The sequence below is a fragment of the Arvicola amphibius genome, chromosome 1 (assembly GCF_903992535.2).
Source record: "Arvicola amphibius chromosome 1, mArvAmp1.2, whole genome shotgun sequence".
NCBI lineage: Eukaryota > Metazoa > Chordata > Mammalia > Rodentia > Cricetidae > Arvicola > Arvicola amphibius.
The window spans coordinates 77301114-77589471 of NC_052047.1; the positions used below are offsets into that span (position 1 = coordinate 77301114).

At 37.5% G+C, this 288358-nt stretch overlaps 1 protein-coding gene across 1 annotated transcript; it reads left to right on the top strand.

The window, feature by feature from the left end:
- The first annotated feature begins 83400 nt into the window (after positions 1 to 83400).
- LOC119811760 (testis-expressed protein 30-like) lies at positions 83401 to 215032 on the top strand. The gene is made up of 2 exons (XM_042055090.1): positions 83401 to 83523; positions 214327 to 215032. The coding sequence occupies exons 1-2, from the start codon at positions 83401 to 83403 to the stop codon at positions 214888 to 214890; spliced, it is 687 nt and encodes a 228-aa protein (XP_041911024.1). The 3' UTR covers positions 214891 to 215032.
- The last annotated feature ends 73326 nt before the right edge of the window (positions 215033 to 288358 follow it).

The following is a 288358-nucleotide window of genomic DNA, read 5'->3' on the forward strand; positions in this document are numbered from 1 at the left end:
GTTATTTCATATTAGTCCAGTTCACATTTGACAGATGTTTTAAGTAAAATTAATAGCAGTAATTCAATTTTGAACCCTAATATATTTTTCGCCATTTGACTGATTAATAATATTAATTGATTCATGAATCTGATTGCCAACATGCATTAAGTTCTATGCTTCTAAGACAGATGCCTGCAGTGGGATGTGAAATTCCCTTAGAGAGACACATCAGAGAAAAGGCTTTCCGACCATGCCAGTGACTACAAAATTGCTTTGCACATTTTTGCTGTGATGAATGACATAAGGACAAGAATTTATTTCTGAAGGTTTATTGAATTTCCTGGGTGATTAACTCAGTCAGTGTTGAGTGCATGTGGAGGCAGGGAGTGATTCTCTGTATCTACAAACTGAATGTCATCCAGAAATAATTATCACCAAAAGCAAGGCTGCAGTGCACACTTCCAGCTTCTGCTTTCACTGCTTATGACCTCTCACAATATTCTAGATCCCTTCACAACCTTCCTCAGAAAAAGAAGGAAAACAACGTGTGTCACTTTCAGCACTATGGAATTAGATTCTATTATGCCAATTCCCTGCTTCCTTCCTTGTCATTTCCATAAGTACTAATATCAACCTTAACATGTTCTTTCCTTTAATTTCCCCTCTCCATAAATTCTAGATCACCCATTTAAGATATGTCAAATGTTAGCTGATTTCTTGTTCCCCATGCTGGATTCCTTGCCCAGCCTTGACGCTAGCGGAGGAGCTTGATCTTGTTTCAACTTGATGTGCCATAATTTGTTCAAGCCCATGGGAAGTCTGCCCCTTTCTGAGTGGAGATGGAGGAAGGGTGGAAGGAAAAGGGACAGAGGGGAATCAGGTGGCGGGTGGTGGGTAGGGGATAGGGCATGGTTCCAGGAGGAGAGGAGGGAGGGAAATCTGTGGTCTGAGGATGATATGTAAAATAAATTTTAAAAAATGAAATATATTTGAAAGGAGAAAAAGAAAAAAAAAAGATATGTGGGATGCTTATTTTGTAATCATGAAAGATTTATTCTAATGTACATGAAGTCTACAAAGTAGCCACAGTAGCCATGTAACTCAGTTGGAAGAGTGCTTGCCTCGCATGCATGAAGCCATGGGTTTGACTTCCAGCACTGAAAAGCCTGGGGAGTGTTGTACCCAGTCCCAATAGGACTGTGAGGCAGGAGGAGGTTAAGCGCTTCAAAGTAATCCTCAGGTGCTTAGGAAATTTTGAAATCAATTTGGGATATATGGGACCCTGTCTCAAAATATTATAAAAGGAAATACTAGAAAAATGTTGTATAATATATTGTAATTATAAAATAAATATTTGTGTCTGAACTCTTCAATAGTAGATACCTTGGAATAATGTGTGGTTGGTGATCAACAGCTACAGTTAATCACTCAGTTCTCAGGTGCTAGAGTATAGGAGAGTGAACATAAAGAAGAAAGGAACTTGGGTAACTAGTCACATTTTGCCCTCAGTCAAGAGACTGATAAATGCTGCTACTTAGGATTTATGCTATTACTTAGCTCAGTTTCTACATTTTATCAGTCTAGGAACCCCAGACTAAAAAGCAGTGCCTGGGTCAACATGGGTCTTCTTCTCTCAGTTACCCTAAACTCAATAAATTTCACATGCAATTCTGTCAGGATGACTTTCAGCCACTGCATCCATAAGTAACAAAGAGACACAAAAACTCAATTTCTCAAAAACTTATTAAAGCTTGTGTGTGTGTGCGCGCAAGCGTGTGTTATGTACTCTGGGTAAATCTGAGTTACATTTCCATATTGGATGTTTCTATATCTTCCTTGAACTTGTGATTTTACATCTTGAAAAGAAGATGGACCAAGTCTCTATTAATTCAGTATAGTTTATATATAAGTAGTATTATCTTTTATGCTCTTACTCTGACACTGAAATGCTTTAATAAATGAGATGCCTTAGAGCATCTCTGGACATGAACCATGTATATTTTAGGCTGGGTTATCTGTGAAGAATGATGAAGTTACAGCCTTAGTAACTATATACTATTGTATATTGTTATTTTGTCCGCTCTTTTAAAAGCACAATGACATAAATGTGAACTTGCGAACAGAAAGAATAAAATCTTCCAGAAAATAATAGGAAGTCCAGATACTTAAAGAAACGAAGGACAATAGTACAGTATCTAAAGAGACAGAGGATGACTTTAAAAAGTCTCTGAGATGGTGAGGCCTCCACTAACTCAAGGAGAGATGAAACAAGGAAATGACTGTCATTATAGGTAGGGTGCTGGACCGTGACTGTGCCATGCTTGTTCATATGAAGTTCAAGATTGTCCATTAAGTTAAGACAACGCAACTGTGGCTAAGGAGTTACAGGTAAAAGGAAGTAACATTGATAGCTCCAGAGGCTATGTGTTTTTCCACATAAATAGTTAACCATAGGCAAACAGATGAAAGCAGAAGCCTTCTAACTGGGTTTCCCTCACTCACATTTTTGTATAAATCCCTTAAAAATACTACAACCATTCTTGGTCAAAACGAACCCATTATGACTTTAACTTTGCATAGTTTTCACACACACACACACACACACACACACACACACACACACACACACACGCCACATACATTGTTCTGAAGTTTAACAGCAGTCTATGACTTGAAAGAAAATATAAGTTCCGAGACAAAATCTCAGGGGCCCTTGCAAAGAATTAAGACATCTTCAATGTCAGGACTCTGTGGCTGTGGCCGTTACAGCTGCCCCTAAATTGCAAGGGAACCTCAAAAGGCCTTGACGGGAGCAGCTGTTTTAATTCACAGTTGTGGTTCAAAGGAAGCCTGACTCCCTAAGGCAGGGCTCTTGGCTTTCAGAAAACAGAAGTCTGGATAGAACTTCTAGTCTACATGAAAGAAAATAAGCCTACTCCCTGTACAGATTCCTAAAGAGATGGCTGTTTCATAATCCTGAAGCTGGAGGCCCTTTTCCAAATGCTAGGAATTTAAGAGCCTTCCTGGAGAATTTTAGACTAATGAAAACTTTTAAATGCTCTACACTGCAGTTTCCTGGGTATGTGGGAAATAGTTTTCATACCTGGGCCTGGCTTTCCTCTGTAAATTTCTCCAGGAGGCAGCTTTGAATGATGACTGTTGAGTTGTCTGTAACAGAGGGAAGGAAAAATGAATAAACCAGTTTTTCCTCTGTCCTTACGGTTGTCTATCTAGTAACATGTTCTGGCTTTCAGATCATCATCTACATCCTACGTAGAGGTGATATTTGGTGTTGTTTTATCTTCTGGTGCCTGACTGGTATCACTTAACGTACTGTCCTCCAGTAAATCTATGTTGACTAGAGCAACACAAACTGTCAACATGTACACAAATATCACAATGTATCCAGTAAATATTTGCTATTTATTTTACATTTCATAAGTAAAATCAACATCACCATCTTCTTAAATCCATTTGCATTTTTGAACATTTTTGTTTGATGGTAATATTTCTTGTTGAAATTTTCAGTGGATAGAGCTGTACCCCAATATTAGTCCTGAATAAACTGTCTTCACTGATAATTGGCAAAGCCTTGTGTTTAAACATCTGCTTTCTATGATATTTTAGTCAAGGTTCTTTAGAACTTATAGAATGAATCTTTCGATGTAAAGAGGGTTTATTGCAATGATTTACAAGCTATGGTCCAGCTAATGTAACAACGCCTGCCTATAAAAAGACAGCCCGGGAATTCGGTAGATGTTCAGCTCATGAGGCTGGCTGTCTCATCTGGTCTTCAGTAAACACCAGAATTCTGAAGGAGTAAGCTCTCATACCAGTGAAAGAATGGACTTGCTAGCCAGGCAAAAATAGACTAGCACAACATTTTCTTTTCCCTTTCAAAAGTGGATCTTCCCACTCCCAATGATCTAACTGATCAAAAATCCCTCACAGGTGTGCCCAGCCACTTCGGCATTTTAGTTAAGTCCAGCTGTACTCAAGTCAACAGTGAGGAATAGCTATCATATGCAGGGAATCCCATTTAGAAGCTCCTGCCTACCTTTGTCCTGGAAATCTTGGAAAGCAGAGACTTCCTTTCAAAGCAGGATTTGACCCACTCTCCTGATGACCGTGTTTCTGTCTTACAGACCTTTGTGCTATATTGCCTCTGCTGCAGCTTATAGCATAGACATCATGGTCCAGCTCACTTGGCTGAGCTCCATGAAGGGATCTGGCCCCGTGCAGAAGGCGAGAGGTATGAGATAGGGACATCACTCTGGTACCTCCTGCCAAGTGAAGGAAAGGAACTTGAATAGGTTTATCTGCCCTGGGTTTTAGGCACATCTGCAGGCATGAAGACATTCTCTCTCTCTTTCACTGATATGTTTGCCTGAAGAAGATGGGGGTTAGAAGAGTAGTGTACTGTCTGCGAGGTGGTCTCTCAGAGCTACTGGAGCTATGTTGATGAACTTAATGGCCACCAGTAAATTTTAATTTCCTTACAGACATATGATTTTAATAGAGCACTAGTGGATACTACATATTTGTTTAGTGTTTTCCAAGATTAATTTGGCCTTTAATTAATATTTTTTGTCTACTGAGAAGCTTAACATTTAAATCCAATGTGCCAGGTGACCCTACTACAGCTTCACTACAGAAGAAAGAATTGTTACAGGAGCATTAGAGGAACATTAAGGGAAGGCTATTTTCTTCTGCCAAGAGTGGAATCTACTATATGGTAGAGGCATGCCTTTGTTTCCTCCCTGAAGAGTTAATCCAGTTACATCAATGAGGAAAGCTAATTCACCATAAGCCATGGTAAGAAGATGAGATAATGTACATTTCCCTTCCCAGAATTCCTGCTCTCTGCAGTGGACCTGCAGCCATGTAGCTGAATTAATCCTCCTTAGCTCTTTTGAGTCCTTACTTGTTTTCTGACTATTTGTGTTTCTTCTTTTTATCTCATTCCCATGCTTCTAGATATTTACCAAAGCCTTGATATGCTTTCTCAGATACTTTAGACTGACTCTTTTTCTCACTTCTTTCCCAACCTTCATTGGTTATGCGGTTGTTTACAAGTGGCATGTCTTTCTCTCAATTTTTGTCTATCTTTCTCCTCTGAGCAACTGCCAATGTTTGTGATGGCTCTAGTTTTGGTTTTCATTTAAATGCTAACAAAACTGACCTAGAACCTTCCTTCAAATCCATTCTTAAATTCTTTTTTTAAGCAGACGAAGAACACCTAGAAGAGACTTCAGTTTTCCTGATAACATGTAGCAGTCCAGGTGTGACTCCCAAATTTTCTAGTAACAGAATTACCATGGAAATGAACCCGTCTTTTGGTTGGTCTTCCTTAAATTACTTATTTGAAGACAGGGCCAACCAGCCTAATAATTCTAGTAGTCTATTGGTTATCTCCTGCAAATTCATTTCCGTGTTTACAAGTGGCAGTCAAAGTTGATGGTTAGCTCTTTGCATGTCCATGAAGCCATGATACTGAAGGTAGATATTTCTGTTTCCCACACAACATTCTTTTTGTTTTCCTTCTAGGAAAATAATACAGCAAAAATCATTTGAATAGTGTTCTTTTGGTTACAAATTTCATTCTATGACATTTCTCTAATGCAAATATTAAGTATCACCTTTTGTTTAGTGACCTAGTATACAATACTCTGGTATTTGATAAGGCATAGGACAAAATGAGAATAATGAAGGAATGAATAGAATTGCCATTTTGGTAACTATTTATAAACATAAATGCAAATATGGAAATATGCCAAATGGTCAAGAGAAAACAAGCAAAAGTTTTCCATGAAAATAAACTTTATGAACAGAGATTTTATATATATATATATATGTATATATATGTATATATATATACACACACACACACATATAGATAGATAGATGTGTATATATACTAATAAAATATAGCGATATGTATATATATGATATATATATATATATAATCCTAATAAAATAATCATAGTAAAAGAAAAAATGTGTTCTTGTAACTATTAATCTCCTAGTATAATTTCGCCTCCCTGTCTATTGGCTTTCATTGCTAACTCAGGGGCTGTCTCAAGAAAAACAAGCCTTAAAGCATCTAGAGTAGGTAACCTTGGAAACTGCTCAGAGATCTATGTTACTCATGCCACTATTTTCCAAAATATATGTATGTCCTCTGTCAAGAAAAGATAATAGAAACCTGTTTGAAAAAAAATCTTTGTGTGTCATGTTACAAATGATCACAATTACAGTGGAACACAGTGCACATCTTGTCTTCCGTCTGGGCTTGCTATGCATTTTGAAAAGAAAGCTACTGGAGAACAAAGGAGATGTGCCTGCTTGCCTGTATCATTGTTCCCTGTAACAATCCAGATCAATCATTCACTGTGTTACTACACAGCAGGCCTTGCAATTAGCCTTGGCTAACACAGTACTTTATATTATGAGAACCATCAACAAATACCGAAAAAGGCAGCAGCCTTTTCTCTTTCTTCCTGGATTCCCTGTAAATCCCTCTTACCCACAGCTCTTGGGGGACCTCTCTCCCCCAGCTGGTCATTGGTCTTTTCAGAAAGTATACTTTTTCTAGAGCGGTTTTGCTTGTGTAATGAGCTCAGAATGGATTGTTGTCATTAGATATAGGCTCTACGTGGAACTCTTAATCTTTCTGAAGGGATTTGAAAATAAAGTCCTAGAAATGGTCTTTGTTAGACTTAGATATTTATGGAGAAGGAGAAGCAATTGACCTCTATGTCCTTGAGAGAAGCAATTGGACTGAGGACATTTGACTTCTCTGGAATGAGCCATTAATCATTGGAGTGATTCAGGTGCAAAGGGACAGTGCACAACACTCTGCAGAAGAAGAAGTTTGGAACCCAAAAAAAGGATATGTGGGGATATATCTAAATTTCCTTTCTTTCACCATGACCTAACTGACTTCTCAAAGGCCTTTTTCAACAAAACATGGCCACATGCTCATTGGCTGCCAGGGGGATTTGGTATACAATGGACACACTGGTATTCAACTTCTTCCCTTCACAGAGCTACTCCCTGAGTTTAGTTAGAATATATTATGGCCATCAATTTTTCATCGTTGAACTCTTTACAACCATTCAGTAGCTGGAACTCATAATTGTGGATCCTGGCCAATGTGAGTGGTTCTTTGATACAAGCACCACATGCTTTCTTTCTCTACTTGACATGACATCCTGGCATAGATGCTTGGCTTTCTATATTAAACCTTGACAATCCCAGATGTTTCTTAATTATGCATCTTTCCACAGTTGAATACTAGGAGATACTAAGTACAAGTGTCATTATCCTAAGGCTTTTACTTGTCTTTCTACTAATCTTAGATGTTAAATATTCAAAATGCCACATGGGCAAAGCAAGGTTGTGTTCTACCTAATCTGCTATATTCTGAGTGCACTGATCCCCTGGGCAGCAGACTGTTTTCTAAGGTATAAAACACGCAGATTCAGGCAGACTGCAAACTTATAAATTTCTGAAATATATTTCAAGGAAAAGTGATGTGAAAGAACGGATTCTCGAAACTGTGTTTATGAACCTGTCTCATAGATATATGACTCTCTCCTAATGCAAATATAGTCATCACTTAAGCGCCATGCAATTGCATTTACCTTATCTACAGACTGAATGAGAGAAGAAAGCTTCTCTCTAAGACTGGGCTACATTGTGTAATTCAACTCATGACAGCTATCTGCAGGACAGTAAATGATCAACAGGGAGAAGCTCTTAATTTCTTTCCTCTTCTCTCCTAGAGAGTACATTGCAGAAGCTTATAGAGATTGCTCATGAATATAAGTGTGACTATGCTAATCAGGAGCAGCATTTTTTTTTTGCCAGTAAAATTGGAAATAACCAGAGGTACAGAAGAGTCCCTTAAGCACTCTCCTATCCCTAAGAGACAGCAACTTATTGGTGTATGTGCTAAGACAATGATTCCAGTCTACTAGGCACAAGGTAGAGAGTAGTTAAAAAACAGAAAGAAAAAGAACGCCCAGGGCACATTGGTCCACACAAGGTCTTAGGAGGTTATATCTTTTTTGAATTATAATTTTCTGTTATTCATAATATTTGGAGTTTGGTTGATAAATGAATAGAACTAATAGTGAAGCTAGAAATGGCAAGACTCTTCAGTATAATGGGATGTTTTCTTTTACAGTGTTTTAACAAGTGTAGAATATAGCAGAACACATTGTGTCACTTAAACTATACTGATTCTTCTAAATTGCTTAGAACAAACCATATATGCATGGTAAATTGATAAAGGGGTCACATAACTTAAAATAACCATGATTTTATTTTCTGAAATATGTTTCACAAATATTTTTGTGGAATAGCCTGAATGAGAACACAGAATTCCCATATTCTCCAGTTAATCCACAGTACTGTTAACACCCACCAATGAGAGTTTATTTTTGTTCCAGCTGATAAAGCACATAAGCACTCCCTTCTTATTGCTCCTAGCCTGTAGTATCAGCTGGTGTGTCCTCAGCTCGAGATGACTCTGTTCTGTGGTTCTGGAAAAACTGAAAATCCTGGGCATCCTCTGGGCTTTCCTTTTCAATTCTCCAATTTCATCGTTCCAGAAAACTGCCAATATTTTTACCTCCCTTTGGCAGAATGTCTTAATTGGATTCCCTTCTAGTCAGTCTTTGAATATTGGTTACTTATACTAGTAGGGTTCAGTTAATGTTCATCCATGAGTTTTTATACCTTCACACATTATTTCTCTGTATCACTAAGTAATTAATATCCCAGTGTCTGGGCACAGTGCAATTTATTCACCTACTGAAGGACATGCTTCTCTCTAAGATTTTCCTGTGCTGAATAATAGTATTATTAACATTTTGTGTACACCAAATTTTCAAGTCATTTTGATTAAAAACTTGGAAGGGTGATTATGTGGCCAGGGTGCTATCAGTGCCTATATGTTCATTATTCTAGCTAGTGGGTCATGATTTTATAATTTTAATTAATATTTCCCTTAGGAAACATGAAGTGGACCATCTTTCCATGTTTTCATACTTTCTACTCATATATGTTCAAAAGTAAAATAGACCTGCCCTATGTTTCACTGAAACACCAGTGTGTACTGCAACAATGATTTCATCTGTCCGAAACACATTGTTCTCAACAATGAGAATGCCATTCTGCCTGTTGTCACTCAAACATGCTTTTCCCTATGAAAAGCCATTCTAACCTTTCAATATGCAAAGCTGCAAAGCTCTTCTAAGTGGTGCAGGTTCTGACGGTAGAAATCCATGTTTTACTCCTGTATTTATGGGCTCACTTTGAAATATTGATTGATAATCAGTATTTCACTAATCCCAGGCTTAAAGCTAAACCAAATTGGAAAGTTTCACATTATCACATTGATTATGCTAAATAGTGCATGTAATATGTAACTTGAAATCTCCAGGAAACAGAAAGCATAACTATGTTTGCACTGGATAGTTGAGAGAGAAAGGCTCTCACACTTGTATTCTTAAATCTGTACTGAGCAAATAGAGCCAAAAAACTTGTTTCAGCATCCACTGAAATCTAAACTGAGGTTTTCAGGAGAAGTACAGTGAATTACTAGCTTCCCAGTGCTTCTCATAAAGAAGATAGAAAACAACAAACCTCAAAATGCTAGTTAACATTGAAGACTCATAGCTGGGCAGTGGTGGCGCACGCCTTTAATCCCAGCACTCGGGAGGCAGAGGCAGGCGGATCTCTGAGTTCGAGGTCAGCCTGGTCTACAAGAGCTAGTTCCAGGACAGGCTCTAGAAACTACAGGGAAACCCTGTCTCGAAAAACCAAAAAAAAAAAAAAAAAAAAGAGAATACATTGAAGACTCATATCTGCACATGTATCTTTTAGAGTGGAGATAAAGGCAATTTAACTCCAATTTTATTGTTTTCTCTTATGTAACATTTCAAGCAATTCATTTAAATTTTGGAAGTTTCTAATTCCAAGTAAAATTATGTAATATACACTTCATAAGTTATTTGGTTTTCAAATATCTTATAGGTGAAATTGTATGACGTTTCTACCCATAATAACCATTAATAAAATTGCATAGCCTGAGTTAGGCCTTGTGGCGCAGAACTGTAATCCTAGCCTGCTTGGAAATAGAGGCAGGAGCATCACTAGTTCAAGGTTGTGAGTATGAGATTTTTGGAAACTGGATGTGAGACACTGTCAAGAAAGTGAGCAAGAAAGAATAAGAGAGGAGCACTTGTAACTTTCATAATTAGGGAGCAAGACAAGTGTTTTTGTTTTAATCTACAGTATCAGGGCAATGTCAGAACTTCTGCACAAACATTTGATAGAATTATAATAAACCAGGGGGTTAGAATCCCAGAGTTACCACAGGTAAGTGAATTTTATAGTTAAGGTGTTTCAGTCCTAAAAGTGTTTATTATCAGTAACAAAAAAAAATAAACCCTGAGAGTACTTCATGAATAGTGACACAGGAATCAGAGTACTGAGGATTTATTTCTGGCTGTGCACATGATTTTTTTTATCAGTGTGCTCCTTAACCAAGGCAAAATGCACATAACCCAGGACAGCAAATGATCTGATTGGAGATGTAGCATCAGGACAATATATTACCAACACACCAGCCCAGTCCCTTTACACAGAACTCAGTAGTTGTCACAAACATACACATAAATGTCAACTGATGTAAGAGGAATGAATAATTTATTAGAGTAATTTTCAGTTACAACCACCTTTGACTTGAAGTCCTAAATCAAAAACCCTAAGCAGATATTATTGCAAGTGAATTTGGGAATCTTTCTCTATTAAGTATGTTACAAAGCAAAACTTTCCAGAAGATCATCTGAAATTACATATCTAGGTTCATTTCTATCAGCTCGTATTTGTTCTTCCCACATATAATGTATAATTTTTAGTTACACTTTTTAAGAAGAGAGTACACTTGTCTCTTAGTGCTTAAACTACTTAAAATGTAAAAACATGTAATTTATTCCCCTGCCCAGGTCTGATTTCCTTTATCATATTATATATGTGTCCAGCCTTCTGGATATGCTGAAGAAAGCTTTTGTTTATTTGCCTACTTGCCTTCAGTTTTTGTTTTATTTATGTGTATGGGTGTTTGCCTACATGGATGTTTATACACTATGAGGACATCTGGTGCCCTCAGAAGTCACGAGGTTCTGGGTAACCTGGAAGAGGAGGTACATACAGTTGTAAGACATCATATGAGTTCTTGGAAACAAACCAGATTTCTTCAAGAGCAGCCAAGTATTCTTAGCTGTTGAGCAAATTCTCAAGCAAATTGCTCGCCCTCGATATTATCGGCAAAACTCATTTATTCTATTGCTGATGTATTCTTTTTTGATATTATAATGAAATTCTTCAGGTTTCCAATTCAGATGTAAAACCAGCAGTGTTCTGGGAATCCTCCATGGTTTCAATGCCAGTCTAAGATTGCTGAGACATTCAGTTTTGTGGACTAGAAACTCCAGAATCCACTGTTTCTCCAGTGTAAGACAAACTTTGTTGAACTATGTGTACCATATTCTGTAAGGCAGTTTAAAAAATTATCTTTCCATAGGTTTATAATCAGTCTATAAACTTAATTCTGTTGTTATAGAGAACTCTGACTAATAGAATGTGTTTCTGACCAAGTCCTTCCTGGTTAAAAACTGTGATTTTGCATTCAGAGAGCAAAACTAATTTTCCAGTCATGAAGTCCTAGTAATATCTCATGTACATGCATACCCACTTGTCTAAAATTATATAAGTGCAAGGAACATGAAATCATATCTACTTTGTCTTTAGAAATATTTTATTGGATTAAATTGTAACCTTTTTTCCTGAAATTTAATGAGTCTGCCGCAATATTGTCAGGAAAAGGTAGCAAGTATCCTACTTTTAATCATTAAAAAATGATAAGACATTAAGCCTGCTAGATTATAATGTGCTTAAAGGTCAACAAAATTCTAGTCAGTGCTAAAAATATTAGAACCAAGATCATCTATGAAATAAATGTGGACAACTATTGTTAAAACAGAAAAGGCAGATACCCCTCAATTCATGTTTTGACCGTTTCTATAATTATTTAACTAATGTATATTTAAAAACATGTATTTTATTAATATTCGCCAACAATTTATTTCATATTTTACACCTGTCAGTTAATTCCAGTGAAGGGGTAATCAGGATAAAAACAATTTCATTAAATCATTCAGTCTACCTTATTGTGTATTTCAAAATTATGTTTACTAAAAATTAGAAGTATGTGGTATAAATACACATTACACAAAAAGCACACTTTTGTGTTCTTCCCACAAGTGTGTTGGCACTTTTATATAAACAGTTTATTGCTTCTATATTTTTTAATTAGCATGCAAAATAATGAGCTTCATTTTGACATTTTCATTCATCCTTTGATTTATTGATCCTCCTGCCTCATTTCCTTCCTCATCCCTTGTGACTCACCCCCACCCACATCAGCTCCTAATGAGGCGATCTACTTACACACACAGGAGCCCCTCCCGATGTAGTTGCTCTGTTTTCAGGCCATTGCTGCTAAGTCAATTCATTTTTCTAATGGAAAAGGTACAACTTTTCATTTTCCACATTTCTACGTTTTCTTTGATACCAACCAAAACCTAAAGAAGTTTCTACCGACAATGAGTTTGCTTGAATGCTGCAGGGCTCTCAATGCTTTCTCCACACATCTTCTGCCCCTTCTGCAGCTGCTTGAAGACCCTGCTTGCTGACACTCGCTCAAAAGGCATGGCTTTCTCTTCTCCTTTTCTCCATCTCCCCCTCCTGCCAGCAACCAAGATTTATAGCTTCCCTGCCTTATATTTCTCTCAAATATTAAAAAAAGAGGGAGATGAATGGAATAGGAGAGCAATGAAAGAGAGATCTTGATAGAGAGAGCCACTATGGGTTTAGGGTGAAACCTGGCGCTACGGAAACTTTCAAGAATCCCCTAACAATGACCCCTAGCAATAGTGGTGAGGGAGCCCTAACTGGACTTCTCCTGTAATGAGAATGGTGTATACCCCAACTCTCATCATCGAGTCTTCATCCAGGAACTGACAGAACCAGATGCAGAGATCCACAACCAAGCACCTGGACGAGCTCCGGGAATCTAACTGAAGAGAGGGAGAAGGGACTATATACCCAAGGGTTGTCAAGATCATGAGGAAGAAATCTAGAGACAGCTGAACCAGACTCGTGGAAACTCGGGGACTTTAGACCGACAACTCTAGAGCCTCTATGGGACTGAAGTAGGCCCTTCATATGTGCGAGACAATGGTGATGCTTGGACTAACTGACAGGCATGGGGCAGTAGGACCAGGATCTAACCCTGGTGCATGAACTAGCTTATTACAGCCTATTCCCTGTGGTGGGATGCCATGCTCAGTCTTAATACAATGGGGAGCGGCCTTGTCCTGCCCCAACTTAATGTGCCAGACTTTGTTGACTTCCAAAGGGAGGCCTTGCTAGTTGTGAGTAGATGAGAGATGAGATGGGGTGTGGCTGGGAAGAAGAGTTGTGTAGGAGAACTGTGGAAGGAATGGAGATTTAATTTAAAAAAATAGAAAATGATCTCATGATCTCCAAGCGCCCCATTGAGTCTATATAAAAATGGTTTATCAATGTGGATAAGAACCCACAGAAAAGAATCCTGTTTCCCCAGGACCATGTGTACCACATTCTCTTTACCTACTCACTAACTGAAGAACATTTAGAATTCTTCCATGTCCTAGCTATTGTGAATATTGCAGGCCCAGAAATGAAGTCACACACCTCTGGAGTGTGACTTATAATCCTTTGGATATGTTGCAGACAGGGTCATCTGGCTGTTATATTTTTATATTTTGAGAACCTTCCACCTGTTTTTCATGGCACAAATTTAATTCTACTAGATGTGAATAAGGGTTCTAATTCCCTAAATTTTCACCAACAATTGTCATTTCTTCTTTTGATAAATGTCATTCTGACTATGGGAAGTGGACTGTTAAGTAGCTTTAATTTGCATATCCTTAATGGCTAACTGTATTGAACATTTTTACAAATATTCAACAATCATTTGTGTTCCTCTTTTTTCTTTTCTTTTCTTTGTGTGTTTAGATTCTCTACTTCTTTATATGTTATATCTATTATATATACATTATATTATATGTATTCTCCTGGCTGTAATACATGTCTTAAATGTTTCTTCCCATTATGCAGGCTTTCCTTATTTCTGAAATGTCTTCCTCTGTGTAGAAGGTCTTGAAATTCATGTAACCCCATTTATCAACTAGTGCTGGCTAGTTTTCTGTCCAATTGACAAAAGTTAGAGTTATCTGAGAAGAAGGAAGCACAATTTACAATATGCTGCATAAGGCTGGCTTGTAGGCAAACCTGGGAGAAGTTTTTCTAATTAGGGTCTGATGTGAAAGGGCTGACAGTGTGGTTCAGTGGGTAAAGGAGCTTGCTAAGCCTGAAGACCTGAGTTTCATCCCTGACACCCATCTGGTAAAGAAAGAGTTAACTCCTGAAAAGTGTCCTTTTATTTACACACATACACCATGAAAAGCATGTAGCCCTCTCCCAAACAAATAAATTTAGAAAAAATTACACATCTACAAGTGTTTAAAAATATTCCTGCCCCCCCCCCCTTTGTCCCATTAGTCTCCTTGTCTATTTTTGTGCCAATAGCATGCTGTATTTGCCACTTTGGCTCATATAATTTGGTACAGATTCTGTGGTAAATCTATCACTGTTATTTCCACACACGGTTGTTCTGGTTTTTCATATGGACTCAAAGGTTGTTTCATACTTTTCTATTTCTGTGTATAATGCTTCTGAAATTGTGATGTGGATTATATTGAACATGTAGACTGTAGGGATCTTTTATTCTTTTCTAGATTTATTCTTAGTTATTTTTCAAACTATTGGGAATGGGTATTTGTCTTAAGTTCTTGTCAACAAGTTTGATATGGATGACATGGGAAGTTATTGAATTTCGTACATTGACTTCATGTTGTGGGATTTTGTTAAAAATATTTATCAGATAGGAGTTTTCTGAACAAGTCCGTGGAGTCTTTTAAAGCAGAGAATCATGCCCCCTGAAAACATGGATAGTTAACATCTTCCTTTCCTATTTGTATGCCTTTTGTTTCTCTTATCTTATTGTCTCAGGTAATGCTTTAAGGACTACATTGAATAAGAGTACAGAGTATATATCCTTTCATGATTACAGATTTTCAATTAAATGTTTTTAATTTTCCACACACATTATTTTTGTATCAAACTTTTATTATATTGATATATGTCCCTTCTATTTTTAGTTTCTTCAGAACTTTTATTATGAAGGACCATTGGTCTTTGTCCTATCTCTTTTCTCTCTATTGAGATGATCACCTGGTTTCTATTCCTAGGTCAACATGTATGATGTATTACATTTATTATATACAATTTCCATATGTTAAAACAACTAAAATGGTCACTGAATTAATCCAAGTACATAATTTTTAAATTTAGTTGGTGTCCATTTTGCTGTGGACATTTGGATCTGTGTTCACCACAGTTTTCTTTGTTGTACACATCTAGTTTTGGCATCAGGCTAATGTTGGTTTTGAAGAATAAATATGGTAGTCTTTTTTCCAAGTTTATTTTTTCTCAAGCTTCTGTTTCTTCCACTATGATATTTCTCTTGTCTAGATCTTCAGTTTCTTTAATTTGTTTATCTCTCTGCTTGCATTATCAATTTCACCCTTTTAAAATATACATCTCCAAATGTTCTGTAATTTCATCTATCTCATTATCTAGTACTTAGCTTTAAGACTGTAGAAGTGTCATAGTAAATGTATTCTCATATTCTTTTGTTTCTTCAGTGCATTTTGTGCATTTATTGGCATGGATATGTTTCCTGGATTTTATCTCCACCTGTTTTCTCTTTGTTGAAATTTATGTGATACAAGTAGGCATCATTTGGAATCATGTTTCCTGTTGCTAGTTAGTGGAAAAATAATTACAGTAACGTATTTCTTTGTTTAAAATAAGCCTTTGTGTTGACTTACATTAAAAAAAAACACTTTCATACTAATGTGTTTTTTCTCTTCAGCTCAACACAGAAACAGCAACACAAAGGCACTGGTTTGGGAAATAAAAGTTTATAGTTTTTCAGAAGTAAATGTATCTGTATTTGTGCAGTAAAAGAGGGAGGAATGTGAGGGAGAGGAAATCTGGAGTAAAGCAATGGTGGCAAGATATAGTGTTAGATGAAGAAGGGATAGTAAAGGAACCATGTATATGTAGAGAAAAATAGAGGTATAGAAAAAATAGTCATGGAAGCCTTTTACACATTACACAAATTAAAACAAAATAAGCTAATAAATGGTTAAATGTTAAATAATGATGATAAGAAATTACTGGTGATAAAATGGAAGTAGTCAGCCCTTGGTTAGCATGTGTTTTTTTTATAAGAGATGATATGGTGTTGTGTTGGGTGTTGTTCCTCTCTGTGCAAAGAATTCTCACAACAATATGGTTTGTCCTTTATTAAATGATTATTTGCTTCACTCTCCATAGATTGGAGGAGGGCTGCTAGTCTCAGTAGTTCAGATAAGTTACATCAGAGTGTCATTCAAGATGAGATGTGACCAAATTCACATTCTTCCAGCTCGTCTTGGACATCGGGACTATTGTTGGAAGATTCTCCACAGGAGCACCCAATTAGCCTGGTGAGATTCTTCAGCTGGAGTTTTAAAAAGGGGGGTTATGGATAGGAAGTTTGTTATTTTAATACTACCAAGACTCTGGAGACAGGAAAACTCTTTAGATAATTTTAAGTTACACTTAAAAATATTTTGAAAAGAGAAGAGGTATGCTAGGAGTACTCACGAGAAGCTGGCATAACCAAGAACAGGTTTTCTAAACACGTGTGAAAGAAAGGGAGGCAGATGTATGTGCCAAAGACTTTACTAGGGTCCAAGTAGTTACTAGAGCTGGTTATGCATCAAGAATTGCAATAGGTGAAATTTAGAAAAGGCAGGTAAATGTATGATCATTTTTTTTTTGCTGGGACTATAAGGTAATTGCATACAATTAATTTAGTGGTGAGTCTGTGAGACTGTTCCAGTACTTTCCCTAGAAGGTGGTCACTAGGAGAAAATTGCAGCAAGTAAATAGATATATTGATCACCAAAAGAATCTGAAAGGAGAAAAAGACCTAGATACCTGAGAAAGGTAGAACAATTCTACTTGTGGTAAGATATGGACCATTATGTCTTCTAAATGGGTTCCAAGGCTAAGCAATATCAACCAGAGCAATTTATTGTAATTATACGTTTATGCCTTGGCAACCATCATGTCTAGCAAAATAGGGGATGAAAGCAGTTTAGGCGCTAAAATGGTTAGTGCTCTGGGGATAGCTTTACTAACTCAGTGAGCTGAGATTTCCTAGGACACTGATAATGCTAATGTCCTCCTAAAAATGATTCTAGACATCCATTATAGCCAGTCTCCCTTTCAAGAACGAGAGACTCTAAGAAATTTGCACAATATTTGTAGTGTCTTAGAAACATTTCAGAATGTTTTAGCATCTTGAAAATTGTTTCTAAGTTTCCTTTCACTAAACATGAGGATGTATGTGTGTGTGTGTGTGTGTGTGTGTGTGTGTGTGCGCGCGCGTGTGTGTGATACTTCCTCCTGGTTAAGAAGAAGTTGGCAGCAATCCCTGAAAATTTTCTCATTGTTCTGCTGTAATACGCAGGAAATTAGAAAAATAACAGAAAATATTTTTTTAAAAACATCAAGTTATGGTTATAACTTACAACCACAGTAAAAGTTAATATGCATACCCCCATAGAAAACCTTTCCTCAAAACACTTTGAGGAGACATCCTTGAGAAACTCAGAAAATTGAAAAATTTATTCAGAATACGGCATTTCATCAAGGTAAAGTCTGTGCCCTCTTGTATGCCAGTTATTTTTAATCGTTTCAATAAAACTTAATTATTGAAACATCTTTGGAGCAGCTGCTCTGTGTCATCAGCTGGCCCTCTGATCTCTTCTATATGTGCTCCCAGACTAAACTAACTTTACGGTCTTTGTGGGAATTTCGTTCGCTAAGAAGGAGTGAACTTCCTTCTGTTACCTTGAGGAATGTGCTGGACCTGGTGACATTTTATGCTTTCTCAGGGAGGTCAGTTGTCCCATTATCCATTTTGCTCTTTTGCTTCATGTTGCTGTGACAAGCAACATGAACAAAACAACTTGGGGGAAGGAAAATTGTGTCTTGGACTTACAGGTCATAGTCCATCTCTGAGCAAAGCCTAGTTGGGATTCAAGCCTGGAGCTTCAAGGAGAAACTGTGAAGGAACAAAGTTTGCTGGCATTTTTGCCAAGGCTGCCTCAGCTTGCTTTCTTTTGCAATGCCTAACCAACTGCCCAGAATGCCATGTCCCACACCACTGGCTATCCCAAATTTATCGTTAAGAGAATGCCCCACAGATGTGTCTATAGGCCAATCTGTTAGGCGCGATTCCTCACATGAGATTCTTTCTTCCCAAGTAACTCTAATTTCTGTTGATTTGAGAAGAATAGCCAGTACACTTTCCTTTGTCACTATTATTATACTCTGAAAAATTCACTTTTCCCTGTTCTACCACAGAGTTATTACTTAGCAGTTTTCCTGTAATTACTTCTAAAGATTTATTATTGTTCTTGACAGTGTAGGAAAAGGAGGAAATGTATTTATCCCATGTGGTCTGTGTGGAAGTATAATAACATTTTATTAATTGTCTAATATATATTTATATATATTATATTATATATATTGCTAATAAAATATCTATACCTATTTATAACCATATATTTATCATGGAACCTTTTAGAAAGTGATTTTCAATATAGGATAAAGCTGAACAAATAATTAACAGAGAGGTCTTTAACAACCCTGTCCCTTGGTCTCACTCTCCTTCATTTACATATTTAATATAGTGGAATATTTATTGTAATTATATATTGCCACTGACACATCTGGACCACCAAGTCCATAGTTTGCTGCAAGTTTCTCTGCTGGTATCATTCTACAAATCTCTACAGAACTGAAGAGACGAGTACAATCATTAGCTTTATTCAGTGGAGTTCTGTGTTCTGAAAATCCTTTGTATTTCATTCTCTTCTCCCCTTTCCTTCTCCACACTCTGAAAAATTCTGATTTTTTTCCTTGGCTTTGTGTTAGCCTTTCGTGAAAAATCTTATAACGGGACTCATTCAAATATAAAAAAAACTCTTACACAGTTTTTTTTTTTAGATCAGGCACTTTATATGACTGTACACATCTCATTCCCTCTTCATATAACAATATCATAACTCAGAGCTCTGCAGAGGCAAAAGGAAGGTAATCTGTTTAGTCCAGTAATTGCTCATGTCACAGAGAATCTCAGATATGGATGTTATACTTTAAAAAGTTTCACTCAGTCTGAATTTTTTTAGGAATTTTTTTCTCAAAATATCTTTTAGGTTAAGTTTGTAGGCCAATGTTAGATTCCTGAACTAAACATAAAAATTGACAAGTTTGTCATCAGAAATATAATTACCAATGCTTGACTTAAAGTGTCTCTTGTGAGATTTATGCTATCTTCTTTGATTTGAGAATTCTATTTAATTCACTGAAAAGCTTAAATATGCTTCCAATATTTTCATATAGGCTAAACCAATACATTATTTATATATGAAACTCCTTTCACTGACTGAATTTCTATTCCTCCAATAACTGGCTCAATGTTAGACTCTATGTAAGATTTAATTTTTTCTTATATTTGCCTGTTCGTAACTCATACACTGTTAGACACATTTTCTTCCAATAATTCAATGAAAAAACCTAGAAAGTATTAATAATTGCCTTCTATAGTTTTCAGCTTCAAAATATTCAATTTATCATTTTAAGATTTTTTATTAGTTGTCTAAGAACATCTTACAGTTAGTTCTCATTATATTTACAGTTTCCTTTTGGTAATGAGATATGTTTTTGTGTGTGAAAATGTACATGCATATTTGTTCCTGTGTGTTCATGTGTGTACACGTGAGTGTGTATTTTTGTGGTATGTTTGTGTGTGCATGTGTGCATGCATGAGTGTGTGTGTGTGTGTGTGTAGGGCAGAAATCAATGTCAGGTGTTTTACCTCATGAGACCTAACCACCTTGTTGTTTGAGACAGTGTCTCTCCAGTGCCTGGGACTCACTGGTTAGTCTAGCTGTTCCGGAAGCCCCAAATATTTTTTGTTCTTAATCTCCCCAGCACTAGGATCAAGAGTTTTAACATGGATTCATGTGCAAGCACTGATCATTCAGTGGCAAATACTTTAAGTACAGAACTATCCCCACAACCCTTCTTTTTCAACATTAGTGTTCAATAGCATATTAGCAACTCAATTTTCCTCTTTTGAGGGGGGGTCCAAAAACGCTTGTTCCCTTTTCAAAAACTATAATAAAAAGAAATAAAGTGAAATAAAGTAATAACCATCACTATCTCAACCAACTTCTGCTTAGTATCAATTAATCAATAAGAGTTCCTTTGTGGCTGTCAGATGGTAGGAAAATTATAGGCTCGATGTCCTTTAATTATGGCTAGAAACCGATTATAAGATATAGTAATCCTCCTGGATATTGGAAGTAGACACGATCGCCAAGCAAAAATTGGGAACTTGAGGGTGGGGCGAGACGCGGCCAAGGTAAGATGCGGAGAGAAAAGCGTGAAGGGGAGAATGGGGGAGCTCGGAGGAATGGGATGCTTGGGATACAGGAAGGGTGGATATGGGAGCAGGGAAGCATATATCTTAATTTAAGGAGCCACCTGAGGGTTGTCAAGAGACTTGACCCTAGAGGGGTTCCCAGGTTTCCAGGGAGACGCCCCCAGTTAGTTCCTTGGGCAGCTGAGGAGAGGGAGCCTGAAACGGCCAGTTCCTATAGCCATACTGATGAATTTCTTGCATATCACCATAGAACCTCCACCTGACGATAGATGAAGAAAATGACAGAGCCCCACACTGGAGCACCGGACTGAGCTCCCAAGGTCCTGATGAGGAGCAGAAGGAGAGAGAACATGAGAAAGAAAGTCAGGAACGAGAGGGGTGCGTTCACTCATGGAGACGGTGGGACAGAACTAATGGGAGATCACCAACTCCAGTTGGAATGGGACTGATGGATCATGCGACCAAACCCGTCTCTCTGAATGTGGCCAACAGGGGGGGCTGACTGAGAAGCAAAGGATAATGGCTCTGGGCTCTGATTCTTCTGCATGGACGGGCTCTGTGGGAGCCTTCTCAGCTTTGTCGATCACCTTCCTGGACCTGGGGGGAGTTGGGAGGACCTTGGTCTTAGCATAGAGTAGGGAACCCTGATGGCTCCTTGGCCTTGAGAGGGAGGGAGGGGAGGTATGGGTGGAGGGGAGGGGAGGGAAGGGGGAGAAGGAGGGGAGGGAAGGGGGAGGAGGAGGGGAGGGAAGGGGGAGGAGGAGGGGAGGAGATGGAAATTTTTAAATATAAAAAAATAAACCATGAGAAAAAAAATTAAACAGTAAGTACCCACTGGATACTTGTGATTTGCAAAATGTAGTAAACTTCAATAAATAGCGGAAAAAATAAATAAAATACTAATGTCATAAAGAAAAAGAGAGAAAGGTTGCTATGCTTGGGAAGAAAACAAAAAATAATTGCTCAAAATAAATATTGTTTTTCATTATGATTGGGACCAGGCATGGTCTAAAAGTCCGTGTCTTCATTCCAAAACAATATGGAAATCTGTTGAGAGTAAAGCAGTAGGGACGCGGTCAGGAGCATATCTAAAGAATGCTAATGTTTTTATCATTGGTTTGAAAGGTGACAATATGAAAACGTGAGCCAAAGACCAAAGAAATGTGGAGATCACTGATCGGATGGAGAGTTCGAAATCACTGGGGAAGATTGGGAAACGCTGAAGCGAAACCCTTAGGGTTTGAGGAGTGAGAATGTCTTGGTTTCATGAAAAAGCAGGAACTTTACAGTTCAGCACAAGAGGTCATTGGAATCTAACCTTGAAATGATCCTAGGGCATCGTTAAATGACGGGAGAGTAGATCTTCGTCCTAGCTTTCTGGCATATGCAACAGAGGCAAATGATAGAATTCTTGAAGTTTCTCCCATAAAAGTCATGCCTTTGATCCTGGACACAGTGATTGAACTGTAGGATACTGAAAATGTGCCCTTACACAGAAAAGCTCCTGGGAAGGTCACATTTTCAATGCCAGAGATGTGGCTAACTGTAAAAACTGACATTTAAATAAGAAATAGTTTTAACATATTGTCAAATATTTCATTTTATTTTCTTAGTTCTGTTGTTTAGTATTAGTAACTAATTTGTATAAACTATTAATTTCACTGTCTATGTGTCTTTCTTCCTTTATTTTCATTTTAAATTTTATTTTTTGAAGCATAACACCTAAGGGAATTATTGAAATTTAGGTGCGCATCCTTTTTTTACAGTGAGAAAAAAATAATCATTAAACTTAATAATGAGTTTCTTAAGTTTCTTACAGTCATCAAAATAATTACCAAAAATTTTTTCAAGTCTGGCAATTATTAAAATGAGTAGTAAAATGCTATTAAGGTGTATTTCTTTAGTGTTACTTACTAATTTTAAAGTTTGGTAGATAATTAAATATGATAAAAAATAGTGTTCTAATAATTAGCTAATAGTCCAAAAGAGCTGGGTTGCAATCATCCATAATCCATGAAGTTTCTGTTGAAAATATAACTATATATAAGTTCCTCAAATGTATTATGTTACCAGAAACAAAAGCTCAATTCTTCCTTTTAATACAAAAGAGTTCTGAATTTTCTGGGATTTTCCTAACCCCTTTACAACTGTGGCAGAACAAACGCTTGACTGAGGGCATTTGAGCGAACATTTAGTGAGATAAGGGGACTGTGTGGTCCCATAAGTCCAGCAGGTGCTGCATTTAACGATCTCATCTGGACTCTGATAAGAAGATGACTACACAGACAAGAGACCAGAAGTGGGAAGAATTTATTTATTTTTAAACTATTTTTCCATTCAAAAATTTACACTTCCTCCCCTCCTCCCACTCCTCTCCCCTTTCCCCACTTCCCCCCCCCCCCCCCCCCCTTAAGAGAGGGCAGGGTACCCTGCCTTGTGAGAAGTCCAAGGCCCTCCCCCCTCCATCAAAGCCTAGGAAGGTGTGTATCCAAATGGACTAGGGTCCCAAAAAGCCAGCACATGCAGTAGAAACAGATTTCGGTGCTATTATCAATGGCTTCTCAGTCGGCCCCCATTGGCAGCCACCTATCATTGCTATTTGTATACCCTTAGAAGACTTCGCACAAGGTTGATGGTTAAGTGGAAATTTCCAGGAACACAACAAAGGCACCAAGAGAGAAAGTAAAACTGAAATTACACCATAAACTCAGAAAGCATAGCTATCCTGATACACAGAGTATCTTACCCTGCTTTCTTTTGTGAAAGATAAGGAGCGAAGCTGGACAGAGGATCTTCATGTGAGGATGACTGAGTGTCCTTGGTGGAGACAGAGTCACCAGAGCACACGGAGGCAGGAGGGGGCAGTGGGTGACTGATTTCAGTAAGCCATTCAATCAGCCAATAATCTGTTAAGTCTTAAGGGCTGAAAATAGAATAGTGTCGAAAGGCATGTGACTAAAATTCTAGATAAGTAACATTGTTAAGGCGATTTAATGACTGAATAATCACACTTGCTCAAAAGTAGAACATGACATTGTATAAGAAACTCGAAGCTCCAAGGAAACTAAATTAAATTGACATATGAAGGGAAAAAACTTGGTGGGGAAGAATAATCAAATAATAAATAAATAATAGGAAAAGGCAAAAGTATTTTGTGGCGGGAGGAAGAGCTGGTGTCCAGTTCAGCTTTGCTGAAGCAGGCTCTCCACAGGCTGAAGATTATGTTATTTATAGCGAATGAAAACACATAAATAAAAGGCCTTTGACTGACAAGTAATACATCACTTCTGATTTATGATATTTTCTACTCTAACATTTGTTTGATCTACAGTGCATAATTGTGGTTCTTCAAACTCGTTAGTAAACTTCTGAAACTGAGGACAGAAAGGTCACTTTGACAATTTTTTTTAATCTAAAAAGCTATCTGATAGTTCTTTAATAAATCTCTGCCTCGAGAACACACCTCAAGGAAATTGGAAATTATAGAAGTTACGCTACTCTCTGTCATTACAGGCCTGAACTTGACAGGTAAAAGAGCTGCATTAAAATACAAAGAAACAGGGGTAAAATGAAGGTTTCATACAAATAAAAGCAATCTCATCGAGAGGAGGGTTTAGCAGAAAACAACATCACAGGCTGCACGGTTCTTTCATTAAGACTGTCAGATACATTTTCACCGAGCTGGAGATTTCTTTCTGGTTTTGGCGTCTGGGGTAGAGGGAAATTTCATCTTTTTCCTTGGTGGTTTTCTGCTTTCATTTATAAATCTGAGCCAAGCCAGTGATCTACAGTTTTTCATCATGGGCTTACATTTAAGATTTGCAGTCAAAGTATTAAAATTAGCTGCTCTATGGAGGTTCAAATAGTCAGCCTGCACAGTTTGTGGTTTGTAGGCTCTCAGGCAGCATGAACACACACAGCTAAGGGCAACTGTGCAGAAATGCTGACTGATGAGGTATTTTCTGACAAAGTTTACCCTCTGCCAATCACCACACTTCCTGGTTTCTGTCATCATCGTTCAACTCTTTCGTGAGGACGATGCTTTCTGTTTCTTCCTATGAAATCATGAGGATCTTTTTTACACACAGTCCTTTCATTTAATATAATGTTCGGTTATATCCATTTTGCTGTAAATTAACGAATTTCTTATTTTTATAACTGAATTTTATTCCATTATGTATGCATACCACAATAAAATCCATATATTAAGATATATTCCAGTAATTAAGAATGATACAGAGCAGGAATATATTTCTGATAAAATGAAGGAGAAATAAATACATACAGACAAACAACTCATTTTAATACATAATTAGATGCTGGACAAAAGAAAATCAATATCATGTCTCTAATATTGTCAAAAGGCAATGAAAACAGAAGCATATCAAAAGCTCTGTTGTTGGCTTTTAGGCTATCCCATGTTTGCCTGTAATTTTTTTTCATGTCTCTATTGAGAAATGACAGTATAAACTGCACCAGATTTTCAACACTGATCATGCAAACCCGACAGCAGGAGCCAGAAAATAAGTTGTTGATCAAAACCCACTTATCTCTATACTCACATTCAGTAATATTGTCTTTTCAAAGCTAAAGAAAATAACTTGTTCTCAGTAAAAACAGTATGTAAGGAAGGAAAGTCACTGAAGGAGAAAAGTAGATGAAATTTGTCATGAGCTTAGTGTGATCCGGTGGAAGAAGGAATGCTGCAGAGGTCCTATGTAAAGCTAAAATAAAGCCTTTTAGTGTTTTTCTTTTACCTAAAATACAGACATTTCATTAAAAGAATTGTAATAATGCATTGATTGCCAAGAAGATAAGGATCAAAGGAACAGGTGATATTCAATTCAGACATATGTGAGAAGGAAGCCGGAAACTTCTTATAAAAATATGCACAAATGTTACAATATATTTTTATCTGAAGATGGACCTCAGTTTAATGTTGACTGGAACAGCCCCTCTACCATTGTTTGAAAGAAATAAAATCAATCTGCTAAATTTAGAGATAAATGAACATAATGAATTACAAATTCAAATCAAAGAAGTGTGGGAAAAGAGAAGTAATAAATATGTGCTATAAAAGAAAACAACAGAATTTATGGAAGACATTAATGAAACAGTGCCCATAACACGTTTTCATGTGTGCAGTACAAACACACCAATTTAAAAACAGCTTATAATTGGTGACTTAAACTACAGCAGTGCATCCTACTAAAATTGAGAATCTGTGTGTTTTTTTTTAAAGTTGGTAGTTTAATATAAGGAAAATGAAGAGAAGTAAATAACAAAATCAGATAACAATAACCAGGTTAGTTCTCCAAGGTACATAAAACATTACTAAATATGTATGAGTGTAAAAACATTTTGTCAGAAGATGTGAGACAAAGCCAAGCAAGGTGAAGAAGGAAATAGAAAATATCCTGCTAGAGTCAAACGCATCACATGAGGAAGCTGAAGAGATGCTCAGCTGGATGGACCACTCCCTCAAAATCAACAGTTGATAAAGCCAAAGACAGAAACCGCAGGCCTAACTGCTGGGTAGAAGAGTGGCATCTGTGTCACATCTCTGGGTGGAAGGCACTGTGACTTCCTAAGTTACCCAGATATCCTTACGACTATCTAAACCCAGCATCAGGAGACCTAAAATGATTGGGGAGCAGGAAGCTACATATGCCATTGCCCCCTTCTGTAAGAATCTACTCAAAAGGATCTATCAGAAACTTGAACGGAAAAAAAAAGGCCCTCAAGAAGCTGTCTGTTTTCAGATAACTTTAAAATAGTACAGAGTTGCCAAAAATGCAAATCGGCAAACAGTTTTTATTGAGAATTATCTGTTCACAATCCCATACACAGGTTCTTTCTAAACTCACATGTAATCTCCAACAGGACAGACGATGTTTAGGGATTTAAAACACACTTTAACAAAATTAAAATGGCATAAATAATAGGAAGCAGTTCATAGATCACAGCAGAATACAGGTAGAAATCAATAAAAAGAGATATTTCAAAAATGCCATTTTTTTCCCCAGAAATTAACTCTTCTTCATCTCATACATGGTTCACAAAATCTCAAGACAAGTTGAAATCCTCTGAACTAAGTGGAAATATACCTTAAGGGCATTTGCAAGACTGAGTGATGATAATATTTAGAGTCTAATTTGGAGTAGTCAGTGCCTGTGCTGCATAAGCAGAAACCCAAATTCCATAGCCTAAGCTTCCACCTAGAGAAAGGAGAACAATTTATGCCTTAGTTGAGCATGTGATAAAGAATCCCTAGATGACAGAAGTCCATACAATTGTACACAGAAATCTACAGGACCAAAATTAACATAGACAAAGGATCATTCACTGACAATATCAACTAACTAATAGACTTTGCCTACATTAATCAAGGAAAACACACACAAGATCCAGTTCATCAACTGTGAGATGACAGAGCAATGGTCTGTCTCCATCCCACAAATATTAAACAGTTAATGAAAAAGTTCTAGAAATTATTCTGCCCTCAAAGTTGACACATTAGATAGTGCTGTCAAAATTCACCACAAAATTGACAATCACCCAAAGAGAAATACAGGCCCTGTGCAGATCTGCTGATAGTGAACTACTTTCCCAGACAAGAAATGCATCACCCTTGGCTTGGTTTGTATACTGCAGTAAATACTGAGAATTATAGTGATAATGATTCTCATTCTCTTTCTCAGAAAAGAAGGCATGAGAAACATTTCCAAGTTAACCTGTGGATCAGAAGGTTGTATAGTGATGGAGGAGAGTTATCTGTCTATGTTTCTTTCATTGGTTAATTAATAAAGAAAACTGCCTTGGCCCTTTAAGAGACAGAAAATTAGGTAGGTGGAGTAGACAGAACAGAATTGTGGGAACAAGGAAGCAGAGTTGGGGAGAAGCTTCAGGCAGTCTCCATAGGGAGTCTCCATGCTGCTCCTCTCCAAGATGGACGCAGGTTAAGATCTCTCCTGGTAAGCCACACCTCGTGGTGCTACCCAGATTACTAAATATGGGTTAAAGGAAGATGTGAGAATTAACCAATAAGAGGCTGAAACTATGGGCCAGGCAGTGTTTTAAAAGAATACAGTTTCCGTGTAATTATTTCGGGTGTAAAGTTAGCCGGCAGGTCGGGTGGCGGGATGCAGCCCCGCTGCTTCACACTACCTTCTACAGTATAGTATAGATTTTAGTTGGAAAATTCATCAGACTTCTGTTTTTTCATACACACACACACACACACACACACACACACACACACACACACACACACATCTTTAGGCAGAGATATGTACCGATCAGTAGGCTTAGAAATATTTATAGCTATGTGTATCTGGACACTAACATTACTACATTTACTAATTTATGAATTTGTTAGCACTGGGATCCCAGAATAGAACACATCTCAATAACAATAATATTATTTATTGGCCAGACCTTGCCTTTAGTATAGTTAGTAAGAAAGGATTCTATGGACAAACATCTAATCCTAGAATTGGGGTAGGAAATGTCCAAAATGTGTTTATGGCATCTTGCAATAGCAATGTAATAAAATAATAAAAACAATTCAAATAATAAACTTGGTCCTTACAGTCAGCAGGACTGGTATTTGGAAGAGACACAGGTACAAACTGAAAAAGAGGCTAAATCTAAAATAATTTGGGTATAAAAATAAGATTGTATGTTATAGCCCAGATTTTAATTGAAGTAGAATTATGTAAATTATGGGATGAATGAATTAATGAGAAACAGACAAAGGTACCTGCCAATAACTCCTGCTCATTTAGGAGATGAATTGCACCCAGCAGGATAGAGCTGTGGTCCTCTTGCTTTTAGACTTTGCTCAGTGACATCATTCCATAAAAAATAGCATGGGAAAGTTTATCTTGTTCTCATCCAGGTTGTCATAGTTACTGTTGGCATGAAAAAGATTTTGATAATCTGCACCATTGACATGAAGTAATGATAAAGGATTTACTTATTCCCTTACATTCATGGTATAGTCATGTTTAAGCATGCATGAGGAAAACTTCAAATTCCAGCAGGCCAGGATGCAAAGTACTCCAAAAACATATCATAAAACACTAAAGATCGCCCCAAACAATGATATTGTCACAAAGTGTCACCCATCAAAGACATCTAAGGAGATTCAATTGTTGAATACACCGTGGAATTCCAGGAAGAATACTGACGAATAGAATTACTGCTATGTATTTTACTTCAAGACTAAAAATTAGTGTTGGAAGTTAGTATGGGTCACATTTTTACCCCAACACTTGGAAGGTGGAAGAAAAGAACCACTAGTTCAAATCTAAGCTGCGCTACAGAGCAAGACCCTGTATCCAAAATAAACAAAAGCAAGGAAAGAAAAAATATTGTCTGATTAATCACAGCAATTGTGCTAAATATAATATATTAATGATGGAGGAATTTAGGGGCAGGTTATAAAAGACACTCCATTCCATTATCATATAATTTTGCTTTGATTTTGTGGTATTGGTCTATACTTCTTAGTTAAGATAAAGTATTTTAAAATTCAAAAGATTTTCAATAGTTTATTGAAATGTCTTTTATTAACAAGTGCATTTTTTTCTTTACAGAAAATTTTGGTAGGAAAACTGCTAATCTATGTGAATTATTGAATTGGAAAAGACTAATATTTAGTAGCTTAGTATGGTCACACATGATTTTGGTTCCATTCCTTTGGAAGCAAAGGCAGGATGATTTGGGACTGGAAAGCACTTGGGCTATATATGCATACAAATGTGTAATGATAATCTGAGTTTTTGAAAAGGCAGGGTTTTTGGAGGAGGAGTATTTCAATAACCTTTTGCCTAATCCTAAAATTACTTACAAAGTTCTTAAGTGGTCTTGACATATGAGATACAGACATGGCCATTTTCAGAGATTTCTCTACAAACAAACTTGAATTCTTTTCATGCACAAAACTTATTTCCAGAAGTTTTGGGAATCTTATTTTCAGGTGTGTAACTTTTGTTTATGCTTCATTTATTTAACTCTGAGAAACTGTGTTACTGTGCCTGTCTAAAACACCTGGTTGTCCTAAGAAAGAGATGAACAGCCAGTAGCAAGGCAGAAGCAAGGATAGGCAGGGTTACCAGACAAAGAGTATAAATAGAAGGAGAAATTTGGGTGGAGAAAGAATAAGGAGCAAGGAGAAAGCAAGGAGACAAGAACATCAGGGACCAGGCACCCATTTACACAACAAACCATGGAGAAAGAAGTAAAGAAAGGTATACAGAAATAAAGAAAGATAAAAGCCCACAGGCAAAATGTAGTTGGAATAATTTAAGATAAGGAAACCTGACAAGAAATTAGCCCAGAAAGGCTGGGTATTCATAGCTAAGAATAAACCTTTCTGTGTGATTTATTTGGGAGCAGGGTAGTGGGCCCCTCAAAAATCCAAAATAATAAAACATTACACTACACATAGGTTTCCCATAAAGAACAAAACATATTAAGTTCCATGATCATCTCTCTTGTGAAGTTCCCAATTTTCATTTCATACAAGTAAGCCTCAAGCAAAGTGTAACTTGGAAATCTATCTAGAAACTTAGGTACATCAAGCATCATATAAAAATAAAAATCATACTATTTGCTTTGTGTCTTCAGGTTTTAGGTAATTGGAAAATTTTATACCACACAGAGATATATTGAGGACTTCAAATAATTTCTGAAATACATATGTGACAAAAATGTATTTTGGAATATGATTTTTAGATGTTTCACACATTATACATACTTGCAAATGAATTCATTATTTTGCTTTAATATTTTCATTGTATCATATGCTTATCATAACATGTAGCTTTCCACTGCCTCCATATCATTATCTATGGAAGAAAATCAGAACTAAGAAATGCAGTGTTTAAAGGAGCACAATCATGTGTGCTATGAAGAATGCGTGTTCCAAGCTGTAAAGAATAATTCCACAGTGCTGCAGCAACAAAAAGGAAGCTACTTTTGTTAAGTAAATACAAACAGCTTTGTACCTGAATCACAGCACTAACCTCAAAAATCACCAGCAATAGTAAAACTCAAATTATTTTTCAATTCTAGAAATGGAAAATGAGATTTTGAAGAAATTTCTAAGGAAAAAGCACATAATTTACAGGACTTCTCTATAATAGAGGAATCAAAAAGCTTAATCGAGGGGGAAATATTTTCCCCAAATACCTTGCCTTTTATGGAAATGTTTTGTTTCTCTAATATAAACTCTTCATAGCTGTGGTGCCATGGGAGTGCCAATAACCTATCAAATCTGAAGAAACAGTAGGAGCCTCATGCTAACCAAGGTGTTCCCTGGTGAGTTGCTGAGATCTGAGCTAACCATCCTCAATGATTCTGTCTTTGAGACCTTTAGAATGGGTCCTCTGAGTAAAAACATCCCTAGAAAAAGGTCATAGAGGAAAACTTAGGAAACAATGTAGTGAGGAGCTGTGGGCTGCATTCCCTCCGCCCTGCTTTCGGCCTCCTGACTAGCTTATGCCCCAAAATAATTACACAGAAACTGTATTCTTTTTTTTTTCTTTTTTTTTTTTCAATCTATAACTATCTGTTTTCTGTCTCTTTAAAGACTTTACCTTTTTTTTTCCCTCATGGTTTATTTTTTTTATATTTAAAAATTTCCATCTCCTTCCCTCCTCCTCCCCCCTCCCTCCCCTCCTCCTCCCCCTTCCCTCCCCTCCTTCTCCCCCTTCCCTCCCCTCCCCTCCACCCATACCTCCCCTCCCTCCCTCTCAAGGCCAAGGAGCCATCAGGGTTCCCCATTCTATGCTAAGACCAGGGTCCTCCCAACTCCCCCCTGGTCCAGGAAGGTGATCGACCAAGCTGAGAAGGCTCCCACAGAGCCCGTCCATGAAGAACAATCAGAGCCCAGAGCCATTGTCCTTTGCTTCTCAGTCCGCCCCCGCTGTTGGCCACATTCAGAGAGACGGGTTTGGTCGCATGATCCATCAGTCCCATTCCAACTGGAGTTGGTGATCTCCCTTTAGTTCTGTCCCACGATCTCCATGAGTGAACGCACCCCTCTCGTTCCTGATTTGCTCCCTCATGTTCTCGCTCCTTCTGCTCCTCATCAGGACCTTGGGAGCTCAGTCCAGTGCTCCAATGTGGGGCTCAGTCACCTTCCCCATCTGTCGCCAGCTGGAGGTTCCCTCATGGTCCTGACTTTCTTTCTCATGTTCTCTCTCCTTCTGCTCCTCATCAGGACCTTGGGAGCTCAGTCCGGTGCTCCAATGTGGGGCTCTGTCATTTTCTTCATCTATCGTCAGGTGGAGGTTCTATGGTGATATGCAAGAAATTAATCAGTATGGCTATAGGAACTGGCCTTTTCAAGCTCCCTCTCCTCAGCTGCCCAAGGAACTAACTGGGGGCATCTCCCTGGAAACCTGGGAACCCCTCTAGGGTCAAGTCTCTTGACAACCCTCAGGTAGCTCTTTAAATTAGGATATATGCTTCCCTGCTCCCATATCCACCCTTCCTATATCCCAAGCACCCCATTCCTCCGAGCTCCCCCCGTTCTTCCCTTCACACTTTTCTCTCCCCATCTTCCCTTGGCCCAGTCTCGCCCAACCCTCAAGTTCCCAATTTTGCCTGGCGATCGTGTCTACTTCCAATATCCAGGAGGATTACTATATCTTTTTTTGGGAGTTCACCTTCTTATTATCTTCTCAAGGATCCCAAATTTATAGGCTCGATGTCCTTTAATTATGGCTAGAAACCGATTATGTGTGAGTACATCCCATGTTCATCTTTTTGGGTCTGGGTTACCTCACTCAGAATAGTGTTTTCTATTTCCATCCATTTGCCTGCAAAATTCAAGATGTCATTGTTTTTTACCGCTGAGTAGTATTCTAGCATGTATATATTCCACAGTTTCTTCATCCATTCTTCCACTGAAGGGCATCTAGGTTGTTTCCAGGATCTGGCTATTACAAAAAATGCTGCTATGAACATAGATGAGCATATGCTTTTGTTGTATGATTGGGCATCTCTTGGGTAGATTCCCAATAGTGGAATTGCTGGGTCCTGGGGTAGGTTGATCCCGAATTTCCTGAGAAACTGCCACACTGCTTTCCAAAGTGGTTGCACAAGTTTGCATTCCCACCAGCAATGGATGAGTGTACCCCTTACCCCACAACCTCTCCAGCAAAGGTTATTATTGGTGTTTTGGATTTTAGCCAATCTGACAGGTGTAAGATGATATCTCAAAGTTGTTTTGATTTGCATTTCCCTGATAGCTAGGGAGGTTGAGCATGACCTTAAGTGTCTTTTGGCCATTCGAACTTCTTCTGTTGAGAATTCTCTGTTCAGTTCAGTGCCCCATTTTTTAATTGGGTTAATTGGCATTTTACCGTCTAGTCTCTTGAGTTCCTTATATATTTTAGAGATCAGACCTTTGTCAGTTGCAGGGTTGGTGAAAATCTTTTCCCAGTCAGTGGGCTGCCTTTGTGTCTTAGTGACAATGTCCTTTGCTTTACAGAAGCTGCTCAACTTCAGGAGGTCCCATTTATTCAATGTTGCCCTTAAAGTCTGTGCAGCTGGGGTTATGCGTAGGAAACGGTTCCCTGTGCCCATTTGTTGTAGAGTACTTCCCACTTTCTCCTCTATCAAGCTCAATGTGTTCAAATTAATATTGAGGTCTTTAATCCATTTGGACTTGAGTTTTGTGCATGGTGATAGATATGGATCTACTTTCATTCTTCTACAGGTTGACATCCAGTTATGCCAGCACCATTTGTTGAAGATGCCCTCTTTCTTCCATTGTGTACTTTTGGCTCCTTTATCAAAAATCAGGTGTTCATAGGTTTGTGGTTTAAGATCCGGGTCTTCTATACGATTCCATTGGTCAACTTCTCTGTTTTTATGCCAGTACCAAGCTTTTTTCAATACTGTAGCTTTGTAATAGAGTTTGAAGTCAGGGATGGTAATGCCTCCAGAAGAACCTTTATTGTATAAGATTTTTTTGGCTATCCTGGGTTTCTTGTTTTTCCATATAAAGTTGATTATTGTCCTCTCAATCTCTGTGAAGAATTTTAATGGGACCTTGATTGGGATTGCATTGAATCTATAGATTGCTTTTGGTAGAATTGCCATTTTTACTATGTTGATCCTCCCAATCCACGAGCAGGGGAGATCCTTCCATTTTCTGGTATCCTCTTTAATTTCTTTCTTCAAAGACTTAAAGTTCTTGTCAAATAAATCCTTCACTTCCTTGGTTAGAGATACTCCCAGATATCTTATGCTATTTGAGGCTATTGTAAAAGGTGATACTTCTTTGATTTCCCGCTCTGCTTCCTTATCCTTTGTGTATAGGAGGGCGACTGATTTTTTGGAGTTGATCTTGTAACCTGCCACGTTACTGAAGGAGTTTATCAGCTGTAAGAGTTCTTTGGTGGAGTTTTTGGGGTCGCTTATGTATACTATCATATCATCTGCAAATAATGAAAGTTTAACTTCTTCCTTTCCAAATTGAATCCCCTTGATTCCCTTATGTTGTCTTATTGCTATTGCTAGAACTTCAAGCACTATATTGAAGAGATAAGGAGAGAGTGGACAGCCTTGTCGTGTTCCTGAATTTAGTGGGATAGCCTTGAGTTTCTCTCCGTTTAGTTTGATGTTAGCTGTCGGCTTGCTGTAAATAGCTTTTATTATATTTAGGAATGACCCTTGTATCCCTAATCTCTCCAAGACCTTTATCATAAAAGGGTGCTGAATTTTGTCAAATGCTTTTTCAGCATCTAATGAGATGACCATATGATTTTTTTCCTTCAGTTTATTTATATGATGGATTACATTGATAGATTTTCGTATGTTGAACCAGCCCTGCATCTCTGGGATGAAGCCTACTTGATCATAATGGATAATTTTTCTAATGTGTTCTTGGATTCGGTTTGCCAGTATTTTATTGAGAATTTTTGCGTCAATGTTCATGAGTGAGATTGGCCTGTAATTCTCTTTCTTGGTTGAGTCTTTGTGTGGTTTAGGTATCAGGGTGACTGTAGCTTCATAGAAGGAATTTGGCAGTGACTCTTGTGTTTCTATATTATGAAATACCTTAAGGAGTATAGGTATTAGGTCTTCTTGGAAGTTCTGGTAGAATTCCGCATTGAAACCATCTGGTCCTGGGCTCTTTTTGGTAGGGAGGTTTCTGATAACAGTTTCTAATTCTTCGCGACTAACAGGACTATTTAGAGCATTTATCTGGTCCTGGTTTAACTTTGGTATATGGTATTTATCTAAAAAACTGTCCATTTCTTTTACATTTTCCAATTTTGTGGCATACAGGCTTTTGTAGTAAGATCTAATGATTCTCTGAATTTCCTCTGTGTCTGTGGTTATGTCCCCCTTTTCATTTCTGATCTTATTAATTTGCGTGTTCTCCCTCTGCCGTTTGATTATTTTGGCTAAGGGTTTGTCAATCTTGTTGATTTTCTCCAAGAACCAGCTTCTTGTTTCATTGATTCTTTGGATTGTTTTCTGTGTTTCTGTTTTGTTGATTTCTGCCCTGAGTTTGATTATTTCCAGTCTTCTACTTCTCCTAGGTGAGTCTGCTTCTTTTTTTTCCAGAGCTTTCAGGTGTGCTGTTAAGTCACCAATGAGTGCTTTCTCCGTTTTCTTTAAGTGGGCACTTAGTGCTATGAACTTTCCTCTTAGCACTGCTTTCATTGTGTCCCATAGGTTTGAGTATGTTGTGTCTTTGTTTTCATTAAATTCAAGAAAGACTTTAATTTCTTTCTTTATTTCTTCCTTGATCCAGGTGTGGGTCAGTAGTTGACTGTTCAGTTTCCATGAGTTTGTGGGCTTTCTGGGGGTAGCATTGTTGTTGAATTCTAATTTTAATCCATGGTGATCCGATAAGACACAGGTGGTTACTAATATTTTTTTGTAACTGTGGAAGTTTGCTTTGTTACCAAGTATATGGTCAATTTTCGAAAAGGTTCCATGAGCCACAGAGAAGAAGGTATATTCTTTCCTATTTGGGTGGAATGTTCTATAGATGTCTGTTAAGTCCATTTGGTTCATTACCTCCATTAAGTCTTTCAATTCTCTGTTAGGTTTCTGTCTGATTGACCTGTCCATTGGTGAGAGAGGAGTGTTGAAGTCTCCAACTATTAGTGTGTGTGGTTTGAAGGCTGCCTTGAGTTCTAGAAGTGTTTCTTTTACATAAGTGGGAGCTTTTATATTAGGGGCATAGATATTCAGGATTGAGACTTCATTCTGATGGATTTTTCCTGTTATGAGTATAAAGTGTCCCTTTCCATCTCTTCTGATTGATTTTAGTTTAAAGTCAACTTTGTTGGAAATTAGTATGGCCACACCCGCTTGTTTCTTAGGGCCATTTGCTTGATAAACCTTTTCCCAACCCTTTACTCTGAGTAGGTGTCTGTCTTTGTGGTTGAGGTGTGTTTCTTGTAAACAGCAAAATGTTGGATTCTGTTTTCGTATCCAGTCTCTTAGCCTGTGCCTTTTTATAGGTGAATTGAGTCCATTGATATTAAGTGATATTAATGACCAGTGGTTGTTAACTTCAGTCATTTTTAGTAGTAGAGTTTGTGTGTTTCCCTTCTTCTAGTTGTGCTGGTGAAGGGTCGCTAGAAGCCTGAGTTATTGTGGGCATTGTTGGACTCCTTGGTTTGTGATTTTCCTTCTATTACTTTCTGCAAGGCTGGATTTGTGGCTGCGTATTGTTTAAATCTGTTTTTGTCCTGGAATATCTTGTTTTCTCCATCAATGGTGAATGCAAGCTTTGCTGGGTATAATAGTCTAGGCTTGCATCCATGTTCCCTTAGTGTCTGTAGCACATCTATCCAAGCTCTTCTGGCTTTCATGGTTTCCATTGAGAAATCAGGTGTAATTCTGATAGGTTTCCCTTTATATGTTACTTGACCTTTTTCCTTTGCAGCTCTTAATATCTGTTCTTTATTCTGTATGTTTTGTGTTTTGATTATTATATGGCGTGGGGATGCTTTCTTTTGATCCAGTCTATTTGGTGTTCTGTAGGCTTCTTGTACCTTCATAGGAACATCCTTCTTTAGGTTGGGGAAGTTTTCTTCTATAATTTTGTTGAATATGTTTTCTGGGCCTTTGAGTGGTAATTCTTCTCCTTCTTCTACCCCAATTATTCTTAGGTTTGGTCTTTTCATGGTGTCCCATATTTCCTGAATGTTTTGTGTTAAGAATTTGTTAGATTTGTTTAGTTCTTTAATCTGTGAGTTTATTTCCTCTATTGTATCTTCAGAGTCCGAGATTCTTTCTTCCATCTCTTGTATTCGGTTGGAAATACTTGTCTCTGAAGTTTCTGTTCGTTTACTCAGAGTTTCCATTTCCAGTCGTCCCTCAGATTGTGTTTTCTTCAATACCTCCATTTCATTTATCAGGACTTGTACTGTTTCCCTTACCTGCTTGATTGCTTTTTCTTGTCTTTCTTGTTTTTCTTGGGTATCTTTGAGAGATTTATTTATTTCCTCTACCTTTTTGTTTGTCATCTCCATTTCTTTATGGCAGTTTTTTACCCCCTGTTTAAGGTCCTCTATTATTTTCATAAAGTACTGTTTAAGGTCGGTTTCTTCTATGTCTTCTGGGGTAGGGTATTCAATTATTGTTGTTTCGGGATGTCTGGCTTGTGGTGATGTCATGTTGCCTTTCATGTTGTTGGAGGAGCTCCTGCATTGGCGCCTGCCCATCTCTTCCTTCAAAAGGAGCCCGGAGGCGTTTGGTGTCCTAGACCAATCTTTGCTGTGACTGAAACTGGTTGGATCTCCCCAGTGCCAGAGGAGGACCTATTCCTTGCGTCACAATCTGAAGGAGCCCGCACCCCTCCGCAGGAATCCTCAGACCTGCCTGGAGGCCAGAGTCTGACCCCTTTGGGTGGATGGCCTTAGAACAGGAGCAGGACACCTGAGAACACTAGGGAAAGCTTGGGAGACACAAGCCTGCAGAGGGAAGTAGGGGTAGGGGGTCTGTGCTCTCTTCCAGGGCAGGTTGCCCCAAGGTCCGCATTCACTCACCAGTTCAGATGGAATGTCAGGGCACAGGATCAGGGATTTCAGGCAGCCCAGGGTCGCAGCCCAGACAAAAGGGCCAAGGTGGGGACAGGGCGGGATGGAATACCACACAGCGAACCTGGCAGCACAATCTGAAGGAGCCCGCACCCCTCCGCAGGAATCCTCAGACCTGCCTGGAGGCCAGAGTCTGACCCCTTTGGGTGGATGGCCTTAGAACAGGAGCAGGACACCTGAGAACACTAGGGAAAGCTTGGGAGACCCAAGCCTGCAGAGGGAAGTGGGGGTAGGGGCAGAAACTGTATTCTTTTAAATATTGCCTGGCTCATTAGTTTCAGCCTCTTTCTCACATCTTGAGTAACCCATATCTAATAATCTGTGTAGCACCATAAAGTGGTGCCTTACCAGGTAGATTCTAGTGTATGTCCATCTTGGGCTGGAGCTTCATCGCGTCTGGCTTCTCTCTGAGGAGAGGCATGGAGGTCTGACTAACAGGAGAGGCGTGGCAATTGTCTGAGCCATCTACCTCACTTCCTTCTTCCTGTTCTGTCTACTCCACCCACCTAAGGGCTGGCCAAGGCAGTTTCTTTATTAACAAATGAAATCAACAGATAGATAGAAGACACACCTACATCAAAACAATTTGTGATAAGATCTGAAATAGGGCTTTCGCTATAGATCCTGAGTATTGACTAAACTGATATATAGCTTAGATCCTCACCAATTCAGATGGAGCTATGGCACTGGTTGTCTCTGTACAACCTACCTGATACTGCTTCTCCCTTGGAAGACAGGAAAATTATATTCATAAGAAAGCTCTAGAGAACTGCTGTGATCAACACTCTTTTCACCCACTCATTCTGTAGAGCCTAATTCCTTTTAGCTGTGACAAGTATTTCTTCATGGTCCTGACTCCAAGGTGTGTTGCAAGGAGCCACTTGTTTGTCCTGGCTGCCCAAAATAAGCACACAGAAACTATATCCATTAAATCACTGCTTGGCCCTTTAGCTCTAGCTTCTTATTGGCTAATTCTTACATCTTAATTTAACCCATTTCTATTAATTTATATATCACCACAAGGTCGAGGACTACCAGCAAAATCTCAGCAAGTCTACCTCTGACCGTGGATCCATGGCATCTCCTCACTCTGCTTTCTTCCTCCTAGAATTCAGTTCTGTCTTCTCTGCCTACCTAAGTTCTGCCCTAACAGGCCAAGGCAATTTCTTTATTCATTACCCAATACAAGCAACACACAGAAAGGACTCCTACATCAAAGGTGTTCTCAGATTATTTTATTGCTAGTCATAACTATCTTATCAATGTCTATCATCAGTCAAAAGGTAGATGGGGTATCTGCCATACAATTTGTTTTCTTTGTCGATTTGTCTAAAACACCTGAGGCTTTTATTCAGTCCATTATGGGCACCCACCAAATACCAGACAGGAAAATTAACTGTATGAAAATTAAAAATATGAAAATTAAAAAAATAGGAAAATTAAAAGTATGAAAGTTGGATATCTTACCATGAGGGAAGTAGCCATTCTTCTTTAGAAGGAGTATCAAATACTGAAATCTACAACTCACAAGAGATGTGAGAACTTGGAGGGGGTTCTTTCTAGAGTCTGTCTACTCAAGTCTACTCCAGAGTATACTCTATCCCTGAAGCTGTTGATGCAGGTGGAAAAATTACTGTGCTAACATCATTGCAAAGTCACATGAGGCAAAGGACACATGGTACAGAATAGTAAACTTTGCCTTGATTGATGTAAACTTTACCAATTAAAATTATTCAAGAGATTATGGATATAAAGGCACCCCTGACAAGCCTGATGACCTTAGTTATATCACTGCAGCCCATGGAAGTAGAAAAGTACTCACTACACTAAATTACCAAGTTGTCCTCTGACCTGGACACTCTCTCTCTCTCTCTCTCTCTCTCTCTCTCTCTCTCTCTTTGTGTGTGTGTGTGTGCACGTTCATGTGCTGGCCAGAAAGAGCTCAGTAGTCTCCTGTCCTTGCCTCCCCAGCACTGAGTGTGGGGTATGTACTGCTGTCTTCAGATAGTTGCAGAGCTGCTAGGACTCAAATTCAGGCATTGCTTGCACAACAAGCACATTACTGACTGATCTACCTTCTTAGCCCCCTACTTTCCATCTTTTATTGCCTTCTTTAGTTTTAATTTTCTTGTAGGATGAGATTTACAAGATTCAGATTTCTCTCTTTTTTAGAATATCTGCTGTACTTATTTTTAATTTCTATTAGTGGATCATGGTTTTGCAAAATGACTTTGCAATTAATCCAAACCTCGTTCAGGCAGAATAACACTAGTTAATGTGGGGTATATGTTCCTTAGAAAAGAGGCTGTAGGTTCTTCTTGCTTCAGAACATAGCTGTAATCCATTTCATTTCCATAAATTATAGTTTCAGAATATGTTGTTTGTATAATTATCTTGATAAACTACTGTTACATCAATTAAGAATAAGAAGAGTAAAATGCTATTTTATTCCCTCTATTTCCTTTCTAATGTTCTTTTTTTCTATAGGTACAAATATGTGCTGAACATCATTCTTTCTTATTTCTAAAATCTCTCCAGGTCATGGCACAGTCAGTCTGTGAGAATTACTTTCATGTTTCCCTGGCCTTGGCAAGTATTTATTTTCTTCCTCATTCATAACGTGTGATTTCACTGCATACAAAATTGTTGCCACTGAGCATTTCTTCCCTCCCAGAATTTATTTCAGTCTGCTCTCTTCACACTTGCCTGGTTTATAAAGCAAAGCCTACTGTAATTCTTAGATTTGCCTTTGCATAAATTAGGCGACCTTCAATATTTGCCTTTCAAAATTATTTCCTTGCATTTGATTTTCTGAAGTTTTAATGGTTTACAATTATATTTTGTTATTATTGTTGTTTTAATTTACTCAGCTTTGTATTATCTGAAATTCTTAAAACTGTAGGTTGGTGTCTATAATTAATTCTTGCTTGTTGGCTCCAGTATCCCACATGATCCTTTCCTCTCCTGATATACCTGTGATGTGGTTCCACAGCTTTTGTGCTTTGGATATTGAATGTTCTTAAAATTTCTTTTCCTTTTTTTCTCTTTGCATCTACTGGAATGAATGTTTCTGAAGCTGTGGACATTCTTCCATGAACACCATCATATAAATGCACCTTGTTTCTTCAACTCTTTTTATGAGTCATACTTTACATCACCCAGACTACATCATTTTCCTGATTATATACATTCAAGTTCTAATGTTATATAGAATTTATAGCTGATTTGTCATTTCAAGCTGATATTCCTTGTATGTCTGATTCTTAAGTTTTCCTATCTCTTTAAACGGGTTTTTATCTTTTAGTTTATTAGTGATTACTTCTGTATGTAAACATAGAGCCCTAGGCTAAATGGGGTAAGACAAACTGGTTCCAGCTGTGAGGATTTATGTGTTTCTTAGTTTAATTTTTTGGTTGCTGTAGCAAAATACTCAATACTTGATAATTAATGAATACTTAAGACCAGATAACTTATGAAGATATAGGTTCATTCTGCTCATTGTTTATAAGGTTGGGAAGTCCAAGCTCACAGTTGCAGCATCTGTAGTGTTCGCTCATCCTGAGATACTGCTCTGGTAAGCCGTCATTCTGTGTATACACTAGTCTGAATGTGCTCATCATTCTCCTATTGGTCTTGGAGATCTCTCTTTGTGAGGGAGTTCTGTGATTTCAGTTCTATAGCTAGTTTCTGAAAAAAAAATCTTTTGCAAGCATAAGTTATTCTGTGAACATTTCGAAATGTTTTTTTTTTTTTTAAGTTAAGTGATGTGTTTGTTCTAAAGGTAATAAGCCAACAAAACCTAGAAAATGAGGGTAAGATTCCTAGCTCTCTCTGGGCTTTTGCTTTTAATGCATCATGAAAGTACTTTTTGTTGTTGTTGTTGTTTTATTTTGTTTTTTAAGCTTTGGCACTTGAAGCATAATTAATAAAAACTCAAAGAGAAAAATTTGGGTTCATATTGAAGATCCAAAAAGCAAAGCCACCAGCCACTGGCACTTACCTCAACCTCAATTTGAATGGTGATACTGCTTCCAGGAATCTCAGAATAAGGCTGAGCCTTAGAGCTGTCTCCTTCCAATTAATAATCCTCTCTGCATCTGGGATTAAAGGCATGCACCACTGGGATTAAAGGCTTTCACTGCCCAGTTTCTATGGCAACTAGTGTGGTTACTTGGATTAAAGGTGTGTGTTACCACTGTCTGGTCTGTAAGGCTGGCCAGTGGGGCGGTTTTACTCTCTGATCGTCAGGCAAGCTTTATTTATTAAAATACAAATGAAACGTCACTACAAGCATTGAAGGCCCTATGGGCCTAGGGAGTTAACTCTCCCTCTCAGGTAACTAATTTATATACATAAGAGGCAATGCAGAGTATATTGATACTAAGTAGATTCACTGATCCTTTGCCTGGATCCATTCTATCTTTATCTAATTCCATTGCTTCAAGTCAGTATTGTTCTTTCCCAAAGCACTTGAAGGGCAGATGTCAACACTCCCAGTGAGAAGCCCTGTAGCCTACAACCTTTGAAATTACTGGAGCTCCAAAATTCAAGCTTTCTCAGTACACTCTGTACCTTTACCATTTGTTCCCATAGAAACCTCCTTGGCTCTATGACCATTCTTTCTCCTGAGCTGTGCTGGTGTTTCTCTTCGACCCTACTAGGTGCAGCATTGCACATCTACATCTTGGGAACTCTGAGCACTGCATTCTCAAGTGATCAGTCTCTGAGTACATACATATTCAACAGCAGCAACACATTGCTACATTTAAAGTCCTTTCTGTTGAAGCTTTACTTGGACTGTCTCCCAAGAGGAACAGAGAAGACTAGTTTCTCTGATATTTTTCTCATTTCTATGATTTTAGTTTGTTGATTATCTGTGCAGATGTTTGTATGCATGATGCACATGCAGGGACCAAAGGACAACATTTCAGGTATTGGTTCTCTCCTTCTCCTATGTTTTAAGGAAGGGACTCTCTTGTTTTTGCCTCTATGGTGCAAAAGGAGGATCTCTCCTATTGCTGTTTTCTTATCATAAATCGTGGTACTTCCACTTTTGTTGTTGAGATAGAGCTCTGGTCGTCAGGTGTGTGCTTTCAGTGCTGATTCCCACTGAGAAATCTCCTTGGCTGACCCTGTTTTAATTACAGAACTCAACAATATTGGTTGTTTAATAAAGTAACACTTCAGATTTTTTTTCTTTTTAACCTACCTGATAGATGATATATTATGGAGAACTCAACTAATGAATTAAACCAATAAGGTTTATTTTCCTTTGCTATCTATGAGGCTATACACTGAACAGACAACAGAATACATTCTCCTCACCTCTATTCTTTCTTATATGTGTCAAAATTCAGGCAAACATCTAAGCTGTGTTGAGAGATCTCCAAAGTATGGAATTTGTAAGGTGTATAAAAGTTTAAAAAATGGTATTATATCTCACTGCATAATGAACGAGTATCTTTATCTCTTAAATGAAATATTTAATGAGTTTTTAAAGTATGGCTAAGAATGTGTTTAAGAATTGCATTTGGTACAGGAGGTGAAAACTGCAACAGCTTTTAATTTAGAAAATGATCAAATTAAAAATTATATAAAACTGCCAACTCTAGCAGGAATAATTATAGTAATAATTACATTGTGCTGAAGATATTAACTTGGAAATATAATGGAATTACTATTTCTGTCATCTCTCAAAAAGTGAGTTCAACAACTTTGGAGCTCCAGTCCCAGAAGGACAAAAGTCTTCTCCCGGCAGGAGCCACTTTCAGCTCCTGAGTAGCTCCCTTCCTCCGTCTCTGCTGCTCTCTCCTTAGCATTAGGGTTCCTTTCATCCTCTGCTTTCTCCTGTCTAAAAGGAAGCTTTATGTCATTAGAAGTTTATCGACCTGTGTTGCCTCAGAGCCTTGTTTGTTCTGTGTACAGAACTAATACCAAAATCTGAAGCAAAATAATAAGTGTTCTTACCAATATATTTAGATAATCAAGGTAAAGGCTTTAAGAAATTTATAAGTCACACAACTATATCTTCACTATGAAAAAGAGTCTGAAACTATATTAGTGCTCACTGCTAAGTTTTTTGCTAGTGGAAGTTACACCTGACATTTTTCCAACACACACACACACACACACACACACACACACACACACTTTTATAGAATTCTATTGTTATTCATATGTTAAACAGATTGAATTTTAACTAAGTGAAATGGTCATCCCAATAAAATAAAATTTTACACATATATAGATTGTTCAGGACCATCAGTAAATTTCCAGATATGTAAGACATATCTGGGTTATGCATGGAATTGGACTTTCTTGCTTGACATAAACTTAAGTATCTTCACATAAAAGTAGTTGGAAGTAGAAATTCATGGGCTAACTAAATGTAAAACCTTTGGAGATTGCACAATCTACAAAGTTTACTATAGAATTATACAATAAAGTTACAAACTGGCAAAACATAAATCTCACAATTGTTTAAGTGAGTTTAAAATTTTATGTGGACCACTGTCCCCCTGACTGCTTGCCACCTTCAGGTATGTCATTGGCGCAAAGCCTGAAATAAGACAGAGAGGAGTGTAGATTTACCTCAAGATGAAGTCTGTCTTCTCCCTGGGTCTCTTTACTGTGGTTTCTAAAGGAAAAAATGGCCCAGCAATAGGTTCCAGTCATTTCAGAATTGTGAGTGGTCACTGGCTGGCAGAACTCTCTAACAGCAGCTTCCCACGATCTGAAAGCCCTATGTAGCAGGAGCTTTATAAGACTCCAGTAAGTCCATCAGAAACAGCCTAGCACAGTGGTGTAACTCCAGACACAAAGAACATCGGAAACAACATTGTAAATGTCTAGGCATAACAGACTAAATGTATGAAATGCGCTCAAAGTCCTTATGGTCAAGAACGGAAGTAATGTGAATGCATGTTTGAGAATTGAAGGAGTTGCTTTGAAAACGCCCTGCTGGGAAATATTATTTTAAGGTGCGTTACTTTTGTTTGTGTTACATTTGTTTAACTCTGTGTAGCTGTGTTACTGTGCCTGTCTAAAATATTGGATGGTTTCATAAAGAGCTGAATGGCCAACAGTGAGGCAGGGGAGAGAAATAGGAGGAGCTGCCAGGCAGAGAGGATAAATAAAAGGAGAAAGGAAGAAGAGGAGAAGCAACCAAAAGAATAAGGGGAGGAGGAAGTCAAGGGCCAGTCACCTACACAGCCAGGCATGGAGTAGAAGTGAGAGTAAACTATACACAAGTAAGGAAAGGAAAAAGCCCAGAGGCAAAATGTAGTCTGGTTAATTTTAGAAAAACTGGTAAGAAATAAGCCAAGCTCTGGCCGGGCATGAGTAAGTAATAATAAACTCCCAACTTCATGAGAGATTTATTTGGGAGCTAGGTGGTAGACCTCCCAAAAACGCCAAAAGAGTAAAATACCAACAACTCACAGTGAAGCAACATGCATAAACTCGTCATTGCCCAGATGAGAACTGACATGTTCTCACACAGCACATAAAACCCCATGTACATAAAGTCTACTCCTTAAAAGAATTAGAAAATAGGTAAATACACATGACTTCCACATGATCTCTCTATCTCTTTTCTGAGCAGTAAATGTGCCTTTGAACACAAATCAGTCATTTTCTTCTAGCACAGCACAACAAATTTGGACAACTTTTCAGATGTATCCATATACTATTGTTCCATTTATCGCCAATTTCCATAGTACTGGCCTGTTTTAATAGTTAATCTACCATATGGTATGAGGGGCTCTATGCTTTCTTTAGTGACTATTAGTTGGGATTATAATTCTACCAAGTATCTCTACTCAACTTTTCAGTTTAATGTAGATTCCAAATTACATTTCAGTGAGAACCTATGTTTGCATTGTGTCTTGGCTTAATATTTGTCACCAGTGGGGCACCCTGTTAGAAAAATGCCTGAAACATTTGTCAAGATTTAGTAACTTGATTTAGATTTGTGCTAAATCACCACTTGTAGCTAAACATTTAAGTAGATGCTAAATGAGCTGCCTTGTTAGGACATACATGTATACATACATATCCTGATTAAGAGATAAATAACACTGGCAAATGTCACTCAATTATTATCTCATCATTACTATGAATGTGTTTGTACTAGCAAAGAGATAATAAGTTAGCCTGTAGATCATTCAAGGGTAGGATACATGATTAAATTGTTCTGAAGACCTAAGACTAGAAAAAATGTTTCAGGATCCTCAGTCAATGGAGGTAAAGTTAATAATTGTTTCAAATATCTTGAGAGGCTATTCAGGGTTAATATTATGTGGCCTGATATTGGTGCATAAGATAAAACACGATGCTAAAGTTATGAATAAAGACTTTCCTAAACTAACTATCATTTTACATTTTTCCAGGCAAAGCTAGGATCTTTGACAAGAGTCAAATATAAGAATTCCAAACTTTTTACCACTGTTTCAAAGATGAAATAGTTCCAAAGCTCATACTTGTCCAGTTTTCAGTCACAGAACATTATCAGAGTGGTTGAAAATGTGACTTTCTCTCTATGTGCAATATACCACATGGAATTTTAATTTAGTAGATATTGAAGTATGGTGGTTTGAATGAGAAAATGAGAATGGCCCCCGTAGGCTCGTATGTTTGAATACTTGTTCTCCACTTGATGGGACTATTTGGGAAGGATTAGGAGGTTTGGCGTTGTTGGAGAAGGTGTATTAACATTGGTGAGTTTTTGAGGTTTCAACAGCCCATGTCATTTCTAGTTAGTCTTCTCTCTTTCTGCCTCATGCTTGTGGATCAGGATGTGAGCTCTCAGCAGCTGCTCTATTGCAATGTCTGCATGTCTGTTCTCCATCATAATTGTCACAGACTCTAACCCTGTGGGTTTGTGGAGGCCAGCAAACACTTCTTTCTGTAAGTGGTTTTGCTTCTGAAGCTTTGTAATAGTAATAGAAAATAACTAAGACATGTGTTTACATTTTACTATGTGTTCTTGGAATTATTGCTGTATTTCCTTATGAAAATTTAATGTCCTAGACAATGAAATATAAGTAGTAACTTCCATGAAGTGGTCTAGGGTGGTGTTCAGTAGCTTATTTATTTTGTGAACAGTGAAAATTCTGCTTAAGTCGGGTTGCCAAAGGCTCCATTTTACTTGCTGTACCAGGCATTTTAGAAATCATATCCAGGGACATCTTTAAGCCGAAAGAAAGGAAGCAGAGTATGCTATGACAGAGGAGGGATTAGTCCTCTGTCTTGCCACCTTGGTGACAGGGTCCATAGGATTAGGGACTTTTTAAATTGAATTCTCTGGAAACATTTGTATGTTGATGTGAAATGCTCCGGATATTTTCTTTTCTAAAGTAAATTCAGCATCAGAAATAAGCATAAAACCCTCAAATAGTAGGTAAATTGCTTATTCACTGTGGACTGATACCTGGGTTTGATCCCTAATACCTTTCACTCAAGACAAGCAAAATCTCAAGGTAAACAAAACTTACATTACAAAAGGGAAATTTGTTTGCTTTGAAGTGTTGTGATGAATCTTTTAGCGATCCTTAAAGAAGCTTGGAAACTCGGACACACAAGCAAAAAAACATTTCACAGACTCAAAAATATTTTCCTATACCTTCTTCTCCCTAGCTTTTACTTGTCCATGTTTATGTTTGTTGCTGGGTGCTAGGTGAAGGTCACTGTAACAAGTTTACAGAGTCAGCATGACAGAAAGCCAGTGAACACATTCTTTAACAACACAAGTACACCTTAATGTCATGAGCACTGGCTTAATTAGTCTGTCTTTCAAAATTGGAAAAAAGAAAATGGGTTAAAATAATTGCTCCAGATATAGAGGTCACCTAAAATGTATCATTTCTACACTCATAGTCTTACATTTTCCATTTTTCTAAATGTTTATTTTTTCATTATATTATTGTTGTCATAATCTATTTTTTGATTCATCAGTCAGCTGTCAACTAATTGCCATCAGGTATGACTAACCACTCAGAACAGTCTTACATCCTTCAAACTCATTTGAACATAGTGGGCATGGTGATCCTTGAAACAAAAAGTCCACTGTGAGACATACTTCACTGTCCAAGCTGCAAAAGCTGTGCAGTAACCTGACAGTCATAATATGATTCAACATCCCAGTCCTCTGACTTTGTTAAAAAACAGCAGTGATCCTATTTAACATTTATTATTTTCTACTATATTCTGTATCTCTGTTTTTGTTTACTATTGCTCATGACTCCTCTTGGCTGCACAAGGTTGGGCAGATGTTGCTGTTTTGTGAATTAATGCCTGCTTTTACTGTGCCTAAGATCTTGTTTGACACCAAGCAGTACAGCTTAAATAGAAACAGGAAAGGAAAGATATGAAGATTAAATGATAGCATTTTTGTTTTATTTTATGTTTTAATCAACCTACAAAGAAATAATTTTGAATATAGTTTTTTAACATAAATTTTCATTGATCCTATTCTCTCTGCTGTCTCTCAGTTGGCCCGAGAAGCTCATTGTGCCTTACCCACTCCCACCAGCCTCCTTTCTGCCTTCATGTTACAGGTAGTCTAGTGCCCTCCCACCCAAAACCTAGACATGTTTTAAATTAGACGCAAATAAAAACAACCAGCGTTGATCACATCATCAATTTCTTACCACAATAAAGGAATAGGTCAGACATGAGTAAACCTACAGAAGAGAAAATTATCCCCAGATCTAATCTAGAAATTCATGAATGATCAATGGTCTTTGGAAAGGTCGTGGATTGGAGAAAGTCATGCACTCAAGAATAATCATGGATGAAAGAAAAAATGTTTTGTGAAAAAAGTCTATATCCATGCATTGTGAAAAATCTTAATAATTACTAAAAAATCTTGGTAAATATTAACTTAAAATGAATAAAACTTAAAGTATATATAAATCTTCGAGCAAAAAGTCCTTTCATATTTATAAAACAATGAGGCACCAGTTTCCAACTGAGCATTAGAGTCCAGATAGAAGGTTAGAAATAAAAATACAGCTCTTCTTCTATTAGTGGCTGTTGGTTGTCAGCAGCTCTGCCTTTAAAGTTGGGACCTTATGAGATTTCTCCTGTCTGTGTTGTCATGTCTACTGTTATTGTCAATGTTCAGGTCTTGTTTAGATATTTCATGGGTGCTACACTGTCATGTTTAGAACACGCTATTGAACAAACACTCTGGTCCTCTAGCTCTTATAATCTTCCTGCTCCCCTTTTCACAATTTTTCTTTTCTCTAGAGAGAAACCCACTGATAAGTTATCTAATTCCAAGAGGTCAGTCATGAATACATGAACAACATTAAAGTGACGTAGTGTGTGTGTGAAAAAGAGAGAGAGAATATGTATATGCATACTTAAAAATAACAAATCAGATGTCATACTGAGATTGCCAATTAATAAATGAGACCTTCTGAAACTAAAAAGCTTATGTAAGGCAAAGGACACTGTCAATAAGAAAAAAAAACAGCAGCCTACAGAATGATAAAAGATCTTCACCAATCCCACATCAAAAAGAGGACTAACCTCCAAAATATAAACAAAACTCAAGGAAGTACACATCAAAATACCAAATAATTCTATTTAAAATGGGGTACAGATCTAAACAAAAAATAATCAACAGGAATCTCAAGTAGTCAAGACACACTTAAAAAAATATTCAACATCTTTAGGCACAAGGGAAATGAGTAACTCTGAGATACTATCTTACACCTGTCAAAATGACTAAGATCAAAAACGTTAATGGCAGGCTATGCTGGAGAAGATGTTGAGTAGGGGGAAGATTCCTCCGCAGCTGGTGGGAATGCAAAACTTGTACAGCCTCTTTCTAAATTGGTATAGTGCTTTCTCAGAAAATTTGGAATCAATTTACCTCAAGACCTAGCAATACCAATTTTGGGCATATATCCAAAGAATGTTCAGTCATATAACAAGAATATTTTCTCAACCGTGTTGATAGCAGTATTATTCATAATAACCAGAAACTGGAAATAACCTAGATATCCCTAGACTGATGAATGGATAAAGAGAATGTGGTACATTTACACAGTGTAATATTACTCAGCAGCAAAAATAACATCATGAAATTTGTAAGCAAATGGGTGGAACCAGAAAAAAAATCCATCCTGAATGAGGTAACCCAGACTCAAAAGGACAAACATTACTCAATCATAAGTGTCTACTAGCTGTAAAATAAAGGACAACTAGGCTACAACCCACAGCCCCAGATAAGCTAGGTAACAAGGAGGGCCAAGAGAAAGACAAATGAATTTCATTGGGAAGGGGAAATAGAAGAGATCTCCTGAATAAATTGGAGGTGGAGAGGGTATAGAGGTATGAGAACATGAGGGATCAAGTTGGGCAGGTTGGGGGCAGAAACAATGAGGAGAATATTGAGATATCTTCATAGGGGCCATTTTTGGGTTAGGGAGAAAACTTGTGCCAGGGAAATGCCTAAAAATTCACATAGATAATCACAGCTGCCTTATAGCAATAGCGAAGAGGTTGTCTGAAATGTCCTTCTCCTGTAATCATATTGGTGACTATCCTTATTGTCATCAGAGAACATTCACCCAGTAACTGGTGAAAGCAGATACAGAGATCCACAGCCAAATACTGGGCCAAGTTTTGGGAGACCTGCTGAAGAGACAGAGATTGTATGAGCCAGAGAGATCAAGGTCATGACAGGGAAACCCACAGGAGCAGCTCACCTGAGCTTGTGGGAGCACATGGACTCTTGACCAACAGTTAGGGAGCCTGCATGGGACCAACCTAGGCCCTTTGCATGTGTGTGTGTGTGACAGTTTTGAAGCTTGGTCTGTTCATGGAGCTCCTAGCAGTGCCATCAGGACCTGTCCCTGGTTCTTGAGCTGGCTTTTGGGAACCCAAATCCCATGCTGGGTTGCCTCTGACAGCCTTGATGCAGGGGGAGGAGCATGGTCCTGCCTCACCTCAATATGCTATGCTTTGTTGACCCGCATGGGAGGCCTGCCCCTTATGAATAGAGATAGAGGAGGAATGGTTGTGGTGAGGTGTCAAAGGGAGATGGGTGGAGGGAATGGGAAGAAAGAGAGAAGGGAAACTGTGGTTGGTATGTAAAATAAATGAAAAAAATTTTGAATAAAATAATCAAACCAGATGTCATGATGATGAGAGCAAATAAGAGGCACTAGAAGATCTAGAGGGGAAAGAGACAGGATTAGAAATGAGATAAATATAACAATCATTGATGAAATTCTGAAAGAATGGAAAGATAAATGAAAATTGGGATTTGAGAATTTTATATCCACATAAACACAGAAGAAAATAAAGATTTGATGTGAAACTTTCATCACACCTATAGAGCTTAAATGAAACAAGTAGAGTAAGACATGGAAGAACAAAAAGCCTTCCAAAAGATGAAAGGAAATTTTGAACAAGCAATAAATACCAAGGCAGTAAAATGAATGGCAGAAAAATGATGTACTCAAATGTTGAAATACCCTGTGGGGCTTTCACCATCAACAGAGTCTTTCGATAGAGATAAAAAAGATCAAACACTCCAGAAAACTTCACAAGAGTAGAGGCCTAGCTCAGATGAAGCTGAGGGCTGGGCACTTTACTTTGCAATTCATAGCAGCAACAAAAGTTATATACACATGAACTGGCTAATTTTATTTTATGAAGGTTTTGTTCCAAGTTTTTAATATCTTATTCATGTAAATCATATGGATTAATAAAGGAAGGTAGGCACAGGTTTTAAATTGTGTAGAATGGAAAATATGAACACATTCCTGCACAAGCCGAGAGATTTACAGGTTATTTTTATACATTCACACATAATTTAGAAAATGTTTATTGTGCTTTCCTTATGTTTGCATTTTAGAAGGAATAAAAGTGACGCTGTGTTAAATCATATACTTTATGGATGTGCCTGCTCTTGCTACTACAAGTGGGTGGTAAATGAATGCAGAGAATTACAATGCAAGACACAGATAAGATTTTCTTGTTAAGTGCCATCTCCTGCAGTGGGAGGTCAGGCTAGAAAGTGCCCTCTATTCTCACTTATTCTGTACCCAGTCCTGTGTTTTTTATGCCAGACAACCATTTTCCCATCTATTTCTTTAGCTGTATATTTCTCCTAGTTATGTATTTATTTAGTTATTTCTTTGCCTTATTTCCTGTCTAAAAATGTAAAACAAAGCTGATTCATTTTAGAATTTTCAATTTGAGGAATGTACAGCAATTTTGACAACACTCTGTATTAGAAGCTTCTTCTGCATATTGGATAAAAGAAGGAAAGCAGACTAAACTAATATATTGCTAGCATTTAGGGCAGAAGCATTAAGAATTTTTCTTATATCAGGAAAAATTACTTTGTAATCTTTACAATTGAGAGGCATCATCCATTTCTTTTAACAAATGCAACAATGGTCCACATTTCCTTAGTTTACAATTGCAAATACATGTAGCCAAATAAAGGAAAATAGATGAAGTGAGAGCACATCTATCTACTTCACAGATATTCCTTTTGCACCAGTCTTTTAATTTTCTTTCTGAGTTTGAGTAATAGATGAAGGGAAGAAGAGTCAAGGAAATGAAAATCTTCTAAGCTTATTATCCATGAAGGGAAGAAAAAAAAAAGAGAAGTCTGATGTACAAATATGCAATAAAAGGTTTTGAGAGTTTTATTTTTTATTATTTTTTGAGAGTAAGTGGATAAAAAAAAACACTTTCATGGAGAGATGAAAGCTGAAATGGGCAGTTAATATGGTAGCATTTATTTAGACTTACCTAAGGAATCATCAATTCATCTCCTAGGTGGACTAGCAATATATACAAAGGGCTTATACAATTAAGTTCAAGCTCAATTAACTTTGAGTAGTCAACACGGAAACATAATAGTTACCACAGGTAAGAAAGGAAGATGAGATGCCTACAAAACATTCATGATGGATACTGGGTGGAGTGAAATATAAGTGTATCTTTTGATCTATAAAGGGAACGTAAGTTGAGTTTCTCCGTGTTTAGATTATACTTTGAGACATTAGAAAGGATAAGATTGATACCTTTATGGTGACATTTTGTAGGGTGGCAGGAATAGATGTTTTTTTCTTCACAAGTTAAATAATAAAAAAGCAGTAAAAGTAAATAGGCATATGCCATTGAAAGCAGAAGCATACACATACAGAAAAGCAAACAAAGAGAATGACTAACTCAGTAAGGAAGAAATCTGTAGTATGTCTGTAAAATTCAAAACTTTATCTTTGAACATACAGTAGGTTTCATTTCTCTCTCAGAATTGGCTGAATTGGGCTATTGCAAGCAGACAAAGAAGGAAAGCTGATTGGCTCTTGTATCAAGAAATCCTCTTGGGAGCTCAGTCCGGTGCTCCAATGTGGGGCTCTGTCATTTTCTTACTGAGAAGCAAAGGACATTGGCGCTGGGCTCTGATTCTTCTGCATGGACGGGCTCTGTGGGAGCCTTCTCAGCTTGGTTGATCACCTTCCTGGACCTGGGGGGGTTGGGAGGATCTTGGACTTAGCATAGAGTGGGGAACCCTGATGGCTCCTTGGCCTTGAGAGGGAGGGAGGGGAGGTATGGGTGGAGGGAAGGGGAGGGAAGGGGGAGAAGGAGGGGCGAGAAGGGGGAGGAGGAGCGGAGGGAGGGGGAGGAGGAGGGAAGGACATGGAAATTTTTAAATATAAAAAAAAAGAAAAAAAAGAAAAAAAAAAGAAAAAAAAAGAAAAAAAAAGAAATCCTCTTGTAGGAAACAGAAAGTCCCACAGACCAATCACCTATATCAGGTAAAAGCTAATCACATCCTCCAAGATTTTGTCTTGTACCTAGAGAAGAGTCAAAAAGTTAGCCATCTTAAATGTTTACATGAAAATGTATTAATCTATCAAGAGCCTGTCTATCTGGCTACCAAATAGCTATAACATTCCTACTCTCTTAAGATATTCCAAGACTATAGGTAGGAAAAACAGAAAGACCAGTTACTTAGGTACTGAGGACCAGGTACTTATATGGAAAATTGGCTTAGCTGGGGAAAATCAATCAACAAACAAAACTAAAGATAATGCACTGCCTGGTTTCAGAATGTCAGTTTCCTGGTCCACACTGCCAGCACAAACTCTGGATCTTTCAGGAGGCCAAGCATTTAAATGGGTTTTGTGAGCATTATGTTACATTATGCTTAATGGCAAAACAGGCTTGCTGCGACCCAACCCTGGATCTAGGGCAGAGAGAATGGTTCTCAGAGGACCTTCACCATGCTGGATGGGGCAGACCCAAAAGGCAAAGAAGCCTTCATCCTAGCCACACCCACTTATCATTAAAAGAAGAGTTCCTGGTCAAAAGATAATTACAGATACACAATAAAGACAAATTCAGATGAAAAAAAAAATCTAAATGAACACAGTGTGTTTAAAAATATACGTAGGGTTGGGAGAAAGAAGAAAAAGAGTATAGAAGTTATACAAAGAAATAAATGATTAAAAATTAAAGTCTATAAAGAGACAGAGTTCAGACAGTCATAGATTAAAGGAATAAAGAAAATAAGTCACACAAAGATGGAAAATACACAGAGAATTTGGATTGTTTACACTCTTGTGTTTTCTTTAATTTTTGACTGTGAAGGAGCTAAGTACAGAGAGACATTTTATTGTATAGTCTGATAAGCTAAATCAGCATAGATATTTTAAAGATATTGTGACTTCAGAATTTGGATCTACGAATTTGTTACTTTGGAAAAGAGGTTCTTCTTTTATTTCCACAGAAGATGAGAACCTGGGTTTCTTCCAGACTAATGTGGTTTGATGGAACAAGAGCCCCTGAAAGATCACCATGAATAACCCCCAAAACACTTTCCAACAAAAATCAGGAAACAGTTTGGAAATAACTATGCCCATATTCCCAAATATTATTTATAAATGTTTCTTTAAATAAAGGGGAATATGCTATAAAGATTTGCATTGGTATGGATCTTGTTCCATTGATACAAATTTTAAGTCAATCTTGTTGTATATATCTTTCTGATCTTGATTAAGTTATTGTGCTTGTACAGTTCATTTAAAAATGTAATATATAATTAAGAAATACTGGTTAATAGTTAATCTTCTATAGTACTCAAGTAGTCATCTTACTTAGGTTTTCTAGATATATAGAGATATATTTTAGTTAGATAGATAATCTTCAAACTTTTCAGAGACCTATAGAATATGTCATTTAAAAAGTTTTAAGAAATTAGGCTTTTCATGACAATGAAACACATCTGCTCCTAGTAGCACCAATAACTTCAAGAGGAATATGGGCACCAAAGAGGCTCCTTACAGAGTTTGTTAGCTATTTGGGCAAGAAACTGCTCTTGCCTGAACTGCTTGATAAACTGGGAATGCAGGAAAAAATGACTGCTGAACTTGAATAAATATGAGACAGTCCTTCAGCTTTCCTGACTCATGAAAGAGTCTGCCAGACATTCTGCAAGACCCAAAAGAAAGTAACTGATAGACTTTGCCATTATAAGGCAGAACAGATCTTCAAATTTCCTGCTTCATGGAAAAGTCTGTCGGATAGTATGGGAAAGTAGGCTGAAGATGGATGGGCCAGCAGTACAGTAGAACTTTAGGTGACTGTTGAGGCAGCAAGATGTCCCTGTCAATTCTAGAGTTTTGGAAGTTGCTTACAATACACTTCCAGTTTATGCAGGTAAAATTATATCCTTCTGGAGTCTTTGATGGAGTTGAAAAATAATTATAATTATAATAGTTTTCCTTAGTTATGATAAAAAATAAGGTAGATTTAAATATTGTAACTGCAATTCTTGCTTGAAACCTGTTTTGTTATATGTAATTTTACCATGTTAAATTTAACGCCTTCTTTTTTATTTAAACAGAAAATGGAAAAATGGTGTGAAAAGGTCTTCTGAATATATGTTGTTTTTATTGGTTAATGAATAAAGAAAATTCTTTGAGCCAATAGATGGGCAGAACAGAGCTAGGAAGGGAAAACTAAACTGAATGCTGGGAGAAGGAAGGTGGAGTCAAGGAGACACCATGTAGCCGCCAGAGGGGAAAGATGCAACCTACCTGCTGGAACCTTACCAGTAGGCCACAAGCCTAATTGTAAAATATAAAAAAAAAAAATAGAAATGGGTTAATTTAAGAGATAAGAGTGAGCTATAAATATGCATATGTGAATAGACCAAGCAGTGTTGTAATTAATACAGCTTCTATGTGGTTAAATTGGTTCTGGGCAGCCAGGAACAAACAAGTGGCCTTTTACAACAATCAGGTTCTTGTTGTACTGCTGACACAGCCCCTTTGATCTTCTTGACAGCTTCCTTGACCATGTTGGAGGTCCCCTCTTCCCTGTCATCTGGATTGTGGTCACCATTTAGGTGGCTCCCTAAAGATTCTGCCTCCTTCAACACCCAATGTGGGACTTGAACCCATGACCCTGAGATTAAGAGTCTCATGTTCTACCAACTGAGCTAGTCATAAGCATTCATCCACATGTAGATAGACTGTAGCATTTTTTTATTACTAGTTTTTTTTTATCACATTCATATGGGGTACCTCTTTGCCTAGAGACTTCTGAGCCAGAACCATAACTTAAATGAGCTGAGAGTTCACTGATGAAGAATAGTGAGAATAGATACATAATCTCACTGAAATTTCTATTTAGGTGACAGCGATAGAATTCCTCAACATGTATTCCTTGTGTGACTGAACTTGTTAGGTAGGGCTCTATCATCCAAAGTTCTCCAAGGACCTAGACAGAACATTGTGGTTACCCTTTCCTTTCTCTTTATTTTCTGGACATGTCTTCACTTTTTTAAAATTGTGATTTTTAATAATTACTCTGGAAAACAAGAGTAGTGTTTTGTCTGTTTCAACCCAAAGAACAGTATGCCCCAATAGCCATGTTTTCCCTAAAATTTTCCCTATGTTTTGAGTAAATCATATGTGCCTATAGTTTATTTTTATCATAAAAATACATGACTCACTTCTAATACATCAGACTCCCCAAGATATTCATGCCTAATTCTTTAATCTTTTTTGCACCCACCAAGTTTAATTATTACTACCCATATACTCATGAATGTAGCTATATACTAGATCAACTGAATCACAACAATATATCAACATATCAACACCAAAAAGTGACCATCTCTTGTAGCAACCATCAACTACCTATGTATAGCTCCTCAGCTAAGAGTGGAGATTGCATAGAGATCTCTGCATGATTGGTCAATGTTCTTCCCAGAGACATTGATTGTTAATGTAAAACCTCTCTGCAAAATATGGAAAATCTCCCTATCACTTTTGGTCAAAGATACTCTAAAAGCAGTTAAAGCCACAGAAGTTATTGTCATTGCTAGTGGTAACCTATCATATCTAAATGTTAAGATTCTGTTGCTGAAAATGTCATACACTATAATTTCAGAACAGAAAATTACTCTGAAACTGACTGGAAGACATTTTCATTTCTGGCTATCTTTATGGTGCTAAAAGGTAGCATTCAGACTGTTGGCAGAGAAACAACATCAATAGTATTACTCAGTCATGAGTCATGCATGCTTTAATACCAAACAACTCTAAACTTTTTAAAATATGGACTCAGAGAGGTTTTGGTTTTGGCAGTACAATTGTTTAGTAAACATAACCTGTTTCTTATCTTTCATTCCAGTGAGTTTCTTGTGCCAATTTGTGTCAGACATGCCCCACTGTCTTTGTTCATATCATTTGCTTTGAGTCTATCAGACTCCATAGGGAGAATAGAACCTTTGTCCTCTATTTCTTGAGTAATTTTGTTCAAAAATTATTTACAAGGACCATCTTGACCTCTACTACACCGAGAGAAGCAGGCATTAACATTAGCTCTCTGAATAATGTTGTCATGTAAACATTTCTGAAAATCTTTAAAATTACTTCATGAATAATTTCAGGATAAGGGGGTGTTGAAAATGAGTATTACATTGTAAAATAAGAATTTAAATATAAAACGTGTATAACTTCCTGATTAGGATATGAATACCTAAAATAGAAACAAGTTCCAGATGTAGGTCATTGCTTATAAATTCACAGCAAAGAACCTGCTGCTACTGATTTCTGGTCTTGAATATTCAAGTATGTTTCAGCTAATGGCTACTTCCAGTTCCCCTTTATATTTCTTTATCAAATGAAATAATTTCTAATCTCTCAAAACTCATAACTTTATCATGGTGTGGTCACCATCTTCTTTAATTACAAAATGTTTCTTAGTTTTTTATATGTAAATATCAAGTAGAATAATTAACAATGTAGATTATATCAATATAATATATTTCCTTCCTACAAAATACTTTTTTATTTTAAAGACTATTTGCCACAGTAGTTTTATGTTCAGAGTTTAATTGAGGACAAAGTACAGAGATTTCCCATGTACCTTCTGCCCCAATCATGCACGGCCTCCACTGTGATCAATATTTCCTATTAGAGTGATCATGTGTTACAGTTAATTACCATACTTGGAGACATTATAATTAAAGTCCATAGTTTACACTAAAACTCACTCTTTTTCTTCAAAATTCTCTAAGTATGGAAAATGAAATAGTAAATGTATTGACCATTACATCATCATTAAAGTGTTTTCACACTTTCAGCCTTGCCTTTGACACTTCAACTTTTGCTCACCTTTTACCATATGATTACTGTTTTCATTTAATGGAGTGTCATGTGTTGGAATTTTACAGTATGTCTCATTTTATACATCAGTTTCCTTATAAATCTAGATGAATAGATATAGCTATGAGGTGAATTAGTCAGAACTGTGTGATAAGTCTGATTCTAGTATACCTGCACACCATTTGGTGTCAGGGTTCCAACCTACTCTCACCTCAGCAGAAAATTTACTGGTAAAATATATAATTCTTTACATCCCCTATTACAACAATAGGCTTAGTTTTGTTACAAACAGCTTCTAAAATGATTACACAAAGATTGATTTTCAACAATAAATGAAAGTTTCTGTGGTTTCACATCTATGAAATTTGTTGTTGATGATGTTGTGGAATTTAATCATTAAGAGAGAAATGCAGTGTTTTCCCCTTATACTAATTCATATTTTCTGATAATGTATGCTATGGAGTATGCTTCCACACACGTATTTGAAATCTTCATATTGTTTCTGATGAATTATCTGTTAGGGCTGTTGATTCACTTTTTAATTGAGCTGTTTATTTTCTCAAGATTGAGTGCTGTGCATCCTGTACAGATTTTAGATAACAGTCTTTTATCAAATATGACATCTCCAACTATTTTCAATTGTCTTTTATTTCCTTACAACTATCTCCCACAAATCACAAAAATTATCAGCTTTTTCATCGATTGTGTATGCTGCTTTTTCAAAATGCTACTATCAAGCTCCTGTTAGTCTAGGTTCTAGTTATAGAATGAATCTATACAGTATCAAATGATTTCTGTCAAAACTTTTTGAGATAAGATTCTTCTTACTAAATAGCTGAATAAAAATATTGTGTTTGGAAAGATATTGATGGTTCATTGATTCTTGACTTGAGGAAATTTATCTAACATCATTTGCAGTCATTTGGAATTATAAGCTGCCTCTGTGCTGTGTGGTAAATGCAAACAACCAGAATAACAGAAAACAATCTATTGTAGAAGAGCATTGTAAATCATAAATAGGTGATAGAGCAGCAGAGGAAGACAGAGACACACACTTGACTTTCCTGAAAAGAGCAAGCAGCCAGGGCTCCAGACACTACAGCTCCCCTGTGGGCAAAGGCAAGCAGACATGGATCCAGAGAAAAGAGATTGACAAAGTAAGATCGAATAGAGGGTAAAAAAGAAGGAAAATACCACTATGAATGCTTGAAATGAAAGTAACTATTATTTCCATTTCTATTCAACAGAGTGCTTGAAGTCTTAGCTGGAGCAATAAAGCAGAGTAAAGAAACAGCAGGGGATCAAGTAGGAAATAAAGAAATCAAACCAGTTCTACTTGCAGGAAACATGATTCTGTACTTAGAAAATCCTAAATCTGTCACCAGAAAACACTTAAGTATAATGAACATTTTCATCAAGGACATATATATATATATATATATATATATATATATATATATATATACAAATCAGCACTATATATCTCTCTGACTTCCACAGAAAGAGAGAAGTGAAGAAATAAGAAAGGAAAGGAAAAGAAAACAAAGCTCAACCAGACACATAATATCTAGAAATAAACATAAGAATGAGAAAATTTTTGACAAAGGTAACTTTAAATAACTGAGCAATCTCTTCTGCTACTCTTGCTATTTTGATGAAGTGAGAATTTCTTCTTAAAATGCTGTTTTCTCCAATGTGCTTAATTTATAGTAATTCTGAGAAATCTGTAAGATGATTTTTCACATTATTTTGTAATTTATTGAAAGATGCTGAAATATTTTAGAGAACTCAATTAAAACTTCAAGGGAATGATGAATTATTGATGGCAAAGTTTCCCATTGCATCACTCTTAGTGACTCAATTTTATTTTTATTTAATTTTCAGTACATTTCAGAGTAATTCATGAGGAATGACAAAGATCCTAATGATAATACAAATAAAGTATGTCAAGATATCAATTAAAAAACATCACTAACATGTTATACTCCACATGATATTTTTAAAGATCCACATAAAATGTAATTTTACCTACAGTCAACTAATTATAGATACTGTCTCTATCAACAAAATGTCCTTGTGGCAGTTTCCATAAACAGCCATGCTTCGAACACTTTGGAGTTCAGGCTGACCTCAAGCCTGAGTTCTGGAATTGCTGGCATGTGCCAATGGACCTGGAAGAATATTACATATTGCATTAAATATAAAGTGTTCTCTTTATTATTTTATCAACAGCTCACTAAGAAAGAATAAATTCTATAAATAGTTATTATTCAAGGAACTTAACTAAAAACTACATTAAAAACTTCCATTTAGGTTCAAAGGTGATATTTCTTTAAGTATGTTGTATGAAAAGTCATCAAGCAACAGGTATGCTATTTTTCTCCTTGAGCTAAACTAGACATAGCTATAAGGCTTATTTTTAAATTATACTTATTAAAATCAAAATGCATAGGATATTGCTATTCAATCATTGAATGAAGAATGTGCCTGAATGACCATGCACATTGAAGCTCTGTGTGTCTCTAGCACCCCATGTTAGTTTCTGTTACATTTTCCTTCCATAACTGTTATCACCATAGGTAAGTTCTGCTTGCTTGTGACACTTATTCAACTGTTATTAAACCATATAGACTTCTTTTGTCTTTCTTCAACATTTTTTAAAAGAACATTGGGACCTCTCTGGCTCATACATTTCACTTTCCTGTATTTATTTTCTGTGTGGATATAATATGTCTTAATCGATTCATATAATAACCAGGAAAACTTTCTGCTATAATATTATTTTGACAAATATCTTTCATACGTATTAAACATATGCATGTATTTTTATTGGCTTTATGGTATATTCAGTTTCTATTAGTAATGCCAATTTTGCAATAAATGGCATCAAGTATAGATCTTATCAATTTTGTGTGAAATTTATTTTCAACAGAATTAATTTTAGTCCTTAAATTCTTTGTCATTTTTCAGCCATTTTGGAATATAGCTTATGTTCCTGGGCCCATATGACCATTTTTTACTGATCAATAGATTCTGAGGCTTATTACATGTTCTTATGCCCTATTGAACATTCTTTCCTACTTTTATTTTTTTGTTGTGAATTCTGTCATTTAATGACTTGGAGACTTCCAATTCCTTGCTGGACATCTGCTAATAATAAGCATCTTGTCTCTCACTACAGCATTCTTTTCACTTTCTCACATTTTTCTTTGGTATATTCAAAACCTTATCCTTAAATATAGACAAATTTATCAGTTTTGCTTTACAGATATTTCTTTTGCAAAATATGAAGGAGAACTGAGTTTGTTCCTGAAAGCAAAAATCTCTTATAGTTTTCTTAAGTTGATGTTTAAATTCCATTTTAGCTTCACTTTTACTGAATATTTTTAAAGGATTATTAGCATAAATTTTAGCAAAGGAATGTGCCACTATACCTCAGTTTTTAAGGGTAGTTTTCTTGAAGCTATTTATGGGGTTTCTAAGTTAATTTCAGGAATCCTAAGTATTCTGGTATCCTTTTAAGTCTGCCTGAGGTAATACCTTTTGTGTACCATAGTTTCTATATGAGACATAATAGGCGAATTCATGAAATAATATGAAAGGTTATTCACACATGAGTTTAGCTCATATTTCCTAACTATGGACTCCAAGTTTTAAAGATAGCAACATCTTAAAAGCTACTTATTAATAAGATGGAGTTAAAGTCTCTTAAATGGACAGCAAAGTGCCCTGACCTTATGCTGACACACACTGCTATGCTCAAGTTTCATTTACTAGAACATATCACATCTAGGCAAGAGGCTAGAAATCACCATAGACACTCAAATGATGACACTGTCCATCACCTAAGACCATCAGCAAGAGTAAGTACTGTATAATGGCATCAACACAAGAGAAACAATTCCTAAGGTGATAAATGCTCTTTGTAAATACTAAAATAGCAAGTACAAACCTCCATGTCAAGTTAAAATTATCAGACTACTTCTAACATGTCTCACTAATGTCTGGGAAACAAGCAAATGAGCAAGTCCATCCTGCGGTTAACACATGACACACTGTCAGTTAATGCAAGAACCAATATTCTCTGTCTAAGAACTGAAAAGGAAACACACAAATTTATAATTTTCTTAATATACTTGAGGCACCAGAGAAATGGAAGGAATTTTCAGAATTAACAAAAGAACAGATTTTTTTATGATTCTTTTCAAAGAATAAATATTCTGAAAATATCCTTGTGACTAAGAATCAATTCTTTATTTAGAACTGTGAGCAAAAGATTGTATAGCCTCCTCTTAATACTACATCAATCACAGTACTCTTAAAATGTCCCCCTTTGTTTCTAAGCCTCAGTAATAATTAATTTGATAGAAAAAAATGAATACTCATACACATGACACTCAGAGATCTGTACTTTCATAAATCCAATTGTGTGCTCTACATCTCAAACATTAATGGGAGCCATGAAGTTTTCTGGAAAGAGGAGGTCAAGATGACTATGGTCCATGTGAGATAAATAAGTAACAGACAGAAAACTGAGATCAGGCCTGAGAAAGTCACAAGACAGTTTGTCCTTATTTCCCACAGTGTCTTGAGGAGGAAAAAAAGAAAACATCATTTTATCCTTGGGAATATCCGTAGCAGTGGCTGAACACTAAAGCACCATGTCCCTTGAAAAGCATCCACAATTCTAAGAAATGAGTAAGGACCAATACAAAGTGGAAGGTCCTGTCTGTTGGTGTGACCATCTTTCCCTGTTGATTGTCTAACAAACTGTTCCTGGTAGTCTCTTTATTATTGCCTTTTTTGAACGAAAGAATTTATTCAGGAGACACAAATAGTGTAAGTTAAAGTTTATTTGCCAAGCAATCACTTCAAAGAGGGATTGGCATGGACTGGTCCAAGGTGAGAAAAAAAAGTTTCAGTTTTGGACTCTCAGAAAATTTTTATGAATATATGTGAGGTAAGTGAAATATTTATATAATAAGATGGTCCTTTTAGCTTCTAAATAAGAGTTGACTAGACTTCCCCTTTGGACTATTGATTTTTACCATAACCCTCTAGGAAAGAAAACACAGAGCTACCAAAATCACAATGTAGTTACCTTTATGATATATTTGGAATCTTTTAAAACTGAAAACTTTACATGTGTGGTAACTAAGAAAGTGACTGTTAGCTTGATTTCTGACACCATGGATACAATTTATTTGAACTTGAAGGATATTTATCCACAAAGGGACATTCTGATAGTCAATTGACTTTGCTTGCAAAACATAGGTTCAGTTTTCTTTGAAAATCTCATATTTACTTCCTTTTCTACTAGACATCAAGCCACTGTATGTGGTTCATATCAACATAAGGTTCTGTCAAACAGATAATGTATTCTTTTGCTTATTTTTATTCTTCTTTGGGTTATGTTTGGTATGTGTGTATATACATGAGTGCAAGGACCATAGCAAATATGTGAACATCAGAGAATAATTTTGTGGCATTAGTTCTTTCTTTCTACTTTTATGTGGGTTTTATGAATTGAACCCAGGATTCCAAGTTTGTGTGGTAAATACTTTTACCCTCTAAACCATCTCGTTGGATAAACTAATAATGTTCTACCTTATGACTATGAGAGAGGGGCTAGGGAGATGGGTAAATGTGCTTGCCTTGCAAGCATGGGGACGTGAGTTTGAATCTTTACAACTCATGTAAATGCTGGACCTGTAGGACTCCTATTGGGATATAGGAGATAGGGAAGGAAGAGCCCCTGAAACTTATAGGCCAGCTATCCTAGCCTCTACAGCAGAGAAACAAAAACAAGACAGTACTTCACACAGTAAAAGAAAAAGACTGACAACTAAGGCTGTACTCTGACCTTCACACAAAGGCTACTAGCACATCCATATACATTCATATACATGAGTGTATACAGGTACATAGAGCGTGCACACACACACACACACACACACACACACACACAAACCACACAATTGTAAGAACAATTTTCCTGCCCATAAGAAGAGAGGAGTAATAGACTCAAGCACTCTGTCAGTAGCTTATGCTAGACATTGAAGGCCTATCTTTGGTCATTGTTCCAAACACATTTTGTGATGAGATTTTGCTCACCAAGGCCCTAAATACCAACTAAGTAAACAAAACAATTTCTTTTTAATTCCTATGACTCACCATTAGCAGGTTTTAGATATCTACTATTTTCATATTTTCTGTCTGAAATATATCTTATTGCAGTTAAAATCACACCCAGTGTGTCCAGCTGCCCACTAACACATCAGTCTATTGGTCTTGCTCTACATAATTAGAAGGAGTTAGACTGCTGTTAAAGATTGGCAAGTAAGTCATACATATAAAAGATCACAATAAGAATGTCTACATACGATAAAGGGTTTAAAATATAATAATTATATATAGGGAGATATGAGTGGCTTTTAGAGATATAACCAAAACCAACTCAACCAAATATCCAAGTCTATTGCAGACATGAAAACTAAACATAATTGAAAAGGAGAATGGCAGGTCCCAGAAATTGACAGAAATAACTAAGAACATAGGTTAGCGGAAGAGAAGAGTAACTGATGAATATCATCCAGAGATGACACAAACACAAGACAGCAAATAAAGTGTGCATACTGAGGGTCCAGATGACTTAGATATAATTCTTTAAATTATAATGTGAATGATATATAGCATCTAAAATATGTTCATGTATATAAAATAAAAGTTTAGTTGAATGAAACTATTAAATTGAAAGAAGAAATATTTAAATAACTGTAAACCATTGTCACCTTTTAAAATACTGACTTTATTTTATTTTTTTAATTCTTTATTATAAAAAATTTCCATCTCCTCCCCTCCTCCTCCCCTTTCCCTCCCCTCCCTTCCACCCACAACCCCACTCCCTCCCTCTCCAAGCCAAAGAGCCATCAGGGTTCCCTTCACTATGTTAAGTCCAAGGTCCTCCCAGCTCCCCCTAAGTCCAGGAAGGTGAGCAACCAAACTGACAAGGCTCACAGTGAGCCCGTCCATGCTGTAGAGTTCAAGCTCATTGCCGTTGTCCTTGGTTTCTCAGTCCTCCTCCACCATCAGCCACATTCAGAGAGTCCGGTTTGGTCCCCTGTTCCATCAGTCCCATTCCAACTGGACTTGGTGGTCTCCCGTTAGATCTGTCCCAACGTCTCAATGGGTAAATGCACTCCTCAGGGTCCTGACTTCCTTGCTCATGATCTCCCTCCTTTTGCTCCTCATCAGGACCTTGGGAGCTCAGTCCGGTGCTTCTATGTGAGGCTCTGTCATTTTCTCCATCCAATGCCAGGTGAAGGTTCTATGGTGATATGGAAGAATGGATGAAGAAAGTGTGGAATATATACATATTAGAGTACTACTCGGCGGTAAAAAACAATGACATCTTGAATTTTGCATGCAAATGGATGGAAATAGAAAACACCATCCTGAGTGAGGTAACCCAGGCCCAAAAAGATGAACATGGGATGTACTCACTCATAATTGGTTTCTAGCCATAAATAAAGGACATCAAGCCTATAATTCGTAAAAAATCCTAGAGAAGCTAAATAAGAAGGTGAATCCAAAGAAAAACATATAGTTATCTTCCTGCATATTGGAAGTAGACAAGATTGCAGGACAAAAAAATGGGAACTTGGGGGTGGGGTGGGATGGGGGGATAGGGGGATGGGGAGAGAAAAGTGTGAAGTGGAGGATGGGAAGAGCTTGGGGGAATAGGATGGTTGGGATATAGGAAGGGTGGATATGGGAACAAGGAATTATATATCTTAATTAAGGGAGCAATTCTAGGGTTAGCAGAGACTTGACTCTAGAGGGGTTCCCAGGTGTCCAGGAAGACGCTCCCAGCTAGTTCCTTGGGCAGCTGAGGAGAGGGTGCCAGAAATGTCCAGATCCTATTGCCATACTCATGAAAATACTGACTTTAAACCACTAGTCAGTGCAATGTCTTTGAGACTCATCTAATCTGTATTTGTATGCTAAAGTTTTTTCCTTTCATGTCTGTAGAGTTCTGTCTTGTGAAGTTACCCAAGTGTAGTTTTTAGTCTGCTGAAGGATGTTTGGGTTTGCAGATTCTAGCAATCCACAGTACACCTGCTATGAGTGTGTATGGACTGTTTTTTGTGACTGTGTTTTAAAATATTAGCCATACAAAGTCAGTAATGACTTATCATAATATCTTCTTTCAAACATTGTTTTAAAAGTGAGTAGTAAAGGATACAAATATTCAATAGAATATAATACTAACATTAAAACCAGACACAGATCATTAAAACAGAATTGAGTTTAAAAGTGAATACACTTCTTGCCAATTGATTTCAGCAACAATTCTAAGCATACACGATGTACAATGACTAGTCTCTTAAATGAATAATAGCATATAAATTGGATATTAATAGGCAAAGTAATTATATTAGATCATTACTTCACACCATATTCAAAACTCAACTTAAAAATTCCCAAATATGTAAGCATGGGATTGAAATGGCAAAATTAGCAGTTGGAAGTACAGAAGTGCTGGTGGCATTGGCCCAGGGAATGAGTTCGTTAACATGACACCAAAAGCACTGAAATAGTTTGGATCTGAAAGTCCTTTTAAATGCAGTAGTTTGAATATCTAGTCACCAATTTATATAGATCTTTGCGAATTTGCAGTGCAGACCCTTTAGCAGATGATAACTGGAGTAGACCCATAACAATGTGAGGAGATCGTTTGTAAACTTTCGTGCTGCTATGAGCTCTTTCATCCCACCTTCAGAGTGAAACCACAAGCCAAAATACCCCCCCCCCCCCAGCCCTAAAAATAAAGGACATGATATGTATCTGGGATCCTATTCAGTCTTTGAGGAGGAGGAAAGCCCAACACTTTCTGCACATCAGTGTACCACCTAACAGTCTTTCATATGGAACAAGCTGCACACAGTCAATCCCTCTATCCCTAGGTAATATCACTTCCAGGTTCACATTCTAAAAGTTGATGTTACAGAAGTTAAGAGTAGGGTGGTGGGTTCTGGTAGAGGGCACATTCAAAACAAGAGAATAAACTTTTTTTCACGAGCAGCTGGGTGTGGTGCTAACCTCCTGTGAACCTAGCACTCTGCAGGCTAACACAGAACAGTTGGAGTTTAAGGCCGGGCTGTGCTATATAATGAGACTGTCCAGCAGGAATAAATTTAAGAGATTATTGCATAATAAAATTACTAGAGCTAACAATCCTCTTTATATTATTGAAAATTGCTGAATAAGTATTTTAATATGTAAGTTGGCTTGATTTAGCCATTGAACAATATATACCCATTTTGAAACATTATTGTGTGTACTATAAAAACATTCAATATTATCTGCCAATTAAAAATAACAATAAAGAAAATTGCAATGCTAATCTTGCCAGTATAAAACACAGGTGTCATTAACTTGTATTCTTCAATCTCTCCCTTGTGTGTCCTCGTGTCCTAGGTAATGAATCATTTGTCACTAGCTAATTTGTTCCACTGTTTCTTTTGTTGATCTTATTGCTTATCATCGGTGACATTTTTCTTGGCCTCCTGGACATACACAGTAAGAGTTGGATTAATCCTGTTAGCAGAGGAAATCTCAAAACAGACTCTGTCCTGTGGTTATTAGTGGTAACTCTCATGAAGATTTATAATTAAAAGGAGCAAACTGGGAAAATAAAAATACCAAATGTACAACTTGAGAAAAAGAGCACCAGGACATGGAATAGAGCTAAATCCTGTATTCAAAGAGTTAAATAGACTAAGAAATTTAGAAAAAGGAGTGGTGGCCTCAGGTCCAGAATCCACACAGCTATGTTTCAACTTGTGAAAAGGAATTAAAGAAAAATTTAGAGCTAGGTGTGGAGGTACACACCTTTAGTCCCAGCACTGGGAAGAAAGAGGCTCTCTGAATTTAAGGCCTGCCTGGTCTATCCAGCAAGTTCAAGAAAAACCTAGCTTAGGCAGTAAAGGCAACAATAAAAAAGAGAAAGCTGGTGAAGATGTCATTGAACTAGGGGGCCATGTTCCAGTCACAGCAATCAGCAGAACTTGGGTGCTTTGTACACATGGTTCTACCTTTAGAGTTAAGGATAGAAGAAACAGATTATGGAATTTGCCTCTGCTCCTAAGGAAAACCAGTGCAGGCAGGCACGTATCAGAGGTGTCCCTGAATGGAGGCCTAAAGAAGGCATTTTGTGAAGCTGTGAAGTTGAAAGCAGGATTGCCTTGGAGACCCCAAGATGTGAAAGATGCCAGAGCCCTGAGAAACCTGGTGAGAAGAGCTGCTTCAAGGAGTGAAAACCACCCAAGAGGGAAAAGTGTTGCAATCATCAAAGCTAAACAGAGCTCTCCGTTTGAGAGAATTTTGACATCAAACACAAAGATAGAGTTTTGAGTTTGCCTAGTTGGTTTTCAGTCTTGTTTTAGCCCAGTGTTTCCTCACAATGTTCCCTTCCTTATGCTTTGGAATGGTGATGCACTTCCTGTCCCATTGCATGATGGAAGAAGTATGTAAACTACTCTTTGATATTGAATTTTGCAGGTAATTGCATTTAAGAGATTGTAGGAATCTCAGAAAAAACTTTGAACTTTGGGCTTTTAGACATTGTTGAGTCTGTGGTAGACTAGGGAGACTTTTGAAGTTGGACTAAATGAATTTTGCATTATGATAGTATTTAAAGATTTATGGGTGCCACTGAGTGGAATGTGGTAGTCTGATAGTCCCCATAAACTCTTAGGGAGAGACACTATTGAAGGTGTGGTTTTGTTGGAGTAGGTGTGATCTTTCTGGAGAGAGTGTGTCAATGTGGGGCTGGGCTTTGAGGTTTCCTATGCTCGAGATACTGCCTAGTGTCACAATCCACTTCCTCTTGTTTTCTTCCTTCAGCTCTTCCTTCAGCACCATGTCTACCTGCCTGTAACCATGCTCTCTGCTATAATGATAATAGACTAAACCTCTGAAACTCTAAACCACAACCTCAGTTAAATGTTTTCCTTTCTAATAGTTGCCATGGACATGGTGTCTCTTTACAGGAACAGAAAACCTGAGACAGATACCATCTTAAATTTTTAAGATTTTTAACAGATTTTTTAACTTACTGTATTATGTTCCTAGCAGACAAAAGTTTACAAAACTATTACCTTATAAGAAATATTGTCTGTCACATTTGACTCCACAATGAATTGTTTAATCTTCTCATTGAAAGAAGAGCTGCATTTTTCCACCAATATTTCTTGATACCTAAGAGTGGGGGCTTAGGGATGATCTACTTTCACTTGATGGATCAGATGGACCAGTGTAGTCCTGTGTACCAGCATGGGTTTCTTGTGCCCCCGCAAAGAATGCTGGCTGTCTTCTCAGGCAGATATTGATGAATTCTTCCTGGAGATCCTTCTATGGTTTGGTCAGTGGTCCATAGTTTTAAACTGAGTTGGTTATTCAAATATTATTTCTTCTATGTCTTTTTGGGAAACAGAACATTTTGCTAATATTTTTGTTGTTGTTGTTTGCAGAAATTTAACTGGTTAATTTTTCAGTGTTTACCACTTTTCCCTACCACTCCTTCGGTATATAACTCAAAGATATAGGCCGCCCGCCTTTAATCCCAGAACTCGGGAGGCAAAGGCAGGTGGATCTCTGTGAGTTCGAGACCAGCCTGGTTTACAAGAGCTAGCTCCAGGACAGGTTCCAAAGCTGCAGAGAAGAAACCCTGTCTCGAAAACAACAACAACAACAAAAAGATATAGAAAACATATTTTTAAAACTGCCATTTGGTATTACAGATGGTTTTATAGTTAATAATTATGATAATCCAGCTTATAAATATTCCAGGATTTTAAAAATAATTGAATTTAAGATAATTAGGTTTTATATTTCCTCCAATAGTATTTGATCCAGTGAGGATTGTCATGCACTAAACAAAGGAGCAACGTTGAAGATCATGTAAATTTTTATGCATGAAAAAACTCATCTGTCAGTAAAATTGTTGAAGATAATCAAAAATAAAGTATATGGTCAGTTCATGAGTCTTGGTACATGTGTGAATGTGTAAGTACTTTTTATTTATTCTTCCCTCATATAATAAATACTACTACACTTTCCTCTCCTTCCTCTCCTCCCAATTCCCCCTTCATCTACCCTCTCTCCCAGATCCACTCCTTCTCAGCTTACCTTCAGGAAAGGGAGATCTACCAAACAAGGCATAATAAGATACAAAGATAAGCATGTTTTAGAAATATTTTTGGTTTTATCTAAGCTTTTGAAAAATAGAGTCTCAAAGTTACCAAGCCTGGGTACTGTATAACTCTAAATATCTACAAATAAAAGTGGAAGGACTGAAAATGGGGAGATTATTTTAGACAAGAATGAATTTAATGTGGAAATTTCTCTACAGATAAAGTATTGTTCCAAACTAGAAATAGATGAGGTCAAATTGGAAGTTTAAAATATGTTGTAAATGGTTTGTAAAAGATAATATTTTTTTAAAAGGATGACATTGTGTTGAAAGGAGGGGTTGCTTGTTCATCCTGGCCGCTCAGCTAGCTTAGCCCCAAAATAAACACACAAAATTTGTATTAATTAAATAACTGCTTGGCCCATTAGTTCTAGCTTCTTATTGGCTAATTCTTACATTTTAATTTAGCCTATTTCTATTAAACTGTGTTCTGCCACGTAGCAGTGGCTTACCAGGTAAAATTCCCAGCATCTGTCTCCGGTGGATCCATGACATCTTTCTTATTCTGCTGTTTTCCTCCCAGAATTCAGTTCTATCTTCTCTGCTGAATTATGTCTACCCTATTAGGTCAAGGCAGTTTCTTTATTCATTAACCAATATAAGTAAGACACAGAGGGGACTCCCACAGCAACATTGGTTAAATCTAAGTTAATTTTAATTTTTTAAATTAAAAAATAATCTTTCTTTTTTTTTTCCTCTTCCCATTCTTTCCCATGTACTTACACAGTTGCTCCCTCTTAAAATTGTGACCTCATTTTTTAACGGAGTATATATGTCTGTATAGATAGATAGATAGATAGATAGATAGATAGATTCATATGACAAAGTATGTCTTTACTTAATAAAAAATATATATTCCTAAGTATATAAATACGACCTGCTTGGTTCCTTTATTGTTACTTGTATGTATATGATTTTAAGTCTCGTTCCTTTGATACTTAATAATAAATGAAAGCCCCCATCCACAAGAAAGACTATTTCTCCCACATGGAGCATTTTTATATTCATATATGATATATATAATATATAATCATATATATAATTATATATAATATATAATAATATATGCATATATATATACAAATATAGTATTTTTACCTAGAATAATATCTTTTTGGTATGAGTCAATTTATGACCTACGGTCTTTATTTCTTATATTGACAAACAACACTTAGATATATTTACCATGTTTTGTGTTTTGATTATTTTATAGTACTAGAAAATAGACATGATGTGGGTATGAATGTCTTCCTCCCATTCTGGGAAAATGTATCTTTTAATTTTCCTTGTGTGCATACCTGAGAGTAGAAGGACTGGATTATCTGGGAAGTTTGTATTAGACTTTTGCAGAAATTAATAAGGTGGCTTACAAGGTGATTCAACTATTTACCTTTCCATTAGAAATGTAGGAGAGCACCAGGGGTTTAAATAATCTTCTACTTATTAGTTCTCCCTTTTTCTAGCCATTCTGATGTTTCAAATAGATCTTTTTGTGTCATTAATTTACATATTTCAAATAACTAATAATTCTTTATTATTATCCCTTAAATATTTGGTATAATACCTATTCTATTTTCCCATTTTGATATTGTTGTTCATAACAATATAAATTTAATATTAAATAAAAATGAAGTTGAATATTTAAACTATTTTGAAAAAGGTAGGTAAAAGGTTGAGTGAGGACAGTAGAGGGACAAGGAAGCAAGGTTTATTGGGATGTAAAAAAGATGGGCCTTGTAGCAGTGAAAATACAAAATAGTAAGTTGCCTAGTAGTGTTTTGAGGTGATGGGTTTTCTATCCTGGAAATAAGCTCATTTGGTATCTCTCCCATTAATAAGACCAGAAGTTGAAACGAATTTTGATGAATATATGTGAATTCTGATTAGTAGATGGCTGAAGCAAAAGTGCACAGTCCTAAAAAAGCCCACTGGGAAAAAATGGCCTGTCAAGAAGTTTCAAGTTGGAAAAGAGCCAAGACAAAAAATAAATAAATAAACAAAGGCTGTTGTTTGCCAGACATCTTTATGAGTCAGTACTTTTGGATTTTATTTCCTGAAGTTTGTGCTTGGAGAGCTGACATGGGACATGTAGACATTTTGTTTTCCTTGGCATTGTAACCTTGACTAAATGCTTACAGAATGTAGCTGCCTTGTTCCTTAATCTAAGCAGTTGTCTGAAAGGCACTGAGATGTATGCTGACAACTTTTCCATATTTTTTACCACATGCTTTTTGTCCCAGTAATTAGGAAGGTAGGTCAGGAAGGTTATGATTTTGAGGCCGGCCCACAGCACCTAGCAAGATCGGTCAAAACAAATGATCAAAACGAAACCCAAACATAAAGAGTGAAGCAGTACAAGAAGACAAGGAAAACTAAGGGAGTCTGTGACAAGAAAAGAAACTCTCTGGATGTGGGTGAAATCCACCAGCTGATAGTCAAAACTAAAACCATGCATCTCAATTACCAGTTTCTGTGAATGCTAACTATCAAGACAAAACAGTATTTTGTTCATACAGATATACTTGAAATAATAATCAGAAAATAGCAGTTCCACATACCTAAAACTTGAACACATATGTTGTTGAATATAGACATAGTCTTTCTAGTGTATTTTTGGAAATCTCCTATCCAAACTATTAAGTTTTGCTTACACTGTAAACATCTCGACTTTCCCTGCAACCTTCTGACATGAGGTTTTGTCTGTATGAGCTGTCACCTGTCATCTCATCCAATGCTTCCCAAGAAATATCTTGTGATCTCATCCACTAAAATAAAAATTGTTCCTTAGCAACCATTTGAGATCCAACTTCCAAAACCACTAAAGCCTTATATGTCATTATTATAAAGACACTTAAACATATTTCTCTCTTAAAAAGCCCACAGCCACACCTAGGTGTGTCATAAGGTGACTCTTTATATTAATTATTATCATTACATTTATGTTAAAGTCTGTTAGAAGGAGGAGCCTCTTGTTTGTTCCCAGCAGCCCAGCTAGTTTAGACCCGAAATAATCACACAGAAACTGTATTCATTAAATCACTGCTTGGCCCATTAGTTCTAGCTTCTTATTGGCTAACTCTTACATATTAATTTAACCCATTTCCATTAATCTGTGTATCGCCACATGACAGTGGCTTACCAGCAAAGTTTTGGCATGTCTATCTCTCTCATCAGCTTTATGGTGTCCCCTTGACTCTACCCTTCTTTTTCCCAGCATTCAGTTCCATTTTTCCCACCTGCCTAAATTCTCCCCAATCAACAGGCCAAGGCAGTTTTTTTTATTTACTAACCAGTAAAAGCAACACATAGACAGAAGGACTTCCCAAACCAAAAGTCTCTTCTTAAACCTTGGAGCAGTTATCCTTGAAATGGGACATCTCTATCAAATCTCTTCTCAATATTCAAGGGACCCTGAGGAAGAGGAGGCAGAAAGAGTATAAAAGCCAAAGGGGATGGAGGGCATTAAAAAAAAAGGTCCTCTACATCAACATGATCAAAGCTCATAAGATCTCACAGAGTGAGGCAGATGCCTCGGGCAATCATCATGACTCTCCTCTCGGGGTCAGATGTGATGGAGCCAGCTGCCAGGTCAGACATGCTGAATCTTTCCTGGTAAAACACCACTCGTGGTGTTATACAGATTATTACATATGGGTTAATCAAGACGTGAGAATTATCCAATAAGAGGCTGAAGCTAATGGGCCAGGCAATGTTTAAAAGAATACAATTTGTGTGTTATTATTTTGGACCATAAGCTAGCAGGCGGCCGGGAGCTGGGCAGGAACACAGCCTGCTCACCTCATCACTACAACAGAGACTGAGGCAGCACACATAGATCCTTCATGGATCTGTAATGAATCCTTATGATTTCCAGTTAGTATTTTTTAATGGAAATATTGAGTGTGGGTCATTGATTCCTTTGCCTTTTGTCCAATTTTGATGGGTTAAATTTGTTTTTTGTCGTATTTTATTTTATTATTATCCCTTAGAAATAGAACCCATCATAAAAAAAATTCCAAATGTGCTTCATATGGGCTCTTTTTGAAATTCTTTTCTATGACCAACAAGAAAACTCTCCTTACATGAGTGGAGATCTCTGATTATTCTTCAAGTGGCACTATGGCGCTATGTCCCAACCCAACTGCACTTTTGCTGACAAAACTCAGAAAGATTATTTTCTAATCTTATATCTGCCTAGACTTCCCTATGAACCATATAAATTTCTTATCCAACAATGCTAATATATCAAGGTCCCTAAATGAATATTGGATCTAATTATTGGAAATGACATATCCCTAAAGAGGACATATGAATGTTAATTTCTTTAACATCATGGAAATGAAACCATTGTGGCATATCTCTGTATTCCTAAAAGATGGATAAAATAAAGCATATGATAATCATCTTCAACCTGTGATATTAATAATAATACCCAGTGGATGTAATAAGTGATATTATGCTTGACAAATTGGAAAAAACTGTCTCTGGTAATTATAAATAAGCATATATATGATATAATAATCCTACTTGTTATTTACTCTAGAACAATTAAAGCACACAGTCACTTAAAATTCTGCACACAAGTGTTAATATCAGCTTTATACTGAAAAACAAAAGTAATCCATTATGGCTAGAAACCAATTATGAGTGAGTACATCCCATGTTCATCTTTTTGGGTCTGGGTTACCTCACTCAGCATAGTGTTTTCTATTTCCATCCATTTGCATGCAAAATTCAAGATGTCATTTTTTTTTATCGCTGAGTAGTACTCTAATATGTATATATTGCACAGTTTCCTCATCCATTCTTCTACTGAAGGGCATCTAGGTTGTTTCCAGGTTCTGGCTATTACAAATAATGGTGCTATGAACATAGTTGAACAAATGCTTTTGTAGTATGATTGGGCATCTCTTGGGTAAATTCCTAAGAGTGGAATTGCTCGGTCCTGGGGTAGGTTGATCCCGAATTTCCTGAGAAACCGCCACACTGCTTTCCAAAGTGGTTGCACAAGTGTGCATTCCCACCAGCAATGGATGAGTGTACCCCTTACCCCACGACCTCTCCAGCAAAGGTTATCATTGGTGTTTTGGATTTTAGCCAATCTGACAGGTGTAAGATGGTATCTCAATGGAACATGAGACCAAACTGGACTTTCTGAATGTGGCCAACAGTGGAGGCTGACTGAGAAGCCAAGGACAAAGGCGCTGGGCTTTGATTCTTCTGCATGGACGGGGTCTGTGGGAGCCTTCTCAGCTTGGTTGATCACCTTCCTGGACCTAGGGGGAGTTGGGAGGACCTTGGTATTAACATAGAGTAGGGAACTCCGATGGCTCCTTGGCCTGGAGAGGGAGGGAGGGGGGGTATGGGTGGAGGGGAGGGGAGGGAAGGGGGAGGAGGATGGGAGGAGATGGAATTTTTGAATATAAAAAATAAACCACATTAAAAAAGTAATCCATTATTCTCTAAAGATTGGATAATAAAATGAATTATGATAGACAGCTGCAGTTACCACATTCTGATCTATATGACATTCAGTGAAAGGAACTTATCCCAGGAGCTTATATAGTATAGGGATGCATTAATTTTATTCTGTTTATTTATTTATTTGTGGGGAGTAGTAAGTGTGTGACACTGTGTGTGTGTGTGTGTGTGTGTGTGTGTGTGTGTGGTGTGGTCAGATAACAACCAAAAAGTTTTTGAAATTTTCCATTTACCATGTCGGTCCATGGGATCCAACACAGGTCGTTGGTGCCAGTGTCTTCATCTACTGAGCCATATCAACTGCCCAGAAAAGGTTTTTTGAAATATTATATTCACAGTGATTTGGGAGGGGTATGTTGCCCCTGAAGCACTTGGGTAGAAAGAAATATGATTACAGAGGTATAACATGGGAAACTTTAGGGTGAAAGATCTTTTGTCCACCATGACTATTGTATTGGTTGTAGAATCAGACAGATGAAGAAATTCACAGACCAGCACACAGAGAATCTACTTTTCTTTAGACTAATATGTAAAATCAAGAAACTAATTTTTGAAAACATATATTAGTAATAGAAGAAAGTACTTTACATTGGAATGTTTGTGTTTGTCCTTTTCACTGCTATATAGGATTTCAATTTCATATAGATATGAACATGTATGCATATATATATTAAAATATGTTCATATATATAATTGCATATATATGTACAAAAATAAACAACATAAAGTGGATGTATAAATTTAAATGTATTGCATATAGATGCATTTCTATATTTATATATAGAATATGTATGTAAATTAATTGCATTGTGTCAGTAAACAACTACTTCTTTATTGACAAAATGAAGGATATTTGGGTTGTTCCTATATCTGAATGATTAAGCACTGAAAGGAATAGCATTGCTAATTTTCTGTACTTTTCCAGAAATTTTACACTTACCTTTCTGTTTCTTTTGTCTAACTCAATGTCACCTTTTACATGATTGAGGAAATTAGTACCCTTATTGTCTCTTTTAAGTTTATTCTGTGTCTTGAGGATTGAATAAAACACCCTGTGAATTCAGCATATAGTTACATTCATAGCTTTGGCTAATTATAGGGAGAACATAAAGAAGTAAAAACAGCACAGACAGGCAGCACATGTAGTCATGACAAGAGAAATGCCAGAGCAATCTCCAGTAGTTCTCTCTCTGGGTAAATACAAGACATAATAACTTCACACATGGAACTGTGACAACACAGGAAAGTTTGACAGGGACTCAGAACCAGTGGTTTTACTGAGGTAAATCACATATGTGTGTCACATACTTAAAAATTTCAAACTCTGGAAAGAAATCATTTGTCCATTGAAAGCACAGTGCTGTCCAAATGTTATGGTCAAGTCACCGTTAGCAACTCTAAGAATGGCAGGAACTGTCCTCAGTTTTGTTCTGAGCAGCATGTAGGCCAAACTCAGAAGAAGGTCCTCTAAGTCTAATCATTTTGGTTTCTGTGTCCTTCTCTGTGGTCTGTAGCTTCTCTTCTACCTCTTCTCATTCATTAATTCAGTAACACCATTACATACAAGTCCCCGATGTCACCCGATATTCTGCTTCAGATTTTCTTACTTCTCTCCTCATTCTCCTCATCCTTCATCCTCTTTATCCTCCTTTACTTTCTCCTTGTTCCCACCTCCTCCCTCTCTTCTCTTTTTCTCTTTATCATCACTGATCCCAGCACCTCATGTATGGCAGACAAATGCTCTATGCAACTATACCTCTGATTCTTACTAATTATTAATAAATTTTTCTCTGAGTCATAGCCGATCTTAAAGAACTGCATATTTTCTAGCCAGTTGAGAATTTCCCATTATCTCATATTGTATTGCATGTTTATTTGTTTTATTTTAGCCCACAGGAACTGGCCTGAGGATAAAGTAATACTGTTTTTCCAATGAATATCCATTTGACTTAATAAGTCATCTTATTTGCAGATTGGCTTTAGTAGGAAATGGGTTCAGTATCAACCATGGTCTAAAGACTAAATGAAATAAGTTCAGACTGTTACCCCAGCAGAGCTTACAGGAAGAGATATGCAGATCCAAATCTACACTCAAAGTCATCTCGATTGTGTTGAGTACTCTTGCCTCTATAGGTACTGTCCCTTTTGGTTGGATAAAGCTACTGATAAAAAAGAATGTGTCTCAGGAAGAAAAGGGCTTCCAAAGAGCAATCCAGAGAAGCAACTCCAGACAAATGGGTGACTTATTGAAGAAATCATGATGGTCATAGCTGGACACATCACACAATTCAATCTATACAAGCATGTAAGAATACAATTACTTGAGGGTTAGGAACTTGTTTTGTACTCATACCTTCTATTTTTTTCAAAAATTAATATATTGATATTCTAGTAAGTGTAAGGAATGCACATCCATTTTATGCTTTGCTTTTAGCTTTTAAAATAATATTATCATTGTTAAAGTTTGACTCATTATCCTTCCTAATACTGCTTTATTCCTTACTAGCAATTGCCTTTTTACTGATATCATATTATTTTGCGGATTGTTTTAACCCTTTATTTCAAAACTTGACACTGAAAATCACCGATTTCACACAATTAAAAATGTTCAATGTGCACTCAGTATCCTACTCCAGCTAATAGGAAATCAACTCTATCTATTAAATAAAAGTAGGGAGGGATGACTGGAATTGTTTACAACAGGGTGAATTGAGCTCTCTGACTTTTTCTGTGCTGATGCTATTATTGTTTTGTTCCCTTATGTGGCCAATTACAACAATGCTGCCACTACTCACAGCTTAGAATACAAGCAGAAAAGGAAAAGCAAGCTATTGAAATCACATGGCCCAGCTGACTTTGTGACCATCATTAGTTATCTACAATCTGAACATGTATTCGTATTATTCCCTTAAAATAAATTTAAACAAAACTCACTCTAATTCTTCAATATTGAAAAGCACAACTCTAATCCAGGGACCTCTACAGGAAAAAAAATAGTGGCTTATTTTCCTGTCATTCTCAGCTTGACATGGCGCCAGCCCATTCCAATTCCATGAACTGCATGCTGCTGATTAGAAACTTCATTATTTTTCTCCCATAGAGCACAGGAGCGAAGGAAAATGTATCCAGGAAAACTAGTTGACTTGGCTTTGCTACCACTGAGCAAAGGATTCTCAATATTTCTTTACCAAAAGCTACTTAATTTTGTCTCAGGGATTTTTTTTTTTTTTTTGACAAGAGAAAATAAGTATCAGAAGTTATTTGGAGAACTGAGAGGTTCGTGAGTTCTGAATCACAATATGTTCTATGACTATGTGATTTGATTTCATGACAGTGAATTTGCTGAGGCAAGCATGAGGCATGTATTGTAGACAGAAAAGAGGCAATCATGAAAGGTCTGTAACCAGGGCAAATTTTGTCTACTTTAACACTGTTGATAGCAGCTGTCAAGAGGAGAACTAGATGATCCTCATTAAGATAGGTAAAGACATGTTACAGAAATTCTCATGTTAATTGTGTTTCTGGTGCTACAGTAACATATCTAAGATAATTAATTTATAAAGCAAGAAGTTTATTTTTTCTTTGTTTTGGAGATGTTTTGAGCCCCTGGTAAAGGTTGAGTGTGGACAAGGAAAGTCTTCATCAGTCAAAATGTAAAACTTGAAGAAGCAAAGATTATGTTCCTAACTGACCTATGTATTAATTTTTTTTTTGTTGTTGATACTGCTTTCCTCTGATGAGATAAAATGATCCAGAAGAAAAAGCACCTGTAGGGAGAAAGGGTTTATTAGACTCATAGGTCACGGTCTATTATGGCAAAGAAGGCACAGTTGTGAGTGATTGACAGGACTGGTTACCTTACACCTACAGTGCAGAGCACAGAACAATGGATAAGTGTATGTAGGTGTTCGGCTTGATCTCTCCATTTGTATACACACTAGGATCCCCTGCTTATGCAATGGTGCCATGCATGGTGGGCAGACCTTTCCCCTAATTAACATCATTAAGATTTTCCTATGCAGATATGTCTATAGGCCCATCTCCCAAGTGAATCTAGATCTTGTCGAACTGATAATTGTTAGGAACCGTCACTTCTGAGATGGCTTGAGATTCTCTTCAAGGTATCCATGTCTTGAGCACCACTTTATCTTCTAAAAGTGTCACTCCTGAGACCAAGAATTTAACACATAGACCTTTGGAAGAATTCAACTTCCAAAAGGTAAGAATGATTTTCTTTGTCTCTCATCTTACTCTACATTGAGTAATATTTTCTGTAAATTCGGAAGGCTATGAATTTCGTGTCACCAAACAGAGAATTGGCAAACAGATGGTCATTAAAAAACAGAGACGTCTATGAAGTAAAACAGAAGCTATGAAGCAGCAAAAACAAACAAAAGAATATTAGGCTACATAGGAACGTCTCTGAAAGACAGTTTTTCAAAACATTTACTTAAATCATTTAAAATATTATCAGATTCCTTTGTTTAGAGATGCACACCTGTTTCTAATTTGAAGCAAATGTGTAACATGAAAGTGTTTATAGTAATATATTTTTCTAAGTAATTATATTTAATCATAATTTTAAGATCATTAGAGTGTTTTAATTGAAATTTAAAATTTTAAGAATTATAAAAATAACTAAACTATGTCCAAGGATATTGAGAAAACACAGGTAGATCATTAGTAAATCTTTGGAGAGAAGATCAAATGAATTGATAGTTAAAAATTATCTTGTTAGAGAATATACAACCACTACTTGACAAACTAGCATAAGCCATGACTACACTCTAAACGTCTACTTTTATACTCACAAATGTAGTCCTCACCCCTCATCAGAGACATTTCTGTTTTCAACAGATGGAGACCATTACAGAACAAACACATCCAATCAAAATGCAGAGTTAAAGAATTTGGTTCCAATGAATCCATCCACAACACAACTCTTATACAAAAATCTTACGGAACATTGTGAAAGAGCATGGTAGGAAAATTGTAAGAGGCAATTAAGAACAGCAATAGCCAAGCCAAAATAGATGGAGGAAGCCCATGAGTCACCAACCGTACAAAATGAACTATAGGGAACCAAAGAATTCTGAAAACAAAAGAAATAGTCTTCCCCAGGGAACAGCATATCAATTCATTTTTTAATACCAAAAGGTCAAGCCTGAAACCATACATATGAGTAACATTATACAGAATGAATAGGTTATATGTATGGATGTATATTCAAATGCATATAATAGCAATGAAAATGAGGTAAAAAATTTGAAAAAGCCCAAAAGGTGATCATGGAAGTGTTTGCAGAGAGTAAAGGGAAGGGAAAATGTTATTATAACATAATTTCACAAAAAGAATACGAAGATGATTGGATAAAGGAGATGGATATAAGAAGAAATGGGGGAGAAAATGAAATACCCAAAACATATAAATTTAATAAACATGTTATTAAAAACTCCTATTAAACAAAAATATGCCCCAGCAGTGGTGGTGCACCCCTTTGATCCAAACACTTGGGTAGCAGAGGCAGGCAGATCTCTAAGTTTGAAGCCAAGGACAGCCAAGGCTACATAGAAAAATCCTATCTTGAAATAAATAAATAAATAAAATATGTGTGTATGTATATATAACTACATGCAACCCAAGAAACTAAATATTCTAGAAATGATATAAGAAATGACACACCAAAGTTCAGAACAGTTATAAATAAAAATGAACAAAATATAAAAAATTAAATAACTCAGAGATGACAAACAAGAACAAACAAAATCAATGTTAAAGAATATTGTATTTGAATATGCAAAGGACATAGATGGAGCCCCTACCCAGATTCTTTGGACTGTGAAGGGGGATCACAGCCAATCAGGAGCCTCCTGGTGCCTTGACACAGTGTTATCAGATACCAAGTGCTGCTGGAGGTCTCTAGCCCTGGGCATGGGAGAGAAGAAAGGCATAAAGCTCAGTATCATTCCTTGAGACTGGGGCAGGCAGCGTTCAACTAAGCACCACCTGTGATCCAACCAAGAGCTCTGGTTCTGAGTGGTCAGGCACCATTGTGCTGAGAGAGTACAGGGAGAGGAGGTAGAAGAATGGAAGAGGCAGAATGGTTCATGGGCTGCGGACAGAGGTGGCTCTGGAGAGGTGAGGGTGGTAAAGAATGGGCTGATGTAAATGGCCAGTCGGCCACCAGAGTCCAGGAAGATATAGGGGCCTGACCTATGAACAAGGAGCAGCCAAGGGGGCCTATGTTGATGTCTGTGGCTCCTGTCACTGCTGGAGGTTGTACTGGTCTAGGTCATCACTTGGGGCCATGTTGGTGTCTGAGGGTTGTGGCATGCCAATCTGGATAGCTTGCACAATGTCCTGAGACCATGGTGACAACCTGACCCAGGCTGCTGCTGAAGACCATGTCTAGGTCTGCAGTCCTGCTGCCAAAGGCATTTGTGTTGATGTTCCTGGACCATGCTGCCAACAGAGATCACACAGATGCCTGGGGTCTGGGTCAAAAGCTATGACCTTGTTTGTGTCTGAGGGCTGTGCAACCACCTGGGCCAGGGTGATTTGCGTGGCCAGGACTGTTATCTGGGGCCATTGTATCCTCTGGCTTAAGGCTGAGGTCAAGGACCACGTCTGGTTGACACTCTGCTACAGAATCTGTTTGGATGACTATGGTCATCAAAGACAGTACTGATGCTAGGGGTCTGGTCTGCCACCTGAATCCATGTAGATATTGGAGAGCCATGCTGCTGTGGGGACCATGCCAGTCCAGGTGGCCTATGATGACATCAGGCTGTGCTACTGCCTAGGGCCATGTGTGGGTCCATTGTTCTACTACAGTTAGGGTTTGTATTGATGTCCATGGGCCATGTTGCCACTAAAGGACACATAGATACCTGGGGTCTGGGCTGCAACCTGTGACCATGAGGGTATCTGAGGGCCCTGGTGCCACCAGGGACATCCTGATCTGAGTGGCCTGCACTGTCACCCTGTCTCTTCCAGTCCTGGGCTGCTGCAAAGGGTCATGTGTAGGTCTGTGGTCCTATAGCAGATTAGTCTAAATTGATGTCCCAGGGTTCCTGTTATCACCATGTGGTGATCAGTGTCTGACTGGATTTTGAACTATGTTGTTATCTGAGAACCATGCCACACTTGGGTCCATGCTGAACCCGATGACTGATACTGCCACCTGTAGCCATGGAGACAGATGGGCACTGGTCACTGCCTAGGGCCATGTCTGTGGTTCTGCTTAAGGTGGGGATTGGGATGATGTCCATGGCTACAGTTGCCATTGAGGGCTCTTTGGATGCCCAGGGTCTGGTAAGCCACATGGGACCATGTTCGTGACCAGGGACCATGCTGCCTCATATTTCTCCTACAGCAATCATTATGAGGGCCCTGCATCTTGTCTAGGTAAAACAGTAGAATTGGCCCTCCTGGTGACATGAGTGATAGAGACCCAGATCTAAGGGCCTGAGAGCAGGAGAACTTGCCCTGCTGCCTGCTGTAGCCTGCATTGGGTGAGCTAGCCAAAGCAGTGCTGGAGAGCTCACTCAAACTGTGATAAAGAGAGAGATCTAGTGAAATGACCAACCCAGCTACCATCCAGGCCCAGAACCAGGGCTATGAATTGTCCCACCTCAACATCTACAGAATCTATAAACTGTTGGAGAATGTGAAGGGGACAAACCTACAGATCCAAAGCAGTAGGATCTCCAAGACACAAGACAACAGCATGATTTCCAAGATGAGCCCCGTTGAGCGTTCATTATCAGTGGTATAGCAGAAACCAGAGGCCTTGAACCAGACCAGTGACTTGTGGAAATGAACACTTGCAAGTAAAGATGAATGGGCTAAAGGGTACACTGTGTGACACAACGGGCCACACTACAAGTTTCATGATACAATTCTTTTACTTTTTCTTTTCTTTTCTTTTCTTTTCTTTTCTTTCTTTGTTTGTTTTTGCTTTACTTTCTTTGTTTTGCTTGTTTTTTTTTTCTTTTAAATTTGATTTTGGTTTGGTTGGGGGAGGTTGCAAGGACAGAGGGCAGAAACAATGAGATGGAGAAAATATTCAGATTAGAATGCATGATTTGAAATTCACAAAAAAATCAATAAAAGTGAGAAAAAAGAGAATATTATAAATAATGGAAAAGGTGGTTGTATACTAATTGGAAGCCATTTAGACAGCCTGAACTGGACCAGTTTTTTACTTCTTATTTTTAGTTTTCATGGACAAGTACAAAATGTTCTGGAAATATAACAAGCTGAGATAGGAAAGAACAAATAGGAATGGCCTGGGTTCTTCCTGTCCCCCTGTCCCTACTTGAATAAGATGTCCCATATCATGTTATCCCAGAGATTAACCTCAGTGCAATCTCTCACAAGAAAAATGACATGTTACCTTGGCAACTTGATTTTAAGTTCTCTCTGGGTTTTGTCACTATTACAGCTTTTAATACTGAGTCACCAAAGAAACAATTAGTCCAATGCAAGTGAATGAAAAGAGAGTCTGATTAATTTATCAACATGAAATTGTAAGAACGGGATGAGGAGAAAACAACATCAGATTATGGAAATAGTTCCTCAAAGTATTGGAAGGAAGGGAGAGAAGGAGGAAAGAAAGAAGGAAAATATGTTTTCCTAGAATCAGCCAGCAAGGCTTGAATGTCTGCATAATGAATATTTAAATTCTGGGGCCACTAGTACCATCAAATTTGAAGACTTGCTTTAGATATGTACTTTATTTTACTGAAAAACATATGTGAAAAGAAACAATGTAGGTTGTAACTCAAAAATTTGAAGACGAATGGGATTTCACTTTCTCAGAAAGAAGACAAAAACAAGGATCTCTGAGTTCGAGGCCAGCCTGGTCTACAAGAGCTAATTCCAGGACAAACTCTAGAAACTACAGGGAAACCCTGTCTCGAAAAACCAAAAAAAAAAAAAAAAAAAAAAAAAAAAAAAGACAAAAACAAAAACTCACTAACAGTTTAGCTGTAGATCGGAATTCACAGAGCAAGGTCAAATTTCCTGTGTTCTTGTGAGTTCAATTGTTTGAGCATCTGAAGAAGCAACCATCTATTGTGTAAATCTTACATTAAGAAAAGCAGCAAATAAATCCACAACACAGCTATCTACACATGGGAGCGAACAGCCTCAGTAAAGTATATAGAACTCTTTACTTGTCCACTTGACTTAAAGCCATATTGCATTTTTATTGGATGGCAGAATTTTGAAAGTGTGTTCTAACTACGGGGAAGGTACTCTCCTGTAAATGTTGCCATCTAAAGATACTTTGACAGTGCCCTCCAGATTCAAAGGGACCATATACCAAATTCATACAGTAACATAAATTATTGAACTCACTTCAGCCAGCTTTTATAGGATTTTTCTTATGTTTCAGACTCTGTACAATCTGGGAATCATCCATTTAATTTTCCAATCAATACAACCTTTATAAAAATAAAGCCACTGAGAGTCAGAGGCAAGATGCTTTACATTGGCATCTAGATGTGGTGTCAAGACTGTATGACTCTTCAGTGCTGTAACCTGGAGACTCATTGTAAGGAAGGGGACTGTTCTTGTGTTATCAACTATGATCTATTGGAAAATGAATCATCATGTCTTGTGATTCTGCCTCCATACCTGTTGCTGAGACCTTTTGTCAGATATATCATCCACACGCACTGATTAGTTAGTGAAGTTGTTTCCTGCTGCTGAACAATTAAGACGATGATAATTTTAACTTGTATTTTTTTTGGTGTGACCTGTAGTTCCCAATATGCACTATAATTGTGCCAACCTGTGCAAACTGTTCGCTACATTGAGCAATTGAGGTTAGTTTGCTTTGGTCTTATTACTTTAATTGTTGCTTCTTGGTTCCCAACTTCATGTGAAAATTATATGGCAAGCATTCTGTGTTCCACATGAAATATTAATTTACATGTTTTAAAATCTCACCTGAAGCATAAATGAAGATAACTGAAATCACTCTCATCAAGTACAAGTACACATACACACACAAATGCACATGCACACAAACACACACACATTCTGACTCCTGGCAGAAGGTTATTACAATTCACTTAGTTCAAAGAAACAAAAGACAAAAGGACATGGCATCAATGAGACACTGATTCTAAAATTTTGCTTACATATTTCAATTAACTTAGTTAAATAGTCTTAAGATATATCACATGGGTGATTGTAGTAGTTTAAACCTTTCATCTTGAAGATTTTAAATTTAGCATCATGTTCAACTGTTCTAAGCTAAAAGTTATTGTTCAAGGGTTTGCTTCCAAGTACCATTAAGACTTTATCTTCTTCATATGAACTTCATATCTAATCACAAGGATTTCTAAAAAGCTTGACTGTTCTTTCCTGCTCTCTTCACTCTCTCCTGCTTCTCTTCTTTCCCTTCCCTTCCCTTCCCTTCCCTTCCCTTCCCTTCCCTTCCCTTCCCTTCCCTTCTCTTCCCTTCCTTCTCTCCCTCATTTTTCTTTCCTCCTGTTATCAAAGTAGATTAATATTAGAACTACTTTTTAATTTACATTATAATTAGTTAATTACTCATTTATTACAAATTTATCATGGTATTGTTTCTATTAATTTATCAATAATATACTCTGTGGAAAATTTATTCTTGTCTTTATGATTATGATAAATTTTTCCTGAAACCACACATATACATAATCAATACAATTCATTGGATTGTTTATACAAATCATTATAACATGTATCCCCACCTTTCAATACTCTCTACCCAGAACTCTGGAACTTATTTCCTCCTATGCTGCATCTTTGCTTAGACAAATGACTGACTTTGACCAATGGAAAATTAGCCAATGTGATGCGGGAGAGCCGTAAAATGCCTGATGCTGTGACTTGAGTTCTAACTTGTTGCCTTTACTAAATCTGTCACCCGATTGTAACAGTCCCAATGGATGCTTGAATCCATCTTCTTCCACTGTTCCCCCAAACAAATAGTCTCCTAAGTGTCCACAGGATAGCAAGCCACTGGAGAGCTAGCTGACAAGGAGCCTGTAGCAGGCTTTGTCTCTAGGGCCACCAACCAACTCCCAAATCTTGACATGGAGACTTAATATTAGTGATAAAAGCTCTTCCTTGTCTTAGTTCTTACTTTGGTGTCTTCTTATCTATGCTTTGTTTGGGATCTTTTTATCTTTCTTTTTGTACATCCTCTTCTTTGTTGGATGCCTAGTTATTCTTGGATATCATCTTTTTTTCCCTCATTCGCTCCTCTTATCTTCTCCTCCTTTGCCTAGATTTTCCCTCCTATTTATTCTCTTTTCCCTCCAGCTAACCTGTCCTTTCTCTGCCTGCATATTGGCCATTCAGATCTTTATTAGAACAATCATGTGCTTTAGGAATGCAAGGTGCAACAGCAACACATCTTTGCATTATTCAACAAATGCAGCATAAAAAATAACACATTTTTACCTCATTAACAAAGACAGCAAGAACAAATTTAACATACCTTTCATATAATTAAAGTAATACATTTTTGCCTAGTTGAAATAATATGCCACAACAGAAGAGTAGAGCTAGGCCCTCTGGCCCAGTTGAGTCCTGTTGCTGGCCCATAGGACTATTAAAACCATCAAGGTGTTGTGTTTGGCAGGTGTTGTATAGTGATACCTTTTTTGTACAAATAAAGCTTGTCTGAAGATCAGAGTGTGGAACTAGCCACTAGCAAGCCATAGATGTCTGGTGGTCTGTACAGACAGACAAGAAGTGAAGTGTCTGGGCAGAGAGTAGAAATGATAAGGCAGGAAAAAGCAGGAACTCAGTGTTTTTCCCACTGGGAAGTTTGTGAGGTTAGGTGTGGCTGTGACTTGTTCTTCCTGTCTCTGATCTCTCAGCATTTTCTCAAATATCTGACTCTGGGCTTTTATTATTAAGACCTATTAGAACTTATGCTACAATATTGACTGGTATAAATTACTTAGTTTACTTAATTCTAGTTTTCTGTCAATTCTTAGGTGATTTAGAACATCGGCCTAGGCCATGTACTCCGTCACATACTTCCCCTTCTACTATTCTGTCAGTAGGATTGATTGTCACACAACACTGAGAGTCTTTTCTTCTGTGCTGGATATTTTATGTCAACTTGAAGAAAACTAAAGTCACCAGAGAGGAGAGAATCTCAGTTGAGGAAATGATAAGATTATGCTGCAATCAAGTTTGTAAGGCATTTTCTTAATTAGCGCTTAATGGGGGAAGGCTCAGCCTATTATGAGTGGTGCAATACGCAGGCTAGTCATCCTGGTTCTATAAGAAAAGGTACTCAAACACTAGGGAGCAAGCCAGTAAGCAGCACACCTCTATGACCTCTGCATCAGCACCTGCTTCTGTGAACCATGAGTGTGTGCTTGTAATAATTGATTAAATTCAACCTTGACTGAAGAGGCCGAGTTAGCAACTAGTTGACAGAAAGTAATCAGAGAGAGCCATAGGGTGCCTGTGACACATTAGAGAGATGCATAGGAAGAAGCAGGGAGAGACTTCCTGTAGCATGGGTTCTTTTGTTTTGGCAAAGTGAAAAGACTCTCTCTTTCCTTTTGAGAGGATGGCAAAGAGAGGTTAGTTAGTTGCTACCGAACCTCTCTGGGCTAGTAGATATTCATCCCATCCTTTGACATCCGAGTCTTATTAATAAATAGAATGATGGAGATTTAATTAAAAGATCTCGGTGGAAGTGACATAGCTGGTATCTGAGGGAACAGAATTCCTTTCAGACCACGGCCTGAGAGGCTGGGGCACTGATGCAGTAGCAGGCAAGTAACTACAGACTCATATCTGCTGGTTAAAACAACAGCAATTTAACGTCCAGCCTTGGAGCTGATGAAAAAACTATATCCAGTCTCCAGGTTCCTGTGATGCTTGAATTTCTATTCTGGCTTCCTTTGATGATTAACAGTGATGTTGAACTGTCAGTCAAATAAACACTTTTCTCCTGAGTTGCTTTGGTAATTGTGTTTTGTTGTGGCAATAGAAACTGTAGATATCACCTATATTTTTTTTTCAGGAAACTTCCTAGAAAAGTGTACCTGAGCATTTTCCCTTCTGTAGGCTTCATCAAGAACCCTAGTATCCTTTGATAACAGCCCATAGATACGTGAGTAACTTTAGGCAGGCAAGACAACTCTGAAGTCAGAGATTTTGTCACACATGGGAATTATACTTCAGAATCTAGCATGTTCTCTTTAACCACCAAACATAAAATTTACTTAAGTAAATGATACAATGTTTATAATATACTTTTTCATAATTTGTTATGCTTAAATTTAAAGTAGCACTAAAAGATGTCATTAAATGAGATCACTTATATTTCTGTACTTCCTTGAATTTGTTTCTAATTGTAGAAAGGGGTATGGTTTATATGTCGCAGAGAAAAATCCTGAAATAAATAAATTTCAATTGTGTATTATTCAGTCTTGTAATTCTTCTGTTTAAAAATGTAGATAATAAATTTACCAAAAGAAATATAAGTGCATGAAATCTAAAACAAGGTTTATTTTTCAAAAACATAAGAACTAGGTAAGCAGTATATAACTTTCACATGTGTGTTTTTTCTTACTATATGGGTGTGCTGATATCAATTTTTAGATACTTGTTGATAAATGTTATTATTTTATAACTACTCGTTACACTATTGACAGAGAGCCGTGGAGATAACACCTTGAAGTCTGACTTGTGTTCTCAGTCATTGAGGTGCAATAGAGAGAACACCAGTGGGTTTAGACTGAAAGATTCAGGGGCTGGAGAGATGTCTCAGAGGTTAGGAGTTCTTGCTGTTCTTGCAGAGGAACAAAACTGTTCTTGTATAGTACCTACATCAAATGGTTCACAAGCCCCTTTGACTGCAATGCCAGATCTGCCATCCTCTTCTGTTGTGTATGGATACATGCATGCCTCTGTACACACACACACACACACACACACACACACACACACCCCAATAATAAATTTTGAGATGAAAAGAATGAAAAGATCTATATCACATATGGAGGTGAATTGGTCTCACCCAATTCACACTTTAATCTCCAGTATCTAGGGACAAGTTTTTCTTTTCCAGGTGAAATTACTTTACGTCAAGAATATCACATACAAGTCTGTGAAGTCATAGAGTTCATCTACAGACACATGTGTTATTCCTCAAGTAAAGTAAAGACTGCCATAGCTTGTTGGTTAACATTAAGATTATTTCTCTGATTTCAGAAGACAGGGCAATTGTCTCAAATTCAATAAGCTACACTTAATCAAAGGCTGTGGACAAGGCCTCCTGTGCTGGTGGCTTTAAATTTAAATGATACCTTAATGGATCCATAAGGCAGGACACTGACCCACACATGATTGTTTTTCATAAATCTGAGTTCATACAGTAGGTCTTACTAGCAAGATGAACTGGTTTCACACTCATCATGTCTCCTTTCTTTTCTAATCTCCCCCTGTTGGAAGACAATTATATATCCTAATATGAATGTCCCACCATTATGTTTGGAACATACTTAACCATTAAGGGTCAAATCAGAAGATGAATTCTACTATGAGTCTTACCAATATCTAATTTGGATAGTGTTTCCATGTGATTCTTCGACTTAGGCAGAGAGTTGATGCGATTAAAGTACTTTGCGTACAATAAGGACCTGAGTTTTCAGATAAGTAGAGGAACTTACTACATTCTGACCTGTGAGCTCCTTACAATTCCCATATTGAATCTTAAGCTCCTGAAATAAACATTCCTACCGATGAGAGAGGAAGAGAGGCTATGTCCCGGGTGGATGGAGCCAGGACAGTTCGGGAAGAGCTTTAGTGTTAGGTTCAGTTAACACTCTCATATTATACTCTAAAACCATGAGGTGTGGCGGCTAGCAAGCAAGATGTTACAGGTGTATGTGTCATTCAGCATGTTTTTAAAGGTAAAGGCCTACGGCTTTAACTATTTCTCTAAGTCATTCTCTTCTAGGTAACAAGTGAAGTCATGCTTAGCAAATAGCAGTGCAAGTGGTCCTTAAAGTAAGTCAGTAAATAGATCAGCAAATTAGTACCTAATACTTTTACTGCCTAGGGTTTTTCTGCCACATTCTGTATCTTACGAATCTATCTTGAAGAAATGGGTTGGCATCCCTGTTGTAATGTCTGCATTGTGCTCCATGGCTTTCATTTGTACTTGTAAGCCTTAATCATTTTTAATAACTTTGTATCATTTTTCATACTATTCCTGACAGACTATTTAGCATTAAGCAATATTCTTATTTATAAACATCATGTATCTCTCTCTCTTTTTTTAGTAGCAATCAGGTCTAATCTGTAAGATTTTAAAAGACCATTGCAGTCAGGAATCTATTTTATTCTGAAAAGTGGCTTTATTTTCTTGAACAATTGTTGTAATGAGCCGCTTATTTGTTCCCAGCTACTCAGGCCCAAAATAATCACACAGAAACTATATTAATTAAATCACTGCTTGGCCCATTAACTCTAGTTTCCTATTGGCAACTCTTACATATTAACTTAACCATTTCCATTGATCTGTGTATCACCACGTGGCAGTGGCTTACTAGGTAAAGTTCCAGTGTCTATCTCCAGTAGGGCTACATGGCTTCTCTCTGACTCTCCCTTTTTTATCCTGGCATTCAGTTTAATTTTCCTGCCTACCTAAGTTCTGCCCTATCAACAGTCCAAGGCAGTTTCTTTATTCACCAGTAGTATCCACAGCATTCAGAGGGGATTCCCACATTAACCAATAATTTTTTTCTTGTTCTGAGTAGAGAGTTGGCCATGGTGAACTCATTGGATACCTCTTGCCGTGGAACTGCTGTTCATTGACCTTGCCAATGTAATTCCTATCAAAACTAGTAAATATACAGTAGTTTTTACTCATGAATCTAGTGGGTGTAAGTATTGCTGTGCCTTGCTTCCTGGGAGCACACCTAAAATAGCAATAAAGAATACCCTTGTACAACTGTCTCCTGAGCAGCAGGCATAAATGCTTTGGGGGTAGGTTATGTATGCAGCCTGACGAATTGCAATTCTTTAATCAAGTCTGATAGAGATTTTTTCCTCTCACATATCAGATCTTTCCTATCACTTGAGCAGGTAGCCTAGTTAAACATGTTTCTTTTGCAGCATTAGGTTTTGGTTAGCCATTCCTATTCCAGTATAAGTAACCTAGATTGCATGTAGGCATATCCATCGATCCTGACCAAGGAAAACGAACTCATGCCTAGCATTTACTAAAGCCAGAATTCTAAGATATGTCATTTCCATATGAAGAAGAGCTTCTCCCAGTAACCAAAGGTCAGTTATGACCTTAACACCTTGTCCATCTGTGGGAGTTCATTTCCAAGCCTCCATCAGTGTGAAACCCATACAGTAGCATACATCCACAAATGTTATTTTTTTCCTCTTGCCACTCATTGACAATGGCCATACCCAAAAAGAAACACAAACTGGCCTGTTTCTCAGTAGAAGACCACCTGAAGGAGATAAGACAGACCTCTTCTGGTGGGCAGTTGGTAATACTGATGAGTATATGGGAATTGGAGCTGCCCTGAAACAAGGCAGACTAATTTATATGACAGCATCAGAAATTCTAAGTGACTACTGCATGTATGCATGAATCCATTCCCATATCAGGAGGGACAGCAGGATGCAGAGTAGGAGTTGAGCTGCTGTCTCCTTTCTGAGGTCATTTTGAGATAGCCAATTTCAGAGGCTGGTTTGGGTGAATCTCTTCCTGGCTGAAGTCCATAACAGCGTTAGGATGGGTGTGGCATATCCATTGGTTGATACCTGCAACTTTAAAGAATTTTCTGTGTTGTGCCTGCCCTGCAGCTGTATCAAGATCTCCTGGAGGCAGGCATGTCCATGTACTCAGGATTCCCCTTAGTCTTTTGGGAACAGTGGAGCAAGGAAGCTAAAAACAGTCTCAAATGGCAACTAATCGCACTGAGGGCATATATAATCCATCTTAAAGAGTGCAAATAATAGAAATTTTGACCAAGGGAGCTCTGTTCTTGGCAGTGTTTGGCCAGTGATGTGTCAAAGTCCTGTTTATTCCTTTCAATCTGACCTGAAGATTGGAGGTAGTACCCTTTGTCCAAGTTCCAAGTGATTGTGCAGGTAGGAAAAGCTTCTACAGAGCCTGAAAAGTGCATGCCATACCAACAAGTTTTTATCTTCCTTGCTAGGTTGAATGTAAGTAAATTCCATTTCTGCATGTCGATGTGCATAGGACTCTTGTTTTTGTGTCAGTGGAGGGGCCTTGGGTCCCTGCTTGAGATTGTTCCAAGCATACTGCAGACAGAATTTCTAGCTTGTTGGGTCAATTTTAGCAACCTCAAAAACATCAAATATCTTTGTAAAATTTCTTGTGGGCATTTTTCCCATATGGGTTTCTTTGTGAGCTTGCTGGAGTAGATAGAGAGCTCTCATCTCTATAATTATTATTTTCAAATCTGTAGTAATTATTCAGTCTTCCTCAGTTTTATTCACCTCTTCATAAGTTGCTCCTTTTCTTTCTTCTGGGGTATATATAATGGTGCTCTGGGAACATGGGGAATATAAACATATTTGGGGGGTAATGGAGGAGACTGCAGAACTATGTTTTCATCAAGGGCAGCTTATTTGGCTTCCTGGTCTTCCAGTTGATTTTTCCTGGCTCACTTGACATGGACTCTTCATGTGAGCCTTGCAGAGCACTAATACAAGACAGAGCCCCAGATAGCTTCAAAAAACTGGAGAATTGAGTCACTGTTTTTGCTTTTTTTGTTTGCCTCTGAAATGAGATATCAATATATCTTTGCTTTAAGCTAGTTACTTGATTTCCCCTGTTGATTTCAGCTCCCATCAGTAATGGGGAGTGGCTCATGCTTTAAATCTAGCCTTGAGAAATAAACATCACTTATAATTTCTCTGCAATCATAGAGGAGCATTTCCTCCTCTTCAGGCAAGCATGTGGCCAGATATCATAGATTCCCTCTTCTTAGATGAGGGCAGAGCTTTGACATTTCCCTTAGTTGACACATTGGGATGGGCTTACCCCTGGAATGAAGTGGACAAGAGTCTCACAGAGGTGGCTACTCAGATGAAGTTGGTGAGCATTGCATCAGGACATATTCTCCTGGAGGAGCAGAATTAGTTATATTGCAAATTTCATCAGAGCCAGTGGAGAGGCAGCGTAATTGACAAAATATTATCCTCCGAGGAAACCAAAGGGGGTGATTTCTTGGTTTCAGGCTTAGCAGCCTTTATAACCAGTATCTCAGAGGCAGTGAAGGTCCTGGTAGCAAATTCGTCCTGCAGGATCTTGAGCCAGCACACAGGATGAATGAATATATGGAAATTGGTCTGGGTGACCAGATGATTCCATACAGACCTCTCAAACTATGTTAACCAGAGTCAAATCTAGAGTTCCTTCAGTTGGCCAGGAGATATCAAGAGAAGGTCAATGGTTTCAGAATCTTTAATTCAGAGCCCTCTGTCTTTACCCTTAAGTCAGTTGTAAACTCTCTTTTAGAGTTGTCAAACATGATTTATCTGGATCACATAGACCCCAAACAGAGAAGAGTTTATATGTGACTAGGCTCATGTGGCACAAAGGTCTAGTGGAGAAGACTAACTTTTCCCTCAAGCATCTGCTTGCCTGGCTCATTGTCTAAGGACAACTTAAGAGGTCTTACTGGAACCTATTATTGGAGGTGAGTGCCTTTACAGGTGAAATGATTTCAAAGAGACTTCAGGTTGGGAGGGGGTGCTAACCAGATCCCACAGCCACAGAACTCTGGTACCATTACCAGTGTTCATACAAATGTTCACCATTCATTCAGAAGTTACACACTCCAATTTTTAAATTCCTAGTCTATTTCTCTGGAGACAATTATCATTGCCATGACATCCCTTCCAAGTTTTTATTTGGAAGCTAGCACCACCTCGGTACTCTATTGAGGCTTCCAATGCTTTTTCTTACATGGTGATCAAGCCTCCATCAGCCTTCCCTGCCTATCTCTTCCAGGGTCCTTACCTGATGTAGATGTCATGCCTAGAGCTATCTTCTTCCACTCAAAGACTCTCATACTGGGTATCACAGTTCCCTTGATCACTGGACGGAGACTCTGGAGTACTCACTGAGAGCCCACTTTCCTGTTTTAGAGAACTTCAGTGAGATTAGGTGGCCAGGAGTAGTAGTCTCTTTGGCTAACCTGGGGTCTTGGTGAAAGTGATTTTGCTGAACACTCTAGAAGCACTTCAGGAATCTTTCTGGAATAAACATTCCAGTATCTATGGAAGAACAGAGACGTCACTAGTTGGTGGAAGCTAGCATAGCTCCTAAAAGGATTCAATACTTACACCAATTCGTATTCTCATTTAGTATTATAAAACCAGAAGGTGAGGCAGACAAGCAAGCAAGATTTTACAGAATCACACACAGCAGTCAGAGGATTGTTAAGAGCAATAGCCCATTGTTTTAGCTATTTCTCAAGGTCATTCTGTTTCAGAAAGCAAATGAAATCATTCTTGGCAAATAGGCAGTGCAGGTGGTGCTTTCAATAAAACACTAAACAAATAAATAAATTTTAGTGTCTAATAAATGCTCTTTTCTTTAAACCTTTTACTACTTCAATGTATGTTGCGGAATATTTGATCTCATTGTGAACCCAAGTTTGTGTGACTTAAATAAAACCTTGGGTCAAGAAGTGACACTAGCAATTAGTTGACAGGAAGTAGCCATAGAGAGTTAGATGAAGTCTGGAAAATGGATAGAGCTACAGTAAGGGAGGGAATCTGGGGCAGAGGGGGAAAAAACTCTCCTTTGCTGGGTGGCGGGCTAAGGAAGGAGAGCTGGTTGCTTCTCTGCCTCTCTGAGCTAGCAGATTTTCACCCTAGTTTTTGACTCCTGAGTCTTTATTAGTAAAACAGTATGATACTTAGTTAAAAAACAACACATGGTTAAAGCAGCAGATGTGGTTCCGGTGAGACACAGAAGTCCTGCCAGACCTGGGCCTGAGCAATGGAGTAGTGATTGCTGAGCCACAGTCAGTAGCTGAAACAATAGATTCAGGTGTAGCTGTTGTTCCGATGAAAAAACAACCAGCCTTTGTAGAGAAAGAGTATTTAGAAGATTTTTAAAGTCCAATAAGTACTGGGAGATGGTTCACTGGGCAAAAGTATTTGCTCTCAAAGCATAAGGACTTGTGTTCAAATCTCCAGAACCCACATTAAAAAGTCAGGCATGACTGTGAGTACTTGTAACCCCAGAAATGGAGAAATAGTGACAGCCAACTACTTAGGAGAACTCTTTGATGAGCCAGCCTAGCCCAAACATTGAGCTTTCAGTTCAGTTCAAGACTGCATCTCAAGGTAGTAAAGAGGAACCACAAAAGAAAAAACCCCAAGTCCTACTCTAGCATCTAAGTATGCTTGAACAGTTCTGCCTGCTAAGACACTCACATGAAGTGGACAAATACAACCCAAACATTCAGAATATGAGCAAAGAACAAAATAAGAAAAAAATGTTCAATGATATTCTAATAGTGGGATCTTCATCATATTGAAGTGACTGAGAGATTTTCCAGTACCTCAAATATAAGATAATAATATAAACACCATCAACTTATTATACAATGACAATCATATGTAGGTGCACATAAATCTACTAAACATAAACCATATAACACATACGCAAAGAACAAAATAAGAAAAAAGTTCAATAGACGCTAAAAGTGGAATCTTCACCAGATTAAAGTGACTGAGAATTTTTCTTGTTGACGAAGGAGGTTTCTACTGTTTACGAGCCAGGAGAGCTTTTGCCAGCAGTCAAATCTTTCTAAATGTACACATGGGGATTTTCAGCCTTGAGTATGTGAAAAATACATTCTATTGTTGAAGTCGCATGGTCAATGATATTTTCTGTGATAACCCATCCATACTATGTCACACAGAGAGGTCTGAGCAATACAGGGAGGTATGATGTAAGCACATCTTCATTTTTCTGCTCTCTGCTCTCTGCTCTTCAGGGAATGAATCATGATGAGCTCTAATAGTATTTCCCTCATTTACTTACAGACATTAATAAAAGCAAAGATAGATGAACATTTGTTATGTCAACAAAGTTAACATAATCTAGCAACTTCAGATACAAAGGATTTATGCTAAAAATACCAATAATGTACACAGTCATAATTCATAGCTATGGTAATATCACACTGATATTAAATTGTATAGGAACAGCTAACAAATGAAGAAATTCTGTAAATGGAATGCCATACATCTTTATGATCATTGCTAGTATAATAGGATGTCTACAGCGTGATCCAATGCCTACAATATAATATTATAAACACCATTAGCTTATTATGCAATGACAAACATGTGTATATACCCATAAATTTGATAATATACATATGTATGCTTGCATGCATGCATACACTTAAAGTATTTGTATGTGTCTTGAACATGGATTACTAAGAAATTTTATTTGTACCAAATTGTTTAAGGTGTTTTGTTCTAAAATAACTTTTAAACCAGATTTAAATGCAAAACATGACATTTTCTTGAAAATACATGTTAGTAATAGGTGTGATGGGTGATTACAGTGTTGTAAAATCAGTTCATGTGCATTGCAGAAGCCTGGGAAACGGTGGAAATATAAGTAGTTTTCATTTTGAGTTTGTATGTAGTTCATTCTTTAAGTGTACTGACAGATATGGAAAAATAAGTCATTAAGTATGGTGTGCTGTGACTTTGTGTTGTTACTTTACTTCTGAAATTTTTAAGTTATAGATCATTCCAATCAATATATGTTGATAAAACAAACTTTTCTTTTAGCTTGGTATCATGGAATAAAAGTAATTAAACAATGTTTCTGGATACTTTCCTTTCTTGTATTGAAAAACAGAAGTCAGTGAACAAGATGAAAGGAGTCATAATATGAGTGAATGTGGCTCTCGGCTTCGGAATTATAGCACCAAGTTCACAAAAAACACAGCCTGAAGTACTCACGACCTTGGATGTGAGCTTTTGTTTATGAACCAAACAGTCTGTTTTTTGGCTTTTCATGCTGGCAATAACCAATCTTTTGCTGCCATATTTATGATGCTTTTCTTTCCTTTTTTAAAAGATTATTTTATGCTCGGCAGTAGCTAAGTATTGTGCCTGGAATTTAAATAAGAAACTGTACTTTAGTCTTAGCTAAACAAAAGAGGCCGTGTTTACTCCTGATTGCAGGTTCACTGCTCTCGGAAACCTGAAACAGAAGGTCCATGTATTGAGCATTGTTATTATGTCTTGTTATCCCTTTCATATATTGATCCCAATATAAACGTAGTAGGGGTGAGGAAGTTCAGTGTCCATTTGAGTAAATCATAGGGATGGGTAAGATACCAACACAAGCCAATGTAGGTTGCATACAATGAGTGCCTCTGGGGTTTTCTGATCAGTACTTTGAGATGCAGTGGACAGGGCACTGTTGCACAAAGAGTTCAGCTACTCTGAAAATAAGAAGAGGGAGAAAAGGCTGCAGTAGGGATGTAAAATAAATAAATTTTTAAAAGAATTGTTGTATGGCGAAGAAAAAAATAACTCCTAAGCCAAGCATTTATCTTGGGGTTGTAAAAACATTGGCTTGTGCAAATGCTTATTTTTTTTTCTTTTAATTTTTTTTAATATATTTTTTAAAAAATTTCCATCTCCTTCCCTCCTCCTCCCCCCTCCCTTCCCTCCTCCTCCCCCTTCCCTCCCCTCCTTCTTCCCCTTCCCTCCCCTCCCCTCCACCCATACCTCCCCTCCCTCCCTCTCAAGGCCAAGGAGCCATCAGGGTTCCCTACTCTATGCTAAGACCAAGGTCCTCCCAACTCCCCCCAGGTCCAGGAAGGTGATCAACCAAGCTGAGAAGGCTCCCACAGAGCCCGTCCATGAAGAACAATCAGAGCCCAGAGCCATTGTCCTTTGCTTCTCAGTCAGCCCCCGCTGTTGGCCACATTCAGAGAGACAGGTTTGGTCGCATGATCCATCAGTCCCATTCCAACTGGAGTTGGTGATCTCCCATTAGTTCTGTCCCACCGTCTCCATGAGTGAACGCACCCCTCTCGTTCCTGACTTTCTCCCTCATGTTCTCGCTCCTTCTGCTCCTCATCAGGACCTTGGGAGCTCAGTCCAGTGCTCCAATGTGGGGGTCAGTCACCTTCCCCATCTGTCGCCAGCTGGAGGTTCCCTCACGGTCCTGACTTTCTTTCTCATATTCTCTCTCCTTCTGCTCCTCATCAGGACCTTGGGAGCTCAGTCCGGTGCTCCAATGTGGGGCTCTGTCATTTTCTTCATCTATCGTCAGGTGGAGGTTCTATGGTGATATGCAAGAAATTAATCAGTATGGCTATAGGAACTGGCCTTTTCAAGCTCCCTCTCCTCAGCTGCCCAAGGAACTAACTGGGGGCGTCTCCCTGGAAACCTGGGAACCCCTCTAGGGTCAAGTCTCTTGACAACCCTCAGGTAGCTCCTTAAATTAAGATATATGCTTCCCTGCTCCCATATCCACCCTTCCTATATCCCAAGCACCCCATTCCTCCGAGCTCCCCCCCCCCCCCGTTCTCCCCTTCACACTTTTCTCTCCCCATCTTCCCTTGGCCCAGTCTCGCCCAACCCTCAAGTTCCCAATTTTGCCTGGCGATCGTGTCTACTTCCAATATCCAGGAGGATTACTATATCTTTTTTTGGGAGTTCACCTTCTTATTATCTTCTCAAGGATCCCAAATTTATAGGCTCGATGTCCTTTAATTATGGCTAGAAACCGAATATGAGTGAGTACATCCCATGTTCATCTTTATGGGTCTGGGTTACCTCACTCAGAATAGTGTTTTCTATTTCCATCCATTTGCCTGCAAAATTCAAGATGTCATTGTTTTTTACCGCTGAGTAGTATTCTAGCATGTATATATTCCACAGTTTCTTCATCCATTCTTCCACTGAAGGGCATCTAGGTTGTTTCCAGGATCTGGCTATTACAAATAATGCTGCTATGAACATAGATGAGCATATGCTTTTGTTGTATGATTGGGCATCTCTTGGGTAGATTCCCAATAGTGGAATTGCTGGGTCCTGGGGTAGGTTGATCCCGAATTTCCTGAGAAACCGCCACACTGCTTTCCAAAGTGGTTGCACAAGTTTGCATTCCCACCAGCAATGGATGAGTGTACCCCTTACCCCACAACCTCTCCAGCAAAGGTTATTATTGGTGTTTTGGATTTTAGCCAATCTGACAGGCGTAAGATGATATCTCAAAGTTGTTTTGATTTGCATTTCCCTGATAGCTAAGGAGGTTGAGCATGACCTTAAGTGTCTTTTGGCCATTCGAACTTCTTCTGTTGAGAATTCTCTGTTCAGTTCAGCGCCCCATTTTTTAATTGGGTTAATTGGCATTTTACCGTCTAGTCTCTTGAGTTCCTTATATATTTTAGAGATCAGACCTTTGTCAGTTGCAGGGTTGGTGAAGATCTTTTCCCAGTCAGTAGGCTGCCTTTGTGTCTTAGTGACAATGTCCTTTGCTTTACAGAAGCTGCTCAACTTCAGGAGGTCCCATTTATTCAATGTTGCCCTTAAAGTCTGTGCAGCTGGGGTTATGCGCAGGAAACAGTTCCCTGTGCCCATTTGTTGTAGAGTACTTCCCACTTTCTCCTCTATCAAGCTCAATGTGTTCAGATTAATATTGAGGTCTTTAATCCATTTGGACTTGAGTTTTGTGCATGGTGATAGATATGGATCTACTTTCATTCTTCTACAGGTTGACATCCAGTTATGCCAGCACCATTTGTTGAAGATGCCCTCTTTCTTCCATTGTGTACTTTTGGCTCCTTTATCAAAAATCAGGTGTTCGTAGGTTTGTGGTTTAAGATCCGGGTCTTCTATACGATTCCATTGGTCAACTTCTCTGTTTTTATGCCAATACCAAGCCGTTTTCAATACTGTAGCTTTGTAATAGAGTTTGAAGTCAGGGATGGTAATGCATCCAGAAGTACCTTTATTGTATAAGATTTTTTTGGCTATCCTGGGTTTCTTGTTTTTCCATATAAAGTTGATTATTGTCCTCTCAATCTCAGTGAAGAATTTTAATGGGACCTTGATTGGGATTGCATTGAATCTATAGATTGCTTTTGGTAGAATTGCCATTTTTACTATGTTGATCCTCCCAATCCACGAGCAGGGGAGATCCTTCCATTTTCTGGTATCCTCTTCAATTTCTTTCTTCAAAGACTTAAAGTTCTTGTCAAATAAATCCTTCACTTCCTTGGTTAGAGATACTCCCAGATATCTTATGCTATTTGTGGCTATTGTGAAAGGTGATACTTCTCTGATTTCCCTCTCTGCTTCCTTATCCTTTGTGTATAGGAGGGCGACTGATTTTTTGGAGTTGATCTTGTAACCTGCCACGTTACTGAAGGAGTTTATCAGCTGTAGGAGTTCTTTGGTGGAGTTTTGGGGGTCGCTTATGTATACTATCATATCATCTGCAAATAATGAAAGTTTAACTTCTTCCTTTCCAAATTGAATCCCCTTGATTCCCTTATGTTGTCTTATTGCTATTGCTAGAACTTCAAGCACTATATTGAAGAGATAAGGAGAGAGAGGACAGCCTTGTCGTGTTCCTGAATTTAGTGGAATAGCCTTGAGTTTCTCTCCGTTTAATTTGATGTTAGCTGTCGGCTTGCTGTAAATAGCTTTTATTATATTTAGGAATGACCCTTGTATCCCTAATCTCTCCAAAACTTTTATCATAAAAGGGTGCTGAATTTTGTCAAATGCTTTTTCAGCATCTAATGAGATGACCATATGTTTTTTTTCCTTCAGTTTATTTATATGATGGATTACATTGATAGATTTTCGTATGTTGAACCAGCCCTGCATCTCTGGGATGAAGCCTACTTGATCGTAGTGGATAATTTTTCTAATGTGTTCTTGGATTCGGTTTGCCAGTATTTTATTGAGAATTTTTGCGTCAATGTTCATGAGTGAGATTGGCCTGTAATTCTCTTTCTTGGTTGAGTCTTTGTGTGGTTTAGGTATCAGGGTAACTGTAGCTTCATAGAAGGAATTTGGCAGTGACTCTTGTGTTTCTATATTATGAAATACCTTAAGGAGTATAGGTATTAGGTCTTCTCTTAATGGAGGTAATGAACCAAATGGACTTAACAGACATCTATAGAACATTCCACCCAAATAGGAAAGAATATACCTTCTTCTCTGCGGCTCATGGAACCTTTTCAAAAATTGACCATATACTTGGTAACAAAGCAAACTTCCACAGTTACAAAAAAATATTAGTAACCACCTGTGTCTTATCGGATCACCATGGATTAAAATTAGAATTCAACAACAATGCTACCCCCAGAAAGCCCACAAACTCATGGAAACTGAACAGTCAACTACTGACCCACACCTGGGTCAAGGAAGAAATAAAGAAAGAAATTAAAGTCTTTCTTGAATTTAATGAAAACAAAGACACAACATACTCAAACCTATGGGACACAATGAAAGCAGTGCTAAGAGGAAAGTTCATAGCACTAAGTGCCCACTTAAAGAAAACGGAGAAAGCACTCATTGGTGACTTAACAGCACACCTGAAAGCTCTGGAAAAAAAAGAAGCAGACTCACCTAGGAGAAGTAGAAGACTGGAAATAATCAAACTGAGGGCAGAAATCAACAAAATAGAAACACAGAAATCAATCCAAAGAATCAATGAAACAAGAAGCTGGTTCTTGGAGAAAATCAACAAGATTGACAAACCCTTAGCCAAACTAATCAAACGGCAGAGGGAGAACACGGAAATTAATAAGATCAGAAATGAAAAGGGGGACATAACCACAGACACAGAGGAAATTCAGAGAATCATTAGATCTTACTACAAAAGCCTGTATGCCACAAAATTGGAAAATGTAAAAGAAATGGACAGTTTTTTAGATAAATACCATATACCAAAGTTAAACCAGGACCAGGTAAATGCTCTAAATCGTCCTGTTAGTCGCGAAGAATTAGAAACTGTTATCAGAAACCTCCCTACCAAAAAGAGCCCAGGACCAGATGGTTTCAATGCGGAATTCTACCAGAAATGCTTATGTTTTTATTTCCACTGTTCTTGTTAGCACTATTGAAAGATGAGAAACTGCTTTTTTTCATAGACACTTTGCTTTGGAGGTTGCATGATTAAAGTTAAGTATGTTAAAGTTCACAGAAACATTTACAATTAAAACATAAGCACATCATTTCCCCCTTCCAATTCCTCCCATCCCTTCTTTCTTATTCTCAAATTCATGGGTGTTTTTTCTTTGTTTGTTATTGTTACAAAAAGACACACACACATTAGTACAGCCTCCTGAGTCCAGTTAGTGTGGCTTTTCTGTATATAATTTCAGGTCTGACTATTTGATATTACATAATTGATTAAGGGACTCATCACTAGGAATAACTTATTATCTTACCTACAACAGTCATTACTTCCCTGGGGTTCTTTTCTAGGGTTGGAGGCCTTTGTGATTTTTTTCTCATCACAAGATTTTTATATGCTAACATGCAATAATTGGTACTGAATTTTTTACGTTATTTACATTCCTATGACACTATGAAATTCTTAGGAACTTCAACATAAAATGTGTCACTTCTGTAATCCAGAAATGAAAAAAAGCCAACAGGGAAACAGCTGCAATGAAGTGTGGAAGTCCTAAATGACAGACAAGTACATGGTGCAAGTCTCAGGTTCAGAGTAACTAAACCATCAACTCTCATAAGGTGACTGAACAGCTTTCCTGATATTCAGAGCAACAGAATTTAGTCCCAGGAATTTAGTGCCAATGTCCTTTGAAATGCAAAAGAACTCAAGTTACCAGAACAACGTGTGAAATAAAGAACAAGCTTGAAGAAAAAAAAAAGGTCACCTGATTTCAAAATATACAATAATGCAATTGTCAGGACTATAGCATTAGAAGCATGAAAATTATAGCATGAAAATGGATCGATGAAACAGAAAATGCAAACAGTAAATGAACACATTGGTAAAACTAATTTCCACAAAGTTATAAAGCAATTCACTACAGAAAAGAGGGATGTTTTAGTAGTAGTTATATATTTAAAAAATCCTAAGTACTTGCAAAATTATATATATATACTTTACATACTGCAGAAACATTAACTTAATGTCACTGACCTAAATGTAAAACTTAAAATTATAATAATAAAATCTCTCTGATAATAGATTAATCAAAGAATTCTGAGCAATACCACCTAAGCATGATTCAAGATGACAGATTTGTATGTGAAATGCACCAAAATTAAGGCCTTTTGATCTTTAAAAGCTTAGTTTAAGGCAATAGGGGACTTAAACTTGTAGTATGGGAGCAAGCCAAATATTAGACAAGGACTATATCTAAAACACATGATAAGTTCTCAAAATTCAAAATTACTGAAAAGAAGAGTTATCAAAATACTTGAACAAAAATGGTATCTGAGAACTTGAAAAGATCACTGTTTCTCTTGCAATGTGCAATTCTGCCCTGTGCATATTTTAACAGTATGTTGACACATTTCATGCTAATGGGAATTTAGGGTTGTTTACATATTTTCTCACTGTGGTTGCAATGTGAGCTACAGTTTCAATCAGACACCATACATCTATTGAAATCACTAAAATTATAAAAATGGATTGGTGAGTAAGGGGGGAGCTGCAATAGGTATATGTTGTGTATGCCTATATCAAAAGCTAAATATCTTGGGGAAATATTTTCTGGCTGAAAATTTTACTTATTGACCAAACAAATGATTTAGAACTTCCCCTCCTAGATATTTACTCATGATAAATGAAAACATAAATTAGTTAGTTCACTGACTTGAAGAAACGTATCCACATCAACATTAACCACAGTGAAGAAATATGTAAACAACCCTAAATTCCCATTAGCATAAAAATGTGTCAACATACTGATATAATATTTACAGGGCAGAACACTAAAAACGCATACTAAAAATGTTTCCTTCAAGAAAATATCAGTTATACCAAAATATAATATACTAAACCAAAATACAGTATTAGAAATGAAACGAGTTTATGATGATTCTGATGGCTATTCTTGGCTGTCAGTTTGACTATATCTGGAATTAACTAACACCCAAGCAACTGGGTACACTTATAGGGATTTTTCTTTATTGCATGATTGAATTGAGAAGACCCACCCTAAACCTGGATTTTTGAGATGGGAAGATCCATTTTTAAACTGGACCTCACCTTTGGCTGACAGTCTATAAAAATACATGGAAGAAGAAAGCTAGTTTTCTTTACCTGCTTACCATAGTTCCTCCTGGAAATTCCTTTCTTCACTGATCTTAGAGTCTACTGTTTCAGGATTCTGATATATACTGAAGACCAACCGAGACATCCAAACTTGTGGATTTTATTCTTGGACTTTCCATTGGTAAGCTGTCATTGTTAGACTAGATGGTCCACTTTCCTATTCGCCACTCTAACACACACCATATATACATTCCACATATACCCCATATATACACACATATTTATGTATATATACTCATCCTGTCAGTTCTAATCATCTAGAGAACCTTTACTAATGCAGGGACCATGTAGTGTAGTGAAAGAAATTGTTAAAAAGGAACAAGGAGACATTCTGAATAGCCGATGTACTTTTTGTTTCCATGGGTGTAAATCAATGCCAAAGAGTGTCAACTTATATATAGTTAATATGAAGAGCTTATTATATGATTGGTATAAAACTATTATAATGTTACAAAGGCTTGCTACTTAAGTATTGTGAAAACTCATGCAAAGAACATTCGTTCAGATTAACAATGATTAACCATCTCCATCTTTATCTAGATTCATGCTATATAAATGAGATTCTTTATGCAAAAATCATTGGGGCAAAAATACTGAAGTGTTTTAGGGTTTTAGTAAATCTACTAAGTCACGTCCACTACTCTTAGGCAACAAGAGAAGGAAATATCATATCATACTTCACATATACAATATGTTATGGTACTCTTACCCTGGTGAGAAAAAGAAATCTAGTTTTGAATTATTTTTGAACAGAAAAAAGAAATAAAAGTCACATGACTTTTTTGTTTGCTAGGGTTCATCCAATGTTAATTGCTTCAAATGTCAGAGCAGGTCTTCTCACATTTTACTTTGCCCTAACTTAGAAATTTGGAGAATGTCAAAAGATGTTGTGAAAGGCAAAAATGAATTGATTCTTTTGAAACTCATAAAAATACATATATTGAGAGGGTCCACTTCTTCTAAAATATACACTTTTGTGATAAACCAGGGGTAAAAGGTAGACAGGCATAGAGAGGTAAGACCTAATTCCTTCATTTTTATAGCATCTGGGTTGAGATCCACAGTTGAAATGGTATTAAGAAAGATTTCTTTTTATTCTATCTATGAGAATTACCTCCCTCACTAGCTGTGCTGAGAGTCTCATTCATTAATTGGTTGTGTGAGTGATTTCTAAAAGGCTCATTGATATACATCAGGAAATCTATCATTTCGGGAATCAGGAAAGCCTGGAAATGAAAATTGTTACCTTCAGTATTAGTCGCAAACTGGGAGATTCTATGACTTATCTGTAAGTATGATTTAACATTACTACAAATTCCAATTACAAATTACTATTTTGTTTTAAAATTATAAGCTGAATCTATCAGTAGGGTACAATTGTGGTAGTCACCTATGACAAAACGACACTCATTCTCTCTAGTTAACTACTAGCATTCCTGCCTAAGAATCATGTATGAGGGTTTAGATATTGCATCCATGGTCATGAGAGAGTACAGAAAGGCACAGCAAGTAAGGATAGGGCAGTCTGGGTGCCTCAAAAATCCAGCAATTTTTCTGTGGAATGAACATGGAATAGGATTAATTAAATCCTTGCTCAGACTTCACACTGAAAATGTGAGGGAACTTTCTGACAAAGGTGATAAGAGCCTATGTCTTCCAATGCTCTTGCCTTTTAGAAATAACATGGCCTATGGTAGGTGATTATGGTGGCTCAGTGCAGTACTGTTTGTGGGAGTGGCACCTCAGGGCCAAGTGCTGTTTCTAATGAATACAAAGAAGTTCTGGTATCTGAAGATGAATGTGTTCTAGGACAACCATGTGCGAAAGGTTAAATGATATAATAGCCCCAAGTCAGTCCTAAAAAATGCGGACACTGCTAAAGTGTCTGTGGTCCCTGATAATCTAACTTTTTCTCTCATTTTAGGAACCAATTAGTATTAATGACATTCCAAATTATTATATATTTAAATTAATTGCTTGTTGACCTTTAGCCAAGGTTAACTATATTAAGGTGTAAATTAAAATGGATTTACTTGCCAAAAAGTTTTTAATAAGCATACGCTTTGTTACCATTGCCTATCAAAACACTTTTCATTCAACATACATCATATCAGGATTCTAAGTGTTCTTTTATATTAAAACTTTATTTTTTTCATATTCTAATTGTGGTTTCCCTTTTTGTAGACCTCCCAGTTTCTTCCTACCCACTCTCTATTGACATGAACCTCCTTTGGATCTCCCTTAGAAAAAACAAAACAAACAAACAAAACCCAAGTATCTAAGGAATAATAATAAAATAAAATGAGATAAAACAAAAATGAACAATTTAGAATAGGACAAATAAAACCTAAGAAACCCAAGAAACACATCTAGACATTTGTTTGTACGCATAGGAATTCCATAAAAACACAAAACTCGAAGCTGTCATGTGGATAGAAAGGATCTTGTAAGGTAAGGAAAAAGGAAAAATGGAGAAAAAGAGAGAGAGAGAGAGAGAGAGTTCAGGAACTCAGAATATTAAAATCAACATTATGAAACAAAGAACCTCCAAAGATGCCATTGAATTCATTTTGTGTTGGCATGGGGCCTACGTTTAAAAATGGTTCATTTACTCAGTGAGATTCCCTTCTAGAAAACTTAGCTTTAATTTGCAAGTGGCTGTCAAAGGGAGACAGTTTATGGATTAGGGGTAGGGCTGGGTGTACACTTCTCCTTTCAGATCTAGGCACCCACCAGGTGTAGACCCTTGCAAGCTCCGTGCATGCTTGCTACAGTCTCTGTGAGTTTATATGTGCACCAGGGATGTTGTGTTTAGAAGGTCATGTCTCTCTGATACTATTTACCCCCTATTACTCTTACACTTTTTCTGCCTCCCCTTGCTGAGAGTTCTCTGAGCCCTAAGGGAGGGATTTGATAAAGACATCCCATTTAGGGCTGAGTGTTACAATGTCTCCATTTCTCATTTTCTACATGTTCTTTGGGTCTCTCTATTTGTTCCAACCTACAGCAGAAGGAAACATGTCTAATAATGGCTTAGCAAGCCATAATCTATGAGTATAGCAGAATGCTTATAGGACTCGTTATTGCAATATTCCTGTAGCAGAAAGCAGTATTTGATTTTCTTAGGTCCCTGGCCTATCAAATCTCAGGTTCTAGGCCATACAAGCAGTATTGGATATGGGACCCCTAAATTCAATCAGACATTGCCCCTTTAACATTTGTGCCACTCATTAGTGAATTTTGCAGTCAGGACACCATTGTACTTTAAAGGATTTGTAGTTGGATTAGTGTTTACATTTTTCCTTTGGTAGCTTTGTTCTGTAGGTGTGAAGGTTCTAGGAAACCAGCATGACTTCTCCATATTTAAATAATTATGTATATGGAATCTCTAGTAATAGGGCCTTACTGTCAGTTGGTACAGTACAACAGATAGCTTTGGTAATAGCCTGGATTACCTGGAGGTACTGTTGGTTACTCTATTATAAGTAACCCATTCTCAATACTTCCAGAACTTCATTTGTGATGACAAATGCCCCAATTAGGGCTCTGTCTCCCCAACTACTTGGAAATTTTGCTTGAATGCCTTCATATGTGTATATATTTTAGGAAGCTTCTACTATATAGGTTTCCACATAACCCCTCAAATAGGTGTTAGTTTTAGCTGCCCCCGTTTGATCCTACCTTTGTAGGAAACCCCAGTGTCATTTCCCTTTCTAGGGAGATCAATTCTACCCTTAGTTCCGCATGCTCTACCTCACCTCTGAGGCTATATAGACAGTATACTACTTATCAATGACTTAACAGGTAAAGTTCACATATAAGCAAATTTATACCAAATTAGTCTTTCTAGATCTAGGTTACCTCACTCAGAGTTATTTTGTCTATTTCTGTCCATTTATCTGTGAATTTCATGATTTTGCTTTTTGTTTGTAAGTTTTTAATAGCTCAATAATATCCTACTGTAAATATATCTTTATATATTATATATTTTCATATATAAATATTCCATGTATATAAATGCCATGCTTTCTTTATCCATTAATCCATTGATGGGCATTTAGGTAGTTTCCAACTTCTGGCTATTATGAACAGAACAGCAAAGAACATGGTTGGACAAGCTAAGAGTAGCAGAATGATCCATATGCCAAAGGAATGGATTTGGAGGTGGATAGACTCCCAACTTCCTGAGGAACCACCACACTGACTTCCATAGTGCCTCTACAAGCTTGCAGTTTCACCAGTAATGGGCTAGCATTCCCATTACTCCATGTCCTCAGCTGGATGAGCGGTCATTTGCTTTACTGATCTTGACCACTCTGACTGGCGTAAGATGAAATCTTAAAGAAGTTTTCATTTGTACTTCAATGATGATGAATGATTTTTAACTATTTCTTTAAGTGTTTCTCAGCCACTTCAGTTTCCTCTTTTAAATTTTTCTCTTTAGATCTTTATCCCTCTATAAAAATGTGTTATTTTTTCATGATGTCCCATATTTTAATTTTTATATATTTTGACTATTAGTCATAAATCAGATGTGTAGTTGATAAAAATATTATCATCCTGTAGGCTGCCACTTTGTCCTAGATGGTGATCTTCACCTTACAGAAACTATTTCACTTCATGTGGTCTCATCAACTAATAATTGTTGATTTTAGTGCTTGCGCTACTGGTGTTCTGTTCAGAAAGTGTCTTCTTGTTCCTCACTTTCTCTCTAACAGACTCTGTTTGTCTGGTCTTATGTTGAAGCTTTTTTTGTGTCTGCAGAGTGATAAGAATGGATCTCATTGAAAATTCATACTTAATGCAACCATCCAGTTTCATTTTTGAAAATCCTGGTTTTCTTTTGAACATGCATTTTGGGTTTCTTTATCAAAATCCATCTGCCCATAAGTGTGTAGGATTTTGTCTCTGTCTTCGATTCAGTTCTTGATGAACGTGTATTGTTTCTAGCAATAGCATTTTATCTTTACTGCTACAATTTTCTAGTAGAATTTGAGATTATGAATGGTGCTACGTCCAACAATCATTTTATTATTAAGTATTATTTTAACTATCTTGGAATTTTTGTGTTTTCATATGGAGCTGAAATCGTCCTTTCAAGTTCTGTGAAGAACTGTGGTAAATTTTTTTTTTTTGAAAATTGCATTGAATCTGTAGATTTCTTCGTTTTTAACACCTGTGATTAGAGACAAAAGAAGTTTCCAAAACAATTCAGAATTCTGGTATAAAAAATACTGAGACCCAGGGAGATAAGAATTTTAATCACATTTTTTTATACCCGTGTTCATTAGGGGAATTGATTATAGTACTTTTTCGTAGTTGGATCTTTAAGTGGAATAGGTGTCAGAGTATTATAACATCTTAAGAATTATTTGCCAAGGTTCCTCTTTTTCCATCTAGATGCTTCTGTATGGCTAGATTTATAGATATTGCTTAAATTTTTATTTTTTATGTAGTGTTTTCCTTCATTTATTGTGATTGAGAGTTTGACTGGATATAGTAATCTTGAGTGAAGTCTGTAATCTTTTAGCTTTTGTAGAACATCTGTGCAGGCCCTTCTGACTTTTAGAATCTTTGTTGAAAAGTCAGATGGTATTTTCATAGATCTACCTTTAAATTTTATTTGTTTTTTATTCTTGTAGATTTTAATATTCTTTCTTTGTTCTGTGTGTTTAGTGTCTTGATTAATATATGCTGCATATTTTGTTGAAAATATTTGCTGTACGTTTTGTAATTTGTTTCTTCTACTTCTATTTCCATTATTTTATATTTGATCTTTTCACAATTTCCTAGATTTTATGGACACATTGTTTCTGGATTCTCTTTCTTTTTTAGATATTTATTTATATATTTATATTTACTTATTTATTTTGCATCCTGTCTGCAGTTCCCCCATCCTCTCCTCTCATTCCCTCCTCTAATTTTCCTCTGCCTCCTCTGTTCTCTCCCCCATCCACTCTTCCTCTATTTATGTTCAGAAAGGGGCAAGCTTATCATGGGTTAGGAAAGAGAGTTGTGGGGGGGAGAATTATGTATGGAATATAAAATAAAATTGAAAAAATAAATTAAAATAAAAAATAAAATGAATGCAAATCTGGATGTTGATATCCGATCTTATCTTTACTGGTTTGATTTTCTATTTCTTGGTTTCTATTGCCCTCTATGGTTCTTGGAGAGTGTGCTGACTGTGGGATGCCTGGTTGGAAATGCCTGGTGTGGTCTTTGGGGATCCTGTTTGTATGTGTTTCTAGGTATTAAGAGCTGTCACTGAAAAACAGAGATTCGAAAGAAGAGAGGATGAGATGTTATACCGGAGGCAGGCTACAGATCTGGGAATGAAACTGGGGGAATGGATTTGGAGGAGAGATCAACTACCTTCTTGCTTGTTTGGCCAATGGTTTCTTAAGGAATGCAGAGAGATCTGATTTGGCAGTTAGGGAATTAGACAAAGGAACAGGATGATAGGGACACTGTATGAGATGATCTTAGTGATTCACTGGAGATGGGCACAGAGAAGACAGGGGAGGCATGGCAGAGGACCTTCTAGAGAGCAGGGTATGAGACTGGAAATTTAATTTACCACAAAATGGAGAGGGGAAGAGGTCTGAAGATTACCTATCTGCTTTCTTGGTCAGCACGTTCTATGCATTTTTTTATTTAACTCTTGTTATTTGTTTTTCAGCTTCAATTATTTATAAATGTTGTAAATTCTATTCAAAAATAGGGTGAGTAAGATGGGTGGCCCAAATGTGAGACAGGAGGTGCTATAATGGAAAAGAACAATTTAAAAGACATTAGGCAATATCTAAAATGAAATAGGTCTTTGTGCACAATAAAACATTTCCTTGGGGGTTATCACTATTACAAACAAAGTCAATTCTATGCCCTCTCACTCTTCACTGTGACCTGGACAGATATGTGACTTATGCTGCACAGGCTATAAAACCTAGTTATTTGTGGCCATGACAGAATATCTATGTACTCAATACCAAGCAAATAGATAAAATATATTTAGTAAAATATTTCTATTTCAAATATATGTACAGAAAGAAGAACATTTAAAAGAAATTGAATGTGTTCAGTGTTATTTTTTCTGTGTTTAGCTGTTAGCACTGGAGTAAGGGATGGACACATAAGTCCATGTCAAAAGGTTTTGACACAGAGTCTAAAATGTCTTTAGGAAGCTTATCATGTTTTATATCCTTGCATATTTTAGCATATATGATATATAGTCAACTTAAATTTTGATATGATTAACACATAATTATAATCAAAGAAAATGCTCACACATGGGTGAAAGTTTTGGGGAGGGCTTCAAGAAGGCATTCTATTTAGTTGGTCATTCAAGAAACATGAGCATTTCCTTCTCAGCAAAGGAAAGAGCAACCTGTAAGGCAGTAGCTCTAACTAGATCTAAATTTCAACCAGATTGGGGGAATAGTGCAATGGACCTACTCCTGACAAAAAGAATAGATGAATATAGGTGAAAATGATTCAAGATTTAAAAATCAAAACAGTTTTTTAAGTTATTGTCAATATGAGAATTACATGCATATCAACATGACAAAATTAAAACTTAGGAGGTATGCAATGTTTTAGTTAGTTAATATTCAGCATATGTAAAGAGTTTCAAAAATCACTACCACTAACCGAAAATAAATAGATAGACATAGGGGGAGGGAGAGAGAGAGAGAGAGAGAGAGAGAGAGAGAGAGAGAGAGAGAGAGAATGATAGAGAGATAGACAAGACAGATAGATACAAATGGTCATTGCTGACTGGAAAACTAAGACCACACTATTCATGGATGAATGGAACTTAACACCTCTAAGACCAAAGATAGGAGGAAAGGTATCTGGAGGCATTGTTAGTGGGAACCTAAACTGGCACAGCTACTAGGAGAAACCAAAGGAAGGTTACTCAAAAACCTTAAGAACAGAAGAGATACTGGGGCTAGAGAGATAGCACAATGGTTAAGAGCACTGACTGCTCTTCCAGAGGGCTCAGGTTCAATTCCCAGCCCCCACATGGCAGCTCACACTGTCTGTAATTTCTGTTCCCATGGATCTGAAATCTTCACACCAATGTACATGAAATAAAGTTAAAATAAATTATTTTATTTTTTTAAAAGAACAGAGATACTATGTGATCCTCTAAATCTACTCCTGGATAAACACCTAGGGGGAAGAGAGTCATTACATCAAACATTCCTCTGGGGCTGACAATATGGCTCAGTGGATAAGTGTGATCATAACTAAACCTAATGACATTTTTTCAGCACTCAAATCAACAGATGGAAGGAGAGACCTGACTCTCGAAAGTGCTCCCCTGACCTCTACTTGCATATTCAAAGTAAATGCATGAAATAAGAATATTTAAACTGTATCTTCACTTCCATGCATATTGCAGCATAGTAGTTTGCAAAGGCCAATACATGGAGTCCATGTATCCACCCACTGATTAATGAGTTGAAATTGTGGGACAGGTACACTATACAGTATTTTTCAGCCATATCAAAGAATTAAATCCTCATATTTGTGGTAATAGCAATGAGACTTAAGATCAATAAGTAAAATGACCTAGAAAGATAAAAAACGCACATGGTCTCACTGAAGAATTCAAAAAGAAATAGTATCCTAGAAATTAGGATTGGAGGTACATTTGTTTGTAATTCTCTTTTTTAGTTGTGTCTTTTTGTGGTTTGGGTATCAGGGTAACTGTAGCCTCATAAAAAGAGTTTCAACATGTTCCTTCTGTTTCTATTGTATGTAAGAATTTGAGGAATATTGGTATTAGCTCTTCTTTGAAATTCTGGCAGAATTTTGTGCTGAAATCATCTGGCCTTGAGCTTATTTTGAAGAGTAATAGAAAGGAGGAAGATGGGAAGTATGGGTAAAGGGGAGCAGTAGGCACCCAAACTTGGTTTTAAGAAAAAGCAGTGAAAACTTCTGTGCTTCACAGAAGAAGATGGCCATAGAAAATAATTGTGCTGCATATTTCAAACTTAAGACTGAAGGCTTAAGGCATTCACTGTAAGAACTGATGTTTGAGGCGATATCTGTGATCTCTCTAATTCAATAGTATAATCTGTGAGCATGTTTCAAAAGACAACAGGTACCCTTTTAATGCTTGCATTTATTAAATAAATTTAATTAATTATACAAATATTCATATTTAAAAAATGTTAAAGGAGATCCTTATAAAAGTAATCACTTCCTTTAAAGGATTTCAGGCCATCAGATATGCTTGTCTGTTCTTACGATTCATCTACTTTTCATTTATATGATTTTTCTCAGTGTGGGGCAGCTTTGTAACAGTAAAACATTGCATGTGCTCAGTTACGGAAATAACAGTAGTTTCTAGGTGGTATCCACAAAAGAGATGGTAAGCCGAACGGTAGCAGTTACTGTCTAGACATCACATGCAGGCTGGAGAACCAAAGTCCACAGCGGTAGTGCCCACATGTTGAAGTTACAGACTACTTGTCTGTGAGGGAGTTTGGGAGTTATTATTCGGGATACATATGAGAAAACAGCAAACTAAGTAAAAAGAGTATATAAAATACGAAAGCCTAGAGCCAGTAAGAGCAGATTGGAACTATAGCATAATGAGGGCAAGGATGTTTCCAACTGTAGTCAACGTGAATGTGCTGGGAGAAGAAACTTGTCATCTCTCAATTTATCCATGCATTAACCACTGAACATTGGGCATTGTTTTAGTGACAGGGCTACATCTCTAAAAATTTACAATCAGACAAATTAGGCATCCACAGAAGTCAATGAATTCTACATTGAGGTTTTCCATCCTTCCCCCACACTGCAGGAGAGTTGTTATTATCTCAGTGTAGACAGGAGGAAAGTGAGAGTGGGAAGTAGGGTGATATGCTGACAGTCACGTAACTGGTTAAGAGTCAAGTTCTGTAGGAGTCAAACTCAGTTTTGCTTGGCAGCAAATTATTCCATTATTGCTTTCACAGCAAGGACACATCTCCAAATGGAAAGAAAGGAGATGTGTCCTGTGCTGATATCACTGTCTAATGATAGTTTATTTTTGAAGAGATAAGATTAGAATAAAATGTATCTTGGCAGAAAGCTTTCAAGTACAATGAGACAAATGACAAGAGAGAGCACAATCTTAGAATTGTTCAGGTTGATAACAAATAGGGAAGTGTCAAAATGATCAGAGGACATATGATTGAAAATATCACTTACATAAAAGATATGTTTTAAAGAAAAGAGTATTTTAAAACAAAAAGGGAAAGAAACTTTTTATGAGTAACTCAGCACTTGACTTTGGAGAAACAAAATTAAATTTGAGAAACGTTTGATTCTAACAGGTTTAGTATCCATGATGTAAATTTTGTTGTGTTTCAGTAGGTTTGAAACAGGAGCTGTGAACCCTCCACCATCATTTCCTTTAGATTGTTTGAGGAAATAAATATGTGCCCTCACCCCATAGATTATACAAATTTGATAAGCCCCAGAGATTAGCATTCATTTTTTATATCTATCTAAATTTGATACATCACGTGGTGTAGGAGGTACTTCTGTTCATGTGTTGCTTTCATTGGTTAATGAATAAAGAAACTGCCTTGGCCTAGTTGATAGGGTAGAACATACGTAGGCGGGAAGACAGAACTGAATTCTGGGAGGAAGAAAGCAGAGTCAGAGAGAGACACCATGGAGCCGCCAGAGACAGACATGTCAAATTTTTCTAGTAAACCACTGCCATGTGATGATACACAGATTAATAGAAATGGATTAAATTGAGATGTAAGAATTAGCCAATAAGACACTAGAACTAAGAGCCAAGCAGTGATTTAATTAATACAGTTTCTGTGTGGTTATTTTGGGGCTAAGCTAGCTGAGCAGCCGGGACAAACAAGCAGCTTGGCTCTCCTTGCAACATCAATGTAGAGTTCGTTCTGGATGCTATTAATGTGAAAAGTGTGTCCAACCTGCCTATGCATAGTATTGTTAAAAGGAGAAATTGAATCTAGTGGATTTCCCTCTGCAGACAATCCACAAAGACAATCAGGGAAATGAGGAGAGGAGACAGTTTCATCAACAGAGAAGAATTATTTCTGAGTACATGGGACCTTGTGTTAATTATTACCGATTCATTTCTGCTCCTGGCTATAATTTTCTTATCATTTATTCTATAGAAATTTAAGTTTGCTAAAGATTCTTAATTTGAAAGAAACAAGAGAAAAGGTGTTCTATGCTTTTTTTCCCAGGTGATTACTTATGACAACCTAGATAGAGGTTTAACCAAAACATACTTAGATTTTTATTTTTTTGGTGTCAGAACCAGAGCATGCCTTGATTTCACAGCTAGCGAAGTAGGGCTTCAAGTGTTGTGAAACACCAGAGAGAACTTACAGCATTCTTTGGGGCGCAGAGACTACTTCCAAACTTATGCAGTGTTGGCAGGCTTCATTTCCTTTTACCTGTAGAGTAAATGAGCTTCTTTAAGCTACACATAAAGAACGTTTGTTGAACTGAGTTTTAGGCTGAGAGAAAGGAGGATGCTTTCTTAAAATAAAGACTCACCTGAAGGTGTGGTTTGCTGTGGGTAGCCTGGTTTTGTTATATTTAGAAGCAGTTTGTTAGGTGTCTTCCTCCATATGAAATCACAGAGGTGACATCAAAGATTCTAACCCTTTCCCCTACACCTGCCTGAGGGTGAAGTTTTACAATAGTGTGAGTCCACTCGTATTGTTTCAGAATTCTCATGTGGGATCACAATCCTGTGAAGAATGAGCTAACCCACACAGTGCTTTAAATATTATTTTAAAAATTATCTTAAGAATCCTAAACTCTCAGGTGACTGCTTACTGCTATTCTTAAGCATTCATTTTTCCCTCTCTCTGTCCTCTACCTATTCCATTCCCCCTTCCATTTAACTGCCATTAATATCTTTATTAAGGTCTTTCTATTTTATTAGGGTGGCATTGTTTCCTTATATCTCTTTGTTTAATCTTCCTGTCATTATATATTCCTTCCTGGTTATGTTTAATATTCTCTTCTAGTATCTCAGTAGAGCTGCCTTTGTGGACATAAATTCCTTACTTTTTTATCATTGAAAGTTTTCCTTTTCTTTGTCAATTATGGCTATAATATTTTTGGTGATAGTAATTTCTGTCTGGCACATGTGGACCTTCAAAACTTGTAAAACATCTGTCTAAAACTTCTAGTTTTCAGGTTTTTCATTGAGAAGTCAAGTAATATTTGGATAGGTGTGTCTTTGCATGTGACTTGGCAGAAAACTGTAAGAGCCAAAGCTGGAGGATAACTTCAAAATAGCACATTTTTCAGACAAAATGGACAGCTGAGCATTTGAACTTACAGGTTTTATAACAGCATACTTGAGACCTACACAGACTGAAGCAAGACAAAATAACAGTATGAAGTGGTGCTGACTGTGGGCATGGAATTTCATGTCTAGCTTCCCTAATGAGATAACCACACTAGAGGGCAGGCCCCACTCTCAACAGTGATTAGACAAATCAAATTGAACATTACGGGAATTTAACAAAAACAAAAAAAAAAAGGAAAAGAAAGAAAGAAAGAACACTCAAAGATAAATGGGCAGGGCACTGAAGGTAGAAAGAGTGGATGTGAGAGGTTTGAAGTGTTTGGCTATAATCAGAACACACTCCATGATTTTCTCAGAGGATTAATACAAATATTACCTTCAAAAGATTTTTTTCCTACCAAATTCTAACTTTTCTCAACAAAAAAACTGAGGAAGCTGTGAAACATAAAAGGGCAAAGGTATTTCTGACCTTCTATTGCTATTCTTTACAAAGGACATAGATGCCTGTTTCTAGGAATATGAAGACAGGAAAACCAAGGCTGGAAAGATGACTCAGTAGGTGAAGATAAGCTGGGGTTAGATCGCCAACAGTCATGTAAAACTGTATCTGTAACCCTGGGCTGGGGAGGCAAAGGCAGGAGAATTTCGGCTGCTTGCCAACCGGATGAACTCCAGGATCAGTAAAAGAACCATTCTCAAGAAGATGATGTATAAAAGCAATTGAAGGAGGAACTAGACCTGAAAGCATATGATTGTTTTCATTTTGATTTGTGTTTTATTATTGTGGTTCCACAATTACAAATGAGAACACTATGCCCATAGCTACATTTCCTCTTTTGGAATATGATGGGAATCTTCAGTTTTGGAGTCATTTTGGGAACCTATTTTTTCTTTGTGTTTTATATTTTATTCATTTACCACTCTTTCTGCGGTGATCAACAGCTGCAGCCTCTGTCGACAAGAGGAAACATAAGGAAGGCCAGTGTCCCTGAAAATTATGCCATTTGACGTTTAGATCCATTTGGAAATAATCCTATTGAATTACACTCTGTGTTCGCATTGTGTGTTAACGTCTCTAAATAATTTTGAGTGACATAAAATTAAAGTTTCCAGGCAAAGGGCCTGTTGGTTTCTCTTCCATCCTCTTTGTCACCGGTATGTTGTAGCATTGTTAATTTAAATTATCCGTAAGGCGGCATTTGGTCTATTGCACTGGGTCTTTTCGCTCACATTCTGCTTGATGAAGTTCCTCCTACATAGTCTGGGGGAGTATTGCGCTGCTTTCCTTATATTGCCTCAGGTTCAAAGGCCTCAGTCTCCTTTAGTCTAGCAAAGGCTGAGTGTTTTCTCAACATGACTTGCAGGCTTTCCAGCAGAAACTCACCTTTTACTGCCAACACTCACCTTCATCATCCTCTACGCAGGATGGTCCTAGATTGTATTCCTTGTGTTCTCCAACAGCTGTGGATTTATTACCTTACTCCTACCAGTTATTGTCTAATTTCTATTTGAGCCCTGCTCAATTAATTTTGTCCCTTCTACAATTTATTCATATTAATATTTTTCCAGAACACTGTTGTTTTCTTAAAAATGACATTTTCTTTCTCTGGATATTCAGATATTTCGGTCTGATGATATGTCATTTGCCTGGAATTGTACCTCAGAGAGTTGTCTACATCATTGTGTTTTCTTGTATAGAGAGGGACTCTGTGCCTTGCAGACTTCTATGGCCTTGGTGCTGCACAGAGCTCTCTTCCCAGAAGCTGTCGAACAGCCTTCATCTTCCATCCTTTACTACACCACTTCCTTTCACGACGGGCCAACTCTGTTTTATATTTCTATGTATTTTGTTCTTTTGATAAAATCAGAGCTTACTGGGTAACTATGAAAGAAAATATGGGGAAATTATGGTGAGGAACACAAGGAGTTATGAAAAAATAATATGGCAGAATGAGGCCATTGTGATAAAAGGACAAAATCAAGACAAACAAGGAATGCATTCGGGAAGGCAAGATCCCCGAGGACACGGAGACGAGGACACGTAGGAAACTGCATTGTAGGGAAGAGAGAAAGAAGTAACATCCTGATGAGGAGAACAGAGCTGACCTTTGGATCTCAAAGTTATACATCTTCAAATCCAACTAGATTCAGAAAGAATATATTTTTGAAAGTTACATTGTATTAAACATGAACATAATTTATCCTTTTAATATACCCTAAGAAATATAGTGATTATATTGCTTATACATGGTGCATATATTAAATATATTAAGTTTAATATTTAATATCTTCACAAGGTATATGATGCATATAATAAGTATTGCAAGAATGCAGCAATAATTTAAAGTATACAGGAGGGTATTTTCAGGTTCTGGGCAAACATTGGACCATTTTATGGGAACTGAGCATACACAGATTTTGGTATTCAAAAGGTCATGAAACCACTTCCCTCAGAGATGCCAATGAACAATAGCAATTTGCATTATTTATAAATTTCATAATTATATATTTTATGCTATTGTTCTGATAATGGTCACACAGATTAATAGTCACTGAAACTTTTTGTCATCCATGCATTTATTACACAATTGATGTTTACCTATACAAATATTTAGACATGGAACAAATTATTTATTATAAGAAACATAGCAGAGGCTGTGTGTGTGAAAGAAGTTAATTAGGTGGCAAATTGAAGTTTGTTTTGTGCAAAAGAGCATGCATCAACAAAAGATATCTACCTTAACTTGTCTCCAGTGTATTGAGGAGATTGCCATATTATACATAATCCATCAAATATAATGCTGGAGACAGAACCATATTGAATGTGTCATTGAATTCTGTTTTTCCACTGGAAGCTGGGATGTCAGCTCTGCATCACTGAGAAGAAAACAGTTACACTCCAGTTTTGTTGACTTAAATTACTTTATGCAATGAAAGTGAAGGAAGTGATTAAAATTAGCCTATGTGTTTGATTATATTTCTGTTCCTTGTGGGAGAGAGGCTTGTGTGGTGTATGTGGTTATGTCCAAGTGTCCAAGGTCAGAATTGGATGTGGATGTCTTCTATCATTATTCATTTTATTTCTAGCTCTAGAGTCTTACTGAAGCTGAAGCTCTCTGCTTAGGCTAGGCCTGTAGGTCAGATACTCAGATGTGTCAGTCTCCAGCCTTCTCCTCCATGGGCTGGGGTTAAAGTTACTGGTTACCACGCTCTGCTTTTAAAGTTGGCGTTGGAGATTCAGATGTAGGTGTTTATTCTTTCACAGCAAGCACCCTGACCCAATGAACCATTTCTAACCCCTAAGCATAGCTTTTTAAAAAAAAAAATTTTTTTCCTCATTTTTTTATTAAAGATTTCCATCTCCTTTCCTCCTCCTCCCCCTTCCCTCCCCTCCCTTCCACCCATACCCCCACTCCACCCCTCTCCAAGACAAAGAGCCATCAGGGTTCCCTTCACTATGTTAAGTCCAAGGTCCTCCCAGCTCCCCCTAAGTCCAGGAAGGTGAGCAACCAAACTGACAAGGCTCACAGTGGAGACGGTGGGACAGATCAAACGGGAGACCACCAAGTCCAGTTGGAATGGGACTGATGGAACAGGGTACCAAACCGGACTCTCTGAATGTGGCTGACGGTGGAGGAGGACTGAGAAACCTAAGCATAGCTTTTAAAAATTGTTTTAGACTTGGAGACATGCTGTCCATCACCTTAGGTCCATAAAGACCTATTTAAAAATACAGAAATTATTCTGCTAAAGGGAATCATGTCACTCCTTTCCAATTGTTACTTATTAACTAAAATGTACTGAAGCTTATAAGCATGCATTATAGGACAGGAGACAGGTGGGTAGCTACAAAAGGCATTGTATTGGGAACATGCAGAAGTATGTTTCAGAAACAGGTGTGAAAAGATGAACCAATAACTTAACCCTGTGTGCTTCAATTTTTTTTTCTGTGAATCAGGACCCATAATAGTTGCACCACAAATATAAGCCTTAAGTTGTCATTTGTAACATGCTCAGGACATTGTCTGCCACATACATAGGAATTACTACTCAATATTTGGTGATCTTATATGACAAAATTCTTAGCTTGCAGTGCTAACAGACACATACCAGACTGACAGAACTTTGTGGGTAATTATGGTATTTTAAGAAAATGAGGTTTGGAACTGGAAATATAGCTCAGTGGTTAAATGCATTGTTGTTCCTGCAGAAGACCGGGGTTCAGTTCCTGGCATCCACATGATGACTCACAAACATGTTCCTCTTATCAAGGCACTATGATACCATGACCTTCACTGGCACGAGAGTGCATGTGGTGCCCATACATACATGCACAGAATATGCTAATACACACACAATTTAAAAGAACAAGTGGTTCTTAGAGATCAACTTCAGATGTAGTCCTGATTGCTCACTGAGTGTCATAGTCATCTTGAAGGAAATGAAACGAAAATGAAAACTAGCAAATCATCTGAAACTCTTCTAGGTAAATTGTTGCTGATACAAATTAGATATAGTTACACTGAACACAAAGACTGACCAGGGGTTTAATTTGTTTTTAGTCTGTAAGACAGAATCCATACTTGCTGGATTGCATTGAGACAAGCTCTGTGAAAGGTCCCAGGAAGACTGATGCTGGGCAGCTCTTCTGTCCTGAGGGAGGAAGTAGAGTCTTTGACACTGTTTCCAAATGGTCTCCTCATCAAACATATCTTTGCAATTTGTTCATCTAACAATGACTCTTAGATATCATCTGGGACATACAATCTTCATAAGTAAAATTCTAAGCAGAAAACAACTAGGAGCAGCATTGCCTTTGAACTGTTTATTTCTCCTATATAAGTAGACATTAGCAGCTTAGCAGCCGAACAAGAAAAGGTATACTAATTTATTACTGTTTGTAAACCAACACTAGCCTGGGAGTTCTTATGAGCAGATGTGTTCCAGGTATGAATTTGCTCCACAGGTTTGGTCAAACCTCATCTACTAAATTTGCATAGAAGCCAATATTGGTAAAGACCATTATCACGTCATTATAAAAATAGACAATGTATGACTTCTCACAAGCATGTGCAAGTGTAAGAGAATTTGACGGAACCCATTTCCTGTTTGCTACATATTTTTATTCATTTATCCAATAAATAACTCTCGGTACTAACTGTGCCTCTGGCCAGATTCTTTGACTCTTAAATTATTGCTTTTTTATTGCACTTTCAGGTTGAACATTAAATTTAGTAAACGTGGTTCACCAAACCCAAACATAACTGTAAAACTAAAATGAAGATTCTTCTAAAGAAGGTACAGGTACAATTCTATAATTATTCAAGGAAGTGTACAGGATGTGAAAGAGAAAGCATGGAAATGAAATATTTTTATGTCTTAGGTTGAGACCTTTAGAGAGGTGCAGAGGTTAGAAATGAGCAGGTCGTCTAGAGCAATGGTGACTCTAGCTTCAAGGTCATTTTTGCAAAGAAAGTAGGGGCTATTCAGGGGCGGAAACAAGCAGGGGCTTCTAGTTGGCTACAGTGTTCCCTTTATCTTATAGCCTCATTTCCACCCAGATGAAAGAAAAATAATAACTATTTAGGTGGTAGGAAGAGAAAAGAGTCATTTTCTCTTCCCTTAAATAAGATCTGCCTGGCTTACAGTTTTGAACTTTTTTCCCATCTTATTTCTGGTACCTATCTATGAATGTCATGGAATTCTCACTGTACATAAAAAAAAAGGATGTCACTTTGAAAGTTTCACAGAAGCCTCATATCATAGTTTGTTGAAAGTTCTCCTTAGAACCATGTGTAAGAGTGTGAATCCCCACTGTGAGGCTATTAGGATGTGATATGGAGATTTAGAAACAGGCCTAAGAGCCAGTTCCTGGGTCATTGGAATGCGCCCTCAAAAGGGGTTTAGAAATTTAGCTTTTTTGGTTTCTCTTTACTTCCTTGTTCATGAGATGGTCTGAAAAATGCTCCTCTATTCCAGGCCACATTGGAATGAACATAGAAAACAGCCTCCATAACCATTACCCAAAATTCAATTCTTCCTTCTTTAAGTAAATTGCTTCCAGTATTCTTTACTGCCACTTGAAATATTTCTAGGCCATGGACAAAGAAGGCATCATACTGGTTTGCACCACATTTCTCGGTAGTGCTGTTCATGAGGAGGTAAGTTCCAATGTCACTAGCCCTTGAGATCCTACTCTCTCGTAGTCACACTCAACCAATGTACAATTTAATACTGAAATGCCCAAGTATAAGTACTGTCTTAAAAAACTGGTGATTTTTGCCAACAGAAAATCACCCTGTCCAAGGCAAAGGAATCGTAGAAAAAATATGAGAGCTGAGGGAGGCTCAGAGAGCACTTTCCTGTAGAAAAGACATGGCTATTGGACTCATGGAGAACAACACCACTGTGACTGTCGGTGTGGGGCCTGTAAAAATAAATAAATATTCTAAAATTTTAAATTTAAAACAGTCTTTTAAATTAATTTAAATATATATTAAGATTTTTTTAAACTCCAACTCTTTGTGTTTACTTCTTTAATACTCTACCCAATTTAAATGCTGTTTACCATTCCCCCCAGGAAGATAGGATGACTGCTAAGAATCAAAGATCACAAATGCTTCTCCTACTTCTCAGGCTGCAAATAGAAATGAAATCTCACTCTTTTAAGTATTCTGTGTAGGTATCTGTGTAGGTATCTGTGTAGGTGTCTGTGTAGGTATCTGTGTAGGTGTCTGTGTAGGTATCTGTGTAGGTGTCTGTGTAGGTATCAGTGTAGGTATCTGTGTAGGTTTCTGTGTAGGTGTCTGTGTAGGTGTCTGTGTAGGTATATGTGTAGGTATCTGTGTAGGTATATGTGTAGGTATCTGTGTAGGTGTCTGTGTAGGTATCTGTGTAGGTGTCTGTGTAGGTATCAGTGTAGGTTTCTGTGTAGGTATCTGTGTAGGTGTCTGTGTAGGTATCTGTGTAGGTGTCTGTGTAGGTATCTGTGTAGGTGTCTGTGTAGGTATCTGTGTAGGTATCTGTGTAGGTATCTGTGTAGGTATCTGTGTAGGTATATGTGTAGGTATCTGTGTAGGTATCTGTGTAGGTATCTGTGTAGGTGTCTGTGTAGGTATCTGTGTAGGTATCTGTGTAGGTGTCTGTATAGGTGTCTGTGTAGGTATCAGTATATATCTTTGAACACATTCAGGGTCATAGACTTGAGATGAGTGAAATGTGGGCTGGATTTTCATCTGGGCTGTCATTTACGGGGGGGGGGGAAGAGGAAAACTTAGATTGAAGAGGTGACTTTTCTTATAAGAGCTGTAAGTAGTAAAGCTAGTGATTATGTCATACAAACCTAGTGAATGTGAGACAACTGCATCAGCTACATAATGAAGATGCTAGATAATTAATTAATTTTTGAAGCTGAAATAAGGGTTAGGTGAAGTATCCCTTTCTCCCACCACACACACACACACACACACACACACACACACACACCAATAAAATTCTGGAGAAAGCATTTGTGAATAGACATTCTTGAGCAGATGATAACTAGTGGGTGAATGATTGCCACAGCAGAGAACATTGCTCAGAAATTGTGCATGCCATCATAACAAAGCAAGAAACAGCTGCCCAGCTTTCTAACATGTAAAATCCAGACTTGGAGAATGAAAATACAAACACATGTGCTGGGGTTCATACATACTCATTGTCATGCAATCAACACAAGCCATACAGAAGCCTGCCAGACAAAGAAACTGCAACAGCACAAACATTTGCACATACCATTCATTTTCTAAGAAAACATGTCACAGATGACAGACAGCAGTATTTAGAACACGTTGAGTGTACATTGTGGCTCTTCAAACCAGTCCAGAATGCTTCCCATCTAGGAAACAAATATAAGGGGTATTTTATACTAGTCTCCTAATAAACTATTGTTATTTAACATAAGATTAAGAAAGTCTGGCAACCAACTTTTGCATTTGCCAACCAGGTGCTCAGCAGAATGGAAAAAAAGAATTTGCATAGTTTGCCTTGCAGAATGAAGTTTTGTGTGTGTGTGTGTGTGTGTGTGTGTGTGTGTGTGTCTTTCTGTGTGTATGGTGTCGTTTTATCTACATATGTCCCAGTGCTATATCTCTGTATCAGTTAATTCTGCTCACCTTCCTAGCATAGTGTGTTTTCCTGCTACATGTTCACCTATCTATAGTAACCTGCTTCCTCCTCACCTGTAGACTGTGCACCTCATAGTAGACTTCTGAGAGAGCAGCACCACTCCACTGAATTTCCTAACTACTCAACTATCACACTTGATTATGGAGCCTTTTCTTTCACTTCACACTTTTGGCACCTTACTTTGTGAGTTAGTTCCTGACAATCTAAATTTGAATTATGCATACAGTAGAATGTCTATATTTAAATAAAGGGAGACATTGATTTGTGCCATTAAGAATATATTTCTTCAACTTAGCTGAGAATAGAGTTATGGTTTAGTTTTATTCTCCATAATTTAGTAAAAAGAATATCATTGGTATAGAATCCCCATAAATGCTCTGTTCAAGCCTGGAAATTATCATTCATTGACATGATTGATTTCACTGAATATGAAATATTGTTAAATTATAAACTGTTATAATTATCTAATTATCCTATCACATATCATATTAGAATATCTCAAAACTGCATCATTGAATTGCTGATGTTCATATGTAATAGATGTTGGAAAAATATGCAAATAGATTTTCTGAATGTTTAAGAAGCAAAGATAATTCACATCATAGATGCAAATATCTCTGTTTCAATAGACCATCCTGTGCCCATTTGTTCTTTCCTATCATTTAGCTTCTATAAGAAAAAGAAGGGAAAGTGCTAGAAATTCAGGCACAGGAGTTTTGGGATGTCACTATTTCAGAGAGTTTGCTCAATTTTTGGTTCTTTCTGGCTTTTTCTTCACTACTAATGAATGCTGGGCATTGCTGTTGGCTTATTTGGGATGAAAGCCATCTGGTAAAACACTGTTTTTTTTTTTTAAGAGAAGTGTTAGTCTGGTCTCACGTGTAAGTATTGACAGTAGGACCAAGCTATGCATTGGGTCAAGGAAAAAAAAATCACTGAGTTATTCTGTTCGGAGAACCCTATGCTCAATCCTAGCTGCTGCCAACCTGAATTTAGAGTTAGTGAGTCTTCTTGGAAAGTAAATTCATTTCTCACAACCGGGAGTCCAACATGGTAACTATTAATCAGGTTCCTTGTTGAAATGGCAGTGGCCATTCTGCAGGCTCAGTTCGAGAAAGTTCACAGAATTACATTCTACTTTCTCTTGTTTTCAGAGATGACATGACTTGGTATAGAAAAGAGCTCCAAGGTAAGGTTGCTTCTCAAATAAAGTCCCCATGGAAAATGATTACATGCTTTTAATTACACAACACACTTTTTAAAAAGATAAGTCTAATCCTTGTGTAAGCAGTTAAATCTAATTTTGAAATACAAATTTTTTTTTCTTCCTAGAAGGTACTCTACCAATCCATAAAGAGAAATAGTAACCCAGCTAAAAGACAAATTCTTAATTTCTTTTAATTAAAAAGTAAATTCAATACAAATTGAACACAATAAATATACACATTTAAGAATTCAAATTACAGTGGGTATATTCTAATAGAGAAATTTTTTTTTCTTGTCTGTTTGACTCTCAACTACCTGGTGGCAAACTTTTCAAGTGATGTTAAATATTTATTCACACTTTTGTTCTGATTTCAACATTAAATCCTACAGTCCAGCTTGTTGTCAGTATAAATTTTATGTTCCTGTCTTCTCAGTAGAAAAGTTACATGATAGTGTTTCACATGCTCTTGCTTCATTTCCTTACCGAGAGACTTATGACTTATCACTTTACTTGTTGCTACACAAATGTTAATATATAAGCATTTTGTTACTATTCAAAATAATGTATCATCATATTTTTACCATATTTTAAAAAATTTAAGGTCAATTTATATTATACATTTCTGCTTTTGATTAAGGTATTGTGTTTGTGCAGCTCATTTAAAAATGTAATGTATAATTAAGAAATATAGGTTAATAGACAATCATCTATAATAAAGCTTGTAGTCATGTTATTTAGATTTTCTAGATGTACAGAGATGTGTTTCAGATGACATTTAAAATGTTTTAATTTAGGACTTTTCATGACAGTGAGACACATCTGCTCCTGGCAGCACCAGTTACTTCAAGAGGAAGATGGGCATTGAAGAGGCTCCTTATGGAGGTTATTAATCCATTTGAGCAAGAAACTGCTCTTGCCTGGACTGCTTGATGAACTGGAACTACAGGACCTGTAGAGAAATGACTGCTGAACTTGCCTAAAGGTGAGATGAACCTTTGGGGTTCCTGCTTCATGAATGAGTCTGCTAGACATTCTGCAGGACACAGAAAAAAAACTGCTAATATAGACAGCACTGTCTTTGAAATTCCCTGTTGGATACTATGGGCCTATATGTTGAAGATAGATGCCTCAATGGTACAGAAAAACTTTGTGTGACTGGCCAGGTAGCAATATGTCTCTGTCAATTCTAGAGTTTTGGAAGTTTGCTGACAATGCATTTCATGTTTACTTAGGTAATAATATATCCTTCTGGGGTCTTTGATGGAGTTGAATTTATAGTTATAGTTTTCCTTAGTTATGATAAAAATAAAATAGATATAAATATTGCAACTGTAATTCTTGCTTTTTTTAAACCTGTTTTGTTATATGTAATTTTACTATGATAAAGTTAAAGCCTTCCTTTGTATTTAAACAGAAAATGGGAGGTGATGTGGGAATCCCCTTTGTTGCTGTGAATATTATTGGTTAATAAAGAAAGCTGGCTTGAGCCTATGGCAGGGTGGAACAGAGGTAGGCAGGGAAGATGGAACTGAATGCTGGGAGAAAAAAAGGCAGAGTCAGAGAGAAGACATGTAGCCCCACTGGAGACAGACGTTGGGAACTTTAACCAGTAACCCACTGCCACATAGCAATACACAGACTAATAGATTTGGGTTAACTTAATATGCAAGAGTTAGCCAATAAGAAGCTAGAGCTAATGGACCAATCAGTGATTTAATTAATACAGTTTCTGTGTAATTATTTCGGGGCTAAGCAGCCAGGAACTAACTAGTGGCCTCCATACAACACTGGGTGTATTTCTATTTCTTGGACATCAAATTTCTTAATTTCACACTTCATTTTGCCCTTTAGTTGGTTCTTCTATTTTATTATTTGAGAAAACTTCCTTTATTTTTTTTCCTCTCAAAGATTGAACTCCTACTTTCATACTGTTTTGTATTATAGGTTTTTCTTTCATGTTGTAGGTTTTCTTTTATCTTTTTATTTTAATGTGATTTGTCTCATGCATGAAGTATTACATCTTGCCTATGATTTAATATTTTATTTCTTTTTGAATAATTTTTTTCATTGACTGTTCACTTTCAGATGCTTGTGATCATTGTTTTAGGAGGGGAGTTGTTTTGTTTGTTTTCTTTTGTTTCAGACACCACATTTGTGTTAGAAGAGATTTTCTTTTTCCTCATTTTTTTTATTAAACATTTCCATCTCCTTCCCTCCTCCTCCCCCTTCCCTCCCCTCCCTTCCACCCATACCTCCTCTCCACCCCTCTCCAAGACAAAGAGCCATCAGGGTTCCCTTCACTATGTTAAGTTCAAGGTCCTCCCAGCTCCCCTTATGTCCAGGAAGGTGAGCAAACAAAGAGATTTTACAATAACTCTTGTTCATTGATTCATCTTTGATGTTAATGGAAAACATTACTCAGAAAATGCTGAGAAGTGTATGTGTAGTTACGTATTTATCTGACTGTTCAGGTCTGGCCTTCACTATCACATGAGTAGGCAATGACTAAGTTGTGATGTAAGAAAACAAGTATCCTTACTTTTCTAATATTTGACGGGATTTCTTTTTATTTAGTTATCCCAGACTAGATTTTTCTAGCATCTTTCCCTGTGACTATAGTTTTGCATTCCCTCATACAGTGATATTTTAAAGTAAAGCTTGTCTGAAGATCAGAGTGCTCACTAGTGCACTAGTCAGCCATAAAGGCCCAGACAGTGGTGGCACATGCTTTTAATCCCAGCAGCCACACTAGGTAGCCATAGAGACAGGGTAGTGGTGGTGCAAATCTTTAATAAAAGCACTAGAAAAAAATTTAAGGCAGAATGAGACAGGAACTCACTCTTTTTCATTTGAAGATTTTGTAGCGGTAAGAGCTTTCTAGTGGCTTGGCTGCTTTGCTTTTCTCATCTTCAGCAAGCTTTATGTATTACAAACACAAATAAAATATCACTAATCCTTCATTGTAGAAGACAAGCAGGAGAAATAGCGGATCATCACTTAGTAGGGTCTCTTTTGTGCTTATGCTTAAGATTGAGGGTGCTGTAGTTCAAATTCAAACATACCCACGCGTGTACCACATATACACACACACACAAGAAATTTATTCTGCTGAAGGGGAAAGAAGGCTACCTCGCCTTGGGTGGTTTGAGAATGGACTTAGGTACCTGTCGTGGTTATCTTTGTCAACATAACTCATCCCATTGTCATCTGGAAGGAAAGCCTCAGTTGCTCATCCTTAGATTTGACTATGGGCATATCTAAGGATCATCTTCACGGTTTATTAATGTAAGAGGGCTGGCCCTCCAATGGATAGCACCATTTCTGTGCAGGTGTTCCTGGGTTGTGTAAAAGTTCAGCTAACCGTGGATCTGAAAGTGAACTAGAAGGAAACATTCTGTGTACCTTTGAGTTTCTTCACTGACTGACAGTGATGGACTCTAACTGTAAGCTGAAAAGCTTTCCTCTCTTAGGTTGCTTAAAGTCAGAGTATTTTATCCCAACAGCTAAAAGAATGCTGGAAGAGCATCACTCCCTTCATTGAAAACCCATTTCCTCTTGTTTTGGTTAACATCCTAAACATCTTAATAATTTCCTAAAGGAAGAGCCGACATGCTTACTGCTGCCTTCCCATGTGACTTCTGCTATATGGATACACTTACCAATTATTATCCTTCTAATATTGTTGTCTTTGAGTGCCTAATATGGTCTGGCTATTTATTGCCTCCTAACATCATCCTGAAGGTTAATACAAGATGGAAAATGCTAGTGGATTTTGGGGGTGGAGCACATGTGTGTGATTAACAGCAGGCTATAATTTAGGATTGAATTACTGGGCTTACTAAAAGAGTAGGACAGAACAAAGTTAGAAAGTTGAAAATGGTCAGCTGTGGTAGCCATTTCTTAAAATTGGAATCAATGAGACTGTCTTTATTAAATGCCTACTAGACTCTAAAAAAACTCTTGGGTTGACACAATTAGGAGTAAAATAGGTCTCTTTTCCTAATGAATCTTTCAAATATAAAATAGACAAAGCTATAAAGTTTTTAATATGTGTTCCTTTTTTATGGAGACTTACTTCTTTTAACAAACTTCTGAGAAAATGCAGCCAAAAACATGTGAGACCAAGTCGTCCATCCACCTCAGATGCCCTGTATTGTCAGTTGTCTGTTCAAAGCAATAAATTTATTAAGCAAAAATTGAAATTATAGATTCATAACAGATGATAAATGACAAATGATAAAGATTAATTATACATGATATATATGATATATATATATATACATAATACATACACACACATATATACACAGTTGGTAGAAAGAGAGTAGAGAGCCTGGTGGTGGGGGTACATGCCTTTAATCCCAGCACTCAGGAGGCAGAAATACGTTGATCTCTGTGAGTCTGAGGCCAGCCTGGTCTACAGAGTGAGTTTCAGGACAGGCTCCAAAGCAACACAGAGAAATCTTGTCTTTTAAAAACCAAAAAGAAGAAAATAAAAGAAAAAGTAGAGAATAATAGATGACAGAAAAATACACATAGGAAAGATGAGAAGCAGGCAAACATATTTCGTGACTTTCCCTAATTCTTCTGGAAGTGAGTGTAATACTACCTTGAGTATAACTTTCTCAGGGAAGAACATGCCAGCATGTTTATATTTCCCATTTCCACAACTTGCAGTCTTTTTCTTGGTAGCCAGTGCTCAGAGGTGATTGGCTGTTGTAACACTTTGTTTAGCCAGTGTTCAGAGGAGATTGGCTGCTGGAAAACCTTGGTAGCCAGTGCTTAGAGGCAATTGGCTGTTGTAATTCTTTGTTTAGCCAGTACTCAGAGGGGATTGGCTCAGGAGGTGAGAGAGAGAGAGAGAGAGAGAGAGAGGAGAGAGAGAGAGAGAGGAGAGAGAAAGAGAGAGAGAGACAGAGAGACAGAGAGAGACAGAGAGACAGAGAGACAGAGACAGAGACAGAGACAGAGAGACAGAGAGAGTTTTTTTCTTTTGAAACATCACTTCAAGCTCAGCTAGAAGAGGAATGTAATGAACTAAATGTATGATTTTCAAAGTTACCTCTCAATGGTCAAAGAGATGACTTTTGGATATTTCAATATTGTATGGCTCTGGAGGTGAAATAATAAAGATGCAAAAGGAGCCCAAGGTACGAGAGACACAGTAAACTTATATATAATGATGTCAATGTAGATCAGATAAAAATAAGACCAGTACATTATTTTTATTCCAGTTATAGAACATATTAAGGAAATTTACTTAAACAATTGTGTAAAACAGTATTCAGATAAATTATTGTTTTGAACATAGGGTACAAGTCCCAGAACCAAATGAACAGAAATAACTCTGTTAGGGCTTTGGTGCATATTTGCTTTTCTTCCAGCCAGCTGTCATGTTTTCTCTCTCATATATAGGGTACCAGTGAAACATAATAATGTTAAGAACCTACTGTATAGCACAAAGAGATGACTGTGTGCCATTGGTGATGGTTTACAGCTTGTGTCAAGCAAAGCTATTGTTGCTTTGACTTTATGTTTCATAGGGAACATACTTTAAAATTAATAAATGAGAAGGGTTAGCATAAAGCAGTCTCAGAAAGCTAAGCAAGCAAGCTTGATAATATTTGAAAAGCAAAATACATTGTGTAAAAGTGCAAGGTATGGGTATCTCTAGTGAAGATATTAAATGTGTTTTTCTCTCATGGGTAAACCTAGGTTAGTAAGTCTTTGCAAGAATTTAATAACCTTCATGAGCTCCTCAAGCACTGGGAAATATCAAAAAGCCTGAATTGGATTATAAGGCCTTCAGTCTGTAATGTTATTCTTTACCTCGTAGATAATACAGACTTTTCACTGTCAGAATAGCTCTGCATGCCTATCATTCTTTTCCATGAAACAGTGGAATTCCTCCAGTAATTGAGTACAGTAAATTTGCTTGAAAATCCATGGCATAACTTAAAGACAATGTATATAACCCAGCAAAATAAGGAATGGGTAAAAATGGCATATTGGACATATTGCTGAATATCATGACTATTTAGGTGGTTTGTCTGAAAATAATGCTTAGTACTTAAAAACTACACTTTAAAAACTTGCAAATTTAATTTTTAGATTTGGTTGTATGACTCATTAGCCATTTAATAGGAAATATTACTTTTTAAATGAAGAACATGCTTCATGTTCTCTTGGGTAGAAATTGTAACCTGCATGAACCCAATACCTCCCATACATGGTACTAGTTTTCTTCATAATAATACTACTATATTGTTCATCTTTCATCACTTGACAAAAAAACTGAGAAAAAGCAACTTAAAAGAAAAAGTTGTTTAGTTTCCCTCATGTATATTAGGAGGCCTCTTCTTCATTTCCTGGCTTCCCAGACTCCTAAAATAACCAGCAGAAACTGTATTAATTAAATCACTACTTGGCTTATTAGCTCTAACTTTTTATTGGCTAGCTTTCACACCTTCATTTAACCCATTTTCATTATTTTATATTTTACCATGAGGCTCATGGCCTACCGGCAAGATTCTGGCATGTTTGTCTCTGGTGGTGACTCCATGGCTTCTCTTTTAGTATGTCTCCTTTCTCCTAGCATTCAGTTTAGTTTTCCCTCACCTAACTCTGTTATGCCTTGTTCTGCTATAGTCTCAAAGTAGTTTCTTTATTCATTAACCAATAAAAACAACACATAGACAAAAGGACGTCCCATACCACTCATGCTTCCAAATAGTTTTAGTCCACTGTCTGTTGCTTCATTACTTTGGGGTTAAGGCAATAGTGACTATCATGGAGGCTGGAGCACATAGAAGTAGAGAGATGCTCACTTCTTGGAGATCAAAAAGGGGCAAGACTGGAAGCAGGAAGACAAGAAGGTATCAAAAAGCATGAATAATCTTCAGAACTCATCCTGATTTTATCTGCTTCCTCCTGCCAGAGCACACCTACCGGAGTTTCCACCTCTTCCAAAAATTACACCAGCAGTTAGGGTGCTAACACCATGAACCTGTGTGAGACATTTCATATTCAAAACAATCTCAGTTGCCATATTCTTTATCTTCCACCTTTTCCCCTGATATGTTCTTTAAGATCTTAGTGGTTAGAAGTATATTCAGATGATTGACAAGAGGTAAATTTAATTATGCCACTATTTTAAAAAGCTAATACATTAGTAGCTTCCCAAAATATATACATATATGGAGGTAATCTAAATATAATCATGAAATAATAGAAAACACAACCCTCCAACTGCTTATCTGTCGTCACCATGAAGTTTTCAAAAAATCCAATGTGCTTGACATCTTTTATCAAGAGAATCTCCCCATCTGCTTATTTTAATTCCTTTCTCTGTAGACATTTGCCCTGAGCACTGTTTATCATTCAATAACACTCATTAATATTTTTGTTGTTTCTATTGAGCTATATATTTTTCTCTGCTCTCCTCCTTTCCTCTCCCCTCAACTTCTACCCTCTCCCATGATTCCTATGCTCCCAATATACTGCTGTCTTTTTCTGTTTTATATATATATATATATATTTTATTATATTATATATATATTGATTGTTTTTCTGGGTCTGGGTTACCTCACTTAATATAATGTTTTCTTGATCCATTCATTTGCCTGAAAATTTCAAGATGTCATTTTTTTCAGCTGTGTAGTACTCTATTGTGAAAATGTACCACATCTTCTTTATCCATTCTTCAGATGGGGTACATTTAGCTTTTTTACAGAGGTTTATCTGTGACAAATAATGCTTCTGTGTACATAGCTGAGCACATGTTGTTGTTATATGATTTAGGATCCTTTGGGTATATACCCAAAAGTGATTTTGCTGGTTCTTGAGGTACTTTGTTTCCTAATTTTATAAGAAATCATCATACTTATTTCCAAAGTGGCTGTACCAGTTTGTACTTCAACCAGCAATGGAGGGGGGGTTTCTCTTTACCTCACATCAATTCCAGCACAAGCTGTCATCAGTGTTTTTGATCTTGGCCATTCTTACAGGTGTAAGAGAGAATCTCAGTGTTGTTTTGATTTGTATTTCTCTGATGGCTAAGGATTTTGAGCATTTCTGTAATTGTTTTCCAGCCATTTTAGATTCACCTGTTGGAAGTTCTCTGTTTATGTCCGTATAGCAATTTTTATTAGATTATTTGTTCTTTTGATGACCAGTTTCTTGAGTTCTTTTATTTTGGAGATCATATCTCTCTTCAATGTGGGGTTGGTGAAGATCTTTCCTCATTTTGCCATTTTGTCTTTTTGACTGTGTCCTTTGCTTTACAGAAGCTTCTCAAAAGCAATCTAAAGATTCAATGCAACATCCAGGAAAATCCCAGCAAAATTTTTCACAGACTTTGAAAGAACAATATTCAACTTTATATGGAAAATCAAAAAACCCAGGATAGCCAAAACATTCCTGTAAAATAAGGAAACTTCTGGAGGTATTACAATCCTACAAACTCTACTACAGAGCTACAGTACTGAAAACAGCCTAGCATTGGCATAAAAACAGTCAGGAGGACCAATGGAACTAAATCGAAGACTGGTTTATTAATCTACACACATTCAAACACCTGATTTTTGACAAAGAAGCAAAAAATATAATGTGGGAGAGGAAAGCATATTTAACGAATGGTGCTGGCATAAGTGGATATCAGCATGTAGAAGATTAAAAATAGACCCATATCTATCACCATGCATAAAGCTCAAATTCAAATGGATCAAAGACCTCAAGATGAAACCAAATACACTGAACCTAATAGAAAAGAAAGTGGGAAGTACACTTAAATAGATAGCACAGACACTGAGAGCAACAGTTAACAAATGGGACCTCCAGAAAATAAAACTCATTCTTATTCTAAATACTGAGGTAAAATGTTACTTTTGTAGGGCGTTTCTATGTAGCTATGTCTAAAGCTTTGTTGTGATAATTGTCACATAGAAACCTTTTTTCAAAGTTTTTACTATGCTTAAATATATAAGAAAAACAAATTCAAAGATCAAACTCTGTAAGGTTCAGAGCCAGCACCTCACAGGTAGTGCTGACTGTAATTTCATTCTTTACCTTACATGGTTCATCATGTTCTAGCAAGCCATGAAGCTTGTGGGGTCACTGATAGTTCATAAAACATTATATCAAATTGTCAAATTCGTTCAAGATATTTTCTTGTTATTGAAAATGGATTCTTTTCTCATAAAATATGTACTGATTATAGATTTCCCTTCCTCTGCTCTTCCCAGTTCTTCCCCAGTTCCACTCCCCTCCAAATCCACTCCATTTCAGTCTCTCACTAGAAAATGACAGGTCCCAAAGAGATAACAACCAAATCTGGCAAAATAAAATATAATAAAATAAGTAAAAGCCATCATATAAAAGTTGAACAAGGTAACTCAATAGAAGGAAAAGAGTCCCTAGAGCAGGCACAAGAATCAAAGACACATTCAGGAGTCCCATACTAATGCTAAGCTAAAAGATATGATGCAAATGCATAAAGGCCCTGTGGTTGCTGCTTCAATCTCTGTGAGTTCACATGCGCCTTGCTTTGTTGATTCAGGGAGCGTTGTTCTGGTGTCCCCCATCCCCTCTAGCTCTTACACTCTTTCTAACTCTTCTTTCATAAAAAACCCTGAGCTCTGAGGAGAGAGATTTGATGGGGAGGTCCCATTTAGACACTCTCTATATATAAAGTCTCTGCATCTGTTCTCATCTAGTGCTGGAGGAAACTAGTCTGATGATGACTGAATAAGGCAATGATCTATAAGTCTAATACAACATCAGTAGGAGTCATATTTTGATACTTTTTTCTTTTCTTTTTTTATACTAGTAGAGATTGTTTTTTACCCAAGGTCCCTGGAGTTTCTGGTCTCCGGTTCTTTGTTGAACACTTTAAGGAATAGGTTCTATTTCCTGGAGTGGGCCTTAAGTCAAATTAGCTATTGTTGGGTACTCTCACATGTTCTGTCCCACTGTTGCGCTATCATATTTGCAAGCAGTACAGATCGTAGATCAAAGGTTTGATCTACTGAGTTGATGTTTATGCTTCTCTTTTGGTAGCCTAAAAAAGTACTTTCCTGCACAAAAGGCACTAGAACATGGGATATTTAATCCATGGTATCACCAACGGGAGTTTCCATGTTCAATAAGTTGTATGAATGTTGTCCTCAATAATGAGAGATTGCTAAGATCATCTTGGCAAAATCTCTGGAATGGCCTGGGTTGTTTAGGAATTTCCATAGGACCAATGTGGTCAACAATTCAATTGAATGCAACTTCTTCCCTCTACTGGGAGCCTCATTTTGTCATAAGAGATGACCAGTTTAGGTTTCTTATCCTTTATTATTTGGAGACCTCGTTAGGATCATGTTCATATATCTTAGGAATTTTCCATTGTATAAGGTTTCCATATCTACCCTCAAATGTACACCATTTCCAGCTGTTTCTCCAAGCATTCCTTACCTCTACCTCCTTTCCCCTCCTTCTCCTCACCTGATCCTTCCATTCCCATCTTTACCTGCTCTCAGTCCATGATAAATTTATTTTATTACCCCATCAACTTGATATCCCTGTGTTCATGCTAGAGCTTTGCTCTATACCTAAATTCTCTGGGTCTATGGATTATAGCTTGGTTACCATTTACTTGATGACTAATATCCACACATAAGTGAATACATACCATATTTACCTTTCTAGATCTGGATTGTCTCACTCAGGACACTTTTATTCTCATTCCATATACTTGTTTAAAACTTTCATGATGTCATCTTTTTGTTTGTTTTTAGATAGCTGAGTAATACCTTACTGTGTACCACTTTATTTTATCCATTTTTCTGTTGAGGAACATCTAGGCCACTTCCACTTACTTATTCTATGAATAGAACAGCAATAAATGAGCATGGTTGAGCAAGTGTCCTTGTGGTAGGATGGAGTGTTTTTTGAGCATATGCCAAAAAGTGATATAGTTAGGTCTTGAGGTAGATCAAATCAAAATTTGTGAGAAAATACCATATTTATTTTAATAGTGACTGTACTAGTATGTACTACCACCACCAGCAAAGAAGGAGTGTTCTCCTAATTCTACAACCTCACCAATGAGCTTTCACTTGTGCCATTAATATTGACCATTTTGAAATGTGTAAGATGGTATCTCAAAGTAATTTTAATTTGCATTTTCCGGAAGGTTAAAGATGTTGAACACTGCTTAATGTTTCTCAGCCATTTGTGTGTCCCCTATTAACAATTCTCCATTTAGAGCTGACACCATTTTTAATTGGTTTTATTTGGTGTTTTCATATCTAGTATCTAGGGTTCTTTTTAGATTTTGGATATAATTCCTCTATAGTATATGAAGTTGGTAAAAAATATTTTCACATTCTGCAGGCTATTGCTTTTTTCTGCTGATGGTGTCCTTTGCTTTACAGACATGTTTCAGTTACAAGAGGTTCTATTTACTAAGTGTTGATCTTAGTGCCTAAACTATGGATGTCCTGTTCAGAAAGTCTACTCTCCTAACAGTAAATTCAAGGCTATTCCCTACTTTGTCCTGAATCAGTTTTAGTGTATCTGGTTTTAAGTTGACATATTTTATTCTACTGGATGTGAGGTATTTGTGTTTTGTTTTGTTTTCAGATAATACATATGAACCTATTTGCTCTCTTTCACTTTCAGAAATCCAGTTTGGCCAGACCCATGTGTTGAAGATGCTCTTTTTTTTCCAATGTGTATTTCTGAATTCTTTATCAAATCAAGTGTCTATAGGTATGTGGATTTATGTCTGGTTCTTCAATTTGATTCCATTGATCAATATGTCTGTTTTTATAACAAAACCATGTGATTTTTATTATTCTTGTTCTGTAGTGTAACTTGAAGTCAGGAGAGGTGAGACATCCAGCAGTTCTCTTATTGTTCAGAAATGTTTAACTATCTGGAGAATTTTATTCTCCCATATGTAGGTTGAGAACAGTTTTTTTTTAAATAGATCCATGAGGAATTAGTTGGAATTTTGATGGGAATTTTGATGACTCTATAGGATTTACTTTCAGTAGGATGATCATTTTTTATTGTGGTAATCCTACTGACCCATGCAATCTTCCCATCATCCGATGTCTTCAGTTTCATTCTTCAAGACTTGAAGTTTTTATCCTACAGGTGTTTCACTTGCTTAGTTAGTGTTACTTCAAGATATTTTATATTATTTGAGCCTGTTGTGAAATGTGACTTTTCCATAATTTCTTTTTTAGTCTGCATGCAATTTGTATATATGAAATCTACTATTTTTTGTGAGTTAATTTGTATTTTTGTATTCAGTTACTTTGCTGAAAGAGTTTATTAGCAGGTCGAGTTTCCTGCAGTTTTTTTTTTTTTTTTTTGATACTTAGGAATACTATCATATCAGATACTGTCGAATATACTGCAAATATACTATCATATGCAGATACTTTGCAAATATAGACTACTTGCCTTCTTATATGTATCCCCTTGATCTCCTTCAGTTGTATTCTTACTCTAGTTATTGAATAAATATTCAGAAGACTAGGCAACTTTGTCTTATTCCTGACTTAAATGTAAATATTTTAAATTCTACCCCATTTAAATTTTTGTTGCTTGTTGACTTTCTATAAACTACTTTTGTTACAATGAGGTATGTGCATCCCAGGTCCCTTCAGGAATTTTATCATAAGGAAATATTGGATTTTGTCAAGGGGCTTTTCTACATTTAATAAGATGATTATGTGACTTGTATTTTAGTTGGTTTATACAGTGAATTACATATATAGATTTACTAATTTTGGACCATCCCTGTACCTCTAGCCTGAAGTTTACTTGGTTACAGTGGAAGATTTTTTGGATGTATTTTTGGATTTGGTATGCAGGTTTTTAATGAGAATTTTGCATCTAAGATTTTAAGAGGAAATTGTTTGTAATTCTCTTTGGTCTTCATTTGGTTTGGATATCTTTTATTAGTGGTGTCAAAAAATGAGTTCAGCAATGTTCCTTTAGTTTCACTTTGTGGAATAATTTGAGGAATGTTGGCATTAGTTCTTTGAATGTCTGGTAGATTCTGTGCTAAAATCATTTGGTCATGAGCCTTTTTTTTGGTTGGTTGACTTTTAATGACTACTTCAATTTCAAGAGTTTATAGGTCTGTTTACAGTGTTTATCTGATACTTATTAAATTTTGGTAAGTGTTGGTATTAAGAAAATTGGGCTTGTTTCTTAATTTTTTTAATTTTGTGAACTGTAGGTTTTTAAAAGTATGTCCACATGATTTTCTGGATTTCTTCCATGTCTGTTGTTATAGCTTCCTTTTCATTTATAATTTTATTAATTTGGAAATTGCTGTTCACATTTAGGCTAACTTGTATAGGGCTTTATTAGTCTAATAAATTTGCTTAATGAACTAATTCTTTGCTTCATTGATTCTTTTAATAGTTTCTATAATATTAATTTCGGAACCAAGTTTCTTGTGGTTTATTCTCTTTTTTCTTTTTGTCCTAGATTTTTCAAGCATGCTATTCAGTTTCTAGTATGATTTCTCTCCAATTTATTTCATGTAGTCACTTCATAATATGAACTTGCCTCATAGAACCACTTTCTTTGTTTACTATAAGTTTGAGTATGTTGTATATTCATTTTTATTTAATTCTAGAAAGTTTTTAATTTCCATTTTGTCTCATTTTTTAATTCAGTAGAGATTAGTATAGTTTCTGTGAGTTTTTAAGTTTTCTGCTGTTTCTATTCAGCTTTAATTCATGATCATCAGATACTACAATTTTCTTGTATCTTTTGAGACTTGCTTTGTGTCCAATTATGTAGTCAATTTTGAAGAAAGTTCCATGGGGTGCTGAGAAAAAGTTACTTTTTTGTGTTTTAGGTGAAATGCTGTATAAATATCTGTGAAGTACATTTTTGTTCATAATATCAATTAGTTCCAGTATTTATCTATTAAATCATTGTTTGGATAACTTATCTGTTGTCCAGAGTGGAATATTGAAGTCTCTATCAGTATGTGATAGCCAACATATGATATAAGCTATAGTACTATTTCTCTTACAAACATAGATGTTCTTGAGTTTGGTTCTTAGATTGTAGCAATTGCAATATCTTCTTGGTGGACTTTTTCTTTGATGACTATATAGTGTCCTTTCCTATCTATTTTGTCTAGTTTTTGTTTGAAGTCTTTTTTAAGTTATTAAAATGGTTACACCAACTTTCTTTCTTTCTTTTCTTTTTTTTTTTTTTTTTTTGGTTTTTCAAGACAGGGTTTCCCTGTAGTTTCTAGAGTCTGTCCTGGAACTAGCTCTTGTAGACCAGGCTGGCCTCGAACTCAGAGATCCGCCTGCCTCTGCCTCCCGAGTGCTGGGATTAAAGGTGTGCGCCACCACCACCCGGCCACCAACTTTCTTTTTATGGCCATTTTATTACAATAAGTTTTTGAATTCTTTTACCTTGATGTTAAAGTATATGTCTTAGGTGCAACAGTAAAATGGAGCATGTTTTTTATGCATTCTTTGCTGTATGTCTTTTTAGTGAGGAGTTGATATCATTGGAGATGTCAATAAGCCGTGATTGTTGATTTCTGTGATTTTGTTGTTCTCTCTCTCTCTCTCTCTCTCTCTCTCTCTCTCTCTCTCTCTCTCTCTGTGTGTGTGTGTGTGTGTGTGTGTGTGTGTGTGTGTGTATGTGTGTGTGGATATGTGTTTGTGTGTGTATGTGTGTGCTTGTTTCCCCTCTTTTGATATGGTAGTTCAAGATTGTTTCCCATGTTTTCTTGAATTTATTTCACAAGCTTTCTTCCCACAGTTAATGTCTTTAGGCTGTAGTTTTTATTGTAATACCTTCTGTAGAACTAAATTTATAAACAGTTATTGATTAAACTTGCTTTTTATCATTAAATATCTTCTTTTCTCAATCTATTATACTTGCAAGTTTTGTTGCATATAGTAGTTTGGGAAGGCATCAATGGTCTCTTAGAGAGTATAATTGCCTGCCCAGGACCTTCTGCCATTTAGAGTCCCCATTGAGAAGTCAATATTATTCTAGAATCTGGCTTTATATGCTACTTGGACTTTTTCTGTTTTCATTTTTTTAGTGTTTTGATTATTTGCTGAGGGGGTCTTTCTTTTCTGGCCCAATCTATTTGGTGTTCTGTATAATGCTTTTACTATAATAGGCATCTCCTTCTTTAAGTTAGGGAAATTTTCTTCTATAATTTTTGTTAAAAATATTTTCTGGGATTTCCTAAATGTTATTTATTTGTTTGTTTGTTTGTTTGTTTGTTTATTTTTTATTATTATTTGTGATCCACCATAGTCAGACATGCTGAATCTTTGCTGGTAAGCCACTGCTATGTGGTGATATACAGATTAATAGAAATGTGTTAAATCAAGATGTGAGAGTTAGCCAATAAGAGGCTAGAGCTAATGGGCCAAGCAGTGATTTAATTAATACAATTTCTATGTGGTTATTTTATAGCTAAGCTAGCTGAGCAGCCAGGAACAGAGCAGCAGGACGAACAAGCAAGCTGTCCCCTGCATCGCAGGGCCTGTTGTGGTAAGGTTTTGGCTCCCATGGAGAAGTATTGTCAAGGCTGTTGTTGATTGTAATTTTACACTGGATTTAGGCATATGAATTTGGAAAGACTGTAATTATAAATGTTAATATCTGGTCTTATTTTGTTAGTGACTGTTTTATTTCTTGGTTTATGTTGCTTTCTGTTTCTTAGGAGAGGGTAATGATTCTGTTTCCTGTTCTGAAGTGCTTCTGGGATTTTGATAGGTATGGCCACTGACATTTCAGGTAAAATGTGTTTCTATGTGTTTGAAAGCACATGGTTAGTAATGGAAATGGCTTCAGTGGGGGCTGAGGGGGTCTACTAGAGTGATGGAATTAGGTTTTTCACCACGATCAGTTTAATTCCCTTTAATGGTGGTAGAGAGTTCTGAGGGGCCACAGCAGAAGCCTACACCTATTCCTACAACTCAGAATAAGAATTAGGCTTTGGACTTGGTGAAATGGAGGGGGGGGGGGTGAAGATCTATTGTTAGCAGAAATAGTCTGTGAGTTCCTAAAAATTGCCATCTTATGTGGGGTGTGGATTAAGCAGTGAGTGAGGGGAGAGACATTTAGAGAAGATCTGTGAGATTAAGAAAAGATGGAAGTGCAGAGGAAGGGGAAGCCCCAGCAGATAGTCATGAGACTTGGTGATTGAATTTTGAGAAGAGGAAGAGGTAAAGATCTGCCCTTTGCCTACCTGCTTCCCTGGTAGATTCTCAGAGAATGTTTGCTAGAGATAAGGTCTGGGATGAAGCAATGAGTCATGAGGGACTTTGGAGGGAAGGCTCTTTGTGAGCCACTAGAGAAGAGGTAGGGAAGGAGGGAGGATGCAACAGATGGTTTGATGTGGAGTTTGGGATGAGGCTTAGGGGGATGGATTAGGAAATATTCACAGACAGACAACAGAATGAACAGGCTCATAGCAGATTTAGCGGGAAGAAATCAGAGCTCCAAATCTGGAAATGATTTCTCCCAGCTTACAAGGGACAAACACAATACCAGAAGAAAACAATCAAATGGGCCTTCTGTGTTCATAATAAAATTTTGCTTTATCTTGCCTGGCAGGTAGACTTTAAAGATAGATACCTTTCTCCCTCCGAAGCCTGCATAATATCTTTAAGCACTATAAGGGCTTGCTATTAGTGAAAGTTTTTTTTTCTAGTCAGTTCCACATGTATTTTGTTCTATCATGGAATGCTAGAGTGTGTTATCTTTAGCCATAAGGAATTAACAAAAAGTTACAATACTCATGCATGATCAATGAAATAACGTGATGTTTTGGAGGCTATGTGCTCCCATTGATTGACCAGAATGTTGTAATGAAATGTCTTATGATTGGCATTAGGATATTTGCCTAATAACCCATAATTTCTAGGGCAAGCATTATATACCCATACAGGGTAACCACCCATCCTCCTACCCAGGCCCCTTTGAAATAAAAAATAATAAATCTACAAGGTAGTAGATTTCTATAAAAATTTCTTGTTTATTTGTTCCAAATATCCACTGTTTTGGTTAATCTACCCAACATTTTCTCTTTGCTGTGTCTTCACCTACATCCTCACTTAAGCCTTTAACTTTAACATTCCCTTAACTCCTTATTACATACCTTCTGTTATCTTTTTTATATTACATCTATTCTCTTATCTTTCTGCATCAAGGCCTTTTCCCCTCCTCCTCTCTGGGACCCTTTCTTACTATTTTGGGTTTCAATTTTTAAGTTTAATATTCTTCCTGCATTCTTATCCTTTATTTCAGGGCATGTGAAAGTTTCCAAGAATCTCAGATAACTCTTTTTTTTCTTACAGATCACCATATCTCAACCTTGACACAATTAACATGTGGGGTTAAGTTGATCTTTGCTATTGGTTAAGCCCTGTGCATTGTGAGACGTTTCATAGCATGGTTGGCTTCTCTCTGTTGAAGACCAGCACAATAAATGTGTCTTTAGAAATAATGCCTCTTGGAACGCAGGGAGAGGTTTGAGCAAAGTTGCTCTGGTTGAGTGTCATCATTACATGTGATTTCTACAACTGATAAACATGACTGATTAAACTGTCTGAAAAATCTTCTAACTTCTTCTTCAGTGTGTGTGTCTGTTTCTCAGGTCCTGGAATGGGCCTACAAGTCAGTTGATTCTAGACTCCAGATTCATGTTTGTAAAAAAAAAATCAGTAAATTAGTAATTACCAGAAACACCAATTGGGAGAGTGAGCTGTACAGGGCAAGGCATAGTTTGCAAATTACAGGCCTGTTCTAGACTCAAAAGACCATGTCCTTATAGATAAGATGGCTTTTCATTTATATTTTTCACTCCTTCCTGTATGATGAGGGTTGATGTGTCCTAAAGCTTTACGTCCACATGATCTGGTTCCTCCTACACCAGCCTGTCCACCTAGCTACGAGCTTTAGTGGGTTCCTCCTGAATAAACTTCTACACAAGCGATATCCACAGAAGGAAGAACAATGGAATAATGTAATGGGCTCAAAAGTTGTGAATTCAGTATGACTATGAAACAAGAAAGCCCATTTGATTGCCTTCTTCTGGCATTCTGCTTGTCCCTCGCAGGCTAGGAGAACTCATTTCCAGATTAGCAGCTCTGTTTTATCCCCTGAATCCTGTTCACTCTGTTGTTTGTCAGTGAATGCTTCCTCAGAGATTACGGCAGTCGCCACATATCTATCTACAGTACTGTTAACAGTGTGGATCTCTTGCATATGTCTGCATAAACAATCGACAATGCTAGTTGATTCTTGCAACAGATTTAAGAGGAGAAAGCTACAAGTAGGAACTGTTGACTACATAGGAAAGTATATAGTGGCCCAGGTCCAGGCTCTGCAGATGAATTCACTTCACAGTGCTACAGATGGGGAAAGCGAGACTCAGGAAGATGACGACAACAGCAGGGATGGTATGGCCCATAACTGGCAGAAAAGGAAAGGCTCATTAATAACACATTTATGCTCACTCTAAATGCTCAAAGCCACATTGACTTGGTCATTTTGCTTAGTATTCTGGATAACTGGAGAGACAGTCTGATCTTGTAAGATGCAAAGACTCCTCATCTGCTCCAAATCTAATTATTTCCAAACATAGTGTAGGAGCTATTTCTCCTCCATAATTCAGCTTCCGTTTACACTGGGGTTTGCATCCTTTCCCACTAAACAGCTTCAGACTGACAAGTCACAGCTTGGGAGCATTGCTCTTATCATTTGCACACTTTATTTTCAAGGCGATTTGCATTTGATTTACATAAATATGCATAATTGCGTTCCTCTGAGAGTCCAGAAATGGATTTCTTCAATCAGGAAGCAGCTCTCAGGATCTCTTGTTAGTGGTGCCATGTAAGCTGGTACCCTATGTGAAATCATGTTTTAAAAGAAAAACCACATTATTTGGATAATTTTGAGTAATGATCTAAAAATAAGTCTTCATGGTGGGCAAGGTATATTTTAGTTCCACCACAACAATACACTGCTGGAAAAAGCCAACTCTGCTGCTCTTAATCTTGAGACTATCCAGGTGAGAGAAGTTGATGCTCACTAGCTTTCCAACAGCAACCTTCCTAAATGAAAAGAAGTTCGGAGACTTGTGTGTGATAGGACCTGCTATGATTTATAAAAATCCACGTGTGGAAGAGAGGCTTGCCCATATCACACCTCCTGTGTTCCTGCTTTGGTATCATAAACACACACGAAGCAGAATCAGTGGAATGCATGCCCTGTGTCACTGGCTCTTCAGTGACACACAGGTGCCTGTGCTCAGGGCCACTTGTCTGCTAATAATAGTGTCAACGCCTCAGAGAATCTTTTACTTGTCATTACGTGGTGGATAATGTTGAAGGAAACCCTGAACTTTAGGTGTGGACAGAACAGAATTAGTGGAGAAAGTTGGAAAAAAGTCAAATAAATGGCCTTACCAGGTATTGCTTCAGAAAGCAGACATGCCTCCAGAAGCCTGTAGAATGTATGTGATTAGTTCCCACACAGCAGAGCATCCTTTTGCTGTGTCTCCTGTTTTAGTATCTCATACAAAACAGGAGGCAGTCAAGGGGCAGGCTGCTGTTCATGGTAACAAAGAGACACTTCTGTTACAGCAATCTACATATTCTTCTATATCACAGGTACAAAGATAAATGTCTCAGGGCACATGAAGGTGCTTCTTCTTCCAGAAGACTAAAAAAAGACAATAGTGCAGTTTAAACAGCCAAAGTGAAGTATATTTAACATATAATAAGTGCACATATCTGAAGTTTTGTAAATGACAAGCTTTGAGATTTATCTATCATCCATGCATCCATTCATCTACCTATTTATCTCTATTAAAGCATTTTATTCCCTGGATCATGCCATCACCATCAAAGGATTTTTGAAACACGTATCCCTTATAGCTTTCATCAGCCCTGACTTTCAATCAGAAAGTGGTGATAGTTGTCAGAGAAGCTCGTCTCCCAACCACTCCCTTCTGTAATGATATTTCCCAGGCCTCCTGAGTAGACAGTTCCCGGCCTAACAAGATCAAACTTTACTGAGCTTAGAATCTCATAAAAGGGATATGTAATTATTAGAACAATATTTTGGATTTTGAGGCTTTCAATAAATCTTTATGATTGTTTAAGAATTTCATACTTGCATGCAAGATGTATTGACCCAATTGGCCCCATCTCCTCCAAGTTTTCTGTTTGCTTTCTAAGCTGGCAACAGGACTGCCGTCCTCTGTTGTGTTGCTGGGCAGCAGCACTGTGCTGCAGCCCCTGTCTAATCACAGCAACGCAGGAAATGTCATCAGTCTGCAGTGGCTGCACCCTTGAGATAAGGTACTAGTGCTGGTGTCTTGAGCTGATTGGCTGTAACTTCATCTCAGCAACAGTGCTTGTTGTTCTGTCCCATGTGAACTGGATGAAGAAGAGGGCTCCCAGTAGATCAATGAGGCTCCCCAGGTGAAATTCTCCCTCTACCCCAGTACTGTAATGTGACTGTGTAACCACTCTGTTTTGCTTTAGGCTCTTCAATCCAGGTGATGCATGGACTCTGTGCCGTTTGTCTAGGTGTACATCCCAGACACTCTGCACAGTCATCTGGGCATCTGGTATACTTGTCACTTTGTCGTCAATCTGGTAGCCTTGCTTTCTATAATTTTGTTGCTCATTTCTGATTAAGAAAATCTAGTCACTTTGTATTAACAAATGTCTGCATTTTAACTTTAAAAAAATTCATATTAGAAAACAGTTTTACTTTTTCTTCAAATTTTATATATTTTTACAGTTCATGTATACTTTCTGTGTATTTTATACTTTTAACTTTAGGTATCATTATACTTATATCTTAAATTTTTAGATCATTACTGACAATATCAAAGAAATTATGTGACCATTTTGATTAAAGTGATTTAATTGGTGAACTAATTGAAGTTAAGACAAGAAATTAATTTTGTAGGTTACAGATAAAGTCATATGATTTCTCAATGTCTTTGTTTAATTAAAGCACATTTAGTCATTGTCAGCTCTAGTCTAAGCAATAATATAGCCGTTTTTAAAGATTTCACTAATATTCAGCCTAAACTACTGTATCTTAAGCAATATTACTGAATTTTGTTCCAAAGGTTGTAGTTTTGATCAAGAAAATAAGACATTATTTATTTAGATATTATTTTACTTATAGAAAACTTAGACATGAAGTGGGGGTATGTGTCTTATTTAGACTCAGTTTCTATGAAAAAAAGCCACATAGATTAGAGGTTAATGAAGCTGGAAACATGTTACATATAATCCTTGATTGTTCATTAAGAGATCCAGTTGTCAGCATAGTCAGCACCAGTCCAGAGGGCCCCTTCTGGGTTTCACCCAGATAACTCCTCACATGATAAAATGAGAAGTCTCTAAGGAGCGTCTTTACAAAGGAATTCATCATATTCAGAAGAACTCAACACTTTAGAATTAATCACCTCCCAAAGACCCAACTTCCTAACATGACTTAGCAGAAAGGTGTTTGGAAAACTCATTAGCAGCATTTTATATATAAGTAAGTATTCCTGAAAACTGGAAACTATTTTAAATTGACTTCATTTGAATATGTGTGTGGAGTTGGATGGGGAGGCGGGTCATACAAATAAAATCTCCTGCAGTTTTCTCTGGAACTCCTCTTGCTTGGCCCATGCACAAAGATGAGGAAGTATAGACTCCTACAATCTGCAAATAGGGACAATGTGGTTTCTTCCTTCCATGTTTTTATCCATCTATTCTCTCTCTCATGTTGTTGCTGTAGCTGAGAATTTTAGTACTGTATTGAGTAAGGATGTAGAGTATGGGCAGCCTTGTTTCAGTGGAGATTTTAGAGGAAATACTTTCAATTTCCTACCATTTACTATGATGTTTCTTATTTCTTTGACATACACAGCCTTTAGTGGGTTGAGGCATATTATTTCTATAATAATATGTAAATTTAGATTTTTGTCAAAAAGCAATGGTAAACTATATTAAGTGGCTTTTCTGCATCTGTGGAAATGATCTCGTGATTTGTGTCCAAGTTATTTTCATGTTGTACCGCCCTTTTAATTTACATATGCTAACTGAATCTAAAATGTTCATAAATTTGGTTTTCAAGTAGTTTTGAATCTATATTCATCAGAGAAATTGGTCTATATCTTTTTATTTTTGTTGTTTCTTCATTGACTTAACAAGATGGAGCTAGTGAACCATAGACTGAAGTCTCTGAAACAATAAGTCAAACTAAACCTTGAATCTCTCAACTTGATGGACTTAAAGTACTTTTCACAGTGACAGGAAGCTGAATAATATATAAGATCATCCTTTATTATCATATCCTATGCTGTTACATCAAATAAATACAGCTTGAAGTACAACAGTGTTAGCCTTCTTTCAAAATATTTGTAAACATAGATGAGTAATCATGTTTATTTGATTGAAGACCAGAAATCAGAAAGAACCTGACAGTATTAAGAAATATTAACAGTTGTAGAATGTCCCTTTAGGACATGTGAATGTTAAAGGAGCCAGGAAAGTCCCTAGTGCTGGGTCAGAGACAGGAAGAAGCTTTAAGATGTGCTGGGGCAATGATGGTACAGAACTTAGGAGTAGTCCGCCTAGGCTTGCTTGATTTACCTTGAGGCCCACCCCAGAGACCTAGTTAAACCAAACATAATAGCAGAGGGAGAGAGAGAAAGAACTCAGACTATTAAAATCTTCTGTTCCATGCTAGGATTTTAAGGAAGAGAAATGAGAAACATTGGACTTAGGTCATTAATGGTCTTTCTTACTTGGATCTTAGAATTAAATTCCAAACAATGTCTGTTATCTGGCAGACTCTGCCATCTCTCTTTGTGAAAACAAAGTGTGTTGCCTTGTTAGTCAGAATGTTTCTCATTCCAGTAACTGTTCGAGTTGAATTAAAAGTAACACACATCATGACTGTTACTGAGGGGATATACCTGTGTTCTGGAACTCAGCTACATTTATGAAAATTGTCTAATTTGTGTTCAGGAAGCTATCACTTATTTTGTGGTAGTGGAGTAACACTGAAAAAGTCTCATTAGTGTTGGACATAGGCCTTCCACAGGGTGAATTTTGACAAAGGCTTTCCCCCCCTTTTTTGAGAGCTCTAAAAGTAGAGAGGTTTTTTTTTTTTTTGTTCCATCTCGGTTTTGTGTTCCTCTGAGACACTGAAGCAGCTGGATTATAGCTACTTCATATTCATGAAACCTGAAATTTACTGCATCACATGATATGTTCTGACAAATTTATGGAATAAATAATACTACTATGATGTTGTGAATGAGAAAATGCAAAGTAAAGGATGCTCAAATCATGTCATCATGATTTGAGTACATAAGAAGTAAATGAAAGAGGAAATTTTGAGTTCCCTTTTTTGAATGTGAGAATCCAAGTTTTTAGGTCTGGTCTATGCTGACCACTGCCCTCCCCGCTTTTAGTGGGGATATTCATTTTCTCAAATGAATTTTTTCTGAAGATCATAGCTGTATTTTTCTGATTCTAAAAATGAGCTGTTAATGGGACCCCATTCTTAATGACCTCATCTGTAAAGATGTAGGACTGGAGTTTTACCTTACAGCAAGCTTCTTACTTGTTTTAAGAATCAAGAAGATGATCCAGTGTGAACCATAGGACTGCTTTCCTGAAATTAGTTCTTAAACAGGGTAGAGAGAGAGTTTAGTGCTGGAACATTTTACAGTCACGCACCAGAGTCTGGCTTTTATTCTGAAATACTTGCCTACCACACACAAGACTTTAGCCTTGATCCTGAGCAGCAGAGGCAAACATGCAAACAAGCAACACAGCTGTACACACACCAACAAATTAGTAATTTGAAGGTACAAGTTTCTTCTTTGAGATATATAAGGCTGAATAAGTTTCTTGGACTGGCAACAGATTGCCTGATTTCTGGAAGAAGCCTTCTGCAGAAGAATATGTAGGACGACTCACTCAAGGAAAATATAATGAGAAGTCAGTCAGTGAGGAAAGTTTAAGGAGTGTAATTTCTATGTGTTTTGTAACTAAGCACATCTATGGGGTTTAAGTAATTTTACTTTAAGTATTACGTAGTAGTGATGAGTGGAGGTTCTGAGGTTTGTAAAGCATGAGTTGGCTGATTCTTTTTAACATATATAACGTGGGTTTGAGATAACAATTTGAAAATGAGGTTGTGAAACTTAAGAGTATATATAATACTGGAGTGACTTTTAATCCTAATACCAAATAAACAAAATACATCATTATAAAACTTGTTATTAAGTACTTTAAAATAGCAAGGGCCACTTCAGGGGCTCTCTGTGTCCTGAGATACAGGAAGGCCTCCATAAAACACTGCCCACGTACTGAGTGAACATTGCCTTAACTTTAGTTTATATAACCCAGAAACAATAAAACAAATCTACCTTTATATCTTGGTAATATGAAACATAACCGAAGCCAGGCAGTGGTGGCTCATGCCTTTAATCCCAGCACTCGGGAGGCAGAGGCAGGTGGATCTCTGTGAGTTTGAGGCCAGCCTGGTCTACAAGAGCTAGTTCCAGGACAGGCTCCAAAGCCACAGAGAAACCCTGTCTCGAAAAATCAAAAAAAAAAAAAAAAAAAAAAAAAAAAAAAGAAAGAAACATAACCGAAATTTTCCAGAATGTATTTTAGTAAAACTGGATGTTTTGTTTTTACACATTTGGTTTCCTTGTTTTCCTCCTGGTCACTCTCCTTTTCTGCTATAGAAATTGATGAATATTTCCATCTCAGCGTGACTGCTGCTCTAGGAGACATTGCTATGAGAATGTAAATAAGCATATCTGTGATTTTACCTGAAAGGGTACTGAGGAAGCAGCTTCTCATAACAATAGGAACTGACCACCAGTAGGACAAAACAGTTCAGAGACTGTGAAATATTGGAGATAAGAAACAGAAGGATATGTAAAATATTAGAGAAAATTTAGCATGTGCGAATTGGGGTGTCTTCAGGAATCTTATACAGAAAACTCTGATAAAATGATATTGGACATTCAAAAAGGTTTGAACTAAAAGTTTTCGTATTAGTTCAAAACTTAAAAAGTTTAAAAAGTAAGATAAAGGAATGTCCATAAAGCTGACACTTAGAAACGTTTTTTTCTGAAAATCAATGATTTCTTACTTACTAAAAGCAGACCATATCTAACCCAGGAATGCTTTATTATGTATACTTCATTTCATTTTATCCCAATTCTTCCTCTGCTTACACTAGAGCTCCTATCACTGCTTCAAAGTGGAAATGGGTCAATGTTTTTATTTGTGGTTCCCATAAAGGTCACTGATTAAATCTCTTTTCACTGCTTTATCAATATTCACCTATTCCCTCTACTTTTAAAGTTTTTCTTCATATTTATTCTTTGTGTCTTTCCCATCATGCTTCTTGATCCCATTCATTTCCCAGTATCTTCATACACACCCTCTGCTATGGCAACCTCCCTCCCCTCAAAAAACTAAAATAAGTAAAATTTAAAAAAAAATGAACAAAGAAAGGAAGAAAGGAAGGAAGGAAGGAAGGAAGGGAGGGAGGGAGGGAGGGAGGGAGGGAGGGAGGGAGGGAGAGAGAGAGAGAGAGAGAGAGAGAGAGAGAGAGAAAGAAAGAAAGAAAGAAAGAAAGAAAGAAAGAAAGAAAGAAAGAAAGAAAGAAAGGCCTTGTCATGGAAGTTATAGTGTGGCACAGTGAGACACGTAATAAATCCTTTTATCCATGTACCTTTGTTTGCAAGTATTCATTGCAAAGAGTCATTGGTCTAGCTGGAGGCCTCCAATTTCTTCTATGCTATCAACACTTGATACCTTGCTGGTACTCCTCTTGGGTATTCTGTTGTTGCCCTATCTCATGGAGATACTGCAGCTTTGGGTCTGCAAGACCAACTCCTTTCCATGCTCTAGCAGATTATAGATAGGTTAGATGCTAGGATAGGTCAACCCATAGACATAGTTCTGGGTCTGGACAGAAGTAGATTTGGTTAGCTCACCAGCTCTCTCCCATCCTCAGAACCAGGGTAAGCTCTCTGGAATACCTCAACTTGTTTACCCCTTGCATTGATGAGCAACAGGCTGGACTGGTTCCTCTGCTTTCATGTCCTCAGCTTCCCACATCTAAGCCAGCAGCATCAGCCTGAGTGTGTTGCCCAGGAGAGGTTCAGAGGTCTCTCTCATCAGTGCTGCAGCTGGTGAGAGAAAAGTGGGGCAAGAAGGCATCTCTCCCTCACCCAGACCAATATAAGGCAGATGAGGTATGGGAGCAGCCCCACACTCATGTTCTCAGGGCAGTTCACCTGCACCATGCTCCATAAGAGTGCTGTAGTCTGCTGCCCAGGTGAGGAACAGAGCCATGTATGTGGTGGTAGCCAGGTGCAGGGCCTAATCTCCTGAGAGCTACAGTTGGTGAGAGGCATGGCCTACTCCTGCACCTGCCACAGGCATGGCAGAAAGGGAGAGGGGACATCTCTCCCCCTTCCATGCCACCATATGGCAGAAGAGGGGCAGGAAGAGATCTCCGACACACACATTCTTGGGGCTAGCTCACCTGCCACACCCCACAACATGGTCAGCTCCACTATGTTGTCCAGATGTGTTGCAGGGAGGGACCTCTTTCTGAGGGAGGTTTAAAGCTGGTAAGTTGGAGAGTTAGCTTCTTCTCCAGCTGGAGGCAGTAGGGGCAAGGAGGAGGGCCCTTGCTCCCCCACATACCTCAAATGAGGGAGACAGTTCTCTCTCTCTCTCTCTCTCTCTCTCTCTCTCTCTCTCTCTCTCTCTCTCTCTCTCTCTCTCTCTCTCCCTCAGAACTGGCTCAACAATGCCCTTCTCTACAAAGATTACTATGCTGTCCAAGCAAGGTACAGGGTCTGTTCTCCCAACTACTGCAGCCGTTTATTTCCTGGCAGGTTCTAGGACCAGTCAAGTTGAAAATAAATATTAACTATCCAATAAATACATTCATTGGCAACATAAATATTTAAACCTTGAAGTTTAAATCATACACAGGGAATTATCAAAAATAACTATATAATGCTTTAAGAGATATATTTAAAATATGTATGCATTGAACACCAAAAATAATGACATAAATATTCACAGTGGTAGTCAAATAACTATTATATAGAAAAAATACATATTGTGATTATCATAGAGGATAGAGAAATGCAGATACATTCACAACAGGGAATATTATTCATCAATAATCAGTACAGACAATAGATTTATAGAAAGTCACAGTCACAAGAGTGAGTGAAATAAGCTAATGCAAAATGGTTCACTTCTTGATATTCTATTTATATAAATTTCAATTGCAAGCTAGACTTAATTAAAGTATAAAAAGCTGAAGTATGAATTAACACTGGAAGAGAAAAATATTCAAGATGATATAGAAAAAAGATACATTAGTATTTGCCATTTGTTATGCAAAGTACGACTATGAAAACACAATCAACTATATAATAGCAACTCGAGTGTATCTTTCTAAAATAATTTTGGATATTAGTAGCCTTAGTCTGCCCCCAAAAAACCATTGTTTGGGTTATAAAATCGCAGCCGGGTGGTGGTGGCACACACCTTTAATCCCAGCACTCGGGAAACAGAGGTTCATAGCAGATCTCTGTGAGTTCAAGGCCACCCTGGTCTATAAGAGGTAGTTTCAGGACAGGCACCAAAGCTACAGAGAAACCTTGTCTTGAAAAAACCAAAGAGAGAGAGAAAGAGAGAGAGAGAGAGAGAGAGAGAGAGAGAGAGAGAGAGAGAGGAGATCTAGCATGCATATGTTCCTTGCTCTCTTTTTTTTCCAGTTTATTTATTTTTTATTAAAAAATTGCCATCTCCTCCCCTCCTCCTCCCCCTTCCCTCCCCTCCCTGAAAGTGGCTGATGGTGGAGGCTGACCGAGGAGCCAAGGACAATGGCGATGGGCTTGGTCTCTACAACATGTACGGGCTCTGTGTGAGCCTTGTCAGTTTGGTTGCTCACCTTCCTGGACCTGGAGGGAGTTGGGAGGACCTTGGACTCAACATAGTGTAGAGAACCCTGATGGCTCTTTGACCTGGAGAGGGAGGGAGTGGGGGTTCCTTGCTCTCTTAGGGATGGATATATAATGTCTTCCGCTTTTGCGACTTCTACACATTAATGAAATAATAACCAGAAACTGTCTGCTAAGATAACCACATCCTCCCAGTTCTTGGTATTGTCCAGAATATGAAATCAAATTCAACAAAGGAACTAAAACAATTAAACAGATAGGGAAGAACCTTTTCAAAAAAATGGGAATAGGAAAACAAACAAACAGATATTTCTTTTGTAATATCCGAAAGAAACATTCCTCAAGCCAAGGCTAATCAGAACAGATAAGATCACCTCATTCCGACCAGGGTAACAATCTGCCTCAATGACATTACAGTTCTAGCCAGGCAGTGGTGGAGCACGCCTTTAATCCCAGCACTTGGGAGGCAGAGGCAGGAGGATCTCTGAGTTCGAGGCCAGCCTGGTCTACAAGAGCTAGTTCCAGAACAGGCTCTAGAAACTACAGGGAAACGCTGTCTTGAAAAACCAAAAAAAAAAAAAAAAAAAAAAAAAAAAAAAAAAACATTAGAGTTCTAAAAGTATACACACCAAACTTCACTATCCCCAGCCCTGTAAGACAAATACTATCTGACATAAATCCATTGATTTATCTAAAAAAAAAAAAAAAATGTAGCTGTGAGTAACTTCAATACACAGTTTTGACCAATGGATATGTCATTTAGGTGAATTATTTTAAGAAAGAGGAATTAAATGGTATTATAGGTCTAATGGACCCAACGTATACTTAAAGAATATTCTATCATCAAACTGCAGCATACACATTCTTCTCAGCAGCCAATGGAAACTTTTTTAAAGTAGACCATTATTTTTTTTTTCTGTGTTTTGGAGACAGGGTTTCTCTGTAGCTTTGGAGCCTCTTGTAGACCAGGCTGGCCTTGAACGCTCAGAGGTCTGCCTGCCTCTGCCTCCCAAGTGCTGAGATTAAAGGCATGTGCCACCACTGCCCAGCTCTAAAGTAGACCATCTATTTAGACACAAAGAAAATCACAGCAAACAAATAAAAAAAAAATAACCTCTGGAATTCTATCGACAGCATGGAAATAGAGCTTTAAAAGGAAACTATTCAATATATACAAACTCCTGGAGATAAAGTGATGAACAATAAAGGAGTCATTGAAGAAATCAACAGGTTATAAACAAAATCTTCCTGGAACTAAATAAAATGAAAGCAAACATCGCTGCACTTCTTGGATGGATTCAAGAAATTACTAAGAGAAACGTATATATCTCTGAATGCCTACATTTTTAAAAAGTCGGAGTAAAATCTAGTAGCTTATTGATATACTTTAAGATCTTGGAAAATTTTTAAAAAATTAGGTAATCCTAAATTGGTAGATGGAAAGAAACATCAATTAAGAACAGAAGTTAATAAAAACGGAAACCAAGTCCAAAGAATAAATGAAACCAGGACCTGTGAGAATACGAGCAAGATTAATAGACTCTTAGACAATTAAACAGAGTAAATGGTGGAAAATGAAAAAAAAATTGAAAAGAAAAAAGACTCAAATTAAAAATTAATGATGAAAAAAGCCATCACAAGATATACCAAAGAAACTAAGAAAAGCATAAGGGAACATTTGAAAAAATTAAAATAAAGGCACCGTTTTCTATTTGCTTCTGACACATAATGGCTAAACTAGGATGAAATAATAAATTTAAAAGGCCTGGATAAAACAAGGAGATTGAAGAAGTAGTAAAAAATATCACTCAACTAAAATAATCTCAGGTGATGATGTGTTCATAGCAAAATTCTAATGTACTTTTAAACAGAAACTACAATCAGTGCCTCACAAATTATTCCATAAATAAAATAGAAAATGAAATTCCAAACACCTTTAAGGAAGTCAGATTACATAGATACCAAAACCAGACAAAGACACCAAAAAAAAAAAAAAAAAAAAAAAAAAACAAGGACCAATATTTCCAATATTTCTGATGAACACAAATGAAGCTATTCTCAACAAAATACTTTTAAAATGAATGCAGAAATACATTGAAAACATACTTCTGCATAATAAATGTAGTATATAAAAATTACATAGTCATAGAGTATTGTGGTAAATGGTGAAAACCTCAAATATCCTGTTACAATTAGAAACAAGGCAAATCTGCCTACTGTGTTAAGCTCCTATTCGATATAGTGTTCAAAATCTTTGCTGAAGCCAGAAAATAAGAGAAAGAAATAAAAGATATACAAATAAGAATAGAAGTCAATGTATTCTTGTTTGTAAATGATATATGTATTTCAAATTATGTACATATTGCATTACACAAAATATTGCATATGGAACCTTATTTGCTGTATTAAAGAGACATTTAAAAAACTTACAGCAAAGTGATATAAAACAAAATAACAAACAAAATCAGTAATCTTCCTATATAAGAAAGCTATTATTAAGACAAATAATATAATGAAAATAACCATACCACCCCAGTTACAAAACCAACAAAATTACAATAAAAATTTCTATTGTTTTCTTTACAGAAATAGAGAAATAATCTTAAAATTCACATTGGAACACAAAAGACATCAAATAACCAAAGTAAAATTGAGCTAAGAGACTAATGCTGTTGCTATTACCATACCTTATGTCAAGTTGTATGGTAGAGCCACAGTAATAAAAACAGTATGCTAGTGGTATAAAATATATAGTCAGGTCAACACAATAGAACAGAAGACCAAGATATAGGTCCAGGAAATTATTGTCATCCAGCAGGTGCCAAAAAAAAAAAACCCACTCAAGATAAGGTAGTATCTTAAACAAATGGTAAGAAAATTGGATAAATATTTACATCCCGAAAAATGGAACTGAAATGCTGTGAACCATATGAACTACAAAGAGAACATATTAGGTAAGATATACTTGATGCATCAAATTGATAAAAATTGTCATGGGGTTAATCAGTTGCTTTCTGATTAGATTTGAAATCCTCTCTTCAAGAGTAAACTCATGTCTGGTACTTTTAATCCAAACAAATACCCATGACTGGGGAGGTAATAAGTCCTAAGTGGGGAGAAAGGACTTAAAATTGCTGTTTAGAAAAATTTACAGAGTCAAGCTGCCTTCTAAATATATGTTTATTTGCAGATACAAATGCCACATTCAGTTTTAATTAAAGAAGCTTCTCTTTACAATCAATGACATTGGCTGATCAAAGTAATAAGAATAAATTGAATGATTATCCATAAATGAGTTAATTATGACACTCTCCCTAAAGCTCAGGAATGTTATGGGAAAGGGAAGAAAGAATGGAAAGCTTGAAGTGCTTTCTGTTGGCCATGATAAAATTATGCCCATCATAAGTTGATAGCAATTGTGATTGTCTGACTGGATCTGCACTGCTATGTTTCTATCCATAGCTAGTCACTGAAGGATAGGGACTCATGAGGCAGAATTATTAGGTAATGATGGATTTGGAGGAAATGGATTTAATTACCTTCAGATGTGTAGCAACTGGTGAAATAATTGGCATCATTGGCAAATTATGTACTTTTCTGCACACAAAGGATCTTTGTTAAACTCAGTAGGTTTAAAGCAAAGTCAAAAAAAAAAAAACAAAAAAACAGGAATTTAGAAAAGGACCCAATGTAGATGACAGAGGTAGGAGGGAGACAAGAAAATTTGGGGTGAGAATAATTGTAATTTATTTTATGCACACAAACATGTATAAGTGTAATTCATATATTAATCATGTAATTTATATGATATAATTATATAAATGATATGTATAAAATATATAATATATGTAAAAATATAGACTTAATAAAAGCACAGCGTTAAAATCCCTTCCACAAAAGCTAATAAGGAGGGAGTGTGATTCCTTATTTCAAAGTAAGGAAAGAACGTAATCCAACAAGCATAACTACCAAATAAGATTTTTCAATAAAGTTTACTTTAAGCAGTTAAGGAAAATAAGACCATTTCCACAGAAATAGCCAAAAGCTAAGGGAATTCATCAACTTTAGTCCTACACTAACAGAAATTCTGGGAGAATAACACAAGAAATAAATGATGTATGAAACTCACTGGTTGTTAATAGTGAATATATATTTAAATTATAATACCTCAATGCTGTAATGGTAACAAGAAATAAATTCATTTTAAACCATGTATAAAAGGCAAACAAAAGGTTATGGGTAGAGTTCTTGTTTAGTAGGTGTGGGGTACAGGTGTCAGTCCTCAGTATGGGAAATACCCAATGTGTGCACCAATTTGTGAAATGCAAAGAAAATAATAAGATATAAAATTTGATATTAAGCCAGGCAGTGATGGCACATGCTTTTAATACCATCACATAGAAGGCAGAGGCAGGCATATCTATGTGAGTTCAAGGTCTACAAAGTGAGGTCCAGGACAGACAGGACTATTTCCCAGTGAAAAAAAAACAGCAAAATATGACATGAATAGCATGAGGTATGATGAGGGACATGAAAACTTTGGCTACCTGACTGAAGTCAAATTGATATTAACTTAAAATAAAAGAAAAAGGTACCCATATAAGTCCATGAACAACAAAGAAGTCAACAGATACAAAAGAAACAGAGAAGGTTATCAAGGTATGATAGGATAAAATTCTACAAATTGCAGTGCAAGTCAGCAAGATTAGAAGGAAATGATATAGAAGTTATAGTCAGAAAAATTAACTTTCCAAAGAGTAAGTCCTTATATCAATAATTACTTGAAATGCAAATCTCTTAATAAATCCCCTCCAAAAAAAGACAGTAAGCTGTCAAAAAACTTTTCCAATATGGTGCCTGTTAAAGTTTACTTTAGTTTTAATGACATAAACTGAAAGATAATGGGTAGAAAAACACATCTGAAAAATTGGTGATCAAAGAGTAGTGGTATAGGCAAAATAAATATCAGACAAAGTAGAATTTTAGTCAATATTGTACAAGTAACAAGGTCAGCTCCTCATTGCAAAGGGTCAATATATCAAAAGAATGTAACCAATTATGTAATGTCTCAACAATGATGCAGACACCAAAACTCCATGGAGAAACAGGCAGTAATACAGCAAAGTAGGCAAGAGTAGTGTCTCCAGTGTATCAAAACTCCATGGAGAAACAGGCAGTAATACAGCAAAGTAGGCAAGAGTAGTGTCTCCAGTGTATCAAAACTCCATGGAGAAACAGGCAGTAATACAGCAAAGTAGGCAAGAGTAGTGTCTCCAGAGGTGTATCATCCCTGGATCAAATCAATAAAAAAAACATCAGATGCAAATAGCAGTATAAACCAACTAGACTTATACATAGGACATTCCATAGAGTAGCATCAAAATGAATATTCTTCCTGAGTGTCATAGAATAATCGCCATTAGAGATCAAATGTTGTACTATAAAACATGGCTTGTTAAACTTAAGAAGAATGAAATTATTTGAGGTATCCTTCCTGTTATCAATGCTATAAAAATTACAGAAATATCTGTGACTTTAGTAATATATGAAGATTAAATAAATTCACACTATACAAAAATCAAGAAATAACAGGAGAAATTGAAATGGAATCCAAATAAAAGTACTAATCCCAGCATGGTGGAAGCTGTGGAATCAGTGTCTTATCTCCAAGGCCAACCTGGAATACTTAGAGAAACCATATTTAGAAACAAATCAATTTTGAGATAAATAACAATGAGAACACAACAACTCAAAAGTTATATGATGCAACCAAAGCAGTTCTAAGAAGGACATTTCTAAGTGACCATGTTGATGAAAGTTAAGATCTCAGGCAAGTTAACTTTAGAATTCTAGGACGTAGAGTTTAGAAAAAGAAATTCTGTGCATGGTTGTTAGAGGTACATTTTATGACCGCTATTATAGAAGACAGAATAGAACTTCTTCAAAAAGTTGAAAATTGAATTTCTATTCACTAGATAATTTCACTTTGACATCTATGGGCACATACAAAGGAAGTAAAGTGAATCTCTTGACATATCTCTGACTCCAAGTTCACCACGGCATCACAGACAGTAGCAGTGGCATGGAGTCAAGTCACCTCTGCTTACAGTTGCATGTCTGGGTAACAGACACTATGACGTAATAGCACTATGACATATCTATTTAATCACCTTTCCATTGCTATGCAATCGCTGTTTCTTTTCTAAGCCAGTGGTCTTTACCTAGACATTATTTACTTATTCTACAGCAAGAGGAAATAATGCATTGAAGTACAGATGGAAAGAGTCATAGCCATAGGTATTGTTTCTAAGATTCTCCAAAAGGTAGATCAAAAAGAATCCTGCCATGCCCTTTGGGACAGGCTGTGTTAATTCATGCTCTTCTTACACCTGCGAAGTATAAAGTGAATGTCTGTTTATACAGTGGCTTTGTGCTGCCTAATGCCCTACATGACTGACTGTCAGCTGAAATAAAAACATTGGTGACACCTTTGTCCCAAAGATCCTTGAGAGAAAAATGTAAAAGGAACTGAAAATATAAAAATATAGACAACTTGGAAAATTTTCCTTGAATATGCTTGACCAACAGTAAGGAAGGAAAAAAATACAGTTGAAGATTAATCAAAGTAACAGCATGTGAAAGATAGCTCTGTCCAACTTCACCCCTCAAGTTTCTCATGAAACATCTCCTGTCTGCTATACACCATATGTCAAATACATGTGAAAAAATCATATTTAAACACTCCAATCTATTGCATTTACTATAGTATGGAAAAATAATTGTTATTTATTTTTAAAAAGTATTTAATACAGAGTAAATAATAACTACTATTGGTTATGTGTTTAAAGTCTTGTGAAAAGCACATATTGTTAAAAAGTGAGTCTTGGGCTTAGGAGTTTGAATATTCCTGAAGCATAAGTTAAAAGGAAACTATCAGAAAATTCGAGGCCATTGGCAGGTACTGGAGATTTCAGGACCATTGGCCAGTACTGGAGATTTCAATACCACTGGCAAGTACTGGTGTTTTCAGGAGGTGCTGCTGAATTAGGTGTTGCCTGGCCATGTAGTTTATGTTCCTGAAGACTTCAGGATACTCTTCTCCTAGTGATCCAATTTGCCTTCTTTACCATTCCGTCTTTTTGATAGGAGACAAGGGCTTTGCTTTGACATTCACCTCCTATCGTGATCAGCAGCTTCACTAAAAGCCCTCAGTCAAATTTGAATTGAAGCCTCCTAAGCAGTGAAGCAACACAGACTTTTTTTCTCTTTATAAACCTACTTATCTTTGGCATTTGTTACTGGATAATGTGGTGATTACCACAGAGCATGACAACCACTTTGAGAGTCCACATTGGGGATTGAAAGAAAAACAAAAGCAACAAAACAAAATATTGGTGGAGGTACTGTAAAGAGTTTTGAGAAATTTTTGAGAGATGAAGGTATCACCAGGTTGAACAAACTTCCCAGTTCCCCTCAAAGGACAGACACATCTGGAGGGCTACAGGTACCAGCTTAGGTCAAAGTTTAACTGAGACTTGAAGTGAAGCCTTCTTCCAGCTGCAAGGGGAAAAGAAATTGCAAGGTTTCACCGTGATTTATCTGTGTGTGTGTGCACGCGTGTGTGTGTGTGTGTGTGTGTGTGTGAGAGAGAGAGAGAGAGAGAGAGAGAGAGAGAGAGGGAGAGGGAGAGGGAGAGGGAGAGGGAGAAGGAGAGGGAGAGGGAGAGAGAAACTGCACCCAAGGGGCCTGTTCATCACCTAATGTAAAATGAAATTGAAGTTCTGAGGAAACCTGATTGGAGGGCCTGGTGCAACTTTGGTCTATTGGAATTTTAGGGCTGAGGAAAGATCCCTGTCTCTCTCCCCGGAAGAACTCCTATAGAACATCAGGGCATCACAGTCTACTGAAAGTGACTCCTTAGGAGCTGCGTCACAAGCAATTTCTGGAAAACCGTTAAAAGTATGGGTTTTTACAGACTGATTAATAGAATATATATGCCAAAAAAAAAAAAACTGCCTGAAGAGATTTGTGTGGCACTTAACATTTGAAAATCCCTAAACTAGGCAGTGGGCGCTGTCAAGTGCCATCGCGAGGAGGGAACAGGTGATGTAGAGATGGAAATGATAGAGGGGAGCCATGTGTGTGCTCTGCAGAGATGAAACTGGTGAAGTGACTTTGGTGACGAGTGTGAGATAGAGCTGAGGTCAGTGGTGTAACAAGTTGTTGCCCAGTTTGGTTGATAGGATGGTGTGGAGCAGTCTGGATTTTAGGCAGATGCAGACTCGGGCTCCAAACAAGGTTTCTGGCAGGAAGGTCACCCTATCTCTGGGCAATGATGAAGGGCCAATATGAGGAACAGTCCACTTTCCAGACTGGACCTCCTTAATGGGCCACAGTGCCCCATGATGCTATGGAGGACCATGTGTGGATCAGGGGCCCTGCTGTTGCTGGGGTCTGGGTTGATGTCTGAGAACTGTGTTATTATTTGACAACATATGGATGTTCATTGCCTGTACCATGGCCTGAATCTATGTCTGTGGTCCCCTCTGTCACTCCTCACCTACCAGAAAATGTAAATGCCCTGCTGCTACCTGAGACCTCGTAATATTTGGGTCTGGGCTGCCATTGATGGCCATGTCTGGGTCAGAAGTCCTGCTACATCTGGGGTCCCAATTGATATCCATGGCCTGTGTTACCCTTGACGGCCAAGTGGATGTTCTCGGTCTCTGCTGCAGCATGAAACCATGCTGATATTCATGGGCAATGTTGCTGCTGGAGGCCACACCAATGTGAGTGGCTTATACTGCCACTGTGGCCATGATGATGTCTGGGCCCATGCTGCTACTGAAAGCCTAGTCTGGATCCATGATCCTATTGCTACTGGGTCTGTGTTGACATGTGGCTTGTGCTACCAATGAAGGCCGAGGGTGTCTGTGGTCTGTGTAGAGCCGGACCCATGATGCCACCAAGAGCCATGCCTGGGCTCATGATCTTACTGCTACCTGTTCTGTGTTAATGTCAGTGGCTGTTGTTGCCATCAAAAGCCAGGGAGATGTTCATGGTTTATGCTGCAGAACAAAGTCATGTGGATTTCCATGATCCTAGCTACATTGGAGGGCTTTGTCTGGATCTGTGGCCCTACCGCAACCAGGAGTTCTGTTAATGAACTCTGCTGACACCAGAAACCATGTTGAAATTCATAATCCATGCTCCCATGGATGTAATGAGCAAATAAGATGCTTTGGCAGTATCAAATTATTAGACTCCAGATGCATAGTTGAGACAAAGGGATTTGAAAAACTTGTGTCAAAACCCCTCCTTCTACCCTAATCCTTCCCCACCAAAGAGTAACAGCCTAAGCAGGAAGCCATAAAAGAAAATTCTTAAGAACTGTGTTAGGATGTCTTCCAGCAGGGGTGTGGAAGGGGAAGGACTCAGTTCTATTTAATGGACAGGCCACTGAGAATTGACCAAGCTCCAGTGAGTATCTAGATAACACAAATAGGACTATTTTTATGGGGAGTGGGTCACAAAGGTTGAGTAGTGGACAGGGAAGGACTTGAAAACAAATATGATAGGTGTGTATGATTTGAAATATATGAAGAATCAATAAAACATTGTGTTGGAAAAAGAATACTTCCTAAACTTAAAAAAAGATCATTAAAGTAATTTGTAATTATGTAGAGTGCATCTGCTATGGGTGAGTGAGATTTCTACAAAACCCATGTAAAAGCATGTAACAGTGAAAGGAGAGACTGACTCCTCACAGTCCTCCCCTGACACCTGTTTTCCACTACACATGCGCACCCCAACACACACATTTACACATGCCACACACAATAATAATAAATGTTACCTAAAATATTTCAAGAAAATCCAATGTCAGATCTTCATTCAAGATTCAATATAGTCAAGCAACAGATTACAATGAAAAAAAAAAAAACATAGTTGTTTCAGATGAGTCTTAATTGCTGTTAAGATTGGGAATACCTTGCACTGATGCATTACCCATTTTAATGAGAAAGAAATGAAGAGAAGGTCTTACTTCATGACATAGTCACTGCTATTTTTGTCCCAAGAGGACCAAGTACAACTAACCTATTCTCAGATAAATTCTATTGTGATGAATAAGAAATACCCAGGTAACAGGACAGCAGTGTACAAAAATTACACAGTAGCATAACTATAAGCGGAACTCAACTCTATTCTGTAAGTATGTAGAGTGGTGTTGTGACTTTCAGTAAACTTCAGATATACTCTACTAGTGAGAAAGATGGTCATTTAGGTCAAAGTTGCCATCAAAGAAAAGATTTTACATTTTTAAATTCTTAAGTACATTCAAAATTAAAGTACCACCGAGACTCCGTTTCCATTTATAAGATGGTAGATATAATGGAATGCTGCCATTTCATTCGTGCTTTATAGACAGACCGTTTATTAACATTAAATGCATATAACATTTTTTCCTTTGTCCCCATATATAGGATTCTGAAGAGCAGTTGATCTCTTTTTCTTCTGCATTTCTCCAAATTTAGCACTGAGCCCAAATCCACCCTCACAGAATGAGCTCCATCGTTATGATTATTCTCCATTCTGTTTTATGCAGGAATGTAACTTCTAGGTCTTGATTTCATTCCAGAGAAGACTGAGAACAGGATCCTCAAGCAAGTGTTTTTAGCATAAACATTTCAGAAGCTCAGCATCCCTCTCCTTGCTGAACTCACAGACAGAGAGATGCATCCTTGTCTACTAACATGTACAAAGCTTTACTTTTCTCCTCCTTGTCAGTGACAATAAGTGACACATGTGGTGACAGGCACACAGTTTCTTTGATACTGAAAGGCTGTGTGCATAGCAACAGCTATCTTTCTCTTTAGCTGTTTCTGTAACTAATGTTTTCCATGACCGCAAAGAGCCACTCCAAGAAGTATATGTGAAACTAGATTAAGTAAGTAAGTAATCCAGAGGTCAACATTAAACCTCATTCTATTGGCCTGAGAAGTGTTTAGTAACACAATTGATTCTGATTCTGAATTGTATCAGTGTATTTTGATGCAAACATTTTTATATATATATAGCGGTTTTTTATTATTTGGATATGAAATTTTCTCCCTAAGGGGATTTATGTTGAAAATTCCATTTCCAAGTGGTGCAGCTATTGAGAGTGATTAGTGCTACCCCAGTCACTAGGGTGCTAACTTTATTAATTGACTGAAGATCCCAGAATGAATGAACTACCAAGTGCAAGGTCCACCTGGGGAAATTTATCATTGAAGGCATGACATAAAAGGGTTTATCTTAGACCATGGCTCTTCCTTTGTTTCTGTCCCCTGTGACAATAAAGTGAGCTGTTTTCCTCTGCCATGCCCTATGTCCACGACCTCCATCATCTTCTTTTGCCAGGCCCAGAATCGATAAATCAACTTACCATGGATTAAAATATCTGAATCCAGGATGTCTCTTGAGTAGTTTTTGTTCTTTGTTGCAGCAATGAATCTAAAACCTTGAAAAAGAGGTCATCTTTTTCATTTTACTTCTTGAACATAAAACATCACTGTAAGCAGTGATTTGCAAGACAGTACAAAGGAAGATGGTAGGAAAAGGACAGACCTCGATGGCCGTGAAGTTTGCTCTTGCCATTCATTGGCTGAATGAAGTGTCATAAGCAGTGTTGTTCTAAGCTGCTGTTCACACTACTGAAATGTGTGACAGCAGCTGTGTCTTCACATTGTCACGAAACAATGGAGCCCAGGTTACATTTGGCACTTATTCAATGAAATCTCTTTTGATTCTTATTAAAATAAAGGGCACTAAAAGGGTGACAGATGCGGGGGAAATGTGTTATTACCAAGTCCTGGTTTTGTGTATGAGCAATAAGAAAATAAAGGAAGACTATAGTTTTGTGTACAAACAGGAAGGCAAGAAAACAGAAGGGTACATATGATTTATGAAGCCACTGCGGAGTTACAGAGACTGTTGTAGAGGACTAAATGAATCTCCATTTAGCATGTGACACTTATCTAGGGCCTTATTGAAGAAAGTACTTAGATTCTATCAACAGAACACTAACATTCTAGTTTTGAGGGTAACAAGTACTAGCAAAATTCATAAAATTATTTTTTTTCAAGATTAACACTAACATTTGAAAATATTATGGGCCTAGCATCAGAGCCTGGTCTCTGACAATCCTAACAGCCTATGTGATGCTCAGGATTAGACAGAGGCAAGAGGTATGGAGAACTAACCAGTCCCTGCCAAGGCAAAAAAAAATCACTCAGGAGAGCAAAGAATTATTTGGTATGTCAACTCCTTACATCTAGGTTTTACTTCCAGGTGTTCTGACAAGTTCTCAAAAGGAAGTGAAATCTTTCTTGAATAGATATAAGATCCTCCTGTGCATTGGTACCAGGTTTTATACTTTTCTTCTCCCCAAAAGGAAACCTCTGGAGCAATTCCAGTTTCTTGAGGACCGTTATTTATATAGTCCGACAGCCAAAGAGAAGCATGTATAGCTTGGCTCTATATAGCATCTTCATTAGTGCCAAGATAGTTATAATAAGAGAAAGAACCTAAAATGTTCTGAGAGAGAAGAGGTAGGGAAAAAAAGAAAGGAAGGAAAGGAACAGTGAAGGAATGAAGAAAAGAAGGAATGAAGGAAAAAGAGACATTGAGGTCCAGAAAGTATTAGAATTTTTAACAGCAAGCTTTTGAATAAGAAGTTAGTGGGACAATGAATATAAGATAAGAGCAATTTCTCAATTGTTCCCAGTCAATCACAGGCACATAAGCATCCCACAAGAGCATTTTCAGATATATACATTTTCTAACGATTACCTCTACTGATATCTTTTATAGGAGTTCCTTAAAATGATTTCCCCTCAAAGGAGAACATGTCATAACAGTAGGTGGTAGCTCTATATATGCTGTTCCTGTAAGCAAAGAACATGATAAAAGGCATGCACAAGAAACACCTTTCTCTGAACTTCCCTTCTTTGACTAAAATACAAACCTACAGAAAGAACACACTATATTGTAGGTGATCTCCCTGGGAATAAAACCAATTATACAAATGCTAGGCATAGGCTTGGTCTTTGTCTGTCACCTGTTCCTCTGAGAGCCCATTTCATCTCTCCCCAAAGTCATTGTTATTTGTTCTTCTCCAAAACATCACATGCATCCTTTCCTGTTCTCCTTGTGACAAAGAAGTATACATTGTTAGAGCTTTCGAGACTGTCTGCGTTAATTCTTTCCTATAATGTCCATACTTAAGTCATCAATGCTTATATCTGTTCTGTTCACCTGTCTGCCGTCACTTTATTTCATGGAGTTCACAGAAGGACAGAGGAAAACCTTTCCCTCCATCACCTACAATGAAGGAAGCTGTACCATCTAGAAAGATGGAGAATCAACTGAGGTAATAAGACAAGAATCGCAAGAGACTAGCAAAAAAGGGAGAGAAGACAGCTGTGCACTGGACAGAGAGGACAGTGAGTCAATAAGCACCAAGACAGAGACTAGGTATAGCACAGCATCACAACATCAGTCCTAGAGCCATCTTTCTAAATGGACAAAATTGTAGAAGGACACAGGAAGGTATGTTCCACAGATATGGACGGAATAAGCCACAGAAGAAGATTTGGCATAAAAGTGAGGTTCACCACCTAGGATGACAGTAAAGGGAGTTTAAATACAAACAGCTCCTGGCATGAGATACACAGTGCAGAAGAAGCCTGCTAGAAATACTTGTGAAGAAAAATATGGAATTAAGGTCTTTGAACCTATTTTTGAAATATTGTATGGAATGGAAGGGAAAATCAAGGAAGAAGCATGGTATATATGAAGATATCTAAGCAATAAGGAAAACTAAAATAAACAGGAATCTTTAACTTTAGAACAGATGAAAAAGGTAAGTGTAATCGCATTATAATATGGTTATAATATTAAGAGTATGATTTCTAAATGCTGTTTTAGTCCTAGATTTTAATAGATTATAATAGTTGAATATAATGAAGAAGGTAAGAGAAAAGGTTTCTGGCTTTTTGGAACCCATTCCCTGTGGTGGGATACCTTGCTCAGTCTTGATATTTGGTCAGGGGTGGGGTGTGGTGGGAGAAGGCTTGATCCTGCCTCAACTTGGTAGGCTAGACCTTGTTGACTCCCCAAGGAAGGCCTTACCACCTCTGAGGAAAGGATGAGGGATGGGAAAGGGGAAAGGTGGGGCCTGGGAAGAGGAGGGAGGGGAAATTGGTGTTGGTATAAAAAATGAAATGCAAACTTAATAATAAAAAATATGAAAAAATGGTAATTTGATCTTCAAAGAAAAAAAAACAGTTTCAAAAAAAGAAACCTAAATATCCATGTTACAACCTGAAGTCAAACCTGATAACTTTCAAATTAATGGATGCAATGGTAGCAATATCCATAGAGGTCAGAATTTTGAAGGCTACCTGACGAGGTACAAGCACTTGGGTCTCTAGAGGAAGGGTGCAGGAGCAGCACAGATTCATTCCATTTAATCCTTATAGATTATTATGGTTTTAAGCTATTGTGCATGAATTTGTTTGATATAACAGAATTCAATTAAAATCCTCACAATGCTGCCTAAGCCTCTTTGATGATATCAGGCTGACTTCTCTGGGTGTCATGCATCTGCTTTCAGAACACCCACTTCTTTCCACATTTTGCCTCATGTAGCAATGGGCTGCAATATGCTCCCGAAGTTACTGCTGCTCAGAGAGCCCCATCCCATCACATGAGGTGGATGGAAATATATAGGATAAGGCACTCTTGAAAAACTCTCTACATAAAGAATTTCTGTCTTCTCTCTGAGAACAGGAGGCTGCCTAGCAACCATTATACTGTACAAGGAGTAGCAAGCAGGCCACAGATTGCCATTTCTGTGCTTCTTATGTATGGGATTCAGGTTAACAAAATAAAAGCTCACCTCCTTTTAGTTTGGAACCCTATTACTATTCCAAAATCTTCCATTAAGGATGCATTTGAGGAGAAACACTTTACTTAAATTGCCTTCAGCATGTAAACATTACTGTCTAAGTCTGCTAATAATTTTAGAATAACCTGCAAAATCAAGGCCAAAGGAAGAGCAGGTAATGGGAGGAAGAGGAAGCACACACTGAAAACTGAGGCCAAGTGTGTCCTATTGTATTTCAGTGCAGCCTAATTCTGGTGTTATCCTTTCCACTTTGGTAAAAGGACTGCACTCAGTTTGGACTTAGTCATGCTGCGGCTTGCTTGTCTGACATTTTGCATTTCTGTGATGAGAATGAAAGATGCATTTTGAGACTTATTAGGAAAGTTGATGCATGAAAGCCTTTCGGTGCTTTGAGCTTATTTCTCCTCTATGATGATCTGTAGAGAGCTTTGGAAACAAAGTGCAAATCTCCACAGGAGCATCAGGTTCAAAGCTGTGGTTCTGGTAAGTGGAGGATCCCGTTCCCATTACCACACTCCATTAACTCTATTCTGAGTGAGGTAACCCAGACCCAAAAAGATGAACATGGGATGTACTCACTCATAATCGGTTTCTAGCCATAATTAAAGGACATTGAGCCTATAAATTTGGGACCCTTGAGAAGATAATAAGAAGGTGAACTCCCAAAAAAAGATATAGTAATCCTCCTGGATATTGGAAGTAGACACGATCGCCAGGCAAAATTGGGAACTTGAGGGTTGGGCAAGACTGGGCAAAGGGAAGATGGGGAGAGAAAAGTGTGAAGGGGAGAACGGGGGGAGCTCGGAGGAATGGGGTGCTTGGGATATAGGAAGAGTGGATATGGGAGCAGGGAAGCATATATCTTAATTTAAGGAGCTACCTGAGGGTTGTCAAGAGACTTGACCCTAGAGGGGTTCCCAGGTTTCCAGGGAGACGCCCCCAGTTAGTTCCTTGGGCAGCTTGGGGAGAGGGAGCCTGAAAAGGCCAGTTCCTATAGCCATACTGATGAATTTCTTGCATATCACCATAGAACCTCCACCTGACGATAGATGAAGAAAATGACAGAGCCCCACATTGGAGCACTGGACTGAGCTCCCAAGGTCCTGATGAGGAGCAGAAGGAGCGAGAACATGAGGGAGAAAGTCAGGAACGAGAGGGGTGCGTTCATTCATGGAGACGGTGGGACAGAACTAATGGGAGATCACCAACTCCAGTTGGAATGGGACTGATGGATCATGCGACCAAACCCGTCTCTCTGAATGTGGCCAACAGCGGGGGCTGACTGAGAAGCAAAGGACAATGGCTCTGGGCTCTGATTCTTCTGCATGGACAGGCTCTGTGGGAGCCTTCTCAGCTTGGTCGATCACCTTCCTGGACCTGGGGGGAGTTGGGAGGACCTTGGTCTTAGCATAGAGTGGGGAACCCTGATGGCTCCTTGGCCTTGAGAGGGAGGGAGGGGAGGTATGGGTGGAGGGGAGGGGAGGGAAGGGGGAGAAGGAGGGGAGGGAAGGGGGAGGAGGAGGGGAGGGAGGGGGGAGGAGGAGGGAAGGAGATGGAAATTTTTAAATATAAAAAAAAATAAACCATGAGAAGAAAAAAAAAAAGAATGTCTGATGAGGAGCGGATGGAGAGAGATCATGAGAAAGAAAGTCAGAACCATGAGGGACGCGTTCACCCACTGAGACGGCAGGACAGAACTAATGGGAGACCACCAAGTCCACTTGGAATGGGACTGATGGAACATGTGACCAAATCGGACTCTCTGAGGGTGGCTGATGGTGGAGGCTGACCGAGGAGCCAAGGACAATGGCGATGGGCTTGGTCTCTACGACATGGACGGGCTCTGTGTGAGCCTTGTCAGTTCGGTTGCTCACCTTCCTGGACCTGGGGGGAGTTGGGAGGACCTTGGACTCAACATAGTGTAGAGAACCCTGATGGCTGTTTGGCCTCAAGAGGCAGGGAGTGGGGGTGTGGGTGGAGGGGAGGGGAGGGAAGTGTGAGGAGGAGGGGAGGAGATGGCAATTTTTAATAAAAAATAAATAAACTGGGAAAAAAAAAGAAGTCAACAACACATATTGGAAAAAATAACATTTTCAACAAATTGTGCATGTCAAGCTGGAAAGCTATATGTAAAAGAATAAAATAAATCATTTTGTCTCACCCTACACAAACTCAACCCCAAATGGATCAAGGACCACAACATAAGACTCGAAGCCCTGAGTATGGTAAGAGAAAAATTAGGGAATATCCTTGAACTTACAGACAAAGGATGGGACTTTCTGAACATGATTCTAGTAGCACAGGCATTGAGAGCAAAAATAAATAAATGTAAACTGATAAAAAAAAAAAAAGAATAAACCAGGACTGCTTTTCTTCCTTACAGAAATGAAACAAGAAAAGAATGCTTTTGATTTCTCTCCACCCTCCCACCCCTGAAGTTTAGGCATCTGATAACTAATAAATATCCATAATATCCATCAAACATTAAAATTTAATTTCTCTTCATCTCCAAAATCAGTTGCAGTTCAGTCAATTAAATCCATATTCCTCCCCACAGTCAGGCTGAGTCAGATTGAATTCTATTAAAAAAAAAAAAGACAAAAACAAAACAAAACAAAAAGCTACATTATATTTGGAAGTATGCTTGTTCTAAGCTTTGGACAGATCCTATTCTGAAGCTATCTGACTTTTCCCTGTTCAAGTTCAGCACTGATGCAGTATTTTCTTGGTGGCACAGATAAGTACCTTCAGTGAATCATCACTCTGGCATGCCATGGGTCTCTGGGGAAAAAATCTGATTAGGGCAGAAGTTAACTTCTGTTTTAAAATCTGAAAAATAATTTTCTCACCATCACCTCAAAGTACATTGTGAACCAATGGTGGAAACTTTATAGAATGCAATATAATAGCATACACAACATGAGAGCTGTGAGCAGCTAGGGTTAATGACAAGATGCTCCGCAAGCCCCAGTTCTTCCTTGCCATGGTTATGGGTAATTAGGATATCAGTACTTTTGATCCTCCTGCCTAAGAATTCTGAGAGCCAAGAAGCACCCCTGCTGGGGGAAGGCGAGCATGTGACCTTTTGACAGGACAAGAATGAGTAAGCAACTCAGTTTCCCTGTAACTGAATGGCTATTCAGAGTTTGGTGGAAGTTGGCACCTGGGAGCAAGGAAAATGAGCACCAGCTGGAACATTTAAGGCTTGTCCTAGCTTTTCATTTCCAATAAAGGATACAATTACTTTCCCCTTGGCAGAAACGGCATCTCTAAGCTAGTCATTACTGGAGGTTTTGCCTCCCGAGACTCCTCCTCGCTCTTGTACAGCAAACAGCAGGCTCCTTATTAAACTGTGACCCTCAATCTGAGAGAGGGAACGCACCTCCTGGCAGCCCTTCCTTTTCCCAACATTCTGCTCACCTCAGTGGGGATCCCCAATAATAAATCAGTGTATGCATTGAACTGCCAAGGTGAAGAATAAGCCACAATAACTCTCCTACAATACAAGGAGCTCTGGATTCATAGGAGATTTTTAATCACAGCAGAAAGGCAAGGGTGTTAATGAGGTCTATAAATTAAGTTAAAAGAGGATAATTATATCCTATGTTGTAATAAAGGCTGGGGTGGTCAAATCATTAAGGCACACTAAACACTTTCTTATACTATGGAAATAAATTGTATAAAAATATTACTCTAAACAAGGGGCTCATTTGTTGTTGTTCATATTAATTTTGGAATGGAGGCTACAATTGTTGCCAGTGGGTACTCTGAGCCAATGAATAGTCCTGCCATTTGTATATTTCTAATAGTTAAGAGGTAGCATTGTCTCTTAGCATCATGAACTGCTTCTATCAGAATCCTGACCTCAGTCAACGAAACTGTAGTAAATTCCTCTTGCTTGGTCAAATACCTCTATTTTTTCATTGTGTTACTTTATTTTTCAATTTTTTAAATTTTCATGCACACACACATATGTATATCTCACAGATTGAGCATGTTTCCCCATATACTGTCCATCTTCCCTTCTCTTGCCCAGCTCTCCTCCCTTTCCTGTAATATACATGTATTATAGAAAATATAGATAATACATATATAATATATAGAAGTATAATAGAAATTACACACCTGAAAAATATGTAAACATAAAATCATATGTGTATACACATGCATATACATGTGTGTACATATAGACATATATATGTACATAGGTATGTGCATAACATATATGTGTGCATGTGTGTGAATATGGGTTTATGTATACACATGCATATGTGTGTGTATTATGTATATGTTCATATATACATGTGGGTGTATGTATATGTATATAGATGATTTAATATGTAACATCTAGGAACCACAAACAGTCTTTCTGAGGCTGGATTCATTCACTTAGTATGATTATCTCCAATTGCAGCCATTTTACTGTAAATACACTTTTTTTCAAAAAATTCTGATGTGTTTGTGTGTAAAATCATGTTTTATTTATTAACCTCCTTCTTAGACTCTACAACTCTGCTATTGGGAACAACGCTACAGTGAATATGATTTGATGTACAAGCACCTCTGCATCACACCAAGTCAGAGTTCAAGTCAATTTCCCAAGTGAAATTATTGTGTCACAAGAGATATCTCATTTTAGTTTTATTGAAGAACATCCCTGCTGACATCCACAGTCCCTAGACAAGTATACATTCCCACCACCAGCATGAAAGTTTCTCTCTTGTCTAATTCCTCACTGCAATTTATTATCTGATTTCTTAGTGCCTCTCATTCTGAATGGACTGAGCCCACATTTCAATTTAGTTTTGACTTTCGTTTCTCTGGCTAATGAGGTTGAACATTGGCCATTTTTCTTTCATGTTTCTAGCACCGTCTTGTCTGTTCATTAGTCCACCTGCGGTCTTGTTGCTTGATTTCTTGTTTCATTTATTGAATGGTTTGTATATTCCAAATACAGATCTTCGGTCATAGGTCTAGTTAACAGAAACCTTTCGCAGACTTTGAAATATGTCTCTCTGCTTCATTAATTCTTTTGTTTTCTGCACAGAAGCCTTTTAATTTCGTGAAGTCCTGTCTGTTGCTTGTTGGCATTACTTCCTGAGCTGCTGGAGTCCTGTTAGGAAGTCTTTTCCTATCCCTTTGTCATGCAGAGTTTTGCCTAATTTTCTTTCTAACGCATTCAGAGTTTCAGGCATGACACTGAAGTCTGTGACCTATTGGAAATAGAATTATTTCAGATAATCGATTATTTGAGCACTTCATATGATGTGTTTGTAGCGTATTCACTTTCCCCGACCTTTCCCCTCAAGGTCCAATTCTGAGATCACTCCTGTTGTCTTTTGTCTTCTGTCTCCACTGAGTTCAGTCCTCTCCACATTAGTCTTGGGATCAGGGCCTGCTCTGATGTGTAGTGAGCCTACCAAAGGTCACAATATTAAAAGCAAACAAACAAACAACAAAAAGACTCTCCCAGCAGTCACTAAATGCTAATAAGTTCCTCAGCTAGTGGTGGGATTACACCTGCACCTCCTGCAATCCCCTCCCTGCTGGCATCTTGTCTGCTGCCCAAGTCTTTGCAGGTGGTCAAAACCACTGTGAGGTCTTAAGCTCTGTTTCCTTGAAGTTATCCACCACCTCTGGCTCTGCAAGTTTATTGTGGTGCAGAGCAAGAGAGATGAATCCTGAAAAAATCATATTTAAATAAGTAAAGGCTAAATACCTCAAAACAACAGACTAGAGAACATTAGAGTCAACTGTGTAACTCCTACATACTCTTTGGAGCAGCGAGGAAACACAATGTGGGAGGCTGGTATAACCTTCTTTAAAAGGTATTTGCTATAACTGATGTTTTCTTTATTAGCTGGCTTTTGTTTTGTTACCCTCTGAGATCTTTGAGGAATTTCTGTCTCTCATAATTAAATATCATTTTTAATTCATAGATTTGCTTCAAAAAAAAAAACCATTTTAGAACCTCACCATTTTATCAAAGCCTGTGCATGCTCTAATTGTAAGCATCAACAATTCTTTGGGATGTTTTCCTGAAACAAGTGAACTCAGACACAGCTCCATAATTAAACCAGGATGGAGCCTTGAAGCAACTTTTTCAACTTTTTCCCATTAGTTTCCACTAATCATAGAATTAGCAAGATGACTTTTCAGCCCACATATTTCCATGGAAATTGGCTGACTCTAAATAAGCTGAAAGGCTGCCAAAAATCGATATAGCTTATGATTCTAGCAGCTTTCTTGTGTTCTGCTAATGATATTATACCTTGTTTTTGTTTTAAATAAGGTTTTTCTTGCGAAGTTGATCATCAGTATTAGGACTGTAGAAAATAGAGGCTTCTGTACCAGGCTGAATGGAAAAACAATAAAAAAAAATAATTACAACTCACATCAGAGTTGTATTTAAAATGTCTTATTGGTAACTTGTCTTGCTCGTTGGCTGAGACGGCAATGTTTAATAGAATCCACACCTGATCCTGTAACTTGAGTAGGCCCAGGAGATGAGTAAGGTATCAATAAAAATAGGATGTTCTGCATGTCTCAATGTCCCCACCGACAAGTAGAGGCTCAAGGACAGCTGCTGCTACTGAGAAATCAGGACAACTGTAGCGCCCAGGTGTTACTGAATGACGCTGAAACATATTCCTCACAATAGGGAGCAATACACCAGCAGAGACTAAAGATATTGCTCCTACACCCTTTTCATGGAAGAAAAACAGAGCCGAGTTAAACAAAAATGAAATGAAAGAAACATTACCTTTAGAAGACACTATCCAGTTGAATTGCCCATGTCCTTTTTCCTCTCCAGGCTTTCTTGGTGAAGAATGAATGGACCAAGGGCAGATAGAACCCTGGTTCCCTAGGAGAGGAGAGTAATAACATTGAATAAGGCAGAGAGGGAACACTCAGTTTGCATAGAAAATGACCCATGTAAACAAAATCAAAATATGATTTATGAAAGTATATATTTATATACTTTTTCAAATATGTATGTATACATATATATATATATATATATATACATATATATGAAATCCTTAAATAGAACTTACTAAATTGAAACTATTTGGATGCCATGTGATTCATGTTTTCACTAGAGTAGCACAGACAATGGGGCAACCCTCAGGCCTTACATGCCCTGTTATCACAGAGGTTTACCCTGCACCCCTTTCTATCTCATTATAACTCTAGAACGTGGAAGGGGAAACAGCTGCTTTCAGAAATTTTCTCAGGTATTAATGTATCAGCCCAAGCACATTGAGATTTTATGTATATAAACAGTGTCTACATTTTCTTCAGGGGTTCAAACTCTGACAGGGAGCACAGACTCTTGGAGATCACCCAGGATCCTATAAGAACCCTCAAACGATGGATCACACACACAGATAGGCATAAAAATAGTAGGGGTAATGGGTCACTGTGAGAATACGAAAGAGGACTGAACATGATGACAACTCTGTATAAGCAAAAATGCATGTGCAAAAATGTTGTGATGAAAGCAATTATTATTTATACTTAATATATGCCAATCAAAGTCGTCTCTAAAATTTTAAGAATCATATGCAAAATATGAAACTGGAACCAATAACAGTTGGTCAACACTTGGACTCTTTAAGCGTTGAGTTTTGTTTGTTTGTTTGTAGGGAATTTATTCTAAAGATGGTTGGAATACAATCATTACAATAAAATGTCCTTTTACTTAAATTCCAGTCTGTTATACTTAGGCACACACATTCACAAGCCTGCATACATACTAGTTATATATAGATCATATCCTAGAAATTATGAAACCTTAATGAGAAAACAAACATAAAAAAGAGAGAAAAAAACCACTAGAAAATAAATCGAATTTCTCCCACAAAGTCAGAGTTAGAGACCTAACCTAAAAAATGAAGAATGATAAAATTACTGGGAAAGTCACCAAAGTTATAAGCAAAGGCTGTGAATGTATAAAGGATGGCACTATGTCCACCCCAGAGAAGGAGCCTTCAAAGCCCCTTGGGAGTAAACCGTCTGATGCTTCTTTGGGCGGTTGACTTATGTCTTAGCAACTGTCTTAGTATATTTCCTTCTTCCTAGGAAAATTAAGCGAAAGCTAAACAGTCCCTAAGTGACCCACCACACATGCATAATGTCCTATCACAGAACAGCCATGACTCCTGGAGTTTGTCACATGGTCCTTACTTGTCAGAGTTGTCCATCTGTCTTTTCTGGTGTTTCTTTCAATACTTTTCCAGTTTGTCTTTAGATGTGATATGACCAACATCACTAGGGAATGTGTGTAACCAACATTTAGGGATGAATAATATAACCTACACTTACCCTATCCTGCACATTGTACCTGTAAACACCTATAGTTATAGAAGGGTTTTTGCTTTTCCACTTCCTTAATTCTTTCCAGAATTAAGTATAAAATGTATCAATGATGTTCATAAGTTAACTTTAACTCTTCTGTATTTCAGAACCCTTTCTTGAATGCTTGTGAGTCATTGTCTTTTTACATTTTTCGTTAATTCTTTTATAGTCTTATTTTTATTTATTTCTTTATTTCAGGCCCATGCAGCCTCTTAGTTTGATGATTTGTAGATCAAACATTGTGCTCTCTGTTCATTTGGACTTGAGTACTTCATAGAAAACCATGCAGGTTTCATTGCCCACATTTCATGTCTAGTGACATACTAACATCTGTTTAATTTCCATTTTAAAAGCTTACTATCATTTTAATTCCCCAAGGGCCTAGATTTATTACTTCAGGAATCCTGGCAATCTTTCCTACCAGTAGAGTTTCCCGTTGGACTCAAGTCAAGAGATCTCCCAACAATTCATGTTCACTATAAAAACCAATGGGGACGAATGTGCTTTAAGCACACAGAAGCTCCAGACAGCACCCTGCTCATCATGCACAGGATTCAAAATGAACATATCACACACTGGTCTCTTATTGCCTCTTAGAGGAATTTTATTTGTTACTAGCCTGAGGCGATACATTCATTAAAGATTTTATTGCTAACTTCAATCAACAACCTATTTCAGAGCACACTCTGTGGATCTCAAACGGTACCCCAGCTTCTGGGCTTTGCATACAACCTCCCTAGGCTGAGCTTCAGCCTGCGGCACTTCAAATGCGAGTTTCATTTGACAATGTCTCCTATCAGGAAACATTTGAGGGAGTGAAGGACTGAGTGAATCTCCCCTGTTCTCAAACTTTTCTTAGAAAGTTTCAGATGTTTTCCTGAGCTAACAAAGATTCTGTAGAAGCACTGGAATAATTACACATAAAGCTGGGTTGAAAGTATTTTTCCTCTCACTTTAGGTACATTCAGAATGCTTTCTGCACTCCTGCCTGCCTACATTCACATGTGCCTTCTATACACTGCATCCCTGCCCACTTCCAGTTCGCAAGGGGAACCTTGAAGTACCTAGTGCATGCTTCAAAGGCATTTTACACAACGCCAACACATTTCATTTTTATTGGCTCAAACCCCAATGATTGCATTTGCAATTTAATTAAGGTAGGTTTATTTTTGGAGTTTGCTTTGAAGGACTGCTAGGAAAGAGGCAGGTTGTTTCCTCTCACTATCCAGGAGGGGAAAACACACGCACACAACAAATCAAAGCTTGAAAATGATTAGGAGAAAGCAAAGAGACAGATGATCCTAGAATTAAGCAATGCCTCAGATTTCACTCTGATTGCCATTGTTTGGAGGAAGTACAAACAACGGGGATCTTATTGTTTTCTCTTTCATTTTAAACCTCTACTGCCTTTCTTGGGAATAATCTATATTGAAAAAAGAAAGGAATGTTAGTGAGATGGCTCAGTAGTTAAGATCAGTTGTTTCTCTCACTGGGACTAGATTCTATTCCTAGGACCTATGTGGCAGCTCACAACCTCTGGTTCACCTAGTATTATGGAATCCAATGTCCTCTTCTTGCTTCCATGGGCAGCTAACTGCTTACATGTGGCACCTTTGCATACATTCAAGTAAAACACTCGCATACATAAAATAAATTGAAATTATATATATACATACATACATACATATATATGCATATATATATATATATATATATATATATATATATATGAGGTCATGCATCTGAAAGAGGAAAACGGAAGCACTAGAAGAGTTGGAAGGAGAAAGAGAGAGATGGGTGGGATGATTTAAATGTTACTTATGTATGAACTTCTCAAAAGAAGATAAGGGAAAGCTTGGTAGATAGTCTGACCATGGGATGCAGCACAAAGCATAGTATTGCTGCTTCTGCAAACTTTCATTTTCTTCTCTTTTGATTTAATGAATATACTCTTTCAAGACCTCGATAGTTTTCCATTCAAATGAGAACCTTCATTGTAGCCACTACTCTATAAATTACAAGCCTTTGTCCTTTTTACAAAGACAATTTAACAAAGCACAGAAGAGATTTGCTGAGATATTTTTTTGGCAGTCCTGAAATTAAAACAATTAGGCAGCACGCAATTCTGATTAATGGTGGGTATGGATATTTGGGCTGGCCTACGAGAAAACCAATTAAGTGTCTGGTAGAGGTGATAATGAATCTCTTCCCCTGAATTCATCTAACAAGCCCTTCCACCGATGCTTTAATGCCAGGCTGTCTTATGAAATTCACTGCTATGTGTGTGGGGTTTCCATACACGATGAGCCTATTCTAGTCCCTGGGGAAATTCATGGGACAAATTCACAGGCATCTATTTCTAGTGTGCTCTGCCAGCCTTCTTAAGCTCAGTGGGAGACTGTGCCTCAAAAGTTAGGAGTATCACAGTTATCAGTTTTCGCACAGGAGGCTGAGGTACTCACTAACACAAGGCTACAGTTCCTCACAGTGGAGTGAAGGCTGGTATATGACCTATTCTGTGTGAAAACTTTTTTTGTAGGGAAAGCTGCAAACTAGTCATTGTGAGAAAGATCATTCTAAATTTGTAAACTCTTATAATAATCTAAGGAATTTTAATAATAGACGCTAGAAAAACTAATGTTTATATAGGTTATAATATAAACATTTTGAAACCTATATAAACATTAAGTATATTTTAACAATAATTATTAATGAAATAGGTAGTGACTTTGACACTCTGTAACAGAAAAAAATGCACAAAATACCAAATATTTGATTCAGTGCTTTAGTTTTCATCAACAGAGATATATATGTCAGGAAACAGATCTGAACTCAGTAAATAACCAACAGTCCTACCAAGCCATGACATGACATCTTGAATCAGGATGACCAGCGTGGCATGATAACCCTATATATATATCTCCTAAGATATATATATATATATATATATATATATATATATATATATATATACATACCTTAGCAGCAGCCAAGGCCTCCCTAATTGGATTAAGACCTACTCTTCAAGAGGGAAACCATGCCTGGTACTAGAAACCTAGCCAGCTACCCAGGGGTAGCTGAAGTCATGGATCTTGGGGAGGATCCGCCAACTGACGCTTTACTAAGCCATCATCATCATAACAACATTATAAACATTTTCTTGACACCCACAGATAAGTGTAGTACTCACTCTTTCCCAAGGAAACGTCTTGAGTGTCCCTGAGTGTGTGCTATATGCACACGAGTACATGAGTTATACTTTCCCATGCCCATATATGAAGAGGCCAAAGGAACATGTCAGGAGTATTACTATGTAAAATGCTACCTTATTGCACTGAGACAGAGTCTGTTACTGAAACAAAAGTTCAGAGTTTCAACTAGGTTGGATGGAGAACAAGTTCCTAGCACGTCCCTGCTCTGCCTCCTACTCCAGTAGTGCTGGAGTTACAGGCACATGCAGCCAACTCCAATTTTTTTATATAGGTGCTGGTGATTCAAAATTAGGTCCTCATGCTTGTACACTTACCCACTGAATCATCTCCCACTATGTTTCATTTAATGAAATTATATATTTCTGGTTTTAAACGGCATGGCCATCCAAGGACATATCATCCAGAACAAAAGCAGTGTCTTCATAATAACCTTCACATTATCATTTCTCTGGCTCCCACATATTATAATATATAATGTATAAACCACCACTTGACTTCTCAATTAAGTCATTTAGAATTTAATATCATACCTACACATAATAGAGGGAGATCTTACTACTCCTGATCCGGAATTGACCAATTATGAACACATTATATTAATTTGCAACATTTGTAATAAGCAGTGAAGTGGTAGTCACCTTTTCCTAGCAAAAGTCTATTCCTAATTCAGATTTCCTTATGCTTATATTCTATCCCACTTGTGCTCCAGGACATTGCCTCAGATATTGTTTTTCCAACAGTCATGATGTGATTTTGCAGTCCCCTAGAATGAGAGCTACAGATTACCTTTGCTCTAGGTTCCTCACGAGTGTTCCATGTTCCTGATCAATCCAAGAAGCCCTAGTCCTCTTACTAGACAGTGTATAGAACCCAATGTTTGGATCCAAAACACACTTTTTAACAATGGGTCATTTTCTCTTTTGGTGTCGATGATCTAATGGAATAGAGGAATGCTTGGCTTTGTGAATACTAAAACTAACCCATCAGTATAAAGGTGTCGACAAATATTTGTGTGTGTATCCTTGTACCTTCAGATTAATGAAAACATGAATGCATAGTAGTTTATTTGATGATTCCCAGCACATAATTGGTTACTCCAGATTTCTCTGATTGTCTATAAAATCCTTACACATTTTTTAATCTATTTTATTCATTTTTATTGAGCTCTACATTTTTCTCTGCTTCCCTCCCTGCCTCTCCCCTCCCCTCCAACCTTCCCCTAAGTTCCCCATGCTCCCAATTTACTCAGGAGATCTTGTCTTTTTCTACTTCCCATGTACATGTGCAAGGACATGTGCTCAACAATGTTCATAACAGCATTGTTTGTCATAGCCAGAACCTGGAAACAATCTAAATGCCCCTCGACTGGAGAATGGATAAGGAAAATGTGGTACATTTGCACAATGAAGTACTACACAGCAGAAAAAATAACATCTTGACTTTTGCAGGCAAATGGATGGAGCTAGAAACATCATTTTGAGTGAGGTAATCCAGACCCAGAAAGACAATTATCACATGTACTTACTCATAAGTGGTTTTAAACATAAAGCAAAGAAAACCAGCCTACAATGCACAATCCCAGAGAACCTAAACAACAATGAGGACCCTAAGAGAGACATACATATATCTAATTTACATAGAAAGTCCATACTCTTAACAGTGAAAACAAAATGCCTACCATTCCCCAGTTGTTTTGTTGTAATCTTCTGGGTACCCTGCCCCTTTAAGAGACAAGCCCTACGCACTCCCCACCTCTCCCTTCTGCTTTTCATCTCCTCTCCAGTCCTCTCTTCCTCTCTCTCCTCCCTCTTCTTCTGGAGAGGCAGTTTCTGCCTCTCTTTCTTCTCCCACCTTCTCCCTTTCTCTTCTTCCCCATCCCTTTCCCCTCTATAACCCACTAAATAATCTCTATACCCAAACTCACTCTGCAAGGTCCATCTATCTGTCTGTATCCTGACAGGCCTCAGGCCATCCTCAAGGGGTCCAGCTGAGGTCTTGGGTGATGCACGACCCCTTGTGGGATTGGTCCCCTGCCACCTCTTAATAAATGATAACAGTTTTCCTAATTGTTTTTTGTTAAAATGTTGGTATTAGAATCATTAGCCGCTTTTCCAATGATAAATAGTTTCATCACTCAAGGATAAAATTTGTTTTCAGTTTAATTTTCTATTAGTCTCATTTCAAAATTTGCATGAGTCAGATATATTTCTCTCATTCCTTTCATATATTAAAATGCATTTTCTTTCCTTTCTCTCAGTTTCAATCTTATTCTAAACAACCTTGCACAACCTACTAAATATTTTGATTTGCATATTAAAATGCAATCATTTTGCAGAATGTTCTTCGGTTTTTGCCTCATTCACAACATCAACCATGCATTCAGCATTATATCCTCACACCAAACAGCCTTTGCTTCACTGCTTACTTTTGCTAACACCTGCACCCAGTGCCTTTCTATTGTTGGAATAATTTTACCTTTTAAAGAACTTCATGTAGCTTAAGTGACACGTCTTTGTATAAAACAATAAAATTGCGTTCTCTTTTTTCAATAAGCAATATATGTTTAGGATTTACTCATGGGGTTCATGTTGATGTCTCAGCAAAGCCTGATGACCCACATTCAAACCCAAGAATCCACAATAGTTGAAAATAAAGAGCTCACTTCTCAAAGTTATTACCTGACCTTCATATGCTTGCACTTGTATAAACACACACACACACAAATATTAGATAAAATTTTAATTTTTTTACCTACTAATTGGTTATCAAATACTGATTGATTTATCTTGAAATAATAATCATACAAATAAAATTATAATAAAAGAGTAGTTTCATTTATATGTTTAAGAATATCTATAACATATAGATGCATACATACACACACATGTAAGTATAATTACTGAAATAGATGCCATAAATTTGAAGAATACGAGGGGAAGTTCATGAGGGGTTGGAGGGAGGAAAGGGAAATGAAAGCAGAAAATTTTGCATTTAGATCATAACTTCAAAAAATAGAAATATTACTGTAAAAAAATGAATCAGGATTTCACTATATAGCACTGCATTGAAAATTCTACATAAGTATGTTAGGGATAACGACATGTGCTACCATGCCTGGGCATAAAATACATATTTTTTTTTAAGTTTCACTCACGTTTCGTTAATGGCTTGAGTTATTGTTTGCCATCACAAGGGAATGCCATAGGCTAGGTAATTTGTACTGAAGGAAATTTATTTCTTACTACTCTGGCAGTTAAGAAGCCCATGAGGAAGGTCTCAGTATGTGTCCAGGGGACTTCATCCTGCCTCATTAGGGACAAGATAGAATGTGTGAGGCAATGCTTAGGATAAACCCACTAGCGCCACTGCAAACACAGTTTCTCAGCACAGCAGTCACTGATTCGGGATGACAGAGCGGGCCACCTGGCGAAAGTCAGTCTTTCAGTGCTGTCATCATGCCAATCCATGTCAACACGAGCTTCTGAGAGAATTCCAATTCCCCAGGCCACTGATGATGCTTTTTTTTTCACTTTAATCTTTGACTTGTATCTCGTTTCGTTCAGTTCCCCACAGTTCAGGCATTTGATCCCCACCGTAATTAAAGCAATTTTAGCTGTTTCCCAAGTGGGCAGTTATAAATGAAGCATATGTTGCCAGGTTCCCATGTGAATGAAGTTACCAAAAAAAAAAAAAAAAAAAAAAAAAAAAAAAAAAAAAAAAAAAAAGATGGTTAAATACCAATAAAAGATTCAATTTTAAACTTTCTGGTGTGGGTTTTTCTTCATGGAAACTCACCAGTACCTTAAGGGAATTTAAGTGTTTCTGAGATTTTCGCACACACTGACACCTATTTCTGAGTTTGAATCATTCTAAAAAGTACATAGTGTTATCTAATTGTTGTAGAGATCACTCCCCGAACAGTGATCAATTGTTCACACACCAAAACACTTGCCACTTGAGTGTTTTATGTGCCTACTTGCATTTGTGGGCATTTCTTTTCCTGATCCTAGGGATGGCATCAAGGTTTATTTTGGGGATAAGCACATAACCCCCCCCCCCCCCAGGGTTCAAAAGGATCTCTATAGCAGGCAAAAATCTGACTGAGTCTGGGCATTAAAACAAAATAACAACTCACATACATCTTTTTATCATGTTTTATTTATTCTTCCTAAGTCCTCTCCAGTGCTCTCTTGATGTTTCTCACTATTCTCTCACCATTCTTTGTTGTGCCTCATTGTTCTACCCATTTCTTATGGTTTCCATTTATATACAGACAGTTAACAAGCACACATTTCACAGAATTCCAATAACCAGTTGTACCCGGCAAGGAAGCACCTTGTGTCTCAGAGGGGGCATGACTGTGAAACTTCTCAGCAGATATCCAGAGTAGTAATAAAGAATAATTACAAAATTCTAAGAAGGCTTTGTGTATTGACTACATTTCTTAAGTGTAACAGTGAAGCTAGATGTTTATGATTAATAACTAGAAAAACAGCAGTACAGTTGTCCTTTCTGAGCATTTCTTCTTTCTTCCCTGGTGGCAGGGAACACAGTGTTGGTAACCATAGCATCTTGTGGGCTTGGGAGGAAAGAATCAGGTCTAGCTACATGAGTTAGGAGGGATCTCTTTGGAGACTTTGCTTCCAGCACTTAGAGGGGTGCCTGCCAGCACCTAAGTGAGAAGGAATTTCTTTTTCTGAGACTGGGTTAGTGATTCAAGTCTTTTTCCTGTACCTCTAGGGGTAATGACAAAACCAGTTAATTTACTGGGCTATGATATTGTGTTCATTGAAACCAAGGTGACGAGTAAATACAGGATATTAATAGCTTGTTAGGATAGAGCATAAGGCAGGCCTGTAGATTACACCTCCCTGTGTCTGAGGCTAGAACAGTCATACTGTCTTGTGGTATGAGACCACTCATTTGTTTTTCAGCCAGCCTAACACGAAATTATCACACAAAAATTATATTGTTTGTAATACTTTTTGCCCAATAGCTTAAGCATATTTCTGGCTAACTGATATTTTAAATTAACCTTTTTCTATTAATTTGTGTATCGCCATGTGGCTGTGGCTGACCAGCAAAGTCCTGTCCAGTGTCTGTCTCTGGCAGCTGCATGGCATCTCCTAACTCCATCTTCTTTTTCCCAGCATTCAGTTTAGTTTTTCCTGCCTACCTCTGTTTGGCTCTTCTATAGGTCCAGAGCAGTTTCTTTATTTATTAACCAATAAAAGGAACACATAGACAGAAGGACTTCCCATACCATTATCTCTCTGTTCAATGCCTCCTGCTTGGGACTCCTTTCTTGTCAATGAGTCCTGTCAAGAAGAATATTTGTGGGGTACTAACTTTATGTAGATTTAACTATTAGAACAAAGGTTTGGCTGAATGAATGCTTTCACACCAGAGCTTCACAGTGAGGGCAAAGATATCCAGTTGCCCATATAAGAAAATCCAGATTATCTCAACAAATGACTTGTACACTGCTGGGATATTATAGAAGAGAGAAACGTCATGATTATACAAGGTTTTTACAGAATGGACAGTGACTGTCTAAAAGACGAATGTTCCCGAAGCTCTCTAATCCAGTTCTCCATATGGAGTGTACATTCACTTTCCATGGATCTCACTATTGGTCTGTCAATTGTATTTTTGCTGCATAGTCTAGTGGGTTCCAACAGGATAGAACTCAATACATTGGGCACAATAGACAAGTAAGTGCATTCCCATGGGCCACAATAGACAAGTGCTTTTTCATGGGCACGATAAACAAGCACTTAAACTTTCTGACGTCTGACCATTTCTAAATGAGGAGTTCATTGAACAAGTTTCAGGTATTTGAACCCTAAATCTTTTGTCAGAATTACAGCTTGTAAATGTCTCTTGCCTTTTATTTTGTAAATATTGGTCTGTCAGAAGAAATTTTAAAATCAGTTTGTCGATAACTACAAAATTCAAACATTTTAATTTAAACTGCTTTGGATTTATAGATCAAGATGTGAAAAACTGGCAGGCAGTTTGGGTATCCATCTGGATCTATAACAAAATTCCCAAGAGAGTACAGTTAAAAGGACCACAGATTTATTTTGGCTCACTGTTTGAAAATCTACTGCCTGAGATCACATTTTGCTTTGCTTTTAGTTCATTATTGAGGTGAGATTCGGGTAGCAGAGGAAGGGGCTGGGGCTCATTATGCCTTTCAAGGGTCTACCTCCACTGACCTATCTTGTTCAGATAGGTCTTCCATCACCATCTCCCAGAAACAGTTATTACATGAGGCACAAGTATCCAATACTTGAGCATCTGAGATACTTTAAAAATCCAGACTGTAGCTACATGTTAAAAATGCTGAGTTTTTAAATATCACATGGATATATTTCCTCTTACATGAACCCTCTTATAAACATCCCTTTATTGTTTTACAGTTTACTGTGTGTATATTGTACAACTTGATGCATCAATGTAGGTCTTTTCATTAGTAGATTAAGAATGAAAATCTTTTGATCATATCAATATGCTCAGAAAGAGAAATTATCTTAACATAGAAATTATAAAATTCTTTATACAATAATGGAAATGCATGAAAACCGTGGCTAACATCAAAACTACAGTGAGAGATTGACAGTGATCAAGACTAACAGGAACCCATTGGCCTTACTACTCATTCTCACTCCTTGTGAACTTCTACAACACCACAAAGAAGTGAAAATTGTGAAAATGGAGATAAAAATTAATAAACTTGATTTTGCTCATAAATAAAATTGTTATCTAAGTTAAAACTCTAAAAGAATGAAATATTTCTGAGAGTCAATAATCATAAGTACCAAAGTTGACTGTATCTGAACACCCAATAATGGACATGCCTAATTAAAACCAGTATTTCAATCACAATGAAACCACTCAAATGTTCATGAATAGATACATTAATAACCCATTTGTACTTACAGATTTAGAGTAAAACTTTCTTCCTTTGTGTAGCTGCAATGTGGGACTACATGTGATTTTATGCCACTAAAGTTCCAGATACGTAGTGGCATTTCATTTGTATTTTAATAAATGAAGCTTCCTTGAAAATCAGAGAGTAAAACAGCCCCACCTGTCAACACCTTTGATCCCAGTAGCCACAGTAGTTGCCATAGAAACTGGGCGGTGCATTCCTTTAATCCCCCGTGCAGCCATAGAGAGGAATATAAAATGGGAGGAAACAGCTCACAGTCTCAGTCTCATTCTTTGATTCCTGGAGGCAGGGTCACCATTTTTGGATGGTGGTAGAGGTAAGAGTCAGTGGCTGGTTGGTTTGCTTTTGTTACATTCAGATTGAACCCTAATTTCTGTCTTTGAGTTTTTATTAATTGTGCTTCACAGATAAGCAAAACTGGTAATTATCAAGCTACTTATTGTTAGACCGATGATACCATTACGAAACATCTTTGTGTCTCACACGATTAGAAATGTGGGAAGAAAACTTGAACCACCTCTTCAAGGAAGATTGAAAATATCCTTCAGTAAATTTAGTAAACCAATAAACTGCAAATAATATTCTCCATCCATATAGGATATGGGAAATAATCTGTAAGAGAGGTAGATCCTGACATGCTTTTGTAAGGATATGTTGACAAAAGATTCCGAAACACTTGGTAATGGTAGAAGAATATGACTTAGCTGTTCAAAGTAAATAGTTGTTAAATTACATGAACATGAAAGGTGTGTGTTATTTGCTCCAGAACTTTGACTTTAAACAAATGATCACATAAAGTCAAAACAATGCTCATGCTAGGTTATTCAGTGAATCATCATTTACATATAAATTGCATTTATATTTTTCTTCAAGATATAGTTGATGTCTAGGGAAGCTAGCATTCATGTAAACTGAGTAATACATTGCAAATCTTCAAATGTGTTTCCAGGCTCATATATTTTCATATGAAAGCATGTCTTTGTAACCCCCCCCACACACACACACTTCATTTATTGGCTCATAATTCACCAATATGTACAAGTTTTATGCTTTCAGGTAGTTTTATATATCATTAAGCATTTCATAGTTTTATAGTCTTACATTACTTTATAATCCAGAAATAATGGAGTTCTTTTCTTATTTCAGTGTACCTCAAAAGTAAAAGAGGGTTTATATTCTTTAAATCATCATGCATTTCCCATTTGTGTCAATATCTTAACTGCAAATATTTAGTGTTGGCATTTAGATATCATTTCTATTCAATAATTTTCCTTTCTATGATTTTGTTGCACATAAGATTTGGTCCAGTTCTCTGCTGCTTGCAGTGCTTGCCACTTAACCTTCACAGGAGTGATTGCTTCATTTTCAACACCTTTAGAGATGTTAAGGGAATGTGGGGAGAATTCTTCTACTCCAAGTTTATGTAAGAAGAACCATTTCCTGTCTGGTCTTCTCCTTTACCATGGACAATTTGTTCTTATGAATATGTACCCAAATAAACCAAAGGATAGAACACTGGATATCAGTGTGAAAGCAGAAATCATCTAGGTTTAAATGAGCTAATTGTACTATCAATGTTGGTAGACAACAAGTTCTGAGAAAAACATAACAAAAATTTGACAAAGTGTTATTCTTTAAATAAAATTTTATTTATCTTTATAGTTTTCAGTTATTGGCATGTGTCTGTGGTATGTGCACAGGAGTACATGTGACCACAAAGGCCAGGTTCTTGGAAACTCCAGAGCTGGCCTTAGAGGTGGTTGTAAACCACCTGCTGTCAATGCTGGGAGCTGGGTCTTCTGAAAGGAAAATGCATGTGCTTAACCACTGATCCATCTCTCCCACCCAAAATGTCTTCTTACTAAACACTGGCCAAAAAACATTGACAATCTGCTTTATCAACCTTGGAAAAAGGAACAAGATTAATTAGATGTTGTCATTGGCCAAGGAGAAAGATGCTAGATCTAGCTTTTAAATATATAAAAAAAAAAAATATCAGGTAGAAACGATGAAGGGAGGATAAGAAGTGTGAAGGACAAACATTAGAACAGGAGTCCCAGGGAAGTGCATGAATAGTGAGCAGAATAATTCCTTAAAAGACAGTTACCATCTTCCCATGATAAACACAGGAATTTGGGGGTGCTAAGTTCTACAGATGTATCTTTGCTGTTTCTGGGTATTCTTGTACATCTGAGATACTGGCTTGTACCTGGAAGTCCCACTCAGACGTGCACTGTCACATTTTGTTGAGCTTCTGTTTCTTTTGATTTCAGAGGAAAACAGGGTGAACATTTGGAGTACAATGAAACAATGTTATTATTAGTTACATAAATAATAACCGCAGAGAAAACATGAAGTGAAATTGTTATCCAGGTAATGATTTTTGTGCTTACCAAAGCAGAAAAGGAGCAGTTGGTACATGCTCAATGGTGGGCCGTGAAACTGGGAGATGGTGAGTGCTGGGAACCCTGAGGTTCAATACACAGCTGTGTTTGGGAAGAAATCTTTTCTTTGGAAAGCTTATCCTGAGAGAAGATCCTTATATCATTAAGAAAAATGGAAACAGGTTTGTCAATGATGTAAGAGTGACAGTTTCTTTCTTTCTTGGAATCTTTGTTCCCATTTCACTCTTAAAAGGCCATTGAAAATATGGAATCATTTTAAACACATTTGTCAAACTTTTTAAAGCTTACAGCCCTCTCGTGGTAAATGGAACTAAAAGAAAAAAATGTATACAATAGAGAAGAATGTCCTTGAGGTGAAGCAAACGATGTATGGAGAGATAGTGCATTCCTCACACAGCATGAAGGTCCTAGAAAAGACATATATAGAGATGGTGCATTCATTCAACAGCACTAAGATTCTAGAAATGTTGGCATTACTCCACACATTATGTAAGTGTCCTTATATAAAGTCAAAGTATGTGTTTACTTGGAAGTAAATGAGCATATGATTATGATAGCATCATGGTGTCCAGTTATATCTGTGTGCTTATTTTCAGAGTCTTGGATTGAGAAAGTTTCTACATATGAAGGATAATAACATAATGATAGCATAATGCTCACCTGCTGGTGATGGAAGTTTCCAGTAAATTAAAAAGTTTATTCTCAAGATATTCCTATATATATAACTTAGAATATATATATGATATGTGTGATGTACCATATATACCCAATATAAAATATCTATAATATAATATATAGCAAATAGTTAAATACTAATATAACATATAACATACATACTATTTATATGTATATACAATAAAGCCTGACTTTATGACTCATGCTTCTAATTGCAGCACTTAGGAGGCAGAGACAGAGACATGGAGTTGGTTCTCTGTGATTTTGAGACCATCCAGGTCTACATAGTAAGTTCTAGGTTAACTAGGGAAATAACTTGTCTTAATAAAAAAAGAATAAGAAAAACCAAGAAAAGAAAGGTAGATACAAAGAAAGAAAAAACTGACTACTTTAGCAAAGTAATACTTCTCTTATATAACACTAAATATTTTCCATTCAAAAATAAAATTAATGAAACTAAGATACTCGTTGGATATTTTTTTAAAAGCTGGTTGTTTGATTTTACAAAAAGTAAGTTGTTTATTTTTCACAAGCTGGCCTCAAATTCACTATGTAGCTGAGAATGATCTACTTTCATCTCCTAAGTGTCAGAATATCAGGACTGTACCACTGGAAATTTCAAAATTTTGAGTGGCATCCTTCCACGTCTTTTTTTTTTTTTTCTCATGGTTTATTTTTTTTTATATTTAAAAATTTCCATCTCCTTCCCTCCTCTTCCCCCCTCCCTCCCCTCCTCCTCCTCCTTCCCTCCCCTCCTTCTTTCCCTTCCCTCCCCTCCCCTCCACCCATACCTCCCCTCCCTCCCTCTCAAGGCCAAGGAGCCATCAGGGTTCCCCACTCTATGCTAAGACCAAGGTCCTCCCAACTCCCCCCAGGTCCAGGAAGGTGATCGACCAAGCTGAGAAGGCTCCCACAGAGCCCGTCCATGCAGAAGAATCAGAGCCCAGAGCCATTGTCCTTTGCTTCTCAGTCAGCCCCCGCTGTTGGCCACATTCAGAGAGATGGGTTTGGTCGCATGATCTATCAGTCCCATTCCAACTGGAGTTGGTGATCTCCCATTAGTTCTGTCCCACCGTCTCCATGAATGAACGCACCCCTCTCGTTCCTGACTTTCTCCCTCATGTTCTCGCTCCTTCTGCTCCTCATCAGGACCTTGGGAGCTCAGTCCAGTGCTCCAATGTGGGGCTCAGTCACCTTCCCCATCTGTCGCCAGCTGGAGGTTCCCTCACGGTCCTGACTTTCTTTCTCATGTTCTCTCTCCTTCTGCTCCTCATCAGGACCTTGGGAGCTCAGTCCGGTGCTCCAGTGTGGGGCTCTGTCATTTTCTTCATCTATCGTCAGGTGGAGGTTCTATGGTGATATGCAAGAAATTCATCAGTATGGCTATAGGAACTGGCCTTTTCAGGCTCCCTCTCCTCAGCTGCCCAAGGAACTAACTGGGGGCGTCTCCCTGGAAACCTGGGAACCCCTCTAGGGTCAAGTCTCTTGACAACCCTCAGGTAGCTCCTTAAATTAAGATATATGCTTCCCTGCTCCCATATCCACCCTTCCTATATCCCAAGCACCCCATTCCTCCGAGCTCCCCCCGTTCTCCCCTTCACACTTTTCTCTCCCCATCTTCCCTTGGCCCAGTCTTGCCCAACCCTCAAGTTCCCAATTTTGCCTGGCGATCGTGTCTACTTCCAATATCCAGGAGGATTACTATATCTTTTTTTGGGAGTTCACCTTCTTATTATCTTCTCAAGGATCCCAAATTTATAGGCTCGATGTCCTTTAATTATGTCTAGAAACCGATTATGAGTGAGTACATCCCATGTTCATCTTTTTGGGTCTGGGTTACCTCACTCAGAATAGTGTTTTCTATTTCCATCCATTTGCCTGCAAAATTCAAGATGTCATTGTTTTTTACCGCTTAGTAGTATTCTAGCATGTATATATTCCACAGTTTCTACATCCATTCTTCCACTGAATTGCATCTAGGTTGTTTCCAGGATCTGGCTATTACAAATAATGCTGCTATGAACATAGATGAGCATATGCTTTTGTTGTATGATTGGGCATCTCTTGGGTAGATTCCCGATTTTAGATGTGAAAGAGTAGCTCCTGGGGCCATTTTTCTCGGCACCACAGGGTAGAAACTGCTAAGATAACATACCAATATTTTATATTGATTTTGCAATATCCTCAACAAATCCAATGGCAGGTAGGTTAGCCTCCTCAGCAATGCTCAGCCCATACATGTTGGTAGCCTTGCTATAAAGCTGCAACTTCGGGACTATAAATGAGGACTTTATATGAAGTTAAGCACTGTGTGGAAGTTGCCATTTCCTAATTTTTGTACGTTATGAGAATCAAGAATGCTTGCTTCAGGGTGAATTATTTTTCATTTCAATATTTAGAAAAAGTTATGAAGATAGCATTAAGGCAGAATCAGCACTGATGTCTAATCAAAGCTAGAAATCATGGAGTTTGGCCGGAAAGCAGGAAATAGATACAGGTGGATGCCAGAATATTTTAGTAGATTGGAGCAATCAGCTATTTCAAAAGTAGGTTTCATGTACCAAGAAAGATATGGGCAGCACAAGTGACTTTACAAATTGCCAGCTGCAACAAGCCTGATTAGCAGTGGCATAGTCCTACCACCATCTGTGCGATCTGTACTTCCTGCACAGTTCTCTGGAGCACAGAGACCTACAGAGATGTACATGTCTGTGCTTTAAGCAAACAGGCATGGAGCAACTGAGCAAAAGCTTGACTGATGATATAAGTAAGATAAAATCTATAATCATGGAATATTAAATTTTAAGTAAATCAATTGATAAAAACAAAATGTAAAGTAATGAAAAGTGTTAAGAAAGCCTTCAATTTGTTTAAATATGTAAGTGTGTAGTGTGTATATATGTGTGAATTTGTGGTTGTATGTGACTGCGAATTGATGCGTGTGTTTTGCATGTGTGTGTGTGTGTGTGTGTATGTGATGGCATGCATGAGGACGTGTTCGTTGCCTTCCTCAATGAAGTTTATTCTACACATCAAGGCAGGGTTGTCTTGTTGAATCTGGAACTTGCCTTTGTGGTCTAGCTAACCATAATACAATAATTTCCTTTCTCTACCTCCAACATCTGCTGGAATTGTAGAACAAGTATCAGATCTATCTGAATTATAAATTTCTTCCTGGGTTCATTCTTAATGATCTTACTACAAGTGCTTTATCCTCTGATCTATCTCTCTAGCTTCATAGCATTCATTTTTTATGGGAAAACAGTTACTGTGTTTTTATGTTTTTAGAATTAATGTGAATTGTTTGGTTAATCAGTATGCATCAAAGGTTTGGAGACCTTATAGGTCTGTTTTTAACAGTTCCTATCACATTGAAAGTGACATTTTTTAAATAAAGCAATTTTAAGATGTTAACAATAATAAATTAAAAAGACAGAATAATATGTTTATCAAAGGGCTTGTTTCCTATCATCTATTTAAAAGTTTCACATTTGTTTCTTTTAAGAAAATCAATCTAAAACAAAATGGACATATGAATAGTCTATATTCTTTTAATGTAACATTATTATAATAACTGTGTTTAAGTGGATAGGTATAATCATGCTCAGTAATTCTCTTAGAAATAAGCTCCATTCTTGGTTCTATGCAGGGGAATTTGAAGGAATGAGCAAAAACTCCTGGTTACCAGACTCTAAATAAGGAGCATTGGTGCTTCTTACCTAGAGATGGGAGAAAACCTGCATTTAATGCATGGAAACAAATACTGGAAAAAGTTGCCGAAACATCGGAGTATTGACTGAAGTTATTGAAAAGTCAAGTCATTGCTGTTTCTGGGGAAAGAAAAAGAAGGATGAAGGAGAAGCACCAGATGAAATTACCATAGAAACACTGATATTAAAATATCAGTTAAAAGTGGCATTTTCCTAACAGAGACAGTCTCTCTTTCTTTTGTGATGTTTCTGAAACCAAGATAATGATGATGAAAATATTGGTAAAGAATGGCCCCCAAAATAAGAGAAGAAACTGGGTAATGGTGATGTACACCTTTAATTCCAGTACTTGGTAGGCAGAGGTAGTCTGATCTTTGTGAGTTTGGGGCCAGTCTGGTCTACAGAGTGAGTTCCAGGACAACCAGCACTGTAACACAGAGAAACCCTGTCTCTTAAAAAAAATAAATAGAAACAAAAATAGAATAAGAGAAGAAGCTTTGTCAGCCATGTCTGGCTACACAATGTTGGCCATCATTTTGTGGACATTTCTAAAAGTGGTTGCATTTATATTTCATTGTTTTGTTGCTCATATTCTCTCACCAGTAACCTGACCCTACATAATTTCTAGAAAATATATTTTTATTATTAAAAGTATTTTCTGCAAATCATGTATATCCTATATATGTAGTATTGGTCCATCCACTGGTTCAAGGACAACCTGCTGGTGGTCATATCACCAAGCAAGAATGAGTTTTCCTCCTGCAACAGCTATCAACTGTCAATATGTAGCAATTAGTGGTGGGTCCTCCTTTATCCACTCCGGCATTTTTTTTCATGGTTTATTTTTTTATATTTAAAAATTTCCATCTCCTCCCCTCCTCCTCCCCCTTCCCTCCCCTCCTTTTCCCCCTTCCTTCCCCTCCCCTCCACCCATACCTCCCCTCCCTCCATCTCAAGGCCAAGGAGCCATCAGGGTTCCCTACTCTATGCTAAGACCAAGGTCTTCCCAACTCCCCCCAGGTCCAGGAAGGTGATCGACCAAGCTGAGAAGGCTCCCACAGAGCCCGTCCATGCAGAAGAATCAGAGCCCAGCGCCATTGTCCTTTGCTTCTCAGTCAGCCCCCACTGTTGGCCACATTCCGAGAGACGGGTTTGGTCGCATGATCCATTAGTCCCATGGCTTGATCTTTTGGAGTTCTTTTGCACTAACCTCCAGGTGTTGTGAGTCCATGAACGTAATGCCCGTGTTAAGTCCAGAAGACATTATTTCACAGAACTCCTTCTCCATCTTCCAGCTTTTAAATTCTTTCTACTTCATGTTTTATGATGCTCCCATTTAGATATGAGTATCCACAACCATTTATTTTCAGCATTCTCACAAAAGATAAGTCTTTGTATTGACTGATGTCCACTGAAAAAGATAAGAAGCTTCTCTGACAAAAGTTAAGGCCAGCCGAGGTATATGGATAGAACATAAGCATATAGAAGTCATTTTGACCACAGAGTAAGTTAGCAAAATAACAACAGTAGCCTCTATCTCAGACCAAGTCACAGTTTATAGTATTAGCCATAAATTAAGACCTGTGCATCCGTCCTCAAATCCAAATCCAAAGCAGTTGGTCACACCATTACAATCATGCCATTATTGTACCAATGTGAATATTTTGACTGTCAGGTCAGTATTTTACCATGAAGGTTCCAGGGCTGGGTAAGATCATTGATATCTCTTATCCACCAGCAAATACTGGCATATTTCATTCTGCCAGTATCAAAGCTATTCAGCAGGAAGAAAGATTTTTCGTTGGTGTGAGAATTATTTTTCTATGACCTGTAGCTAAAGTGCCTGGTGTATTTATCAGTAGGGTCTTACCAATGTAGTTATTGCAGGTAACAAAGAACAATGGCAATATCATGTGTTATTCTCGAGACCTTTGTGGTCTCTTGCACCAATAATTTACAAATAGGTCTCCTATCAGTATCACTATGATTTTCATTTAATAATTCATACCTCCTGAGGGAAGCATTGCCTACCCATGCAGTATATTTCTGCCTAAACTTGGTTTTCAAAAATTTTGTTCTAAAATTAGCTTACTAAGTATTGGGCTTTATTGAAGCTTTTTCAAATACCATTCATATTTATGAGTCTACATGAAAAATCTGCTCTTCTCTGCCATTCTTCAGCCACATTTTTTTATTAAACCTTAAACACCTATTACCTCCTCACACCTCTTAATTCATCTTAGATGTGTTCTATTATATCTGTCAATTTTATTTCTTAATTTGGTGGCAGTATAATAGATTTCCATATGGCATTTTTATACATTGTTTGCTTAGGTTCACCCTCTTCCCTACTTCCTGGTTTCTGCAATTTACCTTCACCCCCCTCTGGTAAAGTTTATTGACTCTTGGTATTCTTCTTCTCTACTTTCATGTTATCTATAATCTACTATCTAAAATGCCTTAGTGAATCCTCCACCACTACAATGATCCCTTTTAATTTCTTTGCTTCCAGGTATGCTTTTCATTAAACACAAAACAAAGAATTTGGGAGAATGTGTGATGTTTGTCTTTCTGGACCTCAGTTACTTCAATTATCCTACTTGTCATAGTTAGGGTTTGGTGTGGGAGAATTGTCTGTAATCTGTCAATCATGTTTTAAATAAAATGCTGATTGGCCAGGCAGGAAGTATAGGCGAGAAAACCAGACACGAAGTAGAAATGATGTAATGAGAACAGGAGAATTCTGGGTAGGAGGAAGTTGATTCCTCTCATTCCTGCCCAGATCACTGAAGCAGCAGGATGTGATCTGCAACCACCGAAAAAGGTACTGAGCCACATGGCTAACATAGAACAGAGAAATGGGTTAATCAAGATGTGAGAGTTAGCCAGTGAGAGGATAGAGCTAATTGGCCAATCAGCTTTATAACTTTAGAGACCTGTGTGTGATTTTCTTTGGGGCTAAACAGTTGTGGGGTACCAGGCAGGACAGAAACCCCAACAAGCAGGCCTGGCTTCCCTCTCACTACAAGGGTTTCTTTTTTTTTTTTTTTTCTCATGGTTTATTTTTTTTATATTTAAAAATTTCCATCTCCTTCCCTCCTCCTCCCCCCTCCCTCCCCTCCTTCTCCCCCTTCCCTCCCCTCCCCTCCACCCATACCTCCCCTCCCTCCCTCTCAAGGCCAACAACTTTGAGATATCATCTTACACCTGTCAGATTGGCTAAAATCCAAAACACCAATAATAACCTTTGCTGGAGAGGTTGTGGGGTAAGGGGCACACTCATCCATTGCTGGTGGGAATGCAAACTTGTGCAACCACTTTGGAAAGCAGTGTGGCGGTTTCTCAGGAAATTCGGGATCAACCTACCCCAGGACCCAGCAATTCCACTATTGGGAATCTACCCAAGAGATGCCCAATCATACAAGGGTTTCTATTGCGAGGAAGAAACAGCATTCCCATGTTCTTACAGAAAAAACAATGTTTACTCGTGTGGCTCACAGTTTCCGAGGTTTAGTTCATTATCATCATGGTGGAACATGGCAGCACAGGAAAACATTGTGCTGAAGAAGGAGCTCAGTTTGGAGGAGGAGCTACATCTTCATCCCACAGGCAACAGGAAGTGGCTTGAACATATATGAGACCTCGGAGTCTATCTCCACAGTGACAAACTTCCTCCAATAAGGCCATACACATTCCAACAAAGATACACCTTCTAAAAATGTCACTGCCTTTGGGGTCCATTTTCTTTCAAAAACACCACACTACTACAAAGATACTTACACATATATAATCATTTTTGCTCTATCCATAATATCTAGAAAATGGAACTAATCCAAATGCCCATCACCAGATGAATGGAGAAGTAAAGTATGGCACACGTATTTGAACACCATGTAGTTGTAATGAAAAGGAAATCATGAATTTGCAGACAATTGAATGGCATTCCAGAATTTTTAAGCCAAACGGCCTTAGAAGACTTTCTTGGACAGATTCTAAACCTTCCTGTAATATCATAGAAAGTTTCATAGAAAGATTGTTCTATGTATTAGATCTTGTATTCCCTAATTAGTATAGGCATCATTATTGTAGGACATTTAGATATTAATTTGAACAAATTAGTTAATCAAAAGGATGAATTCATTACAGAACTGAAATATTCAGGTACATGAAGAAACTGGAAGATGTTTTTCTTTCAGTTGTCTTCACTTACTAAATACCTGCTACGATACCAAGCTAGCCAGAGAAATGGCAAAACATTATATTCATAAAATCACACTAATACATGGAGTAGATGACCTTGAAAGCAACCCCAAAACATCAGTCATAATGTGCGACAACAATATCTTTCCTTCCTAAACAATATACAACATGACTATCACTGTGTACATATTTTTCATGCAAGACTCATGAGAGATACATGAAATACTAAGTAATTTATAAAATAGGGTCTTAATGAAAAAGATGTAGTCTGAATATTTCACCCCCATGACAGCGCTGAAACTCTGAAACAGATTTGCGTATATGAACTGGGAAGGAGAATTCTAGAAGGACAAAGCTGTTCATAACCTATTCAACATGCCCAAAGTGAACATGTCATGTCAACCTCGGTGCTATGCGAGGCATTGTGTTCCTCATTGATCTGATGGTCAAGACTTGTGACTTAAGGAAGCCGGTATGTCATGGTGACAGAGGGAAGGAGTATTAGGCTTATGGCTTATTATTCATAGTTTATGATCTTAAGGACACTTGTGCATAGGCTACATCAGTGAAGAAAGGAATCATGTTATGATAGTGAATAGATGTAAGGAAATGACAGAAAGTGAGAATCTATCTGGGCCATGAAGGAGACATCAGATTTCAGCACAGACTTACTTCTGCAGGCTAATTGATGAAATATATGAAATCACACTCATTTCCACAGTTTAATCATTCAAAGCTTTGCGTGAGTCATGTACACGTGTATTTATGTCTCTGACATGATTAAAAGAAATTCTCTTCAGTACTTAATCCCGAATTATATATTCATAAACTCAGTTTGTCAATTTTCAAGGGGCAATTAAATTGATACTTGGATTTAAACTCCTTTTGGGTATTAACCTCAATTTCTGTAATATTTGTAAGTAGGTCCTAAGATGCTCAAATTTCTGAAACTATCAAATATAAAACAGATGTAGCTTATTAGATGAAATCCAGAATGCCAGCTCTAAAGAGAAAGCAGGCAGGGAGACACTGACCTTTGTTGGAGGGAGGTAGCTGCTTGTTGGTTTCTAGATGCCCAGTTAGCTTAGACCCAAAATAATCACACAGAAATTATATTAATTAAATCACTGCTTGGCCCATTAGCTCTAGTTTCTTATTGGCTAACTCTTATATTAATTTAACCCATTTCTATTCATCTGTTTATCACCAGAGGGCTGTGGTTTGCCAGCTAAAGTTCCAATCATCATTTGTCTCCAGAGGCTCCAGGGCTTCTATTTAACTTTGCCTTCCTCCTCCCATGCTATAGGCCAAGCCAGTTCTTTATTCATTAACCAATAAAAGAAACACGTAGACAGAAAGACCTCCCACACCAGACCTTGAGATAGGGCAGAATGTCAGTGTACTCTCAGTGCATGGGGAGGGAAGCAAAGAAGCTTCTGATCAAAGGACATCCTTTACTTTTCTTTCTTGCTGGCAAAATATCAAGAAGTTCAACACAATCAAACAACAAGAAAAAGATGGAAAAATGTGGTTGTAAATATTTTTGCCTAGAGAGAACATTCACTTTTATAAAATTATTTAAAGGAGAGCGTTGAAAACAACAAGTGTCCCATGCTTACTTGGGACTGAAATGTATACATCAATCAATTTCAACTACCTGTCCTGTCCAATCCCTGAGCCTGTGTGGTACACCTCATTATCAACCTTATAATTCTACCTGCAAAAAAGCAAATTTTTATGATGGAAAAGTAAATAAGATCATATTTAATTTTTGAAAACTATACTTATATTTAAAGTATTTATTTGAGAATTTCATACATGCATATTATATTTGCATCCTTTCTATCTTCCCCTAAATTCTCCCATGGCTCTACACTCCCTCTAAAATTCATGACCTCTTCTTCGTTTATTATTAGTATTACATGTGAACATACACACATACACAAAGCCTCTGGGCCAATTAAGTGTTGTTCATATGCACATGTGTTTACTATGGATAACCACTTGAAATTGGAAAGCCTACTGGGGAACTTGGAGAAATGTGGTTTTATGTTTCTCAGCTTCAGTCGCTTGCCTTTAGCTCTTCATCTAGTGTTGGATTTCATCTTGTGACATGTTTCCCATTTACTTTGGCATATTTGCTTATCTGTCATTCATCTATGGTTTAGTCAATCACAGTGTTAAAATTTCATGGATGAAGCTTTCCAGTAGCATACAGAAGACAATATCTTCTATCACTTCTCAAGGGATTTCTGCATCCTTTCTGTGGTGTCTGTTCATCTTTAGGTTTAAATGTAGTGTGGTAGATGTATCAATTGGGACTGGACATTAAGATTCACTGATTCTATGCATTTGGATCATTGATAAATCTCTGTAGTCTCTAATTCAGAAATGAACCTTCTTTCATGGGATGGAAAGAACTACAATTACATCTGTATAGAAGAGTAAGCATTTAGAATATAATTTGAAATAATATTGATTTATGAAAATAACAGTGATATAGTATCCTCAGCTGCTTATGTTCTCTTCATCTTGGGTTATTTGGCCAAGTTTACAGTACCAGTATTCCTTAAGTTAAATTAGACAACTGTCACTTACCTCCAAGATAAACATGCCACTAGTATACCACTAGGATAATTTTCTAGGCTGGAATATTGATGGATTTTCTTCCTTGTCAGCTTACTTAGAACACCTGTTATTCTGGAAACTAGTCCTCAGGGAGGAGACTTCAAAATCTGTTATAGCTAGATTTCTTCAAGTCCTGTATCCAAAGTTTTGTGTGATGTTCATCAACAGAGTCACAACTTCAAGTTCTGGAAAGCAACCAAGAGCAATGGCAATAGTCATCTTTCATGGGAATCTCTTGGATATCTCTGATCAACGACTTTAAGGGAAGTTTTAATTGTTTGCCACTGCAGATTTTGTTAAATGGTCCATTGATCTTGCAGGAGAGCATCATTGGTCTATGTGTTCTAAATTTATTACATATATATGTATATATATATTACATACATATATAAATGCATATAAATTTATTATATATGTATATATGACTATAAACTAATATGTGTTCCTATGGTCTTTTTCAAACAGTAATACTATGCATATTTGTACTTAATTTATTTTATTTGCTTCAAATTGAAACTTGTTATTTGCTGTGTGCTTCTGTGGAAGTTTGAAATTGAACAATGGTATCTTGTTCTCAGGAGCGATAGTAATTAGAAGAGAAAGGATTATGAGGTTGTTCAGTTTCAGGGGATTTCTTAGAGAAGGAGAGATATATCTTTGTTTCTACAGCAAGCATGAACTTCTGTCCTTATGTATAATGGGGATCTGATCATCTTCTGAGTTCTGATCATCTTTTAAAAATGAAATTCTCAAGATACTAAAAATTATGTAAATTTAGCCATCTGTGATTATTCCAATACAATTATTCATCTGCCTTTCAAGTTCTGAAGCTTGGCTGTACTAGCAATTCAATTTCCTGGCAGTTACCCTAACTGGTTCTTGAGTGCTCCAGCCAACTTTACAGCCTATGCCACTGAGAGCCTCATTCTCTCAGTAACAAACTCAAATACAGAATGTGTATCCAATGTGTCATAAGAAATGGGTATATGTGTATATGTGCCACTTAGGGTTGAGAAAAATAGTTAGTACAAAATTTATTGAAAAAATATCTATAGTGATAGCTTACAAGACTCAGTTGTGAGCTTAACAAATATTCTGCTGTGGCAAGCTATAATTTTTACATACACCTATTCAGTTACTGCCTAATATAGTTGTATTATACAAGAATTACATGCCAAATTAGATTGGTAAACTTTGTGTAAATTTGTATATGTAATAGATTTGCCAACAGAGCAATGGAAGGCAAAAAAAGACAAGAGTCAGGGGAGAGAAAAAGAAAATGAATTTGGCAGGAGGAGTCTTAATTAAGCAAGCATGGGCAAGGAAGAGTAAACAAGACACGGAGAAGGAAATAATGATGTAGTGCCTTAAGGAAATACTGATCAGAATAGCTGGGGCTACAGACATACATGAGATGCTCACTTCTCTTCTTGCTGTATTTAGTATTCCAGCCAGACACAAGGAAAAAAAAACTGGTGGTGGGAGCACAAATTAGAAGTTTCAGATGGTTTGAAAAAGGGGATTCCTAATTATATACATGGAATGCTTCTAAATAGTGATTGCCTCATGTAGGTTCTATAACTTGATTTTTGTAGGAGTCCCAACCGTGAACTCTACTTCCCCATGAAACAAGGACCTTATGGAGGTTGATGGGGCAGCTTCACTCTTGTTCTCAAAGACCTGTTCAGGCGACTCTCTTTAACTGCTTTTATTTATGATTGTTCATCTGATGCTGCTCAAATTGATCAGCTTGTTCCTGTATCTTAGTGCATATTTTATTTTACTTGGCTTGTGGTTTATTTTCAGTTTCCCTTCTATATTTACAATCTTTGGAAGACAAAAGTAACTTTGTCTTCATTTTCTTTATAATTCCTTGGCTTTTAGGATTGTAGTTAGCTGACATATAGATTTGATGCTCATACTGATTACTAATAGAACAATATAGCTCTATTTCATGAACATTATAGAAGACTTCTTTATCTGACAATGAAGTCACAAATACTTTCCAAGTTGGCCCATTTCACCTGGCATATATATATATAATAAGAAAATAATATTGAGAATGGATTCTGTAGATTATTTAATGATCACTCATTTTTCCCATTCAACTTTTCAAAGTGGAGGTGGTCACTTCTTGCCTAAATTATTTTATATAAGTTGGCAATGGTACCTGTGGACAAAATGAAGACACAGCCTTCTGGTGAGTACAAGGGCTCTGGTATGCTCAGAGACTCATCCAGAAATAAATCTAGGTTATTTATTTATTTTTGCTTCAGTTATTTTTCTGTTAAATTTTCTGAATAAAGTGTTTCACAAGTAAATGTGTTTGAACAGCTCAGCTGCTTGACTTTGTTTCCAAGTTCCTGAGGAGACTTCCACCTTGTACAATCTTGTTGAACAGATCTACAAGAGAAGGTTTATTGAAACTAGCATACGCTTCCTTTCTACTTTAATACCACCCCAGAGTAAGGTCTTACACTTCTCCCTTTGCACCTGGGATTCTAGAATGGAAGACACATGTATGTGCAGTTGTGGTCAATCATAAAATAACTATGTATCATTGATTCTAGTCACCATCAAGGTTTTGTTCCCTGGCATGTGGAATCAAATCTGCTCTTGACAACGGCATAAAACCTCTGTTTTCTTTATACATGGGGACATTAGAAATAGCCTGGAAAACTCTGAAAATGGGAAATATAGCTGGTAGCTTATTTGGGAAAAATAATAAATATTTTATGTTTTACTCTTTTGAGTGTGCAATAGTCTCAAAGTAGTACCTTTGTCAAGTTATAGGACTAATGCTTCAGCATTGGCTGATCAGTCACCTTCTTCTTTGATGGCTCACATCTTTCAGTTTTCAAAGGAGTTCAATCCAGGGAAAAGACCCTTTGCACAGTATACAGTGATGGGTCACTTCTTACTCCTGTACAGAGTACAAAGCCGAGCATTTGCTTAAATGGAAATGTTCCCTCAAGTTGAGAGCAATCCATTATCTACCGTAGATGGGAGGCACGCATGCCCTTTTAATCCTCATCAGTTTGGATAGAGGAGGTTGTGCTCATGATGTAAACTCTAAAAACTACTTTGGTTTCTAAAAACAGGGCATTTTTGTCCTACAAATATCCATAAATCAGGCCCCATGTCAGAATCTCAGCAATTACATTAATTGAATATTGACCTTTACAGAAAATCCTTTTAGCAATTTTTCCCCATCTCATTTATAAGGGAACTGCTCCTGATGTAGTTCCATCTCAACCCAGAAGAAATGTTATCTTAAGAAATGATTATTTTTATTCATATTGACTTATACAATTATAAAGATCATTCCTTCTTTAAGTTAATGTCATATTAAAAACATGTAGCCTTCCCTCTGCCTAGACCTTGTTTTCCAGCTCCTAGTTTTTCTGGTGTTCTTTAGTCTTGATCACTGTTGCCACTGGGAGGGTAGCACCCTATTTGTTACTTAGATTGCCTAATTATTTTCCTTCTTAATGACTCTCTTCTTTAGAGCAAGATTACATTTAAACAATGATGGGGAAGGCTAATCATGCAGAATGGTCCTTCTGTGGGATGAAGCCAGCAAATTAAGGTCTCTTCTGAATGCCATACACAGAAGAATGAGCTAACATTGTAGTTTTAGAGTCTAAGAAGAACTTAAGAAATGCAAAACTAAGGACCAGCCTTACAGATGTTATTCTTGCCTTGAATATTTTTTGCTATTTCACTTCATATTACAAGGTTCATTTAGGGACTAAGTGGTATCTACCTTCGTGTTTCCATGAAAATATTTTTTATAAAATAATGTGTGAACTCTGACATAGCTAGCATTGTTGGTATAATTATTCCCCCCGGGAGAATCCAGTGTGCTGAATCACTTTTCCAGGCTTCACTACTTAATATCATCATCATAATTTATACCCCGGCAATGCTCAGGAATGCATGGGCAGCCTGCTTATGGCGGGTCTCCAATTGTTCCTGTACTGGGCAATCCTAGATGCTTGTGTTATTACAGTCTACTACTTAATGTGGCTCCTACTAATTACAAGGGGTAAATTGTCATTTCATTAGTAAGTGTAGCAGTGCCTGCTGTTGTTGTGGAAAATAAAAATGCAGGTGTCTAAAATCCTCAAGTTCTGAGCCTCCTTTCTTTAGCGTTTTGATTATAGTCTTACTAATCACATTGCTTCATGCTTTTCCTTTGACAAAGGATGTTCACTGCTTATATAAACTTTTTTCTTACAATTTTGGAATTATTGCTTCATTCATTCATTCGTTTGTTGGTACCAATTACAGATCTTGTTTCCTGGATTTCTTTGGAGACTATCTAGACTGTTGACTGTAACAAAACATGCCACATCTTTTTCAACACAAAGGGGATTGGCAGTGGCCTCTAGGAGGCCTTTATAATTTATGTTCCCTTGTGGTAAATGAACTCTCAGAAAGTTGTGTACCATGACTAGTCATTAGGGCAATGTAAGTCAATAGCACAATGAGATGGTAACCTCATATCTACTAAGGTGGATCGGATTAAAAGGCAAACAAGCAGAAAATAAGCAATACTGTGAGAAGATGGAGAGAATTAATCCCTATATATTGTAGGTAAGACTTAAGTGAAGCAGCCATTATAGAAAATAGGACTATAGCATCTCAAGAAAAAAAAAGAAAGAAAAATAAAAAGAAATATTAGTAATAGTATTGCCACATGACTGAAATTCCACCCATTCCATAATAACATTATTCATAATACCCAGAGTTGGAGAGCATGAACTGGAAATACAAATCACTGATTAAGAGCATTAAATGATCATATGTGGATATATTCTTAAGATCTACATAATGGCTCACAACCTGTTGTGATTCTAGTTTTGAGGAAATCCAATTGACTCTTTGGCTTCTGAACATTCTTGAATGAACTTGGTAGATAAGCATACACTCAATCTCATGCACACAAGGTAAAAAAAATTAAAAATTTTGGAGCAATTCAAATGTTCAGTTGACAAATTGAGAATTAAAATATGACATATATATATATCATAGACACATTTATGAATGTATTAAAATTAAGAAATTAACTATATTGAAAGAAACCAGCAACAAAGAGACATAACTGTGGCCTTCCACTTAATTGAGGTAATCATAATAGTAAATGTCTTCTGCAAAATAAGTTGTAGACTGGGTGCCTCTACTGGAAATAAAGGAAAATAAAAAGTTATTGTTCAATCAGGTTATATTATTTTGGAGTTTTATATATTTTACAAACTACCAATTCTGGAGCTATGAGAGGAACATGAGTTTTCCCTCTTAAACTTTTGGATGGTGCTAATGCTGGTAAACTAAAGAAATAGATTCTTTCATCCTCAGTGAATACAGTGGCCAGTTACAGGCAGAATACATAAGAGGACCTCAGCTACTATCGCCACTCCTGTAGGTATATGTGCCAGACAACTAGCTGCTCTTTCTCATTGTGGGGCACTAATGCGGTAGCTGATATCACTTCTGTGGATAGCCTGTAATTTCAATTTGCCACAATGACTCTGCCTGCAGAGATACATTTTGGGTTCCCTGTTTCATTACTGGTTTGAAATCCAGAGTAGGAACCTATGATTGTGTCTTTATAATTGATCTGTTTTTAATTTTTTTTCTCATGGTTTATTTTTTTATATTTAAAAATTTCCATCTCCTCCCCTCCTCCTCCCCCTTTCCTCCCCTCCTCCTCCCCCTTTCCTCCCCTCCTTCTCCCCCTTTCCTCCCCTCCCCTCCACCCATACCTCCCCTCCCTCCCTCTCAAGGCCAAGGAGCCATCAGGGTTCCCTAATCTATGCTAAGACCAAGGTCCTCCCAACTCCCCCCAGGTCCAGGAAGGTGATCGACCAAGCTGAAGGCTCCCACAGAGCCCGTCCATGCAGAAGAATCAGAGCCCAGCGCCATTGTCCTTTGCTTCTCAGTCAGCCCCCGCTGTTGGCCACATTCAGAGAGACGGGTTTGGTCGCATGATCCATCAGTCCCATTCCAACTGGAGTTGGTGATCTCCCATTAGTTCTGTCCCACTGTCTCCATGAGTGAACGCACCCCTCACGTTCCTGACTTTCTTTCTCATGGGAGCAGGGAAGCATATATCTTAATTTAAGGAGCCACCTGAGGGTTGTCAAGAGACTTGACCCTAGAGGGGTTCCCAGGTTTCCAGGGAGACGCCCCCCCCCCCGTTAGTTCCTTGGGCAGCTGAGGAGAGGGAGCCTGAAAAGGCCAGTTCCTATAGCCATACTGATGAATTTCTTGCATATCACCATAGAACCTCCACCTGATGATAGATGAAGAAAATGACAGAGCCCCACATTGGAGCACCGGACTGAGCTCCCAAGGTTCTGAGGAGGAGCAGAAGGAGAGAGAACATGAGAAAGAAAGTCAGGACCGTGAGGGAACCTCCATCTGGCGATAGATGAAGAAAATGACTGAGCCCCACATTGGAGCACTGGACTGAGCTCCCAAGGTCCTGATGAGGAGCAGAAGGAGAGAGAACATGAGAAAAAAATTAATCTGTTTTTAAAAGGAAGCTCAGGACAATGCTTATTTCTAGAGTAGATTACAGATTGAATGAGTCTCTGCATGGATTTAGGAGATTATGACTTCAGAAACTCAAAGGTAAAGAAATAACTAGATTGATTGTCTCTTCACCTATGCCTTTGGTAGGTGAGAATGTTAATAATATTATAAAAATATAGAGAACAAAAACCTGGGATGGGAGCTGACACCATAAGATTCTGTGGATAGAAACTGGAGAAGTCCGTGGCTGAAAGGTAAAATGAGAATCATGATCAATAGCTTCTTAACCACATATCTATAGTGGAATTCTCAACAGAGATTAGCCTTCTAACCTAACATACCTTAAATTCTAGACCAGGGAAGGGATCATTGTCATATCTCCCTATTCTTTTCATCCTAAACATCCAGAGATAGATACCATATATTTTTAATCAGATTTCTTTGGGAGTTTAATGACATTACAATGGGAATACTTATTGTGTACCAGAGCACATTGTGAACATGTTCAAGTGGTTAAGGAAATATTTTACAACAAAAGTAGGTACTGCAGAAGTGACGTTGAAAATATAATCTTAAGTCCTAAGAACTAATAATAAATGTGTCAGATGCATAGATCTCCACCTTATCTACTCTTGGCTATCTTTCTATAAGATCTTTCTGCTAGGTTGTTTCTGTGAATATTTTTTTCATATTACAGCATTCAAGAATGCACACACACACACACACACACACACACACACACACACACTTGTGTAGATTCCTACATGCAATCTCCTCCTTTGTCATATCCTAGTTACATTAATTTATTTTAACATATACCTTAGCAAACATGACTCCATTTTGCTTATGAGACCCTACTATCTCTTCCACTTATTTCAAAATGACAAAAGGAGGGTCACATATAAAAGATAAATGTATTGGGGTTACAAGGGTATGGTTGAGGAATAGGGTATGGTTGAGGCAGCTGTGTCACTGAGAATCCCACTCCATTCTTGGTGATGACTCACTAAGGGTGTACCATGGGGATTCCCTGCATGACTGTGTTCTCCTTGATGACTCACTAAGAGTGTCATCTGAATGACTTGTAAACATCTGATAGTTCACAGTATCTTCTAGAGGTAGCTCAGCCTGTAAAAGAGGCTTTTTTTTGGTACAGCAATTGTTAACTGCTCATTCAAGTTTGGTGAGGGGCCTTAAAATCATCTAAGTCTCTCTTTCCCACAACATGTGATGTATCTTGATTTCTCTCCAGGAAGGAATGTTCCAATTGAGAAGAAAAAACTCTAAAAATGATTACGTTTGAATTTCTTCAGAAGGAAACGTGTGATATCAAGGTCTAACTCAATGGCTCACACAATGTTTATGGGTGTCCTATGATTAGCTAAACTACTGAATTTAGCATTCTATTTGGCTCTCCCACAGTGCATAGAATTAGTGCTGCCCTGCTTAGAATTCATAACCTATAACAAAAATGTATTTCATTTATTCTTAATAGCAAATATATGTAGACACATGAACATCTTAAGGCAATATAAAACAAAAAGGAGAACACGAGGCGGTAAATAGGTGATGTGGAAAAATGGAGGGTGGGCAAAGAACACCTAGGACCTGTGGAGGGGAAAGAAGAGGTTGGGAAGAAGAATGGAGGGGAAGTTAGGTGGAACAGGGAATGGAATTGGCAGGTGAAGAATCACTAAGTCATGCTTTCTTCAAGAATGCCATATATTCAATTCATTGTTGGCTAATTTTAAATTATTTTTAAATTAAAATAATAAAATATGACAAAAATATTAAAATATTTATTCAGAACAAAATCATATAATAAAAGTATAATCCATTTTCACTCATTCTTAAATCTGTATTATAAAGAGCTGTCATTTTCCATTGGTCCTCGCACAGACTCTTAATCTCAGCATTCAGAATACTCAGAAGGCAGAGGTGGGCAGATCTCTGAGTTCAAGGCCAGCCATGTCTAATCCAGTATAGCCAGGTATACACAGAGAAACACTGTCTCGAAAAACCTAAGATAGACATATTTAGACAGACAGACAGACAGACAGACAGACAGATAGATAGATGGAAATTCTTTTTTTTTTTTTTTTTTTTGGTTTTTCGAGACAGGGTTTCCCTGTAGTTTCTAGAGCCTTGTAGCTCTTGTAGACCAGGCTGGAATTCTTATGTAAAAATGAATAACTCTGTTAATTCAGTAAGGTATTTAAAATCGAAAAGCTTTATTTTCAACTGGAAATTAGCAATTAGTAGTCTTATTTCATATAACACTAAGTCTAAAAACCAAAGATCAGTTGTTTCAAAGAAATCATTCCAAATTATATGGGGTCTTAGCCATGCTGTCCCTCAAGTATCATCAACAGCTTCATCAGAGAAACAAGATCAGTACAAAAAACAAAGGCAGTAATGCTAATGTACCCCAAAGTGACGTATTCACTAGTATGTATTTTAAAATATTTAAGCTAGTGTATTTGCTTTCTAAATATTTTAATACTTAGATGATATTTAAACTTTCACTATAACATAAGTTCAAAGAGTAAACAAAAGAATAGACCCAGTGTATGTAAAAAATATAAGAAAGCCAAAAATAAATCATGTATTTGATCTTTTTTATTATTGTTTTTTGAGACAGGACTTCCCTGTGTAACATTCCTGGCTGCCCTAACCTCACTTTGTACACCAGGATGGCCTTGAACTCATTGAGATCCACCTGCTGCTGCCTCGTAAGTGTTGGAATTAAAGGTGTGTACTACCACTACCAACCAATATTTGATAATTTTAATACTAGGTTTATCTTTTGGTATTGATGGGGATTGGCATGACGCTGATGGTGATGAGATGATAATGATTTTGTTGGGGAGAGAACACACTTCCCACAGTTCATGTATGAGAACAAAGAACAAATTTTAGGAGTTCATTCTCATAGTCCACCTGTTTGAGAGAAGATTTCTTTTTCATTTCTGACTAACTATGTGCCCCAGGCTAAGTAGCACATGGACTTTGAGAGAACTCTGTCTCCACCTCACATCTTACTGTAAGAGTGCTTGTACTGCACTTTGAATTTCACTGCATCTTGCTTTTACTGTGTGTTTGTGGGAGGGAGGTGGGATTTGAAGATCAAACTCAGTTTGTCAGGCTTGTACAACACACATTTTTAATCACTGAGCCAACTCTACATTACAAATATATGCTATAGACATGACATATTTTTGATTAGTATTAAAGGTCTTTTATGGTTATATTAGTGGAACAATGGCTGTGTCTTCTCAATGCCAAACTTTAAAACCCTCATGACTTAGAGCAAACAACATTTATGTCACTAAATATTAAAGTAAATTATAAGAAAGTTCATTGTTTGGATCTTTACTGGATTATTTCAACTTAAGAATTAGAAGACTTTCAAGAGTTGCAACTAGCCGGGCGGTGGTGGCGCACGCCTTTAATCCCAGCACTCGGGAGGCAGAGGCAGGAGGATCTCTGAGTTCGAGGCCAGCCTGGTCTACAAGAGCTAGTTCCAGGACAGGCTCTAGAAACTACAGGGAAACCCTGTCTCAAAAAAAAAAAAAAAAAAAAAAAAAAAAAAAAAAAAAAAAAAAAAAAAAAAACCAAAAAAGAGTTGCAACTAAACCATTTCAAATGCCTGTCAACAGTTTTCTAAAGCAATGTAAAGAGTTAGCTAGTATTTGACCAGAAAACCTGGCTAAGTTGATGTGTTTGTGGACACAGCAGAGAGTCCTGATAAGGAGAAGATGCACCAGGTTTGGAGGTACATAACTGCCTGGGTACCAAGCATTATTTTAGTGGGAGGGCATAGAAGTGAAATGAGATAAGATCTTCAAATACTTTAGAATAGAAGGAATGTGTTCCCTCATAAGAACATGAATTTAGGTTCTGGAATCCAATGGTATGATCTGAATAGTGCCTCTTCAAAATTTCTTATATTAAAGCAATAACACAGAATGACAGTGTGTTTGAACATAAACACTATAATAATGACTGATCTCTTAGGATTAGCATTCTATCATGTTACTTTTGATTGAAATGATATGTATGTATTCTCTCTCTACCCCTCTCCTTTATTCTTATTTGCTTTTCAGTCTCCTCTTGACCGATATCCACCATCACTCCCTCCTCGAGCCATTTTGTGTTTCCCACCCCATCAGGCACCAAGTCAGGTTCTTGTTCTTACATAATCTTCCTGTGTTGTTATGCAATTAAGAAGACTAGGAGTGAAATCCATTCCTGTGGAATTGTGATCTGCCAACAGGACTATAACAACATGTTTTGGTTGTACAACCAACTATCCTGTAGCATGTTGTTTTAGTCAACATCACTGAAGACATTGATATCTTAAGTCCCATCTGCATCCCTAACTTAACAATAATATTCAGCCATGTTCAATTTTTCTAAGTTCATCAAGTAAGTCTTTGTATCTATATATTTTTCTAAGTTCATCAAGTAAGTCTTTGTATCTATATAGTTTTATGTGTTTAAATTCATTATTCTGTATGGAATTAGTCTTTTCATGTATATCTTGATAAGTACTTGGTAATCTATAATGTTTATGCTTTTTATCTCAATCTAAAACCATTGGTCAATCAATATCCCACTGAATATTGTAAATGTATCAATTGGGAATTTAAGCAATGTAATTTTTAATTTACTGGTATTTTCTTTCCATTGAACTGTGAAATTCTTGGTGCATGGGGCTTGCATTTAAACAGACACTTTTATTTATTTATTTGTTTATTTGTTTGTTTGTTTATAACAGAGAGAGGGATCAACAGTTAAGAACACCAGCTGATCTTCCAGAGGTCCTGGATTCAATTTCTAGCATCCACATGGTGTCTAACAGACCTATTTTAAACCCTATTTGTATGAATGATTATCTTTGAAATCTAAACTCTCCAAGTAAGTTGAATATGACAATGACTATTTACTATGATAATATAAAGTTTAATTAGATTCTATATTTCAAGTACCTGTCAACATATTTGATAGTATTATATTATTTTTATTACTTCAAATACTAGGTTTGACATGTATTTACCTTCCTAAAATTGTACAAATGAATTGGTAAACAAGTAAAAGAGAATATAAAGTGAAAAAAGTACCTAAAATAGGTATTACAAATTTTAAAAAATAGAAAATGACTTCCAGCATTAATAATTATTCTTGGTTATGGTATTGAGTAGTCCAGTTTTATTTCTTTCTTCTTTTCTTTTTGTTTGTCAAGTCAGAGCTTCTCTGTATAACAGTCCTGGATGTCCTAGAACTCACTTTGTAGAACCCACTGGCTTCAAACTCACTGAGATGCACCTGCTTCTGACTTCCAAGTGCTGAGACAAGGCCTGCTCCACCATTGCCTGACCTGAGTAGTTGAGCTTTGAGAATCTTCCTCATTTGATGTCACTGGCATCCCATCTTGCATCTCATGGGTTTTTTTGCCTAAGATTTACTTGCAAAGGCCTTAATATTGTACATAGAATTAAGGCATATAAAGCAGTTTTGAATTACCTAAAGACCTCAGGAGAATACAAACTTGCTGGTGTTTTTCTTGGAGGTCGTTCGATGGGCTCAAGAGCAGCTGCTTCTGTAATGTGTCACACTGAGCTAGATGACACTGATGGTTTTGTTCGAGGTCTTATTTGTATTTCTTACCCACTGCACCATCCAAAGCAGCAGCAGAAACTCAGGGACGAAGATCTCTTTCGTATAAAGGATCCTGTACTGTTCGTGTCAGGTTCAGCAGATGAGATGTGTGAAAAGAACTTGTTGGAGAAAGTGGCACAGAAGATGCGAGCTCCCAGTAAAATCCACTGGATTGAGAAGGCAAATCATTCCATGGCAGTGAAAGGACGGTCAACAAATGATGTCTTCAAAGAAATAAATACACAGATCTTGTTTTGGATCCAAGAAATCACTGAAATGGACAAGAAATAATTGTCATTAAAAGCCATGTTATTTTGAATAAAAGTATGGTTAATTTGATAAAGAACAGTATACCTCTCAGCATTGTGAGATATATTTCAGACTAATGTTCTTTAATGTTGCCCTATTTTTGAAACATGGTATTGTGGAAATATCCTTTACAAGATGTCTTTTGAAAGCACTGTTATATGAAGATAATGTACAAATATTGAAGGTTGTCTATAATTTATTTTCATTAGTATAGTTAAGTTTTGAAAAATTAAACATTTGCATTTTGTTAAAAAAAAAAATATGTTTTTGTTGACAGAGGTTTTGTCCTACCCAGTCCCACAGCCATTGAGTCCCAAAGAAACACACAGAGGTCTACATTAATCATAAACTGGTTGGCCTATTAGCTCAGGCTTCTTATTAACTCTTACATCCTCATACATCCTTACAACTCATAATTATTGTATGTGTCATGGTATCTTTTATCAATGAGGCATTCTCATCATGCTTCCTCTGTGTCTGGGTAAAAACTGTAGATTGTCTTTCCTCTTCCCAGAATTCTGTTTTCATTGCCTTGCCTTTCCTTCCTGCCTGGTTGTGCCATCTATACTCCCTGTCTGGCTACTGACCAATCAGTGTTTTATTAAAACAATACAAGTGAAAGGGTACAAAACCATTGTCTCATAGCACTTAGAATACAAAAAGATCCTTGGGCCTTTTAAGGTCAGATTAGACCAATAGATGAATGGATCTTGCTTACAATGATTGTTGAAACTTTTGACTATAGTACTGAAGCTTGGGTAGGAGAAGCAATTTCAAAGATATAAAGAGAATTCAAAATGCTAAATATTTTAATTGTGGTAGAATAAGACATCTAAGAAGGAACTTTCAACAAGCAATTCCTAGGAATAATTTCTCCTCTAGGAATGGCAAGAATAGGAGGACTCAGCCTTCTCATATATGTAGGAAGTATGGCAAAGGACACCTTAGACCAATGAATATAGGTTGACAAAAGACAGACAAGGCAAACAAATACCACTGGGAAACTTTGGGGGTGTCTCTTTCAGGCTCCCATATCAAACAAGGTGTCTAGGCATTCCTAGTCACTGTGGAGAACATGTCTCACCAGGAAACAATCTAGGGCCTACTATAACAAAAAAAAAATACAGTTCTGGATGAATCAAAAACTCCAATAGGAAATAAGAAACATATATTTTGGCAAACTTCTATAAATTATCAAAGACTAAAGCTAAGAGTGCATATAAATGACATTGTAATTGAGGGATTACAAGACATGGGTGTAGATGTGAGCATTATTACTCCACGATCTTGGCATCCAGATTAGCCTCTTCAAGATGCAGATATTCAGTTCCTAGGAATTGGAACCCAATCTCAAGTAAAACAAAGCACGAGGTGAGTTGAAATCATAGGGCCAAAAGGACAGAAAGGAAGGCTGAGCCATATGTAGCTAATATTGCAGTGAATTAATGGGGTTGTGACCTATTGCAGCAATAGAATACTCAGGTTAACATTCCTGCACTTCCCAAAACTCATGTTTCTGGGAAGGATATTATAAGATATTATAAACAAAGGTCACCAATCATTCAGGCTCTCCAAGAACACAAAGCAACTAGCAAACCTTCAGAGGTACTAATGGCCTTGCCTTTAAAATGCTTAATTGAGAAACCCATATGGGTTAAACAAATGGCCTTTAACAGAAGACAGACTGCAGGCTTTAGGTAAGCTGGTACAGGAGCAACTAGATGCCCACCATATTGAAGAATCTACCAGCCCTTTGAATTCTCCTGTATTTCTTGTTAAAAAGAAATCTGGAAAATGGAGAATGGTGACAGATCTTAGAGCTGTCAACAAGGTTATTCAGCCTATGGGCCTTCTAAAATCTGGAATTTCTCTGCCTTCTCTATTACCAAAAGAATGGCTTCTCATAGTTATTCATGTGAAAGATTGTATTCTCATTATACCTTTATAAGAAAGGGAAATAGGAAAATTTGCCTTCATAGTGCATACTTATAATAATTCTCAACCTACTAGGAGATACCAATGGACCTTCCTCCCACAGGGAATGCTCAGTATATTTTGATGTGTAATGTTTGCTTCCTTACTTGCCAAACATAAGCAGTAGCTTTTATACTGTGTGAGTGTGTGGGTGTATATTATTTTTAATTAAATTTTAAGTACCTTAAATTTTCTGGACTTAATATTTTTACACTAATTTGAAGAGTTACTCTCTCTAGGAAAGTAGAATATTTATCAATTAAAAATAATTATTAATTCATTTGGGCAATAGTGCAACTACTGTTTGAGGGATTAAATATCTCTTTTCTCACTGAAGTTGAGACCCACACCATATGAGGGAATCCATGCTTGGTACTATAAACCTTAAAGCAGGGGAGATCATAGACTTTGAAAGGGGGTGAATGACATTTAGAAAAGTATATAGCATGAAACTTCATTCTAAATAGTTTTGAAACCCATGAATATATACTACCCTCAGCCTTAATCACAGAAGCCCCTCAACTAGTGAACAGTGGTGAATATAGGCACTAGGCACATGTGACTACTTGAGTACAAATGAGTACTCAGCTCTAAACCACCCATTCATGACTTAGGAAGCATTGTAGAAGGTACAATCATGAGAATGAGAAGATAAGAATGGCTATGAATCATTACTGCCTGAGTGACACACAACCACTGTTATCATGGCAGCTCAAGATTTCTGCACTGTGCCTGTATGAAAATGAGCATGTCAACAGCCATATATGGATAGAGGAAGGGGTCAGGATGGTTCTACATTTCACTGCTGACAGGGACCAGAGGTCTCTACTCTTCTCTGCCAGCAGGGACCAGGAAGGTCCTATACTGCACTGCTGGCAGGGACTAGGAAGGTCCTATATACTTCACTGCTGGCAAGAACAAAGGGGGTACTACGCTTTGCTGCTGGACTACTTACTTAAAGATACATGCAGCAAGGGAAAAATCATTGTGTTCCATTTTGTACCATCAGGTGATTCTACAAGGCTCCAATGGATAGGGCCAATCCAGTGGTCCAACAGATGGCCCTTGTTTAAACTGAACGATCAGCAAGACCAAACTGAAAATCATGAACTCTGGAAAGGCACTGGCAAGGAATGGGGTGGTATTGATAGTGGGTAGATGGACGTTAGAATGGGAGCATAGATAATAATCAGAATTCATAGATTAGATGTATGAAAATGTAAAATAACAATTTTTAAAAAATTAATGTTGCAAACAGATAATATATGAAAGGCAAATGCTAGCTGGTAAATAGATGTATTAGAGGGTTATAGAGAATTTTAATGTTTGCTTTTAAATTTAGTAAAAAACTTTGAAACAATATTTGTTTCATGACATTCCACTTATATTTTCAATGAAAACACATCTACACATAAGGGAATATTTTACAATCCTTCTCCTAATGTGGGAAGTGTTAATAATTTTCCTTCCTTTTAGAGCATTAATGAATATCTTAAAACCAGGTTTCTTCCCCTCTGCATTTACTTATAACAACACATGATGTTGTCTTTGATTGACTGGTTAGAGTGATGGTATGGAAAGGGAGAATTACATTTATTTCAGGATCTGTTTCCTTGTATGATATTCATTAGCATTGGCATCCAAGTCACGCAGCTCTTGTTTGTGAGTGCCAGATAGTTATTTCTCTCCCCTACCTTCAACAGTAATAGACAAAACTTTGAGCAAAATTCGGGGTCCACAAGAAACAGCAGTTTAACCAGCAACCAAGTATAGAGTCACTACATCTCAGTCCATTTAAGTTCCTAATACTCCTGTGACTATTGTCTGTGTTCAGATCGATGGTAAAAGGGATTAGATTCTATGGGACATCCTGTTCAGGAAAACATGGGCTTTATAGGAATCAGTTCATATCTTTGAGCCTTACTCTTGTTTGTGAATTCCAGATGATTCTTAATCTCCTCTACTTTAAACCATCACACCCACACTTTACATATATTTGTTCCATGGTCATCATGATCATTATAAAATGTTGAGATGGCAGCATTAAAACCAAAATTTAACTAGCTCTTAAATTGTACAAAAACAAATCACAGTTTAGAACACACACACACAAACACACACACACACTCATGCATATACATACCTCTCCCTCCTCTCTCTATGCACGAGTATAAAATTATATATAGATGCATATAGAAACAGACATACACACATGTATGTACATTACATGTATACCTACACATTCTAATTAAAAATACCTAACCCTAAAATCTAAAGTTTGAAATATTTCTAAGTCTAATACTTTTTCTGAAATAACATGATGACAAAATGGAAAATTTTCCACCTGACTCAAATGGAATTACACTAAAGTATTATATAAATTAGCATACATATTATATGTGAATTATGGATGAGTTTTAAAATCTCTCTCTATTTTACAGTCACCATTTGAACTAAATGATGGAGATGAGGATCATCTAGGACAAGAAGACCTAGCATTTTCTGCTTTTAATAGCCTACAGTGAGAAATGCCTAAATATCACTAAGTAGTACTATTGTTATAGTGACTTAAAATAAACATAATTCTAAACAAAGCACCGAGAAATGACAGATAGTGGAGCATCTTCTAATCACATGGTCTCAAGGGCTTCATAATAGATGGCACCATGAAAAATGTGACTTCTCTCAGCACAGGCTACAAAAAGTGCACACCAAGAGTGCTGCAGGAGAATTGTCTGTAATCTGTCAATCATGTTTTAAATAAATGCTGATTGGCGGGGCAGAAAGTATAGGTGGGAAAACCAGACAGGAAGTAGAAATGATGCAATGAAAGCAGGAGCATTCTGGGAAGGAGGAAGTTGATTTCTCCCACTCCTGCCCAGACTCCGAAGAAGAAAGATATGAGCTGCCCTGCTGAGAAAGGTACCGAACCATGTGGCTAGCATAGATAAGAACAATGGGTTAATATAAGCTACAAGAAAAAATAAGTAGTCTGAGCAAATTGGCCAATCAGCTTAATAGCTTATAGATATCTCGGTGTGATTTTCTATGGGGCTTGCCAGCTATGGGGTACTGGTCAGGACAGAAACCCCAACAAGCAGGCCCCATTCATGTTACACAAGACTGTATACCAGAAAACCTCATGGACACTAAATGAGCACAGGTATTGTGTAAGGTGGCTCTGGAGTGAGCATATTTTTTTGAGTTTTTTTACAAATGAAGGTTTCTTTGTGGAATTTTCATACATGTTTATCATTGTATATCACTCATGTTAAACCCTCACAACCTTTCTTGTCTACCATTCTCCTCTCACTGCCTACCTTTTACACCATAGATAGCCTTGTTTTTATGCCCTAGATTCCACATTAAGAGAAAGTATGTGATATTTGCCATTTTTTTAAAAAAGCAAAAATTTGATTTCAAATTGCATATTTATTGGATAAAAAGTATCTAGACTTTGTAATTTTCTAGTCAGACACAGTATGTAATTTACAACAAGATTTCTTAGTTTTAGAAGATGCTGATTTGCAAAGGAATGAATCATAGGAATATAAATATGGGTAAGGGAGACAATTGCAAATGTGTCAAAGTGTGAAAATGTCTCAAAATGTGAATTTTGGTGAAGAGTGTAATATACATTTGTTTAGCTCTTCCTCAGATTTACAAGTTTTTAAAATGCAGCACTAGAGGAAAATCAAGTCTTCCTATTGTCTTTTTCAGTTGAATTGTAAGAATATTGAGATGTGCAAGATAGTACTGTGGAGACCATTTCCTGACACACAGTTGACTGTCTTTTGATATAGAACTGTATTTGCAAATTCACCTCTTGCTAAATAATTTTTTAACTCCTAGATCAACTCTGTGGCATTTTTACAGTCATCCACTGATGATTTCCAGAGAGTGCGAAGTTTTATTATGCAAGCATAAGCATTTGTCTCTGAGGTGGGAATACAGGCTACGCTCTGTATTCTTGTCTCAGTGTCTACTGCAACGAGCACCCTTTCAATCTGTTTAGTGCAATGGCTTCCAACCTGAGGTACTTGTGTCAGTGAATTCACCATTTCACATGTCCTCTTTGCATAGTTCTGGCATTCTATTAATTGTTGCATTATAGCAAAGCTGTTATGTGCCTTATGGGAATATCATATGTATTAAGTAAAATATTACACTGTAGTAGGTTCTGAGTTCTATGTCAATGAATCAAAAATACCATGTGGTGGTGGTACATACCTTTAATCCCAGTGTTCAAAGAGGCAGAGGCAGGTGGATCTCTGTGAGTTTGAGGCCAGCCTAATCTGCAAGAGATAGTTCTAGGACAGGCTCAAAACAACAGAGAAACTCTCTCAAAAAATAAATATAGATTGAGAAACATTTAAATGAGAAAATACAATATGAAACTGCATTACCACATTATGTGGCAAAAATCTTTGCAGGAATCTAACTATGCCTTTAAAATTGATGAAAAGTTGGCTTTCTTTGTGGTATGTGTGTGTGTGTGTGTGTGTGTGTGTGTGTGTGTGTATGTGTCTGCCTGCATGTGTGAGTTTGTGCTGGTTAGGATGGAACACAAAGTTCTGATTCTTCTTTGTGTTATGTAAGTTCTCTTCCACTGGGCTATATCATGGTTACTCTAGAGACTTTCTATTCAAAAAGAACAGTACAATTTTTATATGCAGGTGACTCCCTGAAACCAGTTAGGAAGAAAACATCACAGCATGCTCCATTGAACTGTCCATGGATTGGGCAGAAAACCCTGATGTGGGCTTCTGCAGCAAATGTGATCAAGGAAGCCTTGAAGGGAGCCAGGTTTGAGGAGTATGGCCTCCAGTGGAAAGAAGAGGAGCACCACTTAAGTAGCCACCAGCTGAGAGAGGGGTCACACCCAAGAACCAGCTTTAGATGCAATCAAGCACAAGATGTTGGGATAGCTAATTTTTTTTTCTTCAACATGCCTAACATCTAAACAGGAAAAACAGGCATATGCATCCTCATATTGAAGGACATGGTGTCATGCACTATGGACTAGCCTGTTTCCCTTCTGCAACTGTGATGGACTCGACAGACATAAAAAGGCAAGATGAGTAAACTAACCACAGCTTCAAAAAGCAATGCAGCGTGCACAAATATTTGAACATAAATATTGTAACTGCAGGAACTGCAGTATGGACACTAGTATGTTCTGTGGTGTTAGGGCCATGTGCTTTCCACAGAACTTGGCAGAAATGTGTTCAAATGACTACTGCTCCTATCTCATGTTTCTTGGACATTTTCCTCACTTTCCTGGACCATGTGTTGATATTTTCTGGAAGGAGTTTCTGTTCTTAGCTCCCAGGCATCCTCCATAGCACAGGATATAAAATTGTGTTTTATCATGTATGAGATGATTTTCTATTTATTAATACTTTGGGCATATAGAGAACAGTATACTTGGCTTTAGGCCTATTTAATTAAAAACCTTATTCACTGTTAAGAGTAGTACAAAAAGCATGAAATTCCCAAAGTTTACTCAAGAGAAAGGGTTAGGTTACCTCAGGGTCTGGGCCAAATGATATTCTTAGATCGAGCCATGTGTGACAGTTGGCTTCTTTAAGAACTTGTTTCTTGATGTTCAGGAAGCCCTTTTTATTTGTTATTGAAAAATTCTGGAACTGCAGGGCATTTCTGAGGTTACTGACACACTGACTTCTACATCTACTGTTTCCTGGAATAAATTTTAGTTTCTAAATTAAGCATAGTAAAGGCCATACTGCAAGGAATAATAACAAAATAATTGAAGTCAAATGATGCAATCAAAGTTATCTGAATATGCTTTCTCTTTAAATATTGCACTGCCCAGAAATTATCACTGATCTATTTTCTTCCTTGTTGAGTGGACAATTTTTACCTTTTTGTTTAATGGAAGAACTTAAAACTTCTCTTTGGTTTGTATAATTGACAATATCACTATTCTTGCTCTCTGGGGCTAATGGCCTTAGTTTAAGTAAAATGAGGGTTATATGGTCAGACGTACTGTCATGTCACAAGAGCAAATTTGATGTCTGTAGTGTCTGTTAACTGATTACCAAACAGGTAGGCTATACATCCTAGGCAGGGGCACAGATGTCAAGATCACATCCCAGATCGTATAGGATATACTTATCCAAGACACTACATGGTATTCAGAACAACATGCAGAAACAACATTTCCACACCAAGGTTGAACTCACAGCAATAACCAAAACCCAGGAAAAGGAAAGAATGCTTAAAGTTGGGCTATTGTACAGGAATTTGCATGAAGGAAGTGACCCAGGACTCAGAGGCTCTGCACTAAGAGGAGCTAAGGATGGTTTGAAACCTCCTCTGTAGATGGATGCTTAAAAGAAATCCCACTCTAACTCAGAATTGAGAAGTAGATGGTTAGTTATTTAGGGGTAGACTCACAAATAAGAATCCTCTGCTTGAAAGAAGATCAGAAGCAGAAATCTGCAACCAGAATAGAGAGGCGTGAAAAGAGGCTGGACATATGCTCTACATTGGCATAAATAGTATAAGAGGCCACTCCCTATTAGGCAGGTGACGAATAGCTGTATGACTTCCTACAACACCTCCCCTTTTTGTTTAAATAAGAGAGTTCTAAGCCTAATAAAAATTATATACAATAAGAGCAAATATCCTAATCTAACTAGCTTAAGTTTTGTATAATAATTAACTTGGCCAAGTCAAGAGAGAAAAGTAACTACAACTATCTAGCCTTCAACCCTATTGAAGATCTGAGAAGGGTAATATTACTTGAGTAAGCAGAAAGTGCAATCAAGCAACTTCTAAAAATGTACAACAAATGACAGAGACAACTGGTTACCTGGGAAATCATCCAAAGTCTCATTTGCAACATTGAAGCAACAACTTTGACTAAGGCCTAGAATCACTGACATACCATTTTCAGAGGCAAGAAATTTTTCAAAACCATCTTATCCTGTCTTGGCAAGATTTGATAGTCCTGCTTATGCATTTCCAGATACCATCCATCTTGTCAGAGGTTGAGGCATGGGCATTTCTTTGCCCAAAGGCCAGTTTTGCCAAGAAGGAAACAAGCTCCAATTGGAGTGTCTTCAGTGCTCAACATTCTCTTGGGAATACATTTGTGCTGCCAGGAGCAATTGAATCTCACTTCAACAGAACAGTAAGTTATTTAAATGTCATATTCTACAGCTCTATAAAGTGGTTGAAGATTATCTATCTATGCAGAATATAATCTCTATGTATCTAAAGAACCTGATTAGTCTAGCTATAAGTATGACAAACATAGATGACTATTGATCTACAATCCTTAATACCCATATAACTTAAAGACTAAGACTTTATATTATAATATTATACAATAAACAATTGTGTAACAAATGAGGACAGTGACCTCAAAATGTAAACAATGTATAAGTATTTTGGTCATAGGTATAAATGTATATTGCAATATGATAAATATATATCAATATATAAAAATGTTTTAAGCAGAGGTAGAAGCATGGATGCATGCAATATTCACTGTAATTTAACTTTGTATCAATATATAAGAATCTATACCAATATAATTGCCAATAAGTAATAACTCACAAGTATTCACTCTATTGCTCACTGTTATTATTAGTGTGAGTAAGCTAATAGTAATATATTATCCCATGTAATTCCCCCCTTAATTTTAAGAATTCCTTTTTTTAATGACTTCCTTTTTTCCTTTTTTTTTTTTAAAAAAAAAACTTCCTACAATACTCCTTCAACAGGCTCACCTGGTGCATTGTGCCAGCGTTGAACTTTTTTTTTGTTGCTGTTGTTTTATTTTTTTATTTTAAGCTCTACATTTTTCTCTGCTCCCATCCCTGCCTCTCCCCTTCACCTTTCAACATTCCCCCAAAGTCCCCATAATCCCAATTAACTCAGGGGATCTTGTCTTTTTCTACTTACCATGTAGATTAGATCTATGTAAGTCTCTCTTAATGTTCTTATTGTTGTCTAAGTTCTCTAGAATTGTGGTTTGTAGGCTGGTTTTCTTTCCTTTATGTTTAAAATATGCCTATGAGTGAGTACAAGTGATAATTGTCTTTCTGTGTTTGGGTTACTGTAACATGAGGGCCTGCTTGTTAGGGTTTCTGTTCTGCCCAGATCCCACAGCCAGTAACCCCCAAAGAAAATTATACAGAGATCTACATAAGATATAAACTGATTGGCCCATTAGCTGAGGCTTCATATTAGCTCTTATAATTTATATTAACCCATTATTCTTATCTATGTTAGCCACATGGCTCTGTACCTTTTTCGGCAGGGCAGGTGCATCTTCCTTCTTCAGTGTCTGGGCAGGACTGTTGGAAGAGTTTCCGTCTACCCAGAATACTCCTGTTTTAATTGTTCTGCCTCTACTTCCTGTCTGTTTGTCCCACCTGCACTTCCTGCCTGCCTACCGGCCAATCAGCATTTATTTAAAACATAATTGACAGATTACAGAATTGTCCTGCACCATTTTTCCCTCTTTAAAAAAATCCATAGTCCAATTTTTTGGGGGGAATGTGGGCATAGTTTCCAGGCTACTTCCTGCTTGTTGGGAGTGCTAACAATCTTAGGGGGACCTAAAGAAAATTTTGAATTATGATCAAGTCCTGACTGAAGTTTCCTGTGAGGCATGATCATCTCAGGCAGCAGTCTTGAACCTCTTTTGGATTTAGAACTTAGACATCCGGGCCATCTGTTCCTACCGAAGATTTCTCAGGTGGTCTTCCTTGATCAAACCTGATTTTGCTTAACTCAGAATGAATTCACAGCCTCTCATTTCCTGTGGAAACAAAGGCAAAATCTTTTCTCCAGAGGAACATACCTTTTGACTTAAATTTTGAAGTCAAGGTATTTTCAAAATACCTATCTTGGATTAGTTTAGCAGCATTTATAAGCAAGTATCTTTTAGCAGCTGTTGCTCCTTCCTCAGCATTCAAACAATTCAAAGAGAGCATAATAACATACAGTATCAAGATTCTCTGTATATTTTCATCTTTCCATGGCTTTATTTTAACCTCTATTTCTTTTATTTTTACTTTTACTTTTTGAGACAGGTTCTCTGTATATCTTTGTCTGTCCTGGAACTCTAGACCAGGCTATCTTTGAACTCACAGAGATCCACCTGCAATAAGACATCAAAAGGAGATCAAGAGGATACAAATCACAAAAGAAGAAGTCAAACTCTCACTGTTTGCTGATGATATGATTGTTTATATAAGCTATCCCAAAAATTCTACCATGGAACTTCTACTACTCATAAACACTTTCAGTCATATAGCAGGATACAAGATTAACTCAAAAAATCAATAACCTTCCTGAACACAGATGATAAAAGGTCTGGCAAAGAAATCAGAGAAACAACACCCTTCACAATAGCCACAAATAGCATAAAATATCTTGGAGTAATTCTAGCCAAAGAAGTGGAAGATTTGTATGACAAGAACTTTAAATCTTTAAAGAAAGAAATTGAAGAAGACACCAGAAAGTGGAAAGTTCTCCCATGTTCTTGGGTAGGCACAAAAACATAGTAAAAAAAACAGCATTGAACTTTGATCTATACTGCTGCTGAAAAGTTGCATGTAAATGTCAAACTTAGTATTTTATCAGCACATAGAAGCTGTAAGCACTAGTGGATTCACAGGTGCACATGTTAGACTGATTGGGGCTTTGTACCACTGTAAAATTCTTACTTATTTTAATTTTAAAAATGAGAAAGGGGCACATCAATTTTTAAACTGAAATTTTAAGCATTTCTGGAATCTGTTGTTGAAACAAACAAATAGACAATACACCTCCCATCTTAAAGGGGATAAGAAACCATTTAATGTGACCATGGCCCAGAAACTGAGATTTATATTTGCCCAAATTCCATGTCAAAATGTGAAAGTAATTTCATGTAATCTTTTTGTTTTCCAAAACAAAGTCATAAATCAACTTCATGATACATTGGTGGATGCACCAGAAATGTGACAATAGCAGACAAGGGAAGCTTTTCTAAAGATTCAAGATGCTATTTGATCACATTCTGTTTGAGTTAGTGGAAACTCATGACCTGCTTGTTAATAGATTCCAAAGGTGTTTATCTTCCAGTCACATTATCAGTTCTTTAAGAGAGGTGGGCAAATACTAACTGTTCTGGGGGCTAAAACCAAGCCCAGGACAATTAAACTCTGGAAGTATGAAGTTCCAATCTTTCCACAACAGTCTGAAACTCTAATTATCCAACCATCTTTGTTCCAGGAGTCTGTTCACATCTAAACATTTGTGGGGGGAGTAAGTTTTCACTTTCGTTTGCCTGTATATTTTGAAGTTGATGATGTGTTTTTCTCTGTTTCTCTACGGTCTTTTCCATATGTTTTGCTTTATGGTTACATTGTTAAGATTTAGACTCCAAAATGATGTTTTAGTAATCCTTCCTCTATGTCTACCTTTGGTGACAAGTAAATTTAGTCTTATTCTACTGACAAACATTTTCTTCCACATTTTCAAGCAAAAATGTGCTTACTAATAGATCTGGCAATCAAATTCTTTCTAAATCAAACAAACCCCTGACAGACACTTCCTCGATGAGCTGTCCAATGTATCACATTTGTTTAGATTGTTCAAGTTTCCTTTGAAACTGAGAAAAACAGGTGTAATTCCTGCCTTGACATTATCAGTAGAGTCACCTTGCTCGATTGGCAGGAAAATGCAGAACCATGTCTTAGCTTGCCTAATGGGAACAGATATTTGCTTTGTTCTCTCCTCTCTGCAAAGAAATTTCTTCTCGGGATTCTCAGCCCTTCCCAAAATTTAGTTGTCTTTATTTTTGGAGTCTACTGAAAAGATTTTATTCATCTACTAGACTCTACATTGGCTTTTCTGCTGGGTAAATATGTAACACATGTAATTGATGTGTGTGGCAATGTAAACAATGAGTTTACATTCTTTGCTGTAAAAAGACATTTGTGCTCCTTTTAAACTAGGTTTTCTTTTTCTCTTCTGTAGAAAAAAATGAATGCACTATTTTGAGGGGCCAGTAGTTTGATTTCTTTGAATTTCTTAATGATGTGTCACTCCTAAACATGGAATAATTATTGTAGACCTGTACTGTCAATATCTGTCCAGGTTTTAGGACATTTACCATCTCAGGAACTACTTGTCTCATCTAGAAAGCACTGTAATAAATTTTTCATATTTATTTTCTTTTTATTATTATTATTTTATTTTATTACTTAAAAATACCAATCCAAATTCCAATTTCCTCCCCTCCTCCAACTCCCCTCCCACTCCATCCATACACTGTCACCTCCACCCCCTCCAATCTTAAGAGAGGGCAAGTCATGCTGCCCTGTAGAAAGTCCATGACCCTTCCCACTACATCCAGGTTGAGCAAGGTATACAACCAAAGAGAATAGGGTCCCCAAAAGCCAGTACCTGCAGTAGAGACAAATCCTAGTGCCATTGTTGTTATTGGCCCCTCAGTCTGCCCCAACTGTCAACCACATCCAGAGGGCCTAGTTTGATCTCATGCTCATACACTCCCAGTTCAGTTGGACTTGGAAAGCTTCCATTAGCTTGGGCACATTGTCTTAGTGGGTGAACCCCTCATAGTCTTGACTTGCTCATACTGTCCCTTCTTCTGCTCTTCAACTGGACCTTGGGAACTCAGTCCAGTGCTCCGATGTGGGTCTCTGCCTCTGTTTCCATCTGTTGTTGGATGAAGGTGATATTTAAGATAATCATCAGTCTGACTACAGGGCAAAACCAGTTCAGGCATACTTTCCTTTATTTCTTAAGGTCTTAGCTGGGGTCATCCTTGTGGATTCCTGGAAAGTTTTCTAGAGTCAGGTTTCTTGCTAACCCCAAAATGGCTCCTTCAAACAAGATATCTCTCTTCTTTTCTCATATCTGTCCTTCCTCTATCTCAACTTCATCCCATTTCCTCAAGGTCTCCCCAATCCTCCTCTTTTCTTCTCCTCTCTCCCTTCTCTTCTTTCTTCTATCCATAGACCTCATGCTCCCAAATCTTGCCAGGCAATCTTGTTTGCTTCCAATTTTCAGGTGGATCTATATATGTTTTTCTTTGGGTCCATCTTATTACTTAGCTTCTCTAGGATCACAAACTATAGGCTTAATGTCCTTTGTTGATGGCTAGTATCCACTAATGAATTAGTACATACCATACTCATATTTTTGGGTTTGGGTTATCTCACTCAAGATAGTGTTTTCTAATTCCATTCATTTGCATGCAAAATTCAAGATGTCATTTTTTTTTTTTCCAATGAGTAGTACTCTAATGTGTAGATGTGCCACACTTTATTCATTCTTCCACTGGAGGGCATCTAGGTTGTTTCCAAGTTCTGGCTATTACAAATAATGCTTCTATAAACATAATTGAACAAATGCATTTATAGTATGATTGATCACCTTTTGAGTATATTTCCAAGTATGCTTTTGCAGGATCCTGAGGAAGGTTGACTCCCAATTTTCTGAGAAACTGCTACACTGATTTCCAAAGTGGTTGTAAAAGTTTGCATTAACACCAGCAATGGCTGACTGTTCCCCATACTCCACATCCTTTCCAGCATAAGCTATCATTAGTGTTTTTGATTTTAGCCATTCTGACAGGTGTAAGCTGGTATCTCAAAGTTTTTTTGATTTGCATTTCCTTGATAGCTAAGGAAGTTGAACATGTCCTTAAGTGTCTTTTGGCCATTTGAACTTCTTCAGTTCAGAATTATTTGTTCAGATCAGTACCCCAATTTTAATTGGGTTAATTAGCATTTTAAAGTCCAGTTTCTTGAGTTCTTTATATATTTTGGCGATCAGACCTTTGTCTGATGCAGGGTTAGTGAAGATCTTCTCCCAATCAGTACATTGCCTTTTGTCTTAATGAGGGTGTCCTTTGCTTTACAGAAGCTTCTCAGTTTTAGAAGATCCCATTTATTTAATGTTGCCTTTGTTGTCTGTGCTACAGGATTTAAACATAGGAAGCAGTCTCCTGTGCCCATATGTTGTAGAGTACTTCCCACTTTCTCTTTTATCAGGTTCATTGTATTTAGATTGATATTAAGATCTTTAATCCATTTGGACATGAGTTTTCTGCATGTGATAGATATAGATCTATTTTTATTCTTCTACTGGTTGACATCCAGTTATGTCAGCACCATATGTTGAAGATGCTTTCTTTTTTCCATTGTATAATTTTAGCTTCTTTGTCAAAAATTAGGTGTTCATAGGTGTGTGGATTAATATCTGGATTTTCAATTCGATTCCACTGATCGATGTCTCTGTTTTCATTTCAATACCAAGCTGTTTTCTTTAGTGTAGCTCTGTAATAGAGCTTGATGTCAGGGTTGGTAATGCCTTTGGAATTTCCTTTATTGTATAAGATTGTTTTGACTATCCTAGGTTTTTTGTTTTTCCATATAAAGTTGATTATTGTTCTCTCAAGGTCTGTAAAGAATTTTGATGGGATTTTGATGGGGGTTGCATTGAATCTATAGATTGCTTTTGGTATGATTGCCATTCTTACTATGTTAATTCTTCCTATCCAAGAGCATGGGAAATCTCTTCATTTTCTTATATCTTCTTCAATTTCTTTCTTCAAAGACTTAAAGTTCTTGTCAAAGAGGTCCTTCACTTCTTTGGTTAGTGTTATCCCAAGTTAGTTTATGCTATTTGTGGCTATTGTGAAAGGTGATATTTCTCAGATTTCCCTCTCAGCTTCTTTATCCTTTGTGTATAGGAGGATTTCTGATTTTTTTGAGTTGATCTTGTACCCTGTCACATCACTGAAGGCATTTATCATTTGTAGGAGTTCTCTGGTAGAGTTTTTAGAGTCACTTATATACACAATCATATCATCTGCAAATAACAAAAGTTTGACTTTTTTCTTTCCAATTTGAATCCCCTTTATCTCCTTGTGTTGTCTTATTGCTATTGCTAGAACTTTAAACACTATGTTGAAAATATAAGGAGAGAGTGGACAGCCTTGTCTTGTTCCTGATTTTAGTGGAACTGCTTTGAGTTTATCTCCATTTAATTTGATGTTAGCTTTCAGCTTCCTGTATATTGCTTTTATTATATTTAGATACAATCTGTGTATCCCTCATCTCTTCAATATCTTTATCATGAAGTGTTGTTGAATTTTGTAAAATATTTTTTCATCATCTAATGAAATGATCATATGTTTTTTTTATTCTTTCTGTTTATTTATATGATGGATTACATTGATAAATTTTTGTATGTTGAACTAGCTCTGCATCTCTGGGATGAAGCCTACTTGATCATAATGGATAATTTTTTATGTGTTCTTGGATTCGGTTTGCCAGTATTTTATTGAGAATTTTGGAATAGATGTCCATGAGTAAGATTGTTCTGTAATTCTCTTTCTTTGTTGAGTCTTTGTGTGGTTTTGGTATCAGGATAACTGTAGCCTCATAAAAAGAGTTTGGCAATGAACCTTCTGTTTCTATTATGTGGAACAAATTGAGCAGTATAGTTATTACCTCTTCTTGGAAGTTTTCGTAGAATTCTGCACTAAAACCATCCAACCCTGGGCTTTTTTTTTTTTTTGGTTGAGAGGTTTTTGATGACAGCTTCTATTTCCTCACAACTTATAGGTCTCTTTAAATTGCTCACCTGGCTTGATTTATTTTCGGCATATAATATTTATCTTAAAAACTGTCCATTTCTTTTACATTTTCCAATTTTGTGGAGTTTTTTTTGTAAGACATAGTGATTCTCTGAATTTCTTCAGTGTCTGTTGTTATGTCTCCCTTTTCATTTCTGATTTTGTTAATTTGAATGATCTCTTTCTGCCTTTAGATTAGTTTCTATAAGGGATTGTCAATCTTGTTGATTTTCTCAAAGAACCAGATCTTTGTTTCATTGAGTCTTTGTATTGTTTTCTATGTTTCTATTTTGTTGATTTCAGCCCTCAGTTTAATTATTTCCAGTCTTGCACTCCTCCTGGATGAGTCTGTTTCTTTTTTTTTTCTAGATCTTTCAGGTGTGCTTTTAAGTCACTAATGTGAGCTTTCTCTGTTTTCTTTATGTGGGTACTTAGTACTATGAACTTTCTTCTTAGCACTGCTTTCATAGTGTTCCATAGGTTTGGATATGTTGTGCCTTCATTTTTGTTGCATTCAAGGAAGACTTTAATTTCTTTCTTTATTTCTTCCTTGGCCTGGGGATGGTTTAGCAGTTCACTGTTCAATTTCCATGATTTGTAGGCTTTCTGGGGGTAGCATTGTTGATAAACTCTAACTTACTCCATGGTAATTTAATAAGATAGTGGTGGTTACTCCAATTTTTTTTGTATCTGTGAATGTTTGCTTTGTTACCGAGTATGTGATCAACTTTTGAGAAGGTTTCATGAGATGTGAGAAGGTATATTCTATCCTCTTTCGATGGATTATTCTATAGATGTCTGTTAAGTCCATCTGATTCATTATATCTGTTAGTTCTATTATGTCTCTGTTAAGTTTCTTTCTTGTTGACCTGTCTATTGGTGAGAGAGGAGTGTTGAAATCTCAAACTATTAGTATGTGAGGTTTGATGTACAATTTAAGGTTTAGTAATGTTTCTTTTATATATGTGGATGCTCTTACATTAAGGACATAGATATTCAGGATTGATGATTTTTTCTTGTTATGAGTATAAAGTGTCCTTTTCCATCTCTTCTGATTGATTTTAGTTTGAAATCATTTTTTGAATATTAAGATAGCCACATCTGCTTGTTTCTTAGGGTCATTTGATTGGAAAACCTTTCCCAACCCTTTACTCTGAGATAGTATCTGTCTTTGAGTTTGAGGTATGTTTCTTTTTTTAATTTATTCATTTTTTATTATTACAAAATTTCTGCCTCCTCCCCACCTCCTATTTCCCTTCCCCTCCTCGCAGTCCCCTCCCCGTCCTCTCCAGTTCAAAGAGCATTCAGGGTTCCCTGCCCTGTGGGAAGTCCAAGGTCCTCCCCCGTCCATCCAGGTTTAGGAAGGTGAGCATCAAAACAGGCTAGGCTCCCACAAAACAGTACATGCAGTAGGATCAAAACCCAGTGCCATTGTCCTTGGCTTTTCAGCAGCCCTCATTGTCTGCCATGTTCAGAGAGTCCAGTTTTACCCCCTGCTTTTTCAATCCCAGTCCAGATAGCCTTGGTGAGCTCCCATTAGATCAGCCCCACCATCTCAGTGGGTGGGTGCACCCCTCACAGTCCTGACTTCCTTGCTATGTTCTCCCTCCTGCTTCTCCTCATTTGGACCTTGGGAGCTCAGTCCGGTGCTCCACTGTGGGGCTCTGTCTCTATCTCCATCCATCGCCAGATGAAGGTTCTATGGTGATATGCAAGATATACATCAGTATGGCTATAGGATTGGGCTATTTCAGGCTCCCTCTCCTCAGCTGTCCAAGGAACTAGCTGGGGACATCTTCCTAGTCACCTGGGAATCCCTTTAGAGTCAAGTCTCTTGCCAACCCTAAAATGGCTCCCTTAATTAAGATATATACATCTCTGCTCCCATATCCACCCTTCCTTTATCTCAACCATCTCATTCCCCCAAGCTCTCCCCATCATCCCCTTCTCACTTTTCTCTCCCATCTCCCCTTACCACCAGATGAAGGGGAAGCCCAGCCAATCACCTTGTTTGTAAGGTGTGCCCCCTTTAGGCTAATATTTACTTATAAAACCTTGCGGGTGTACTGCCCTCCTTCTCTTTGTTTTCCTGTGCTTCTCTCTGGAACCTTGGCTTTCGTAAGTTCTCTTTCCTTTCCTTTATTAAAGCTGAATATTATATATTAAAGTTAGTCTGGTTAATCATAACTGCCGATTGACTATGCTCCTTCACCCATCCCAGCCCACCCCCAAGTTCCCATTTTTTGCTCGGCAATCTTGTCTACTTCCAATATCCAGAAGGATAACTATATGGTTTTCTTTGGGTTCACCTTCTTATTTAGCATCTCTAGGATCATGAATTATAGGCTCAATGACCTTTATTAATGGCTAGAAACCAATTTTGAGTAGTACATCTCATGTTTATCTTTTTGGGTCTGGGTTACCTCACTCAGGATAGTGTTTTCTATTTCCATCCATTTGCATGCAAATTTCAAAATGTCAATGTTTTTTACCTCAGAGTAGTACTCTAATATGAGTATATTCCACACTTTCTTCTACCGTTCTTCCATTGAAGAGCATCTAGGTTGTTTCCAGTTTCTGGCTATTATAAATAATGCTGCTATGAACATAGTTGAGCAAATGCTTTTGTAATATGATAGGGCATCTCTTGGGTATATTCCCAAGAGTGGTATTGCTGGGTCCTGGGGTAGATTGATCTCGAATTTCCTGAGAAACTGCCATACTGTTTTCCAAAGTGGTTGCACAAGTTTACATTTCTCACCAGCAATGGATGAGTGTTCCCCTTACTCCACAACCTCTCCAGCAAAGGCTATCATTGGTGCTCTTGATCTTAGCCATTATGACAGGTGTAAGATAGTATCTCAAAGTTGTTTTGATTTGCACTTCCCTAATCACTAAGGAGGTTGAGCATGACCTTAAGTATCTTTTGGCCATTTGAACTTCTTATGTTGAGAATTCTCTGTTCAGTTCAGTACCCCATTTTTAATTGGGTTAATTAGCATTTTAAAGTCCAGTTTCTTGAGTTCTTTATATATTTTGGCGATCAGACCTTTGTCTGATGCAGGGTTAGTGAAGATCTTCTCCCAATCAGTACATTGCCTTTTGTCTTAATGAGGGTGTCCTTTGCTTTACAGAAGCTTCTCAGTTTTAGGAGGTCCATATATTCAATGTTGCCCTTAATGTCTGTGCTGATGGGGTTATATGTAGGAAGTGGTCTCCTGTGCCCATATGTTGTATAGTACTTCCCACTTTCTCTACTATCAGGTTCAGTGGGTTCAGATTGATATTGAGGTCTTTAATCCATTTGGACTTGAGTGTTCTGCATGGTGATAAATATGGATTTATTTTCATTCTTCTACAGGTTGACATCCAGTTATGCCAGCACCATTTGTTGAAGACGCTTTCTTTCTTCCATTGTATACTTTTAGCTCCTTTATCGAAAATCAGGTGTTCATAGGTTTGTGGGTTAAAATCCAGGTCTTCTATTAGATTTCATTGGTTGACTTCTCTGTTTTTATGCCAATACCAAGCTGTTTTCAAAACTGTAGCTCTGTAATAGAGTTTGAAGTTAGGGATGGTAATGCCTCCGGAGTACCTTTATTGTATATGGTTGTTTTATCTTCCTATTTTGTGTTCTCTGGATTCTGGTGTTACCATGTAGCTTTTTAGGATGTTGGAGGATTTCTTGCATTGGTGTCTACCCATCACTTCTCTTAAATGAGGCCGGCAGTGTCTTGGCATTTTGGTTTGATCCTTGGAGTGGCTGTCTGAGTACTTCGGAGTCTTTCTTGGTCTGCCCTTTTTTAGGTCCCCTCAGTATTTGAACAAGCTCTGTTGCAGAGTTTCAAGAACTTCACAGGCAAAAAGGTGGGCTTGGGGGCAGGGTGTTTTGAGGGAAAGCCCAGCAGGAGGAACATTCCCTGCTGGCTGGACAGAATAATCTAGGGATTTGGGGAGAAGCCTCTGAGTTCTGTCCCATTGAAAAGGTCCCAGAGAGTGGCTTGTCTGGTTGTCCAGCCCTGTGACCACTGACTTACCTTCCCGGTTCCCTCAGTCCTGGAGAAGGCTGTGTTGCAGAGTTTTAAGGACCTTTCAGGCAAAATGGTGGGCTTGGGGGCAGGATGGGTTGGGGGATAAAAAGCCCAGCAGCAGGAACATTCTCCACTGGCTCTTCAGTCCTCTAAGCACTGCATCGGGCTGTGTTGCAGGGTTCCAAGGACCTTGCAGGAGAAAAGGCAGACTCATATATATTTATTTTAAATGTTAAAACTGTTTAATGTCTTGAAAAAAAATCACCCTTAATTTGAGAAAGAGAGTCTCACTGTACTGCTGATGATGGAAGTAAGCCGGTGGATTCCAGAGATTCTCTGCTCAGACATTTGAGCATCTGAGTGTCATTGCATTTCAAACAGCTTTGAAAATACACTCTAAGTCTCCTTCCCCTAGCTATCTTTATCTCTGCAACAAGATGATCTTCATTACTGCCAATGCTCTCAAGGGCTTTCTAACTTCTGTGAGAATTTGTGGTCAGGCTCTAGCTCCAGTCTCAATATTATTTGTTTCATCTCCCATTGCAGAAAAGTTCTTTGACTCTCTTCAAAGATGTCTTCTAGATTCTTTGGTTAAGTTATGATCACTGTAATTTCAATAGAGAGTACTAAATTTGTTGCTAAGGGCTAGAATAAGTATTGATGGAATTCTACTGCATAATATATAACCAACAATACAAGTTGGATTTCAAATGATTGGTTTTTAATGTATCTGTGGGATCACTAGTTGAGATAGAAGTGGTATGTACAGAGAGAGAAAAAAGGAGAAGGTATTGGAGATCTAGTGAGAGAAAGAAACACTGATTCTCTGGTTCTTTAGAAATGTACTTGGGGAAATGATTTAAGGGATTACCATTATAAAAATCTTCACAGGATGTAAGACAAATAATTTTGCAAAAAAATAGGAAGAGAATTTTGAATTTCAATATAACCTTCCTTAGTCTCTATGCAGTATACTCCACAGTCAGATATTTCTAATTGAAATTAAGAGAAAGAGAGAGAGAGAGAGAGAGAGAGAGAGAGAGAGAGAGAGAGAGAGAGAGAGAGAGAGACTTCTGCTATTGCGATAAATAATCTGTGAAAATCAGCCTACAGGGCATTGTGAGTTGGCTTTGTGTTTTCAGGCTGTGATCATCAGCCTGTTCCTTTAGATCTGTGGCAGTAGGAATATTATGGCAGGGGTGTGCTATGGATGTGCATGTTTATTTCATGGCAGCCTGAAAGCAATGACTGAAGGGAAGGTGTGATGCTTTAGTATCCTCGTCCAGGCATAGCCCCAGTAAGCAAGCTTCCTTCAGCTGGGTTCCACTTCCTAATAGTGCAACCACCTTCCACAGAAAGAAGACCAAGTCTTAAACACACAAGATATTTGGAGATGTTAAATTCCAAACATGCCATGCTTTCTCATTATTCCTACTTTTAACAATATGTAACATAATAATAGAGTATAATAACCAAACTAAGTCATTAACTACACAAATGATATATATGAAAAGACAGGACTTTACCTGGGCTTCTGGTTAAGGGTAGAAACTGTAGCATGTTTTCTTAGCATACAAGATCCATGTTTGTTCATCTACTATCCACTTATTCGCCATGCTATTCCTAACTTTGAAAAGCCTTTGGTTTTCATTTACAAGTAGATATGATTTTTTTGTGTGTGTGACAGGGAAGATATTTGAGGTACAAATTTCTTCTAATACCAGTAACATCAAAAACCCAGTGTGAACTCATTGTACGTTCCAGACTGCAGTGCAGTGTTTGAGTAAGGAGACAGAAACCTATTTACTGAAATAGAAAACATAATAGCTGTCCTGCCTGTGCGGGGAAAAGTTTCCAATATTCTGTCTCTTTGCGGAAACTTTTATGTGCTTAAATTATTGAAAGTAATTAGAATTTTCAGGTGACGGTTCTTGGATTAGGAATGAAAGCAATAATTAATTTGTGGTCATTTACCTATATTATTAAATTAAAGTTTTTCTTTGTGTACATCTATGAGTATGGTATTGCATTGATTAAAGACACTACCACAAAAGTACATACACCATATTGTAAATATTCCTCCTGGGACATGCCTTTCCACTTTCTTATACATCTCACCCCAGTTACTTCTTTTAGGTATTTTTTTCTTCTACCTTTATGTCATTAATCATATGTGTTTTTAAACATCTATATAAAATCTGGGAATGACAAATGAGAGAAAACATGTATTTTCCTTTACAAGAAAGGCTTGATTTGCTTAATATGATTATTTTGATCTGCATTCAATTTCTTATAAATAATATAATTACATCTATCATGGATTGACAAAAAGTCATTGTGAATATGTACCACATTCGCCTTGTCTGTTCCTCCGTTGTTAGACACCTATGTTGGTTCTATAACCTAGCTGTTGTAAATCATGTTGCAATAAACATTGATGAGCAAGTGCCACTCACTATGATGTGTTGGCTTAGCGTGAAGTCCAACTGGTTTAAGCCTAGCAGTGTAGTGTTAGGTCACAAGGTAGACACATTTTTAGTTTGTTCAGGGAAAACCTGATTTCCATTGTTGCTAAACTAGTTTAGACTTCCATCCACAGAGTTTATGGCTTCCTTATTGTCTTCTACTTTGCCAGTATTTTTTTCTTTATGCTTACCATGCTGATTAAGATTAGACAAATTTTAATTTGCATTTTTCTGTTTGTAAAGGAGACCGGGCTTTCTCTCCATCTGTTTATTGGTTAATATTTTATCATCAAGAACTCTAAAGTGGAATTGTTTCTTATTTTTAGCCTTTCAAGACAAAGGCATATTCTTCAGTGTGGCTAGGTTTTGTCGGAGTGGTGTGTTTCAGCTTTCTATATCAGTGAAACTTCAAATCAATATATTTCAGATAATAGGAACACAGAGAAGGCTTTGCAGTTGATAATATCCAGAAAAATGAACCTATAATCAAGCTAGCTTTCTGTTTTTGTTTTAACAAGAAAATCATCAAAGAACTTCCCACATATCACAGTCTTGCTACATCCAGCCCAAGTTCTCAGGTCCAATGTTTATCAATAAAGAACAGGTTCTGTTTGATTAACTAATTTCAATTTTAATTTTTAATAGTCTTAAAAATACATGAAAGTTTTATAATCTGAGTTTTTATAATTATTCACCAATCCAATGCTATTTACATGAAAATGCCTATGGGAGAAAAATGAATGTAAAAATGTTGTATTCATTAGAACTCAACTTTAGGTATGAAGATACATAAGATAAAATGTTTTCCCAAAAAGCCTGAACAAAATCATTTTTAACACAGCAGGATATAATCCTGCAAGTTGAAGTATTAACTCTAAGTTGTGAATCTAATTTTCTAAGGTTTCATCAATAGTTATTCTTAAAATAAATTCTTATGAAGTCTCACACTGTAAAATTGCAATTTCATAGTAATTTTAAAAGGATTGCTAGAGATAGACAAGGGTTAGGTTCTGGTATATTATGCTTAATCTATCATCTTCCGTCATCTGTTTAAATGTAGCTTAGGAAGATTAATGTGGAAGGAACTCCCGGATGTAAATTACCTTCCATGAAGTTTCTGATTATGCTTTGTTCTCTATTAGCTCCATTCTTATCTCCCTCACTACCTTGTCATTTTCTTCCTTCCACTACCACAACACCAACACCTACACTAACCAGATATTTCCTGCACCTTACAAATACCTCTGAGTATGATTTGTCATTTAATTCTGATTTTAGAGTCATATATATATATATATATATATATATATATATATACATATATATAGTCATTTTAGTATCTTAGAAAATTTATTAAACTGTAAAAGAATATAAATTAACATGTCCACACAAATCAAATCATAGTTGTTTCTACTTACCTGTCCAATATTTACCTGTTAAATATTCTTCCTAGTACAGGGCTTTAAGCATTAGTTAGACACAAAGTACATGGAATAATTGAAAGATACAACCTGGCTTTCTGAACCAGAGCTCAACAAAACAGTAATACCAATGGATTAAGTGAATGGGCCTGCAGAACACTGTGAAAAGGAAAAGGGTTACACTATTATGCATAAAACATAGTGATTTTTTTTTTTTTGCTTGCTTCCATGGATTGGGGTTTGGGGAACTGAAGGACAATTTATAAAACTAGAATAAACAGAGATCTAAGCTGAAGAATTATAGTCAGATCCTCAAGGGATGGGCTTGCAGATCTCCTTGACTCTTCCTTCTTGTATCCCATGCATATAAATTACACAAACAGTAGGCTGAAGGGGAGGAAAGTCATAAGCCAAATATGGGGATTCTCACACAATCCTGAAATACTAATTCTTTTAAAACAAGGAAGGAATATGTAATGATATGTAATAACATTAATCTAATGTTGGTTCATGTCACGACAGGAGACAAAAAAAAAAACAGGATTTTAATTAACGTATCACAGATTCAGAAAATGGAATACTGTGTTTTCTCTCACAGAAAAATCCAATGTAAATCCAAGCTTCAACTGTTCATATCTAGGGATTACTTGTGGACAAAGGTCAGTAAACAAGTAAAAGGTCCTTATGGTTAAAAAAAAGGTTTTAGGGAAGGGGTGGGGAAAACAGTTGAGTGAAATAGAAAAGGGTGTAAAGTATATAGCAGAAAGGAAAAGTGGGGAAGCAGAAAGCTAAGGAAGAAAGTGACGGGGTGGGAATCGGCAGAAATGAGGCATGGATCATGAATGCAACCTTTATACAGAGACCAATACTTTGAAAGCTAATTTAAGAAATATATTTATTTAAATGAATGGGAAATATAGTAAGTCTCTATATGTGCTTTGCTTCCATCATGTGCAGCTTTCCTCAGCATACCATTCTACATGCCACTGGTACAGTGTAACCCTTTGGGATGGATGCTGGCAGTAACATCATTCTACACACCACAGGTACAGTGTAAACCTGTGGGATGGATGCTGGCAATAATATCATTCTACATACAATGGGTACAGTGTAACCCTGAGGGATAGATGCTGGCAGTAACATCATTCTATACACCATGGGTACAGTGTAACCCTGAGGGATGGATGCTGGCAGTAACATCATTCTATACACCATGGGTACAGTGTAACCCTGTGGGATGGATGCTGGCAGTAACATCATTCTACACACCATGGGTACAGTGTAACCCTGTGGGATGGATGCTGGCATCATTGTCACTCTTTGCAGTGAGTGCTTTCATTGCTGTTGCAACTTCTTTCTTTCCTTCATTCCTTTCCAGATTCATTTCTGTTAGTACTGAATGGCATTCATTTCTGTGTATAACCATTCATTCAAATACCTATTAAAAAGAAAATTGATTACAACTGCATTTTAAACATATGAATAAAACTGCTATAAATGTCTATAGGCATGATTTGTGTGGACCTGCGTTTTCAAACCATTTGGGTAAACATTAGGAGCTGAGAGTTAGATTGCTCAGCTTTCTCAGAGACTGTTGGGCTCTGATCAGAAGTGGTTTGTAGTAGTCTACATTTCTACCAGGATCCCATTATATCACATCAGCACCTGTGCCTTGTGCTAACAGTATTCTGAGTTTTCCCTATTTGAATATGCGTTTATGTTGAAGGAGACCTCTTATTGGTTCCCAACTGCTCAGCCCCCAAATAATCACAGAAACCATATTATTTAGATCACTGCTTGGCCCTTTAGCTCTAACTTCTTATTGGCTAACTCTTACATATTAATTTAACCCATTTCTATTAATTGCCACTTGGCTGTGGCTTACCAGGTAAAGTTATGTCTGGCTCTGGCTGGGCTACATGGCTTCTTTCTAACCCCACCTCCTTTCTCCCAGCATTCAGTTTAGTTTTCCCTGCCTACCTCTATTCCCTGCACAGGCCCAAGATAGTTCGTTTATTAACCAATGGTATTCACGGCATACAGAGGGGACTCCCACATCACATTTAGTTATACCTCTTGTTGATTAAATTTTCAAATTCTCAGTGACATGATGCTGAACAACTTTGCCCCTGGTTGCTTCATCACAGTTGAAAATATTTATTCATTGTTTATTTGAGCTGTTCAATGTCTGGTTGAGATTTAATAATTCTTTATTTTACAGAAGATTCCTTTATCAAGTGTGGTAATTTTTGTCAATTGATTATATCTGAAGCTTATCCTTTGGCTTTCCTTTTCATGTAATGGGAGGTAACTTTAATCAAGTAATCCTATTATTTTGATTAGTTGTACCTTTGCTGCTATTTTGCAAACTTGACCACTATAGCCAAAGACACCTTGACGTTCTCTTTCCTTGTCTTTTTCTATGATTTCAATATGACATGAACCCATATGCTTACGATCCTCATCCATAAATTGTGAGGCTGTTTTGAGAGTCAAAGGAAGTACACCACTGGAGGAAGGGGTTAAAATTTTTGTAGTATAACCCTACTTATTGCTTAGTCTCTACTTCCTGCTTCATGGAAATATGTGCTAGCGTCTGTCACATCCTCCCACCACCGCAAAATTACCCATGCCATGACTCCTGTACCATTAGACTGCATCTTCAAAGCATAACCTCAAACAGAATTTATCCTGAACTTGCTTCTTATCAGGAACTCTCTCACCTCAATTGAAAAAGTAATTAATATATAACATTAATTCCAAGAATTGTGCCATGTCTGCAACTACCACAGCACATGGTATGCATGATCTTGGAAATGTATTTTGGGAAGAATTTGGACTCATTTCTATCTGCAGGCTAGAGAAGGCCTAGGATGTTGGAATTAGTGTTTGATAGACTATTCTGTTGAGGTCTTGGAAGTCATGAATGCAAATAGAAATGAGGACATTTAAGGCTAAGGTATAAAGTTTCAGAAGGGAGCAAGTACTGTTTTGAAGCTGGGCTAGAGGCAGTGAACACTTTGGAATGGCAAAGGATATGAGTGATTTCAGGATACACCCTAAAACTTTAGTTGTGCTTAAGTCAGAAGTAATTTAATTTGTTTGGCAGGAGAATGTCAGACTAAGACACCATCCAGGATGTGGCATGGTTACTGCTCATTGTCCTTTGTCAAGATTTTGGTTAAAAAGAATATTAAGCAGAACAAAAATATTAATATGTATAGTTTGGTAAGGAAAGTCAAGTGAGTAAATTTAAGCTATGGATAAGGTAAAGAGAAGTAAAGTCTCTGGAAATGTTAATGATACTAATAGCATCAAAGAGAAGCTACACAGTGGCTAAGATACTAATATATGAGGGCAAGAAATCACCCACAGAGGGCTTCAGGGAATAAACCTGAAAAACCTGAAAAGGCTTCATTTGAAAAGAGAGTGACTGGATGAATACCTGTAGCATAAAGTGAAGCAGCGGGGCCACGTCCCGCCACCCTGGCTAGCTTAACCCCCAAAATAACCCTACGGCAATTGTACTAATTAAATTACTGCCTGGCCATTAGCTCTAGCCCCTTATTGGCTAACTCTCACATCTTGATTAGCCCATTTCTATTTATGTGTATCACCACTTGACTGTGGCTTATCTGCATGAGTATAACCAGGGCCTGTCTCTGGTAGGAGAGTCATGGCATCTGCCACACTTCCCTTCTTGCCAGCATTCTGTTCTGTTTACTCCACCCACCTAAGGGCTGCCCTATCAAAAGGACAAGGCAGTTTCTTTATTCAACAAATGAAAGTAACACATCCTACACCATTTCCCCTTTTCTGTTTAAACAAAAAAGAAGGCTTTCACTTTAACATAGTAAAATTACATATAATATAACAGCAAGGAAGATTACAGTTACAATATTTATATCTATTTTATTTTTTATCATACCAATGGAAAACTATAACTATCTATTCTTCAACTCCATCAAAGACTCCAGAAGAATATAATATTACCTAAGTAAACAAGAAGTAAGCAACTTCCAAAACTCTATAAATGACAGAGATATCTCACTGCCTGTACAGTCACCCAAAGTTCTTTTGTACCGTTGGGGCATCCATCTTCAGCCTACAGGCCCATAGTATCCAGCAGACATTTCCATGAAGCAGGAAATTCCAAAGACAGTTCAGTCACTTTCTTTTGTGTCCTGCAGAATATCTCGCAGACTCTGTCATGAAACAGGAACCCTGAAGGAATATCTCACCTTTAGGCAAGTTCAGCAGTTTTCTCTCTCTGCAGGTTCTTTGTGTCCAGTTTATGCAACAGTCCAGGCAAGAGCAGTTTCTTGCCCAAATGGCTAACCAACTCCATAAGGAGCCTCTTCGATGCCCATCTTCCTCTAGAAATATCTTGGTGCTGCCAGAAGCAGATATGTCTCACTGACATGGAAAGCCCTGAGTTATTAAAACATTAAATGCCATATTCTGTAGTCTTTGAAAGATATGAAGAATCTAACTGAAACATATCTTTATATATCTAGAAAATCTAACTAACACGACTATAAGCTTGACTATTATTGATGATTATCCGTTAACAACCTATATTTCCTAATTATACATTACATCTTTAAATGAACTACACAATCACAATACCTTAATCAAGATCAGAAATACATATACATATAACAAGATTGTGTCTGGAATTCCTTTTAAAGCCCTCTCAGGTTTCACGTGGCGTTAGTTAACCAAAATGGGCACCAGATAAAATATGAAACAATCCCACACCAGTTTGGAATAAAAGGGTTATTTATTTGAGGGGAAAAAACTTATAGAACACCATCCTATATGACAACCAGGAAAGGAGTTTAGCTGCTGGAGCAAGAGGGAGAGCAGAGTGCTGTTGCTGCTTTTTAAAGAGAAAGAGACCATGCTCCAGTGGGCTGGTATCTCAACAACTATTGGCTGAAGGAGCAGAAGGAGCTCCCACATCAAATACCACTTCAGCAGAATTTGTCAGTGAACTATTTTCCTAGCTTCAGCCAAAAGTCCACAGAAGTAAATGAAGTGCTGGCTACAGGAGAAAGACAGGATCACTGTGAGTATTCTTAAATTCAGGTACTTTGTGATGATATATTTAAAAATCACATTGAAGTTATGCTTCTTAACAAGATTTCCTCTCTATTACATGGTCTGCAGGCCAGAATTGAGAAGTGATTAGGGTTGTAATGACCCAGTCAGGGCAATGTAGGTAAAGATATGGATGGTGCCAGTCATATTGGCTGATGCAAAATGATTTTGGAGTGCTTCACACATTTGTGGAAATTTTTATTCATTATAGTGTGGGTACTATACAATAGAAGAAAAGAAATGAGATCTGTAGTCTTTTCAGTAAGAATAGCCCCATAGGCTCATATATTTGAATGCCTAATAATCAAGAGGAGGCACTATTTAGAAGTATTAAGAAGTATGTCAGTGCTAGGATCAGTACTGCCTTGTTGGAGGAAGTGTGTCACTGGAGGGTGGCTTTGAGTTTTTGAAAGCTCACATCAGGTCCACTGTCCCTCTCTTGCTGTTGCATGTGGATGCTGATATAGAATTCTTAGATACTTCCCCATCACTATACCTTGTTGAAAACTTAAATGTTCCCTGTCATGGTGACAATGGTTCAAAAACCTCTGAAACTGTAAGCAAACCCTAACTGAATGCTTTCCTTAATCAAAGTTGCCATGGGCATGGTGTTTCTTCACAAAATAGAATACAAAAACAAAAACTAAAATTATCAAATAATGCAAAGATATGTTTAGATGTCTATGTTAGAGCTGTTGAAGTATCTTACATTTCAAATTCCAAATGCTAGTAATTAGTGTGCAGTCTGTATTACAGCATCTAGTCTTAAAAGTGAAGTTGTATAGATATTTGTGTTCTTTATTTTTGCACATAAGTACTATACAAATACAATGCAAAATGCACATGCATATGTATGCACTACATTATCAATACACTCAGACGCATTCCTACACATATAGTATATATGGTGTTCATGTGGCTATTATATATAAAATTTATTTGGGAGTGAAGAGACAGTGATACATGTATGAAATTATCAAAGAATAAAAAATACTATTAAAAGAATGGGGAAGTGATAGAGTGAGACTAAGTTTTACAATTTCCAATAAATACATGGAAGTAATGTTTATAACTGCAAGTAATAACTAGTTAAACTATTCTTTTTTGTCTAATCTAATGGCTTTAAAACATCATCCTGTATTTTAGTTGAATAATAACGTGATGGATTCTATTCATCAACTTACAGCATCATATCCAGTGTGTTATATTCACTGTATTTCACATCATATTATATGTGCTCTAACATCTTTGCTAATTTTGCAATTTTTGTCAAATTATAAAGTATGAGTAATTTAAAACAGGAGAATTATCTTGTATCCCTTGGAAAAGTTAATTTTTTTAAATATGACCTTTACTAACTAATTAAACAGGGGTCTTAAGTACTTCTTCTAGAATAGTCAATGACCACTGCTGTGCACTTGTGAAAGACATAATGCTAGATGGCACCTTGAACCAAAATTGAATAACTTTTTACTCAGATTTCCATCAGATTTTTATCTTATGGAAATTGCCTTCAAACCTGGGATTTCTGAGTCTTAGTCAAGAGTTCTCTCTGTCTCATGCTTGTTTGGTTTATGTTTTCGGCGAATGCATCACCATTCTGGTAAACCTCGTTCTCTCCACATAAGCCCTGGAGCCTCCCTATTCCATCTGAAAGGTGTTAGTTCCAGCATCAATTGTTGTTTGCCTGAAGCAGGAACTTTAAGATCCTTCTGAGCTGCTGAGTTCCTAAACCTTAAACCATCATCACTGGTCAGAAACAAGAACTGTAAAACTAGGAGTTTCTATAAATCTGTGAAGACAATAACCAAAAAAGCAGGGCAGCTTCTTATAATGATTCCTCACCAATAAAGTGCTGTTTCTGTTTATTTGTGGTGCTGTTGACACCAAACCAAATGCAGCCAGAGACTCGATGACACTGCCCAGAGGAGGAGGGGAAAGAGCAACAATAAGAAACATTCTTAGTATGTGAACCTCTACAAAAAGCTTACCATATCCAGCTAAGCTTTGTCTAATAAAGGTAATAAGTGCATTGCGAGCTTTCTGGTAAGAGTTCAAAGTCAACCTTATCGAATGCATCGAGAGCTATTTACTCAAATGCTTTGACTTTAAAATGGACAGGAAAAGATATCAGTGTCTCTATTAAGTATTGTCCAAAAATAACTGTGCATTTACCTCTGGTGATGCTTCTTCCTCCACCCCCTCCAGTGTGTCTTATGTACAAGTCAGTGTGCAGAGTCCTTAAGAGCTAAGAAAACGAAAAAGGAGGCACATGAGAAAGTTCAGATTCAAAGATACAAGCCAATGTAAAGACTGTTAAACCCAGAACATCCAGAATGAGAGGCAGTTGAAAGGAAGGTGGCTCCAGGAGTATGAGAGTGGAAGAGAGTGACAGACAGAAGGTGATCAGGTGGGAGGTAGTCACTCACTAGCTGGCGCAGCTCTACATACAGGTAGACCTGGATTTCCACACAGCCTCAGCTCCCAGCATTAGGACTCGCTGCTCATACTTACAACCTGCTGCTCACAGGACCACGGAGTGAGAGTCCAGTTGAAAGGAAAATTTACAACAGGGGAAATTGGGAACAGGAGGAGGAGGGTAAGAACTCTATTATCTTTCTCAAATTTTGTGTAACTCTCAAAGTGTTCAAAAACAGCTCATGAATTATTTATAAAAAGAAATCTAAGACAAAAGGAACTGGCCATTTCTCGGAACAGCTCACTGAAGTCACATTGCAAGCAAAGCCAACTTTCTAGGACCCAGGGCCACCAGTGTATAAAAGTCTAAGCCTTCGTGACAACCATAGACTGCAAATTGCAAAGTGAAAAAGAAATCTTCTTTATTAAGTTTGCTTTTCACTGAGGAACAGCTGTGCTATTTTGTGGCAGCCATCTGTTTTCCTCTGAAATAATCAGCAATGACTTCCTGGTTGATAACTTTAAGCATGCCAAAGGTGGTCTTCCAAAGCAAGTACTTTCGAAAGGAAGAAGGAAAATAAACATGGAGGAAAGATAGATGACATGGGCCAGCCTCCTTGAGATGCAGAAGGCACAAGGAATACAGGAGAAACATTTCAAGTAATTTAGGTGTTAAATATTATATATACACATATTATATATACATATATTATATATTTATATATGTATATATAATATCTAACACCTAAATATATATATACACATACACTAAACAACAACCCAGTGTAGGAGTGAACACAGAAATAGAAACAGATAAACTAAACAAAGATAATATACTACAACTATCACTTAAGGCCTGGATGTGCAGCTCATTGGTAGACTTCTAGAATGTGTAAAATTGAGTCTCAAAATATCAGCACCACTAAAACAAAACAAACAAAAGTGAAAACACCACTTAAAATTATTGGAAGAAAGAGAATAACCATTTCTTCAAAGTGAGGAGATAGGATGTGTATGGTTGTGAGAGGACTGGGAAGGTTCAAGCCACACAGTTCAACTACTCAGGCATGTACTAGAATTCAAGGCTGAATTTAGCATTATACATAGAATCTGTAAGGCTCAAAATTCCTAAGTTTTACATGCCAACATTACTGTCTAGGGATCTGATGAAATTCGTTTTTTCTGCCAGGTAAAAAACTAAAAGTAGGAAAACTCTGGCTCTACAGGAGCACCAGAGATGTCTTGAATACCATGCAGGAGAAGACAGAATAAATAGGTGAAGAAAGTACATATTTGGGCAGAGGAAACAGTGTCTCACAGCAGACACTTGCAAAAAAAGACCCTCTGCAAGAAGGGGTGCTTGAGAACCTGAAAATCCAAGCTCTTCTCTAGGGCTGGAGATTTTAAAGCCTCTGAAGGGTCACCCTCCCTCTACTTAGGGAAGATCAGTTTGAAGAGAGGATGGCTATTTGGTCAGCCACTGTATTGTAAAAATGTCCTGAACTGGCCTTGAAATTGTTAAGCAGGGGACCTACAGGTGGAGAAAAACAAAAGAAAAACAAACAAACAAACAAACAAAAACCTTCATTTGCTTTAAGCTGTCAGGCTTCTGTCTGGAGAGAAGGGAGAAGCCAGCCCACTTGGAAGCTCACTAACTTTATTACCCTGATTACCCTGTAATGACTATCCTCTATCTGTCTGCCTATTGAGGAGTCTGTCTCATTCCTAATCTCTCACCAACATGATGCTGTAAACAGAAAACTGCACACTTAACCTCATATGACATGTCACAGCCCAGCAGAAATATAACAGCGACATATTTATAAAATACTTATCCAGTTCTATCTTCACACTGTGTGTTTGTACAGCAGGTCGTAGAGAATATAGTCATAACAATCTCCACTCCTACGAAATATTTATTCTCAATATATAAAAAGAAGAAATTAAAGCTCAGAAATGCTGAATCATTAATCTCCCCAAGGATAGAAAATTTTGAAAATTTTAGCCCTATTGGTGACACTTTGAATAAACTCCCATGTGAAGGATGCATATGTTACGTAGTAAGTTAGACCATATCATTTAGATTTTTAATCTTTGCTTTGATTTTATCATTACAGGTTAATCCTCTTCTCAGTAACTTGAAGTATCCTGAAAGCTATCAATTGCTAATTAAATCACTCCATGTTCTGATTGGAGATGGAATGGGCTTGATTTTCATCTCCTCTTGCAAGAGATGCTGTTTGAGATTCTAAAACTTCAACTTCATTTTCCCTAAATGGCAAACATTAATAATACTTAGAATAATTTTCATTTAAAATGTACTTGTGACCCAAAATATATGGAAGGTTTCTCCTAAAATATTTTCTTGGAAAAGTCAAAGATCTTTTTATCATAAATGGTAAATTGTTTATGCATTTTCTGTATTGGATTTTATGTTAGAGAGGATTGAAACTCATTTATTTTATCACACTGAGAAATTTTGCTCCTTTGGTTGGTTTTCTGTTTGGTTGTTTGTTTTGCTAGCAAAGGTACCAAGTTTGTCCATCAAGGAGGTAAGGGCAGCAAGAACCCAAATTTTCTGGCCTGACTCTTTCTACTTTGTGCCAGTTACAATCAGGCTCTGAAGTCAAAGTCCCACAAAAGAGATGAAACTCCATCACCTCTACATCAGTAATAAAAGAGGGCACAATCTTGGCCAAGAGTGCTTGCTAGACTAGTTTTGGTCTTGGCACACTGTTTACAAAAAATGTTGCTGTGTTGAGTTGCTTTTTCTTTGTATGTTTCTTTGTATGAAACTAATATTATTCAAGTATAAAAAGAAGAAAAATAAAAATTCCAAGTAGAAACATTTTTAAAGCCAGAGTGCAACATCACATTCCCTGAAGAATGTTTTCCCACAGATATTTTGGAATCTAATTAGGAATCATGCTCAAATATTTTTTTAAGAAATTTCAGGAAGCAGGAAATCCAGTCTTGTCTCAATAGCTGGGGATATAGATTTCAATCTTTAGCTTGATTTTATCATTACAAGATTAATTATTTTCTTAGCAGCTTGAAGTAGATTGAATACTATTGATTGCTAATTAAGTCACTCCATGTTTCCTATCAATGTCACACTTGAAAATGCAGAACTATGCCTCATAAAGGATACAGTTTACACTGTAGTATGGAGAAACACCCAGATTAAGCCCTGTATTCATATAGAGAGAAACTAATGGACATGTTGGAAAATCTTCATATGACTTTGGAGTAGCTGACATTTGGTGAGAGTCAGTCTCTACACAGGTCCCAGAGTTGTTCAGTTTCTCAGTTATGTTACTGACAGAGGTTACAAAAGGCATAAAAATGTTGCTACAAGAAGGATGAAATATCATTCTGAAATGAGCGTCTTTTCTTTGTCCATTTGGGGTGTATGGAAAGGGATCCCTAGAAAATGTTTCAGAGATACAGGATACTGTGTTCATGGAGACAGGATGAGGGACCATAGATTGTAGGAGGTGGGAGAGCAATATTTCCTGCATCCTGTGAGTTTGAGATAAACCTGTCACAGGAGTACCTGAGATCAATTATTTGGTTTTTTTTTTTTTTTGTACTTTTTCTTTCATTGAATGAACTTAATTGATTCATGCTATAGTAAAATATAAACAAAAGTGTTTATTTTTAAAGACTCAATACAGGGGTTTTGATTAGGTTTGTATCATTATTAGCCACTAACACCATTAGCATAATATTTTCATTATTAAAAACAGAACCATTTCTATCACATAGCCTCTCCCATTTCCCCTTCACCTACCACTTGATAACCTGCAATATCCTTTTTGACCATATGAATAAACAACATGCTTTAACTGATCCATGAGTACACCTTTGTGGGAGACTAAGAAAGATGGGTAAGGAAAATATATAAACATATTATGTAGTATTTATATTTACACATAAGTAACTGCAGGGGAAGGGAGTGGTCATAAATTCTGCAGAATCCAAAAAGCATGAGAGCAATAAGAAGTCGAGGACAACTAGGTTGTTATCCTTAAAACACTTTAATATGAATACTCTAATATATATTACAGATATGTATACATGGTTTAATTTCTTGACATCCTGGAAAGTGAACCCACAGTTGCTTCTTGCTGTTGAGTCCTTTTGTTTAATACATGTGTACATAGATGCTTACCAGTGTTTCCTGGATTATAAATAGACTCACTGTCATCTATGTTTGGCTAAGTATTGAGCCAAAAGAGGCCCTTGGACAAAAATGCCCAAAGGAAGATGTCAGTTGACTGGGAAGTGTACTCATAGGGAAGGAGATCGAGGGAGTACTAAAACTTTCATACCTAAAGTCACAGGGGTAGTAATGCATAAAGTTTGGAACATATAAAATTATGTGTAAGATGATATCAGTACAGCATTAATGATAACCAGATGCAGCAATACACATGAATTATGATGCAAGGCATAACCCAAGGAATCAATAAGTGGACACTTCATCGTTTTCCATTTCTTCTCATATACTTCATATCTTTTTAAGTTATCCAATTAGTCATATTAATATCTTCTGTTTATGTCATTTAGATGTAAGATATTAGCCATGACACTTCACAGTCCCTTTGTCCAGTAGGGTGTTAGAGGAGAAAACTTGTCTGTCAAGCTTGATTCATCAAACCTGAAATGACTTCATTTTCTTCTTGGTTTATTTGTTTCTCTTTCTTTTAAGTTGGCTTTGCAAAAGAACAATATTTGTATTTACTGCTGTTAGTATGAATCACAGTGTCAGAGGTGTGAATGTTCCCTAAAATGAACCAAACCAAGATCCTCAAGACAATTGGACTGGGAGCTATGAAGCAAACAACCTGGCCTCTGGGGTAAATGATTCTATATGAAGTAGAATGACCAGTGCCAGCCACTTCATTTGCCTTCTCAGAGTTTGATAGAAAAAAAGTTGGGTAAGCAAAGATTATATATATATATATATATATATATATATGAATTCCCTAAGCTCTGTGTTACTTTTCCAAGGTCTTGTAATTAAAAAAAGAAAAGAGGAAAGTATAATGACATGTAACCATGCATTCTCTTCAATGGCTAGCATTCTAATGTTGAAGTACTAGTGAGTTAAAGTTTGTCTTCAGTATTCTTCATATGTTATAGTTTATAAATATTTATTAGACTTTAAAATCATTTTTACTTGTTTGCCAATGGCAGAGTTTTGAACGTCAAATGATGCTGGTTAACTCACCCATTTTATTTGGAATGCAGTCCTTTATTTCTTCATTGTTTATTCTCTTTCACATGTTTCTCTTTGACCTCAGACATGACTCCTGACATTAACAATCAAATAAATAAGTAATGTGTGACTGAGGGGATGATTTAGTGAGTAGAATGTTTTATTTTCCTTGAGAATTTATTTTGGATCCCTATACTCAAGTAGAGCCTAGGTATTACCACCTAATATCTGTAACCTCTGTGCTGGTTTGGGAATGGGGCAGAAATGGGGTAGTCCTCGTACCTCACTAGCCAGCCACTATGGTGAAAATGGCAAGCCCCATGTTCAGAGAAGAGACCCTGTCTCAAAAAGTATGATAAAAGGTGGTGAAAAAAGATATCCCAATGTCAACCTCTGACTTCTAGGAGTGCCTGTGTGGGTGAGCACACCTGCACAAGCACATGCACACATGACACACCACGTACACAAATAAATAATAAGGAAATTAATCAAACATATGCCTTATAACCTGCCAAATTCACACAGTTTTGGTATTAACTGTTACCTCATAACTTTATGAAATTCCAAATCTGAAACAAAACTTCTTAACTTTGTTTATATGTATTGTTTATATGTATCCTTAGTCACTGCTTTAGTAAATCATCTATCATTTATCAATCCAAATAAGTACAGATTTTCCCAAATAGTTTCCTTACCTAATCTGAACCTCAGAATATAGCAAAGTAGTTAAAAGATTTTCCATCTATTTTCTCAAGGGCAGTATTAACTGTACATTCCAAAAGTGTTAGTTAAATATACACTGACTGTCCTAAGCTATCAAAGGCATGTTACTTAAGACTACTCAATGTGTCCCACGGAATCCCGGACCCCAAAGTTTATTCACCTTAAATATTCTCATGTTTCATTTATCCCCATCTCTATTACCAAACTTTCTTCTTTTAATTTTTTTATTGATTAATCAATTAATTAATTTTTCCCAGTCCCACCAAAGTTTCCCCACCCTTCTTCTTCTCCTCCCAGTGCCCCCAACCTCTCTCCTCCCCTCCACATACTCCCTTTCTCTCTCTTCAGAAAAATACAGGCCTTCCATGTATATCTGCCAGCTATTACAGGTCAAGTTGCAGCAAAGACTAGGCACCTCCTCTCCTACTGAGGCTGCAGGAGGCAACCCAGCAGAGGAAAGGTCTGAAGATCAGGCAACAGTGTCAGAGACGGCCCCTAATTCCTCTGCCAGGAGTCACACAAGAAGACCACGCCACAAGACTGCAACCGATGCAACACACGCGAAGAGGGCTCAGGTCAATCTCATTCAAGTTCTCTGGTTGAAGGTTGCGGCTCTGTGAGTCCCCAGGAACCCGGGTCAGTAAACTCTGTGTTTTTCCATGGTTTTCTTGGCCCCTCTGGCTTGCTAATCCCTCCTCCCCTTCTTCAACAGAATTCCTTGACTCTGTCTGATGTTTGACTGTAGGCCTCTGCATCTGTTTTTATCAGTTGATAGGTAGCCTCTCTGATGGTAATTGAACTAGGCAATGATCTATGAGTATAGTAGAATAATATTAGTCAATATTCATTGACTTTTTTTCTTTTTAACCCATCAAATTTGTTTCTATCCTAGGTCCCTATGCTGTCTAACCTCCGGGTTCTTGTCCTCCGGGCTTTATCACCATTACCAAACTTCCAATAGGCAAATATAATTAGCTCCTTAACTTGCTGAAATGTTTGATAAAATAATATTGTTTGGTTGGACCTCCAGCTCTCTCCTGCATGATCTGGAAGGTGACATTCCTGTTTTTCTCTCCAAAACTCACCTGCCCAGAGAGTCTTCATCAAAGAAAAATTAACCAAAAGCTCAGTTCTACATTCTTGCCTACTACTGCAATTTTCTCCCTGTTGCCACCAGCAGTCTAAGACCCTGACTAAGTGTTCAGTTTTTGACCATATTTGGGCACAAACCTAGCATGGTAGACATATCATCACTGCTTAAAACTTATAAAGATTCCTTATTTGATTTTGTGGGTACAGCTTCTTTGGCCTTGATCTTTGGGATAGAAGAACTCATCCAGCTGCTGCTTTGCTCGAATAAAGCCGTTGTTACACTTTTTCAGTTCAGCTTGATCAGGCTTACTATTTCACCAGAGAAACCTGTCATTGGGGAGCAGAAACCCTATTAAATATCACTGGCTATGTCCCACCTCATCATTTATCAGTATAGTATCTCTAAAATCCATAAATGGAATTCTCATCAGAGATCTTCCCATGACTCTATAAAGAGAGAGACAGTGATCTTGGCGAACATTCACATTAGGCTGATGCTTCACAGCTTGGGTTAGCATTGTCATGTGAAGACTTCTTTTTAAAATTGCCTTAAAAGACAAACATGCCAAGTATAGAATAAATATCTTAAGCCAAATCTTTTCATTTGTCACAGATTTATTGTTATTTTATGTATATGAGTGTATTGGTTGGACATATGTATGAACAACATGTGATCAGTAACTCTATAAGCTGGATGTGGGCACTAGATCCCCTAAAACTAGAATTACCACAGGCTGTGCATGAACATGGTGTGCTGAGAAATGGCCATAGACCTTCTTATCACATAAGCAAATATTTTCAACTACTGAGACACCTCTTTAGCTCCCAGTAACCCAAATATTTAAATTCCCAAAGTGAGACTATCCTTTGTTAATACATCTGCTTTAAGTTTATGTATTTGACCAAGTTGATGTCTCCTTTCATTTACTAAGGCCTAGACTAGATAGAGCATCATGAGGATAAGAAATATACATAGCCTAGATCAGAAGGTGGCTTAACTAAGGGGAGGAATAAAGCCAGCTTGAGGTGGTTAAGGGGACTGGGGAGGGCAACAAATGAAACTAAAGTACAGTGACATGCAGGTGTAAGGTGTTATAAAAATACCCTTGGCCTGGATGATAAGCGAACTATAACATGAAATAAAGCAAAGGAATAAAAAAAGCTAAGATAGCCATGAGAAGTTCAGGAAACCACAGGTTATTGATATTCTATGTGATCAATCAAAATATCAACAAATTCATACTGTTTAACTATAACCCCTCTTTTACAAGCAAATCAGACCTTCAGGAACGTGCATTCTTGATACTCACTAAAGCTGATAAACTACAGAACAAAGAGACATGGGATTGTCCAAGAATGGAGTTCTAAATTTTCAGTATGAATTTTGTCTTCCTAAGAGTAAATCATTGTATAGTCTTCAGTCTGTAAACAAAAGTATGAGTTAACATTAACAAAACCAGACATTTGTAGAAGGTTGTTTTGGACATAAAATAATTGTAAACAGTTGTCACTCTGGCTTCAAAAATATCCAGGACCCAGAGTGTTAACCTGGGCAGTGCCCCCCTCAGCCCCAGCCTCAATCATCCTCAAATTATTTCTGTTCATCTGCTGATCCTTGCATCTTTTTCTAGATGGAAAACTTCACCCCAGAATGTTCAGTCAGTAAAGATTTAGTCTGTACTACATCGGAGGAGTCATGTTTCCATGAAAGCAATTTTATTTGTGTGTGTGTGTGTATGTGCGTGTGTGTGTTTGTGAGTGTTTCTAGCTTGACTAGAAAACCAACCCACTGAAAGACACAATATTTTTAGGATTATTTGGTCAAAAAGAAAAAACAAATATTTTCTGTAGGTTAATCATTTTATAAAAGCACCTACTTGTCTAATTCTGAATATTTTTCTTCTTATTCATACATTTCCTCCAGTTTACTTCATGGGATCCTTTGTCATTTGCTTCCTTCATTCCTAAAGCAGATAAAGGTTGCAAACAGTACCCATCCACATTACCAGGCACAGACCCTTGGAAGAAAGCCTTTTTTAAAAAACTTGTAAGCATCATGATAGGATCTCAGTTTGCGCAAGACAGAATTATGAGTGATAGCACATCACAAAGAAGAGACAGTTTTTGTCCATTTTATTTTCGTGTTTCTCTGTTAACCAGGAATAAATCTCCAGTAATCAGAATTTAACTTCTCTGAATATTCTCTTTTCTACCCTCTGTCCCCAGATTCAATTTCAAACCAAAGCATCAGGAAAAGCAAAAGAGGTCATGATGTGTAAGTTTACTTTCCTTGCCAATAATGACATGAATGGAAACAAATGGGTGCCAATGCAGGTAAGAAGCGAAATTTCTTTTACTTGGAGAACTGTGCCTCTTCTTTCAATAAGAATTACAGATGTCAACATTCTCTGGATCTTCTGATTACATTAGCTCAGGCCCCTGCCTGGCCTGTTATTCTCTCTGTAAGGAACTCAAGCACATGTAGATAACACTAAGAAGCTTTATCCTTTGACAATAGAAGAGTCAATCTACTAGCTGCTCACTCTTCATGACCCCGGCATCCCATGTGCCTTTCCCAGACAGTCACCTGGCCCTGGCTCTAAGCAACTAATAGAATGAACTTTTAGATAAAAGGTGAAGATTGAAAGGAGGTACCATGCAAAAGGTACAAAATACCCCCAGGATCATCTGGTGATTGTCGCAAGTGGGTGATTAAGTCCCGCAACCCCGAAAATGTAGACCCTAATAGTGAGGCATCTCAGTGAATCCTATCAGGTAGTGCCAGAGTTCCACACAGCCTTCTCTGTGGCTGAAATCTAGCTGTTCTGTCTGCCCTTGGCACCCGCTATCTTTTCTCCTTCCCTGTGTGGTTTTAAAGAAATATTAATCCTCAGCGTGCACAAAACTTCCCAGGGTGAGCGTAGATATTGGGTGACAAGAAAAATGAAGAACTTATTATAAATGTATGACATACAGGTTAAAACTAACATATTTATCTACTTAGTTATCATTTATGGCTATTTTGGTTCAATTATAATGGTGAACTACTACATATTTAAGAAGAAAAATGACACAAAATATAATAACTTTTGCAGAAGACGAAAAGAAGGAAATTTTTCTCACTTTCTTTTATAAGCATTAATTGTATTTTTGATATTTGTGCGTGACAAATGTGTTCTTAGGATAGAAATTCCAGGCCGGTGTTTTCTACAAGTACAGGTGCATACATTATAGATAAAATGCTTAGTATGAACGTGAGCATGTCACAGCCATGTTTAGGGTGTTCCTAGAATATCTCCTCTGTATATTATCCACAGAGATAAATGTGTAGAGTAAAAAGTAGTTATCATAGAATAACTGATACAGTAAAAAGAGCAGAAACCATGAGTGACTGCCAGTGAAGGAGAAGGCAAGTGAAATGTGATGCAATTATATTTGACTAGCACGCCCAAGTGAAGGGACTCTAGTTAGATGCAGCAACAATAATGAATTATAATCTTATGCAAACATAACTAGATTCCATGGTACATACATTTTATGAATTTTCATTTCTGTAAAGTTAAATCAAGTACTTTCGATCTATGGGTATAACAATTAGGTGAACTGTGTCTTCAAGGAGACGGGATGGACAGTCATAAAGAAGTTGTTACATTGGAGATAAAAAAAAATTAAATCGTTGTTCACAGAGTTTATCATCCTGTCGGAGTTTACAGGCAATAAGCAAAAATATAAATAAAATACACAATCTGCCAGTTAGTGATAAGAACACTGGAATGAAAATTTCTGGTAACTGTGAAGATAGACCATGTCAAGGAGGACGTGGAGTGTGGGTAATGTGCTAGTTTCTTGTTCTCAACAAGCTTGTCAGAGGAGGTGGCTGGGAAAGATTTTTATATACAGAGACCTCAAGTAGGGTAGGCAAATTCTGTGTCTTTGTTTCATCTGATCTTCTGCGCAGAGAAATGTTACTAGTGGTCTTATATTATGAGGTTTCCTCTGGTTCTTGTTATATTTTTAATGTGATTGGAACCAGGTCAAATCATCTGTGCACTGCAAAGTTGACAATAACGTAGGGAGAAATAATGATGCAGGTGTGTATATAAAAGGTGCCAGGATTGAAAGGAATGAGAGAAAATAATCAAGAAATAAACATGAACCTTCCAAAATGTATAAATATATATGTATGTATACATATATATGCTTATGCATATAAAAAGAAATTTAAATTTTGCTATCCTTTAACAGGGACAATACCTCTAATAGACATCACAGGTTTTTGAATAAAGAGCACAGCACATGCATTGTTTAACTGGTTGTTAACTGGTTGTTGATATTGTAAGATTCCATAGACCTCTACTGCAAGCATGCTCTGGCCATGGTTATCCTACAGAACTTGAGGGCAAAACCCTACCCTCAAAGACACTACAAGTTTGTGAATGGAGGCTGCTTAATGAGAGTTGGAGAGAAAAAAAAAAAAGGAGAGTAGATATAATTAGGTTTTGTTGGGAGCACAAAGGCCCTTGCATAGATAGCAGTAGGGAAACCAATAATAAACATGCTGGGCTGTCTTTTCAAAGGAAAAGATGTATTACCCGATTTCTTCCCCAGAAGGCTAGGGATGAAGATGGATGATACCTTAGGTACCTCCAGCACTATCTGAAAGATCAGGCCATGCCTGGCTTTCCCAAGCTCCTGTAATCAGGACTGGAGATGGCTAAGAGATCAAATGACCTCTCAGCTCTCTGTATGTCTAAGACCGCACCAGATCCTTCTCTAAATCCTTATGTGTAGCCTATCTCTAGAACCCACCTTCATGAAACAAGTGGCATGTACTTTGAGAACCGTTTCATTATAATTATGCTTCTTTGTGTACATGGCATTGTTTTACCACAGGATGTTTTTTAAATAGCACTATATTCAAATACACCAAAATAAGCTGCCCAGTGTCAGACTCTAGATGTCTAATCCAATGCCAGCTACTGGGTTGTGTTGAACTGGATTTTTTTTCTAGCCTCCCATGGATTGTTACCCTTTCATCCATGATGTTTGCAGAGATTCCCGCAAAGGCATCATGTAAGTATGAAAACCTCAAAGATAAAGAAAATGCATTAATAAAAATGTGATGCAAAAAATAAAGAAAGTACTATGGTGGATTTAAATGAAGAAAGCATCCAAGAGGAATGTCCTGGTGTGTATGACACAGTGTAATGTCAGTGCTGTTGCGGGGTAAGGCAGGAGTTTAAGACAGCCTGTGTACAGATTGAGTTGCTATCTCAAAACTAACAATGCAAAACAGTAACATACAAAAAACAAAGCCAATGAGCAGAGTTGTGGCAGCTGATTCAGTAGGGGCCGGGGTTATAAAATACTCAATATATTTACCAGTATGGGATTATTGTCTCAATCGGCCAAGAGTGAATGACAGATGGGTCAGTATGGTAAGCACTGAAAAGCAGCAGTGGACTTAAATATATGAGGACACTAGGCAATCAGGGCAGGGGTGTTGAGCAGTAGTGAGGGGAAAGAAAATCTGTTTCTTTGCTACTATTTAAATCAATCATGTTTTTCTTTAAAAAGTTTCTTTTATTGTTTCCAAAGATATCTGTGTGGTTTGATCTTTCAACTGCTTCTTCACACTTCCACTATTTAAAAAACCCTTTGGTCACCACTTATCCAGTAGCAAGCTGTTATTTTCAGATTCTGGGTGACTATTTTAGTCGTTTAGAAACCATGCACTATGCTGAATAAATTTTAGTATGCAAATTTGCTTTTTGTCTTTCCTTTTCTCCCTCATTTTAATTAGCCCTGTGACAAATTTTATAATGTGCTTTTAATAACGTTCACCCTCACTGCCCTACAATTCAAGATAAATCTACTTTCCTTTCCCTACCCAAACAGCTTGTCTCCTTTAAATGCATGGACTCCAGTTTGTGCTGCTTATATACTCACAGATGTGTGGTTTTCCACTAAAGTGTGGTTTACCTACAACTATCTTTAGAGAAAATTGAAAATCTTCCTGTCCTAGAAGCTATTAAATACTATAACACTTCAGATAGGAATAGGACTACAGGCTATCTCCCCTCTCTTTGCTGGTATGCTTTCTAGTTTAAGTTTGAACAGGTTTTATGCATATTGTCAAACTTTTTATGAGTTCATATGTTTAACCCCCTTGTTTGGTCCAAAAACATTATTAAAAATATACACTATTTATGCAGACCAATTAAACTTTTCCAAGAAAGAAAATAAAGTGTTCCTAACATATGCAAAAGTGATTATCTTATCATCTACAACTTATGATAATCAGATATTATGACAAAAGATAGCTTAGTGTATTGATTAATATAATAAAGAAATGCTAAATTATATTTTTCAGGCATTTGAAGAAGAATAATGTTTTGTGTTTCCTAACATCTCAAGACAGTTATGACAATCTCTCTTTGCTAAAAAATTAAAAGGGGAAATAGGAAATTCTTTTTATTTTCATATATATGGGAAATGTTTGGTAAAATGCAATATTATGAAGTTGGTCAAACATGTAGACTTCAATAAGAAGAGGTAGGGCCTGATAACTTTGATACCACTGTTGGCTACAGAGTGAATTCCATTAAATACTGACCTACAGAGCTAGACTGTCTCAAAGAAAATGAAGTTAATTAGTTAGCTAGTGAGCGAGTTAGTTAAAAAATAGAGAAGTGAAACACATGAAGAGGAACAACTGCAAACCAGCATGGATTCCAGATCATTCCTATTTAAATACATATTATAGAAATAAAAAAAATATTTAACATGTCAGAATAATTCTACCTGAGCATCCTACGTTGTACAAAATGATCAACTTAAGCAATACACCATGAGTCTTTGTGTGGTGGATATTAAAATATAATTCAGTTAGTTAATAGGATTATTTCCCTGGAGAACCAAAGGGAATGACAGAGAACTGCAGGGGACATGGGGATAATTATACCAATTACCTCATGAATTTCACTTAAAACTCAGTTCGTCATCTTGTAAAATACTGTGAAGTATTATACCGTTTGAAAATGGGAACAAAATGCTATGTGTTTCCATTATCTACCTGTTGTCTACATATTGATATTTGAATTCAATTCAATTCCATGCACAATATAATCCCTTAAAATGTCTTTCCATCATTTGTAAATCAACAAACATGCTGGTTGGCAAATCTAACCCATTTCTTGATTTTGTAAATGGAATTTTATTGGAATAAAGCCACAGATATCTGTGTACATATTACATTTGTGTGCATCCTGTGGCTGCATTTTCAGGACAATGACAAGATGAGAAGTTGTAAGATAGATTGCACAGTCTGAAAACTAAATATTTACGACTGGCATTTATTTCAAAAGTCTATTAATCTCTGCTAACAAGGAATTAATGCCTCAAAAGACCACAATCACTCATAAAAAATGACATGGAAAATCTTATAAGAGATGACACTTAAGTTTATGTGTTTTATAGTTATTTCTTTAAAAACTTTAAGACCCCCAAATTCTCTGCCTTTTTTTATTTTGCACTTTTGCTAAAATGCAAATGTATAAAATAACATACTTTTATTTTTTGAGAATTTGATATATGCCTATACTACATTTTGATCAAATCCTACTCATTCTCCCTTTCAATTTCTCCTATATTAGCCTGAATACCTTCATTTCCAACTTCATGATTTTACCCCCAAAACCCACTAAGCCTAATTAGTGCACATAGCTGTAGGCTAATCTATTAGGAACATGGGTAGCCTCTCTAATGGCATCCCTGAAGAAAACTGACTCTTCCTTCCCAACTATTAGTAGCCAATAACTCCATAGTTAATGGCTGGATTTCATGACTACATCACCCATTAACACTGTTATTTTAGCTGGTTTAATCTTATGTATGTCTTGTGTATTACTGTTGTAAATGGATGTGTACAACAGCTTGTAATGTCTTCAAAATTCTGTGTCACTGAAGATAACCAATACTTCTGGCTCATAGAATCTTTCATCTCTGTTTTTCCAAGTAACTGTGACAAAATATCTACTAGAACAACTTCAAAGAATGAAGGATTTACTTTGGGCTCATTGTTTTGTAAGGTTAAATCCATAGCTACTGGGTCCTTCATGCTTGAACTGAAGCCCAAAGTGGAAGGAATAGGTGGTGAAGGAGAGTGTTTTAGTTCCATCCAATCAGGAAGTAGAGAGCAAAACAGGAAAGAGCCAAAGAAAACATAACCCCAAAAAGCTGAGTCTGATGAAGGAGAGTCATCTATCTATGTGTTACTTTCATTGGTTAATAAAGAAACTGCCTTGACCCTTTAATAGGACAGAAAATTAGGTAGGTGGAGTAGACAGAACAGAATTGTGGGAGAAAGAAAGGAGAATCAGGCAGATGCTTCAGGCAATCGCCATAGCTCTCCTCTCCAAGATGGATGCAGGTTAAGATTTTTCCTGGTAAGCGACCACCTTGTGGTGCTACACAGATTACTAAATATGGGTTAAAGCAAGATGTGAGAATTAGCCAATAAGAGGCTAAAACTAATGGGCCAGTCAGTGTTTAAATGAATATAATTTGTGTATTGTTATTTCGGGTGTAAAGCTAGTCATGCGGGGAGCTGGGTGGGAACACAGCCCGCTCACAGCACTACATGAGTCAGTTACTTCTAGCTAAGGTCCACCTCCTAAAATGTGCACATTCTCCAAAAATAAGATCACAAGCTTGTTCTAATAAACCTTGTCCCCAAATTCTGCCAAGGCACTGACAAAGACACTGTGTTAAAACTCCAGGCTTGTCCCGATTACCATCATTACGATACTCATTGCCCAGCATCATCTACATCTTGAGAGCCAGAGTAAGGCAGTTCTAAAGATAAAACAATCAATGCTGGACAAGTAAATCATGGAAGTAGAAACTGCAGGCTTGTGCAGAGCTCCAGAAGTTACATTTAATTTGCCATCCTATAATCTACCCTATCTAAACCCTGAATATCTCCTTTACCCTTTGTTAGGCCCCCCTTCCTACTCAGTTTGCTCCTTATTTTTGAAATAAACAGACCCACCAACAGAGGCTGGACTGGTCATTGTATGCCTTCTGTCTCTTTAAGTTGCTTCAGAAATCTAATGAAACAGGTATTAAAAGTACATGAGCCTGTGGTGGAACATTTCAGATTCAAAACATGACAGGACTCTTCTGCTTTATTTTCTAATTCATTTTATTCTTGGATTCTCTTGAGTAGAAACACTCGAGCCTGCATTCATATAACCAATTTTGACTAAGACATACTGTTTTCAACCAATTAGCTTTGCTCAACCCCTTGTGAATACTATAGGTTAAGTCAAAGAAATAGTTGTTTTTATTATATGTATACTGCAGATGGTCTTAGCACAAGCACAACACACAACCTTTTTAGTCACATTTTAAATCATAGAAACAATCATCTTCCATAATTGTTTGTTCCTTTATCTGTCAATACATAATTCTTTTTTCTTTTTGAGAATTTCATGCAAGTATATAATAAAATATGATCATGTTTGTTGTAGGAGGCTGCTTGTTCATTTCCTAGCTGCCCAGGCTCCCAAAATAGCCACACAGAAACTGTATTATTAAATCAATGCTTGGCCCATTACCTCTAGCTTCTTATTGGCTAACTCTTACATATTAATTTAACCCATCTTCATTAATATGTGTATTGCCATGTGGCAGTGGCTTACCAACCAGGTTCCAGCTTGTCTGTCCCAGTTGTCTGTCCCTGACTCTGTCCTCTTTCTCCCAGCATTCAGCCTAGCTTTCCCCACCTAGTTTTCCTCTGCCCTATCACAGCCCCAAACATCTTCATTAACCAACGGTATTCACAGCATGCAGAGGGGCATCCCACAGCACATATTTACTCTCAATTTCTCCTTTTATAAATTAATTTATTTTAGATTCTGACTGCAGTTTTCCCTCCCTCCTCTCCTTCCATTCCCTCCTCTAATTTCACCTTTGTACCCCCAAGTCTACTCCTCCTCCATTTCTGTTCAGAAAAGAGCAAGTCTCTCATGAATATCAACAAAACATGGCATATTAAGTTGCAATGAGAGTAAGTGTCTCCCCTTGTATTAAGGCTGGACAGTGTAATTCTTTATGAGGATTAGGTTCTCAAAAGTCAAAGAATTAGGGAAAGCCCCTGCTCCCACTGTTAGGAGTCCTGCAAGACCAAGCTACAGGACTGACACATATATAAAGGGTACCAGGGGGGAGCTGGCAGACTGACCAACCCTACAACTACCCATACCCAGAACCAAGGCTATGAGTTGGCCCATCCCAGCATCCACCCAGTCTATGATCTGCTGGATCATGTAAAGGGGTTGATCCTACAGATCCAAAGCTGCAGGATCTACATGAAACAGGGCAACAAGAGGAGTCTCCGTGATGGCCCAGTGTTGATAGTGTAACAGAAACCAGAGGCCTAAAAGCAGATCAATCATTTCAATGAACACTGGTAAGTATAGAACAAAGGATACGTTGTAAGTCTCACTGTATGACACTACAGCTTCCACAACAAAAATTTTCTTTTCCTTTAAATTTTCTTTGAGAGAAATTTTTAAGATCAAAGGGCAAGTGCCAAAGGATGGGAAGATGAGTGGTTTCTAGATACATGATGTGAAATCCATAAAGATTCAATAGTTACAAAAAGTTGCAATTTGTTGGGTTTATTCTTTTTTAAAGAAATGCTACCCTACTGAATATAATTATTTGAAAATATAAAGAAAAACAATAAAAATAAGGAATAATACAAAGAAGAATATATGTCTGAATTAGAATACAAACAAACCAACAAACGGAACAAAAATAAACAAAATATAAAATCCACTTTGCTCCTCTGCCTTTGTTTCTCCATCACCTCTTCATTTGTTTAGCGGTATTGGGTGCTGCTGTCTATTGTGCAGTAAATATACTTTTTTGTTCAAGTAGCATTCCTCACAAATGTTCCTTGTGTAATGTGTTGTAGGTTAGTTTCAAAGCCTCTGGCCTCCTGCACAACATCAACACTGAACCACCAAAGAAATTCCCCAGACATTATGCTATTGCCCTGAGTCATGTAGATCATAAACCATGGATCTGCAGAACCAGCTCATCCATGTATTCCACCTGTGTCATAGATGGCTTAGATGTTGAAAATTTCCAACTCAAAGCCCTAGATGAGCACCTGGGTGGCTGGTGAGTTGATCAGTTGGGCTTCTGGGATCCCTAGCCTCAAATAAGTGTTGTGTCCATCTTTCCCCAGTGTTGAGGGTGAGCTCTTCTATTAGGGGCAGGGCCAGGTTTCCCATGCGGGGGTCACGGGGTCATTATCCCAGGAAATGCAATGAATGGGGTCAGATTTCTGGTAGGGGAGTGGCTTTTTCCAGGCCAGTGAGGGGTGGCACCAACTTAAGCAGGCCTTATTACTTCAACACATGGATCAACACACAGTTCACATTCACATGGCCCTCTGTGGTAATACAGGCAAAGCTCATAAACATAGACCACAGCTCTGGTGGGATCGCGGACCCTGACATGACCACTAGCTGCAGCTTAGGCCTAGATGTCACCATGGCCCTGGGTGGCAGCATAGATGTCTCAGATTGGCATGGTCCCAGAAAAATCATGATCACCAGGCTCCAACATGGTACTAGGTGGTGGTAGAGATCCTGAGCAGTAGCACATCCAACAATGGCAGTAGGAGTCACATACCTCAACATAAACCATGATTGTGTTGGGGCCCTGGAACCAGACATTCCCCTCCCCCCCAGAACAGTTTGGGTAGTGTCTTCAACATGGCCCTGGATATCAACATTGTCCCAGGTGGCAGTACAGGTCACCTAGATCTACATGGCCTCAGGTTTTGACCCAGGAACTGGGTATCTGTACTGTTTTCATTGGTAACCTGAGCCACAGTTATCCTCTCAGACCCTGACTAGAGTGAGGCCATAGACCCAGATATGGTCTTAGATATCATATCAGGCTCAAACAGCTCAATGACTATTTATGTCAGTACAGGTCACTCAGTTTGGAATGACCCCTAGAAGTTGAATGTCCCTTGGACCCCAACATAGGGACAGATGGCAAAACAGAAGCCAGGCATCCCTGTGGCTTTTAGTGAGAATCTAGGCCATGAACTTTAGTATAGATCCCAGCTGCAAGGTTGCCCTAGGACCACAGCATGGCTCCAGATGTCACCTCATATCCAGGATTATATAATCCAGGATTGCTGCACAGCCTTCATGGCCACTGACATCAACACAACCCCTAGCTGTAGTAAGGCCACGGACCCAGACATGGCCCCTGGCAACAGTTTGGGCCCATTCAACACCCTAGCCATAGGTGACATTGCTGTGCACTCAGACAGGCATACATAAGTATTTTTTTGCGCAAATGATTTTAAATTTTTTAAATTATAAAATTTACATACAAGCCCCAGTTCCTCCTCCCTCATCCTCACCTATTTGCCCACTTCCCCCATGCACTCCTCAGAGGAGGTAAGGCATCCTTTGGGGAGTCAAAAAAAATCTGGCATATCAAGTCGAGGCAAGATCAACCTTGCTCCCCATCCCCCATACCAAAGCTGAACAAGATATCCCACCATAGGGAGTGTGAATGCTATCTGTGTTTTGCTCTTGAAGCCTGATTTGAAGTCCATATGTGACATTACTGCTTTTTTCTTCTAACTAATTATAATACAACCTTACAGTTGTACTTGCTATTGCAGTATTTTCTCCATTAGGGAAGCAACATATGTTCAAACAATAAAACTTACAACACAGACGTTCTACTTACTTAAAAGGTGGCAGCTAATTCATTTTCATGTAAAGGTTTCTGAAAACTGATCTTGCCAAATCCAAACACAAAATACATCTCCTATATTTAAAAATGGCTGTAAATCACAACATTTAAATGGACAAAGAAAATCCATTTGAATTAAATCTCTGACAAATTTACTAAGGAGGCACTTGGGTAGAATGCTTTACACTGTTGATTTGTAATTTTCTCTGTGCCAAATAGAAAATTTTATGTATGCCCTTGGTCCTTTCCACCTCCAATATAAGAAATTCAACTCTGTTCTATTTCCGGGAGATTGGTCAGTTTTAGGAAACATTTTTGTGTATGTAAATAAGGCAGCAAGAGAGTAGGAATGCATTATAAAAATGGATAAAGACTGAGTGGAGAACAAGGCGGGGGAGGGCAAGAAGGACACACATGACATCACAGCAGAAAAAAAAAACTTTTGCTTAAAAAATTGTACTGTGGAAACCCAATTATTTGTAAACTAATTAAAATCAAAGAAAATTTACCCTAATCACTGAAACTTAATAGAACAAAACAAATACAATCAAGCAAAAATATGGGTTGTTACAGGAGAATTGGGAAACTACCTTGGTCCACGGGTAAGGTGTTTTAAAATAATCATATGCTTAGACACAAATCCATCTCAACAGACACAAAAAATTAAAATAGCAGTCTACATTCCATCAGATGCAGATTACATTAGATTATCAGATTAGAACAGGATAGCAACAATAGAAACAACAGAATGCTGTAGAATATTCTTTTATAATGTGTGAAGATAGTTTACTGTGATTGGTTTAATAAAAAGTTAAATTGCCAATAATTTGACAGGATTTTCAAGGCAGAGAGAACACTGGAAGTATGTGCAGTCATGAGGAGTCACCAGCCAGACAAGAAGGAAACCGGAAAAAACATGAAAAGAGTAAAGGTAATAAATCCATGTGGCAGAAAGTAAATTAATAGAAATGGGTTATTTTAGGTTATAAGAGTCATTTAGAAAAAGTCTAGGCGATTGTCTGAATGTTTATAACTAATAAAAAGTCTCCATGTGGTTATTTGGGAAGTTTACTGATGGAACATAAAAATCTGCCTGTTAACAAAAAGTTCACAAACTCATAGAAACTGAACACCTCTGTATTGAATAAAAAAAATATGGGACAAGACAGAAATTAAGATTTTTCTAGAACTGAATAAAAATCAATACACAAATTTATGGGACAGAATAAAGGTAGTTCTAAGAGGTAAGTTCATAGCACCAAATGCCTACATAAAAAATTGGGGTTGATGCCATTACTCCTTAAGGTATTCTAGAAAATAGAAACAGAAGAAACCTTGATCAATTTATTTTATGGGACCACAGTTATCCTGACACTCAAATCACAAAAAGATGCAAGAAAGAAAAAGAATTATAGACTAATTTCCATTATGAACATAGATTTTAAAATTTTTTTAAATAAAATGTTTGTTAACTGAATCAAAAAATACATAGAAACTATCATCCACCATGATCCAGTAGGCTTCTTCCCTGAGATATAGGGAACGTACAACACATGCAAAACAGGAGATGTAATCAACCCTGACTTAGCATCCTTGTGACTCTCAAATAAACCTCTTTGGGATGACTTAACTTCTCAGATCATTGATTTTCACCAACCCAGAGGTGAAGATGACCCTCACACAGCATCTGGAATCTACAGAGGATACTTGCCCACCTTGCTGTAACTCACCTAATGTTTCTTCTAATGTATTTGACAAGTACCTTGATTTATCCTATTCCTTGTCTTGTTACTGTAGAACTTTATGAAGCTGCTGATGGTCTGGAAAATGAAATTTGAGATATCCCACATCGGAGTTTGTGTTCTTGGGTTAATGTCAATTTGACTGGTTCAAGATAATCTGTCTAACATTAAGGTGAGTGTTGTTTCCTCTGTGCACAAGGTTGAACTTTGTAGTCTTCTAAGAATTTCTATTTGAGGCCTGAAATTCAGGTAGTATGTCTGAAGTTAAGCAATCGATGGCAACATGACTGACTTAAGCGTTTCTTCTAGCTCTGTACTTCCTGAAAGCTTTTCTGCCATTGGTTCATTTTAAATCTTGTAGTAACTTACAAGTTTCTCTGCCATTAACTGATTTTTACCAAGACATACAGTAGCAAACCAGGTGGAACTTTTGGAGGATAGCATTTCAAATCTCTATCCTTTATTAATTCATTAAATTGCTGACTTAGCAAAGCAGAATTTGTTGCAGGGAGATTTGTAGTTTGACAAAGTTTTGATGGAAAAAAAACAGGCTTAAGAAAAACACCAGACATGTCAAGGAAGTAAAAGAAATAACTAGAAATGACTCAGATTATGGTTGCCTGGTTTACAATTGCCTTTGATTTGTACCTGATAGTGCATATCCCTTTATGTTTTTCTTCCCAACATAAATAGGAATGATATATATTACCAAGAAAATATCATGGAATTAATTATATGTAACTTTTAAGACTAGGCCTGAGCTTTACTTTCGGTTCCTCAGACAAATAACTCCAAACTAAGCCAGTTGTCCTATCACCGGTACTGTGATATGGTCCTATGGGGAATGACTGTTGTCTCTTTCCCTTAGTCACCATGACTTTCAGAGCAACCAGACACTGTATCTTTACCATGTTAAGCACTCAGATTGCCATAATCAAACCAGAGCTGTACCAAGAAGCTTTGCCTTTGGAAAGTACCCAGGTATGTAGGTCCTCAGAAAATATATGAGATCAATGGTGGTCAGTTTAATTTTCAAGGCACAACCTAGAATTCCCTGGGATGAGAGTCTTAGTGAGAGATTGTCTTGATTAGTTTGGATTGTAGACATGTTTGGGGGAATTTGCTAGTTCACTCATTAATTGATATGGGGAGACCCAACCCTCTATGGACTGCACTATGCCATATGCACGGAACCTTGACCGCAACTGTAGAGAGGGAGCTGAACACAAGCCTGCATGTAGGCATTCATTTCTTTTTGATCTTGGTTGTGAGTGGGATATGACCAGCTGTCTCAAACTCCTAACACTGTGACTTCCTCACAGCAAATGAACAGTGGCTTGGAATTATCCGCTAAATTAAGTACTTTCTCTCCTAAATTGCCTGATGTCAAGAAACAAAGATGAAAGTAGAGGAAAGGTTTTACATGATTACTATTTTTAGACTCCAGTACTGTTTTAGCGTGATACATTATATTAGACTAAATAATTCATCCAAAATATAAAGGAGGGATTGTATTATGAACTCATAGGGCATAACTGAAGGATTCCAGAGGTGTAGACAATTTTGGAGTTGAGATTCTTTAATGGAAATGTAAGACGATTATTTCAGCAACTGAAATATTCCTCTCAATTCTAGGATTATAATTTCATTTTCTTTTATTTGGTGTGAAATAGGCTTTCTGCGGTGTTTGCTTTCTCAAGAGTTGCCCTTTGATCCTGTCAAGATGATGCTATGATTCAGTGTAAAGCTGTGTTGGGTCTAAGCTTTTCTCTTCAACACACTTCATAGAATGTTTTTGTTTCCTCTCTTTTATTCGTGCCCTTTGGTATTTTAATCAGCTATTATTCTGCACTGCGGGAAGGCTGTTGAGGTTTTCTTGCAAGAACTAAAGCCTCATTGTAGTGATCACAGATAAGCTACCCCGGCGTTATGAATATGTAACTCTCAGCCAGACCTTGAGTGATGTTCAATGAATCCTGAACTCTTAGACCAGAAATGCTTTTAAACAGAATTGAGTGAGGAGATTGTAAAAGAAATGGCTTATTTATTTTCTGACTTATTTTAATGCTAATGGAAAATGGAATTACAAGATCATTAGGAGTGTGACAGATCCTTTCCTCCACTCATTTCCCCCTTTTCCAGCTGATCTGGACCAGGCTGGCAAGTATTATAACTTGAAACTTTTTCAAGTTCAGTGGCTGACAAAGTGTTTTTGCTTGATCCAATGCTTTTTAGGCTATAGGACTTTCACCCATGCTATACGTACACTGCATGTAAATCCCAGTTTTAGCAAAAAATCTTGTTCTGTCAGTTCAGGGAGGACCCTCATGCTTGCTCTTAGATTACCCTCTACATACCTCTGAACTTTGATCAGGTTTCTAAATTGACACTGTCTCCTAAGTAATGATCTGGCACCCTGGCTTTTGCCTTGAGTAAGAATCATGTTATGTCTGTGTGATAGTTACTACTGACTCTCATTTGACAGGATCTAGAAGCACCTAGGAGACAAATATCTGGGCACATCTGTGAAGAATTAGATTAGGTTAAATGAGGTGGGAAATCCACTTTAACAACATCTGGCACCATTACATGAGCTGGGTTACTAGAATGACTCTTAAGGAGAAAATGGGCTGAGTGGCAGCGGTCATCACTGTTTTCTGGCTGCTGATGCACCAGTTGCTTTATGCTCCTGTCACTGTGACATCCCACTCTTGACAAACTGGACTGATGAACTATGAGTGGAAATAAACCCTTTCTCTTATTGAAGCTGGTTTTGTCAGGATACTTTACCACAGTAACAGGAAAAGAAACAAAGAGGAAAATCGTAATTGTAAACACACACGTCAAATATACCTCTCATCAGAAGAGGACTAAGAGATAGTTTGTTCTAGAGCCTAATTTGAGTGACAATAGCCCTGAAAACATGAAGCTAGGTTCCCCCAGTTTCCAGGTTCCAATATGGAAACAGTTTCACAGGGTTTTTATATTAAAAGAACACAGGAAGTCATGCATTAACACACTTTAAAAATGCACTGGTGCATGTAACAGTCAAGCAAGTAAAACTGTAGGCCTGTCTCAGATGTGGGCAAAGATTAGCTCTTTATGGTTAAAGACAGCCTCCCCAAAAATTTAAAGTATCAGATAAGCAATTCCCAAACTACCAATAGTCCCTAAAGTGCTTCTCATTTAATCAGACAATGTACACAGCTTCTTGCCAGTATTTAGAAGTAGAACCATTGTTGTGTTAGTCCTGATACAGATTTTAGGGTTTAAGACTAGTTTTATGAAAAATTGCAGAAGAATTATTTTGGGCAAGAAGAGTCCTCGGGCACTATAAGAAGAACTTACCGGACTATTCTGGTGAAGCCTGGGTAAAGAATGCAAAAAGAAACACAGCATTGAAGGTCCAGCTCATAAGGTTTCAAGGAGGAGCAAGATTCTCCTAGGAACCTGCGTAGATACTATTTGTGTGTTATTCTAAATACTTAGACTAATAAAAGGCTTCATTCTGAACCTATCTTGAGAAATCAAGTGAGGTGAAAAGTAAAGGCCCATAGAGACAAGGAGCAAAAATCCATCAGACAGATAAAAAATTGTTTAAAGAAGTTCAAGGTTAGGTGTTGTGAGCATGTTTATGTAATATTGAGTTGGAAGTGTCACTCCCAACCTGCCAAGTGCTTTGCGCTTGAACTTCAATTCCCAGCCTGCCAAGTGCTGACCCCAAAGGGTATTTAAGCTTGAGCTGGCAAGAGGAAGGTGTGTTTTTTGATTCTTTGTGGTTACCCCCTCTGTCTCTCTCTCCCTAGCCTTGCTCTCCCGTCCAACATTTATTAAACATGGGCATTTAATTTAGTTTAATTAAGTCTGATTGGATTTCTTTTTCGCCTATGGGGATGCTCGTCTTAGGAAATATCCCTAACAAATGGAGGTCTCACCAAAAAAGGGTCTGATTTTTTCTCATGGGCCCAGAGCCCAGGGCTGCCTACTGGAAAACGCCCTTCCCATGTGGCCCCTCTGCCAGGCAAAATGGCTTTCACTTTGTGAATTCCCCTTTTAAACTGCATGGGGGTAGGGTTTTGGGGTAACCCATTCATTTTCGAGCTTTTGTTGAAGTTTTGGCCATGCCCAAAGCCTGATTAACTCGGTGAAAGCCAACCAAGCCTTTTGCTGAGATGGGACTTGATGTGTTTGGAGATGTCCCCATTCATTTCTCATGCACCCCTGGTTTTTTGACTGACTCAAGAGCTCTTTTTGGTGGATACATTGCAACAGGCTCCAGTCGCAGGCATGTGCTTAAAATGGGTTTCTTACAGTTCCAAGCCAATTTTAAACACCCTTAAGCAGCATCCCACCGCACCTTCTGCCTCTTTTTCTCTGCTGATTCATGGACAGTGCTCTTGTCCCTCCCGAACTTTTGTTTTCCCTACAGCCAGCTCTGTCCTCCCCTCCTTCCTTGTGGCTTGCCCTTCACTTCCCGTCAGGCCTCACTGTGCTGGCATTCATCATCAGCTGTTTCCCTGGCCTCTGCCACCTATGTGGAACCACTCTGGCCTTACTCCACCTCCTCACTTCCCCTCTTCTCAGGCTTCTCTGTAGCCTGCCTGTGCTCTCCTCCCTGTTTCTACATCCCTGCCCCTTCCTGCCTTTCCTTTTTTACTAGCTATTTCTAAATGTGCACTCCCCTCCCTGTTTCCCCTTTCCTGCTTCTCCATAGCCCTTGATTCAAGGGCTCCCCTCCCAGCTTCTATGTCCTTTTCCCTCCCCCCCCAGCTGTTTGTTCTTCCTCTCACTCTCAGATTTTAAAAAATCTCTCCCCTCCCCGAGTCCTTTCACTTTTCTGTCACCTAACTATGCTGGGATTTTTAAGTTTGTCATCTGACACAGATTTCTAGAACTGTTTTATTTGTCTCTCTGTTACATTGATGTGGCCACACTATGTCTGTGTAAATGTGCAAATGGGTTTTTGTAATGTGCTCAGTCTGTGTAAATGTGTTTTTATGATGTGCTCGAAACATTCCTTTTAGTCTACTCACATCTACTAGCACTGATAAACTAATTGGATAAAATACATGTCTAAATTTAGCTTATATGCCTGGTTTAAATAGCAGGCAATGACACCCAGTTCTCAAGTACCTTTACAGCTCTGAGATTACGGCATTTTAACAAGCGCTTCTAACACAGCCATGCAGCATTTACAGCATCCTTTAGCTCCTCCAAGAAGAAGGAAGCCATTCCATCTCCATGCCTTGCCTCTGGGTTTGGCAAAGCAACCCACAAAGCAAACAGCGGCCTTTTACCGCTCCAGCTTTCTGGATGTTTCACCCAGGAAACAATCTTTTCATCCTGCCAAGCAAGGTAGACTAAATCTTTGCAAGGTAGACAAACAACATCTTCGGGCCTCTCATACTCAGCAGCTAATGGCAAGCACAGCTTCTAAGACTGGTGTTCTCAGCCGGGCGGTGGTGGCGCACGCCTTTAATCCCAGCACTCGGGAGGCAGAGGCAGGCGGATCTCTGTGAGTTCGAGACCAGCCTGGTCTACAAGAGCTAGGTTCAGGACAGGCTCTAGGAAATACAGGGAAACCCTGTCTCGGAAAAAAAAAAAAAAAAAAAAAAAAAAAAAAAAAGACTGGTGTTCTCTAAGGACTAGGAGAGGATTTGGGATTGCCTGTGTAGCTAAAAAGCTGTCTCATTTTTGCTCATTTATCCTTCCCAGATCTGTCTAAGGGCATTTGACAATTTAAGGTACTGTATTTTAACAGGCTTCATAGTCCAGGACTAACAGGTTTCAAGTGTGTATCTTAAAATCCATGGTTCCCAGGCCTTTGCTATGTCATCAAGATGTAAATCTGTTCCAGTTCTCTTACAGGTTCAAGGAAAAGTTCTACTGCTTTATCAAAATCAGGCCTGGTAAAAAACTAACAGTCTCCAGAGCCTTTTGCTAACCCCAGCCAGTTTCAAGCATATTTTGCAGGTCACTTCTGCTGCCTGGGCCAAAACCAACTCACAAAACACTCTCCAGATAACACCAAAAGATCTGCACCAGCTCCCAGGACTTCACCAATAATACCAACTCTCCTAGATGAAGGACACGAACTGACTAAAATCTGGTTGTATCTGATACACCCAAGCCTCACCTGTCCAATCAGGGTACTTCCCTGTTCAAGGCTTTCTGGCAGTTAATACATAGGACCAGTAATAACAATATTTTTTCTCCTCCTAGTCACCTGTCTTCTCATCTCCCTCAAAAAGCACCTGCCTGAGGACTGCAGGATGACAGCAAACCAGATGCCACTTCAGCCACACCTCTCGCTGAGCATGAGCCCAAATTCCAGGTCTTCAATCTCCCACATCACCCCATTTCCACAGGAAGTAGCCAGACCTGAGCCGATGTCCCTATATCCAAGAACTCTGGGATGTTTGGTCAAAAGTGATATCCTGGTCCTCTAATATCGCTATATCCAAAGAGGCTGGAATGTAATATTGGGTTGGAAGTGTCACCCCAACCTGCCAAGCACGTTGTGCATGGACTCCAATTCGCTGACCCCACCAGATATATAAGCTTGTGCTGGAAAGAGGAACACGTGTTTTTTGGTTTTGCATGGTTCCCCCACCTCTTCCTCTCTCTCTCTCTCTCTCTCTCTCTCTCTCTCTCTCTCTCTCTCTCTCTCTCTCTCTCTCTCTCTCTCTCTTACCATGTTCTCCTGGCCACCTGAGAGTATAACATTTATTAAACCTGGACATTTAATTTGGTTTAATTTGGTCTGATTGGATTTTTTTTTTTTTTTTTGCCCTGGGCAAAGATGCTCGTCTTAGAAAATATTCCTAACAGTTTAGGTTTTCGAGAGAAAAGGGTATCAACCACAAAATACCAATAATGAAAGAGAAGCCTGCTACCCTGTCCTGGCACAACATGAATGGTAGCACAAAGGTAGGATCTGACATATCGAAGACTCCATCTTCTACAAATGTAAGTCTGTTTGGAAAGAGAGAGTCTGACAAAAGCACGCTGCTGAAGGAGCTTCTTGCTCAAAAACAACCACTAAGGAAGGTGCTCCCCCAGTGTCATCATACAGAGCTCTGAGTAACCACGAGGCAGTGGATCCAGGCTCCATTCCAATTTAGCAGAAGACCTTAGCAGTACTGTTCACATGGTAATGGTTTTACAGACATGAAATATCCAAGGCTGAGGCCAGCATTGTCTGATAGGGCTGGCATCCAAATGAGGCATCTCTGAGGGTCACATCATGGGGCTCATGAAGATGAAGTAAAGGAGAGTCCAGAATTTTAGAGATGGCAAGATTTTGGAACATCTACCAAATTTTTGGCTTACATAGGTTAGGCCAGGCTCAATTACATGGTGTGGAACTTCCTGCCACCTCTGAAAACTCTTAAGAGTTCTAAACCACTTAATTCTGAAGACTCAAAGGCTCTTTCCTTGAGGTTCCCTGTGGTGGGGAAACAGGGTGGTTAGTTCTCCTGTTGAAACTCTTCCTTGGAACTCAGAGCTTGTTCTCCCTGATCAGTGCCTTTTCCAGGGCAGCTCTTTCAAAGGTTAATCTGTTGGTATCCTATTATTTCTATGGCTTTGAGTTGAGATTTTTGAGTAACCCTCCAGAAATAAAAATTAGAAGATAGTTTTCTGGAAATTGCTGACACTTCACTTGGGACGACCGAGTCACTAAATCAAAGAAGGAAGCCAGACTCCCCTATTTTTTTTTTTTTTTTAGTTTGTCTCTTTTATTTTGGCTTAATGTATAGATATAAGAACAAACCCTTTCCAGACAGATACTCCCCATCTGCAGAATTGTGATGTTGTACCCTAGAGCAGAAGCAATCAGATTACTGGTACTATATCAAACAATTAAGAGGTGACAGAGTTAAGGGTACCTTCAGATCATGTCACAGAAATAGAATTTACATGGTGTCAATTAGAGCACACTTAAGCCACAACTACACAAAGTGCACACCTTGTGCTCCTTGCTCCAGTTCTTCGTATGCTTGAGCTTTAAATTTATGTGATTTCTCTGAATATGGACTAGGGATTGGATTCCTTTATTAGTTCCTTTTAGTAATGGGTAGCCATTCAATAATTACCTGCTCTTCTTTCCCACACTCTTTTGTTACTTGGCATAAATGGTTAGGTAGCTAAGCCTAGCTCATTGGGGAAGTTAGAGTTACAACATTTTCTGTGAAATCTCTCCCTGGAATACAGGGTCTAATGGTTTATATTCTATTTTCTTCAAAAAAGAAAAGGTTAACCAGGCACAATAAATAGCATCATAGAATAATTGCTATGGGATGGTCTCAAAGGCAACACTGAGAAACACTGAAAGAGTCTCTCAACCAGAATGTCTCCAAGAGGTGTCCATGAGGGTGATGGGTGTCTGAAACATCTGAAGCCAGTGTGGGATTCAGCTGACTACAAAAGTAACGTGGAAGCCGGGCGGTGGTGGCGCACACCTTTAATCCCAACACTCGGGAGGCAGAGGCAGGCGGATCTCTGTGAGTTCGAGGCCAGCCTGGTCTACAAGAGCTAGTTGCAGGACAGGCTCTAAAAAAGCTGCAGAGAAACACTGTCTCGAAAAACCAAAAAAAAAAAAAAAATGATAAAAAGTAACATGGATATGGCAAGACTACACAGAGGGGTCTTTCTACCAAATGCAATGATCCAGATACCTTCAAAGCAGAGCTGCCAGCACTGTGCAGAGAGTTCAGAAGAGAAGATGGCCATGTGCTGTGAAGTGACTGAGGGAAGCCACGAGGTGAGTGTTGCCATAGGAAACATAGCATCATGTTGCAGGTTTTTGTCCTCAAAGATTAAAAAGAATGTAAACATGGGCCCTGAAGGAAATCTGGAGACTAATTTCGAGCTTGAGAAAACAATAAGAAAGGCAGCCTGGTGAATCAGCAGCTGCCTGGAAAATACAAATGGAAAAAGAGAAAAAAATGACTTTTTTTGTTTTAGAAGAAGGCAGGGGGTTCTTGGGTTCTTTAAATACATATCTCATTAAGAGAGTAATTATTTCTCTCATCTTTATATCATAAATTAGGGATGTTCCACTTATTTCCCATCTTTAGGTTGTAAAACGAGACATTCTCTATCTCTGAAAGTGTGTGGCTTTACTTGAGCATAGAAACTTTCTACAGTCTATGTCAGAAAGCTGTTAGGAGCCATGGGCCTAGCCATTTGTAAAAAGGTTTACTATCCATCATCCATAGCATTTCTGTCAGAGGACACAGATACTATATTGGAATTCATATGTTCCCAAAGGGATTCCTGATACAGGAGAAAAATGGTATTTCTTTACCGACGTCATGAAGGAAGCTATTATTTCCAGCAATTTAGAATCATTAAACCATTGCATAGTTTTGCTGTATTTTAATGGAAATTAGAAAAAAAGAAATTGATGAAGGAAACTGTAGTGATGAGGGGAGCAGGCCTGCTTTTCGTTCCGCACAGCTCCCTCATGGCTCGCTTAGCCCCGGAAATAATAACATGGAAACTGTATTCTCTTAAACACTGCCTGGCCCATTAGTTCTAACCTCCTCTTGGCTAACTCTTTATATATTTGTTTAACCCATTTCTAATAATCTGTGTAGCACCATGAGAAGAATCTAAGCTATGTCCATCTTGGGCCAGAGCTTTATGGCGTCTCTCTGACTCTGCTTTCTTTCTCCCAGCATTCTGTTTGGTCTACTCCACCTATCTAAATTCTGCCCTATCAAAAAGCCAAGGAAGTTTCTTTATGAACCAATGAAAGTAACACATAGATAGATGACGCTCCTACATCAGGAAACATACTTATGTACAGTCTGAACAAAGTCAAGGTGGTGTCTAATTTCCTCCCTATCATGTCTGTATCTGCTTACAGTTTGTAGATCATCACTATGGACTATGTGTGGAGGTTTATAAGAAAGCTATAAATGAAAGTGTCATATGACCCAGCTGTACCACTTGTTGACATACACCCAAAGGACTCCACATCCTGCTACAGAGATAGTTGTGCATCCATGTTACTATTGCTCAGTTCACAGCAGTCAGCCTACATGTTCATCAGAAAATGAATGAATTATTATCCAAATGTGGTACATAAACACAGTAGAATTTTAGTCAACCAAATGAAATGTAGAATTAATAAATTTGCAGGAAATTGAGGTGGATTGGAAATAACTTGTTACATGATGTAACTCAGACTTAAAAAGACAAATGCTTAATGATGTTTCTTTTATGTATATTTTTGCTTTTAATTTTTGAATTGTGTAATTTATGTGCAAGTGAATGTGGGTAAAAATTATGAAGTCAGAAAGGGTCCTCAAGAGCAGAATGGAGATTTTAAGGGAGGATTGTGGGTGGTTAATAGAAAACTTTTGCCATAAAAATGGAAGTCAAACACCAGGGAAAGAAGGGACAAGAGCAAATTAGAGGAGAAAGAAGGAATAATGAGAGGGAAGGATCAAGCCAACAAGACTGGGTATGCATGAAAAACCATCAAGAATTCTGTTTCTGTGAAGATAAAAGCAACAAAATAATCCTACACTTAGATCAAAATTGAATAAAATAAAGGGCTATTTATTTAGGGATAGACTCACAGATTACAGTCCTCTGCACAAACAGGGAACAGTAACCAAATCCAGAAGCCAAGAGAGAGAAAGAGAGCTAGCAATTTACATCAGCATTTATAGTACGAGAGGCCACACCCAAATGGGCTGGTATCTTAAAGGCTACTGCCTGAAGGAATTTCTACAGCCCATCACCCTTTTGTTTAAATAAAGGAGTTCTAAGCTTAATATAAAACTATATATAATAAGAACAAATATCAAGTATACAAATCCGAATTGCAACCAGCATAGATAATATTAAGTAAGGAACATATACTAAATGTTTCAATCATCATTCTATTCTAAGGAGTCTAAGTCTTTTATTAGAAAAGGCTTGGCTAAATTGTAAGAGAAAAGTAACTATGACTACCTAATCTTCACCCTTAGTGAAGGCCTGAGAAAAGAGAAAATATTACTTGAGTAGGCAGGAAGTACAATCAAGCAGCTTCCAAAATGTGTTCAAATGACATCGACATGGACAACTACAACCATAAAAAACCTGAGAGAGCTAGGGAAGTAATTCTAGACACAAAAGAAACAGAGTTAACCATGGTTTGTTGAGTGGGCTCTGTTTCATAGATGCAAGTGCATCTCATTTAAGAGAGGCTTCCTTACTCAACTTTAGCTGCAAAAACCTTCCAGCTATTTTAAGAGGCCCCACCACCAAACACTTAAGCTGTGTTTATGAATAGCCAACGGCATGCTTCTTGGTGGTGGCAAGAACTTGAAACTGTATAATAGAGTTGTGGCAATAAACATGGCTCCTGCCAGTTAATCTGCCATGAAGCTAGACTCTCAGAAAGATAAGAAATGAGATGGATACAGCAATCAAAGCCATAGCTTTAATCCTACTTTAATCCAAGCCATGTCACTTAGCAAATTAAAGACTCATGTGGTCAGAAAAAGATATACAATAAAGAGAGAAAAAACAAACAACCCTGTAAATAGTTTACTGGGTATCTAAAAAAATGTATGTAGCTTGGGAGAGAAAAGAAAAAGGATAAAATCCTTTAATAAAGAAAGAGAGTAGTTGGGTATGCTGGCACACACCTTTAATCCCAGCAACTGGGAGACAGAGGCAGGTGGATCTCTGTGAGTTCAAAACTCGGTCTTACAGAGTGAGTTCCAAAACAGTCAAAGATACACTAAGAAACCCTGTCTCAAAAAACAAAAATAAAAATAAAAGAAATGAAGTTTAAAATAAAACCATGTAAAGAGAGAAAATACAGAGACAATATGGATACTGTATGTTATTGTGTTGTCTTTGAATTGTATGATAGCTGAGGAAGGAACAACAGCTGCTAAAAGACATTTGAGTATAAATGCTACTGGATTAATCCAACATATATATTTTGAAAATGCCTTGACTCAAAATTTAAGTCAAAAGATATGTTACTTTGGAGAAGAGGTTTTGCTTTAGTTTCCACAGGATATGTGTTGCTGGAGCTCCTTCTGCTCCTTTAGCCAATAGCCGCTGAGATACCAGCCCATTGGGGCATGGTCTCTCTTTTTAAAAATGCGGCCACTTCCCTCCGCTTGCTCTCTGGCTTCCTGCTCCACTTCTGACGACTAGGCTCCCTTCCTGATTGCGCAGAGGGCTGTTGTCTGGGATGGTGATCTGTAAGTTTTTTCCCCTTTAAATAAATAACCATTCTATTAATCATAATTCCAAACTGGTGTGGGATTGTGATTTACGCCATCAGATATGAGAGGCTGTGAATTTATTCTGAAATAAATTTATTAAGAAAAATCAGGTTTGATCAAGGAAGATGCTGAAAAATCTCAGATAGAAGCAAATGGCCCAGATGGTGCAACATTTCAGAGGACCTCAGTTGGATTTTCATCTGAGCTCTGTATACAGAACAACCTCAAGACTGTTGTGAGATGATCGAGCCTCACAGAATATTCCAGTCAGTACATGACCATAATTCTAAATTTTCTTGAGGCCACCATAATATTATCAATGTCCCCAATCAGTCGAAAGTGGCCTAGAATACTATACCCACATTCCCCAAAAAATGGATTATGGATGTTTTATTTGCTTAGAGTTTTGGTTACAAGTTGTTTTGGATAATGGTTGGGAAAAAGCTAAACAAAGAAGGTTAGATTCAGAGTTCTTGTTTTGAAAAAAAAAAAAAGGGTGGGGAGTACTGTGAGACAATGGTCTTTTACCCTGTAAAGATTTACCACTAGTATTGGTTTCATAAAATGCTGATTGGCTAGCAGCCAGGCAGGAAGTATAGGCAGGGCAAACAGAGCAGGAGAATTCTGGGAAGAGGAAAGGCTCAGTCTTCAGTTGTTACACAGACCAAGAGGAAGCAAGATGAGACGTCCTCACTGATAAAATATACCAAGCCATGCGGATGACACAGTCAAGAATTATGGGTTAACAATGGCACTGGGTTTTGATTCTACTCCATGTACTGGCTTTGTGGGAACCTAGTCTGTTTGGATGCCCACCTTCCTAGACCTGGATGGAGCAGGGAGGACCTGGGACTTCCACAGGACAGGGAACCCTGACTGCTCTTTGGGCTGGAGAGAGAGAGGGGAAGGGAAGTGGGGGGAGAGGGAGGGAAATGGAAGGAGAGGAGGAGGTGAAAATTTATAATAATAATAATAATAATTTTAAAAAGGAAAAAAAAATTATGGGTTAATATGTAAGAGTTAGTTAATAAGAATCCTGAGCTTATAGGATAGCCAGTTTAAAATTAATGTAGGTCTCTATGTGTTTCTTTGGGACGGAACAGCTGTGAGACGTGGCAGGATAGAAACCTCTACCAGCAGTTTCTGTGTATGTTAATAAAAACATTATATTTATAGAGCATATGTGTAATGAATTGTGAGATGGTCTGATTGGTCCTCTTCTCCAGAAATGGAGTTTAGATTCCACCCATCTTCCTCACCCCTCCATTTTCTCTTTTATCCTCTGATACTAATTTTATTTAAATAGGGTAGAGAAAATGAGCCTTAATCATTTCATGCGTTGGGCTCTCTTTTTCTCAGCTCACCAGCCCATTTTCACATGGGAGTGCAGTCACCCTTCTTAGCAAACTATTTTTACTCTGGGTATAACTTGAAATGTCTACCCTTTTCTCTATCTCCTGTTGGTTGCTGGGACACTTATCTTGGTTGGTAAAGAGGCATCTAAAAGTGAAGAATTCCTGGGCAATCACAATTTCTGACACTATGGAAGAAGACTTTAGGAAGGGCCAAAGGGAACAGAAATATCACTAACTTCTTCACTGGCGCCTGTTTGGATGAAGAAATGGGGAGGAAAAGGCTCTCTATCATTTCCCTGATTGCCCTCAAGTTGGAAGAGATTCTTACAATCTTCTACCTAAAGTCAGTCATGTAAATTTTGCCTTGCTGGCAATAGCCAGACCAGAGATGCCAGCAGCAAGCCAAGCTTACTGTCTGCCCAAAGCCTTGTCATCCAGAAGGCATGGAGCTTCTTGCTCTTGATGAAGAACAGTCAAAGCTACCACTCTGAGAACAGTTCCCTCAGTAATGTTAATGTTCTCAGTGCCAGTGCTTAGGAATAGAATAGGACATGCTATGGTGCAGAAGGAATTAATGGTCTAAAAACTATGAAATTGACACTGAGATAAAAAAGTGAAGATGCTGTTGCATTACTGCTTGACAAGTGAATATTACATAGATTTCAGCCTAGTCTTACGAGTATTAGGTACTGAAAAATATAACACTGAACAGGAAAAAACGTATCCCATAGTATACTTCTAAATTCCTGGATATGGATTTTAGCACATAACTATTCATAAATCTATGTGTATGTAAGATGTATTTTGAAAAACTGAATATAACTATCTCTCTTCAATGAACTTTTCAGTAAATGTGTGATAGGGATGATCAGCATCATCAAGAAAGAAACAAGTTACTTTTGGACAACACGACTTGCAAAAGTATTTTGATTCAGAAATGAAAGGTATATAGTTATGATATAGTATTTACAAAGCTTGAAATACACAGGGGAAAATATCTTTTGTTAGTAGGATGATACTCTTCATAATATGCTTCAGGCAAGATTGTACAAAAATACTTTTGACACTTACAACAATAGAATAAAAAAGTCAACTTCAATTTACTTCTTTATTCAATTTACAGCATTCTCCAGTGAGTCAGGCCACAGACCAAAATTCAAGAGATGGATCCCTAATGCCCAGGGGAAAGCAGAATGGTTAGCTGTTTATCTCAAAGACACAAAAACAAGATTCTGAACAGATGGAGTGCAGGCTTCACCAGTCCAGGACCATTGTGTCCTTCCCCTTCACAGTCCACTTCTGTTCCACCTTTCTTCTGAGGTCAGCCCGACTCCCTCACCTTTTCCAGTTCATATCCATCCTGTTCCACTTTCCGGGCTGGCTCTACTCCCTTACCCTTCACAGTCCATATCCATTCTCTCCTCCTTTCCAGGTAATCTCTACTCACCAGTTAAAGAAAATATTAAATATAACAAAAGCTTAACCCAAAATATCCAGGAAATATGGGATATCATGAAAAGACCAAATCTAAAAATAATAGGTATAGAAAAAGAAGTTCAATTCAAAAGCACAGAAAATATATTTAACAAAATCATAGAAGAAAACTTTTCCAACTAAAGAAAGTTAAGCCTATGAAGATACAAGAAGCTTACAGAACACCAAATAGACTGGATCAAAAAAACCCTCACTACATAATAATCAAAATACTAAACATACAGAGTAAAGAAAGAATATTAAGAGCTGCAAAGGGAAAAGGTCAAGAAACATATAAAGGTAGACGTATCAGAATGACACCTGACTTCTTATTGGAGATAATAAAAATCAGAAGGTCGTGGTCAAGCATTATGTAGACATTAAGAGACTATGTATGCCAGTCCAGACTACTATACCCAGTAAAACTTTCAATCACTATAGAAGGACAAAACAAGATATTCCACAACAAAACTAGATTTAACCAATACCTTGCCACAAACCCAGTTCTACACAAAATACTAGAAGGAAAACTCCAACCCAAGGAAGTTGGGTACACCAAGAAAAACATAGACAATTGATGGTCTCAGAGCAGCAAATCCCAAAGAAGGGAAAAACACACAAATTAACATCACCAACAATAACAACTACATTAAAGGGAGATAGCAATCACTGGTCATTAATATTTCTTAATATAAATGGATTAAACTCACCCACAAAAAGGCACAGGCTAACAGATTGGATCCCAAAACAGAATCCATCCTCTCCTGCATAAAATACACAGTTTTAACCTGGATAAATGAGTTTTTAGAATTCAAGGAGGCATATCAGACTTTGTCCTGACTCCTAGCTGCCATTTTTGAAAGCAAACTCTACAGTTGTATTCAAAATATTTAGTGATACTTTGTCATTGAAAAAAGAATCAATTTATAATACAACCCCATAGAAAACAAAAGAATTTCTCTATACAATTAATCTAATTAAAATGTTTATTTATTTTTACTGAAACTTAAATTATTCACATGAAATTTCTGGTTACTTTTGTGAGTTTAATTAGGTATGGCTCATGAATGATTTTTTTTTTATTCTCCAAGCATTTTATTTAAAAGTATTAAAAATCACAATAAAATAATATTTGTTCATTTAGAAAGCTTTCATATATCAGATAATTTACATGAGTCATTGTATATCAATGAAAGATATGTTGCATATCAATGCATATCAAAGTTGTCTTTTTATTTATTTTTTTTCTTTTTTTTAATTAAAAATTGCCATCTCCTCCCCTCCTCCTCCCCCTTCCCTCCCCTCCCCTCCACCCATAACCCCACTCCCTCCCTCTCCAAGCCAAAGAGCCATCAGGGTTCTCTACACTATGTTGAGTCCAAGGTCCTCCCAACTCCCTCCAGGTCCAGGAAGGTGAGCAACCAAACTGACAAGGCTCACACAGAGCCCATCCATGTCGTAGAGACCAAGCCCATCGCCATTGTCCTTGGCTCCTCGGTCAGCCTCCACCATCAGCCACTTTCAGAGAGTCCGATTTGGTCACATGTTGGGGGAATAGGATGGTTGGGATATAGGAAGGGTGGATATGGGAACAAGGAATTATATATCTTACTTAAGGGAGCCATTCTAGGGTTGGCAGAGGCTTGACTCTAGAGGGGTTCCCAGGTGTCCAGGAAGACACCCCCAGCTAGGTCCTTTGGCAGCTGAGGAGAGGGTGCCAGAAATGTCCAGATCCTATTGCCATACTCATGAATATCTTGCATATCACCATAGAACCTTTACCTGGCATTGGATGGAGAAAATGACAGAGCCCCACATAGGAGCACCGGACTGAGCTCCCAAGGTCCCGATGAGGAGCAAAAGGAGGGAGATCATGAGCAAGGAAGTCAGGACCATGAGGAGTGCATTTACCCATTGAGACAGTGGGACAGATCTAACGGGAGACCACCAAGTCCTGTTGGAATGGAACTGATGGAATAGGGGACCAAACCGGGCTCTCTGAATGTGGCTGACGGTGGAGGAGGACTGAGAAACCAAGGACAACGGCAATGAATGTGAACTCTACAGCATGGACGGGCTCACTGTGAGCCTTAACCTTCACCTGGCGATGGATGGAGATAGAGACAGAGCCCCACATTGGAGCACCGGACTGAGCTCCCAAAGTTCTGATGAGGAGCAGAAGGAGAGAGATCATGAGAAAGAAAGCTCATGAATGATTTTAAAGAAACTCTTTTAATTGTCATACAATAATTATAGTTTTTGAAAGACTGGATTTTCAATGGCATTTTAGACAGTCTCAGCAAAGGCTTATATAAAGCTCATTTATTGATTATTATTGTACTATATTACATAGTTATGTACATGAATGATGTGGGATTCCCTTTTGTATGCTATGAATATGTCTTATAGATATAAGAAGCTGTTTCAGCCAATGGCTTAGTAGAGTAAAGCCAGGTGGCAAATCTGAACAGAGATATAGAGAGAAAGTAGGCGGAGTCCAGGAGACACCATGTAGCTGCCAAAGGAGAAAGACACTAGCTGCCAGACAGAACCTTACCAGTAGTACACAGCCTTATGGTGATAAACAGATTAATAGAAATGGGTTAATTTAAGATGTAAAAGTTATCTAGAAATATGCCTATGCTACTGGCAAAACAGTGTTGTAATTAATATAGTTTTTGTGTTATTATTTGGATCTGGGCAGCCGGGAAGTGCATGAGCAGTCTCCTCCTACATGAGTTTGAATATGCAGATATACATATGTGCTAAGTCTATTTAGTTTTTGGTATGTCTATGGTTTTAAGACAAAGAAGCTATCAACTTGAGAGTAAGGGGAATACAGGTGAGCGTTTAAGAGAGGGTAGCTTAGTGTATTAAAGAAGGGAAAATGAGAGGAAATTATTGTAAATCTATTTCAATTTAAAAATGTTTACTGATGTGTTTTTGTTTTGCTTTTTAAAATGGTTTATATAGGGTACTTGTGTATGTGTGTGGGCATGGATGTGAATATATATTTCCATGTGGGTATGTGCAAGTCTGCATGTTTATGAAAGGTTTGGGGTAATGTTAAGTATTTTCCTTGATCATGCTTCATCTTATTATTAGAGGTAGAGTCCGCCATTGAACCCAGTTCCCTTAAATTTGGATAGACTGACTGGCCAAGGCACTCTGCATCCAGTCTTGGGGTAAGATGTGCAGAAATATAGGTGCTTTTCTTTGGGTACTGGGGATATGCACTCTGAGTGGCCTTGTTGTCTGACCTGCAATGTACCCACTGTGCTATCTCCCCAGCCTTCAAAAGACCTCATAACATTTAAATACAATATGTGTATCTTAATTTTTCACTTTATTCATATGACTAAGAGCTCTCAACAATGTGAAAGAAAAGATAAATTTTGGAAGGAAAAAAACAAGCAAAGCTGCTTAGTGGTTGATTGTTTCAGGCTAAGTAGGAGACAAAGAGAGGATAAGAAAAAAAGCACTTTGCAGATGTGTCCCCATTTTAGTTATAATAAAGATCAAGATATATAAAAAGGCTCAGTCCAAGGATAAATTAAATTAGTGTAGTGGAGGCTGGATAAAGCAGTTTGACACAAAATTAAAGGATTATGCTTGTAGAGCTCAAATATAAACAAGAGACATTCTGAACAATTATAACTGAAGAAAGTGAGCTTGTTCTATTAAGAAATTAGGTGATAGTTGGCCATTTAGGGTTAGACTTTAAGAATGTCTCAAAAGAAATAAAAAAAGGGGAAGAAAAAATATTAGCAAACCAAGAATCAATTACCTCCTTTAATCTTCTAAAAAATTCTTATACTAGCTTTTCAAAGTGTTTATAAAATTTGTCTGCTTTTATTTCTTGTGCCCCAATATGAGACTGTGCTTTGCCAAGATGCTACCCCTCACACACAACCACTCTTGTGCATATGTATGTTTAACATCCTATAGCTGAATAAAAATTATTGTAGAAAGGTGACTTTAAAAATAAATTTGTATTTTTTTTAAGTTCAGAGTGTAAAGGTCCCATATTGAAGTCATAATGTACAAGCGGTCCTCATGCTCATGACTCTCCACCTTGTTTATGTCAATCATGACTTTTTCTATTATTTCTCTATGGATATGTAGTTGCATCGCTATCATTTTTCTGGATAAAGATAATTGAGAGTTGCGTACTTGCTTTAGGGAGAGTCATTTATTTCTTAGCTTAGTGTTTACTGCACATATATGTAATTGAGACAGGAAGGGGCTTGCCAACCAACTTGGCTGCATTTGCACATGTCATTGCTGGCAGCATGAGCTCTCTGTGACTCAATACTTATTTGGGCATCGCACATGCGTATGTATGAACATGCAAATGCAGTATTAGTATGGATAAACTGTAAACATTCACCTGCACACACATCTGTTTTTCTTCCTCAGTGGCGCTCCAAATTTTGGAATAAGAAAGGATTCCTGGAGAACTATATATATATATATATATATATATATATATATATACAAGTCAACATTTAAGCAGGAAGGGAGAAGGGATCTCATAACCTTTTCCCTAGTTGAAGAATTATAGGAAATTATAGGCTGCTGAGGAAAGAATAATTAGATTTCTTCATGGATGTATGCATGCACTCATAGTCCAGTCTTCGACCCTATAAATTCTGACTCAGTAAGTTTTGTAGTGATTACACAGGGACACCCTTCATATACAATAATTATAAATTTATAAAATAATTATAGAAGGAAGGGACATGCATTTG

Excerpts from the sequence above, each read along its gene's own strand:
- LOC119811760 (XM_042055090.1), top strand. The coding sequence starts at position 83,401 with ATGGAGACAGATGGGCACTGGTCACTGCCTAGGGCCATGTCTGTGGTT. Across the intron at positions 83,524-214,326 it reads CTTTGGATGCCCAGGGTCTG|TTGAGCTTTGAGAATCTTCC; the intron begins GTAAGCCACATG and ends TGACCTGAGTAG.